Below are 217,110 nucleotides of genomic sequence, written 5' to 3'. Positions count from 1 at the left end.
AATAGCCCCCCTCCCATTCAGGTTAAACTACTGCTATTTGGTCTATTTTGAAGCAGTTAAGCCGATATACCGATTAATAAAGACTGTGTGTGAGAGAGAAAGGAACCAGGCATTTCTACATAAAGATTTCTGACTCGGGAGACTAAATGTAATGCTACTGGCTGAGATGGACAGTCTAAGACATGGTGGGTGATTCGCAGGGAGGATAATGAGTTCAATGGCACACAGGTTGTTTTGAGATGGGCCTAGCACAAATTGCCCTGTTCTTCTGGAGCCCAAGAGAGAGGATTGAGTCTGGAAATACTGGTTTGGGAGTCACATATGTACACATGAATATTGTAACCTGGGAAAAGATGTGCTCATCCTGGGAAGACATATAGATACAGAAAAAAGGACTTGTATTCACCAAGTGTCTTAGTGCATTCTGGCTGCTATAACAGAGTACCATAGACTGAGTGGCTTTTAAACAACTGAAATTTATTTCTCACAGTTCTGGGGGCTGGAAAGTCCAAGATCAAGGTGTCAGAAGATTTGATGTCTAGCGAGGGTCCAATTCCTTGTTTACAGAAGGCTATCTTCCTGTTTTGTCCTCACATGCCAGAAAGGGCGAGGGAGCTCTCCAAAGTCTCTTTTATAAGGGCACTAATCCCATTCATCAGGGCTCCACTGTCATGACCTAATCATCCTCCAACGGCCCCACCTCCTAACCTTGGGGGTTGGGACTTCATCATATGAATTTGGGGGGAGACAGAAATGCAGTCTATATCACCAAGTATATCAGGAAGAGGTGATAGCATTCATAATCATGATTGTTGCCACTGATGAAGCACTTTACTCTGTGCCAGACAGGCACTGTGCTAAATACTTCAAGCATGTCATATTTTAGTGCCCCAAATAACTCCGTAGGTGGGAAAAACAAGGCTCAGTAAATGGGAGAGCTGGGATCTGAACCCAGGTCTGATGGGCTTCTCAGTCTAAGTTTCAAGCCATTACTCCATAAACCTAAACATGGTTTTGTTGTAGAACGTGTGGATACGGGCATGTACACTTGTCAAAACTCATCAAACCATAGACTTAAAATGGGTACATTTTATCATGTGTAAATTATACCTTGATAAAGCTGATTTTGAAAAATACCCCAGAAATGTGATTTCAGAGCTCTCACTGTGTATACACCACAGGTCAATAACCACTTGTTGACAAAAGATAATATAAACTTAAATGATTAGGAAGTGACTAAGGTTAGATTTAAGGAAGGTTTTATGTAATTCCACCTCCACCCCAACCCTAGTCTGAAATAGACATGAGAAGTCTTACTGGCACACTCAAAAACAAACACACAAAAACGTGTGGATGGAGTAAAGCTGTTAGGTTTTACAGTAGGAATCTAAAGGCACCATGTTCTAAGTGTTAAGTTACTCTGGTTCAGAGCTTCTCAGCCACAAACCTCAGGGTTTCTGGCCTCCAACGTCGTTGACATTTCTGACAAAGATACTTCTTTGTCGTGGGGGCTGTCCTGTGCATTGTAGGATGTTTGGCAGTATCTCTGGCCTCTACAGCTCAACTAACCACCCTCAGTTGCACCAACTAATAATATTGCCAGATGTCCCCTGGGGGGCAAAATTGCCCCAGTTGAGAACTATGCTGTAACTACCAATCAGTACATACCTGGGTGGTGCCATCTCCTTTTGGGCTGCAGTATCACCAGGGTAAAAGACTCATGTCCACTGACCCCACCCAGGATGCCAAGCATCCCTAGGTTACTTTTGGCCATCTGGGCTCATACCACCCACCCTCTGAGACAGACAGCTGCTGCTTGCCTCCTTGGCAGGGCACCTCCACCGCTGCACCCCGGCCATTCTCTTCCTGTGCCTGGTCTGGTAGTTCTATGCTGTTCCCTGGCTTCACCTCCAGGAGCAATGGCTGTCCTCCCTGCTGTCCTCTTGTACCTGCTCCCGCCCCACATGCACTCTGGAAAGCTTGAGTGGTCTCCCGCTTCCAAAGTGTAAAGAGCAGTGATCTGTTGGTGGACATGGTCAATGTCCCTTCTCCTGCAGAGGCCCCTGCCTCTCCTGCTATAATGGGAAAGGAAATCCTCAATCCATTGCAGGAAGGGAGGGATGGGGCTGGTCTCCTTCAGAGCACTGACTGAAGGCAGTAGGTTGGGTGGGGGATCTTCTCCTATGTCTCTTTATGGGAAGGTCACGGGTAATCTGTACCCCAGGAGGAAATTCTAGAAGCTAATTTGTCCCTCTTCAGGTCTGTTTTGTTATCAGGGGCCCTTCATACCCCAAGCACATGGGTTTGCTTCTGTAAAAAGTTCCTATTAGAAACTGGCTTCATTCCCTTGTCGTGGGGCCTCCTAGGTGTGAAAGGAAAAGAGATAAACAAAGGGGCGGAGGGAAACATTCCCCCCTTGGCCTTTCACTCACCCAACCCTCACCTCAAAACTTGGGGGAAAAGTGTTCTCTAGTTTTTAGATTTTCATATCTCTAAGTAGACCAACCATGACAGTTTTATGACCCAAATTCAAGGATACATTTTATGTTACTAGATGAACAAAGTGACTTCAGATCTAAATGGGCAGTAAAATAAATAATGCATATATTTAAAATTTTCCCTCTAGTTCAAATTTTTTCAGGTTTCCCCTCATTACTCTGAAATTTCTGGAATGTGTGCATGTTGCTGTCCCACCCATCCCTGGGCTTTAAGGCAGGAATGTCAAACACAATCAGAATAAGGTCACCACTTGGTCAGTGGAAATTTTTTAAAAGGGTAGTGACACCACCTCTGGTTTTTCCAGCCTTTGGTTTCTGGCTCCCAGCCATTTTTGGTGGCAAAAGACTGCCCCAGAGTAGTGGCAGAGGTCAGTGTGGGGGGCCTGGATGAGTCCTAGCACATGATCTTCACCCCATGGGGGTGGGGGGGGTGGAGGTGGTAGAGGAGCAATGGAAGCCGGACCCTCAGAGTCGGCCACCACTCTACAGGCACATGCATGAGGGACACCTGGGTCTGAACAGGAAGTGCTAAGACGCTCCAACTCCCAGTACTTGTAAACTACAGATGGTGCCTTGAGGAAACAACCAAGAATGTGCAGGAATTGCCACTTTCTCCAGGACACCTGGCCTGGTCTAGTCCACAAGTTAGGGTCATGGGAACAGAAAAACAAGATAACATGACAAATTAGACAAGACAAAGAAACATAACAAGTGGATGTAATGCATGGCTCTGGATAGAGTCTCAGTCTGAATAAGCCTGCTATGTTGTGTCCTTTCCCTTAAATTCATATGTTGAAGCCCAACCTCCCAATGTGATGGTATTTGGAGGTGGGCTTTTGAGAGGTAATTAGGTTTAGATGAGGTCACATGGGTGAGGCCCTCATGATGGGATAAATGTCCTTATGAGAGGAGAAAGAGAGATCTGAGCTCACTCTCTCTCTCTCTCTGCCATGTAAGAATGCAACAAAAAGACGTCTGCCTGCAAGCAGACGAGCACCCGCACCAGGAACCACATCTGCCAGCACCTTGAACTTGGACTTCCCAACCTCTAGAGCTGTGAGAAATAAGTATCTGTCATTTAAGCCACCCAGGCTAAAGTATTTTGTCATGGCAGCCCAAGCTGACAAAGATACCAGGTCACTTTGGGGGACAACTAGGGAAATGTATATAGGGCCTGGGTGTTAAATGTTATAAGATGAAGACCTATTGACATAAGATGGAGATCATTGACTGAGAAAAGTAGCTTTCAAAACAGTATGTGCAAGGCCGGGCGCTGTGGCTCACGCCTGTAATCCTAGCTCTTGGGAGGCCGAGGCGGGTGGATTGCTCAAGGTCAGGAGTTCAAAACCAGCCTGAGCAAGAGCGAGACCCCGTCTCTACTATAAATTGAAAGAAATTAATTGGCCAACTGATATATATATAAAAAAAAATTAGCCGGGCATGGTGGCGCATGCCTGTAGTCCCAGCTACCCGGGAGGCTGAGGCAGAAGGATCACTCGAGCCCAGGAGTTTGAGGTTGCTGTGAGCTAGGCTGACGCCACGGCACTCACTCTAGCCTGGGCAACAAAGCGAGACTCTGTCTCAAAAAAAAAAAAAAAAAAAAAAAAAAAAACAGTATGTGCAGCATGATCTCATTTTGTTAAAAAACCATAGATATACATAGAAAAAGTTCTGCAATACACAGTATGCCATTCAATGGTAACCTATGAATGATGGAAATATGGTGTTTTTTTTCTTCAGTATTTGGTAACTTTCTACAGTTTCATATATATTACTTTTAAATATAAAAGGTTATATATAAAATATAAAAAGTTAAATATAAAAGGTTATTTTTAATTAGAGAGAGAGTGTATATGTTGGGAAGGGCTTTTTAGATCCCTTGCTCCCAACTCTCATTTTTTTCAAAATAGGAAAATTTTGACTCATCACACTGACTTTTAAAAAACAAAACTAAACACTTTTTATTATGGAAAACTTCAGACTTATGTGCAGGCAAAACAATACAACGAACACCCAGGTACCCATCATGCAACCTCAATTCTCAACTCATGGCCATTCTTATTTCATCTTTTCCCCATGTTCTTTCTCCTTCCCATTTTATTTGGAGGCAAATCTCAGACCTCATACAATTTCTTCCATGAATATTTCAGTATTATTTCTTTAAAGACTCAAAAATATATAACCATGATACATTACCATGCCTAAAAAATTAATAATTCCTTAACATCATCACATAGCCAGTCAGTGATCATGTTCTCAATTGACCCATAAATGTAGTGAGCTTTTTAAAAACAGAGTTTAATTGAATCAGGATCCAAATAAGGGCCACAGATTGCAAATGGTGATATGTCTTTTTTAGCCTCTTTTATTCTACAGGTTCCCTCTCCATCTCTTTCTTTTCCTTGACAATGTATTTGTTGAAGAATCCAGGTTGTTTGTCCTATGATGTTTCCCACAGTCCCTTTTGCTGGTTGCATTCCATGGTGGTGTCTAATGTGTCCCCTCTTCTCTGCAATTGCATCTAGAGGCTTGATTGTAGTCTCAGGTTTGATTTTTTGGGGGCAAAAACACCTCATCCATAGGTGGTGGAGTTTCCTTCCAACAAGAGGCAAATAATGCCTGATTATCTCTTTTGTTTTTTTGTTTTTTTTGAACAGAGTCTCACTCGGTTGCCTGGGCTAGAGTGACATGGCGTCAGCCTAGCTCACAGAAACCTCAAACTACTGGGTTCAAGCAATCCTCCTGCCTCAGCCTCCCGAGTAGCTGGAACTACAGGCATGCGCCACCATGCCCGGCTAATTTTTTCTATATGTTTTTAGTTGGCCAATTAATTTCTTTCTATTTTTAGTAGAGATGGGGTCTTGCTCTTGCTCAGGCTGGTCTCAACCTCCTGACCTTGAGCGATCCGCCTGCCTTGGCCTCCCAGAGCACTGGGATTATTACAGGCCTGGCCACCTGATTATCTCTTACTGTGTGATATATGATGTTAGCTGCTCTTGAAACTCAATACATAGATCCATTACTTCATTGTGATATTCTAATTCTAAAATTCTTTCTTCATTTATTAGGCAGAATATGTAGAAACAATAGAAACTTCCCTTCATCTATGCTTCCATAAAGGGAGCTAGATACTTGATTCTTTCCCTTTACTTACCAGTTTTCAAAGTAATGAGTTGATTCCTTAGCATCCTCCAAGAGTGAACAATTTTTTAAAAATCATATGAACTTGGGGATTTCAATATGTTTATCTTTCAACCCATTACAGTTATTACCCTTCTTGATATTCAAATTATCCCATCTTTTTGCCATTGGGAACTTCTTTAAATTTGTCCCTGAGTTTTTATTTTTTGACATTACCCTAGTAATATTTGCTAGAAACCAATCTTGAGAGGCATATGATCTCAAGGGGCAAAACAGGTGAGGACAACTGAAGCAGAATATTATTTCCGAAGTCTTTCTTTTCTCTCTCCTTTGGTTCAAATGCTTGACTTCCCCAGTGAAGGTCTCCCCACTCTTCCTGCCCCTGTGTCCTTCGTGACTTGAATACCCCTCCCACTGGAAAGTCCTCTGCTTTGCTGGATTTTTAAAAGGTAGAAAGTCAGCATTAGAAGTGTCCTAGTGACCCTAGGAGGGGACATGTAGTCCCAGGTGAGTTGTACCAGGTGTCAGGCAGGCAGGGCAGGCTGACTTCCCAGGTGGTGCTCTTCCCTCCATCTCTCACAGGAGATTTATAGTTCCAGCATAGCCTCAGTGTTTTAATTTTCTAACTCTTTGCAGGATTTGATCTTGACCTGCATGCAGCCCAGGCTCACAGCAGCCCCAAGTGCCTCGCTTTGACTTGGCCCTTGCTACCAGACCTCCCTTACGCCTTGTCTCTCAGTTCTAGTCTACCTCAGCCTATCTCAATCTCTATCCCTATCCCTCTCTCTTTTTTTTTTTTTTTTTGAGACAGAGTCTCACTTTGTTGCCCAGGCTAGAGTGAGTGCCGTGGCGTCAGCCTAGCTCACAGCAACCTCAATCTCCTGGGCTCAGCGATCCTCCTGCCTCAGCCTCCCGAGTAGCTGGGACTACAGGCATGCGCCACCATGCCCGGCTAATTTTTTGTATATATATTTTTAGTTGGTCAATTAATTTCTTTCTATTTTTGGTAGAGACGGGGTCTCGCTCAGGCTGGTTTCGAACTCCTGACCTTGAGCGATCCGCCCGCCTCGGCCTCCCAAAGTGCTAGGATTACAGGCGTGAGCCACCGCGCCCGGCCCCTATCCCTCTCTCTTAAACCTCAAAGGAAACATTGCACTATTTTATTTAATCATCTCAACAATCTTCTAATTGTCCCCATTTTATAAATAAGAGAACTTGCCTCTAAATGCCAGTCTGGGATTTGAACCCACACACGCAGGCTCCACATCCCCTTCATCTCACTGGCCACTATCACTTGTCCCCTTTTCATTCTTCTTGAACAATTAATTACTTTTCCTTGAAAAAATAATAAAACATATATATATATATCTTCTGATATTAGAATTAAGACATACAGATAAAAATTTAAGCAATATAAATTTATTTTTAAAAAAGTAAATCAAGTCCCTCTTTTCTCAGACCCAAAAATAATCACCATCAACTATTTGGTGTATTTCCTTCCAGACCTTTTTCTACATAAATATTTACAAATAAACAATTTTTCTAAAACTGGGATTTTTCTATATGTATTTTCCTGCACATTGCTTTACTCACTTATTAATTTTTCAACTGCTTCTTGTGCTTAGAACATTTATATCTTCTGCATTATATTTAACAGCTTCAGTTTTCCATTGTTACCATAAATTAGTTGGTCAATGCCATACTGATGAATTTCGGGGTTGTTTCCAATTTTTCATTATTTCAAACAATGCTGCTATTAGCACCCATGTACATTTAGCTTTGCACACTTGTGTAACTATTTCCATAGGATAATTCCTGGAAATGGAATATCTGAGTCAAAACTGTACACATTTAAAATAATATTCAACTGAACTCCAAAAAGGCTGTATGAATTTACATTTACACAATGAGTGCCTGTTTTCTGCACATACTTGCCAGATTGATGTTATGAACTTTTTTCACTTTTGTCTATTTGATGGGTGAAAAGTATTTTCTCACTGCTTTATTTTACATTACTTAGTTATTGTTGAGATTGAGCATGTGTATTCTTAATTTCTTTGGTGAATTTATGCTCTTTGTTCATATTTGTCTGGGTTGCTTTTTCTTTTTGACTCATGAACACTTCTTATATATTGTATTCATCTTTTTCGCATGTGTTAGACATATTTTCCCAGCTTAATGTTTATATTAATAGTTTGACTTGCCATATAGAGGTTTTTTTGTTTTTTGGGCTTTTGGGTTTTCTTTCTTTCTTTTTTTTTTTTTTGAGACAGAGTTTCCCTCTGTCACCACAGCTAGAGTGCAGTGGTGTCATCATAGCTCACTGCAACCTCAAACACCCAGGCTCAAGTGATCCTCCTGCCTCAGCTCCCAGATAGCTGGGACTACAGGGGTGCACCACCACTCCTGGCTAATTTTTCTATCTTTTGTAGAGATGGGATCTCGCTCTTGCTCAGGCTGGTCTCAAACTACTGACCTCAAGTGATCATCTTGCCTCAGTCTTGCAGAGTGCTAGGGTTAGAGGCGTGAGCCAACTGCTCCTGGCCTAGAAATTTTGTTACAGTAATATGCTCAAACTTAAAAGTCTTTTGGCTGGCCGGGCGCTGTGGCTCACGCCTGTAATCCTAGCTCTTGGGAGGCCGAAGCGGGCGGATTGCTCAAGGTCAGGAGTTCAAAACCAGCCTGAGCAAGAGCGAGACCCCGTCTCTACTATAAATAGAAAGAAATTAATTGGCCAACTGATATATATATAAAAAATTAGCCGGGCATGGTGGCGCATGCCTGTAGTCCCAGCTACCCGGGAGGCTGAGGCAGAAGGATCACTGGAGCCCAGGAGTTTGAGGTTGCTGTGAGCTAGGCTGACGCCACGGCACTCACTCTAGCCTGGGCAACAAAGCGAGACTCTGTCTCAAAAAAAAAAAAAAAAAATAGAAAGAAATTAATTGGCCAACTGATATATATATAAAAAAAAATTAGCCGGGCATGGTGGCGCATGCCTGTAGTCCCAGCTACCCGGGAGGCTGAGGCAGAAGGATCACTCGAGCCCAGGAGTTTGAGGTTGCTGTGAGCTAGGCTGACGCCACGGCACTCACTCTAGCCTGGGCAACAAAGCGAGACTCTGTCTCAAAAAAAAAAAAAAAAAAAAGTCTTTTGGCTTATTTATTTCTGGTTTTTGTGTCATTGTCAGGACTTGTCTATTCCAAAGGTATAAGAATGTTCCTCCACTTTTCCCTTTTAATGTTTTGGTTTTACATTTAAATCTTTTGGCATAATGAATGAAACAGAAATACAGTTTCCCATGTTCCCCTTCCTAACTGGTTAATTGTTCAAGAAATAATTACAGAATAATTAATCCTTTCCCAACCAATTTATAATATCACCGTTATCATATAAGTGCTAAATTCCCATGTGCATTTGGGGCTATTTCTGGACTCTTTGTTCTGATGGATTATGCCAGTTCTGTGCTAGGACCAGTGTGCTGTGACTGTATTTCATGTTTTAGTATTTAGTAGAGGAGGTCCCTCCATTACTCTTCTGTTTCAGAATGTTCTGGTTTTTCTCATTATCATTCTGCGTGAACTTTCAAATTATTTCATCAAGTTTCCTAAATAATCCTGAGATTTAGAGCCTGCATTGAATTTATGGATTTAGGGAACACTGACATCTTTTATATTATCAAGTCTTCATATCCAAGAATAAGTTAGTACTCTTTCCTTATTCACGTCTTTCCTTTATTAAGTGACTCAAAAGGCTGTAGTTTTTTTGATTGGTCCAATATAGGTCCTATACATTCCTTGATAAAGTTACTCCTAGATATTTTATGGTTTTTGTTTCTCTTATGAATGGGGCATTTTCTTCCACTAATTTGCTGACTAGTTATTTTAAAAAGCTGCTGCTTATTTATATTTAGTCTTTAAATCTTATCTCTAGCCACACCCTCTTTACAGAGCTCTCCTGTGTTGGCCTTGAGTACCATTTCCAAGTTCATGACTCCTAATGGCCACCTTCGTATCCTCTCTCCCAAACTATCATTTTACTTCTAACTTGGGGTTTCCTAAATTTCAAAAATTATGTCATAATTTTTCATATTCTGTATGCTGCCTGTACTATTATTTGCTTAATATTTTTTCTTTAAGCCAACTCATTAAAGATAAATTTAGCCTTATCTTGTGCAGTAACATCCATGAAATAACAAGTGGCCTGATATGTTGGTTATAATTTTTCTAATATGAATGAACATAAACACAAAACTATTGAAGTTTTCAAAAATGTTCTTCATACTACTTAAAAACTTCTCTTTTATCATCCACATTTCTTGAAACTCTGTTCCAGTGGATAACAAACCTTTTAACCTGAATATTCACCATTGCTCTAAATTCAACGTTCTTCCTTCAAAGCCACCCTCAACTCCACCTTTCTTGCTCTGTCATCTCCCCAAACACTGGATCTCTGAACTTGGGCTTCGTGTATGAACAATTCCACTCCTTCATCCGCATCTTGAGGATGTCTTCTTTCAGCTGCCTCTTGCAACTGTCCCTTGCCCTCCATCCTCTCAGATTCCCTCCTTATCCTCCTCCCTGGTGACAGATCTCCCAGCAGACTTCCTCTGGATTCCTGCCGGAGGACCTGCATGTTGCTTGGAGGCTAATCTTTCTGAATCAGCTTCCACATGGCTGGACTTACTGTATCATTTAAACATCGCCCCCCTTCCATGTCCTACTGTTCCACAGATAATCATACTGTGACGTTGGTGCTTTCCCTCCTTCCTACTGCTTATCCAAACCTTACCTGTCCCAGGAAGCCTTTTTGGATGATTCCAGCCCTCTCCCTTTTATTCCTGCAGCATTGTCTACTGTTAACTCAGGTGTTTCATCTCTCTGAGTAGACTATAACATGCTCAAGGGCAAGCTTCATGACTGAATATTCCTTCTGCATCAGTGCACTGCCAAGAACACATTAGGTGCTCCATAAATGCTTACTGATTCACTGCATGGTGGCATTCCCAAAGACTTACCTCAAACTCCACCTCTCCCCGCTACTGGCCACAGCTACACATCCCTACCCGCACAACCTTCAACTCCCACCAACCAAGGACAAGATGGAAAAAGAAAAAAAAAATGTCAGAGAGGCGGAGCACACTAAAATATAAGAAGCCAGCTCTAGGATCATTAGTCTTTTAATATATTATTCTGAAAAGAAAGGAATTAAAAAAAAGTTCCTGACATCTCTTCTGTTTTGTTTTTGTTTTTAATTTAAATAAATACCCTGCCCACCCCCCACCCGCTAAAATTTTCCTCCTTCCCCATGATCCCGCCCATCCCTGGCGCTAGACCCTCACCCCAGAACTAAGTAAGATGCCTGTTTCAGAGCAGGCCACGCTGACTACCAAATTCTGGCAAATTGTAAATACTGGAAATGGTCTCCGGCCCTCCGCTCACCTGGGCCCCTCCCTTCTCTCAGTCCACTCGTGCACACCCCTCCCTGGCTGTAGGGTGGCATGGGTGGTGGGGGGCCTTTAGGCATTGGCATTGGGGAGAGTGCAAACTTGGCCTTGATTCTCCACTCCCTGCTCAGGAGTAGGTCAGAAGGGCCCAGAATTGCCCTCCAGACTAAAATAAATTAACAGAATAAATACCCCTCCCCAACGACTCCCGGACTCTACAAAAGAGCTCCTCTACCTCACTCTCTAGGCCCTCTCTTTCATTCAACCCACCCCCCCCATCCTTCCTCCCGAGCCCTTCCTTCCACCCCATGCTGACCTTTGCCCTCTCAGGAGGAGAGGTCTACCACATTCAGTGGGGAGAACAGCCACAGGGTCTCACCCCGACTTTAAGCAAACCCTTCCTCCTCCCCAAAATTTCTCAGTGGTGCTGTTGGGACCCCAAGCCCGATGGGCCTGGCAGACTCCCCATCTCTGGGGGCTGGGGTGGAGGGCAGGGGTTCTCCCTGGCTCTCTCTCACCTGATCCTTCAGTGTCTCTCAAGGCAAATCTCCCGGGAGAGCCGGGCATGCCCCGCCCCGCTCCCCAGTCCAGGTGCCCTGACCTCCCTGCCCTCCTCAGATGGCAGTGTCCCAGAGGACCGTGTGCTGCCGGCGGCAGGGCGGGGTGCCGGACTTGCGGGGCTCGGGCCCCCGCCGCCAGCTGGGGAGGATGGGCATGCTCTCCTGCTTGCAGAGGCCTCGGTCAGGGCGGTGGCGCGCCTTGATCTCCTTGCACACGCAGCGCTTGCGCTCGATCACCTCCAGCAGCTTGCCGTCGCGCTCACGGGCCGGCTGGGGCGGCAGAGGCAGCGGCAGCGGCAGCGGGGGGTGGGTCTGTTACACCCAGGGAGGAGAAAGAAAAAAGGGGGGGGTCGAGGACCTCAGAGTGACCCAGCCCGATCCCCGCTCCTGAGAGCAACTCAAGTCCTCTCTCGCCCCCCATGGCCTCTGTCCTCTCAGTCTGGCTGAAATCAAACCCCTGCCTGTCTCTTTGTCCAGCCGGGCGCCCTGGTGCAGCGCTGAGCCTCTGTCACCCTGAGGAAGGGGTGCCTTTTAAAAATTGTCTTCTCAGATGCTTACAATGTTTTAATTGGTCCACCCGGAAGGAGTCCTTTCTCTAAATGGCACAAAGGCGCGCACTGTCGGCTGGCGGTGGCCTCAACTGATCTCCAAGCCAGGCCTTGCCTCGAAGCCCTTCTCAAGCAGCCCCTTCCTGGATCCTCCCTGCCCCCCCCAACCAACACCGGGTCCCCATTAGTCTGTGCCAACCTGGCTGGCTCAGGCCGACTGACCCCTTTCTTTCCACACCCAAGCCTTCTTCTCTAGCTGCTCCTTCGCAAATAAAAGAAAAACCAAGTCTCACCTGGCTGGGGGCGTCCCTGGGCTGGCTGCAGGGCCGAGGCGTGTGGAGCGAGGCCTGCCGGACTCCTGAGGTGGAGGCCGAGCGCCCCAGGCGGTAGCCTCCTGTGAAGTCTGAGGAGGAGGGAGGAGGAGTGAGTAGGGCAGGGGCCTCCAATGCCCCCTCCCCCAGTTCCCAGAGAAGAGCCCACGTCCAGGCTGCCCCTGCCTCATGGGAGGAGGAAGGGGGAATGGAGATGTGGTGCAAAGGCTTAGCGCCTTGGACATGGAGGAGGAACAAGTGAGCAGGTTAGGCGAGGCAGACCCTGGGAGATTCTCTCCAGCCAGCCCCATCTGTGTACGGGTGTGTGCAGGCAGGTGTCACCTCCATTGCGGTGGCAGGCCGGGAAGGTCTGGCAGGGTATGGGCAGCGCCGTGCGGCTCCCTCCTCGGTCTCCTCCGTGGTGGATCCTGGCCAGCAGGCCCTCTGCCCCCTGGCTCCTCACTGGGATCCCTGATGTCATAGGGCCCCTGTCCTCACGATCCACCTTGCCTGGACCCTCAGCACTGCCATTCCAGGGCCGGGTGCTATCCTCCACCTCTGCTTGGATGAAACAGAGAACTGAGTGGCTGCATGTGGGAGGGGTCCTTCTGTCCCCCCAGCCAAACGCACTGCAGCATGGTGGACCAGGAAACCTACCCCAAGTCACAGAAGGGTTGGGACTACCTCACACTTCCCCAGCACACACACATACAGGAGTGACCCCAGTCCTGCCACCTTCCTTTCCACACATTGGTATCATCCCCTGGGGCTGAGAATCATATACATTTGTTGCTTCCAAACCCTTTTGCCTAGTCAGAGGGGCTTCCTCTACACCAACTTTAGCTTCCAAGCTCCTCCAGCTCCAGACAGAGCCAGAATGATTGCCCTCCTGCCAGTGAGACCAGTAGGGGGAGAATCCCAAATCCTGAGCCTAGAAAGGGGGTGCTGGGGGGAAGGGCTGCATGTGAACTAAGCTCATCTCTGAGAGTAGGCCTGGCAGAGCATTGTGTTGCCAGGCAACCGTAGGGGCCTCCCTCTCCTCTCCCTCCCGTCTGGATGGGTTGCCATGGTAACAGCTGGGAGGCAGCTGTGTTTAGCTCCTAGTGTGCGCACACTCACAAACACACACCCCTGCAGCCCAGGGAAGGAGGGGCAGGGAGCAGACCAGGTCAGGGCCACATTCAACCCCCTCCCTATGCCAGACTTTCCTGCCCCTCCAGTACACACTTGGGGACCCCAACCCTTCAGCCTGCTGCCCACACTCATCCCTCTGGTCTCCCAGGAAACTTCCTATACCTGGACTTCCCAGGCCAAGGCTGTGACTTCCAAATAACCCCTCCAATACCTCCCCCAAAACATCACCAGCATCCTCAGCCACCCCCCCACTCCCCACTCCTCACTCACTGTCCAGGTCCTTTGCTTTCCTCCCGCCATACAGGACTTTCCTCTGCAGAGCCCAGCCTGCCCCAAATGTTGTGGCGCCCATCTCCTCTTCCTCCTCTGGTGTCCCTGCACTGGCGATGACGTGGGCACAGGAGATGCTGGCAAAGGAACCCCCATCGGTACCTTGCTCCTGTAGCTGGATCTTGACCATGGGGGATGGGGCCCCCACTCCACAGCCCTTATTCAGCACCCCCCCAGCCTTGAGGCTTTCATAGGCAGGGGGTCTCTTGAGCCCAGCTGCTGCTGCTGGGTAGGTCCAGAGGGGGGCAAGGGGGCCTGCAGTTGGGTCCTGAAGGCTGTGAGGGGAGGCCAGGCAGCCGCGGTGGTGGAGGACCCCAGCTGCTGTGCCCATGGCCCCGCTGTGAGGGCTGGACTTCCCTGGCACGGGGGGCCTCGAGCTGGTGCACAGCATTCCATGGAGGACTGAGATCTCCTTCTCTGTCTTTGGCTCCCCAGCACCCAGGGGTGGACCAGCTGGCAGGACAGAGTGTGTGGTCACCTTTACTGCCGAGTACACCATGGTGTAAGACACGGCCTTGTCCTTGGGGGGGCCGGGGAGCAAGGCGGCTGAGGCAGGGGGGGCTGCCGGCGCCCCCGCCGCCTTGGGGCAGATCATGCTGTGGGAGTTGGGGAGCTCCCGCTCCCCCCGGGGCTGGCCAGAGCCCTGGGGTGGCAACGGTGTGGAGTGGCTCCGGGCCCGGCCCGATGGTCCCAGCAGCAGCAGGTTGGCAGCAGGAGGCGGAGGCAGTGGGGGAGGCGTCTCCCGCTCCCGTGCAGGCACTTGGGGAGCTGGGGTGGAGCTCGATGGCTCCTTGGAGTGGCAGAGGACCGGTAGCCTTGAGACCCCATCGCCAGGGGTTCGAGAAGCAGATTTGGCTTGGGGGAAGGCCAGGAGTGGAGGACGGTGCTGCAGGAGATTGGGGAAGGGCGGGGGGATTTCACAAAGGGTGGTCTTGGTGGGCGTCCCGTCCCTCCTGCCTGGGAGGGCTGAAGCTGGACGACGGTGGGTGTGGGGCTGAAGGGCATGAGGTTGGTGAGGCGGGGAGGTTGCTGTCAAGGGGGGCGGCCCGTTGGCCCGGCCTTCCCCCGCCTCTTCAGGCAGCGGGTACTTCATCTCCTCATATATGGCCTCCCCCTCTTCGGAATCCGAGTCAGTACCAGCTGGAGGGGTTGGGCCCCCACCCCCAAGAGGGGGCCCAGTCAGGCCCCCTCCACTTCCTCCTCCCCTGAAGACGTCCCCCACCATCTCAATGTACACGGGCTCTTCCTCCTGGGCACCCACATCAGGGTCCCCAGTTACTCGGGACCCCCTACTGAGGCGCTGAAGGGGCAGGTTCCCTCCTCCTCGAGGAGAGGGGGCTGGGGGGCAGGACTCATCGAAGGAGACAGAGAGCTGAGTGTTGGGGCTTCGCCTGGGCTTCTGCGGAGGAACCTTCCGGCTGGACTCTCGGCCCTCTGGGGTTGGCTTCTGTAAGCCTGGGGAGCACGGGAAAGAGAAAATAAACTGGGTTTTTAATGTGGAGAGGAGAGGGGGAACCCCTTCTGACCTCTTGATCTGTCTGCAAGGATATATCGGCCTCTTCATTTTCCCACACCCCTCAACCTACAGCCCTAGTAGGTTCCTTTTCTACCAGTCAGCCCTCCCTCATGTCCCTCCAAGGCCACCACCACTTTCCCAGGAATGAACTTTTCAGGGAGTGTCCCCTGCCCTTGAATGGTTCCTCTCAGGCCCATCCAAAAAGACCTCCCCATTCCTTTGGAGAATGGAACCTTCCACTTCCTAGGTTCTTCCCTGAATGAACCTCCCTACAGGCCTCCCCTGGCCTGGAATAGATCCTCCCAACTCCCAGCTCCCCCTGGGGAGGGATGGGGGTGTCTCACCTGCTTTTTTGCTAGGGGGTATCTCTGCCCCCAACCCCACCATGCTGAGCTTGGTGCTGGGGTGTCTCCGGGGTTTGGCAGGGGGTCTTCGGGTGCTGCTGTCCTCTGTGAGACCCCCACTGCCCCCCCCAGGGCCACCTCCCACACTGTCCATGCTGCCCACTGAGTGGCAGGAGAGGGAGCGTGGGGCCATGGCGCTGCGGCAGGGGTGGGGGGTGTGCTCCTGGGAGGCGGGCATCGTCATGAAGCCCATCCTGAGGGAGCGGCGCAGCGAGGCGATGTCCCGCACTCGGACCCCGGGCCCCGGGCCAGCCCCGGGCCCTGCCGGGCCTGCGGCGGCCACCTCCTTACTGGAGCTGGGGAGAGAAGACCATGATGGAACAGAGGACGGGCCTCAGACCTGGGCCTCCCCCTCCTCCACCCCAAGAGGTGTTGGCAACTGTGTGGCTTCCCAGGGAGGAGGAAGGGAGCCTGGGGTGGGGATGGGGGTGCCTGAAGGCCCAAGGCACAAATGTAGGGACTTAGGCTGAATCTCAGGCTTTATAAAAAGGCAGTCAGGGGCAGGGATGGGAGATGGGGTGTCCCTGGGGCTGGAGGATCCCAGCCTGGGCAAGTCCAGCACAAGGCACCTGTGCGGATGGCCTCGTATAGGGAGAAAGATGCAAACCCAGGCAACACAGCCCTGCCTGACAAACGGACAGCTCATCTGCCACCAGGGCTCTGGGGTTTCTTCTCACTCTCACACTGGCCCACACCTGGCCTCTGGCCTGCCCTCCTGTCCAGCTACTGCAGCCCATACACCACGAACCAGGGCGCCTCCCCTCCCATGTGGGGCCAGAGCAGCCCCCTCCCCCGATCCTTTTTCCTCCCTTCCTCCTTTTCCCTTGGTGCTGCCCTCTCTCTGTCACCCTCCCCAGCTCACCCCCATTCCCTTTCACTGTCCCTGAGCCTCTGTGTGAGGGGAGGGGGGCGGCTGGCAGGGAAGAGGGAGAAGCTGCTGGGGGTGGGCTCTCATTAAGGCCCTGTCTACTAACCCTTCATTAGGGAGAGATAGCTGCAGTGATCGCTCTGATTAATCTAATTAACAACAAGAATTAAACTCCACAGTTGCGAGGAGGAAGCAGGGAGCAGGGAGGTGGCTCTGAGTCAGGCTCCAAGAGGCTGTGCAGTCAATGGGGGTGAAGGGGAGAAGGGGAAAAGATGGGAGAGGCCAGGCCCCAGGTCCCTGGGAGGGCCAGGAGAGAGGCAACCAGGGATGGGGCTGTGGGAGGGGGTCCCCAGCCCTGGCTTTTCTGCAGGGCCCAGCCTTCATGTCCTCCTACCACACACACAGCCTTGTCACTTGGCCACTCACCTCCCCCAACAGAGGAGACTGGGAGAGGGCCAAATGGATGTTCTCTGATGCCCCTGAGATGACCCCATCCCTAGATCCTGTGAGGGAGGCTAGGCCTGCCCCTTCCAAGGTCAGGTGACAGGAGAGCCAGCAGCCAGCCCCAAATTTGCAGAGAGAAGACCACAGGCCAGAGGTGAGTCAGAAAGGAGTGACTTACGCCTTGGGGATGGGGAAAAGCCAACAGGGTGCTCCTGATCTGGAAGCCCCCAGGAGGCCAGGAGCAGGATGGGACAGCAGGTGTGCCATCCCAGCCACCCTGTACCAAGCACAGACTCTGAGGTCAGAGATCTCACTGGGAACAAGGCTGCTAAGCCCCAGGAGGGGCTGTGGCCCAGCCAGGGGGCAGCAGAGGTGGGATGCAAAGGGGGGCAGTCTGGGAGCACAGCCTTACTTACCTGCGCTTGGCCTCCTCTTCCTTGTGCTGCCTCCACTCCAGCTTGGTTTTTCGGTAGAGGAGGTTCATGTCGTGGGGCAGGAGGTGGGGGCTGGGGGGCCCTGCTCAGCGCCACCAGGCCCGGGGGGCGGCCCTCCCTGGGTCCCGGATCCACTTGGTGGGGAATGGGTAGGAAGGTGAAAAAGAAAGATGTGGGATGGGTGGGGGCCAGCAATGAATGAAGGAGAGAAAAAGGAGCAGAGACGTGACTCGGATCCTCAGAGAGGAAAACACAGAGAGACACAGAAAACCCAACACAGCCCCAAGAACCCACAGACAGACAGACATAGACCTGCATGTGTACACAGAACCACAGACCCTGACAAAGGTGTTCAGAGCCACAAATACACACTCTAGAGAGATCAGGTTGACACAGATTCCTTCTTGTGTAAATACATCCTGATCCACCACACAGACAGGCCCCACAAACGGATAGCAACCCTCAGCCACACAAACACACATTCAGACACAAACCACGGAGCCACAGACCCCTATCTACAGACAGAGGACCAGACACATAGATTGGCATAGGTAAACAGAAACCTAGGAATAGGCAGGCACACACAGACATAAACACCCACAGACACACCCACAGACACACACAGACCTCCAGACACACACAAATCTGCTACACGGAACTGGACACACCTACAGACAAGGAGTTATGCCCGGGGCCTACTTGCGTACATTGCACCCCACTGGGGAAGGGGAGATGGTCAGACTCCCCACCCCTTTGGGCCCTGAGGCTTTAGGGGGGCGTCATGAGAGCAGGGTAGGGATGCTGAGGGAAGGGTGGGGGCTGTCTGAATGGGGCATCTGAAACACCACCCATCCATCCATCTCCACTCCCCGTGGCCCCTTTCCAGTGCCTCCCTGGGCCTGGGCCTCTGTCCACCAGGATTCCTGCTCCCTGGCCCCTCAGCAGTGGTCTCTGCCTCCCTCCCTCGCTGATGGCACAAATCACCTTCTTCCTCCTCCAGGATTTGGGAGGCCCCCGGCTTTCCTCTTCCAGTCCCCGCCCCTCAATCCCACCCGGGGGTCTCCAGTCTGGCCCCATAGCTACCTTCTGAGCTGCGGCCTCCATACCTGCTCTGGGTTCCCTTCCCCCAAACACACACTCTCCTTTTCGCCTTCGGCCTCACTTCTCCTCCCAGGCGCCCCTCCTCACTGCCGTCCTCCCCCTTCCCCTGTGTGCTCAAACCTGGCCTGCTTCATCCCCCCTCTCCATCCAAGGGCCCCAGGTTCCCGGGCACCCTCCCCTTCCCCTTGTCCTGCTACCCTGGGTTTCTCCGCCTCTCGCTCCGCCAATCCTCCCTGCCCCTTGTCCCCCGCCACCTCCCCGCACCAAGCCTCCCCAATTTCTACATCACCGTACCTGGCCTGCCGGGCGCCGGCCCCCCCATGCCGGGCTCCGCCCGGAGCAGGAGGAGGGAGGAGGAGAGACAGAGAGAGACGGGGGGAGCGGAGCTGGGCCCTGCCGCAGAGACAGCCCCGCCTCCGGGTCCGCCCCCAGACCCGCCCCCGGCCCCAAACCCACCCTTCCACACCCTCCAAGGACGGAGCGGGAGCGGCGGTACCGCGGTGCGCCGCCGGGCTGGGGCGGGGGGCACGGGTGCCGCGGAGCCCGCGGGAGGAGATCGGAGGAAGGTTGTAGGGCACCAGGGTCCCGGCGCCAGCCCGCTCCCGCCTTGGGGCGTCCGTTCCTTGCCGCCCCTCGCCCCCTGCCCCTCCGGGCGGTGCTGGGCTGGGTCTCCTAAGGCCCCAGCGGAGCAGCGCGCAGCGGCGCCCCCCAGCGGCAGCCTGGGGCCCCACCCGTACACCCCGTGCGTCTGGCACTCCCCGGGTCTGCACCCGGCGTCGGGCCGGGGCCGAGGCTGCGGCTGCGGGGCCCAGGGTGCAGTGAGGCGTTGAGGCCGGCAGGGGGGGCCGCTTTCCGGGCGTAGAGCTCCTAGAGTCGGTAGACGGACGATCGGCGTCTTTGCCCAGCAGGGGGCGTGCTCCTTGGCCGCACCTCCTCCCCGCCGCCCCCTTAGGTGCTGGGAAGGCACCCCTGTTGCCTCGGTCGCCTCCCACTGCAACCTCCCGAGCTCCCGGACCTTGTTCCAGCTTCTGGGCTCAAAGTCTTCCTTCCGTCCACCCCCGCGGTCCAAGTCATCTCCCTCGTAACTTTTGACTCCGCTGGCGCTACCCGCCAGGACCTGGGCTTACCATGCTCGGCCTCTGACGGGGACCACTGCACCATCGCCCTGCTGTGGTCGCTGGCCGCTGAGGGACGTGACCTCGTCCCCCTGCCCATCACTTTTCTCATCATCTCCCTGAGAAATTGCCCCCTCCGAAATCCCTTTGGCCCACAACTCTGTGGTATGGTGCATCAGCTTCAGAAAGACCTGAGTTCTACTCTTAACTGGCTTAAAAATGGGTCCCCAAAAGATGCACATCCTAATCTTTGGAACCTGTGAGTGTTACTTTATATGGCAAAGTCTTTGCAGATGTGCTGTGTGGGCTTAGACAACTCACAAAACCTCTCTGAAAGATGCTTCATCCCATCTTTGGGGTGGTAAAATACTACTAAAGTGCCTTGTAAGTTGTAATGGGGCCCGCACATTAAAGGCTATTACATAAGCAGAAATAAAGAGTTAAAAAAAAAAGAAAAAGAAGAAATAAAGGCTATTATAAATGCTCCCAGGAGAGATAAAATATTAAAACACATAAAAGCCATTCCACGTTTACACCTCAGTGTGAATTAATTTATATGTATCCATTCAACAAATATATCCTTGCAGAGACCAATAATGTTCCAGGGACTCTAGTCACAGATACTGAGTGCCTGAGGCAGAGAAGAAAGGGTCCAAAGATAAGTTTTGAATAGTTTGTAGCAAGTCAGTTAGAAAGAAGGAGGGTCTGGGGGCAGAGCAGCCAGAGCTGCCTTCTGAATATAGTCAGAGGAGAGAAGGTTCTGCAGGGGAAGGAGGACAGGGTCTGGAGAGGAAGGGGGCGTGTGGGAGAGGCTGCTTCCTGGACCTCCCGGCTTGGGAGGCAACCATTGTTGCTATGGCTAACAGGAGATACATTTTAACAAAGAAACAAAGAATAAATATATAGAGGGGGGTAAGGGTTATACTGTGGGTTTTTTTTTTTTTTTTTTTTTTTTGGTCAAACCCTAAAGAGTGGTTAGAAATTTCCATGAGATTAAGCTAATGGAGGAGGAATGTGGGAAAGAGCACTAGAATAGGAGTCAGACAGCCCGGTTACAGTCTGGTGTCATCAAATACTAGATCTGAGGCTATGGGTAAATGACTGAATATTTCTGAGTTTCAGTTTCCTTAGCTGGCGCTCAAACCTCACCTCATCTCTCTTTCCAGGGCTATTTTGCAATCCAATGAGATAATATGAGGAATTTTTAATATACTCGAGAGCAGTTCCATATGACCAAAACTAATTAGAATCCATATCCTTTTGAACCTGAGAGTGAGGGCAGATGTGGCTTTTAGATACTGTTTTTGCTAAACTAATCCCCCTCAATGTTGTTAGGGGTGCCAAAAGAGATAAAATGGCCATTGGGGGGTTATTCTTTCAAGCCAAACATGTAGTAGGCTCTTTATGGGTGTGTGTGGATTTCCTTCATAAAAAGGTGGGATGGGAGAGGTGGGAATGGTCAGAGGTAGGGAAGGGGTCTATGCTTGTGGCCAGCTGGGCTTGGTCCTCAGGTGCATCTGTGTGGGTAACTGTGTGGACATATGTGTGTCCAGCGGTTGGAGGACAAGTGCAGGTCAGCATCTGCTGGGATTTGATTTCAAATAGTCCAGCAAAATACTGCAGGTCCTGGATAACATTGTTTTGTTCAATGTCGTTTCCTTATAATGTTGATGAGAAAAAAAAATGATTCCTGGATGGGGCCACTGTTTGGAATTTGCATGTTCTCCTCATGTCTGCACAGCATGTTTGAAAATTTTTGTAAGTAGGAATGGGGGAATAGTACGTTCCCCATGCAGTTACTGTGAAAACCAAAGAAGACATGACAATAACAGCCACAGCCACACCATAACATTCACTAGGCATTTATGGGCAATCAGGTACCCAGTACATGGCCTGGTATGTTCCCTGCTGCCAATGGCAGCAAGTGCCTACAAGTAAGGGAATCCCAGGCCTCCTGCGAACTCCTCCCCTTTCTCCCCGCCCTCCTCAGCCCCTCCTTCCACGGAAGAGCCGCGCTGGGGCCCAGCAGGTGTGGGGTTAAGGGCGTCTGTTTGGGGCCCCAGGAGCAGCAGCAGCAGCAGCAACTGCAACAGCAGCGGCTGTGGCAGGCCTGGCCAGGGGCCAATTGGCGGGGAGCCCCAGGAGGGAGGGTGGGAGGGAGGAGGAAGGGGAGGAAGAGGGGAAGAAGGAGGAGGAGGAGGAGAGGAGCAGTCAGCAGGCCCGAGGAGGCAGGACTTCCTGGTGTGGGGGTTGTCAACAGCCCAGAAAGAGAAAGACGGACAGAGACCAAGAGGAGCCGAGGAGCGGAGCGACGGACCCAGCGGGGCCACGCGGAGGAGACTCGGGAGACCCACCCGCTCAGATCGCCGAGGCCGGCCGCCCCCTCCCACATCGCTTTCGACACCCTTAAGGCTCCAGAGGCCGCGCCTGGGCTCCACCGAGGAGGCGCGGGTTCCTTTTCTGGAGAGCAAACTTTCCACAGAGATGCCTCGCAGGGTGAGGTGCGGCCCCGGAGGAGGACTGGGCAGGCTCTGATCGCCGCCTGCATGCCCCGCGCCGCCCCGGGCCAGGAGGCCCCAGGAAAGCACAGCCCGACATCTTAGGCGCCGGGACCCCCGGCTCGTTCAGTGGCGGAGGCCCGGGAGGTAGGGCTCCAGGCTGGGCGGGGCGCTGGGGCGGTGGGGCACGGTCTGCCCCAGAGATGTGGGAGCCGGGGTGCGGGGGCCTTGAGGCCCAGGAGAGGCCTCGGGGTCGCCGGGCCAGGCCGGGGAGCTGCTTCCGCCCGGTTCACCCAGGCGCTGGAGCCCGTGCTCGGGACAGTGCAGCTCTGCAGTCTCCTGAGTTAGGATCCCAGACAAGAAATGCCCAACTTTGGGTCTCAGCTGCCTCTTCCTGTTCTGTATGCCTTAATAGACCCCATCCCCTCTGCTGTGGTCTCTGCCTCTCTGCCTGTCTCTTTGTCTCTGGGTCTCTGGCGGTTTCCCCTTCCTCCGCCGTTCTGCTCCACAGAGAGGAAACCCCAGAGGTGGCCTGCCCACTGCTTTCTCACTCATTCTCTCTCTCTCCCCCCACCTTTCCAGTTTGCAAACTCAGCTCTGGAGTTCGGCAGTGACAGCAGCTGGAAAAACCTGCCCCGGCCCCCACCTCCCGCCACCTCCCGTACCCTGTGCTCCCTTCACCAACCAGGCACCCTCCGTTCCTTCAAGGCTCTCCTGCTATGTCGGACCCTGACATCCCCGGGGGCCCTGTTGCCCCTGCCATGTGGCCCCCCTGTTCCAGGGGTGCCTGAGCCCCTAAGAGAGCCCCAGCCCCTGCAACTCAGCTCAGTCCTGAGCCCCAGGGACCATGAGTGGGGGCAAGAAGAAGAGTAGTTTCCAAATCACCAGCGTCACCACGGACTACGAGGGACCAGGGAGCCCAGGGGGTTCAGATCCCCCTGCCCTGTCAGCTCCCACAGGGCCCCCACCCCGCCTGCCCAATGGGGAGCCCAACCCTGATCCAGGGGGCAAGGGCACCCCCCGGAATGGCTCCCCACCGCCTGGGGCCCCTGCCTCTCGTTTCCGGGTAGTGAAGCTGCCCCACGGCCTGGGCGAGCCTTATCGCCGAGGTCGTTGGACGTGTGTGGATGTTTATGAGAGAGACCTGGAGCCCCCCAGCTTCGGCCGACTCCTGGAGGGAATACGAGGGGCCTCAGGTGGCACCGGGGGCCGATCTTTGGATTCCAGGTTGGAGCTGGCCAGCTTGGGCCTGGGTGCCCCTGTCCCACAGACAGGCCTGTCTCAGGGCCCCACCTCCTGGCTTCGCCCACCCCCCACCTCCCCTGGACCTCAGGCCCGCTCCTTCACTGGGGGGCTGGGCCAGCTGGCAGTACCTGGCAAAGCCAAAGTGGAGACACCCCCCCTGTCAACCTCCCCACCCCAGCAGCGCCCCCCAGAGCCTGGGACTGGGGATAGCGCAGGCACTTCTAGGGCTGCCACACCCCTGCCCTCCTTGAGGGTAGAAGTGGAGGCTGGGGGCTCAGCAGCTGGGACCCCTCCACTGTCTCGAAGGAAGGATGGAGACGTGCGGCTGAGGATGGAGTTGGTTGCTCCAGAGGAGATGGGGCAGGTAAGAGCTGGGTTCCAGGTTGGGGGAGACACCTGGAAGGTTGTGCCTTGGCCTAACCTCCATCCTGGCCTCCCTTCCTCCATTGTCACCTGTCTGTCAGATTAGATAGCCCTCTTTTCTCTCCCTGCCAGCTCACTTTGAAGTCTATTCCTCCTCTGTTTTCTCTCTCAGGCTCCTTCCCTGCTTTCTGTACAGTCTTTCTCTCTGACTTTTCATTTGTTGTCTTTGGCCCTAACCTCATCTCTATGTAGCCTGTAGCATATGTGGCCTCCTCCTCTGGCCTTCACCTTCTTTCTGTCTTGGTCTCACCCCCTCTGGCTCCAGGTGATGAGAGTGGAGGCCCCGGTTGGGGTTGGCTGTGAGTAGCTGGGTCCCAGGGGGAGAAGCTGCCAGGGTTTAGGGAAGCGAGGTTGAGTGGGCACTCCACTTAAGTCTCCATTGCAGCCCCATCCTGAATGGGAGGGGGGGTCTTCTTTCCTCCCACCAGACACCCATCCCAGCCCCATGTCTAGCTTGGTTGCAAGCCAAGTTTCTCTGAAGACTTGAGGAATTGGGTGGAGGAGCATATTACAGGGGTGGGGGTGGGGGCCTTGCTGGTGTGCCCCCTTCCCAAGTATCTGTCTCAGTTCCTGCATCTGGGCTTCTCCAGGACTGATAACTGGGGGTGGCCACTGTGGAGTGGGAGAGCAGGGGTGGGAAGCAGCCCAGAAGGAGTTAAATCCTTTGCTCTTTCAGTTTCCTGTCTCCAAAAGAGGAACAAATCTGGGTTGGGGGGCAGGATGCCTAGGTCTCTGGGGTGGGGGTGGGCAGCCAGGGATGTGGGGGTTGGACACTTCTGTCCTGAAGGAGAAAATAACACCTTGGACTGCTAGAGGAAAAGCAGGGAGTGTGAGGATGAGAACTCTTTCCCCTTCCTGGCCTTGGGCACAAACCACAGTGTAAAAATAACCTGAGACTGGATGTCTGGGTCCTGTCAGGACTGGTCAGGACCGCCTCCCCCCACCCCCTCCTGGCCTCAAGCTCTTGTCTCTTTTGACCCCCACCCCCTACTTTTCTTGAGCTCTCTTCTTTCAGTTCCTACTCCAAGGGAGAGATCTGTTTCCTTTGCTGGTCCCTGACCCGAGACTCTTCCAAAGCAAGCCCCCTTGGCTGCCATCCTCTCTGCTCTATTTGTCCTTAAGCCCTGCCTGAGCCCCCTATGGGACCCTGGCCCTCTCTTCAGTGCCCCCACCCCATTCCTTCCCCTTTGTCCTAATCACTTCCTGTGTGTATGCATCTGGGTTGATTCCCAAAGTTTGTCTCTCCTGTACAGTCCCCCATGCCTCTTCTCTAACAGAGGGGGGTGGTGGAGAAGGGCCAGGGGATACCACCTGGGCCCCCTTCCCTGCTCTGTCCCTCTAACCACCCTGGACTCTCTGTTCTTGGCTTTTCCGAGAAGCTGGGGCCTCCCAGGGCCTCACAGAGGCGTCTTGTCTTGTTCCTGTCACCCCCGCCCTTTTGCAGCCGCCCCCAGCGCCTGTTGGGCTGTGTGGGTCCACGCCCAGGCTCCGCCTCCCCCCATCTCCACAGCCACCCCCCCACCCCAAAGCAGGGCAGAGAGCAGGAGCAGAACTTCACCTGAGTCCTGAGAAGTTTAGGAAGAGAGGCTAAAATTGGGGGTGGGGGGTGGAGAGAGAGTTTCTGAGGATTCATTCATTCTACAAATAGCTACTGAACAAACTGACCTTCCAGGAGGGGAGACACAATAAATACTTTAATTTCAGATAATGTTAGGTGCTATAAAAAAAATGCAACAGTTCAGTGGACTAGTGAATGATGGAGAAATGCCTCTCTAAGGAAGTGGCATTTGAGTCACTTTAAGAAGGCAGATATTCTCTGAGTAGCCTCTGATTAGGGGTCCCAGCTCAGCTTGGAGGGAGCAGGGGTGCTGGAGAGCAGACCAGAGCCCTTCTGTGATACCCTATGCACTGCTTACCCCAGTCCTCAGGGTGACCCCTGTCCCTTGCTTCTGGTGCCTGCCTTCCCAGAGCAGGAGAGGGAAAGGGCTGTGAGGCATGACTCCTGGGTCCTTAGAAGACAGTGGGCAGGTGGCAGGTGGGGAGGGAGACTGCTCAGCAAGTTGTAAGGTGGGTGGTTATATTCTCTCTCCCTGTCTCTCTCTGTCTCTTTCTCGATGTGATGGTTCCTACCTCTCTGCCTCCAGGTGCCAGCAGTCGACTCTCGCCCCAGTTCCCCGGCTCTCTACTTCTTCCCCGATGCCAGTCTGGGTCATAAGTCTCCAGACCCCTTTGGGGCAGCAGCCCAGAGCCTCAGCCTGGCCCGCTCCATGTTGGCCATCAGTGGTCATCTGGACAGCGATGACGATAGGTAGGTGTGCTCTGTGTGATGGGGCATGAGGGTTAGGCTCCCCACCCAGCAGCTGGGATACTTGCATGAAACTCCCTGGTAAATGTCCTTCCCCCAAGTTGAACTTGGAGAGGACCTCTTAAACAGAGAAACCTGGCCTGGGCATAACCACTGGGCAAAGTTGATTTGGGCCCCACTCCCTCTCTGTGGAGAGAGCTGGGTGGGACTCCCTGGCTTGGGACTGTCAAGTCAGAGACATTTTTAAAGTTTGAAGGGAGTCATTGTTGTCAAATTCCAGAGCTCTTGCAGATTTAGCGATCATCTGGCCAACCCTAGGAACCCACTGGCAAATGTGCTGGAGAGGAGAATAGAGAATCAGTCTCCTCCCATTGCATTTCATATCTCTCTACCAGCGAGGGGAATGGGACTCCTTGCAGCCCTTACGGACTGTGATGTGACATCCTTATAGTCCATACAGACTAATTTAGGACCCTAGGACTTTTAGTACCAAGAAATCATTGCTCTGAGATTCTGTTCCCTGAGGGGAAGGGGCCTGCAGACAGAGCTAGGGAGCAGCAGGAACGGGACCAGCAGAGTTAGGAGCAGCATGGGGGCCAAGCTTGCCTCAGCAAAGCCATGCTATGGGTACAAACAGTCTGGGAGCAAGGACAGCACAGGCAAGCATGACTTTCTGGTGCTTGCCCTTTGGAGGAGATGCCCTGTTGGGTGGCAGCGTATGCAGGACTTCCTGTTTCGAGGGCCAGGTTTCAACATTCACAGAAATGTCATCTGAAAAGGGAGGCACGAAATCGTGAGTCAGATAGCCAGGCCGCTGACTTCTGGCTGTGGACTGATAGGAACCCCAAGAAGGGCTAGGGAGTCGCCACTTTTATTTTGGAGGGAAGAGTAGGACTTCCTGTGTGAGGCCCTCGAGGGGCGGGACTTCCTGTTTGAGAGGAAACGCGGGGCGGGACTTCGCGAGTGGGTGAGTGGGTGCTGGAGGGACCCACTCCGGTTGGCGGTCACTCCTTCCTGCCACCCCCGAATGTGGCGTTGCCCTCCAGAATCAGGGCCTAAAGCCCATCAAAGAAAGGGGCCTGAGGCACTGGGGACCCGCGGAAGGAGAAGGGGTACCAGGGAGGCGGTGGGATGAAGGGCAGAGGGGGCAGTGGGGCGGGAGGGCAGGGCACAGCGGCTTCTGCACTCTGGAATGCCTGAGGTGTGAGGTCGGCCTGGGCCAAGAGAGTCACCTGCCCCCCTCACTGCTATTCTCAGCGCTTCCCACCCTCTCCCCCTCCACTTGGGAGGTTCCCTGGCAAGAGGGCTCCCTGTCCTTCCCCCACCCCTGTTGATTTCGTAGCCCAGCCTCCTGCTTTCTCTGTCTTAGAGGGTTTTCTGCTCTATTCTTTTGGCTTGTCCCCTCCTCCCTTTCTCTGTTCCACCCCCTGGGTACACCCCAGTCTGACCGGTCCTGCTCCCATCCTCCTGCTTTACCCTGCTGTGCTCTAAGGCTCTGAGGCTCTGTCCCAGCTCAGGCCTTCATGTCCCACCCTGCTGGGTCTGTGAGTTTGGGTTGTGCCACCCCATATCCCCCAGGAATGGGGCATGTAGACCCCACCTCACCTGTCTGGTGTGCCCAGAGCTATCAAGAGAACAGAGTCCAAGTGTCCTGGGATCTCACTTTTGAGAGGGAAAATGGGATGAAATGTTAAGTGCCTAGATCCCAGAGAGGGGAGTTAGGAATGCCTGACCAATCCCTGAATCTAGGGTTGGGAGAACAGAGGGTGTCTGGTGAAGTCAGACTGCTTATGTGCTCCTGAGTTGGAAGATCTTTCATAGTCCCAACAGGGCCTGGCAGGTGGGAGGTAGGTAGTTAAGGTGTGAATGAGTGGCTGGGTGGGTGGGTGGGTGGGTGGATGGGTGGTCAGCCTGGAGGATTATAGGGAATGGATCCTGGGGTCTTGGGAAATAAAAGGTACATTTATTTATCCAGTGCCTCCTTTGGGTCTGGTGCTACCTCTTATCTCATGTAATCCTAAAAGCAATTCCTCACTTTCCAGATGAAGAATCTGAGACTCAGGAGGAGGGTTTTAGGAACTTGCCCAAGGTCACCCAGCTTGTAAGTGGCTGGACTGCAGTCTGTACCTGGGTCTGACCCTAAAGCCATGCTGTCTCCGCTCTCCTGTTATGTGTGTCCCAAGAGAAGAGGAGGGGGCAATGGTCTGTAGGATGCCCTTTCTCTCTAGGACAGAGTCAGGGACAGCTCTCTCAAGCAGGCAAGGAGCCAGCACCTCCTTCCCCCTCCCTGGCCTGGCCCTGCCCTGAAGGCACCACAGATCCAGATCCGGGAGGGAGTGTAGACAGGGCAGCCAGATGCCACTTTGTTGGCCTCAGGCCCAGCCCCTAGGGGCTCCTTGAAGGAGCGGGACTGGCCCCTGTACCCAGGATCTGAACCTCCTCACCTCTCCCAGGTATCCTGCTGTTTCATCTGATCCTTGTGTTGAAGCTATTTTATTTGACCTTCAAAGAGGAAGACCAGACTTTATAGGGCTGTCCCCAACCCAGGACCCAAGAGTCCTGAGGGCTAGAGTGCCTGGTTGTGCATGTCACACTGCACAACTCCAGGGGGTGCCACTCACATTTGAGATCACAGTCAATGCTTGAAGTCATAACAGTGACTGAAGTTGGTTATCAGTGTCTTGAAGGGGCATTTTGTTCTAATTAACACAAAGTTGCTTTTGGGCTTGTAGTGAGGGCTGATCCTGTCCCTGCCAAAGAATTCTAGCACAGTGCCTGTGGCCCCTCAGTCAGGGCTTCTCAAAGGGAGGGCTTGGGTTGCCAGAGACGTGGTCCCTTGAAGGTTATGTTGGAATGTCACAGTGGAAAGTGCTGTCAAAAACTCTCCAACACTAGACAAACAGGAGATAGTCATCTGTCAGCCAACAAATGTTTATTGTTGTATTATTCCTTTATTTCTGGCAAGAATGAACAATTTACTTGGCATCTTCACCCAAGTGTCTGCCAAGCAAGGCCAATGTTCCTATTCCTGTGCGTCTGCCCCCTTTGGTCTCTGTGTGTGTGTGCTGGGGAGGGGGCAGGGGTGAGGTGGATTTGTTTTGCAGTGGCCCAGTCTCTGCCGAGGTGTTGCACTGATTGAAATAGGTTGAAAACTGCTTTCACTCTCCCGGCTGGCTGGCCTGCTCTCTCACTCTTAAACTTACTCTCTCCTCCCACCCCCATCCCATCCTGCTTTCTCAGACCTGGTCACCCCCTTGGTTGCCCCACCTGTCAGCACCTTCTGCACCCAGAGCTTGGATGGGAAATGGAAAATTCCCAGCTCCCTTCCTGGCTGCCGGGCCTCAGGGCCTCATCCATGGGTCACCTTGAATTGGATGCACTGATCCCCCCCCCCCTGCAGGGAAGCAAGTTGGAGTTGACAGCCAGGAGGGAGGGCTTCCAAGGGGGAACAGGCTGTAGGATGCAGCATGTTGAGGTCCCTGTTCTGAGAGGGGCTCAGCTGGGGGCTGGGGGACAGGACTGGTGATCCTGCAGCACAGTGGGCAAGTGTGGAGGGCTGGCCCAGGGGCTGAGGCAGAGGCTGAATGGGGCAGGTTTTGGGCCACAGGTTGAGGCAGGGGCCTGGGGCCTCAGCGGTGGGAGGGAGCCCTGGAGGTTGGGACAGGGCACAAGGGCTGTAAGCAACTAGAGAGGGGCTTGAGGGAGAGCCAGGTCTAGGAGGACCCACACACAGCCTAGTGTTATGGGGACAGGGAGGACCCTGGCTGTCATTGAGCCAGGCCTAGGTCGCCCTCTGGTGGCCACTTTACAAATTGCAGCCAGACGTGCTCCCTGATGCCTGTCATCCCCCTTCCCAGCTGTGTTCATTCAAAGCCCCTGCTCCTATGCCCAGTGTCCCACCTCCAACCTCACCTTATCCACCTCCCCTCAAGTCCTCAACTCACTCCTTGACCCCAGACCTCCAAGACTTCAGACCCAGGTCCCAGACCACAGGCTGTGTTTGTTCTACAGAACTCTGGGCTCAGTTTCTGTTGCCATGGTAATTTTTCCCCTTTCTCCTTTTCCTTCACTGTTGGAGGTCAGGGACCCTCTGGCCCAGGTCCCAGAGCTCACCCATGATGTGGGCTTTGTGTTTGGGGAGGTGCTCAGTCCACTGTAGACCACAGCACATGGGACTCTCTCCCCATCCCACCCATCTCTTTCCTGAGGCCTTGAGGGACCATGCCCATCTGGAGGGGCAGGGTGAGGCCAGGATCTTCCCCACCTTCCACACCCCTCTCAGACCCAGGCTTCTTTCCCTGCGGCCCCTCCCCCGACCCAGCCGCCAGCTGACTTCCCTCCACTGGCCCCCTCCTCTCTACTCTGGGATTGGTGCCAGGGTGAGAAGGGGACACTGGCACTGACCGTGTCTGGGAATTCCCGCCCACCGAGGAGCCAGCAGGAGGGGGTCCCCGTGTCCCTGAGGAACCAATAGCAGCCAGGCCTTGCCCTGGGGGGGCGGTGTATATCTCTCAGGCCAGCACCCCCTAGGCGCTGTCTCCTCTCTGCCTGCTTGGCACCAGCCAGACCCTACTCTGCCCGGGGGGCTCTGAGCCCCCCAGGCACTCCCTTTGTCATAGCCCTCTCCCCCGGGGGGGCCCGGGGACCCTTTCCCCTCAGGGATGGCCCAGCCAGGGGTCTCTGTCAAGTCCCTGGTGTCATCTTATGAGACTCGAGTGGTGGGGATGGCTCCAGGGCCACCCCGAAAAAGGGGCTGTGTCTCTTCCCCTTGTTCCCCTCGGGGAGCATCCCCCATCCGAGGGACATCTGGACCCCCACCCCATCGGGGTGTGGGGGGCCCAGGACAGCGGCCCTCAGCCCGCCGGGGGATGGACAAAACCCTCCTCTCCCTGATTCTCTACTGTCACAGGTACGGGGGTGTGGGTGGGAAGCTGTGGTGAGTGGGGCTCGTGGAGGAGGCCAGAGCCTGCTCTAAGAAGGCAGCACCTGGGACGGCTCCTCCTCCTCACCTCTCACCTCCCTGTGTTTCTCCAGTGGCTCCGGAAGCCTGGTTGGCATTGACAACAAGATCGAACAAGCCATGGTAAGAGAAGCCATCTTGGTCACGGCAGGCCCTGGTCCCCTGAGCTCTGCCCCAGCCTTGCTCTCATTACCAGCGAACACTAACTCCCCGCTCTGTGACCTGCTCCCTGCTGGGCTCCCTTGGGATCCCTGCCCCCTGCTGTCTCTACCTCAGCCCTTGACTTTGCTTGGCTTTAATCTGGCTGGCCCCAGTCTCTGTTTGTGAGCCCGGATTCTGTCTCTGTCCCCAGTTCTTGTCCCTTGCCCTGTCCCTGCTTTGTCCGTCATCATTTGAGTGCAGGGAAAGCTCCCACACCCAGGTCCTTGGGGCACTGGGCAGGGAAGGTGGTTAGGGTGGCCTGGCACCTCTGATGCTCAGCCTGTCTGTCCCCTGGGCCCCCAGGACTTGGTGAAGTCCCACCTCATGTTTGCGGTCCGGGAAGAGGTGGAGGTGCTGAAGGAGCAGATCCGGGACCTGGCGGAGCGGAATGCTGCGCTGGAGCAGGAGAATGGATTGCTACGTGCCCTGGCCAGCCCGGAGCAGCTGGCCCAGCTGCCCTCCTCGGGGGTCCCACGGCTTGGGCCCCCCGCACCCAATGGGCCCTCCATCTGAGCCTCCCTTCCCTCACAATGTGCCTTCGGGGCTGCCAGGCCTTGTGCCAGCTGCCTGCCCCCTCTTCCTATGCAGCTTTAATGCCCCCTGGTCCACGGAGTGGGAGTTCAAGGCTCAGTACCAGCCTGTCCCACCACCATACCCCAATCTCCCCATCGTCCCAGGCCCTGATGGAGGAGGGTGGGCTTCAGGATGGGGTATTAGATGGAGCCCCCTCCATGAGGGATCCCAGCCCCGCTCCTCCGTCGCTAGACCCCCAGCAGTAGATGGCTTGGGGGAGTTGGAGGCTCCCTGGCAGACACCTTACCCCCACCTTGTTCCCTCAAAGTACCCCCTCTCCTCTGCCCAGGGGAGGGAGTATGGACAGTATCTGGAAGTTCTGGGATTCAGGTTGTTATTAAAGTAATAATAATAATTAAAAATTCTGAAGAAACTTGAATTTGGAGGCTGACAACTCGCTTATGTTTAGACTGGGGGCCCATGCTACAGTTTGAGCTGCCTGGAGATCTTGTCCAGATGGGAGGTTTAACGTGGCGGAGACAGTGGGGTTGAGAGAGGCAGGCAAAGGAACCAGCACTTCGGGTCCTGGGAAGGGGCAGGGAGAGGGGTGGGGTGGGGGGGCGTCTGCCCACGTGCTGGGGGGAGAGGGGAACAATGAGGCCTTTGGTGGTTGTGCAGGATCCACCCCCAGCTTCCCAGTGTGTCCCCTCTGCGGGCTGGATCCGGGTGGTTGCTTGGGGGCGGGGCAGGGGGCCCTGAATGGGCCCCTTGTCTCAGGGTTGGGCGTGGGCCAGGCTCCCCGGGCACACAGTGCCCTCGCCAGGCCTGGCTGGCTGCCGTGGCTTCCACCCCCAGCTGGCTGAGGATGGGCTCTGTGGGTGAGCCGGCCCCTCCTGGCAGCCTGGGCCCAGTCCCAGGTGGAAGAGTCAGCCAGGGAGAAGGACCCCACCTAGTGGGGAAGAAGGGAAAGTGGCTGAGGCAGCCTCTGGAGGACCTTGGGAGGAGTGGAAGGGGTCCGTTGGAGGCTGACCTGGGTTGGACTCCCTACCTTAAGCTCCCTAGATTTATGACCTTGGGCAAGCGCTTCAGTTTTTCTGAATCTCAGATTCCTCATTCGTAAAGTGACCCTGACAATAATACCTACCTTGAAGGGCCGTTGTGAAGATGACATGACAATGATACATGGGAAATGCCTGGCGCACACCAGGCACTCGATACATGTCAGTTTCCTTTCCATGGATCTGAGGGAAGAAGGGCCAGGGGCAGAAGGGATTGGCTCCCTGGGTCCTGGGAGGGCCTGGGGGGTGGGGTTGGGCCAGGCAGGCTCTCACAATGGGCTAGAACTCTCCCTCACTGTAGGTTCTCATCCACTTTGACTCCTCTCCCTGTCCCAGGGAGGGGAGGAAAGGCCTGGGATGAGTTGCTGGAGTGGGTTTTCCCCCTGGGTTTCTTAGTCCTTTCTTCACTGCTGTGTGTGAAGCCCCTCAGCTCCCAGGATACCCCTTGGGTGGCAGCCACTGCCTGCTGCCTGTCCTCCCCAATCCCCACCCTCCACCCCCACTGTACCAAATGCTGGTTCTGCCCCCTACTTTGGGTTCGTCCTATCAGGAGAGATGGCTGCTGTCATGAGATTCTTCCGATGGGTTAGGCGGGCTTGGCAAAAGATTACTTGCTGGGTGAGTTGCAGAGACTGCCTTGTCCCTGGGATGACAGTGCTGTTCATTGACCTGTAGGTTGCAGCAGCCCCTTTCCACCAAACAAGGCTAGGGATGGGGCAGCCAGGGAGGGGCTTGAGTGGAAGGAGGCCTTGATGCTCACTGCCCCATCCCTTTTGTGCTGCACTCTCTGTGGACTGTTCTGCCCCTCTCTTCTCTCTTCTCTGTCTTGGTTCTTAGGTTTTCTTCTGGAAACCAAAAGTTAGGCAACCCATCTTGGAATACTGTGGCTCCAAGAAACATACATTGAAGGTGGTGGAGAAGACTCCCAAGGCAGTTGAGACTTTCAAGTTTGTCGAGTCCTGCAGAGAGGATAAGCTCCCCAGGATGGATGCGTCCCCTGGGCTAGCTGAGCCCTGTGTGTTGGCCAAGGCAAGAGACGGGACCAAGATGGAGCTGGGTGGTGAGGGCCGATCCCTGCTGCGGCTGCCCCGGACGGCTGTTCAGTCCGTTTCCACGCTCATGGTCTCCGCCCTACAGACCGGCTGGCAAATGTGCAGCTGGAAGGTCAGCACTATCCCCCTGGTTCCCAAGACCCCTCCCCAATCCCCAGTGACTCATTCCTCTCTCCATTCACTTGTTCAGCACTCATCTCCCATGCTGCTGAGTTACAGGTGCTGAGCCAGGAACTGAGGATATAATTGTGAACAAGATTTCCAGACTTGGGGGCTACAGACAAGATGAAAGACATTGTTGGCTCATTATCCACACACATTGTTGGGTGTGACATGGGAGGTCGAGGAGGCTGTGGGAACCCAAAGGAGGGTATCTCATCTAGACCTTGGGAGTCAGACAAAGCCTTCCTAACAGAAGAGAGGGTGAAGCTGAGACCTGAAGGAGTTAGCTTGGCTCGAGGGGATTGTTAGGAGAGGGTGGAGGGAGTGTTCTATGAAGAGAGTAGCAGGTGTTTGCAGAGCTGGCCCAAGTCATGTGGGTCAGAGGGGAGATCCTGGAGCCAAGGGCCAGCTCATACAAGGCAGGGTGGATATTTAAGTTGTGGAATTTGGCTTTGACCTCAAGAGCAGTGGGAGTCCTTACAGACATGTGAGCAGAGGACTGGTATGAGCAGATTTTTATTTAGAAGTCTCATCTGCACTTATACATTGCTGGATTGTAAAATGGTGCAGCCATTCTGGCAAAGAATATGGTAGTTTCTTATAAAACTGATTATGCAATTATCATATGACCCACCAGTTATACTCTTGGGCATCTCAGATAAATGAACTTTTATATGTGAATGTTCATAGCAGCTTTATTTGTAATAGCCAAAATCAACCCAAAGGTCTTTCAGTGAGCCAATGGTTAAACTGTGATGGATCCATACCCGGGAGTACGACTCAGCCATAAAAAGGGACAAACTATTGATATATGCAACAACTTGGGTGAATCTCAAGGGAATTGTACCTAGTGAAAACCAATCTCAAAAGGTGATATACTCTATGCATCTATTTAAATTATATACCATTCTTGAAATAACAAAATTGTAGAAATGTAGAATATATTGATGGTTTAGGGTTGCCAGGGGCTGCGGGAGGAATGTGTGGTTATAGAAGGCCAGCGGGAGAGATCCTTGTGATGCTGGAAATGTTCTGCATCTGGACTCTGGTAGTTGGATACACAAACCTGTATATATGATAAAATTTTGTTAAATGCACACACCCACACACACCCCAATCAGGACAAGTAAAGCTAGGGAAATCTGAATAAGATTAGTAGATCGTATGAATATCAATGTCAATGTCCTGACTATGATATAATTTTGTAAAATTTTCCTATTGAGGGAAAATTGGATAAAGGATACACATGATCTCTATAATTTCTTACAACTGCATGTCAATCTACAATGAGCTCAAAATAAGAAGATTAATTTTATTTATTTATTTATTTTTATTTTTTTATTTGAGACAGAGTCTCACTTTGTTGCCAAGGCTAGAGTGAGTGCTGTGGCATAAGCCTAGCTCACAGCAACCTCAAACTCCTGGGCTCAAGCAATCCTACTGCCTTAGCCTCCCAAGTAGCTGGGACTACAGGCATGCGCCACCATGCCTGGCTAATTTTTTCTATATATATTAGTTGGCCAATTAATTTCTTTCTATTTATAGTAGAGATGGGGTCTTGCTCTTGCTCAGGCTGGTTTCGAACTCCTGACCTTGGGCAATCTGCCTGCCTTTGCCTCCCAGAGTGCTAGGATTATAGGCGTGAATCACCAAAAAGGTTAATTTTAAAAAAGGGACATACCTAGGTCACTACCAAATCAACTTATTTTGTTCTTGAATCAAGTATTACTGCATTAATCATAAGAAAAGGTTTATCTGGCTGCCCTGTGGAATGGGAATGAGAGTTTTCAGGGGACAAGGGGAGGGACAGGAAGATGTGCTGGAGGCTGATATAGTCCAGGCTAAGAAAGAATGCTCTTCTGGACCGGGGGAGAATGCTGGCCAATGACCAATGGGACAGAGGCGTCGTCAGGTAGAACAAGATGGCTCTGATGGATTTGAGTCATATTTGGGAGGTAGAATTGTTGGACCAGGTGGTAGATTGGATGGAGGTAATGGGGAGAGGGAGAGACAGAGTCAGTCAGGCTGGAGACATTCACTAGGATGAAGAATGAAGGAGGTCTTAGGGGTGGAGGTGATAAGTTTAGAGGATTGGGCAAGATGAGGTTTCTGGTTTTTTTTGAGACACAGTCTCACCCTGTTGCCTGGGCTAGACAGCCTAGTTCACAGCAACCTCAAACTCCTGGGCTCAAGTGATCCTCCTGCCTCAGCCTCCCAAGTAGCTGGGACTGTAGCTAGGACTACAGGTGTGTGCCACCATGCCTGGCTAATTTTTTCTATATATATTTAGTTTTCCAGCTAATTTCTTTCTATTTCTTTTTAGTAGAGATGGGGTCTTGCTCTTGCTCAGGCTGGTCTCGAACTCCTGAGCTCAAATGACCCGCCTGCCTCGGCCTCGCAGAGTGCTAGGATTACAGAGATGAGTTGTAATGTTGACAGGACACTTGCATGGAGGTGTCCTGGAAGCAGTGGGATATACAGGCCTGGAGGCCAGGAAAGAGCTTTGAGCTGGAGACAGAATCGGCTTGTCCTCTGTCTGCCTTCCTTTTTTTTTTTTTTTTTTGAGACACAGTCTCGCTTTGTTGCCCAGGCTAGAGTGAGTGCCGTGGCATCAGCTTAGCTCACAGCAACCTCAAACTCCTGGGCTCAAGCATTCCTGCTGCCTCAGCCTCCTGAGTAGCTGGGACTACAGGCATGTGCACCATGCCCGGCTAATTTTTCCATATATATATTAGTTACCCAATTAATTTCTTTCTATTTATAGTAGAGACTGGGTCTCGCTCTTGCTCAGGCTGGTTTCGAACTCCTGACCTCGAGCAATCCACCCGCCTCGGCCTCCCAAAGTGCTAGGATTACAGGCGTGAGCCACTGCGCCCAGCCTGTCTGCGTTCCTTTTAACACACTCTCCGTGAAACCATGAATGTAGATCAAAGGCAGGTCACACATGGTCCCAGGGGCTTGTATTCTAGTGGAAATAGATGAGTCCTCAGAACAAATAGCGTATGAAATGTGGTAGGACAAGGCAAACACAGAAGTTGAGATGACAAACATCCAGTGTAGCCTGAGAAGTCTTCCTGGAGGAAGTGGTGTCTGAACTGGCCTGGAGGAGGAGGTGGAATTAGACGAGCCCTTTGCTGTTTACCTGCAAGTCGTTCTACCAGTAGTTTCAACCTAGACCCAGCTATTTACACGTGCACGTGTTCTCTTTCTTTTATAGTCATCTGTGAGCTCTGCGTCCATTACCTCCCAAATGATGACCCAGTCCCCGTTGCAGACACCAGAGGCTGAGTTGCTGCGGGAAGTGTACCTGGTGCTGTGGGCCATTCGGAAACAGCTACGACAGCTGTCCCGCAGGCAGGAGAGGCGCAGACAGTGCCACATCCGGACCCACACTGCCCCCAAATCTCACCCAGTTCAATGCCTGAAACAGGATGCCCAAAGTCCCCTCTAGGGGGGAATCCCAGATCCTCCGAAAGCCCCCACCTTACTCTTAGGTAAGGTTGCTAGGGGGTCAGGGCAGCAGGCCAGAAGTTGTGAGTGAGGAGATGTTTTCATACTGTCACCTTTCATTGGGAGCCCAAGGCCAGGCCTGGGGTCCCACATACTCCCCTTTATTCTGTTTATTAAATTTGTAAAAATTTATCAAAATATTGGGAAATAAATATCAGATATTTCTGAGTAGCTGTAGAGTGTGTTTGTGGACATTTTGAGGCAATAAGGGGTATTGGGTGAGCCAGGGAAAGGCACCTGAGGTGGGGTCTGTTTGGGGGGAAAAGGAGCCCACTGGGTTCCCATTCTGGGCCTCATATCCTTCTAGGAGCAGTATTGCCTTTGGCAACTCTGCGTGACAGTAAGGACAGCAACAGCAGTACCTGGCACCAACACAGCTACTCTCCCTAGCAATCCTACAAAAAAAGGAACTTAGGATGGGTTCTGGGACTTGTCCAAGGCCCTACATCTGGATGCTGCCGGCTCCCAGAGCTAGCCCACTGCCCTGCCTCTCTTGGTTTTGGCAATGGGCTTGGCCACGGAGGGTCGAGCGTCTGCACATGCATGCTGGGGCTGCGAGAGAAACATCCATGTGCTGGGAGGGAACTTGGCCCTGCTGCCCGAGCCTTGCCGAGAGCCATTGAGAAACTACCACCTCCAGGGTGCCCAGCAGGGTCTGTGCAGGGTTTGTGCAAGGACGGGGCACCAGCCAGCGGGACATGGGCTCCAAGAGGCTGGGTGGCGGCTGCAGCTGATCAGGGCTGGAGGTCTGGGAACAATGGCCCTGGCGACTTGGAAGGAGGTTGGGGAGCAGAGGGTGCCCTGGAGCTGCAAGTACTGCCCTCTAGCCCGGCAATGAGAAGGTACACAGGTGGCTCTGCAAGGAAAAGCAGGGATATTTCAGCAAAATTTGGGGATTTGAGGTTTCACAGGGCTTGGGGGTGGCATGGGGAAGGAGGAAGAGATGGCAGCAGAGCCCAAGCCTAGGCGGCAGCTGAGGCCCTGGGATAGGAGGGGAGAGGGTGCAGACAGCTGTGCTGGGTCTTGCCCAAGGAGAGGTTACTTGTGAGTAGCAGCAGGTGGTGACCCCCCTACACACACACACCTCTGCAGCTGTGGCAGAGTTTGGCCCCGTTCCTGGGGATATAGGTCCCTTTTGCATCCTGGAGTCCCCCCTGCAGCTTTGCTACCCTGAGGCTGTGAGCTGTCTACCACACCTCAATACTTACAGCCACCATGATTAAGCACCCACTGTGACTACTTTCATAAGTCTTGTTCTAAATAATTCTCACAACAGCTTTCTGAAGAATTATCACTTCCATTTTTCAGAGGAGAAAACTGGGGGACAGAAAGGTCATGTTTAACGTCACACAGCTTTCATTCTTCCAGCTAAAGAGTCTAGTTCACACAGGACATGTTACAGAGCAGGTGTTCAGCACATGAGTGAAGTGGCTTTGCTGGGCATCAGTCCCGAGAGTAGCTGAAAGTCAAGCCCTGTTTTCAGGTTTTCAGGCAGGGCCTCAAAACAAAGTGCTGTACAGTGGCTCGTGTCTGGAGCTTTTGTTCCTTTTCTTTCTTTTTTTTTTTAAGAGACAGGGTCACGATCTATTGCACAGCCTGGAATGAATGCAGTGATGCCATCATAGCTCACTGCAGCCTCCAACTCCTGAGCTCAAGAGATCCTCCCGTCTCGGCTTCCCAAAGTGCTGGGATTACAGGCATGAGCCACCACTCCTGGCTCAGGTCTGGAGCTTTCAATCGCCAATAATTTATCATGAGCCCATTATGTGCCAGGAACCGATCTGCGGCCAAACAGCATTGGTGCAGGATCTGTGTCCCAGGAAGCTCTGAGGTTTAATGGGCTTCAAGGTGTTAGGACCTCACTGCCTAAGATCCAGGATCAGCGCCTGCAAGTCCTTAGAGATGGGCTCCTCCTCCCTAGGGACCTTGGGTTTCAGTGAGAGGACATAATGTGGGGTAGGGCTAAGCTGGGCCCCTGAAGGTCACTGGTTAAGTAGCCTTGCAAGTAGCTACAGACCCAGGACCAATCTGGGCTTGAGGCTGTGGGCTTATGGAAAGAAATATTGCTCCCATTTTTCTTTGGCTCTGTCAGTGTCGTAGGAGTGGGAGGGGGGAAAAGGAAGGTGAGTTCACCAGCAGCCAAGGGAGCTGTTGGCACATCCCACCGCTCTGTCCTTCCCCACACATGAGCCCTGTCTGGGCTTAGCTGAGCAGTGGCAGGAAGACTTGTGGGAGAGAAAGGGGCAGGGTGCAAGCGAATGGTATACAGACCTTGCTTCTCCGTGCACCTAGTCAGCCTCCTTCCTCACCCATCCTAAGTGATCTAGCCCAGAGCCCTGGAGAAGGACTGTGGTGGGACCTCCCAACTGGGAGGAAAGCATGTGGGGTCTCCTGGGGTAGAGATTGAGGGACAGGGGTGGGGGATTCTTACTCACTTAGCTCTGTCCTGGAAAAGAACAGTGGGGGACAGAGTGACCCCTGGGGCAGAAGAGAAGCTGCCTCTTGATGACAGTCTTGAGCAAAAATCCCACCTTCACTACCCTCTCCTCCCTCCCACTCCAGATACTGCCCCCTCCTCCAACGCTGCTTGACTTGAGGCCAGATTGGTAGGGCTATGGGTGGGCCCAGTTGGGATCAGGGGTCCTTCTTTTTCTTTTTTTGAGACAGGGTCTCACTGTGTCACCCAGGCTGGAGTGCAGTGGTGTAATCATAGCTCACTGCAGCCTTCTGGGTTCAAGCGATCCTCCCACCTCAGCTTCCCCAGTAGCTAGGACTATAAGTGTGCCACTACACCAGATACTTTTTTAATTTTTGGTAGAGATGGGAGTCTTGCTATGTTGCCAAGGCTGGTCTCGAACTCCCAGCCTCAAGCAATCCCCCTCCCCTGCCTTGGCATCCCAAACTGCTGGGATTATAGGTATGAACCACCACACCAAGCTAGGGGTCCTTTTTTATTTTCAAAGGCCATCTATCCTATTGGAGAGGGGGGCTTTAGGGCTGTGGGAACAAAATGAGAGTGCTGGTCCTAGCTTGCCTTGCACTCTTCTGGGTCCTGACCCCCCTTCCTCCTCATCATCAAATTCCCTGAAAATTTCAAATCGTTTCTTCTGCTTCTTCCCTGGGACCCCCTACAATCCATTGCCCACATGGCAAAATAGGTCACTTCTCTTCTTAAACCCCACAGTGGCTTTCTATTATCCGTGGGGGAAAAAAAGCCAAACTTTTCTTTTTGTCTAAAAATGCCTTTCTTTTAGATCATGGCACAGCAGGCTCCTTGCCCATCTGGATTCTGTGCAAATGTTGTTACCTCTTGACATGGACTTTTCCTGTCCACCCACCTAGAGGGCAAGAGAGAGCTACCCCAGAGATCACCCTCTCATCAAGCTTTATTTTTTCATAGTACTTAGCTGTATCTGAAATTGTCAAATTTATTTGTTTACCAATATACTTGGGAGTCAGCAGTGAAACCCAGTGGTAAAGAGCACAGGAAGTGGTTTAAATGGATGCTTCCTGAATGTGCAACCTTGGGTAAATTAGTTAACCTCTCTGAGCCTCAGTTTCCTCATCTGGAGAATGGGGATAGTAGTCATATTGTACTTGAATGATAGGGTTGTCATAAGGATCAGAGGAGACAAAATGTAAGGGCTCAGTAAGTGTTAGCTGCTTTTATTATGCTAATGATTATCATTTGTGGTTCATGGTCACTATCCCAAGGCTAAAGCATTGCTGAATGAACCAGAAAGAAAACCTTCACCTAGTGTACAGGAAGCACACTCCAACTAGCTGTCTTGTGGAGGGAACACCACTTCGGAAAAGATAAAGAATGCCAAGTGCAGGAAGTAGGAGAAAGAGAACTGACAGACCTTGGTCCTAATCTCACTCTTGCTACTGCTTTTCTGAGTGACTTTTGAGAGTCACTTTTCTCCACTGGGCCTCAGGCTCCTCAAATAAAATGATGCATTGTCATACCCCCTGCCAGCTTCCAGGAGCTCCGGTTTGTGTCCTGTGTTCCACGTGTTCCCTCCAATTCCCCTGTTCCTAACAGTCCAAAGCGAGTTGTTTCTTGATCTGCCATGAGAGAATTGACCCTGGTAAAACATTCTCTGTTCAAGCCTTTGAACACTTCCTCTTCCCCCACCCAGAGGCAAAGTCCCAGCTCTGGACACTGATCTTTCTACCCATGTCCCTTCCTCTCCTTCAGCCTCATGCAGTTTAATATTTGAGCCCTGGGGGAGGAGAGGCAGCCCTGATTAAACCCTACCTTGGGCTGGGGTCAGGCCCGGGACTCTGTTCGTTGGTGTTGCAGGGGGTGTGGCATTTAAGGCACAACACAGATGAGCACGGCAGGAAGGTCTTGGCCTCAGAGTCACTCTCAGGTACACAGGCAGGGTGTGAGTGGCCGGTTATACACGGATGCAAGTGTCTGTATGTACTTGTGGGTGTCTGTAGCTATACTTTAACTTGTTCCCATTTTCCTCTCAGGAGTGGTAGAACTGAGATTAATTAGAGGGAAAGATTACAGGATTGCAGGGCTGGCATTCTCTACTCCGTAGGCATCTGGGAAGTCACCTGCCAAATGAGGTGTTAGTCTGGAGGACTGTTGTGAGGACCCCAGGTAGCTGGGATAGCTTCCTCTGTCTATACTCTCCACTCCCCAAGATGTGCCCATGGTCCACCAGGCCTCGGAGGTGTAAGGGAATGAGGTGGGGGACATTTAGAGGGCTGGATCTTTTCCACAGGGCCTGCATGTCTGCGAGCAGGCATTTCTGGTGGCCTCATGCTGAGTGCTTTGTCGCCTGGGTCATCACTGCTGGAGCTGCCTGCCTGTTTTCTCCTTGCCCCAAGCTGGGGTACTGGGCAGACAGCCCGCGTGTTCTACCAGGGGAGGTGGGCTACAACAGAGGATCTCTTCTCCTCTTCTCAGTCCTCTTTGTTTCAAAAGCTGTGCCCACGTGCTCCACACCTGTCTGCCCACTCCACCTGGCACACTGTCTCCCTGTGAAAGCTGAGGCATGGCCTCCTGCCTGCTTCCCTTTCCCCCAGTGCTTCCTGGGGCCAGGGGATGCGAGTGCAGGACTGGAGGGCAGGTTTTGGAAGGTGGGGCTCTGTCTTTTGTGTTGAAGGAGGCGTCTGAGCACTGGCCCTGCTGGGGTGTGGCAGCAGCTGTTTGCCTGATGGGGGCCAGATGAGGCTGTAAGAAGGCTGGGCTCTTGGGGCAGAGGTACAGGGAAGCCTGTACCACCCTTCTCTGTTTCTCTCCTTTTAAGAGTCATTGTTTTCCCTTCACCATTGAAATGCTCTGCCTATTTTTTTTACTGTTGTGGTATTTTCTAGAGACCCACAGAGTTTAAGACTTTAATAGAGTCTAAGAGCCTGCACTCAGGGGCCAGGCTGCTGAGTTTTGGTTCTACCACTTACCAGCTATATATTCATGGCTTGGGCATATTATGTAACTTCTCCGTGCCTCAGTTGCCTCACGTGTAAAATGGAGATGATATAGGATTGTCGTGAAGATGTAGTGAATTAGTACACAGGAAACACTTAGAACAGTGCCTGCTACATGTGTGCTGTGTATGTGTTTGGTTTTGCTCTCATTTTATTTATTGATTTATTTATTTAGAGTCAGAGTCTCACTCTGTCACCTAGGCTACAACATAATTCCCTTGAGATTCATTTAAGTTGTTACACGAGTCAATAATCTGTTTCCTTTTATTGATAAGTAACATTCCATGGTATGGATGTACCAGTTTATTTAACTCTTCACTTGTGAAAGGACATTTGATTTTCTTCCAGTTTTTTGGCTCTTACAAATGAAGCTTCTATGAACATTTACATACAGAATTTTGTGTGAACATAAATTTTCATTTCATGCACAACAGTGTAATTGCCAGATCACATGATAGGTGCATGTTTTGTTTTGTATGAAACTGCCATACTCTTTTCTAGATGGTTGTACTGTTTTATATTGCCACTAGCAATAGTGGAGTTGTCCAGTTACTCTGCAACCTCACCAGCATTTGGTGTTACTGATTTTTCTTATTTTATCTCATTCTGGTTTTAATTTGCATTTCCCTCAGGCTAATGCTATTGAACATCTTTTCATGTATGTTCAAATAATTTCCATCTGTGTATCCTCTTTAGTGAAATATCTGTTCATGTATTTTGCCCATTTTCTAGTTGGATTGTTTGAGATTTTTTTTAAAAAAAACCTTTGAGTTTTGAGAGTTATAAAAATATATTCTGGGCTGGGCGCGGTGGCTCACACCTGTAATCCTAGCACTCTGGGAGGCCGAGGCGGGAGGATTGCTCGAGGTCAGGAGTTCGAAACCAGCCTGAGCAACAGCGAGACCCCGTCTCTACTATAAAAAAATTGAAAGAAATTAATTGGCCAAATAATATATATATAGAAAAAATTAGCCGGGCATAGTGGCGCATGCCTGTAGTCCCAGCTACTTGGGAGGCTGAGGCAGGAGGATCTCTTGAGCCCAGGAGTTGGAGGTTGCTGTGAGCGAGGCTGACGCCATGGCACTCACTCTAGTCTGGGAAACAAAGCGAGACTCTGTCTCAAAAAAAAAAAAAAAAATTCTGGATATATATAAGTACTTTGTTGGAAATGTAGCTGGCAAATACATTCTCTCAGTCTGGAGTTGTCTTTTCATCCTCTTAACAGAGTCTTTCACAGCACAAAATGTGTAATTTTGATCAGGTTTAATTTATCAATTTTTTTCTTTTAAAGATTGTGCCTTTAGTGCCAAGTCAAAAAACTCTTCCCCTAGCCCTATGTCCTGAGGATTTTCCTCCATGTTGTCTAAGTTTTGTAGTTTTATATTTTACACTTAAGTCTATGATCCATTTTGACTTAATTTTTGTATACGGTGTGAGGTTTAGGGCGGGTTCTTTGGGATGTCCAATTGATCCAGCCCGACTTGTTGAAAGCACTACCCTTCCTCCATTGGATTGCTTTTGCACCTTTGTCAAAAATAAGCTGGGTGTATCTGTGTGGGTCTATTTCTGGGTTCTCTAGTTTGTTCCATTGATCTACACATCTGTCCCTTTGCCAATACCACACTGATGTGACTACTGTAGTGAGCCTTGACATTGGGTAGAGTGGTTCCTCCCACTTTGTTTTTCTTTTCAAAGCAATTTTAGCTGTTATTTGATGTTATTGTTATTTTTATTATAATGCAGATATATTTTTTAATTTGTTATGAGGTTAGAGAGATCCTTTTAGTGTAACTTGGAGCATGTCATCTCCCCGTTGAAGATCTTTTCAGGGCATCCTGTAGCATTTAGGAAGAAATCCAAACTCCGCACCTTAGCTCTTTTTTTTGTTTGAGACAGAGTCTCACTTGTTGACCAGGCTAGAGTGAGTGCCATGGCATCAGCCTCGCTCACAGCAACCTCAAACTCCTGGGCTCAAGCAATCCTTCTGCCTCAGCCTCCCGAGTAGCTGGGACTACAGGCATGCGCCACCATGCCCGGCTAATTTTCTATATATAGTAGTTGGCCAATTAATTTCTTTCTATTTATAGTAGAGACAGGGTCTTGCTCTTGCTCAGGCTGGATTCAAACTCCTGACCTCAAGCAATCCGCCCACCTCAGCCTCCCAGAGTGCTAGGATTACAGGCGTGAGCCACCTCGCCTGGCTTCGCACCTTAGCTCTTGACTGTGGTTCCTGCCTCCCTGCCTGGCCTCATCCCTCATCTCTTCCACTGTCACTTCCAATGTGCTTGCCTAGTTTCACTTCATTTCTTCTTCCCTGGGCCTTTGCAAGTGCTGAGTCTTCTGCTTCTGTTTTGAAAGTTGCTGCCCCACATGCTTCCCCTGGCTTACTGTCGTCCCCCCTTCATATCTGCTCTCTACCTACCTCATGGAGTCCTCCCTTGGGTCCTCACCTCACACCCCCATCCCTTGGGCTTTGTTCACTGCTGTAGCAGTGAATGTTTGGGATGGAGAAGGGTGACTCAGTGGGTGTTTATTATGCGGTCCTGCCCTCCCCACCCAGTGAGTTCAGGTTTAATGCCTTGGGGGCTGTGCTCCCCTCCCCAGGAGGAGCTTCAAGACCCGAGAGATGTGCGAAGTTGACGGCTATGAGGAAAAAGCAGAGAAGAATAAGCACCATCCAGAGGAGCTGTCAGGCCCCACCTGGAGCCTGCACCATAGAGGTGGGGACTAGGGATTGGACCGAGGCCCAGGTCCAAGGTCAGCAGCAGTAGATCAGAGGTCCCTGGGCTTACCTCCCCACTCGTCTGTACTCCCATGTTGGTAATTTTGTTATTTTCTTCACCATACCATCCTTTACTTGAGGGCCCTATTGGGATTTGCTGCTCAAATCTCCACCAGCTGTGGCCTGACCTGTGTGTCCCTGTCCCCAAGGACAGGCTTCCACCCTGGCACCTGTCTGCAGGGAACCCAGGAAGCACTGCCTTCCCACTCTCCCTGCAGGGCACCTTGGACCTGCCTCCATCCAGCTCTGCCTACGGCGACTGAGTGTCTTCCTCGCCTCAGGGTCTCTGATTCTCTGTCCAGGAAACTTTCCAGAGCAAGTTGGAAAGAAGGCAGGGGACCTTCCATTGCCAATGTGCTCCCTGAGGGGCTGAGTGGGAGGAGAGGAACAAGGGGTCAGGACCACGTGAGGAATTGGCTTCTCTTATCTTTCTTTGTGAGCTCTCTGGGCAGAGAACCTGTCCCCAGCAAAGTCCCCCGAACCCAGGGTGGTGTTGGAGGGGGGGTTCAAAACCCAATCCTGTTCCTCATCAGGCTTCAGAGAATATGTTGTTGACTTCTAGAGACAAAGACAAGGCCTGGGGAGGTGATAACCAGCAGTCGCAGGAGGTGGAAGCAGCCCAGCCTTTGGGCTCAGAAAGACCAGGGTTCAGATTCTGCCCTTCCTGGCTGTGTGAGCTTGAGCAAGTGAGCTAACCTGTCTGAAACTCACTTTCCTTAGGGGAAAATAGCACAAGCATTTGTTTCATAGCATTGTGTGAATGTGGAGTGCCTTGAACAGGGCCTGGTACCCAGTGAGAGGGCACATAGGTGAGCAGGCTTCTCCTAAATGCATTGCTCAAGTGGTTCTCAGAGGCAGTTCAGACCAGCGGCACCAGCTCCCTCAAGACTGGTGGAAATGCAAACTCCCAGGCCCCCTGCCCCAGACCTACAGAATCAGAACCACTGCCACACTGCAGGGGAATGGGAATAGTCAGGATTCTGACGCCTCCGACACATCAAAATCTCCCAGGAGCTTGTACAAAATACAGATTCCTGGCCTCAAATCCAGAGATTGAGGTGGAGCCTGGGAATCTGTATTTTAACCCGAGATGAGTTTAGTTGGGATGGGGGGCTGCACCAAAGGCTGCACTGGGGGAAGGTCAAGGTAGGCACCTTGGGGCACTGAAGGCTCCAGGCTGGGGGGCTGAGGGCTCCCCTTGGGTCGGGGAGGGGTGTAAAGCTGGGGAGAGGGGGGACCTTTAACACCCCTGAGGGAGGAATGTGGACTTTACCCTAAGGTCACTGAGGAAGAGGGGGAGGGGGTACAAAAGGAAGGGAGCTTGTGCACAACCTAGACACCTGCCCACCCCTGTGACGTCAGCCCCCTACCCCCACCCCATCTGAAAGCAGCATCGTGTCTTCAGTCATCCACTTCTGTGGCCACAGACATACTGGTGTGGAAGGCCTCCTTCCCACCAACTCACTTCCTGCCATGCTCATGTCCCATGGCCACCACTCTATCCCTGCAGCCCAGGACCAACCCAGCCTCAACCCCTCGCTCAGCCCTCTGTTTCCAGGAAAACAAGCTTCTCCCCCCACCCCAGCCCTGGCCTTCCCTCAGCCTGGGATGCTGGTAGAAAAGGCACTGGGCATTTGGGGGCTTTCTCAGGTTGAAGGACTGACAGGGGGTGTTCTGATGTGGGGATACCTTGTCGGAAGGGAGCTGGGCCCTATTCTGGGGCTTCTGTCTTCTGAAACTCAGTGTCTAAGGCCTCAGCTGCTACAGCAAGCTTTCATTGCCGTGGCAACTGACATTTGCAGATCATGACTGGTGACCAGCTGTGTGGCCACCCCCTGGATCTTATGATGTTTGAGGCCACTGGATGGGCATGGCTGGACCTAGACCCTCCCAGCAACTGCTCTGCACAACAGGACCTCCCGTGCTGACACAGCACCCCACTCCCGGCACAAATGGACCCCGCGCAGCCAAGCCTCTAAAATCCCCTGCCAGGCTTCTCTCCCCAGGGCCTTGAACACTCCACCTGTCTCATGCGCCCACCCTGTCTCCTCCTGCCTCCGCTCCTGTTTCCCTTGGCAACTCTCTGGAGCCTGGAGAAGCCTTCTCTGGGGCAGATGGCCCTTGACAACCAAACTCTTCCCTCCAGGAGTCCCCAGAGATGAGGATACTGCCAAGGTGAAGGTGTAGGGGAGACCTGGGGGGCACAGCGTGCAGCCCAGACCTTCCCCCAGCTGTGTTAGTTTTCTATGGCTGCTGTAACAAATTGCCACAAACTAAATCCTAGGCCTCCCGAATTCTTATTTGGGGATTGGTAAGGATGTGGCAGGAAGCAAAGGTGAGTCCAGGGCATGGTGGGGCCCCCGTCGGTGGGGTTAGCAGAGGAAGGCAGGAGGGTCTGCAGGGCAGTGTGGGCAGCACTCACCTGGCAGGTGACACTGAGCAGAACCGCCCTGCTCAGACCCAAATTGGCCTGGGTCAGAGATGGGAAGGGGAGGGTGGTTTGGACTGCCAGAGAGGAGAATAGAGAGCTCCTGTTCAATCTCCTACGTCTTCAAGGGCTTCCTCCAGGAAGCTCAGCCAATCTCCAGGCTCACCTGCCCCGCCCCTCTCTGAGCTGGGCCCAGGTGTAGTCTGTACCGCTGCATGAGGTTTTGCTTCATCTATCATGTGGGCCCTGATCTCGCCTTGATGCTGAGCTCTGGGAGGGCCATGGCTGGCCCCTCTCGGAGCCACCCATTCCACTCACAGGCCCTGGCAAAGAGCACGTGTCAGGGAGCAGGTGATAGACATGTCTTCTGCCCCATGAGACTCTGAGCTTCCTGAGAGCTGAGGCCACATTTTCTGCCTTGTCTGCCTTTTCTACGGAGCAGGGCTGGGGCTGGAGGGGATCTGTGCAGGGCCAGGCAGCAGGGACTGGAGGTGGGAAGGACTTAGTCCCCTGTCTCAGAGACCCCCATCAGAGAGACTGGAAGCCTTTTGTCTCCTAGCATCCTTGACATCCCACTCATCTGCTGCAGAAACAAGGAAAATGGGAACTGGATAGGATGTCCCAGACGATGTCCAGGGGAGAAAGGTGGACAGAGAGGAAGGATGAAGGTAATAGCACCCTTGCTATGATGTCCATCAGCTCCTGAAAAACAAGGACTTGGCTTTCTGAGGGACTCATCTGAGCTCTGGCAACTACATTGAAGCAAGTCTTCTCCCCAGGGTTTGGATGAGGAAGGGAGGGCTCTTCAAGGAAAGGGAATGATCCCTTTCCCAGGAATGACCAGGTCACATGGTCAGTAGGCACTGGAGCTGGCATTGCAGCCCAGGTCAGCCCACTGCACTGGGAGGCAGGAGCAGGGCATGGGGGAGGCCAGGAAGCAAGTGCCTTGGTCCTCCCCAATTCCAAGCTCGGGTTACCTAGAGTCCATTCACATGTGAAAAACATCATCACCAGATCTGCTGTTGTCACTGCCCTCTCCCACCCTTGGGTGCCTCCAGCCCTGCTGCCCATAAGGCAGCCACCCCAGTAGCTGGGACCTGGAGCAGAAAAGAGGGCAGGTGGGGAGGGCCAGCCTGGGGGACTCCCCAATGAGCCAAAGTGCCTCCTTTCGTTATGTAAATTAGGTGGCTGGCAAGTTTCATCTTCTGCCCTGGCTGCCAGGCAGCTCAATGATAAAGTTTGAGCCAGATTCAATAACTAACCTTGCCCTAGGTTTCCAGCATGTTTCTCTCCTTCTATAATTTAAATGTGAATGTGACACCCACATCAGGATTGCTGGCAGGAATACTAAGATTGAACATCTTTCAGAACCTACCGTATGTGAGGCATTGTGCTAGCTGCTTGAAATATATCCCTCTGGGGTAGGCACTATCACTCCCATTTTTCAGATGAGGAGACTGAGGCGCAAAGAGGCCAAGCAGTTTGCTCAAAATCACACAGCAAGTAGATATAGGAAATAGGACTCATGCTCTGGCGCTCTTTCAGAGGTTTAGAAGATAATCCTCGTGAAAGCACTGAAATCACTGAGGGTTTCCTTCCTTCCATCTGGGAAGGATGACGTCCCATGTGGCTGGGGTGGCTGCCGCTATTGCAGACTTGCCTCAGAGCCCAGACCACAGACCAATGAGGTGCTGGCTCCCCAGTACCCCGCTTCATCACTTCCCACAACCTCATCTCTCCCCCAGGGGGCATTTCCTTTCTCCTTGAGCTCCTGGGGCTGCTGCTACCAAACAGGCTGGCCCCAGAGGGTCCCAGTGGTAGAAAGGCTTTGAGAGCCATGGTGTGGATGCTCCTGGGGGATCTGGGATGGAGGCATAGGGCTTCCTGAACCTTCTTGGAGAGGGAGTTGAGCAGAAGGAGTTAGGCTTAGGAGCTTACAGCCTGATCATATATCCTGTGTGCACTTCCTCATTGTGTGACCTTGGGCACAAGGGTCAATTAATCTCTCTGAGCCTCAGTTTCTTCATCTGTAACATAAGTAGATTATAAAAACTTCTTCACAGGATACTTGGTGAGTTCTAAATAAAAGAGCCTTGTCACTGGGTGCTGTCACCGTAATAAGCTTGTTCCCTGGGGACGATCTCATGAGGCTTTGCCCTGTTGCCGGTAGGTTTTCTTTCTGCGAAACCTCTCATCGTCCCTTCCCAGGGAGCAGCCTCCTGACAGTCATATCTGTGGCAGAGACGCAGGGTGGGCAGATAATGGAGACCCAGCCTCCCCAGGAGGGCAGCCAGCCATTAGATATTGGCGATTAGTTCCCTATCTTACACCGCCCCGAATCCCATCTATACTATGGCCCCAAATATAATAGCAAGGAGATGGATGCTGATGTCTGGGCATGGGTAGGAATCCAGTATCCCAAAGAGAGGCTTGGAGTCAGGCTTGGTACTTCTGTTACAGGTACAAGTTCTTATTGACACAAGTAGGACATGTGTAGTTTATTCATTGTTCCAACTATTACTGCTGCATAACAATCCACCCCAAACGTAGTGGTTCAAAACAACTGTTTTGTTATGTTCTCAGATTCTGTAGGTCAGAGAATCAGGAAGGACACAGTGGGGAAGGCTTATATCTGCTCCATGACATCTGGAACTTCAGCTGGGATGACTATGTGGCTGGCAGCTGCAGGCATCTGAAGGCTCATTCATGCCAAAGTCTGCTGGCACCTGAGAACTAGGACTGCCAACCCACATGCAGTGCAGCCTCTTCAGGTGGCTTGGCTTCCTTACAATATGGTGGCTTCTGGTTAGACTTCTTCTAGGGCATCTCAGAGTTCCAAGCTTAGGGCTCCACCCAATAACGTGAAAGTTGCATTTTACTATCCAGTTTAAAAGTCACTTCTGCCATATTCTAATATTTACAAGTTACGAGTCTGCTCAGATTCAAGAGGAGGGGACATATACAAATCCCCTTTCTTAATGTAAGCAGTGTCAAAGAATTTTGGGGCATTAAAAACAAAAATCACAGGTCAGGGGCAATGGCTCATGTCTATAACCCTAGGCCATGGCTTGAGGACTGCTTGAGGCCAGGAGTTTGAGACCAACTTGGGCAACATGCAAGACCCCCATCTCCACAAACAAACAAAAAACCAGGTTGGGTGTGGTGGCATGCACCTGTAGTCATAGCTACTTGGGAGACTGTGGTGGGAGAATCTCTTGAGGCCAGGAGTTCAAGGCTGCAGTGAGCTATGATTAGGCCACTGTACTCCAGCCTGGGTAACAGAGTCAGACTCTGTCTCTTAAAAAAAAAAAAAAAAAATCACAACATTTATTAATCAAATCCCAAATTGTCAGAATCAGGAATAGTGTTTAAAAATTGAAAACAGGGGCGACTTCTGGGGCCTCCCTCTCTTGGGACCCCAGAACCTCGTCCACAAAAAATAAAATAAAAAAAAAAAATAAATAAAAAAAAAATAAAAATTGAAAACAGGCCGCGCACGGTGGCTCAAGCCTGTAATCCTAGCACTCTGGGAGGCTGAGGCGGGCGGATCACTCAAGGTCGGGAGTTCGAGACCAGCCTGAGCAAGAGCGAGATCCCATCTCTACTAAAAATAGAAATAAATTAATCGGGCAACTAAAAATATATAGAAAAAATTAGCCGGGCATGGTGGCGCATGCCTGTAGTCCCGGCTACTTGGGAGGCTGAGGCAGGAGGATTGCTTGAGCCCAGGAGTTTGAGGTTGCTGTGAGCTAGGCTGATGCCACGGCACTCTAGCCCAGGCAACAGAGTGAGACTGTGTCTCAAAATAAAATAAAATAAACATTTAAAAGAGTATTTTTCTCTTATTTGACAAGCATTTATGTTCCCTTTCCATGCCAGGCCCTGTGCTGGGCTCTGGGGCACAGGGTGCCCCCTTTGCATAAGTGGCAGGAGACGTGTGGAGAGGCCAGTAGGACACACGGAGGGGGGCGCCCTGGGCTCTGGCCCTGGCTTTTCACCTACCAGCCGGCAACCCTGGGTCTCAGTTTTCTCATAAGCAATAAGGTCCCTTCTGCTTCGAGCAGAAGCAGGTTCTATTAATAGGACAGGGCTCAGTCTGTGCCTGGGGATGGCCTGGGGGAGCTGGGCACAGTGTGGGGTCAATGACACTCCTGAGGCACAGGGAGGGTTTGGAGGCTGGAGTAGGCTTTGGGCAAGGGAGGGTGGAGGTCTGTGGAGTTGCAGTAGTTTTGGGGGGAGAAGAATACTATTGTTCCCCCCCAAGCTTTCCATAGCTGCAGCATCAGGGGACACCAGCTGGCCCTGGTTCAAGTGTCCTCCTCTGCCATCTTGGAGTCTTCTCACCCTTTGGACCAAGGTTGGACCTCAGAGCTGGTTCTCTCTCAAGCCTCCTCTCCTTTATCCCCAACCCTAGTCCCTCCTCAAGTTTCTGCCAAGCTGCCCAAGTTGAGGTCACTACTGTGGACCAAGTCCCAGGCTCTTGGGCCCCTTTCATGATGGTGCAGCCCCCAGGTACCTTCCGCCCTCTTTGCTTAACCATTTTGGTACGGTGCTCACCGGCCGCGAAACCTTGCCCACAGCCCGCACTCATAGTCTGCACGATAGTTTGTGCTGTGCATTGACGACGAATCCGTTTTGCTCTTGTGTGATGAGGAAAGCTTTAAAGCACTGAAAGCTTGTTTTACTTTACAGGCAGCTTTACTTGTAATGTAAATCAGAATAGGTAATATACACATATATGTTTTTATTATGTTATTTTTAAATGTTCACAATTTTATTTTGATAAATGAAAAATTAGAAAAGTCAAGTTTTGTTACTAACGCTAAAGTAGACGCTCGGCTGTGCACGTTCATCTGTGGCTATCGACTATAGTCAACGCATGTACTGAAGTGGTTAAAGCACCTCTCTCCCTAGCCCAGCACATTTCTCTCTCTCTCTGGTTCCCACTCTTCCCAGCCACCGCAGTCTTCTTCTTCCTCTCCTTCCCTCTTCCTGCTTTCCCTCTCCTCCCACTTCCTCTTTGTCGTTTCCAGTGAGGTTGGCATCTGGCAGATGGCTCCTGGAACCACTGCAGAGAGAAGTCTGAGGGGCTCTGGGCCTCGTAGCAGACTCTGTTCCTTTTCTTCAGCAGCCGCCCCTGGGCTGTGGAAAAGTCTCACACTAGCATTTCCCTGTCTGATCTAGTGGCTTCCCTGGAATCACCCTCTGCCCTCAAGAACCCCCAGCATCTCCTGTGAGTCCAACTTCATCAAGTAACAGACTATCTGCTGCTCCCCCATCCCATTTTCCAAGGTCCTAGGCATTGGCTCCCTGCTAGGCAGAGATCTGTTGGGACCTGCGTCCCAAGGTGAGGCTGGTAGCTTCTGCATAAATGAGTGCTCTGGGGTTGGGAGCCTGGGTGTGTTTGTGTTTGGGGGGTTGGCCACTCCCATCCAACAGCACTCCCCGTGTGACAGGAACACAGTGTGGAAGTGTCTCTGGGTTGGCCCGTACCCATAGGCAGGAGCTAGTTTGGGAGTATGGCACAGGAGGTGAGGGGTTCTCCCAGGTGTACCTGTTGCTCTTCCCCTGCCCTGGCAGGTCCTCCCATCTGCCCTCTGCAGCAGTCCCAGCCACACCATGGACCCCTGTGCTGGAAGTATCCCACCCCTTCTCAGGGCATAGTCCCTTGAAGAACCTGGGACCCTGCCCTGTCTCTTGTCCCATCTAGCCCACCCATAGCATCTGGCCCAGCAGAAGCTCGGAGATGGCCCTTTCCAGCACTCAGGTCTGGGAACGGCTCTATCTACCTGGTGAGGTCTAGCATATCAAGATGGAACCTCAGTCATAAGTGGATCTCTTCTTGGGGATCTCTGTGCCTCCTTCCTCTTCCTTCATTGTTCCCTCTTGCCTCTCCCTATCCCACCTCCCCTGGATGGGAGATGATACAGAGGTGGGATCTCTCCAGCCTGGCAGGGTTAAGAGGAGTGTAGGGGTATTTGTCAAAGAGGGCTTGGGCAGGACACCCTCACTTGGGGCCAATGAAGCTTTTCTTTATCTCTTCTCTTTTACTTAGGTGGCACTGTGGGGCGGGAGCAGTATGACGACCATATTTACAGTTTTTTTCTTATTCTATTGTTCTCTAACCTTTCCTCACTGGCCTCCTTTTCCCCCTCTTCTAATGTCCCGAGCCAAGGCTTGGTTTGGTGGGCCATGTAATTGGAACCCATCTTTGTAGAAGACGGTGCAGCTGTAGGACATGGCACCATGAGTTAGGGATAGAGAAGTTCTTCATCATTTAGCAGTACCTTGCTGGAGGTAGGTTTTTTGGTTTTCTTTTTGTTTGTTTGTTTGCTTTTTGAGACAGAGTCTTACTCTGTTTCCCAGACTAGAGTGCCGTGGCATCAGCCTAGCTCACAGCAACCTCAAACTCCAGGGCTTAAGCAATCCTCCTGCCTCAGCCTCCCAAGTAGCTGGGACTACAGGCATGTGCCAGCATGCCCAGCTAATTTTTTCTATATATTTTTAGTTGGCCAATTAATTTCTTTCTATTTTTAGTAGAGACTGGATCTTGGTCTTGCTCAGGCTTGTTTCGAACTCCTGACCTTGCTTAATCCTCCCGCGTTGGCCTCCCAGAGTGAGCCACCCCACACACCCTGTTTTTTGTTTTTTAAGAGGAAAAGCAATTCCTGGTCTCCCAGCCAGGTCCAGCCACAAAAATCTAGAAGAGTGTGGGTAGGACTGGGACCCCTCATCTCCCTCACCTCCACCCACCAATTCTCACATTCACATTGTTTCTTAAAAGTCATAACAGTGAACTTTCCACTTCCTGGAGGCCCACAACATAAGCTGGGCAAACAGAGTGGCTTGTTTTTTCCTCTGTGTTGGGGCCTGAGATGAGATAGTGACTAAAGTTTAAGGCTGAGGGTTCCTGTAGGGCCCATATAATCATTAGCATAGCCAAGGCCTGGGGGGGGGGCTGTTTCTAGTTTTAGCTCCAACACTTCCTGTGTGCCAAAGCTGCCTCAGCCTCCTTTTTTAAAAAACAAAAAAAACCCCTTCTAGTCATAGAAATGTTCAAATATATACAAAAGTAGAGAAAATATGATAATACTTCACGTACTTATCACCCAGCTTTAATAATCATCATTTGGCTAATCTTGTTTGATCTATTAATATATCCCTCAAGCACCATTCCCAACCCCAACATTATTATTATTTTTTTGAGACAGAGTCTCACTCTATCACCCTGGCTACAGTGCAGTGGCATCATCACGGCTCACTGCAACCTCAAAGTCCTGGCCTCAGGTGATCCTCCCACTTTGGCCTCCCAAAGTGCTAGAATTATAGGCATGAGACACCGTGCCCAGCCCAACATTATTTTTAATTAAAAATTTTATCGAGAAAACTGTAGATTCATATGTAGTTGTAAGAAATAATACAGAGAGATCCCTTATATACTTTTCCCAGTTTTCTTAATGGTAACATTTTGCAAAACTATATTATCACAAGGATATTGACATTTATACAATCCACTAATCTTATTTACATTTCCCAGTTTTGTACTCATTTGTGTGTATTAAAAATTACATGGTTTATCACTGGTGTAAGCTCATGTATCCATCACCACAATAAAAAAAATGAACAGTTCAAATACCAAACGAGCCCCATTGTCGCCCTTTTATGACCATACTCACTGCTATCTCACTGCCTCTTCCACTTAATCTCTAACATCTGGCAAGCACTAACTCTGTCTTCTAAGTTTTTGCCATTTATAAAATGTTATATGAATGGAACCATACAACCTGTAACTTCTTGGAGTTGGCTTCTTTTTGTTTTTGAGACAGAATCTCACTTTGTTGCCCAGCTAGAATGCTGTGGCGTCAGCCTAGCTCACAGCAACCTCAAACTCCTGGGCTCAAGCAATCCTTCTGCCTCAGCCTCCCTAGTAGCTGGGACTACAGTCATGTGGCACCATGCCCCGCTAATTTTTTCTATATATCTTTAGTTGTACAGCTAATTTTATATTTTTAGTAGAGACGGGGTCTCGGTCTTGCTCAGGCTGGTCTTGAATTCCTGACCTTGAGCCATCCTTCCCCCTTGACCTTCCAGAGTGCTAGGATTATAGGCGTGAACCACTGCACCCGGCCAGGATTTGTTTCTGCTCAGCATAATTACCTGGCAATTCATACCAGTTGTTGCATGTATCAATAGTTTGTTCCTTTTTAATGCTGAGTAATATTTTATGGTATGAATGTACCACAGTTAACCCTTTACCTGTTGAAGGTCATTTGGGTTGTTTCCAGCTTTTGACTATTATGAATAAAGCTGCTATGAACATTTGTCTACAGGTTTTGAAATGACCACAATATGGAATTTATAGCCCACATTCTGGGGACCAGAAGTGCTCACTGTGTCATTGTTTCTAAGGGCTTTTCAGTGGACAGAATTCGGATAGAGATACTTTTAAATTTTAGGTAAAATATACTATAAATTCATATAGATACTTTCTATCCCAATTCAAGGCTATAGGGGTTTTGCATAATATCCTACATTTTACACCTGCATCTACTACATCTTTTATGCTAAAATTCCAGTTCTGACAACATCAATGAGGTTATCTGCTTTATCTTACACATTCTCTCCTATTTCCAACAAGACTACTAAGAACAAAATAAGATTTTTTGGTAGTTTTTTTTTTTCAAAAAGGCAGTTATTTTTGTCCTTAGGGTAGATCTCAGAGATGCACAAATTACTGTTTTAAAGTCACTTCAGAAGTTACCTTCTGTGTAGTTATGTCACTAACTAGATCCACATTTAGGTTCATTGGTTTTATTCATTTTTTCTTTCAACTTTAGAGATTGATTTTTAAAACTAATTTTTTCATGTAACCATGTAAAATATATACATTTCCCAAGTCAAATATACAAAATGCAGTATATTCAGAGCCACTTTTCCCTTCATTCTATTCTGTTTGAGATAGAGTCTCACTTTGTTGCCCAGGCTAGAGTGCCATGGCGTCAGCCTAGCTCACAGCAACCTCAAACTCCTGGGCTCAAGTAATCCTGCTGCCTCAGCCTCCCGAGTAGCTGGGACTACAGGCATGTGCCACCATGCCCGGCTAATTTTTTCTATATATATTAGTTGGCCAATTAATTTCTATTTATAGTAGAGACGGGGTCTCACTCTTGTTCAGGCTGGTTTCGAACTCCTGACCTCGAGCAATCCGCCCGCCTCGGCCTCCCAGAGAGCTAGGATTACAGGCGTGAGCCACCGCGCCGGCCTTTTAAAGTTTCTTAATAATCTACACTTCTACTTTCAAAAAATATTCATACTTGGCCCAGTGCAGTGCCTCAAGCCTGTAATCCCAGCCACTTGTGAGGTGGAGGCGAGAGGATCCCTTGAGGCCAGGAGTTCCAGACGAGCCTGGGCAATATAGGGAGAGCCCAAGACCCACTCTCTACAAAAAGTAAAAAAAGTAGTGGGCTTCTAGTCCCAGCTACTCCAGAGGCTGAGGCAGGAGAATGCTTGAGTTGGAGGCTGCAGTAAGCTATGATCATGTCACTGCACTCCAGCCTGGGGCGACAGAGTGAGACCTTGTCTCTTAAAAAAAAAAAAAAAAAAAAAAATTGTGCCTCCCTATTCCCTTTCACAATTGAACAGTAAAGATAATGGACATACTTTCTTGTTTCTGACTGTAGCAGGAAAGCCTTTACTGTTTCACCTTTAAGATTGTGGATGGAAAAAAATCCAAGCTCTGAAATATTGGAAGATGTTTATTCTGAGCCAAATTCGAGGACCATGACCTGGAGCCACTTTCAAGAAACCCTGAGCAAGTGAATGTGCTGTGGTTGGGTTACAGTTTGGTTTTATACATTTCAGGGAGACAGAGGTTACAAGTAAAGTCATAAATCAAATCAATGCGTGAGAGGCATACATTGGTTTGGCCCAAAAAGGTGGGACATTTCAAAGCCGGGATGGGGGTAGGGGTTGGGTGGGGAGCTTACAGGTTATAGGTGGTGGTAAAGATTACTTGGCTGACAATTGGCTGAGAGAGTTAGGCTTTATCTAATAAACCAGAAAGGAAATGCTTAATTTAAGGTAAAGGTGTGAGCACTCTGGGAGGTCCAGACAGGAGGATCTTTCAAGTTAAGGATCTGCTAGGATGCTTGAGTTAAGATAGGGGGCTTTCTATGTTTTAGGTGATGCTAATGCTATAACTGAATCAGGCTGGGAAGTAAACCACACTATATTTCCTTAACAAAACCTTTCCTTGTGAGATTTTACCATTTGTGAGCATGGTTTAGGAAGGAATTTTGAGCAAAAGAAAAGATCAGAGTTCAGTCCCCAAGATCTTCCTTTAAAAATCATTTTGTAAAATGAGGGCTATGCTATTCCTTCTATTTGATCTTCAATAGTATTTTCTGGACAGATAAAACAAAGGATGTGAAAACTCTCAAATTGAAGTCCATTCTGGGAGAGCCTCAAGATTCCTGAACCCAACTCACTACCTGTTGCATAAGAATAGACGGAGGCTCAACAGAACTGAGGGACTTGCCCCAAGTTAATTTAGGGAGCCGGTGGAAGCTCCAGTCTCCTGTTCCGCAGTCCAGGGGTCTTCGGCTACCTGGAGTAGGTTGGGGCCCAGGACAAATACACTGACATTAAAAAAAGAAAACAACAAAATACTGTACCCAGAATACACACATCTATTTTTATATGGATTAATATTTTCAGGAACTCCTGAAGGGAAAAAGAAGTCACAAAAGGCCGAAAGAGTGCCTGAGTCCTAGGAGGGAGCCCAGGGCTGGGTCAGCCAGCCCTACCCCCACTGAGAGACACTCCGGGCTGAGTTCCGAGGCCACTGAACATCCGGAAATGCTGTGGGGGCCCCGAGCGGGGAGGTCTAGATGCGGAGACATTGGACCGTTAAGTTAAAGCTGACCCATTTGGCGCCCCAAGAGGGAACACTGACACGCGTGAAACCTCAGCACAAGCCGGACGAAGATTCCTCCGAACAGGTACACCACATCGGAGATTTCAAAAGAAGTGGCCCTGATGAGGACCCATAGCGCTTCAACGGGCTTCAGTTCTAAAATACCTCGCCCTAGGGGCGGCGCCAAGGTTGTGCAGACGGAAGCCCGCCGGGAAGCTGGGGGCGGAGCAAAGGAAATGACGCTGTAGGAGCACCAATAGGGTGGGGCGGAGGGGTGTTGTCTCCGCCCTGGCAGCGGCGCCTGGGAGGGCGGGAGAGAGGCGGTGGCGAGTCGGTGCCCGGTGGCCCTAACTTAGCTCCCCTATGACCCTGCACCCCCTCAGCAACTCTAAAGATGATGAGCTGTGGGGGGTCAGAGCTGGAGTTGGTGCACGGGGAAGAGGCCGTGGCAGTCCTGGGGCCACCCCCAGAACCCCGAGTCCAGGCACCCCGCGCCCCAGTGCCTGAGCCCGGCCTGGACCTGAGCCTGAGCCCACTGCCCGAGAGCCCCGAGCCGCGAAACTGCAGCCCCGGGCGGCGGAAGGGGCGGGCGGAGAAGCGGGGAGGGACTCGGAAGGGGCGGCAGGTGAGCTGGGGGAAGGTCTTACACCCATCCTGTTGACCCCGCGCCCACCTCTTCACGGCCCTGCTCTCTGGTCCCAGGTCCGTTTCCGCCTGGCGCCGCCTTCCCCAGTACGGTCCGAGCCGCTGCCGCCGCCGCCGGCCGCTGCACCGAGCGACAAGCCGGCGGCGCCGCAGGAACTGGAGGTTCCCGGGCTGCAGAGCAGTCTGGCCTTGAGCCTCGAGCTGCAGGCCGCGCGGGCCGCAGCTGGGAGCCAGTTTGATGCCACGAAGGCCGTGGAGGAACAGCTGAGAAAGTCGTTCCAGATCCGCTGCGGTTTGGAGGAGAGCGTGTCCGAGGGTGAGGAGGCGAGGCGGTCGGCGGAGAGCGGGAGTAGGGGTGAAGGACCTCGCTCACCTCCGCCCCCCCTGCTGTCTCAGGGCTGAACGTACCGCGCTCCAAGCGGCTGTTCCGGGACCTGGTGAGCCTGCAGGTACCGGAGGAACAGGTTCTGAACGCTGCACTGAGGGAGAAATTGGCTCTCCTGCCGCCGCAGGCCCGAGCCCCGCCCTCAAAGGTGAAGGGACCTGGGCGTGGGGCTTCCTCCCTGTACCCTTCCCCTCCCCCGTCATGGATTCTTTTCACAGAGTGTAACGTGGCTTTGGGCCCCAACTCCAACAGGAGCCATCTGGTCCAGGGCCAGACATGACCATCCTGTGTGACCCAGAAACACTATTTTATGAATCTCCACACTTGACCCTGGATGGTCTGCCCCCTCTCCGGCTTCAACTCCGACCCCGGCCTTCAGAGGACACCTTCCTCATGCATCGGACACTGAGGCGATGGGAAGCTTAGACCTCAAAGCTCCCTGGATGGCTAGTTCATATTTTTGTGTTAAAATTATTTTTCAGAATAAAATGGTTTTGCTAACAAATGGGACTCTTCTTGGAGCTCTAAGGTGGGGCTAAAACCCCACCTGGGGGCCGGGCGCGGTGGCTCACACCTGTAATCCTAGGACTCTGGGAGGCCGAAGGTGGGTGGATTGTTTCAGCTCAGGAGTTCGAGACTAGCCTAAGCAAGAACAAGACCCCGTCTCTACTAAAAATAGAAATTACTTGGACAGCTAAAAATATATAGAAAAAATTAGCTGGGCATGGTGGCACATGCCTGTAGTCCCAGCTACTCGGGAGGCTGAGGCAGGAGGATTGCTTGAGCCCAGGAGTTTGAGGTTGCTGTGAGCTAGGCTGATGCCATGGCACTCTAGCCCAGGCAACAGAGTGAGACTGTCTCAAAAAAAAAACAAAAACACCCCCGGGGTTTCTCCACTAGCCTCAGGTTGGAAGCTGCCTGGAAGTAGAGTTTTTGAGCTTTTTAGGAACTTCGTAGAGTCAGAGCAAGTGGAAAACACTGTCCAAATAAGAGGTTAAATACCCCTCCTTCCCTCACCACCTTACCTGCCTTTCCCTGACTTCAGTCACAGCCACTACGTTTTTGATGACACTCGTCCCTTTTCACCACTTATTTGTGATCATTTAAAAGCGTGGCCTTCCCTGATTACCTGTATCAATTAACCTGCAAGGCTGCTACCAGCACTGGAGTTAATGAAAATTATCTTTCTTTTTACCTTGAAGGGCTTTGCCCATCTTGTTTATGCCTGACCCCAGAGGGTTGGTTCAGTATTTGTGGAACAAAAGTTCATTCAAAGTTCCAGAAACACCTGAGCCACTAAAGAGTTTTCATGTTAATTGCCTATACATCTGATTCCACAGCACACAAAAGGTGGTTGGTGGGTCAAAGAGCAGGTAGATAGATGGCTCTGGTCCAAAGTGCTTTTTCTACCTCCACTGCTAACTCTTTTCAAAATTAGCCTTCTGCCTAAAGCTTCCACGCACAAAGTTTGTCAGCAGGGTTTTTTGGGGAAAGAAGATGGGACTCTTCAAGTTCCACATCAAAAGTTGCATTACACCCCTTTTCCTGATTAGGGTTCTGTGTACTTGTGTGTAGATTTGACTAGCAGTCAACAATCTTCCTGAACACCGAAAAACCTGTCTTCCTTGAGACTCGAGTATGAGCAGAGAGGAAGCACAGGTTCTACGGGGAGGCACTATCCCTTCCCTACCAGCTAGAAAGTATCAGACAGACACAGGTGTTGGGGCCACTGCCCTAGACATCAAGTTTATTGTGCTGTTCTCACACATTCAAAAGCCCAGCCCCTTCTCCCACTGGGGGACAGCAGAGGGAAGGATTTTCACAGTACCTGCGTGCCTCCCTGCCAAGCTTCCCCCTCTAACCTTCAGTCCATCTATCCGTGGTCCATTGAAATGCAGCTAGGGACATGGGCCGAGGAGAAATGGGAATCTCTCCTTGGGAGAACAGGAGGAAAGGGCTAGAGAATTTGAACCTCCCACCTCCCATGCCCCAGGAGAACAGAGGTCAGCAAACAGTCCATGCCATCCAGCCCAGCAGGCTGGGGGCGGGGATGATAATGGTGGTAACTCCAGCACAGCTGGGCTTGCTGCTTAGGTGCCAGAAGTGTAGGGGAGGCAGGGGCAGCAACATAAGAAAAGCTTTCTCTGCAGATCCAAGAAAGGAAACTTTTTGGAGTCAGAAAGGAAAGACCTTAGGATACTTTCCTCTTCCCCCAGGTCCTTAGGAGCAGTGAGGGCAGCCTCTTCACACTTTCTGTTCAGGGGGCCACTTAGTGGCTGGGGGAACGGGCCTTGTGGAACAGGTACACAGGACGCTGGAAGCCTGAGAGGAGAGTGTGCAATCAGAAGGGCTGGCAGGACCTCACGACTCCCCACAGAGTCTCTGTGCCCTCTCAGCCAAGACTGCCTCCCCCAACAAAATAAGCCAGCCTTACCTTTAGAGGTGTTGTGGGGTGTGGCCACAAGTTCATAGCTAGAAAAGCCCACCTCTGGGGACATCAGGTAGGAACTGAATTGCTCTGGCTTCAGCTTGATTCGATAGTAGTTCTTGTAGATTGTTTCCTAGGGAGAAAGGCAAGGGACCACTTAAGCTTGCTGCCTCTCCTCCCTTGGCCAAGGGTGATGCCCACCCCAGGGGCCTTTTCAGCTTGTTCAGAAAGTCCTTTTTCTGCTTCCTTTAGGCATTTTTTGCCTACACCAAAGGAATAATTATTCCCCATTTCCATTGAAACCCAACTCACTGTAAGAGTCTTTCTCTTGCCATAGGATGACCAGGGTTGAGGCTCCAGGACCAGGATACCCCCAGGACGTAGGTGCCGGAAGATCCGGCGAAACATGCGTTTCAGGCCCTCATCTCCCCAGTTCAGATGCACCCACTTGGTGAGGCTGAGGCAGAGCACCACATCATACTCTGGCGTTTGCGCCTCCACCAGCTCATCTCGATCCAGCACATAGTTACCCTGAAGGCAAGAAGTGGGGAAGGTCAACAGAGGGATTACAAGAACCACAGCTTCCACATAACCTACTCTGCAGCCTCACTTTAGCTTGTGGTCACATTCTTCTCAGACTGACTCCCAAATGGTGCCCTCTGAGTCTCATTTTCTCTCTACTCTTTCCTGTCTCTCTCTCTGCTTCCTACTGATGGTAAAAACCAAACAAGCATAAAAAAAGGAGCCTGGGTAATTTTAAATGGAGCAAATCACCCATCCATGAAGTCATGCAAACTGGGGTCAAATTACAGTGGGAGATGTCAGAGTTCTCCCAAGACCCTATCCTGTGCTTATTTGCAGCCACAAACATTAAGCAGAGTGACAATGTTATGCAAGAGTAACTACCCAGGTTTCAAAGAGAGACCTGTGGTTCCCTCCCTGTAGTTGGGGCTGGCAAAATTTCAGGCTTATTTTTCCTTTTTCTGAGAGAAATGAAGAGCCACGTCCCTTAGGAAACCTTTTCTAGGTGATAAGCTCACCACCACCTACTGGAAAATCCATTCTTCAGGCTCAACTCAACACGCTGTCAAATATTCTGGCTGATAGCCTGATGAGTGTTCTGTGGGGAGCTATGTGCAGTCAGAGGACAGACATTTTGCCAGGCACAGTACCCTTCCCTCTCTGAAGAGGAGTGTCTGACTCTTCCCCCTCCCACTATCTAGGGTCAATGTGGATATGATCTAAAGTCAAGCCACCGGACTTCTGACCACTGACACTCTTCAATGAACTGTCTAGGGAAACAAAAGCTGCTGATGTAAACAAGGTCCCTATTAAAGGAAAGAAACTGTAAATATTAGTCTGCCACTACCCTAATCTCTCCCCACACCCCCAAGGCATTCCATGTATGACACCCATCCCTGAAGGTCTGGGATGGGAGCAGGGCAAAAGGAGTCGTCATCCTCTATCTTGGGGAAGAGATCCTTGCAGTCATGAGGAAGGACCCCAAGGGTTAAAGTCCCACACCTTTCCAGGTTATCAGAGGGGAAAGACATCCGTCAGAGGCTCTCACTCAGCAATCCAGACCCTTCTCTTGAGGATCTGGTTCTCCTAGCAAGGAATGAATGCACGAAAACCCCTCTGGGTCATATCTTTCCCCTGCCACATTCTCATTTAATCTCCTCTTCATAGCTGGCCCCTATTCCAAGAGTCTCTGGACCCTCTTACCGTGACGAAGACAACATTGTTGGGGAAGACTGATGTGTCTGCTCCATCCAAGGGCACTTGGGGTGCAGCGATGGGACCCCGGCTGGCTGTCAGCGAGGCTGGAAAGCAGCTCCTCTTTCGGACAGTGGTGGTCCCTTCCTCACCCTCTGCCCCTGGGTCCCCCTCAGAATTCTGAGGTGGGAGACGCAGCTCCTCAGACAGGTAGTGTCGGATGTTTTGGCGGGCCGAATGGATAAGTCGGGCATCAATATCCAGGCCCACCATGCGGGACGGGCCCCACTTGCAGGCAATGCTCAGGGTGAGGTGGCCCACATTGCAGCCCAGATCTAGGACGTCCCGGCCCCTAAACCACTCAGGCTTCAACACCCGAAGGCGCCCATCCTCACAGGAAGGATTGCGGTACCCATAGTACTTGCAATAATTCCCATACTGGAACTTGCGCTGTTGCTTTTTGAAGCCTGCTGCAGGTAGTGGGTGGTGGTGGCGGCCTCCCCCACTCCCTCGGCCCTTTTCCTTGGAACCCTGGCTTCCACCCCTAGCCCCTGCCTCCGACTTGCTGGAAGTCCTGCGACGTTTTCGATGTCGTGAGGAGGAAGACTGGGGTGCAGAGGTAACTGAGGCAGCTGAAGGGGCTGAGAGGGAGCCTGAGGGACCCTGCAGGGCAGATGGAAGAGGAGATACGACTTCATCCCTGCAGTTGATGGCTGTGTTGAGTTCATAGGGTTGGGGTGCATCGCGGTTCTGGCCCCTATGCCGCTGCTGCTGCTGTGTGATGCCCTCCCCGTGGAGTGAGGGAGTGAGGGGGGCTGTGGGTAGCACAGAGTGGCTATCATTCCCTCCAGTTGCCTGCTGCTGCTGGTGGTGCTGTCCCCGGTGTCTATGCCGCTTCCGACCAGTCTTGAGTGGTGAAGCAAGAACTACTTGGGCCTCATCAGTGCAAGTATTGAGACTGAGCGGGTCAGTAATATCTTTGGGGATGAGGATCTCCACTGGGTCTCGCCCTTTGGCCGGAAGGGGGGATGACTTAGGGGTCTCCGCATTGAGTGCTCGGCTCACTTCCTCATCCAGGAGACTATTTAGGTTTAGTGGGTCAAAGATATTGCCCCCCAAGAGGAAGTTGGAGGGCAATACAGAGTCACAGTCCGAATTAACCCGCCTGCGCCTCTTGAAGGCCGGATGTTTGAAGCCTCCACCACCTCCTCCCACATTACAGCTATTTCTCCTTTTGCCTCCACCCCCCCCAGGGGGCCGGTGGGGCTGATAGCCATTACGCGGTCGAGGAGGGGCAGGGGGGCCCAGTTCTGTCCCGCCCCCTCCCCGTCGCTCCTCCCCCACGTCCAGGGGAGCGGCTCGCCCGTGGGGATCCGACAAACGGGCCTCCCCGTGCGACTGCGTCTGGGGGCCGCCCCCTCGGTGTTGCTGCGCTGGGCCGCCCCGAGGGGTGGATGCGGCCCTGGGGCTCTCCGTGCCAGCCCCAGAAGCTGCGGCCCCCGCTGAGTGTGCGCGAGGGCCCGGCCCACGCTCTGTCCCGCCGCGGAGCTCCCCAGAGGCGGCCTCTTGGTACGGTGGCACCGAGGGGCCGCCCCCTCCGCCCGACTGGTCTTTGAGCGGCGGCGGCGGGGCCGGCACCAGAAACGGCTCCTTCTCCGCCGCCATCTCGATCATTTCCTCCCCTTATTCCGTCCCAGTCGAGGGTAACCAGGGGATCAGGGGGCTGAACCCCCTCTTCCTTGACCCCGCTCCCTTCCCCCCTTTCCCAAGTGCGCGCGCAGCTCTGCTCTTCTCCTCTAGTCTCGCGCCCAAGCGCCTCCCCCCGATGCGCGCCCCACTCGCCCGCGAGACCAAAACAAGATGCCCGCGAGACCCGAACAACTCGAGGAATCAACCGCGCGTGCGCCGGCCCTTTTCTCCTCTACCACTACCCCTTCGCCACGAGCGCGCACTGCGGGAGCGCGTTCCTCTCGCCCCCGAGCCACGCATGCGCACTCTGCCACCGCCCTGGTTGCGCGCGCATCAGAGTACGAACCAACTTAACGGCTCCGGGAGTTTAAATATAGCCCCCCCCTCGGTACCCCCCCAAAGCCCACCACCCCAAACTGACACCCTACTTTCCTTCGCAGCTATGTCCGGCCCTACTGATATCCTTTTTGTCTCTGCCGCGCGATCCCACCCACCGTAGGCGGGGAACGGGAGCTGGTGTGAAAAGGTCTCCTTGACACCCGACCCTTGTTCCTGAGGAATGAGTCTCGGCGGTCTCCGCCCGGCTCTAAACCCAACAACCTCCCTACCCCGCCTCCTTCCTCCCCCTGGTGGGCAGCGCCTGCGCACACCCTTTTGGGCTTGCGCGGGTAGATGCAGCACGTGCTGGAGAAGACGCCCCGCCCTCCACCCTGGGGGTGGGGACTGTTACGTCGCTTCCTAAAGTTTGGTATACGCAACGTGCGTCACCACGATTCGAGGGGTGTGGCTTCCAAAGGAAAGAGGTGGACCTCATGAATTATTCATGAATGGTTGGTCGCACACCTCCCCCTCCCTTTGCCCACCTACTTAGAAGGGCTTCTGTGGCAGCGGAGGGGAGAACCTCAAAGTAGAAGAGCGGAAGGAGCGAAGCGTATTGACCGTCTTCCTACCAACGGTTCTCAGTAAAATACGATAGGCCATTTTAACTCACCCCCCTCGAAAATATTCTCTGCTGAACTGGGATTAAAAGCACTACAACAGTCGATGTTGTCCAACTTCCTCTTCCCCCGAAACGGCTGAGTTGTTCTCTCGTTCCTCCGCCTTCCCCCAATCGCAATCACCTGGGGACACCACGCCTTCCTCTACGCCTCCACACCCACGACCCCGACACCAACGCCCCCGCCCACTCCTCGGGCGCCTGCGCACGAGCCCTGCAGCCTGCAGGCTCGCCTGCTGCCTACGCCGCCGCTGGCTCGCAGGCCTTCCCGGACGCACGCCGCGGCTTTGCGCCGCCTTATATATAAGCGAGTGTGGGCGGGGAAGAAGATTTGGTCTGCTTTGGGGCCCCCTGCTTAGGCCAATGGGGAAGAAGCGATTCCACGCCGCTTCCCCAGGGTGAAGGTTGGCCTGGTTTCCCTGCCAACGGAGTGTTTAACTGAGCAGAGGGCGGTAGAAGCGAGAGTGGAGTTCAGGATAGTCGCAAATAATATATTAAAATAAAAGCGTGAAGGAGAGTAGAAGGAGGAATAGGAATCAGGAAGCGAAAAGAGGAAGGAAAAGGCAGTATGGGACAGAGAGAAAAGTTAGTAAAAGAAAGATGTGCCTTAGGAATAATCAGGCGTTCCTGCCGCCGCCTAAAACACGTGAAATCCACGAGGATTGTGGTATTTGTAGTTTCACTGGGGCATTAGGCTGGAAGATGGCGGAAATACCGCAGCTGCGCAAACGCAGAAGTATCTTTCAGCTGCGCATGCGCCTTAGCTCCGGGAGCACGCGGCTGGGGGGAGGAGCTTGTGCACGTCCTCGCGCCTCCTCTTGGTGGCGGGAAAACTTGGTAGAGGTTGGAAGGGGTAGCGGAGTCCTAGCGGTAGCTCACTACACCCCTCGCTTGTAGATCCCCCTTGCTCCGGAAGGTAGCTGACTTTTCTCTGGTTGCAGATGCAGGTGCTAGGCGGGGCCAATCCTGGTACCTGTTACCTGAGGAGAGAAGCTCTCTCTTCAGGGCGACAGGCAGCTCCTACTCCTCCTCAGAATTCCCAACCTCCAACAAACAAACAAAAATAACTCAGTATCATGTCAGGCAATGACTGTATGAGCGAGAACAAGGATCTTGGTGCATCAGCAGGAGCGGGGGCTGAGGGGAAATTCTCTCAGGGTGGGATTGTTGACAGGGAAAAGAGGCTAGAAAACCACTGTTTTACCCTTTGGGGAAAGCGAGGACATTTGACTCTGTGATACCACCGATCTTAATTGTTGTCTCTAACAGAGAATTTGGTGAGGGAAGAGAAGAAAATGGAAACCTACCAAAAGGTCTTCCCTTTGGTTTTCAAGGTGGATTTAGGCATTTTCTAACTCCAAACCTTGACATCGTCTGAGGGGAAATGGTGCGGGATCTGGGATTCGCGGGCATGTGCTCCTTTAAGCGAAAATAACCCCGAAGAGCGAGGTTGAGGTCCGTACCAGTTGGGGACACGTGTGGGAACCTTTCAGGCAGTCTACAGCAAGAGTGTGAACGCTATCAACAGCCCATGAAGAAAGACCGTGTGTTTTGGTGATAAGTGGCTGTCTTTGTGCTTCCTTGCCCTTTAAACCGGGAAGCTTTAGTTCAGCATGAATTCATTTATAAACTTCTGTGCCAGAGTTAGCTCAGGCAGTTACTCCCGACAGCGAGGATCGTATTATAGTCAGTAAAGATAGCGGGAGTCTTTGTTCTTCTTGTTTGTTAAAAGTTTTAAATCAGGCTTGGTGAGGTGGCATGCACACACGAAAGAAAGGAAAGAAAAACGAAGAAAAGAAAGAAACTGCTACTAGTTAAATCAAGGCACAAAAATAAGCAGGAGTCCATATTGCTATTAGGCATTAATGCCAAAAGGAAATTAGATTTCAGCTTAAAGATTTTAAATATAGTCTTTAAATACAGTTTTTTGAGGCATAGGGAGTCTGTGTTAGAGGACAAGGCTAAAGGGTTTACTTTTGTTATCTTAGACCAAGGATTTCAGGAACAATATGAAGAGGAACAAGGGGGAAATTTGTGAACACATTCCAAATGGGGTGCGTGGGGGGAGGAAGACTACTGTTTTTTAAAAAAAAATTGGCGAGACTAAGTTATTTCACTAGATCAGTGATCAAATTTTTTGGTTTGAGGGCCCTTTTATCCTCTCAAAATTTATGGGGGACTCCAAAAAGCTTTTATGTGATTTGTATCTATTAGTATTAATATGTTAGAGACTAAAACTGAGGAAAAATTTAAATGTTTATTTAGAAATAATAACAAACCCCTTACATGTTAACCTAAATAGTGTTTTTATGAAAAAATACGTTTTCCTAAGCAAAAGAAAATTTAGTGTGAAGAATGGCTTTTTTTTTTTTTCAAATCTGTTTCATTTCTGGCTTAATAGAAAACAGCTGGATTCTCATCTGTTTCTTCATTCAATCTGTAGTGGTACCTTGTTTTTGTAGAAGTATATGAGAGAATCCAGCTTAACACAGATATATATCTTGTTTTTGTAGAAGTATATGAGAGAATCCAGCTTAACACAGATATATATCTTGTTTTTGTAGAAGTATATGAGAGAATCCAGCTTAACACAGATATATAGTTGGAAAAGGGAATGGGCTCTTAGTGGTTTTTGGACCATACTTTAAGAACTGATGAGCTAGGTGATTTTGTCTCAAAATTAATGTGATGATTTTTAGTATTCTAAGTGAAATAAAATTGTTTCTATTTTTTGGGAGCTCTATTGACCTTCCCTATGTTCCCTTTATTACTTCTTTCTTTGCTTTTTTTTTTTTTTTTTTTTTTTTGAGACAGAGTCTCGCTTTGTTGCCCAGGCTAGAGTGAGTGCCGTGGCATCAGCCTAGCTCACAGCAACCTCAAACTCCTGGGCTCAAGCAATCCTACTGCCTCAGTCTCCCAAGTAGCTGGGACTACAGGCATGAGCTACCATGCCCGGCTAATTTTTTTTCTATATATATTAGTTGGCCAATTAATTTCTTTCTATTTATAATAGAAACGGGGTCTCACTCTTGCTCAGGCTGGTTTTGAACTCCTGATCTCAAGCAATCCCCCCACCTTGGCCTCCCAGAGTGCTAGGATTACAGGCATGAGCCACCACGCCAGGCCTATTACTTCTTTCTAAGTTCTTTTTCCCTCCTTGTTTACTCTCTTTTCTTATGTTTAGTGAGTGGGATCTGGTTTATGGAACTATGCTGGTTCTTTTATTAATACTTTCTTAAAGTCTTTGGGTGTTTCCACCCTCTCCCCCCAAACCACCTCCACCCTGCTTTTCATCTAAGTTAAAAAAGAAGAAATTAAAACCTCAAATATTATTCCTAAGTCTAGAGCCCCTAGTCATTTAGTAGGTGTACAGACGAAAGTTGGTTGTATTTTATATAATTATTAACTGTGTATATTTTTCTTTTTTTCTCTCTTTGAACCAGCTTTCAATATTTGTTATTGTGAAACAGAGGAGCAGCAACGTGAGTTATCAGAAAGTCATTTTCCTGGCTTTCCCTTCTCTATTGCTTGATCAGGTTAGACCTTTTTAAAAAAAGTAACATTCTTCATCACACTCTCACTTTAGATTATACAGATTATATTACACATCACTGTTATAGATTTACTACATCTTATTAACTCAACAGTGATTCACATTTGTATCTAGTTGGTTGGGGCTCCAGAAGCATACTTTGGCCTAGGAAGATCTGTGTAGGTTCAGATAAAGATTTAAACCTAAATATTTGAAAAGTTTACATTTTTAACTTGGTCAAAATAGTCTTGTTTTATTTAAAGAATTTAAAATAAGAAATCATATTTTGAAGTGGTAATATTTGTATGTTTTATTTATTTATTTATTTATTTATTTATTTATTTATTTATTTATTTATTTTGAGACAGAGTCTCGCTTTCTTGCCCAGGCTAGAGTGAGTGCCGTGGCGTCATCCTAGCTCACAGCAACCTCAAACTCCTGGGCTCAAGCGATCCTCCTGCCTCAGCCTCCCGAGTAGCTGGGACTACAGGCACGAGCCACCATGCCCGGCTGATTTTTATATTATATATATTAGTTGGCCAATTAATTTCTTTCTATTTTTATGGTAGAGATGGGGTCTCGCTCAGGCTGGTTTTGAACTCCTGACCTTGAGCAATCCGCCCACCTCGGCCTCCCAGAGTGCTAGGATTACAGGCGTGAGCCACCGCGCCCGGCCTATTTATTTATTTTTTGAGACAGAGTCTCGCTTTGTTGCCCAGGCTAGAGTGAGTGCTGTGGCATCAGCCTAGCTCACAGCAATCTCAAACTCCTGGGCTCAAGCAATTTTACTGCCTCAGCCCCCCGAGTAGCTGGGACTACAGGCATGTGCCACCATGCCCAGCTAATTTTTTGTATATATATTTTTAGTTGGTCAATTAATTTCTTTCTATTTTTCTTTTTTTTTTTAGTAGAGACAGGGTCTCGCTTAGGCTGGTTTCGAACTCCTGACCTCACCTCGGCCTCCCGGAGTGCTAGGATTACAGGCGTAAGCCACCGCACCCGGCCAATTATTGTATGTTTTCAAATGCACAAGGGAATGCAATGAAAAACTTCCTTCCACCCTGAGCCACCCACTCCTACTCCCCAGAAGCATTTTGATCAGCTTCTTGTATATTCTTCTAGAGATAATTTATGGATATATGAGCATATTATATAGACAAACATTTTTAAAAACCAAATATTGTCATCTGAAACACACTGATTTTTATTCTGCTTTTCTCACTTAGTATAGCTCTTCTTGTAGCTTAGATTACCTTTACAGGGACTTCTCATGATGTTTTTTGGAAATCTGGAGCCTGGGAAAAGATATGTTTGTCATTTGTGGTCAGATTAATATTTCTTTTGCAGCCTAATTTTATTCAGTTTCTAGCTTCTATTTAGGATTATAATAAAGGAGACCAATTTGCTTTAGTGTTTCTCCCCCAAATCCCTACTTGCCTTTTTTTCTGGAGCAAATGTATTTGGGGGTTGGTGGTGATAAAGATGGAAACAATGAGAAAAAGTGTTTCTTAATATAAAGGAAAATGGTTGCTTCAGAATAGCACATCTGAACTATTCATATTTATAGAAGAAAAGGAACAGAAAAATTCTGAAGAGTAATTTAAAAACACTTTATGCTCACCCCTGTAATCCTAGCACTCTGGGAGGCCGAGGCAGGCGGATTGCTCGAGGTCAGGAGTTCGAAACCAGCCTGAGCAAGAGCGAGACCTCGTCTCTACCATAAATAGAAAGAAAGAATTGGCCAACTAATATATATAGAAAAAATTAGCCAGGCATGGTGAGGTATGCCTGTAGTCCCAGCTACTCGGGAGGCTGAGGCAGGAGGATCGCTTGAGCCCAGGAGTTTGAGGTTGCTGTGAGCTAGGTTGACGCCACGGCACTCACTCTAGCTTGGATAACAAAGTGAGACTCTGTCTCAAAAATAAATAAATAAATAAATAAATAAATAAAAACACTTTATATTCAGCGATGCTATGGCCACACGAAGTGAAGCCCCCAATACCTTTTGAGTTCATTTTGTGATTTAGAGAGAAGAACCCTACACCTTAAACAAGTTTGGCCATATAAGGGTCTTAAAATTTTCAAATTTTTTAAAGGGAAATGTATATGAATCAAAGGGTTGATTTTATGCTGCTTTTGGGTCTTCTTACAGTTGGGGATAGCAGAGTTGGAAGAATGAGTTTCAGTTTCAGAATCTTCCAAAACCAATAGCCAGAAACAAGATCACTGAATAGAATAGATCTGTTCTTAGTAGAATTTAGAGGCAAAAGTCCTGGGTTCATTTAAGCTCAAAAATGTATTAACATTGAGGTTTGGGGAAAACCACTTACCTTTCTTAGCTTATTTTTTTCATCTGTAAAAAGAGGAGATGAAGGTTTATGACCTCTAAAACCCTTCTCAGAGTTATAATGCTTATTATAATTGTTACATAAATGAAAATGGCATATATTCTCTAAACCTAAAGAAAACTGGGTAGAATGGCTATGAGAAGTTTAGGTTGATAAAAGGTAATTTTCTTCTAATAGCTGGTTAGAAATAATATCAATAGTGAGAAAGTATAAATTGAAAAAATGTATAAATTATTGGAATATCCCCAGATGAGTCTTGGTGCATTGGTAGGTCACAAATGGCTTATAGCTGTGTGGAGATATTAATTTCTTCAGCCTTTAGTATGGCCTTTTAGCTGCCTATGGCTGTAAGCAGCCTGGTTCCTTTTACCCTAGAATCCTTAGAAATATCATTCTCTATGTGTTTCAATATGTACTTTTAATGTCTGTTTTCTGTATATGTTAATATTAAAATGGTGGTGACGCACTAAATTAGACTATAAGAATGTAGCATAGCATAGTTATTAGCATAAACTTTGAAATCAGACTGGTTCTAATCCTGATTTTACTACATATCAATTACTTAATATCTTTACATGTCTTTAACCTTCAATTTCTTTAAGTGTAAAATGGTATCCATCTCATAGATTTGTTGGGAAAATGATACTTAAAGGGCAGAGAATATAGTCAGTGCTTAATAAGTGTTGCCCATTATCATTAATCAAAATATCAATAGTAATAACGAAGCATACTGATGTAGTGTAGAACATCTGTGAGTAGATTGCTGAAGATGAACTATGACTATCAAAGAAGATATTAATTTTTCATTATTAGTTTCTAAGGTAAAAGAATAAGGTAAAAGATGTTAAATTTTCTGGAGACTTCTGGTTCCAAATATTTCTGAGCTATGAATAGAGATTGGTAGAATATAGTATATTAGAAAATTTATTGGACTGAGGACCTAAGAGAAGAAAAAATAAACATTATAATGATGTTACAATAAGGGGTTTTCTATGCATAGGGGCCTCTGAATCATATCAGGGAATTAGAAGATTATTTGTGTTCTAAGTATTTAAGAGAACGTTGTGAAATGAGGTTATCCCTCTGAAGAAAACTCTCACTCTTTAACTTCCAGGACTGTCCATTCCCTAGTACTGCTGCTCTACTACTACCCATACTTCTACTACCATTTATATCTAATTATGAGTGCCTGTCTTACATTGAACATAGTTCTAGGCACTTAAAACATTAAGGATTGTTGCTGATCATTAAAACAGTAACTCTTATTATTCCCTGGCATGTAACTGGCACTGCTGAAGAGGTAGAAGTGTAGTCAAGGAGGCAGAAATGTAGTTCAGGAGCATAGGGCAAAGAGATTCTGAACCCAGGAAAACAGGGAGAGAAGAAAGTTTAAAATCATGTTTAATCAGAGCCATAGCAATTAATTTCTTTTTTCTAATAGTGACAAAGAAAGTTTGTAGTTTCTGTGCTTGAATGATGACAACACTGCAGAATAAGGAAGGTGAGTCAAGAGTGAGGGCAGTTAATTTTGTACATTTCTCCCATTTTCTCCTTCTGGACAACCTTCCCATCAAAGGGCAGTTCAGTTCACATATATTTTGTGTTCACTCTGTTCAAATTATTACTCTGCTAGATGCTTTGAATGAAATAAATATGACTTAGAAACAGTCCTGCTCAAGGACCGTATAGAGAAATGACTTTTAAATATCTGTTATAAAGTTGAATGTGATAAATGCCACCAGAGATGGGCAAAGCATTATGGAAGCTCAGAAGAAAGATATATTGCTTATACCTGGGAATATCAGGAGGAGGTAGCATAAGAGCTGGGCCTTGAATAATTAATAGATTTTGCTTTTTTAAAAACGTCAGTCCAATTTCTCGTAAAATTGTATTCAAAGTTAAAAGTGAGCAAATTAAAAAGTTTCACATTTGGATAACTCCGCTTCCTGCATGCTTATATTTATCACTTTTGAATTACTCAGTGGTTCTCAAATCTGGCAATGTATTAGAATCAACTAGCCTTGTAAAATTACAAATTTCTGGTCCTTACTTCAAATTACTCCATCAGAATCTGGTCTGGGGAGAGGAGTGGTCAGGGAGAGATCTAAAAATCTGAATTTGTTAAAAGCTCTCTCCATATAATTCTGATATGCCCAGTCAATGGTCAATGGTTGGCAATCTCTGTTAGATTATACGTTTCATAAATTTCCATTTGATGATCAAATTTCTTTCAGAATGTGGAAAGAGACCAAAGAAAATCTTTGCTCCACCTGTACAAAAATTGCATAGCCTGATACTTTGTAGCACTAACTCACCCAAGGAGGAGACCCTGGGGATTAGTTCACCAGAGACAGAGACCAGGCCACACCTGCCAAAGGCTAGGTTAGAGAAGAAGGAAGAGAAAGCAACCACAGAGAATGGTCCAAGCAGTGGCCAGAAGAAAAAAGGAAAGGCTCAAGACAACAAGCAAGTAGAGAAGAAAGCAAAGGTATCAGTCACATTGATGGGCTCTAGTAGGACAGTTCCTCCTACCCTGCCCTCACCTAGGCTAGACAGTCTTTTTGTATTGGGGAGATTCATGCTGTAGTTTCAGTTATTTTTATTCCTTTTTGAGGGCTTTTATTTTCTTCTCAAAGAGTTAAAAAATGTTTTGGTGAAAACATTTAGTGGGAAATATGGGATGAGATGGGATCGAGGTGGGAGTTGAAGTGGACAGAAACTTTATAAACGTTTTCCTTTTTTTTTTTTTTTTTGACTCCTTTATTCCCAGGAGATCTGGGATAGAGTTTATGGACTCCTTAGGTATGTTGACTTTATGCCTTTAGTTTTGTGGACTTACTGCTTCATCTAAAGGAGGATTCCCTGACTGGTCAGAGGGGAGAACTATGGAAAGATAAGCAGTTTTCCTCCCCTACCCTTGTCTCTGCAGGAAAAATCAAGTATTTCCAATGAGGAATTTGAGGAGATTGTCCAGATTGTGCTGCGGAAGTCCCTCCAGGAGTGCTTGGGTATGGCTTCTAGTGAGATAAAAAGGGTTTCAGTTAGGAAATATGACTGGTTTCTGAGAAGGAGAGTAAGTTTGACAACTTCCCTTTCATCTTCCTAAGAAGGATATGTTAGATGAGACTTCAAAATTTTTTAAAATACTTCATCTTCTTTTAATAGGACCATAGCTAAACCACCTTAGATAAAAGGTACAGAATTTTAGAAAAGTAGATTGATTACATTGACTTCAGAATTTAAATATAATCTCACCTACATTTTAAAAATGTGACTTAAATTCATTTCTATATGCTTACAATCTACTTAGAAAAGATAAATTGTTTTCCACAGATTTGAGGAACTTGGTCTCCCTCTACCCTTGTGTATTTCTGTTTCTAATACTGTTTATGCATATGCTCAGGGATTTAATTTTTAAAATAAAGAATTCTGTAGTATAGGACCTGAGGTCTTTTCAGGTGACCTACATATTCTATAGTATAGGTCATGAGGCTAAGGAGAATAGTCTGACATTTTAAACATTCTTAGGTGTGCTTCTATTCCTAGGGGAAGTTTGAGAAACAAATGATATAAAATGCAGTACATATAATTTTTTTGTACACAAAATAAAATTATCATCACATGGCTATCCTGGAATGAGGTAGATTAACTTGGAAAGGCTTGCAGAAAGATACAGATTTGTAGTTTTTCCTGGAAATTTAAAGATTTAAAGTTCTATGATATGACAAGAGACCAAAGATAGGCTCTTCTGGGCAATAAGGAGAAGACATTTTAATGAAAATATTAGGAAATAATGGAGTGGTTGTTTTCTTTTACTGCTTTTCTGCTTATAATATATTATTTTGGGAGGGATGGGATCTGGCTTTGATTTTGCAGAGACTTCCTGTGCCCAGCCCATAGTATGTACCCAGTCAGACAAGGAGCCAGCCATCACTGCTTCTGCTACTGATAATGATACTGCTGATAGGTAAGTTTATCCCAGTGAGGCAAGTTGAACACAGAGTGGGCTTAACATTGGTAAATGGTGATCTATTTGTCTAGTCATTTATCATATTTCTATATATTTCTCTCAGTTCAGGGAAAAAACCTGTTTGAGTTGGGAAAAATAGGCAAGTAGATGGATAAAATGATCTTGGAGACCCTAGGATTGTTCTGTCTTCCTTTTACTCTTGGGTTCTTTCAAAAGAACGGTACTGCAAATTTCTTCCTTTTAACCTTTTTACTTAAAAAAAATCTCATTTTCAGAGAGAAGGTAATGGTACCTCATACTCCAGAGATTCCAGCCTCTCAGGACAATGATGTTGTCTCTGCAATAAGCACATCTAAGTTAGGCCAGCCAGATCTTGCACCCTCTGGGAAGAAATTCAATAGACTCCCTTTAAGCAAAAGAAAGAAGGAAGCTCGTAAGTATAGTCAGATATACTTTGATGCCTGGCTCAAATACTTGCTCCAGGAAGTTAAGGAATGGGACGAAGGCAGGCTGAGATTTTTCAAGCCAAAGCTTAAAACTAAACTATTAGGTTACGATTTGTCTTCCTTCTTTTGCTGGCCTTTGCTATTTACAAAGATTCTCTTCTTCATCTCCCCACCCCACAGTGTTTTTTGTTTTTTTCTTCCCAGAAGATGAGAAAATGGAGAAAGTCCAAGGTGGACATGAGCATAGACAGAAAGACCAACGGAAGAAAATGGTTCAGGATCATTCTCACATCAGGAACCAGCAAAAAAGAAAGCAAAGTGGTTTTGGTAAGTTTGGCCTTGGTTTAGAAAACCTACTTGGGCTGAAAATTTGAGATGGAGGAAAGAGACAAAGGTTAGGATGTTATAGGAAACTCTGCAAACACTATAGTTTATCTCTCATAGCTGCTTATAGGATATGCTGTTGAGGAAGAGAATGATTTCATTCATTCAGTTATTTAGTCACATAATCCATAGTTGTTGAGTGCCTACTGTGTACCAGGCATCTTAGATGGTGTCCAGGAAGAAAACCAAGATATGGTTAGAAAAGTAGAGTCAAGGCTAGGCGCGGTGGCTCACACCCGTAATCCTAGCACTCTGGTAGGCTGAGGCGGGATGATTACTCAAGGTCAGGAGTTCAAAACCAGCCTGAGCAAGAGCGAGACCCCATCTCTACTAAAAAAATTGAAAGAAATTTATTGGCCAACTAAAAATATATAGAAAAAGATTAGCTGGGCATGATGGTGCATGCCTGTAGTCCCAGCTACTTGGGAGGCTGAGGCAGAAGGATTGCTTGAGCCCAGGTTGAGTTTGAGGTTGCTGTGAGCTAGGTTGAGGCCATGGCACTCTAGCCCAAGCAACAGAGCGAGACTCTGTTTCAAAAAAGAAAAGTAAAGTAGAGTCAAAATGTGGTAGATGTCATCAAAAATTAGGAGAGTGTGATATCACAGATACCAGGGGAGGAGAGAATTTCAAGAAAGGGAGTGCTCAGCCATGTCAAATGCTACCATACAGAAGTCAGAGGATAAAACAATTCTCAAGGATATCACAATTAGGAAGTCATTGGGGCTTGGTTATAGCTACTGTATGGGTTGGTAAGTTGGTTGAAAAGTAAACACTTTTTCAGTTGGTTAAGGTGTAAAAAGCAAGAAAGAGAAAATGGTAGATAAAGGGGAGTGGGTATAGTGTTGAGGGAGGGTTTTTAGTTTTATAACTTTCTGTTAAAAGAGAGAGACTTGACCATACTTATATGCTAAAGGAAAATTATTTTTAGAGAGGGAGAGATTGAGGTGGGAATGAGAAGTGATTCAGAGGATTTATTCTTCATCATAGCTGTGCCTGTAATCCCAGCTACTCTGAAGGCTGAGGAGGAAGTTCATTTGAGGCCAGGAGTTGACCAGGCCAAGACCAGCCTGGTCAACATAGTGAGACCCTATCTCTAGAACAAAACAAAACAGAATTAAAACAAATATATCATATGAAATAACCAAGGTGATGATAGGAAATTTTAGACAAGAAGTAAAATAAACCAAACAATATATTAGTATGTTCAAAAATTTAAAAATGGACAACAATCTGGGGGGAAACAGATTTGTGCCAAGAAACAAAAAAATAATACAAAAAAACTAGAACCCAAAGTATTAGGAACAGTGGAATAAAAAGTCAGGTGGTATCCTAATATGTGTATATGTTTGTAGTTTGGGTTGTAGGAGCGTAATATGATTTGCACATACTTGGAAAAAACACTAGAAAGACTATGCAGGTACCAAACAAGGTAGTCCAGGTCAAACCATTTCTCTTGTTGTAATGACATGGTAACATAAAGAGCTAGAAGAATAAATCTGCTTTGGACAATCAGGTGGTCTGGAGTACAGATCACCCCAAGGGAGTTTTTAGATAGAGTCAAAAAGAGAATTAAAAGATTTTTTCTTTTGGTTTTATGTGAATGTATAAACTCAGATGTGCCCGTAGAGAATTTGGGGGATAGTGCAGGCCTCACTGACCTGATCTTCAGTTACCTCAAATAAATTGGTGCCATTAGATTTGTGTTGCTGCATCTCCTATGCCTCTCAGTAAGTATTACTGCGAGGACTGGATTTTAGATTGGCAGATGGGGCTTCACTCCCTAGGTGGTGCTTGTGAGTTAAATTGTGATTACAGTGGATTTATCAGTTTCCTACTGTCAATGAATCATTCTTCCTGCTTCTCATAGTTGCCAAGGAGAGGGGAGTCCTCCTGGAGTAGGAGGAATATCCAATAAATACAATTTGTGTAGAAAGAGGAATATCCAATAAATACAATTTGTGTTAAGTACAGTGAAGGAAAAGAACAGGGTGTCATGAGAGGAAATAATGGAGACCTAAGTAAGATTGAACCAGTCATGGGATGCATTTCTAAGGAAACAGTATTTAAGCTGAAATCTGAAGGAAGAATAGAAGTTATCAAAGTGAAGAGTAGGTAGGGTAAAGTTTACCATATTTCAGGTACTATAGGAAAGCCAGTGTGATTGGAGTTCAAGAGAGCAAGGGGAGGCAAGATGCAAAAGTGGCTCTGGGTGAGTGGAAAGAGGTAGGCAGTGGCTAGAACAAACACCATACTACAGAGTTAGAATTTTATGCTAAGTGCAGTGGGAAGCCATTGGTGCATTTTAACCAGGGGAGTAACATCCTCAAATTAATGTTTTGAAAGGATCCTTTGGTGATTAATTGGATAATGGAGTATGGGGAGAAAACAAGAGTAGATCAGTTAAGAAGTTATTGCTGCTGGGCGCGGTGGCTCACACCTGTAATCCTAGCACTCTGGGAGGCCGAGGCGGGTGGATTGCTCGAGGTCAGGAGTTCGAAATCAGCCTGAGCAAGAGCGAGACCCCGTCTCTACTATAAATAGAAAGAAATTAATTGGCCAACTAATATATATAGAAAAAATTAGCTGGGCATTGGTGGCGCATGCCTGTAGTCTCAGCTACTCGGGAGGCTGAGGCAGTAGGATGGCTTGAGCCCAGGAGTTTGAGGTTTCTGTGAGCTAGGCTGCCGCCATGGCACTCACTCTAGCCTGGGCAACAAAGCGAGACTCTGTCTCAAAAAAGAAAAAAAAAAAAGAAGTTATTGCTAAGATTAGGTATTTTGGTGGCTTGGATTAGGATGATGAAGGTGGAGAAAGAGAAGGGATGTTTTATGGTATGTTTTGGAGGTATAATTGTCAGAACTTGGCAATGAATTGCATATTGAAAGGTGAGAGGGGAGAAAGTATGTCAAAGATGATTGGTTTCTAGCTTTAGCAGTTATATGAAAGGAAGTGGGAAAGAGTGGAAGAAGAACAAAGTTGTGGGATAAGATCAAGCATTCAGGTGTGGGTACCTTAGGTTTGAGATCCTGGTGAGACATCCAAATAGAAATGTCAAAGAGGAAGGTGGCTGTAGGAATCTGGAGCTCAGAAAAGAGGCAGCTGTGAGTATGCAACTGTGTACTGTCAGGTATGAAAAAGGATTTCAAAGCTATGGGAATGGGTGAGCTTGCCCCAGGACAAAGTATATCATGGAAAGAGAAGGCCCATGATTGGGCTTTGGAACCCCAGCATTTAGAGATTGGTTGGAGAATGAGGAGAACCCAGCAAAGGAGAAGGGAGCTTCCAGAAAGATGGGGGGAGGGTCAGGAGAATGTGGTAACACAGAACCCAGGAACCTGGTGTTTCAAGAATGTGTGGTCATCTGAAATGCTCTTAAAGTGTGTCTGTGAGTCTTCCTTATCATAGAACCACATTGTGAGCATCAAACATAGTTTTCTAGAACACATTATCTTCTCCTCTAAGTTGTTTGAAAAGAAACCTTAAAATCTGTATAATCCTGTCATTGGAAAATTCAATCCCAAGCCATAAATACCCAGTTCCATGTCATGGGGCAATTTTTTCCCACTCATTTTCTTATGAATGTTCATTATTTTCATAGCCAACTATTTGTTTTATTGATATGTGTTAACTTTGTTTTTTGAGACAGAGTCTCACTTTGTTGCCCAGGCTAGAGTGAGTGCCGTGGCGTCAGCCTATCTCACAGCAACCTCAGACTCCTGGGCTCAAGCAATCCTACTGCTTCAGCCTCCCTAGTAGCTGGGACTACAGGCATGCACCACCAATGCCCAGCTAATTTTTTCTATATATATTAGTTGGCCAATTAATTTCTTTCTATTTATAGTAGAGACAGGGTCTCACTCTTACTCAGGCTGGTTTCGAACTCCTAACCTCGAGCAATCCGCCTGCCTTAGCCTCCCAGAGTGCTAGGATTACAGGCGTGAGCCACCGCACCCGGCCATGATATGTGTTAACTTTTATGATTCCTGGCCTCTCTCCTTACTATTTTTTTCTAGTCTTACTAGGTCATCTCTATAAACACCATAAACATCCAAAGCTATCATTGGCAACTGTCGTTTCAGGCTAATATATCATTCTCAACCAGTAATTTATCCTTCAAGATAAAGTAATTGCGAAAGTGATCCATTTTGTGTGATATTTGGAAGGGACCCAAATGTAAGTTAACTTCTTTTCTGAGGGATGATTTCAGCAGGATGGGGTTGGGGGGCCATCCCTCATGTTTAGGCATTTAAGGTAAAATTTGACAGTGAAAGAGTGAACTTACTAGAGAAACATGTTGGTTGATAATGTTAATAGTGAATATATATAATATATTATAATATATATGCACCTGTGAAGTGATTTTTCTCTAATGTCTCAGTTGCACGCGTATAGACACGGAAAAGGCAGAGAGTGGGTAGAGAGTGTTTTGCCACAAGGGTGGGAGGAAGGACAGTGGGAAAAGGAGTTTAAGATGTATACAGGAGAATCCAAGGAAGTGTCAAGGAATCAAACCTGAGTAGTATAGAGTGAAGAATGGAAGTTGCTACCAGATTTAAAGGACAGTAGAGGTCAGTGGATTGCAGAGCTAGATGAAATGAAAGTGAAATGAAAGTTGTTGTAGGGGTCTTTTTTTTTTTTTTGAGGCAGGGTCTCACTCTGTTGCCTGGGCAAGAGTGTCGGGGCATCAGTCTAGGTCACAGCAACCTCAAACTTCTGGGCTCAAGTGATTCTCCTGCCTTAGATTCCTGAGTAGCTGGGACTACAGGTGTGCACCACCACACCCAGCTAATTTTTCTATTTTTAGTAGAGACGGAGTCTCGCTCTTGTTCAGGCTTGTCTTGAACTCCTAACCTCAAGCAATCCTCCCGTTTTGGCCTTCCAGAGTGCTAGGATTACAGGCATGAGCCACTGTGTCCAGCCTGTTGTAGGGGTCTTTAAGCAAGTAAGGTGGAAGGATGGGGCATTTCTGTCAAAGAGGAAGTTTGGATAAGTGGTTCAGAGGGTACACCTGTGAATGACTGGGGGTGGGCATGTAGGAGTGGGTTACTGAAGTGTCATGGAGGAAAAGATCAAGGACTGAGATAATAGGGTGCTTTGTGAGGTATTCCTGTGGATATGGAGGTTGTGAGTCTATCAGAAAGAAATGATAGACTTAGACCTGTGTCTTTTGGAAGAGAGTGAACTCAGGACTATTGGTCCCAAACTTGGTGATTTGATGACAGGAAAATTAGTTGAGATTTTGGTAAGAACTCTGGATGTTGTGCACAAAAATGATGCTGATAAGGTCTTCAAAAGAACTTTTCAGTAGGCTGGGCACAATGGCTCACGCCTGTAATCCTAACACTCTGGGAGGCGGAGGTGGGAGGATCATTCAAGGTCAGGAGTTTGAAACCAGCCTGAGCAAGAGCAAGACTCTGTCTCTACTAAAAAAAGTAGAAAGAAATTAATTGGCCAACTAAAAATATATAGAAAAAATTAGCTGGGTTTGGTGGTGCCTGCCTGTAGTCCCAGCTACTTGGGAGGCTGAGGCAGAAGGATTGCTTGAGCCCAGGAGTTTAAGGTTGCTGTGAGCTAGGCTGACGCCACGGCACTCTAGCCCGGGCAACAAAGTGAGACTCTGTCTCAAAAAAAAGAAAAAAAAGAACTTTTCAGTAGTGTCATGCCAGCAGAGAATGAGGCACACTATCTGGAAAGATGCCAGGCAACCTTTTTATTCATGAATTATCAACACAGGAAATACTCCTTTCTGACTTGGGGTGGGGAGAGATGATGAGACCAAGATGTGAGACTTGAGTTCTAATTTCAGCTCTGTCACCAAGTTAGACTTATCTTCTGCAAGTCAATTACCTTCCCTGAGCCCTGGTTTTCCCATTTATAAGTCAGAGATTGAGCTAGTTGATCTCTAAGGTCTCTATGGCTATGTGATTGTGGGAGTTGGGAGGGTTATATTGAGTTTAGTTGGATTTAAGAAGGAAGAGCATATTTTTGAGTCTCTTATTTCATTTTTTTCTTCTCACAGGGCAATGTCTGATCTGGGTCCAGTGTTCCTCCCCAAACTGTGAGAAATGGAGGAGGCTGCGTGGGAACATTGACCCCGCAGTTCTCCCAGATAATTGGTCCTGTGATCAGAATACAGGTAGAAAAGAGTGGAAATGTTTTTTTCCGGTTTTATTTTCCTCCCTTTCTTTCCCTGCACATATCCTTTAGATTAAATATGACATGAGTAATTAGCAAAAGGCCAGGCATAATGGCTTATGCCTATAATCAGCACTTTGTGAGGCTGAAGTGGGAGGATTGCTTGACGTCTGTCAGGAGTTCAAGACCAGTCTGAGCAAGAGCGAGACCCCATCCCTACGTAAAGAAGAACAATTAGCCAGGCTTGGTGCTGTGCGCCTGTAGTCCCAGCTACTTGGGAGGCTGAGGCAGGCAGGATCACTGGAGCCCAGGAGTTTGAGGTTGCAGTGAGCTATGATGATGCCATTGTACTCTAGCCTGGGCAACATAATGAGATCCTGTCTCAAAAGGAAAAAAAAGAGAGTAGTTAGCACTTAAAGGGTCCTTGTAGTGCTTAGGGGGAGAGGATCTTCCCCCTAAGGATCTTCCTGTCATATGGAGATGAATCTGGGTGTAAAGGGCTGGAGGAAGACACCTTGAAGAGTTATGTCATGGGATAGGCCTGGCATCTAAATGCATGTACTGAGTGAATTACATTTTCCTTAGCATTGGTCTGCCCTGTCAATCCTGATTAGAATATTATTATTAGGTTGGTGGATAGGGAGCGATATGGGATATATGGGGAAAAGCAGGTGAGAATTCAGTGAGCTTAGAATTCTAGAATGTTTGAAACTCCCTGGAAGAAATTATGACCATCTAGTCCAGTCCAATTATTTTACAGATGAGGAAACAGAGTCTCAGAGAAATTACCCTCATGATGTTCCATAGATGGAAACAGAGTCAGACACAGAGGAATGTAAACCGGAGTATGAAATCTTTTTCTATAGAGTATAAGGAGGCAGCATTCCTCCTTCTCCTGCTCTAGCTGCATTTCCTCCATGGGTCTTTATTCTTCTTCCTCCATGCCTGTCCTCCAGATGCCCTTTTGGTCCCACCTGCCACATATACCAGTTCCTTCTTGTTCTCTCCCTAGCTCTCATTTAGATTTTTCACCTATGGGTCTCTTCATATCCCTTCATTCCTTCTCTGTTTTGGCAGACTTGGAGTATAATAGCTGTGATATTCCTGAGGAGACCTGGACAGGACATGAGAGTGATATAGCCTATGCCTCCTACATCCCAGGATCCATCATCTGGGCCAAGCAATATGGTTATCCCTGGTAGGGCACCATGGCATAGAGCATCCTTCATGAACTTGGGAGTGGTAGATTCAAGCCTAGAGGGAAGGAAATGGAAAACATTTATAATGGAACTGGTACTTGCCTTAGGAAGACCATGGGGTGAGGGAGAAGATAAAGTACCAACACTGGAGGCTTTGAATGAGCATGTTTTCTGGAGGTTTCTGGGTAGAGGTAGTAACTCCCTGGAAATAAGGGTCTGCTACCCTGAATGGTAGAAAGAGGATGGTGGATCTAAGGCATTTAAATACTGAGATGTGAGAGACACAGGAAGTAAAAAGAACAAGAAAAGGTAGGATAGTTTCTTCTTTGGAGATGTCCCTAATCAGAAGATTTTGTTCATAGTGTTTTAGAAAGGCCCAGAAGGCTAAAATACCTTTACTAGGAATATTCTGAGCTTCTTTGTACATTTATAGAAGTCACTTCAGTCATTTGGTAGTGACCACTGGAGGGGACTGACTGGGGTGGGGGAATCTAGAACATACTGCCCTTTTTTGTAATTTATGAGGCTGTAGTCTTTTCTTCTAACCCCTTCTCTTCTGCCTCCTGTACTCATCTATTTTCTCAAGGTGGCCAGGCATGGTAGAATCTGATCCTGACCTGGGGGAATATTTTCTTTTTGCTTCCCATCTTGATTCCCTGCCGGTGAGTTTCCTGTTTCAGGGTAAGTAGGAGCTCAGGCCAAAGTAATGAACAAATCCATCCTAACAGATGTACAGAGTTAGAAACATAGACATAGCCAGCGACATGAGTGAAAGCAGACACTTAACTAGGAAGACAAACACAGAGATAAGTACCCAATCTAGAAACAAACTTATATCTAATTATTTATGCACTGTCAGGCACATAAATGCCCTGACATATAAATATGGTTTGGGTAGGATTCCTGAGGTCAAAATGGAAGGAAGGTTGAAATAAGTAGGGTAGGTGAGTCAAGCTTCAGGGAGCATATGAGGCCCAGCACCTCCTTGATGAATCCCTGTTCTCCCTGTGCCTGTTCTGGCTAGAGGAGAAAAGCAGGAGGACAGGAGGCTATAACAGGACCATCTTTTATTTCAGTCTAAGTACCATGTGACATTTTTTGGAGAAACAGTTTCTCGTGCTTGGATCCCAGTCAACATGTTAAAGAACTTCCAGGAGCTGTCCCTGGAGCTAGCTGGAGTGGTAAGCAAATTTGGGGGTCTGTTTTGATATTGGAACTGGAAAACAAAATCTTCCCTTTATTAAACTTGATTTTCTCCCAGGGGAAGATGTGTTGGGAAAAAGTTCTGTGTCTGACCAGGTGTGCCAAGGACAAGGTTATTCATGAGGAAGTCTTCTTTCTACCAGGACTGCAGCAGGGCAATTTTTTTTTTCAGTCTTCTTCCCTCCCTATAGATTGGGGGCCTTCCTGAAGACTGGATTTTCTACAGTTTAGCTAAAGCAGGTGTTGCAGTAATGAGGGAACAGATTAACTCAGGGTTTTTTAGTCTCAGCAATATTGACATTTTGGGCCAGATAATTTTGTGTTGTGGAGGGCTGTCCTGTGCATCATAGGATGTTTAGCAGCATCCCTGGGCTCTACTGGCATCTAATGAGTAGTAGCCTTTATTCCCATCCTGTGCCTCCTGCCCCTAGTTGTGACAACTACAAAAGTGTCTCCATATATTGCCAGATGTCTTCTAGGGGACAAATCTCCCTCTGTTGATAACCACTGGATTAGCTAGCTAAATCGTATTTCCTCCCCTTAGTCCCTTTGGGTTTGATCAGCTTTACAAATGAGCAGAGGCCCTGCAGCTCAGGCACCTTAGAAACTCAAGCAGTGAGTATTAAATTAAGCAGCACGATGGATGTAAAGAAACTTGTCAAAAGCTTAAAAGTGGAATCACCTGAACTCCTTTACTCTTCTCTTTTCAAAGTTCCATGGGATTCACTTTGGAGAGGTCACCAACATTTTGGTTGAAAATATTGCTAGGAATTGGTGAGAAGTTTATTAGGTAGAAAAAGGATATTATGTCTGGGGCCAAAAGATTACAGAGTATATCATATCAATACTAGGAACTTGAAATAAATGTTATAAATAAAGATAATGTCTGGTGGGTAACAGTATGTTGGTGTTACTTCTCTAATATTTATTATTGATTCTAATCCCTTTTAATCTAAATATTTTAACATTATATATTAATTGTTTTATTGTTTTTTAAACAAGCCTATATAGCACCCAGTATTGCCCAGATAGTCTCCCATCCAAGTACTAACCAAGCCTGACCCTGCTTAGCTTCTGATATCAGATAAGGTCAGGCACATTTAAGGTGGTATGGCTATAGATGACTCTGATCTTTAAGACAGTATTTATCATTGATTCTAATCTTCTTCCATTTCAGAAAAAATGCAGGAACAAAGACTGCAGCCAGAAACTGGGGGCGGCCCTAATTATGGCTCAAGAGGCAGAACAGATCAGCATTCAGGTAGGAGAGTGTTCAGACTGCATACTTGCTTCTCTTCAGGACTTGGACACAAAGCAAACCATATACTCCCACTATAGAAAACCAGTTGTCTTTCCCCATTACACAGCCTTTTTCTTAGACTTACTTTTTTTCTTCCCAGGCCAGATTTCTTTGACTCCTTAAATCATTTATTCCTTTTCCTACCCTTGGCAGTCCAGACAGATACAGTTTGTGGCAGGGGACATCCTCCCTGCCTATTTAATAACTTCAAGTCTCAAATACATGTGCCTTAACCTCTCTTTTGTGTACAGTCAGTTTTTACCCTCAAATTCTGCTGGTGGGGGTGAGGGAGGGATGGAGAATGACAAACAGTGAATTTCCCCTTTCCAATTATTTGTTGAATTATAAACAAACTAGAAAAAGAGATTATAATTAATCTCTATAAAAGTCTGGATAAGCCTAATGTAAAATTTTGAGTGAAAATGGTATGGAAGGCTGGGCGCAGTGGCTCACGCCTGTAATCCTAACACTTTGGGAGGCCGAGACAGGCAGATTGCTCAAGGTCAGGAGTTCGAAACCAGCCTGAGCAAGAGCGAGACCCCATCTCTACTATAAATAGAAAGAAATTAATTGGCCAACTAATATATATAGAAAAAATTAGCCAGGCATGGTGGTGCATGCCTGTAGTCCCAGCTACTCGGGAGGCTGAGGCAGTAGGATGGCTTAAGCCCAGGAGTTTGAGGTTGCTGTGAGCTAGGCTGACGCCACGACACTCACTCTAGCCTGGGCAACAAAGTGAGACTGTCTCAAAAAAAAAAAAAGAAAATGTTATGGAAAATGAATACAAATTCTTTATAACTAAACTCTAGAAGACAGAGGGTAGTGGATGATGCTTTTGTTTCTTGGTTCTCTCAGGAGCGGGTTAACTTGTTTGGTTTCCGGAGCCGATACAACGGGTCTGACAGTAGTGGGGAAGGAAAAGGTAGGATAAGTGGAGGGCGAGGACTAGAGAAGGAGGGGAGAGATTCTTTCATGAGACCAGTAGCCCAAACCTTTCTTTTTTTAATATTCTATGTCATCAGGCTAGTTCTGGATTCTATAATAGGAGGCCGTCAGCATGTCATTGACCCAGTGTCCAGGATGGGTGGACAGATGGGTGGAGAGAGGAATGAGGGGAAAAGGAGTGGAAGGGAGGGTGTATATTGAATAGTGATGGACTTTGAAAAGGGTGGAACCATGGTAATCTGGGATTACATTTTACGGAGAAAATACCACTTGGACACAGAAGGCAGAGTTAGAAGACAGATTATCTGGGATCAGCTCCATTAACTCATCAATTATTTTATTGGATGAATTACTTAGCCTTTCCTTCCTTTTCCTGTTCTAGACTTAATGCTTTCTGGAACTAATAGCCCAGATTCCTGCTTGGAGAAAGAAGAGGAGGAGGAAGAGTCAGAGGTAGAAGAAGAGGAGGAGGAAGAGAAAAAAGTAAGATTAGCCTTAAATACTGGTTTAGATAAGGATCTTTGGGCTTCCTTTTAGGAGATTCCTGTAGAAGTCTAGTTAACATGGATTTACATTTACTAAGGGACCATTCTGTCTCTGCCTCAGGGTAGCCCTGACTGGCTGGTCTTTTCTCTTAAGGGTCTCCAGGAAAGAAGGCTCTCTTCTTTCTTCTTTATTCTAATTTCTCACATCCTAGGAACTTCTTTCTTGATTATAATCTCAGTTCCTACTGTATTTCTTTGGTTCTTCCTGAAGCAATTTCAGGGTATATCAGGTTACTTCTTTCCACTCCTTTATCCCCTATACAAATACTTAGGATATTCATTCACTTATTTTCTTAGCATCTCCTTTCCAGGTATATGGAATACGTAGTTTTCACTTTCTGTTTTAATTTTCAATTTACCAATTTTTATCATATTGGTGGCCTGATTTCCTTCTTTTATGCCTAAAGCTTTGCATTGACGAACACCAAACAGAATGGGAAGGTGATCACACATTTTTATCTGTTACCATAGGTTTGAACAATATCAGGCTCCTGAACCTAATTTGACTCCCCAAAGCTCACCTATCATACTGTAGAATCCCTCTCTATTAAAAATGGATATGTGACTTAATTTATCTTTTTCTTATTTTTCTAACTTGTCCTCAGGACCCAACTTTGTCTGGTCCCAAGTCAATCAAAACACAGACAAAAAAACCCAAGCCAAGAGGTAAGCAAGCCAGCTGGACATGGTACACCTCTCACAGTTAAGGCAGAGAAGTGGTAGAGTATAAGGCATCTATGAGTAACCAGACCTTACTGATCATCTTAATTCCAGGATCTGAGAAAACCAGCAAGACTTACTGATAGTGTCTGTGGGAAGCTAGAGCCTCCTCACTTCTGTGTACTAAATTGTAAAATCTTAGGTTAAAGATGGAAGGTTTTAAGTTCTTAGCTAAGAAGGATAACTTCCTGGAGAAGGCAGACTCTGAGGAGAACTGTAAAGAGAAAGAAATCCAGGGGGTAAAAGAAAGATGATTAGAGAAGTGGAGTCGACTAAACAACTCACTAAATCAAGTAGAAGATGTGGGGCAGGGTATGGCAGAGACTAAGTGTGGAGAGGCCATCTTCCCTTGCTGAGCTGTCATTTAGAGAGAAATAAACATATATCTTTCATGGTTGGGGGTGGGGGTGATGCAGGCATGGCAAATGGACAAGGTGGGACCTTGAAACGGAAGACAGTGAAGAGATCTCTGGGCAGTGAATCCACAGCTCCTCCTGCATCCATCACAGGAAAGAAAGAAGGCCACGGGAATTCAGATTCTGACAAGCTAGGTAAGGCTCAAGGCCTGGGAAGAACTGTGGGGAACGAGGTCTATGTCTTCATCCTCCTCTTGCTGGATCATTTCTTAACAATTCTACAGCTTTACATAACTTTAAGAATGAATTAAAATTAGAACAAAAGAGTACCTCTAGGATTGTACCCACCACACGCTACACAAACATAATGGTTATTGATGGGATTTGATCCAGGGACAGGGGAATGATAGGGAGAAGGGAACTACCCTTAGTTGAGGATCGCTGTGGGCTGGCTAGATAGATACTTCCATGCTTGTTCCTTTTCCTTCTTTCAACAGCTCTAGGACTGGATATTTAACATTGTAAAGATAAGGAAACTGAGGCTCAAGGGTTTAAATGTGCTCAAGACCCATATGGAGCTCACAGCTGACCCATGGCTTGAAGCCAAGTCTTTCTTTTTTTTTTTTTTTTTTGAGACAGAGTCTCACTTTGTTGCCCAGGCTAGAGTGAGTGCCGTGGCGTCAGCCTGGCTCACAGCAACCTCAATCTCCGGGGCTCAGCGATCCTCCTGCCTCAGCCTCCCGAGTAGCTGGGACTACAGGCATGCGCCACCATGCTCGGCTAATTTTTTGTATATATATTTTTAGTTGGTCAATTAATTTATTTCTATTTTTGGTAGAGACAGGGTCTCGCTCAGGCTGGTTTCGAACTCCTGACCTTGAGCAATCCGCCCACCTCGGCCTCCCAAAGTGCTAGGATTACAGGTGTGAGCCACCACGCCCGGCCGAATCCAAGTCTTTCTGAGTCCAAAGCCCAGAATCTTTGTACTGTGAAAGGTCATCTTTTCCAGAGATTTATTGGAAATAGGAATTTAGGAGTTCAATTTGTGAAAGGTGAGGACAGACTGACCTAATAGGACTCTCGACTTTGTCATCTTTTCATTTAGGCCCTAAGAAAAAATTTAAAACTCCTGAAATCAAGGCCTCAGCAACCAGCTTATCTGAGGAAATAGAAAGCAGAATGGTGCCACAGGGCCTGAGCCCCCCAGCTCGTGTCAGGGCCTGTGCCTCAGCCAGGAAGGAAGGGCCTAGATTCCAGGAATCACTGACTCAGGAGGTTGGAAGTGTCCCCCACGAAGATGAAGCCTCCAGTGACCTGGACCTGGAGCTACTCATGGAAGATATTGGAAAAGAGCGAGAGCAGAGAGGAGAGCCACAGCACAGAGACGACGAAGAGGAGTTCACTGTGGCCTTCTTTGAGGAATAGTTGTGTGCTCTCACCCTCCTTCCTGTTCTCCTGTCCCTGGAGCACGGAGCGGAGAGCCTCGCAGTGGGTCCCTGAGAAGTTGCTAAGTGTTGGGGTTGTTAATTGACTCCCAGGTTCAAGTCAGAGTTGTGTAGTTTATGTTAATAAAGCAGGTCACCAGTTTGTTGGTTCAATTGGTCTCTAACCATGTGCTTCTTTTTGGTGTCTTTCCCCTCTCCTGGGTGTCACTGTGATGGCATGTCATTGTTTGTGTTGGGAGGTGCTCACAACATAGGAATCTGGGGAAAGCCATGAGATCTGAGTCCTGAGAGAGCATCCAGAAGGAGAGATCTGGGTTCAAATCCTGGCTTAGCTGCATACTAGTACCCATAGGTTGTTGGGAAAAGCATGTTAACTATATGGTTCTGGTTTTCATCCTCAGATGAAGTTATGGGGTTGATGGTAATGTTAAATCAGGTGATGCCTATAAAGCACTAAATGCAATACAGGCTAGTTATTATCCTAAGGGAAGAGTATGATTGGATTTAAGGGGCAGAAGTTGTGTTCTGGGCTGGCTACCAGCATTTTGGGATTTATTTTTTCCTGGCCTGAGGCAGTCACTGAACAAAGTTCTAGAGGAGGGATCTTAGGTGTGAGTTATCTAGTAGAGTTCATTTTTGGGTGGGAGAAACAGAAGTTGAAGGTGACATCAGTTTTCTCCTTAGATATATTCAGGGGTATTTTCATTTTGGGCTAAGACCTAAGATGGTGAAGAGGAAATTGGATACATGACTCTGTGACTCCCAGTGCCATAGGAGCTTTCAACATCTGCTGACACCTGAGTCATCTGCATCTGGCCTTGGTTACTGTTGGAAGCTGTGATCTTCCTATTGGAAGTGTAGCTTACTCTAAGGCCATGATTCAGTCATTCTTTTTCTTTCTTTCACTTTTTCTCTGAACTTTAATGAATAAAAATTTAAAAAAAAATTATTTGCAAGACAATCTTCCTAAAATTTTTATTTTATTATTTTTTCTTTGTTTTAATTAGAGATGGGGTGTCTCTATGTTGCCCAAGCTGGCCTTGAACTTCCAGCCTCAAGCACTCCTGCCTCAGCCTCCTGCATAGCTGAGACTATAAGCATGAGCTACCATGCCTGGCCTCATCATTTGGTTTTGAGAGGACCATCCCATTGGTTAGGCCTTTAAGACAGAGTACAGAGTCTCTTCCTGGGGGCCACTGTGGTCAGGCTGGCTGGGTGGTGCTCCTGGTGAGGTGGAGCTGGAGAGGGCAAGGGAGGCATAGACGATATCATCCTGAGCAGGAATGAAAGAGAAGGGGATTAGAAAGTGGAGGTGGAGCTGTCCCCGTCATAGCAAGAAGCTACAACCTGAGGGCCCTGCCCATATCACAGTCCTTCTCCTTCCACCCACATTCTCCAGGCTTCTCTTTATTCCTTCAGGCCCTAGTCTGACTGCTTACCTTGGGGTTCAGCTTGGGCGCTCCATATTGCCCTAGGAAAAAAAATCAAGGCATGCTGAGGTCAGGTGTTATGACAGCCAGGGCAGAGAGATGGGCAGGGCCTCCAGGAGTGAGGTTATCTGCCAGGTCAGGGCCAGGGTCATTTTGGGGGGATGGGGGAGGAATGGGAAGGAGGAAAATACTGGCACATGCTCAGGGAAGGGGTGTTTGGGGAAACAGGAAAGGAAGCGTGGGAGGTGGGAATGATGGTGGTAAGGACTTACGTTTACTCCCCATATTCTCATATTTCTCCGTGTTTTGGAAGGATTCCCTGTAGGGGAACAAGAGGATGGGAACTATATTAGCGCTGGGCAGTAGAGAGTGAAAGCATGTGTCAGGGGCTGGTTCTCTTTGAGGGGTGCTCAGCAACCTGCCCTGACAAGCTCAGGAGGAATGTGAGGGTTCCAGACTGCCAGAAGAAGTTGCCTAGAAGAGGAATGAGAGGCAATTTGTGGTGTGGCCCAGCAGAGGTCCCTGAGGGCTGACTGAAGGTGGATTATTCTGGGGAAGCTGCTTGTATTGGACAGGAACAGAGCAGAGAAATAGGAAGGATTAGCCCTGTTCTCTCTCTCCCCCACTGCCTTGGCTAAAACTGGGAGAAGAAACCCAATTGAGTGAGTTTCGGAGCCTCAGGGCAGGTGCTCAGGCCTGGTGCCTGGAAGGAGAAGGTGTCCTGGGAGGGCCAGGAGGAAGGACAGCTGGCAAAAGCTGGGCAGGGAGGGGGCACGGAGTGAGGCTTCCTTCCAGCAGGGGAGGCATGGCAGGTGCAAGCCAGGGTCTGAGGAAAGGAGGTTGGAGAGGAAGAGAGGGATAAGGGGAAGTGAGGGGGGCCCGGAGAGGAGAGAGGCAGAGGCTGGGACTTTGCTTCTGCACAAGGAAGGCCAGAGGGGAGGTGGAGGCAGAGGGAGCCTGTGGCCCCTGGTGCATTCACAACAGGGGACAAGGACAGAGTGAAGAGAGAAGTGGAGGAAGGGTGGAAAACTGGTGTGTGTGTGAAGGAGGTTCTCCGGGCTGAGAGGGAGCAGACGCAGGGCAGGAAAAGCTTCGGAACACGATGAAAGAAGGGAAGAGGACATGGGAGAAAGATTCCAGTGAGACTTCTGGGAAAGAGAAGCTCTGAAGGTTCATGCTGGAACCCGGAGTCCAGTGTTCTCGTTTTATGGGGCTGGAGTCTGAGGAGGTGGAGAGCCTGGCCGGTAAGAGACCCAAGGAGGACGCAGGGGGGTAAGTCCAGGATGTGAGAGTGGCTGTGGCAGGCTGGGCTTGAGCAGTTCTTAGAAGGACACTCCCTGTTTCCCAAACCAGCCCCTCACTGTCAACTCCTACCCTGTATGACCCCTTCAGGAGGACAAACACTCACCTGGCTGGGGTTGTGGCTTTAGTGTGCTGACCTGCAGAAAGACCAACAGCATGTCAGTGTGACAGCCACAGCGATGGCATTTCTCCATCCTACCTTCTCTGCTGCACCCTAAGCTGAGACATCCTTAGAGGGACCAGACTGGCTAAGCTCTGCCCAAACACACGCAGGGAAGGGCCTGGGACTCGGCAGGCACGCTGAGGCCCCCACAGCTGTCCTCCCTATTGTCCCCAACAGCAAATCCAGAGATGGCCCCTCATCCAGCCCCTCGGCCCCTTTGCTTCCTTCCCCCTGCCTTCAACTCCCTGCCCCTCCCCCAACCTGGCTCCCTCCACTGTGGAGCCCTCACCCACCCCTCCCCTCCTCTTGGCACATCACACACCCACGTCCTCTCAGCAACAGCCTCTTGTGCTTTCCTTCTGAGTGGTGGCTCTTCCTGCTCTGGGAGCTTGTCATCCTCATGGTTGGAATCATGTTTGCAGCCGTTCCCACTGCTGGGCCATTTCTCCTCCTCCACTGACACCTCTGCTGTGTGTCCCATGCCCTCTGCCCCTCCACGTCCACCTTGAATCCCCCCTGGTTGCCAGACAGCCTCTCCACCACCCAGCATCATCCTGGGTGGTCTCAGCATCCACAGGGACCTGTGAACACAGGACTGGCTTCTCCCCCTCCACTCCAGGGACCTCCACTTGTACTCCACTCACCCAACCCTGGGCTGCTTTTTTAAATGTTGGGAGTGGGAACTCGGAAATATTAAATGCTGGTATCATTTTCATGCTGCAACGTTATTCCTTCCAGCTCACACACTCTTTCCCTCTTTCTCCAGTCTTGAAACCTAAACAGGTTTTATTTGTTTATTTAATTGTGGTAAAACGGACCGGGCGTGGTGACTCACAGTTGTAATCCTAGCACTCCTGGAGGCCGTGGCGGGCGGATTGCTCGAGGTCAGGAGTTTGAAACCAGCCTGAGCAAGAGTGAGATCCCTGTCTCTACTATAAATAGAAAGAAATTAATTGGCCAACTTATATATATAGAAAAAATTAGCCGAGCATGGTGGCACATGCCTGTAGTCCCAGCTATTTGGGAGGCTGAGGCAGCAGGATTGCTTGAGCCCAGGAGTTTGAGGTTGCTGTGAGCTAGGCTGACACCATGGCACTCTAGCCATGAGACTAGAGTGAGACTCTATCTCAAAAAAAAAAAAAAATTTGTGGTAAAACAACACCTGGAATGTACCATTTTTTTCCATGTCTAGGTATGTGGTTCAGTAGTGTTAAGTATATTCACACTGTTTTTTTTTTTTGTTTTTTTTTTGAGACAGAGTCTCACTTCGTTGCCCAGGGTAGAGTGAGTGCCATGGCAGCAGCCTAGCTCACAGCAACCTCAGACTCTGGGCTCAAGCGATCCTACTGCCTCAGCCTCCCGAGTACCTGGGACTACAGGCATGTGCCACCATGCCCGGCTAATTTTTTCTGTATGTATTAGTTGGCCAATTAATTTTCTTTCTATTTATAGTAGAGACGGGGTCTCGCTCTTGTTCAGGCTGGTTTCGATCTCCTAACCTCGAGCAATCCACCCGCCTTGGCCTCCCAGAATGCTAGGATTACAGGCGTGAGCCACCGCGCCCGGCCTATTCACACTGTTTTGAATCAGCTCTCCAGAACTTTTTATCCTGTACAATTGAAACTCTATAGTCATCAAATATTAATACTAACTCCCCACTTCTCTTTCCTCTGGCAATCACCATTCTACATCTTGTTTCTACAAATTTGACCACTCTTGATAACTTCATGTAAGTGGGCTCATGTAACATTTGTCTATTTATGGTTTGCTTCTTTCACTTAGCATAATTTCCTCAAGTTTCATTCCTGTTGTAGCATGTGTCAGAATTTTTTTCTTTCTAATGGCTGGATATATTGCATCATATGCATAAATCATCCATTCATTTGTTGATGGACATTTGGGTGGCTTTCACTTCTTGGCTATTGTGAATAATGCTGCTATCAACATGGGTGTACCAATGTCTCTTCCAGACTCTGTTTTCAATTTTTTTGGATATATACCAGGAGTGGGATTGCTTGGTCGTATGGTAGCTCTATTTTTAAATTTTTGAGGAAAGGCCATATTTTTCAATAGTGGTCACACCATTTTACATTGCCACCAACACGTACAGGTATTTCAATTCTCCACATTCTTACCAACACTTGTCATTTATTGAATTATTTTTAAAAATAATATCCTCCTAATGGGTGTGAGGTGTTATCTCTTTGTGGTTTTGATTTCCATTTTCCTTACATTAGTGATGCAGAGCATCTTTTCATATGCTTGTTGGCCATTTGCATATTGTCTTTGTCCATTTGTGCTTCTATAACAGAATGCCCAAGACTGGGTGATTTGTAAGGTACAGACTTTTATTTCTAATGGTTCTAGAGGCTGGGAAATCCAAGATGGGTGCTAGAATATGGTGTCTGGTGAGGGTCTTTTTGCGGTGTCTTTCAGAGGAGAGGAATGCTGCTGTCTTCACATGGCAGGAGATCAGAAGAGAGTGAATCCACTCCCGGAATTCCTTTTTATACTGGCATTAGTCCATTCTTGTAGCAGAGCCCTAATGACCTAAACAACTCCCCAAAGGCCCTACTTCCCAACTGTTGCATTTGGGATTGTTTCCAAGAAATGAATTTGGGGGGACACATTCAGATCATAGCACGTATCATCTTTGGAGAAATGTCTGTTAAAATCTGTTGCCCATTTTTAAATTGGGTTGGTTTTTGATGTTTAGTTGTAGGAGTTTTTAAAAAATATAATCTCAATATTAACCCATTATCAGATATGATTTGCAAATATTTTTTCCTATTCCATACATTGCCTTTTCATTCATTGATTGTCTCCCTTGATGAAGAAAAGTGTTTTAAGTTTGATGTAGTCCTATTTGTCTATTTTTTCTTCTGTGGCCTGTGCTTTTGGTATCATATCCAAGAAATTATTGCCAAGTTGTAAAGCTTTTCCCTTATGTTTTCCTCTAAATGTTTTATGGCATGGGGTCTTACATTTAGGTCTTTATTCCATTTTGAGTTAAATTTTGTATATGGCATAAGGATCCTACTTCATTCATTGGCATATGGATACTGAATTTTTTCAAAACCATTTGTTGAAGAGATTATCCTTTCTCACTGAGTGTTTGTAGCACCCTTGTGAAAAATCACTTGACCATATATATGCAAGAGGTTAATTCTGGGCTCTCTCTCTTCTATTCCATTGGTCTATTTTTCTGTCTTTATGCCAGTACCACATGTTTTGATTACTGTAGCTTTGTAATGTGTTTTGAAATCAGGAAGTGTGAGTCCTTCAACTTTATTCTTCTCTCTCTAGATTGTTTTTGTGATTCAGGGTCCTTTGAGATTCCATCTAAATTTTAGGATGCATTTTTCTGTCTCTGCAAAACATGTTGTTGGGATTTTGATAGGAATTGTTTTGAATCTATAGATCCTTTTGGGTAGTAGGGCCATCTTAACAATATTAATTCTTCCAATTCATTAATACAGATGTCTTTCCATTTATTTGTGTCTTTAATTTCTGTCAGCAATGTTTTGTGGTTTTCAGTGTAGACGTCTTTACCTTCTTGGTTAGGTTTATTCCTAAGTATTTATTTATTTTTTGATGCTAGTATAAATATAATTATTTTCTTAACTTCTTTTCAGTTTGGTTATTGTTAATCTGTAGAAACTCAATTGATTTTTTATGTTAGTTTTGTATCCTGCAACCTTGCTCAGGCCATTAGTTCTAACAGGTTTTTTTTTTTTTTTTTGGTTGTTGTTGTTATTGAATATTTGGGGTTTTCTACATGTAAGATAATGTCACCTGCAAACAGATAATTATACTTTTCCCTGTCTCATTTAAATGCTTTTTATTATTATTATTTTCTGATTCCTCTGGCTAGGACTTCCAATAGTATGTTGAGTAGAAGTAGTGAGAGTGGACATTGTTGCTGTGTGTCAGATATTAGAGGAAAAGCTTTCAGTCTTTCATCATGGAGTGATGGTGCTTTCTAATAAATGGCCTGTATTATGTTGAGATAGTTTTCTTTCTATTCCCGGTTTATTGAGTGTTTTTATCATGAAAGGGTGCTGAATCTTGTCCAGTGCTTTTTCTGTATCAATTAAGATTATCATGTGGTTTGTTTTCCCTCAGCCTATTAATGTGGTACATCACATTGATTTATTTTTGTATATTAAACCATCCTTGCATTCCAGGAATAAATCCCACTTAGTCATGGTTATAACTCTTTGGATGTGTTGAATTTAGTTTGCTAGTATTTTGTTGAAGATTTTTGCATCAGTATTCACCAGGCTCATTGATCTATAGTTTTTCTTTTTATTGTAGTGACTTCGTCTGGCTTTGCTATCTGGGTAATGATAATTTGATCAAATAAACTTGGAAGTGTTCCAGCTGTCTTTTGTCATTACCCCACTACACCTGTTCTTTCACTTCATTGAGCTCTTGTCCCTTGATAGCCCACTTTTTTCCAGGTTACCCAAGCTCCCTGCTGACTCCTCTGCTTTCCATCCATGCTCTTTCACTAACTCCTTGACCTCCTGTGATCTCCTATCTCTCTGCCACACTGAGCTGACAATCCTGGATATGTCCTATGACAGGGAATGCTATTTGTTTACCCAGTATCCATGCAATTCTGTTACCTAGTCAGAGAAAATTGATTTTATTTGGAGTGGCAATGTGTTCTGCTACAGATGGCTGTGGGACATATGACTAAATTTTAGCCAATAAGATATAAGCACAGTTGTGGGTTAGGAGTTTCAGGAAAGCTTTTTAAAAGGGGGAACAAACAGTTGGAGGATAGTTGTTTTTTTTTTTTTTTTCCTCCTTTCTTCCTTCCTCCTGTTTCCTGCCAGGAACCCAGAAACAATGGCTGGAGTCCTAGCAGCCATCTTGGACCATGAGGCAACCTTCAGGACAGAGGCTGGTATCAAGGACAGTGCATCAGAAAGGTAGGAGCCTGAGCACCTAAAAACAGTGGCTTCTGCTGTCTGCCCCAGATCCTTGTACAAGAGGGAAAAAATACTACTCTGTCTTATTTAAGCAATGGTCACTTCTGGTCCCTAGTGGTAGCAGCTGAACACAATTTCTAAACAACACAAATCCTTAAAGGTTTTAAATCTGAATAGTTGAATACAGTTGGGGAAAAACACAATCATGTAGCCTGATGCTTTTGTGGATTCATGGCTTTTCATCTGAGTTGAATCCTTGGGCTTCACTTCCAACTTCCCATGTCAAACTTTCTCTTCAATTCCCAGGCCCTCTTCTTCATTCTCAGAGAACAACCACTGTGGTTTTGGCTTTGCTGAAATTTTTTAAAAAATTTTATGTAGTTGAATTTATAAATATTTTTATCCATGTCTGTTGTGTTTTGTCTTACTGAGGGAGATTGTCTACTGAGGAGATTTTATAACCACTCTGTGATTATAAAATAATCCTGCATGTTTTCTTCTAGTTCTAGGGTTATTTTTTTCTTATTTAAATCTGTGAAATTAATTTTGGTGTAAATCATGAGGTAGGGAAAAATAACATTTTTTTTAGATGGCTACCTAATAGTTCTAGCACCATTTATTGAATTACCCATCTTTCCCCATTGATTAGAAATGCTACATTTTAACCTACCAAATTTCTGCATATATTTCAGTTTGTTTTCATCCTGCTATATTTGGGTTTTTCTCTTTCTTCCATTGGTTTAACTGTGTATTAATAAGCCAGTATTACATTGTTTTAATGATCATTGCTGAATAATTACAGGTGCTAATGCTCCCATAGCGTGCACTCTGTGCTAGGATCTGTTCTAAATGCATTGCCTTAATCATCAGGACAACCCCACATAGGTATTATTACTATTCCCATTTCCATGAGAAAGTTGAGGCACCCAGCATTCATACCATTGTGCCAAAGTTTCCCTAGTGAGGGTGTGATTTTGATACCAGGGTGTGAATGTGCAGGCTCTTCACTTCTGTGCTTTAATATCTGATAGGATGAATCTCCTTTCATTGCAGATTATCTTTAAAGTAATTTCAAATCAATTTTGGGGAGTGTTGGTATATAACTAATTAATGGTTCTAGCCTTGTACTCATTTTTGAGCTGAAAATACATACAAATTTATGATAGACAACTCTATTCAGATGCCACACAAGTATCTCAAATATGACATATCCCAAAATAAACGAAACTGATCATCTTTCCCCTACAAACATGTTCTCTTCCTGTATTCACTGTTTTAGTTTGATAGTTTCATCATAGTCTCATTCATCGATGTTGAAACATAGACTTACTCCTGCTCCCTCATCCCTACATCAGTCTAACAATCAAGTCTTATTGTCCCTTTCCCTCCATCGGCACCAACACTGTGTTAGAATGATCCAGCCTGGTCCACCTCCAGCCCCTCCACCACACACTGCTGTATTTATTTATTTATTTGTTTATTTATTTAATTAATTTTTTTTTTTTTTGAGACAGAGTCTCACTTTGTTTCCCAGGCTAGAGTGAGTGCCCTGGCGTCAGCCTAGCTCACAGCAACCTCAAACTCCTGGGCTCAAGCGATCCTACTGCCTCAGCCTCCAGAGTAGCTGGGACTACAGGCATGCACCACCATGCCCGGCTAATTTTTTTCTATATATATTAGTTGGCCAATTAATTTCTTTCTATTTATAGTAGAGACGGGGTCTTGCTCTTGCTCAGGCTGGTTTCGAACTCCTGACCTTGAGCAATCCGCCCACCTCGGCTTCCCAGAGTGCTAGGATTACAGGCGTGAGCCACCGCGCCCAGCCACACTGATGTATTTATGACAGGGAGATTAGGCAGCCCCTTTGCTGCTTCATGTTGCCTCTGGGATCAGAGGCTCTTGGGAGTGATTTCCAAGGTTCCCTTCTCTCATCTCCTGCCACCTCCACCAGCACTGAGCTTCCTGCAGTTCTTGGAATGGTTTCCTCCACCCAGAAGAAAAGTGTGTGAACAGTACACCACCCTCACCACTTGCCTGGCTAATTCTTTTTATTACTGGAGACTTTTTGCCTATGTCACTTCCTCTAGGATGACCTCCCAGATCACCTCTCCTTGCTCCTAACCTTGTTAAATGCCACATAGCTCTTTCTCCATGAAGCTGTTAGCCCTTGAGGCAACTGACACCCCTCATGCCACCCCAAGATTGAGTTCTTTGAAAGCAGAGTCTGTTTTATCTACTTTCATATCTCTGATTTCAAGCTGGGCCCTGGCAAGTGGGCAGTTGGCCGATGCTTGCTGAGCTGAGCCAACTTCCGATCACTTCTGTTCTCTCTGGACTTTCCCAGAGCAGGCCCTCCCCTCCCTGGGAACAAGAAGGTGAGGACTGATGAGCGATGACTAAGTCAAGAGAAGAACTGGGAAGTGATCAGATGGTGTGGAGAGGGGTGGGTGGCTCTCAAACTTTTTCCTGCACAATCCCCACTTGAGGAGCCTGTCCAAGATGCACATTCCCAAGACCAGACCTCAGAGTGTGACTTGGTGGGTTTGAGGGGAGCCCAGGAGTGATCTGCATTTTTAAGAAGCACCTTTGGATTCCTTGGCAGGTGGGTTCTGAGAATCGCCCTGTTGGGAAGCTTGGGGAGAGGGTGGGTCCTGGGTCACTTACCTTTCCTTCTCTTCCACCTGAGGAAGACCATCAGTCCCAAAATCATAGCAATGAGCACAGCAATGGCCGCAGCTGCCCCAAATACAGTCTCCAAACTCAAGGGCTGAGACCTTGCGCTCTCTTTGTCCTTTGTGACCCGGACACCAGCTGTAGTGGTTGCAGTGGCTATGGTAGCCTTGGTGGGTCTCTGGGTGGTCTTGTCAGCTGGGAAGAGATAATAAATAAGCAGACTCTCCCCTGGAGGCGTGGGGGCATCTGGGTGAACCTGTGGCAGCTTGTTTTCTAGGTTCGGGGGAGTGTTGGGGTGGAGAGCCACTCTCAGAAGCTCACAGGGAGGGTAGTAACAAGGTGAAATGTTTACTATCCAGACCACCCAGTTTAAATCCTGATTATACACCACTTACCATAGGTGTGACCTCAGAACTGCATTTCCTCACTTATGAATAGGGATAACTAAATTATAGGATTAAAACAAAAGTTTTTATTGCTGTAAATATATGTACCATAAAATATATCATTTCAATAATTTCCATTAATAAGTGTACAATTTAGTGGCATTCAGGACATTCACATTGCTGCACGAGTATTACCACCATCTAACTCCAGAACGTTTTCATCTTCCTGAATGGAAACTCAGCACCCATTAAACAATTCCTCATTAACCTGTCCCCCAGCCCCTGCTAACCACCATTCTACTTTCCATTTAGATAAATTTGACTATTCTAGGCACTTCATGTAAATGGGATCATATGGCACATATCCTCCTATAGGACTGTTGGAATAAATGAGAAAACACCTGCAAAGCACCTAGTGTATGGAAATATGTTCTTAAGGTTAAATTAATATATTGATCTTTAGGTACCACAAACAAATTCTTTGTAGAAGTTTAATGCACCATTAAAAAATTTACCTAAAAAAAAATTACCTAGTATTCAGCCACAGGGAAAAAAAATCCAACTTCAAAAAATTCTTTAGGTTAATATGGACCAAAATCTTCATCTACTCTTATTAGAACTTACTAAAAGTATAAATACTATAACCCAACTGGGAATTAAATTTTTTTAGTTTCTTAGTCAAAGAAAAAAAGTGTAATAACATGCTATTTAGAAAATAAAAACTAGAGTAATTCATATTAAAAAAAAAACCTTTGGTGGGGGGAGGGGGGGAAATGGGCATTTATTGAAACCTTAAAATCTGTACCCCCATAATATGCCAAAATAAAAAAAAAAAAAAAAAAAAAGAGATAAAAAAAAAAAAAAAACCTTTGGAATATGACTTAAGCCACATTCTAAGCTAAATTCATAGTATGAAATGCTTTTATTATTTAAAATGGGAAGATTTTGGTTTGGTTTTTTTTGAGACAGAGTCTCACTCTATTGTCCTGGGTAGAGTACAGTGGCATCATCATAGCTCACTGCATCCTCAAACTCCTGGGCTCAAGTGATCCTCTTACTTCAACCTCCTGAGTGGCGGGGACTACAGCCACCACCATGAAGCCAGGCTACTTTTTCTATTTTTAGTAGAGACAGGGTCTCGCTCTTGCACTGGCTGGTCTCAACTCCTAAGCTCAAGCAATACTCCCACCTCAGTCTCTCAGAGTGCTAGGGTTACAGGTGTGAGCCACAGTTGCCCAGCCACAAGAAATTTTTTAAATGAATAAAATATTCAATTTCCATTCAGCTGCTCAGGCTATAAAAAAAAAAAAATAAAAAAAAAATATTCAATTTCCAGAGAAACAAGTACCTAAAATAGAGAGGATCCAGTCCTAAGGAAACTCAAAGGAAGAAAGTAATGAAAAACTACGTAGGAATAAATTTATTAGGGAACAGATAGCAACAGGAATAATAAATGCAAGAAATGGTTATTTAAGGGAGAAACAAACAAGAAAATAGATGAGAACTAGTAAGTCTAACAAAAAAAAATTATACTGAAATCATGAGTGAGTGAATGATCAATTATAGGTGATAAATTTAAAAATCTCTGTGAAATGGGTAGTTTTTTGAAACAAACATTTCAAAAATTGATTTAAGTAATAGTATACTTTAACTGATTGGTAGACAAAGTAGAAATTAAGAATGCTATTAAAGAATTACTTTGCATAAAGATTCCAAACTCAGAAGATTTTATGGATAAGTTCTTGTAAAAATTTAAGGGACATATAATTTCCAGGTAGAAGTTTGCAGAATATAGAGAAAATGGAAAACTATCCAGTTTTGATTTGTTTCATAAAATGATACTATAACCCTGAGGTCCCTTAAGAAGTTTTTAAAAATGCAGATTAATGTAAGAGGCCATTTTTTAAATTGATCTGAGTGGAAGAAAATATCCAGTATTGGCAAAGGTTTCTGCACTGAAGAGGAATTCCCAAACACAATGGTAGTGTAAATTGGCACAACCTTTGGCAATGCAATTTGGGAATATCTATCAAAATGTAAAAGGTCTATGCATGTTCTTTGTCCCAGTAATTTTGGTGCTAGGAATTTTTCCTATGGAAATGCTTGCCCAAATAATCAAAGGCATATATTTAAGATTGTTCTTTGCAGCATTATTTATAGTGTGGCAACAACCTGAATGTCTTTAAATAGAAGACTGATTTAATAAATTATGATACGTTGCTACAATGCCACACAGCCATTTTAAAAAAGCTTAGATGTATATATGCTGAAATGAAAAGATATTAGAGTTACATTAAGTAAAAATAGCAAGTTGTAGAGCAGAATGGGATGTAGTTTGATTCTACTTGTGTTATATATTTATATCTATAAGAAAGAACATTTCCACAGACAGTGGTAGTCGTTGGGGAAATAAAGTAATTGAAGGGGAGGATGTGATTTTTCATTTGACTCCCTTCTGTATTGTTGAACATTTTAAAATTATGTACTAGTATTACTAGTACTTTTATTTGTTTTTAAAATTTGACATTAATTTTTCTATCAAAATTGTATAGGCACATAATTTAGAGTCAACACCTTTCACACAGCCTATAAAATAGAGCAGCCCCTTGCGTGTGCCTTCTCACTTGCTTCCCACTCCCCAGAGGCAACTATTTTCAGTAACTTTAGCCATTTCTTTTGACCTCATATTTCCAAATAACATGCATAATACTGCTATTGCTTGGTTTGGTGTTTTAGGTGTTGTCTATTCACTTCTTAGTGTAGAAATGAAGAATTTAGATCTCATACTCCCATTTGCTTCATCTTACTAAACTTTTCAGCATTTGATACCCCCCCTTTTGTGAAACGAGTTCTTCACATGGCTTCTGAGACACCACTCTCTCTTGGTACTCTCAGCTTCTTCCCAGTCTTCTTTGCTGATTCCTCTTCATCTTCTCAGCCCTAACATCAGCGCTCACTCCTAGGACCTCCTCTCTATCTACACCCACTTCCCAGATGATCTCATCCAGTTCACGACATTAAATACCAGTGATGTCCTGATTGCTCCCCAATTTTTTTTTTTTTTTTCTTTTTTTAAGAAAAGCAGTAAAGTCCCATATTTTTTTTTTTTTTTTTTTTGAGACAGAGTCTCGCTTGTTGCCCAGGCTAGAGTGAGTGCCGTGGCGTCAGCCTAGCTCACAGCAACCTCAAACTCCTGGGCTCAAGCGATCCTGCTGCCTCAGCCTCCTAAGTAGCTGGGACTACAGGCATGCGCCACCATGCCCGGCTAATTTTTCTATATATATATATTAATTGGGCAATTAATTTCTTTCTATTTATAGTAGAGACGGGGTCTTGCTCTTGCTCAGGCTGGTTTTGAACTCCTGACCTTGAGCAATCCGCCCGCCTCGGCCTCCCAGAGTGCTAGGATTACAGGCGTGAGCCACCACGCCCGGCCCTGCTCCCAAATTTTTATATCAGTGAATTTTCCCCTTGCCCTCTAGACTCATATATCTTACTGCCTACTCATGCCTCCATTGGTATGTCTAGTAACATCTCAAGATGTCCAAAACAGCTTTCTTGGTTTCCTCCTGAGCTTGTTCCTCCTCCATTTCCCCGCTGTAGATGGCAACACTATTCTTCAAGATGCTTAGGCCAAAGGCCTTAGAGTTATCCTTGGTTCTTCTCTCTCTTTCTCATACCCCACATCCAGTCCATCTGCAAGTCCTGTCTACTCTGTCTCCAAAACATACCCACTATTGGCACCTCTCACCTCCTCCATTACCATCACCCTAAGCCAAGGCATATCACCTCTCACTGGTCTTCCTGCTTCTGAACTTGCTCACCTATAGTTTTTTTCCTTCATACAACAGCCATAGGAGTCTTTTAAAAGTGTCAATTGGGGCAGGTGCGGTGGTTCACGCCTGTAATCCTAGCACTCTGGGAGGCCAAGACAGGAGGATCACTTGAGGTCAGGAGTTCAAGACCAGCCTGAGCAAGAGTGAGACCCTGTCTCTACAAAAAATAGAGAAATTAGCCTGGCACAGTACACCTGTAATCCCAGCTCCTTGGGAGGCTGAGGCAGGAGGATCGCTTGAGCCCAGGAGTTCGAGGTTGCAGTGAGCTATGATGACACCCTGCACACTAGTCAGAGCAACAGAGTGAGACTCTGTCTCAAAAAAAAAAAAAAAGTATCAATCAGATCTCGGCACTCCTTGACAGGAAACCTTCACGAGCTCCCACTGCACTCAGAGCGAAGGTGAGAATTGTTTCCATGGCTTTCAAAGCCCTACTGCCTGCTCCGATTTCACCTGTCCTCTTTCTCTTCATTCTGCTTCAGCTACACTCATCCCACTTGACTGGAATGTTCTTCTCCCAACCTTTCCCTCACTTCCTGCAGATCTGTGCCTAGGCTGGATCTTTCTGTTGGCTTCTCCAGATCCGCTCCCCAGCTCTTCTCCACCCTGCTTTGTGCCTTTGGAGCTGGCCTTGTTGGACTCCATCCATGGGCTCTCTTGCCCTCTGGTTCCCCAGTGGGAGCCACTGCAGGAGGTTGAGGGTAAGAGACCGTAGGTCTGGGGCCCAGACTCCAGGCATTCATTCCCAGCCCCCTCCTGATGGGCATGTTGACTATATCTCTCCAGAGGCCACAGCTCCTCTCTGGTACCCTTTCCAGCCCTCTCTGGGTTCTGTCCCCTTGCTCCTCAGGCCTGTTGCTAGTCCCTGGGTGTCTTGCCATTCCTGATTGGTTTCCTAAACTGTGCCTCACTCAAAAATCTCCCAGTTTCCCTGTTTGAGTGGTTGTTTTCTGCCAGACTCTACCTAATACTGCAGAGGCCATCCCTCTTCAATCTGAAAAACGTAGCACCCTTAGCAGTCTCTGTGCTGTTTGTTCTGCCTCATTTTTCTTCTTTTCTGTTTTCACTATCACCTGACACAAATACAGAATTTATTCATTTATTTATTACTACACCCAAAGGTAAGTTCCATCATTGGGAGCATTTTTGTTTTTTTAATGGCTGCTTCCCCAGTGCCCAGATTAGCATCTGACATATAGGAGACACCCAGTCGATATTTGTTAAATGAATGAATGAAAGGCATTCAGCCATTGTTCTCCAGCTTTCCATGTTGCCATCGGGACAGCAACAGCCATCCTGATTCCTGAATCTCTGTAGCTCAAAGGCCTGTTGTTCTCCTCCTTGGAAATGTATTGGAGCTTCTTTTTATCCCCGGTGTTTCGAAATTTCACATCGCTGTGTCCTGATGTAGGTCTTTTTATTTTTGACCATCTTTGCTGGGCTCTTTTGTCCTGGAAAATTGCTAGTATTATTTCTCTGATATTCTCTTCCACATGACTTTCTTTCTTCTAGTTTCTGGAATTCCCATTATTCAGAGGTTGGATCCTCTAATTTTCTTATCTTTTCTTATCATTTCTGTCTTCCTTTCCTATGGATGCTATAACAAATTACCACAAACTGGGTGACTTAAAATAACAGAAGTTTATCCTTTCACAATTCTGGAGGCCAGAGTCCAAAAATCAAGGTGTCAGCAGGGTCGCATCCCCCCTGGAAGCTTTAGAAAGGAATCTGTTCCTTGCCTCTTCCAGCAGGTGGCCGCAAGCGTCCTTGACTTGTAACCGCATCACTCCAGTCTCTGTCTCTGTGGTCTCACTGCCGTCTCTTCTCTATGTGTCTCCCTCTGCCTCTCTCTTATAAGGACATTTGCCATTGCATTTAGGGACCACTGAGATAATTCCGGGTAATCTCTTCATCTCAAAACCCTTAATTTAATCACATCTGTTACCGTGTAAGGCAATATTCACTCTTTTACCTTCTAAGGTGATATTTGCAGATTCTGGGGATTAGGATGTGGTCATAACTTTTTAGGGGGCTTCTATTAAATCCCCTATACTCTCTAAACCTTTGATATTTTGTTCTACCTTCTGGGAGGTTTCCACAATCTTTATCTTCCAGTCCTTTCATGGAATTTTCCATTTTTGCTATTGTATCTTTAATTTCCAAGAGCTCTTTTTGTGTTTGGCAAGCTCCCTTGTAAAGCACCCTTTTTTGTCACATATATGAGATCTCTTAACTTTCTGAGTAGAAGAGAATGATCGTTATTTTAAAGTGTTCTTCTTCCTGAATTGATTGGTTTCTTCCAGGTTCCTTTTCTTTTTTTACTGTTTGCTTTGCTCTCTGTGTTTCATGGAAGAAACTTAAATGTTTCATTTAATAATATTTAAAAATGGGGACTCTAGCCTTGTGCTTCTCAGGCACAGCTGAGGGCAGGGTACCATCCTCAGTGCTGGGGTATTTGGTGTGAGGATCCAGTCTTCTTGCCAGTTATGCCTGGGGTGCTCTCCCCAGAGTCCCTTTCCATTTGCTCTCCATTCTGGAAAGCAAACCTCTAGTCTTCAGCTGGGGTGGGGGAATGTGGAATGGAGATTTCCCTGCTTCTTAAAAAAATTTCAACTGGTCCTTTTCAGATCCATCTTCGTTTCCACTTTCAGAGGAACTCGGGGTTGGCATTACTGAACCTTTAGGGGTTTTGCAGTATAAATTGTCACTCTTCTAACTTTCCCAACCACTTTTCCAACCACTGGGTTTAGCTCCTCTGGTCTCCTAAACCAGTTCCATTAGTCTATCTGTTTCCAGCTTCCCAAATTTTGTTTTTGTATATCTAGCTTACATCTTTTTTGATCTTAAGGATTTCTTTCTTAAAAAATTCCCTTTGCCATCATTTTAGTAGATTTTGGGAGGGAGAGGAGGTAAACATGTGCATACAACCCACCATCTTGGCCAGAATTTAGGCATTAATTTTACAGTAAGAATTATAAAAAATTTAAAGATAACCTTGCACATTAATAATAAAACACAGACTATAGAAAGGTAAACAATCTTATGAGACATTTACACAATTTTTAGAAGAACAGTACCACGGTTTACTGAGGGATATAAAATAGTACCTGTTTGTGGGTGGGAAGATTGTATATTCAACCAATTTCAGTTTCTGTCAATTGCTTTATAGGTTTCATGATTTAAAAGATCCAAATGAGTGTCTTTCTCAGAACTTGGCAAACATATTCTAACATTTATGTGAACGAATAGGCCGGCAACAATAATAAAGATTTTTTGAGGAAGGAGTAATGTAGTTGAGATGGAAATAGTCTTATCAGCCATTGAAACATGTGATAAAGATATAGTCACTAAAATAGGGTGTAACTGATATCAGAAAAGACAGATCAGTGAAACAGAATAGACTGACCAGAAACGGATGCTATTCTATTAATACAAAATAATTTAAAAACCAAGCTTCCTGTATCAATAGAGAAAAGAAAAAAAAATTCAATAAATGGGGTTGGGACAATTGATTAATTGCTTGGTATAAAGATCAATTTAGTTATTTACTTCATGTTATAAACCAAAATAAATTCTCACTACATGAAAGAGTTTTATTGTGAGAAGAAGTAAAATCAAACAAAAATTAGAAAAAAAAATTAAGAACTTAAAAGTAAATATTTTCAACTTCTAGTGAGAGATGGCATTTTTGTGCTTAGAAATAAAAGAGAGGAAAATGGCGGACGGGAAGGCGGGAGAGGAGAAGCCTGAAAAGTCGCAGCGAGCTGGAGCCGCCGGAGGACCTGAAGAAGAAGCAGAGAAACCTGTGAAAACTAAGACTGTTTCTTCCAGTAATGGAGGGGAAAGTTCCAGTCGCAGCGCTGAGAAGAGATCAGCTGAAGAAGAAGCTGCAGACCTCCCAGCAAAGCCTACAAAGATCTCCAAGTTTGGATTTGCCATAGGTAGTCAGGCAACAAAGAAAGCATCAGCCATATCCATCAAACTTGGATCAAGTAAGCCTAAAGAAACTGTTCCAACTCTTGCTCCAAAAACTCTTTCAGTAGCAGCGGCTTTTAATGAAGATGAAGATAGTGAACCAGAGGAAATGCCTCCAGAAGCAAAGATGAGGATGAAGAATGTTGGAAGGGATACACCAACATCAGCTGGACCAAACTCCTTCAATAAAGGAAAGCATGGGGTTTCTGATAACCAGAAGCTATGGGAACGAAATATAAAATCTCATCTTGGAAATGTCCATGGCCAAGACAATTAAATGATGTGTTTTGAAATCGGGGTGTGGGGTGGGTGTAAAGTTAAAAGGAACAGTTTCCTTTTTTAAAGAATGGTATAAGACTATCTTTGGAGCCGCTTTTTTTTTTTCTTTTTCTTTTTTTTTTTTAAGATTGAGTGGTACACTAATAAATGCGAGTTTGAAATTAGAGGTAATTTATGTTTTATATACAGATTTCAAGACATTTGCTAATTTTGTAGTTTCATGTGATTAGTTTCCAAAGGTTACAGATAATAAAGAAATCGGAAATGGTACCTTTTTAAGAATTGCATATTTTTTTAAACACAACTATTAGCACATTGAAAGGGAAGCAAAAAGTTATTGTCTATTTAAAACTGCAAGCAGTTGCCCTCTTAACTCCCTCATTACCTAAACTGGCTCCCAGGAACAGCCTTATAGAGCGAGGGAGTGTTGTATTGGGAGGGAAATGTTACTGAACTATTGACTGAAAGTAAATTTAGATAAAATTAAAATACAGCTTTTTTTCCTTATGGGCATTTGTTTTGTTTCAAGTCAACATAAACTAGGTATTGCATTGCTATCAGTGGATATAGACATTTAGCTCTTTTTTAAAAAATAAATACATTTTAAACTTTTATGTAAACTGTTGAGTATTTGAAATAGCTCACTTCACCTTAAATGGGTCTTGTCTTTCTTCACTAGCCTTCAAAGGAAAACCATTTGCTACCAAAGTAAATCAGTATTTTGAATGTGCTTCTCCTGGTTTTTGTTTATTAGCTAGTTCATGTAAGCATTTCCACCAGAACTTGAGGCAAATCATAAGGAAGCTGTTTCTTTTAAAATACAAACCACCACCAAAAATTTAAATGTACATATTGCTTAAGTATCTGGCTGTTTTTATTTTTTAAAGGTATAAACACCAAAAAAAAAAATTTAACATTGTACGAAGATGGAAAATGAGAAGATGCACTTTCTGTAACTTTGTCTAAGCATTTAAGTTACTAACTTGTGAAATCCAATTTGAATTGAACTTAACTACAGGCTTTCTTACAAGTACAATTATCTGGTTTATTTTAAGAATATACATATTGACCAATGATGGCCTTTCAAAAAGCACATTTTAGGTACTGAAAATGGAAGGAAAGAAAATGCATCTTCAAACATTTTATGGAATCTCTCACCACATTTACTTTGTTAGATTTGTGTGTTTGTAGGGTGTTTGTTTTTGTATTTTTGTATTGTATATGAACTTCTTTTTAATGTGACAGTTACACATCTTTAAAAGCATAGAGACAAAAGAAACATACAGTATAATGATTCCCTTGAAAAGTCCTGCAATGTTAAAATTTGGAGGCAGCTTCATTCTATTTTATTGGTGGTAACTACTCGCTGAGCTCTTTTAATAGGTAATAACTCCAGAGAAGCAGCCTGTGTATATTCCTAACACTTTGTTCACTTGCTTTTAAGTTTAGAATAAGCCCCAGGTAAAACAATGGAAATGTATATAGAACTCTTAGTTCTTACATTTTTGTCCATTTTACTGTTTGTTAAAATAATATCCCTCTCCTACATATTCTTTTCTTGACCCAAATGAAATATAACCTAAGGTCAAGATGGGAGAGAGAAATGACTGAGATGAATGTCTTTACTAAAATACCAATAAATTTGTCAAACTCAAAAAAAAAAAAGAAATAAAAGAGAAAAATCACAAAGGAGAATACAATTAAATTTGATTACAAAAATAAAATTATGTAAAAAAATTAATAAGCCAACTACAAACTTAGTTATATTCATTGCAAATATTCCTTTAGTTTGCGATAGCTTTGCATTGTGGTACTTCAGTTGGATTAAAAACACTTCTTGGCTGGGCGTGGTGGCTCACGCCTGTAATCCTAGCACTTTGGGAGGCCGAGGCAGGCGGATTGCTCAAGGTCAGGAGTTCGAAACCAGCCTGAGCGAGACCCTGTCTCTACCAAAAATAGAAATAAATTAATTGACCAACTAAAAAAATATATATATACAAAAAATTAGCCGGGCATGGTGGCGCATGCCTGTAGTCCCAGCTACTTGGGAGGCTGAGGCAGTAGGATCGCTGAGCCCCGGAGACTGAGGTTGTTGTGAGCCAGGCTGACGCCACGGCACTCACTCTAGCCTGGGCAACAAAGTGAGACTCTGTCTCAAAAAAAAAAAAAAAAAAAAAAAGATCTACTAAAATAAAATTAAAAAAAAAAAAAAACACTTCCTGCGCTCTGGGAGGCCAAGATGGGCGGATTGCTCGAGGTCAGGAGTTCGAAACCAGCCTGAGCAAGAGTGAGACCCTGTCTCTACTATAAATAGAAAGAAATTAATTGGCCAACTAATATATATAGAAAAAAATTAGCCGGGCATGGTGGCACATGCTTGTAGTCTCTGCTACTCGGGAGGCTGAGGCAGGAAGATTGCTTGAGCCCAGGAGTTTGGGGTTGCTGTGAGCTAGGCTGACGCCAAGGCACTCGCTCTAGCCTGGGCAGCAAAGCAAGACTGTGTCTCAAACAACAACAACAAACAACAACAAAAATAAACACTTCTTTTTAGTACTTTCCTGTACTTTGTTTTTTAAATAATGGGTATGAATATCCAGTTAATTGAATTAATTAAAATAATTTATTGATAAAAAAACTCCCATAAGTCTGACTGGAGCAGAGATATGAGAAAAGCAAAGAGGAACTAAGGAAAGAGGAAGAGGGCCTGAGACGAAACAAGTCTCTCAAGAAAGGCCACTGAAGAGGTTGTGGAGTTACTCTCCATTTGCTCTAAAGCCAGCACAGTGGTTAAGATGGGGTGGTGAGAGTGAGTGAGAATGTCTGTCCCAGCAGGGAGGAGTGATTTATCACTGATATTGTCTAGAATCACCAGTGCAAATAAATGATCAGAAAAAGCAAACCCATTTAGTTGATTATTAATTTTCTAAAACATTTTCTACAGACAGTGTACCCCCTTATTGCCTTGGCCTGTGAGAAAGCCCCCTGCCCCATTGCCCTGGAGACAAATAAGCCTAGGTTCAAATTCTAACACTCCTACTAAGTAATATAGGAAGATCTATTAACACAACACATCACATTACAAGGTTAAAATGTAAGTCAAGACAATGTGATCAGCTCAATAGGTGAGGCTGTGTAGCTAATGGTTAAGAGAGAGGCTCTGCAATTAAACTGTCCCATTCAAATCCCATCCACACCACTAGTGTAACTTTGGGCAGGTATTTAGGCTCTGCTAGCCTCAGTTTCCCTCTCTGTGAGATGAAGATAATAGCATTGCTACTGTTATTGTGGGGTCATGATGAAGGTTAACTAGGGCGATGCACACAAAGTTATTTACTGGGCCCGTTGTACACACTGAGTAAATGGGAACTGCTGTTACTGCTACTGCAGAGGTGTGTCCCGTAGAGACCGAAAGGACAGAGTAGCAAGATCAGAGTGGAGAACAGGGATGACATGGCTAGAACAACACCAGGCCTTGTGTGGTACAGTGGGGGCTGGAGGTGGGGGTGAGAGGCAAGGAGGGTAAAGTGGATGGAGACAGGAGAAGAGGGAGGTAGGAGAGGAAAGAGCTGAGACTGGAGCAGGGGAGGAGTTGAGAGACGTTTCTAGGGAGCTGAGGGGGAGAAGGAAGTGGGGAGATGGGAAACCAGGTGACAGGACATTTCCCAGGCACTAGAGGGCTCCTAGGGCCATCCACAGGGCATCAACTGTGTGTTCCAGGCTGAGATCATGATGGTGGGGAAACACAAGACATGGTGGCCACCCTGAGGTGCTAACTGGGGCTCCATGCACAGATATATGACAAGACCAGCTACATCCTGGAGAAGCCAAATCAGCTGGGAGGACATGGTTGAGGCCAGGGCAGACAGGGATGGGGACAGGAATGGAGGATACTGGGAGAGTCTGGCAGGTGCTGAGGCCAGGAGAGTGGGTGTGGGAGCTGGATCTGGAGGGGACAGTTGGGGCCATGGTCAGGGAAAGCAGTTCAGGTTTGGGGGACAATTAAGGGAAAGAGAAGAGGGTAAAATTGGCAGAGGCCTTGGGAGGGGTCAGAGTGGGGAAAAAGTTTGAGAGAAGGGGCAGAAAGAGTGGGCCTGATGTGATAGGGACGGGGACACCAGTGGTCACCAAAAGCCTCATTGGGCTGGGCAAGGTGGGTGCCGGGGCACTGGACTCACCGAGGGTGACAGTGAGGTTGGTCCCCTGGATGGACTGAAACATCTTCCTGTCTCTGTCCCATGTGGTCAGATAGACTCGGCAGAAGTACACAGACTGGTCGCCTTCCCGCAGGTTCCAGATCCTGAGGAAGCCGGACTTCTGATCCTTTGTCCAGTTCAGCAAGAGCCGGCTCTTGTAATCCTCATGGGTGAAAGGCGGGGTTGTGCTGTAGAAGAACTCCCCGTGGAAATGTCCCCGTCTCCAGGATATACTCATGTTGGGATCTTTGGCTAAGACCCAGGGATGATAGAAGGAGAAGGGGATTTGGATGGAGCCTCCGATGGGGGCAGAGAGGTGTTGAGGCTGGTCCATCCCAAAGCCAGAGCGGGTATTGTATCCTGCTGAGCCACCTAGAGGAGGGGGAGAGAGAGAGAGTGAGGGAGAGAGGTGTGTGTGTGGGGGAGACATTGAAACCACAGTACGAGAAAAAGAGAGTAAGCCAGACCTTCCTGCACCTTCCCCAGAGGTGTGTGGCAGAGGTAGGACTAACCCTCTGGCCTGGGTCTCCCACGCTTCAGGCAGGGGGGAAGAGAGAGGGTGAAGGGTTGGGGTGGACCCACACTGGTCCGACCAACCGCTGTTGTTGGGGCTGGAGGCCTGGCTGGCTTCTCCAACCCTCCCCTCCTCCAGATGCCCCCGCACAGCCCCTATGTGGTTTGGGTAGAGCCCCTGCCAGAGCAGTCCTGGGCACTTACCAGCCTGAAGAAACACTGGCGGTGGCTGCAGCAGCAGCAGCAGCAGCAGCAGCAGCAGCAGCAGCAGGGGTGGCAGCAGAGGCCAACCCATGGCCTTGCTCTCCTTCACGGATGAGAAGACAAGGGAGATGACAAGGAGCTCTCTCAAGGCAGGAGCGAAGGCCCAATGGAGGGGGTTCTTGGAGTCACAGGTACAGGACACCCAGAGAGTCGGGACCAGGCTCCTCAGGGCACTGAGGGAGGTGGGAACCGTCCCCAAACCTGCCCTCCTCCAGAGTGACCAGCACTTCCTTTATCAACCCGGCTTCTTCTTTTCCTATATTGCGAAAGGGCCGCCCTTGTGGTCAGTGCCAAGACAGCCCTGTCCCCAGCCCCCATCTTCCCGCCAAGGGGTCTGGTCCTGACCTTGACCAGCAGGGGCCTCCCCTCTGCCACCTGGACTCCTTGTTCTGCAATCACCTTCAGTGTCTCCTGTGGAGTCAGTTTCTTTCTGTTTCTGTCTCTCTCTGTCTCAGTCTCTCTCTCCTTCCCTCCTGCTCTTCCCCTCATCTCATTCAGTCTCTTTATCTCTCCCCTTCTCCCCTGGTTCTCTGGGTGTCTCCCAGACTCTGTCTCTGTCATTCCAGGGGAAGGGGCTGGCTAGGACCTGCACAGACTCTTTCAGGGAGAGCAAAGGCTGGTGAGAGTCTCTGCCCAGCCACGTGCCCAGATTCAGCCTTCGAGAGGACAAGGAAAGATGTGGAGCTGGTCACACGCCCTCAGCCCCCAGCCCCGGCAGCAGGGCCCCAAGCTGTGCCCCTGTGCCCCTCATGCCAGGCAGGGACTCCCCTGAAGTCCTCAGGCAGAACCAAGGCCTGCCTGGGCCCTCCCGTGGTGGGCTGCTCCCTTGGTGCAGGGACACACCCTTCCTGAAGTCTTGCCCCAGGCCACGTGACTCTGCAGTGGCGGGTCCACAGCTGGAACTCCAGTCCTGCTGCGTCCACGGAGCCTCCACTCTAGCCTGATGCTTCTACCTGGCTGCACGGCAGAGTCTCTGGGCCTACTTCTGAGTTCAGAAACCCTGGGGTCAGAGAAGCCCAGGAGGCTGTATTTTCATAAAGCTCCTCTGGTGAGTTCTTCCATAGATATGAGAACTCTGGCTTTTCCAGAACCTTCCTTGGATGAGGGTAAATGAAGGCTGAGAGCAGCAATGAGGCCCCCTCACAGAGTCCCTGAGACCATCTCTAATGGAGGGAAGTGCCAGCCTCTGCCTGGTGGTGGTGGGGAGAGATGGGGGGGAGCTCCAGAGACCCACAGGGCTCACTCCCTCGGAGGCGCTGCCCACTCCCTCCCCAGGATGAGGTGCGTCGGCTTGCTGCGTGGACTGTGGGGGCAGGAGGACATGATTTCACCAGAAGCACTGGCCTCAGCCTTCTTGAGGTGGAAGCGAGCAGAGAAAGACTTCCCTTCTTTTCTCAGCTGCTTCTCTAATTCTAAAAGTCCTTTCCACACTTCCCACAGCCAGCCAGGCAGCCCCGGCCCTCCCTCCATGTGTGCTGTTCCTGCCCCTCCTCACAGGCCTGAGAAACAGGCTCCATCTGTTCGAGGAAGCCGTTTATCTGAGCCAGGCTCTACACACCCTCATTCTCAGCATCACGACACTCTGTGGTGGACACATCATCTCCATTTTAGCCAGGGGGAAACTGAGGCACAGGGGCTTTGGGCTGAATGGTTTCAGCTGGAAAGCTGGGCAGAAGAGAGACGTTACCCACTGGCTGTCTCAGCAGGGCCTGGAGAGGGTGGTCTGCCCTGCCTGAGGCCTAACTCCTTGGGCTCCATTCCCACCTTGCCCCACAAGCCATGGGACCTGGCTGGAAGGTCACCTGCTTGCCAGGCCACCCAAGAAGGAGGCTGGACCCCATCAGGGGCACCAGGGGCCAGCTGGTGGGACACAGAGACCTTCTACAAAACAGGCTCTGGGTAACTTTCACAGGGCACCTGCCACGTGCAGTCTTCCTAACGCAGGGCACACATCTGATGTCACTTTCAGGGCCTGGACCCAGTTGAATCCCCATGAGGGTTCTCCCGTGTGACCCGACATCTGCTCAGGGATGGTGTGAGGTCTCCTGGGCTTGTCCACCCTCCCTTCCCCATGGGACAGACAGGGCCTGGGAATCAGCCTGGAGCTGTGGCTCTTTCACAGAGGGGACTTCTGGGGGTGGGGGCTGGGGTTTTATGATTCCAAGATGGGCAGAGCCTAAGTGCAGCCCTCCAGCCAGCAGGTGTCCTGGGAGAGGGGCGGGAAGCAGCATGGTCAGGAGCAGGGACAGGGAGTGAGGACCTTGGACCACACTTTGACAACCACACTGCCTTAGATGTCCCCACCGAACTCCTTTCCTCCTGGTAAAATCCATCCCCGCCCCAGCCCCTCCCCCTCCTTGGCAGCCTACCCTGTTTCTGCTTCCTGGTAAGATCAGGAACAAGGCACAGATTTCTGTTCTTACTCCCTTCCTACATTGTATGGGAGGTTCTAGGCAGGGCACTATGGCCAGAAAAAGAAATATAAGTGTTCTCTGTGTGTTTCCTTAGGTTCTGTATTGGTCTATTTGACATCCATTCATCACAGGGCCAATTGTTTTATCTGTAATTTCTTATTTTCTGCCTTCGTAATGCTCTGACATATGTAGCCTTATTGGGGAAAGACTCCCAGGGCTAATCAATTCTTAGAAATAGGCAAGGGCCGGCCCCAGGAACACATCGTTCATATGCAAGCGGACCAGCTCTATTGTCTACCTATTATATATCAAGGCAGTGTTTCCCTTGCCCTAAACCAACCCAGTGCCTTGTTCTATATAACTAGTGACAGCCCCTATGCCCCATAGCCTGTCACAATTATTCATACTAGCTCATCCTAACCTGCTCTGTCTTGTTTCTCCTGCTCTGTCTTGCCTTTCCTATAGAAAATATAATAAAAGCTGTGGCCTAAGCTTTCCTGTTGCTTTTTTCTGTCTCCTGCCCAACACTGGTACTTCCCCATGTGGCCCTGTGTGGCATGGCATGGCCCCTCCTCTCAGGAAACGTAAGTAGTAGCAATCTTCTTTCACTGATGTTAGTCTCTCTGTAACATCACTCAGTCACCTCTCTGAATTAAGATCTGGAGGGTAGAACATTTGAGACAAAAAGGCACTCAGATTGGAAAGGATGAAGTAAAAACTGTTTTTGTCTACAGATGACTCTATTGTTTATGTAGACGATCCCATGGAATGAACAAAAAGCTACTAGAACTATAAGTGAATTAGGCAAAGGCAAGGTTGCAGGACACAAGATCAATATACCAAAATAAATTCCATTTCTATATACCAGCAAGGAATTTGAAATAAAAAGAAAACGATTCTATTTATAATAGTATCAAAAATATGAAATACTTAGGAATAAATATGACAAAAGATGTGTGAGATCTATACACTGAAACCTTCAAAACATTGCTGAGAGAAATTAAAGAAGACTAATACATAGAGATTTAATACGGGAGGACTTGATACTAACATGTCACTTTTCTCCAAATTAACCTGTAGTTTTAATACAATCACAGTCAAAATGCCAGTAGGCTTTGTGTAGAAGTTGAAAAGCAAATTCTAAAATTCTTATAGAAATTCAAAGGACCTAGAATAGCCAAAAGACCTTTGAAAATGAAGAACAAAGTTGGAGGATTTACACTACCTAACTTCAAGACTGACTATAAAGCTACTGTAATCAAGATGTATTGGCATCAAGATGGATAAATAGATCAATGGAACAGAACAGAGAGTACAGAAATAGACCCACACATGCATGGTCAATTAATTTCTAACAAAGGTGCAAAGGCAATTCAGTGAAGAAAGGGTAGTCTTTTGAACAAATAGCACTGGAACAATTGGACTTCCACATGCAGAAAAAATGAACTTTTATCCCTGCTTTGCACTATATGTAAAAATTCACTCGAGTGGAATCATAAGCTTAAGAAAAGGCCTAAAATTATAAAATTCTAGAAAAAAAGCATAGGGGAAAGTTTTGTGATCTTGAGTTAGACAATGATTTCTTAGATTCAACACCAAAAGCCTAAAATATTGATAAATTAGAGTTCATCAAAATTAACAACGTCTGTTCTTCTATTAAGAAAGTCGAAAGAGAACCTACAGACTGGGAGGACATATTTGAAAATCCCATAACTGACAAGGGCCTTATATCCAGAATATATACTCTCAAAATTTAATAAGAAAACATCCCATTTTAAAAATTGGGCAAAAGATTTAAATAGAAGATATGCAGATAACAAATAAGCACCAGAAAAGATGTTTAACATCATTAATCATCAGGGAAATGCAAGAAAAAAGCACAAGGAGATACCATTACACACTAATTCATGGCTAAAATTATAAAGACTGATCATACTCACTGTTGGCAAACAGGTGGAACAACTGAAACTCTCATATACTACTGGTAGAATGTGAAGTGTTATAACTACTTTGATCATTCCTCAAAAAGTTAAACACACTTACCATATGACCTAGTCATACCACAGACAAGTGTCACAGTGTTGACCAACAGTGTCAGTATCGTTTGAGTATATACACCCATATATTGAAGCCCCTAAGACCCCAAAGGGACTGGCTTTGGGGAGCTTCTGGATAGCTGAACACATGGAGGTTCCTGGAGGGTGGTGCACCTAGAGAGAGTGTGTAAGCTCCGGCCCTTCCCCCAAATCCCGCCCCGGGCATTTCTTCCATCTGGTTGTTCATCCGTATCCTTTGTGAGATCCTTTATAATAAATGGACAAATGTTAAGTAAAGCATTTTCCTGAGTTCTGTGAACCACCCTAGCAAATTATTTGAATCCAAGAAGGAGGTCCTGGGAACCCTGATTTATATCCTCTTGTTCAGAAGCTCAGGTCTGCTTGTGGCTGGCAAGTGAAGTGGGGGCAATCTTGTGGGACTGAGCCATCAGCCTATTGGGATCACAAGAAACAGCAGACTTGTACCAGCCTTGGGCCACCACACTGTCTCTCATAGTGTTCCTACACCCTGCCCACTCCTTCCTTTGTAAGTCTTCCTTTCTCAAGCTTGCTTCCCATTGCCTTGACCCGTGAGCACCAGCTGTGTCTGTGGGGATCCTCCCTGCCTCATGGCTGGACAAAAGCACCGTGGAGTAGGCAAATTTGTGGCAGATATAAAGAGAGAAGTGCTCAGAGCTTCTTGTTCTATTTATTGCTAAAACCCCCTGCCGTAAGAGAAGAGAGCCACAGTGTAGACTGGAAAATGTAGATGGGACGAAAAGGGGTTTAAAATCAACAAAAGATTGTATCTTATATTTTTTCATTCTTAGACCTGAGGTGCAGAGGATAAAGTAAATTTAACTACTGCTGTAAGAAACAACCCCCAAATGCCAGTGGTTTAACACAATGGAAGTTCAGACCTTGTTCATATAACATTTCAGTGCGGGTGTCAAAGGCTCTCATGGGCATCTCTCCTCCAGTTGGTGATTGAGGGACCCAGGCTCCTTCCATCTTGCATCTTCACCCTCCTGTAAGTCCTCAGGGTCCTCTCCATGTACCTTGCAAATGAGGAAACTGTGTGTGGAGGCTTGCATAAGCAGGCTTTATACTACTTCCTCCCAAAGTAATACACATCACTCTTTTCCCACGCTGTGTTGGATAGAAACCAGAAGCCTGGCCTCCATCTGTCTGCAAGGGAGGCTAGAAGACTAGGAAATATACTTAAATAAAGGACTGGCCGGGCATGTTGGCTCATGCCTGTAATCCTAGCACTGTGGGAGGCTGAGGCGGGTGGATCGCTCGAGGTCAGGAGTTCGAAACCAGCCTGAGCAAGAGCGAGACCCTGTTTCTACTAAAAATAGAAAGAAATTAGCCAAGGCCGGGCGCGGTGGCTCACGCCTGTAATCCTAGCATTCTGGGAGGCCGAGGTGGGCGGATTACTCAAGGTCAGGAGTTCGAAACCAGCCTGAGCAAGAGTGAGACCCCATCTCTACTAAAAATAGAAAGAAATTAATTGGCCAACTAATATATATAGAAAAAATTAGCCGGGCATGGTGGCGCATGCCTGTGGTCCCAGCTACTCGGGAGGCTGAGGCAGGAGGATCGCTTGAGCTTGGGAGTTTGAGGTTGCTGTGAGCTAGGCTGATGCCACGGCACTCACTCTAGCCTGGGCAACAAAGTGAGACTCTGTCTCAAAAAAAAAGAAAAAGAAAAGAAAAAATAAATTAGCCAATCAACTAAAAATATATAGAAAAAAATTAGCTGGGCATGGTGGCACATGCCTGTACTCCCAGCTACTGGGAGCCTGAGGCAGGAGGATTGCTTGAGTCCAGGAGTTTGAGGTTGTTGTGAGCTAGGCTGAGGCCACGGCACTCTAGCATGGGCAACAGAGTGAGACTAAATCAATCAATCAATAAATAGAGGACCAGGATTATTAGGGTGAGGATTGTGAGGCAATTGCTTCAGACATAAGATTTCAAGGGTACCACAAACTCAGTAGAGTTTGCAAAAATTGTTGATGAATTTGCTTCCATTAAAGCCAGGAAGGTAAAATTATAATACATTTTCTTTTTGGTATAAGTAAAATATTTAAACTTAAAATATTACATTGTGAGTTTTAATATACCTACCTTTCCATTTTCAATATTCGTTCAGTGCTTTAATGTTCTTTTAAAAATTAACCATTATAGGCTGGGCATGGTGGTTCACACCTGTAATCCTAGCACTCTGGGAGGCTGAGGCAGGTGGATCATTTGAGCTCAGGAGTTCGAGACCAGCCTGAGCAAGAGCGAGACCCCATCTTTACTAAAAAAAATGAAATAAATTAGCTGGACAACTAACAATATATAGAAAAAATTAGCCAGGCATGGTGGCGCATGCCTGTAGTCCCAGCTTCTTGGGAGGCTGAGGCAGGAGGATCACTTGTGCTCAGGAGTTTGAAGTTGCTGTGAGCTAGGCTGAGGCCACGGCACTCTAGCATGGGCAACAGAGTGAGACTCTGTCTCAAAAAAAATTTTTTTTAAATTAACCATTATAAATATATAAAGGCATGTATACAGGAGCAAACACTAATTTCCTTTTTGCTTGTGCTTTTGGTCACTATGAACACTAGCAGACAGATTTGTGTAAGAACATGTTTTCATTTCTCTGGGGTAAATGCCTCGCAGGGATATTGTTGGGTACACGTGTACTCACCATTATAAAAAAAACTGCTAAAATATTTTTTAAAGTGGTTGTACCATTTTGAATCCCCATCTGTAAAGTATGAGAGTTCCAGTGTCTCTGCATCCTCACCACCTTGTCACCAGTATTGTCAGCCTTAAAAAGGTTAGCCATTCTACTTAAATCTAATACCTGTATGAAATCCAAGACCTGAAACAGTATGAAACTGCCAAACAGACAAACAAACATGGGTGAAATGCTTCAGGACATTGGTCTGGGCAAGGACTTCTTGAGTAATATCCCCACAGCACAGGCAGCCAAAGCAAAATTGGGGAAATGGGATCACATCAAGCTGAAAACTTCTGCACAGCAAAGGAAATAATCAACAAAGTGAAACGACAACCCCCAGAATGGGAGAAAATATTTTCAAACTACCTATCTGGCAAGAGATTAATAATCAGAATATATAAGGATTCCAACAATTCAATAGGAAAAAATCAAATAATCTGATTAAAAAATAGGCAAAAATCTGAATGGACATTTCTCAAAAGAAGACATAGAGATGGCTAACAGGTACATGAAAAAATGCTCAACATTGTTAGTTGTCAGAGAAATGGAAATCAAAACTATAATGAGTTATTTTACCCCTGTTAAAATGGCTTTTATCAAAAAGGCAATAACAGATGCTATCAAAAAGGCAATAACAGGCAAGAGTGTGGAACCCTCTTACACTGTTGGTGGAATGTAAATGAGTGCAACTACTATGGAAAACAGTATGGAGGTTCCTCAAAAAGCTGAAAATAGAACTACTATATGACCCAGCAGTCCCACTGCTGGGTATATACCCAAAAGGTGGGAATTCAGTAGAGCGAAAAAATATCTACCCTCCCATGTATATTGGAGCACTATTCACAATAGCCAAGATGTGGAATCAACCTAAGTGTCCATCTGTGGATGAATGGATAAAGAAATTGTGGTACATATACACTATGGAATATTACATGGCCACAAAAAGAATGAAATCCTGCCATTTGCAACATCATGGATGGAACTGGAGAACATTATGTTAAGTGAAATAAGCCAAGCCCAGAAAGGTAAATTGAAGATGGTTAATGGGTGCAAAAATATAGTTAGATAGTTAGAGAGAATGAACATTATTTGATAGCATAGCAGAGTGACTATAATCGACAATACTTTCAAATAACTAAGAGAGTGGAATTGGAATGTTCCTAACACAAAGAAATGTTAAATGCCTGAGATTATTGATACCCAATTACCCTGATTTGATTAATTCACATTGTATGCCTGGATCAAAACATCACATGCACCCTAAAAGATATGTAACTATCTGGCCAAGCGGGTGGCTCATACCTGTAATCCTAGCTTTTTGGGAGACCAAGGTGGGAGAATTGCTGAGGCCAAGCGTCCAAGACCAGCCTGAGCAAGAGTGAGACCCTGTCTCTACAAAAAATAGAAAAATTAGCTGGGCGTGGTGTTGTGTGCCTATAGTCCCAGCTACTCAGGAGGATCGCTTGAGCCTAGGAGATTTGAAATTGCAGTGAGCTATGATGATGCCACTGCACTCTAGCCCATGTGACAGAGCGAGATCTTGTCTCGAAAAAACAAAAAAATAATTTAGTCACTGTGATAGGGGTGTAGTTGTGCCTTATTGTAGTTTTAATGTACATTTGCCTAATGACTAATGATTTTGAACTTCATTTCATAGGGTTTCTTCTTTGATGAAGTATCTTTTCAAACCTTTAGTTCAATTTATGAAAAGTTGGATTTTTTCCTCATAATTGAGTTTTGAGAGTTCTTTAGATATACTGGCTACAAATCCTTTATCAGATATGTGTTTTGCAAATATTTCTCCAGTCTATAGTTGGTCTTTTCATTTTCTTAATAGTATCTTGTGAAGAACAGAAGTTGTTAAGTTATATGCTGTCTAGTCTCTCAACTTTTTCTTTAACAGATCATGGTTTTCATATCGAATCTAAGAAATCTTTACCTAACCCAAGAGCAGAAAGATATTCTCCAACTTTTTCTTCTAGGAGTCTTACAGTTTTAGGTTTAACATTAGGTCTATAATCTATTTTAAGTTTTGAAAATATATAAGGAGGTAAGAGTCAAGGTTCATTTTTAGTTTTTTGTAAATGGACAGTCAGTTCTTTCAGCACCATTTGTTGAAAAGATTATTTTTCCCTTGACCAATTACCCTTGCACCATTGTTAAAAACGAATAGACTATATATGTATGGGTCTATTTCTGGACTCTATTCTGTTCCAGTGGCCTATGTCTATTCGTTCCCCTACACCTCACTGCCTTGATTCCTATAGCTGTCTATAAGTCTTGGATCCAATAGTATAGATGCTGCAACTTTCTGCTTTTTTTCAAAAAAGGTTTTGGCTTTTCTATGTACATAGTTTTTGCTTGTAAATTTTTTTTTTTATTTATTTATTTTTTCTGTGGCGTTCTGTTATAGCATTTGCTTGTAAATTTTAAAATCAGCTGGTCAACTTATATAGGGGAGCCTACTGAAATTATGACTAAGAATATCTCTCCATTGATTGAGCACTGAGATTTCTCTCATCAGTATTTTGCATCCAGATCTTGCCCCTCACTTCAGATGTTCCTTGGGCCGTGGAGAGGCACCGCTGGCCTGACACCCTGTCTGTGCCTTGGGCATTTCACCTTGGGCTGTCTTTAGCGACCCCTTGAACATCACCCTCCCCTGGAACATGCTCCTTCTCAATCTCCATCTCAGGGAATGGCACCTCCCTCACCTAGTCCCTCAAGCTGGAAAGCTGGGGTCACCCTTCAGACTGTCCTTGTCCTCTCTCCACCCAGCCAGGAACAACTCTGCCTCCAAATCATATTTTGGATCTGCCCCTTCTTTCCCTCTACTTTCCAGCCCCTAGGCTCAGACACCCCCTTCCCCACCCCCACCTCAATTATGGCAGCAACTTCCTGCCTGTCCTCAGCCCCACTTATTAGCACACACACAGATTCCTCCAGCTGCAGCCAGAGTGATCTTTATAGCGGATGCATCTGATCATTCCACTGCTCTGCTTAAAACTCACAAAGGGGGACTCTGGCCCCTGTAAGAAAGTCCAAATCCCTCCTGTGGCCTGCTGCTCTCACCTTATTCCCTTTTCCTCTCTCCTTTGCTCACCTGATTTCAAGCATATCCACCCACTAGCTCTGGACACTGCTGGTCCCAGCCTCAGGGCCTTTGCACAGGGTCTTTCCCTGCCAGGAAGGGTCTCCCCACAGTCTTCATCTAGACAACCCCACTCATCTCCAAGTCTTGTTTTGAGTGTCATGAACCCAGTGAGGCTCTGTCATTCCTTCCCAGAACGCCCTGATCTTTTCCCTGTAACACATGGACCGCTGTCTGTCTGTTTATTGCCATCCCCATAGAATTGAACATAAGAGACCTGACATGTTACCTCTGTAATCCCAGGACCTAGCACCGTGCCCAGTACCTTGTAGGAGCTCGGTAAATACTTCTGACGGAATGAAATGAAGACAGAAAGGTTAGAAATGAGGAGGAGGTGGGGAAGGAGGCTGGCAGGGCAGAGGCTGGAGAGACCAATATAGAACCCTTTCCTTTACAAAACCTTAGGCAGAGCCCTTGTGGGCCAGGCCTCCAAAGACATTGGACAGGTTGTCATTTTTGGGTGGGAGAGACATAAGTTGAAGGTCACATCAGTTTTCTCCTTAGATACATACAGGTACACTTTTATTTCTGTGGGCAAAGGCCAGGAAGGTGAAGAGGGAATTGGAGAAGATGGCTCTGTGTCTCTCAGTTCCCTGCGTGCCTTCTACACCTGATGACCTCTGAGTTTTATGTGTCTGGCCTTGGTGTTGTTGGAAGCTGTGAGCCTTCCCTTTGGAAGCACACCTTACTGGGACGAGATCACCATTCAGTCTTGCTTCAGGTGAAGAGGGTTGTCCCACTGGTTAGGCCTTTAAGACAGAGAAGAAGGTCTCTTCCCAGGGGGTGCCACTGGGAGGATGACAGGAAGTTGGTACCAGTTTGGTCAGGCTGGAGAGGGTGTCTCTGTCCGTGTGTGCTGCTATAACATAACACCCAAGACAGAGTAATTTACAAAAACCAGAAATTTATTTCTGACAGTCCTGGGGTCTGGCAGTCTAAGATCCAGGTGACAGCAGGTCAATGTCTGCTGAGGGCACAGTCTCCCTGGCACATGGTGCCTTGTTGCCAAATCTTGTGCAGGGCCAGCACTGTGTCCTCACGTGGTGGAAGGGGAGAAAGGGCTGCTGTGTCTTCAGCTGGCAGAAGAGCAGAGGAGAAAAAACAACCTAAGCTAGTTCCCTCCAGACCTTTATAAGGCACTAATCCAATGAGGGTGAAGGCCCCACCTCGTAATACCACCACGATGGGGATTAAGTTTCAACATGAATATTGGACTTGACACATTCAAACCATAGCACAGGGCAAAGGAAGCACAGATGATGCTGTAATCTTCGGCAAGAACCCAAAGATAAGGGAGTTACAGAAGAGGTGGAGCTGCCCCATCTTAGCAGGAAGCTACAACCTGAGGGCCCTGCCCATACCACAGTCCTTCTCCTTCCACCCACCTTCTCCAGGCTTCTCTTATTCCTTCAGGCCCTAGTCTGACTGCTTACCTTGGGGTTCAGCTTGGGTGCTCCATATTACCCTAGGAAAAAAAAATCAAGGCATGCTGAGGTCAGGTGTTATGACAGCCAGGGCAGAGAGATGGGCAGGGCCTCCAGGAGTGAGGTTATCTGCCAGGTCAGGGCCAGGGTCATTTTGGGGGGATGGGGGAGGAATGGGAAGGAGGAAAATACTGGCACATGCTCAGGGAAGGGGTGTTTGGGGAAACAGGAAAGGAAGCGTGGGAGGTGGGAATGATGGTGGTAAGGACTTACGTTTACTCCCCATATTCTCATATTTCTCCTCCGTGTTTTGGAAGGATTCCCTGTAGGGGAACAAGAGGATGGGAACTATATTAGCGCTGGGCAGTAGAGAGTGAAAGCATGTGTCAGGGGCTGGTTCTCTTTGAGGGGTGCTCAGCAACCTGCCCTGACAAGCTCAGGAGGAATGTGAGGGTTCCAGACTGCCAGAAGAGGTTGCCTAGAAGAGGAATGAGAGGCAATTTGTGGTGTGGCCCAGCAGAGGTCCCTGAGGGCTGACTGAAGGTGGATTATTCTGGGGAAGCTGCTTGTATTGGACAGGAACAGAGCAGAGAAATAGGAAGGATTAGCCCCTGTTCTCTCCCCCACTGCCTTGGCTAAAACTGGGAGAAGAAACCCAATTGAGTGAGTTTCGGAGCCTCAGGGCAGGTGCTCAGGCCTGGTGCCTGGAAGGAGAAGGTGTCCTGGGAGGGCCAGGAGGAAGGACAGCTGGCAAAAGCTGGGCAGGGAGGGGGCAGGGAGTGAGGCTTCCTTCCAGCAGGGGAGGCATGGCAGGTGCAAGCCAGGGTCTGAGGAAAGGAGGTTGGAGAGGAAGAGAGGGATAAGGGGAAGTGAGGGGGGCCCGGAGAGGAGAGAGGCAGAGGCTGGGACTTTGCTTCTGCACAAGGAAGGCCAGAGGGGAGGTGGAGGCAGAGGGAGCCTGTGGCCCCTGGTGCATTCACAACAGGGGACAAGGACAGAGTGAAGAGAGAAGTGGAGGAAGGGTAGAAAACTGGTGTGTGTGTGAAGGAGGTTCTCCGGGCTGAGAGGGAGCAGACGCAGGGCAGGAAAAGCTTCGGAACACGATGAAAGAAGGGAAGAGGACATGGGAGAAAGATTCCAGTGAGACTTCTGGGAAAGAGAAGCTCTGAAGGTTCATGCTGGAACCCGGAGTCCAGTGTTCTCGTTTTATGGGGCTGGAGTCTGAGGAGGTGGAGAGCCTGGCCGGTAAGAGACCCAAGGAGGACGCAGGGGGGTAAGTCCAGGATGTGAGAGTGGCTGTGGCAGGCTGGGCTTGTGCAGTTCTTAGAAGGACACTCCCTGTTTCCCAAACCAGCCCCTCACTGTCAACTCCTACCCTGTATGACCCCTTCATACAGGGGTCATACAGGGTATGACAAACACTCACCTGGCTGGGGTTGTGGCTTTAGTGTGCTGACCTGCAGAAAGACCAACAGCATGTCAGTGTGACAGCCACAGCGATGGCATTTCTCCATCCTACCTTCTCTGCTGCACCCTAAGCTGAGACATCCTTAGAGGGACCAGACCGGCTAAGCTCTGCCCAAACACACGCAGGGAAGGGCCTGGGACTCGGCAGGCACGCTGAGGCCCCCACAGCTGTCCTCCCTATTGTCCCCAACAGCAAATCCAGAGATGGCCCCTCATCCAGCCCCTCGGCCCCTTTGCTTCCTTCCCCCTGCCTTCAACTCCCTGCCCCTCCCCCAACCTGGCTCCCTCCACTGTGGAGCCCTCACCCACCCCTCCCCTCCTCTTGGCACATCACACACCCACGTCCTCTCAGAAACAGCCTCTTGTGCTTTCCTTCTGAGTGGTGGCTCTTCCTGCTCTGGGAGCTTGTCATCCTCATGGTTGGAATCATGATTGCAGCCGTTCCCACTGCTGGGCCATTTCTCCTCCTCCACTGACACCTCTGCTGTGTGTCCCATGCCCTCTGCCCCTCCACGTCCACCTTGAATCCCCCCTGGTTGCCAGACAGCCTCTCCACCACCCAGCATCGTCCTGGGAGGTCTCAGCATCCACAGGGACCTGTGAACACAGGACTGGCTTCTCCCTCTCCACTCCAGGGACCTCCACTTGTACTCCACTCACCCAACCCTGGGCTGCTTTTTTAAATGTTGGGAGTGGGAACTCGGAAATATTAAATGCTGGTATCATTTTCATGCTGCAACGTTATTCCTTCCAGCTCACACACTCTTCCCCTCTTTCTCCAGTCTTGAAACAACACCTAGAATGTACCATTTTTTCCATGTCTAGGTATGTGGTTCAGTAGTGTTAAGTATATTCACATTGTTGTGAATCAGCTCTCCAGAACTTTTCATCCTGCACAACTGAAACTCTATACTCATTAAATATTAATACTCACTCCCTATTTCCCCTTCCCCTGGCAACCACCATTCTACTTCCTGTTTCTACAAATTGACCACTCTCAATAACCTCATGTAGGTGAGATCATGCAGCATTTGTCTATCTATGGCTTGCTTGTTTCACTTAGTATAATGTCCTCATGTTTCATTCCTGTTGTAGCATGTGTCAGAATTTCCTTCCTTTTAAAGGCTGAATAATATTGCATCATATGCATAAATCATCCATTCTTTTGTTGATGGACATTTGGGTGGCTTTCCCCTCTTGGCTATTGTGAATAATGCTGCTATCAACATGGGTGTACCAATGTCTCTCCCAGACATTTTTTCAATTATTTTCAACATATACGCAGAAGTGGGATTGCTGGATCATATGGTACATATATTTTTAATTTTTTGAGGAAAGAACATACTTTTCTATATTGGTCACACCGTTTTACATCCCTACCTACAGTGCACAAGCGTTCCAATTTCTCCACATTCTTACTAACACTTGTCATTTATTAATTTTTTTTTTTAAGGCAGGCATGGTGGCTCAAGCCTGTAATCCTAGCACTCTGGGAGGCCAAGGTGGGAGGATTGCTTGAGCTCAGGAGTTTGAGACCAGCCTGAGCAAGAGTGAGACACTGTCTCTACTGAAAATAGAAAGAAATTAGCTGGACAACTAAATATAGAAAAAATTAGCCAGGTATGGTGGCACACGCCTGTAATCCCAGCTACTTGGGAGGCTGAGACAGGAGGATCGCTTGAGCCCAGGAGTTTGAGGTTGCAGTGAGCTAGGCTGATGCCACTACACTCTAACCTAGGCAACAGCGTGAACTCTGTCTCAAAAGTAAATAAATAATTTTTTTTTTAATAGTAACTATCCTAGTGGGACTGAGGGGTCATCTCTTTATGGTTTTAATTTGCATTTCTCTCATTAGTGACGTGGGGCATCTTTTCATATTTGACCATTTGCATATTGTCTTAGTCTGTGTATGCTGCTATAACGCAATGCCTTAGACTCGGTAATTTGTAGAGAACAAATGTTTACTTCTCACAGTTCTGGAGGCTGCAAATCGAAGATAGGATATGTCAGAAGAGAGCATACCCACTCCCAAAATTCCTTTTTATAATGGCATTAGTCCATTCTTGTGGCAGAGCCCTAATGACCAAAAGGCCCCACTTCCCAACTGCTGCATTGGGGATTGTTTATAAGAAATGAATTTGGGGGGACACATTCAGATCATAGCACATATCATCTTTGGAGAAATGTCTGTTAAAATCTGTTGCCTATTTTTAAATTGGGTTTTTTTTTTTGTTATTTAGTTGTAAGAGTTTCTAAAAATATATTATCTATATTAACCCATTATCAGATATGATTCGCAAATATTTCCTCCTGTATGATACATTGCCTTTTCATTCATTGATTGTCTCCCTTGATGAACAAAAGTGTTTATGTTTGATGTATCTATTTTTTTATGACTATTTTTTCTTCTGTGGCCTGTGCTTATGGTGTCATATCCAAGAAATTATTGCCAAGTTGTGAAGCTTTTCCCCTATGTTTTTTTCTAAATGTTTTATGGCTTGGTGTCTTTCATTTAGGTCTTCACTCCATTTTAAGTTAAATTTTGTATATAGTGTAAGATGAGTATCCAATTTTATTCTTTGGCATATGGGTGTTCAATTCTCTCAACACCATTTGTTGAAAAGACTGTCCTCTTCCCCTTTATTTCTAGGTGGGCTCTCTACTCTATTCCATTGGTCTATTTGTCTGTCTTTGTGCCAGTACCATATTGTTTTGATTACTGTAGCTTTGTAATGTATTTTGAAATTAGGAAATGTGAGTTCTCCAACTTTGTTCTTCTTTCACTAGATTGTTTTTGTCATTTGCAGTCCTTTGAAATTCCATCTGAATTTTAGGATACATTTTTCTATTCCTGCAAAACATGTTAGAATTTTGATAGGAATTGTCTTGAATCTGTAGATCCTTTTGTGTAATATGGACATCTTAACAATATTAATATTAATTCTTCCAATCCATGAACACAGGGTGTCTTTCCGTTTATTTGTGTCTTTAATTTCTTTCAGTAATGTTTTGTGGTTTGCAGTGTAGATGTCTTTACCTTCTTGGTTAGGTTTATTCCTAAGTATTTATTTATTTATTGATGTTAGCAGAAACGTAATTATTTTCTTAACTTCTTTTTAGATTATTTTTAGTGTGTAGAAACTCAGTTCATTTTTGAATGTTGATATTATATCCTACAACTTTTCTAAGGTCATTAGTTCTAACAGCTTTGCGTGTGTGTGTGTGTGTGTGTGTGTGTATAATATCTAGGGTTTTCTACATATAAGATCATGTCACCTGCAAACAGATAATTTGACATCCCCCTGTCCAATTTATATGCCTTTTATTATTTTTTGTGTGTGTGTGCCTAATTCCTCTGGCTAGAACTTCCAACAGCATGTTTAGTTAAAGTAGTGAGAGTAAGTATCCTTGCTGTGTTTCAGATCTTAGAGGAAAAGTTTTCAGTCTTTCACCATTGAGTGATATTAGAAGTGGGCTTTCTAATAAATGGCCTTTATTATGTTGAGGTAGTTTTCCTTCTATTCCTGGCATATTGTTTTCATCATGAAAGAGTGCTGCGTCTTGTCCCATGCTTTTTCTATATCAATTGAGATTATCATATGGTTTTTATTTTCCTCTTCATTCTGTTAATGTGGTGCATTACATTGATTGCTTTTTGTATGTATCCTCGCATTCCAGGAATAAGCCTCACTTAGTCATGGTTATAACTCTTTGGATGTGCTGTTGAATTTAGTTTGCTAGTATTTTATTGAAGATTTTTGCATCAGTATTCACCAGGCTCATTGATCTGTAGTTTTTCTTTTCTTTAGTGACTTCATCTGGCTTTGCTATCAGGGTAATGATAATTTGATCAAATAAACTTGGAAGTGTTCCAGCTGTCTTTTGTCATTACCCCACTACACCTGTTCTTTCACTTCATTGAGCTCTTGTCCCTTAATAGCCCACTTTTTTCCAGGTTACCCAAGCTCCCTGCTGACTCCTCTGCTTTCCATCCATGCTCTTTCACTAACTCCTTGACCTCCTGTGATCTCCTGTCTCTCTGCCACACTGAGCTGACAATCCTGGATATGTCCTATGACAGGGAATGCTATTTGTTTACCCAGTATCCATGCAATTCTGTTACCTAGTCAGAGAAAATTGATTTTATTTGGAGTGGCAATGTGCTCTGCTACAGATGGCTGTGGGACATATGACTAAATTTTAGCCAATAAGATATAAGCACAGTTGTGGGTTAGGACTTTCAGGAAAGCTCTTTAAAAGTGGGAACAAACAGTTGGAGTATAGTTGTTTTTTTTTTGTTTTCTCCTTCCTTCCTTCCTCCTGTTTCCTGCCAGGAACCCATGGACAATGGCTGGAGTCCTAGCAGCCATCTTGGACCATGAGGACAGAGGCCAGTATCAAGGACAGTGCATCAGAAAGGTAGGAGCCTGAGCACCTAAGAATGGTGGCCTCTGCTGTCTGCCCCAGATCCTTGTACAAGAGGTAGAAACTCTACTCTGTGTCAGTTAAGTAACAATTACTTCTGGTCCCTAGTGGTAGCAGCTGAACACAATTTCTAATCAACACAAGTCCTTAACGGTTTTAACCTGCACCACAGACTTGTGTATCTATGACAGGGAGCTGAGGTCATCCCTTTGCTGCTTCATGTTGCCTCTGAGATCAGTTACCTCTTGGGGGTAACTTCTAAGGTTTTCTTCTCTCATCTCCTGCCTCCTCCACCAGCACGGAGCTTCCTACTTCTTGGAATGGTTTCCTCCACCCAGAAGAAAAGTGTGTGAACAGTGCACCACCCTCACCACTTGCCTGGCTAATTCTTTTTATTCTTGGAGAATTTTTGCCTGTGTCACTTCCTCTGGGGAGTCCTCCCTGTCTACCTCTCCTTGCTCCCAACCTTGTTAAGTGCTAGTATAGCTGACACTCCCCTGCCCACCCCAAGATTGAGTTCTTTGAAAGCAGAGTCTGTTTTATCTACTTTCATATCTCTGATTTCAAGCCGGGCCCTGGCAAGTGGGCAGTTGGCCGATGCTTGCTGAGCTGAGCCAACTTCCGATCCCTTCTGTTCTCTCTGGACTTTTCCCAGAGCAGGCCCTCCCCTCCCTGGGAACAAGAAGGTGAGGACTGATGAACGATGACTAAGTCAAGAGAAGAACTGGGAAGTGATCAGATGGTGTGGAGAGGGATGGGTGGCTCTCAAACTTTTTCCTGCACAATCCCTACTTGAGGAGCCTGTCCAAGATGCACATTCCCAAGACCAGACCTCAGAGTGTGACTTGGTGGGTTTGAGGGGAGCCCAGGAGTGATCTGCATTTTTAAGAAGCACCTTTGGATTCCTTGGCAGGTGGGTTCTGAGAAACCCCCTGTTGGGAAGCTTGGGGAGAGGGTGGGTCCTGGGTCACTTACCTTTCCTTCTCTTCCACCTGAGGAAGACCATCAGTCCCAAAATGACAGTTTTGAGCACAGCAGTGGCCACTACCACCCGTAAAACAGTCTCCAGATTAAGGACCTGTTTGCCGTCTGTGACCCTGATGCGGGGTGTGGCAGTTGCAGTGAACTCACTGGTGGGTCCCTGGGTGGTCTTGTCAGCTGGGGAGAGATGAGAAGTAAGCAGACTCTCCCCTGGAGGCCTGGGGGCATCTGGGTGAACCTGTGGCAGCTTGTTTCTAGGTCAGGGGGATATAAGGTGTGGGGGAGCCATTCTCAGAAGCTCGTACAGGGAGGGCTGTGGTGAGGTGAAATGATACAGGCTTAATCCAGAGGACCCAGCTTGAATTGGAGTCCACTAGTGGTCACCAAAGCCTCACTGGGCTGGACATGGCTGGTATCGGGACACTGGACTCACCAAGGGTGACAGTGAGGTTGGTCCCCTGAATGGACTGCAATGACTTCCTGTCTCTGTCCCATGTGGTCAGATAGACTCGGCAGAAGTACACAGACTGGTCGCCTTCCCGCAGGTTCCAGATCCTGAGGAAGCCGGACTTCTGATCCTTTGTCCAGTTCAGGAAGAGCCGGTTCTTGTAATCCTCATGGGTGAAAGGCGGGGTTGTGTGGTAGAAGAACTCCCCGTGGAAATGTCCCCGTCTCCAGGATATACTCATGTTGGGATCTTTGGCTAAGACCCAGGGATGATAGAAGGAGAAGGGGATTTGGATGGAGCCTCCGATGGGGGCAGAGAGGTGTTGAGGCTGGTCGATCCCAAAGTCAGAGCGGATATTGTATCCTGCTGAGCGACCTAGAGGAGGGAGAGAGAGAAAGCAAGAGAGAGGGAGAGAGAAAGGTGTGTGCATAAGGGGGAGATACTGAACCTACAGTAGGAGACAAAGAGGGTAACCCCAGACCTTCCTGCACCTTCCCCCAGAGGCAGTCGTGTGGCAGACGGCCTGGGTCTCCCACGCTTCAGGCAGGGAGGAAGAGAGAGGATGAAGGGTGTGTTGGGTGGAACCATCCCTGCGAGACCAACCGCTGTTGGGGTTGGAGGCCTGGCCGGCTTCTCCAACACTCCCCTCCTCCAGACACCCCCCGCACAGCCCCTCCTGTGGTTTGGGTAGAGCCCCTGCCAGGCTGGTCCTGGGAACTCACCAGCTTGAAGAAATGTTGGCAGCGGCAACAGCAGCAGCAGCAGCAGCAGGGATGGCAGCAGAGGCCAACCCATGGCCCTGCTCTCCTCCAGGGGATGAGAAGACAAGGAGTGTGCTCAAGGCTGGAGCGGGGGCCCTATAGGGGACTCTATGAAGGGGGCCAAATGGAGGGGGTTTCTGGGAGTCACAGGTACAGGACACCCAGAGAGCCGGGACTAGGCTCCTCAGGGCACTGAGGGAGGTGGGAACCGTCCCCAAACCTGCCCTCCTCCAGAGTGACCAGCACTTCCGTTATTAATCTGGCTTATTCTTTTCCTGTATTGCGAAAGGGCCTCCCTTGTGGTCAGTAGCAGCCCTGTCCCCAGCCCCCATCTTCCTGCCAAGAGGCCTGAACCTGACCTTGACTGTAGGGGCCTCCCCATCTCCCTCCTCGAAGTCCTGTCCTGCCAGCGCCCTCAGTGTCTCCTGTGGAGTCAGTTTCTCTGTTTCTGTCTCTCTGTCTCAGTCTCTCTCTCCTTGCCTCCTGCCCTTCCCCCCATCTCATTCAGGCTCTTTATCTCTCCCCTTCTTCCCTGGTTCTCTGAGTGTCTTCCAGACTCTCTCTCTGTCATTCCAGGGCAAGGGGCTGCCCAGGACCTGCACAGACTCTTTCAGGGAGTGGAAAGGCTGGCGAGAGTCTCTGCCCAGCCACGTGCCCAGATTTGGCTCTTCGAGAGGACAAGGAAGGAAGTGGAGCTGGTCACACGTCCTAGCCCCCAGCTCCGGCAGCAGGGCCCCCAGCTGTGCCCCTGTGCCCCTCATGCCAGGCAGGGGCTCCACTGCAGCCCCCAAGCAGAACCAAGGCCTGCCTGGCCCCTTCCCATGGTGGGCTGCTCCCTTGATGCAGGGACACACCCTTCCTGAAGTCTTGCCCCAGGCCACAGCTGGAACTCCAGTTCTGCTGCGTCCACGGAGCCTCCACTCTAGCCTGATGCTTCTACCTGGCTGCACGGCAGAGTCTCTGGGCCTACTTTTCATAAAGCTCCTCTGGTGAGTTCTTCCATAGATATGAGAACTCTGGCTTTTCCAGAACCTTCCTTGGATGAGGGTAAATGAAGGCTGAGAGCAGCAATGAGGCCCCCTCACAGAGTCCCTGAGACCATCTCTAATGGAGGGAACTGCCAGCCTCTGCCTGGTGGTGGTGGGGAGAGATGGGGCGGGAGCTCCAGAGACCCACAGGGCTCACTCCCTCGGAGGCGCTGCCCACTCCCTCCCCAGGATGAGGTGCGTCCGCTTGCTGTGTGGACTGTGGGGGCAGGAGGACATGATTTCACCAGAAGCACTGGCCTCAGCCTTCTTGAGGTGGAAGCGAGCAGAGAAAGACTTCCCTTCTTTTCTCAGCTGCTTCTCTAATTCTAAAAGTCCTTTCCACACTTCCCACAGCCAGCCAGGCAGCCCCGGCCCTCCCTCCATGTGTGCTGTTCCTGCCCCTCCTCACAGGCCTGAGAAACAGGCTCCGTCTGTTCGAGGAAGCCGTTTATCTGAGCCAGGCTCTACACACCCTCATTCTCAGCATCACGACACTCTGTGGTGGACACATCATCTCCATTTTAGCCAGGGGGAAACTGAGGCACAGCGGCTTTGGGCCTAATGGTTTCAGCTGGAAAGCTGGGCAGAAGAAAGTACAAGTTACCCACTGGCTGTCTCAGCAGGGCCTGGAGAGGGTGGCCTGCCCTGCCTGAGGCCTGACCCTTGGGCTCCATTCCCACCTTGTCCCCTCAAGCCATGGGACCTGGCTGGAAGGTCACCTGCTTGCCAGGCCACCCAAGGAGGAGGCTGGACCCCATCAGGGGCACCAGGGGCCAGCTGGTGGGACACAGAGACCTTCTACAAAACAGGCTCTGGGTAACTTTCACAGGGCACCTGCCACGTGCAGTCTTCCTAACGCAGGGCACACATCTGATGTCACTTTCAGGGCCTGGACCCAGTTGAATCCCCATGAGGGTTCTCCCGTGTGACCCGACATCTGCTCAGGGATGGTGTGAGGTCTCCTGGGCTTGTTCACCCTCCCTTCCCCATGGGACAGACAGGGCCTGGGAATCAGCCTGGAGCTGTGGCTCTTTCACAGAGGGGACTTCTGGGGGTGGGGGCTGGGGTTTTAGGATTCCAAGATGGGCAGAGCCTAAGTGCAGCCCTCCAGCCAGCAGGTGTCCTGGGGGAGGGGCGGGAAGCAGCATGGTCAGGAGCAGGGAAAGGGAGTGAGGACCTTGGACCACACTTTGACAACCACACTGCCTTAGATGTCCCCACCGTCCCCCAAACTCCTTTCCTCCTGGTGAAATCCATCCCTGCCCCAGCCCCTCCCCCTCCTTGGCAGCCTACCCTGTTTCTGCTTCCTGGTAAGATCAGGAACAAGGCACAGATTTCTGTTCTTACTCCCTTCCTACATTGTATGGGAGGTTCTAGGCAGGGCACTATGGCCAGAAAAAGAAATATAAGTGTTCTCTGTGTGTTTCCTTAGGTTCTGTATTGGTCTATTTGACATCCATTCATCACAGGGCCAATTGTTTCATCTGTAATTTCTTATTTTCTGCCTTCTTAATGCTCTGACCTCTGTTATTGTCTTAATGACTCCCATCCCAGAGTAGACTTCAAAATATTTAAATCAAATTATCATATCTGTTAGTCAATTTCTACATGAACCATGCTGTAATTATGATTAAGAATATTTTTTATTTTGTAGATCAATTTCAGTAGATTGACCTGTCAACAATGAACCTTCCAATGGGTTTAAGCTGCGTCTCTTTCCACTGATTGAGCACTGAGTTTTCTCTCATCAGTATTTTGCATCCAGATCTTGCCCCTCACTTCAGATGTTCCTTGGGCCGTGGAGAGGCACCGCTGGCCTGACACCCTGTCTGTGCCTTGGGCATCTCACCTTGGTCTGTCTTTAGCAACCCCTTGAACATCACCCTCCCCTGGAACATGCTCCTTCTCAATCTCCATCTCAGGGAATGGCACCTCCCTCACCTAGTCCCTCAAGCTGGAAAGCTGGGGTCACCCTTCAGACTGTCCTTGTCCTCTCTCCACCCAGCCAGGAACAACTCTGCCTCCAAATCATATTTTGGATCCGCCCCTTCTTTCCCTCTACTTTCCAGCCCCTAGGCTCAGACACTCCCTTCCCCACCCCCACCTCAATTATGGCAGCAACTTCCTGACTGTCCTCAGCCCCAGCAGCTACTAGCACACACACAGCCTCCAGCTGCAGCCAGAGTGATCTTTATAGCGGATGTGTCTGATCATTCCACTGCTCTGCCCCTGTAAGAAAGGGGGACTCTGGCCCCTGTAAGAAAGTCCAAATCCCTCCTGTGGCCTACTGCTCTCACCTTATTCCCTTTTCCTCTCTCCTTTGCTCACCTGATTTCAAGCATATCCACCCACTGGCTTTGGACCCTGCTGGTCCCAGCCTCAGGGCCTTTGCACAGGGTCTTTCCCTGCCAGGAAGGGTCTCCCCACAGTCTTCATCTAGACAACCCCACTCATCTCCAAGTCTTGTTTTGAGTGTCATGAACCCAGTGAGGCTCTGTCATTCCTTCCCAGAATGCCCTGATCTTTTCCCTGTAACACATGGACCGCTGTCTGTTTATTGCCATCCCCATAGAATTGAACATAAGAGACCTGACTTGTTACCTCTGTAATCCCAGGACCTAGTACCGTGCCCAGTACCTTGTAGGAGCTCGGTAAATACTTCTGAAGGAACGAAATGAAGACAGAAAGGTTAGAAATGAGGAGGAGGTGGGGAAGGGAGTTGGCAGGAGGCTGGCAGGGCAGAGGCTGGAGAGACCAATATAGAACCCTTCCCTCCACAAATCCTTAGGCAGAGCCTTGTGGGCCAGGCCTCCAAGGACATTGGGCAGGTTGGTACCCCACATCTCTTCGCACTGGGCTATCCTGGATGCAGATGTCTTGAGGGGTAGACCTCCCAGTCTTGTCTCTGCTGTTTGGAAATCACATGGCCGTGGCACCAGCTGTGGACACCATTGTCCTGGACATGAGTTTCTGCATGTGGGCACTATGGGGTGAGGTGGTGAGGAAGGCCAGACAGGGTCATGGTAGGGCTGAGGGTGCCGGGCACCTACAGTCCCCTCCACCTTTGCTATGGAAGTTAATGTGACTCGTGTTACACTGAGTGGCAGGGGACAGTGCCTTCAACCCTGCCCCTAGACCCTCCCAGGTAGAGGGTTGTTCTTTAACAAGAACCAGGCCTTGGACTTTTCTCCAGACTGCCAAGCTTTCTGAGTGAGTTGACCCATTTTACAGACACTGACATGAAGCTGTTTGAGGATCCGTCTATGGAAATTCCAGGTGTCACTGGCCTCTCATCCTCAGAGATTGGCTGGAACCTAGGTTGGAGCACCTCTTGTCCCCCTACCCCATGTCTGGGCCAACAGACCTGTCGCCCTGTGCGTTTGTGTGTCTGTGTGTTGGGGACAGAGGCACAGTCTGTTTCTCCTCCGGGAGTTGTTCCCCTACCCCATGTCTGGGCCAACAGACCTGTCCCCCTACCCCATGTCTGGGCCAACAGACCTGTCGCCCAGTGCGTTTGTGTGTCTGTGTGTTGGGGACAGAGGCACAGTCTGTTTCTCCTCCGGGAGTTGTTCCCCCATGGGGCCTGGGGGAACAACTGGCCTGGGGGAGACCCAGAGAACAGGAGGGTCACAGGAGGCTCTCCAGTCTCACTCTGGCCGGGTTCAGATGCCACCTAGGCCTGGCCAGGGCTCCCCACTTCTGCTGGCCCCGTCACACACCCCTCAGTCACTTTTTTCCCCCATAATTCCTGGCCTCTGCCATCCATTGTTGAGGTATCCCGGCCACCTTCCTGCGAGTGGGCTGGGTTGAGGCCCTGAGGATGCTCTGTTTGTTGGCCATCTTGGAGGTCACACACTGGGTGGGAGGTGATGGCCCCTTTTCCCCCTACACCCTCCCCCTTTGCATGACTCTTCCTGGCAGGGGAAGGTGGCTGCTCAGGGCTGCCTGGGGGCCAGTGGCAGCTGAGGGGTAGGGGTGGGACCAGGGTGCAGAGGGAGGGGCTCCAACAGCCTGGTGACAATCTCCGCAGCCACAGCCGCGTCAAGGAGAGAGCAAGGGCTGGACGAGAGGATGGCTCCGGGGCCGCTGGGGCAGACGGTCCTGGTGGGGGCTGGTTCTCGGGATATCGGGGTGGATTGGGTGGGGAAGGGGCAGGCAGTGGGTAGCGGGGCGTGCGAGCGGGGCCGAGGGTGGTCAGGCTCAGGTCCTGGGATCCGGAACGGCTACTCGGCCAGACGCGGTGGGAAGGGGAGGGCAGGGATGCGGAGTCAAGGGTCGTGGACCCGGGTAGGTCACAACTGTCCGCGTCCCCGCCGCAGCCTGGCGTCCTCCTCTCAGGCGCCGCCGACCCTCGCCCTCCGGGCACCGTCTGGGTCTCCGCTGCGCTGTCAGCCGCGCCACCTGGTGGAGACGCTCGGCCGCCGGCGCCCGCCCCACTGGTCAGGGGCCCGCCAGCCACGCTCGTCCAGGCTGGCGGCGCTGCCTGACGCCCCCTTCCCTAGGAGCCCCTCTCCTCCGGGCTCTGCGCCCCGGGCTGGGCGGAGCTGCTGTTAGGCGAACGTCGTGAGAACAGCCACTGCGTGGGTTGCTGTACGTCCTAAATGAGATACTCCTTGAGGAGCTGCTTGGTCTTTGGGATCCCCCTGTTTTATAACCCCCCACCCCCGGCCCCAGGCCTCCTTGCCCTTTTTATGAGCCCAATGAGCTGACACACTCGGCATCACACAGCCAGGGAGTGACCCCGGGATTCAAACCCACGTCTGTTCAAAGCAGAAACCTCAGCTTGGGTCATGGCTGGGGCCTGGTGCTGGACGCCAGGGGCTGCTGGAGGTGAGGCAGGCGCAGGTGCTGGGCTGACTCTGTTCTTCCTGGCCAAGTCACCTCTCTGAAAAAGGGGCCTGCAGTCGCTGATCCCTGTGTCTGTGGTCTGGCCATGTGACATGGCGCAGCAAACAAGGTCTGCTCTCAGGGGTCCCCTCCGTCCTGCTGCTGGGTCTGGCACTTACGGCTGGCCAGGGAGGCACAGGCCAGCTGAGGGGAGACTTCCTGGGCTCGAGGTGTTTACCTCTGAGTTCTGTAGGGACCAGGTTGGGCTGTGACCTTCTGAGCTTGTAGAAGCCAAGCTCAGGCCAGAAGAGCTCTATCCCACTCCATGGTGGACAGGTGGCCCTGGCTGAGGGGCTTGGGGAGCCTCAGAGCTCCCCCTTTGTCCCCTTCCTAGGAAGCAGAGCTTTCTAGGGATCTTTCCCAGGCTTCCTGAGACCCTGCAAGGCCCATTGACTCACACCCCAGTCCCAGGTCTGCACAGGGTCCCAAGGGTCCCTCCCTTCCTGACAGCTCTCTCCCTGGGCCCTGCCTCCCTGACCCTCCTTGCTGACCTCCACAGCACCCCTTCCTCTCTTGAGCTCCCAGCCCTGGAGGAACCATGGAGCTGACTAGGCCAGTGCTGAGTGCTGCTCAGAGGAGGAGGAAGACTCCCGGCTGAGGAAGGCAGGCCCCACCACCGATAAGCATCCTCTCCCCATGCAGTGCAGAGCTGGCAGCTGGTTGGGGCTGGGTCCTGGGGTGGCATGCTGGTCTGCCAGAGGATTCTGCAGCTGGACACAGCCTCAGGCAAAGGGGTGGGTCCTGGCTTGGCACCTGGCACTGCCTGGGATTTCCCCCATGCAGGTTCAAGGAGGGGGTTGAGTGGCAGATGCACCTCCCTCCCCACTAGTATTCACCTGGCTGCAGGTGCAGCCTCAGCCTGGCTCCAGGACCACACTGCCTCTGGCCACCTGGAGCTGTGTGTTCCTGGGGAGCCTCATGGCACCCACACTGTCTTGTGTGGCAGAGGTGTGATGGGCCCATGAGCAGGAGGGCTGGCTGCAGACAGGACAATCTGTGGGTAGGTAAGCATGTGTTTGCTTGCTGTGTCTGTGAGGGCCTCTGCCTGCCACTGAGAGGAGCTAGAGGTGACTGTGAGCAGATTTGAAGTGGGTCCCCCAGGCTCCACCCCCCGGCCTCTAAATGCCAACTCTGTGGAAGGAGGGCGTCAGGCCCACAGCCCAGGCTCTCACAGGCAGCTCGGCACAGGGACGCCAGCTCAGACCACAGGGACTTCTCTTGGGCTGAAACCCCAGAAGCCCTTGCTGTTATCCTAGGATATGCTGGGGTTTGAGTGGGGACGATTCCACCTGGGGACACAGGACCCCAATCCTACCTTCCTAGCCCATAGCAAGGTCCGCAGGGACAGGAAGGCCCCACCCCTAACTCCAGGAGGGCAGGAAGAGATCTCTGAGATTGGGGCATTCTGCTCTCTCCTTGGGCCAACCCCAGCCCCGCACGGAGGCCTCGTCCCCCTTTGGTTCTAACCTTCCTCTTATCTCTTAACTCACAAAGAAGAAAAGGCCCAGCCAAGGCCCAAGTCAGAGGAACCATGTTGTTGACTTAGTTACTGACACCACCGGGGAGGGCTGGGGAAGGGTCACAACAGGAAATGACCTATAGTGGGGCTCTGTCTCCTCACACACTCACACCTGTACCCACACATACTCACACACGCACACATGCTGACCACATCCGCAGCAAGGGGGCCCCAGCCTGGGGTGAGCAGAGACACTTACTGGAGGCCTAGGATTAAAGCAAGATGTGTGAAGAGGGCAGAGCCCGGGGTGCAGGCGCCCAAGAGAAGAGGGCCCTCAGGGGGAGGGGGGAAGGTGAAGAAGGCCAAGTGGACTTGGGGTTCTCTCTCATCGAACTCCTAAGTGCCCCTGCATGGCCCTGGACCCCAGAGGATCGGGGAAAGGGGTACAGTTGGGGCCTATGTGGGGAGACCTCTCTCCTGCCTGGGCATAGAGTCCATTCTCGACAGAGATGAAGCTGCTGCGTGCAGGGGAGGCCCAGGGGGCAGGGGCCTGGGGCTGGCATGCAGTGTGGGTGGGGAGCGGCACCCACCAGGACAGTCGCTGGCGGGGGTGGGCCATATCCAGAGCAGCTGGGCAGAGGCTGGTGTTGATGGAGGTGTAGGGGACTCGGTGAGCGGCCAGGGAGGCCTGGCTGGCTGCCTGCAGAGGGGAAGGAGGGGAGGCAGGGAAGGAAGGACAAGTGAGCCTCATAGCTCACAGCCCAGCTCCAGCCCCAAAAACATGTGTCACCCCTTCCTCCTTACCTGTGCTGGGGGCTGTGCCTGGGGACTGGTGAGGGGCGGCTGGAGCTTAGTGACAGGCCTAGGAGAGAGTGAGGAGGATCAGAGGCAAAGCATGTGGACAGCCCAGTGGCAAGGGGACACAGTTGGGGGCCCAGTCTCACCAGTGCCTCTGCCGGCGCAGGAGGTGTAAGAGGTAGATGCAGCCAAAGAGGAGGATCCCAGAGACCCCCAAGATCCCGGCCAGGTCTGCCCGCAGAATGGGGACTGAAGTTGGGCCTGGGCAGAGAGAAAGGTGTCGATGGCAGCAGGTACCCGAGTCCCTCCTTTCCCTCCCTGTGCCCCTCTCTTCAGGCTCACCTTGGTCTGAGCTGGGCAGGAGGGCCCCACAGGCCTCCTGGGCGCCCTCGGGGAAGGAAGCGAACTTGCAGCAGAAGGTAGTGTTGGCACTGGGGCTTCTCGCCTCCAACCCTTCCAGGCTGAGGGAGACGCTGCTTCTGGTTTCCCAGCGGGCCTGGCGGGCAGGGGCCCACTGCTGGGTGCCAAGTTCTGGGTGCAACACAGCCAGCCTGGTCCTACCGGCACGATCGGGCCCACCCCAGCTCACAGTCACCAAGGAGATGGAGCCAGACCCCAGGAACCCACAGCGGACAGTTAAGGATGGGAGCTCGGTGGCGTCCATCTGAACTTGCACCCACACCTCAGGGGTCCCTGTGGAATAAAGACAGGAGGGTCCACAGCTGTGTCTCCACACTCCCCCCTCAGTGGCTTCTGCCCCTCACTGGCCTCCCACTTACCGGCAGTGAGGCAGAGGGCCAGCAGCACCCAGGGCAGGACCAGGGGCCGGTACCCAACCATCACTCCCTCAGGGGGCTGCAGGAAGGGCACCTGCTCTCTTGTTCTCATTGCAGGAAGTTTTCATGTTGTCAGCAGGCCAGGAAGCAGCCACTTCCTTTTCTTCTTTCAGGTCTGCCCCCTGCCTCCCAGACAGTGAACACAGGGTGATTGATTTCATTCTTAAAGTGACAGGGCCTGTGCAGTCCCCAAGGGCTGTGCTTCTATGAGCAGGGCAGGTGGCTCCAGGGCACACAGGTAGGTATGAGCCAGTTGGTGGGCCAGGCCTGGGGGAAGGCCGGGCAGAGACACTGCAGGGGGACCTGGCTTCCCCCTGGGAACAAGGCTCTGAGCTCCTTGCCTAGCTGAGGGTAGGGAATGTGGAAGAATTTGGGAAGAGACGAAGCTGGAAGCCAGCAGGGAGGCTACCTGAGAGCCAGCGTGACTCACCAATGATCTGAAGTGGCCTTTCAACACGACATGACGTGAGTCCCATGCTGATGCCCACAGCCCTGGCCTGGCTCTTCAGTCCCAGCCTGGTCCGTCCGGCCGCCTGCTCACAGCTCTGGGATGCCTGACGGTGCCAACTCAGCCTGCTCGTGCCAAGCTCTGCCCCTCTGTGCCACCCTCAGCACAGTTGACGGCAACTGGCCTCCAGCTGTTCCTGCCCAAAGCATTGCCACCTATAACTCTTCTTTTTCGCCTCCACTCCATCAGGAAATCCTGTCAGCTGTCCCTTCTGACCAACTGACCCCTTCTTACCACTCCCACTGCCACCCCCTGATTCAGGCCATCATTGTCTCCTGCCTGCAAGGGCCAACAACAATGTAGAATTAGCTGAACGGGTCTCCCTGCTTCTGCCGCAGTCAGTCATCAGTGCGGCAGCCAGCCTCTTGAAAGCCACGTCAGGCGGGCCACTGCCCTCCTTTGCTCACAGCCCTGTCACCCAGAGCCAGTGCCTCCAAGGACCCCCACGCCCTGCCCTTGCCCTCCTCTTCCCCTCATCAGCATGCCTATTTGTTGAGTGAAAGCAGGATTTGGAGGTGACAAGGACAGGCTGACCCTTGTCTGTGTGGTGCGGACAGGGAGGCAATGAGAGACCCCCTGCGGCCTCTACTACAGGTTGTTTTCTCTTCCCAGTAAGTGTTGTCTGGAATCGCTCTCCTGTTTACTTCACTTACAGACCTGAACCGACCAGAATGCTGCTGTGTGCACAGTGATGGGTGGCCCTTTCCAGGGATTACAGCGCTTTGCGTGCTGTGCGCCTGAATCTGGGGTCTGTGTGAGAGCCGAGGCCCCTCTTGAAGACAGTCTTGTGCAGGGTATGGTGAGGACTGAAGAGATGGCCCTGTCCCAGGTCATCTCTCTGAGACCTGGCCTGCCCCTGTGTCAAAGAGCCCTGTGGTGTTTGCCATAAACCAACTCAGTCTCTTGGGCAAGCTCTGTCCCCTCACCACACCCCACAGACCGTATGTTGGCCTTCACAGGTGCCTACATTAGCAGGGCCACTAGGCCAGTCACGCCATGCCCCCAAGGTCCCAGCCCACTTAGCATTCTCCTGACCCTTTGGCCTTCGCCCAGGCCCAATGTACCAACCTCCACATCTGGCTCAGACCTGATTTTTACCAGTTTCTCCACAACTGTCACCACAACAGGGTGGGGCCTGTGTAGAGCTGACCCACTGCAGGGTGGCCTGGCCCTGTGTGGCTACAGAGCGCCTGGGGCAGTGGGGCCAATGGTTTCAACCTCCCTCGTCTGGAAGACTCTTGTCTCCCACTGAAGGAAATGAAGATATTTAACCTCAAAATATCCTTTATATATTTTGAGATGGCTATTCAGAGGGTCTGCAGACAGAAGCAGTCCCCGCAAAGCTGTCTTTAGGTAGGGGAGATTTGCACCTACAGAGAAGATAGTGAAGTAACAACAGATGCAAACAGGCTTTCTCTGAACCCCCCCTTGTCCAAATCTAGGAAAGATCACCTGAGAGTCTGACATCTCTGAGGGTCTGAAAGAATCATTTCCCACAGGCTCTGACAGCCACTAGCCATGAGGTGTCATCTACGTAACAAGACCTCCTTCACTTGCCAGGTTTCTCTTCTCCTTCTCCCAGAACTTTTTCCATGCTCCAAGCCTGCATTCTTTCTGTAATTTCAAGATGGTACAAAAGAGTCAACCATCTCACCATTTCTTTGATTTTTTATATTTTGTATGACTCCTGTGCATGTGTTCCCACAAAATTTGTAAGCCTTTTGCTATTAATCTGTGTATTATCTGTTTGTTTTATAGATTCAAATTATGGAACCTTCGGGAGAAAAGCTTAAACTTCCCTACACCACCTACTGCAATCTTACCTACTTTGTAAGACCCAGCTCAAATTCCACCACCTCCAGGAAGCTGTCCCAGAGTGCACACTTTCTTGTTGGGCAACCACCACATAGATGCAGGTCGTGGCCCACTCAGGCTCTTAGTGGCACTGGTGGTGGTAGCCTGTGGGCCAGTTTTCACAGGTTGACTCTAAGCCCTCAAGGAAGAGTCTCTTTTATTCAAGCCCCTGCAAAGTACCTAAGGGGAGCCGAGAACTTATTGAAGGATTTAAAGGCCATGGTACAGTTACTCACCCACATTGTCAACTTTTTTTCCAATACTGCAGCCACATTGTCCCCTCCTAAGTTCTCACTGTGTAAGATTCAAATAATATAGAACACATTGAAATGTCCTTCAGCCTGCTCCCTCCGATTGCCCTGTTTTAATTTCCATGAGGTTAAAGCTGTCATCTTTATCATTTCTGGATTTTGTGTATTGCTTAGGAAGGCTAAGATTAGAAAAATATTTTTATGGTTTTGTTTTTATGATTAACTCTATGAAGAGTTTATTCTTAGTCCATAAGGAATTCTATTTTGGAGGTGGTATAAAATAGCTATTTAACATTTCAGGTGGGGAGCCAGATGCCCCAAACCATTTACTAACTAGGCTCTTTCCCTACTGTTTCAAAATGCCACCTTGATCATAAAATAAATTCTTGCAAACAGGTCTACTTCTGCATTCTCTTACCTGAGCTAGCCATTATATACTTATTCCTGTGTCAATACCACATGGTCCTGATTGGAATAGTTTGGTTTGATAAACAAGAGGGCCCTTACCCTTTCTCAAAACTTCTTGGCTATTCCTGAATAGTCTCCAGAAGTTGGAACCCCAGAGACACAAAAGGTCTTAAGTTTTGCAATCTAAACCCTGTGTCACCAGGCCTGCATTGCTGGCCTCTTCCCGCTTTCAGCCAGGTACAGGCAAGATGACACAGGTTTGGTAATGGCCACCTCCCGCTGGGACATTTCTTGGTGAAATCCCTGTAGCCATAGCCCAAGTTCTGCTGTAGTGAAACAACCCTGTGGTCTGCAGAATTAATTAAGCTCATGTGGGTTGGAAGTGGTGCCACAATGTCATAGCTCTACAAGCTTAGACACATCAGCAGTACCCTACAAGGGATGACACAGTCCGTCTCACATCATTCCCGAGGATTAAGACAGTCAGCGCAGGGGCAGACTCTGCTCAGGCCTGGCTCTTGCCCTCAGTGGAGGCTGGTGACCATCCTCTTATATGAAATATTCCTCAAATTTAGCCCATTCTTGTCAGGACATCAGGAGTAGTTTTCTTGGTGGCTGGTGTGGAAGACATGGCAACATACACCTCTATGATCTGTATTACAACTTCCTGGGCAGATCAACTAGACACCAACTTCCCCACTCCAGGTGTGGCTGTCAGCGTGGGCACTGCTCTCATTGCAAGAGTCTGACCTCCTTATCTCAGCCTCAGTTTTGGGCAGTGCTCAGCTCCGCCTCAAGCAGCCACTGTTCCTCTGGCAAGCCTCCTACAGACAGAAACCTGATTCTGACAGCCTCAATTCCTGGGGCTAAAACACAGGGTCCTGAAGGGCCTAGTCTCACCACAGAGAAAGGAAAATGACTATAAAAATCCAGGATAACATTTTTGACAGAGGACCAGAGACCTCCTCCATCTGCCAAATGCTCTGGCACTTGACGACCATTAGGGAAAAGAAGGAAAGCTTGAAGAATCAGAGTTAAATTCCCCACTACCTGGGCAGGAGGAGAGATTGAAACTGTAGAGGAAAAATAAAGCTTCTGCTGATCTGAGTTGTAGAGTAAGACCTGACTGCTGTTTGCTTTATTTTGGCATGTTTTAAATATTGTGGAAAAGGCCACTTTTGTTCTTCTATGCTTACATTTACCTTTTATCAAAGTAATACAAATAACAAGTGATAATATCTCAATGTATACCATGTGGGAAATCCATTCTGAGTGATTCATATATATCCACCCCAATTGTTAAGTTAATACCCTGCCCAGCATGGAAAGGCTGGCATACAGGGAAGCCAGGACTGGAACCACAGTATGAGCCACTATGTGGCACTGCCTTCCCCCATAGCTAAAAAATTAAAATTGAACTCCAAGAAGGTTGTGTCAACGAACAGCTGTCCTCTGTTCCAGCAGTGAAGCTGGGGCCTGAACCCGTGTCTCTCACTAGGTTAGGCTGCCTCGCTAGGCTGACGTGACCTCAGACAGACAGGCTGCATCAGTGATATAAGATGCTTTAATTTTTGGCTTCTATCTACACCACTCAATCCCTTCACTGCTTCTAATCTACTGAACCAAATTAAATATACTCTCCTTCAATTTTCTCCAGGACTCTGGGCTCCTTTGCACACTGGAGGTCTTCTCTAAGTTCCCTGGGTTTACCTTTGGTGAGTTTTCTACTCTTCCTTCTCTGCTCCCTCCTGCACACAGGCATGTGGCGCCCGTCTCTCCATGCCCTCCTCGTTCCACACACGCAGGGGTTTTCAGGGACTGCGGTGAAGTGACTAGTTTTGTGACTGCTTTCTAGGATTGCAACATCCTATCTTGTCCTCTGGGAAGGATGTAAAGAGCTCAAGGAAGACTTCACAATGCCACACGTGAACAGAAACCTTCCCTCCTGCTACTATGTCCCCTCACATCTGAGCACAAATCCTGCCTTCATCCTGTAACCCCTGGGTCAGTGTGGCCTGGAGTTCAAGCAATGGGGTGACTGACCTATTAGCTGAAGACTTTCTCAGCAGTCTGAAAAAGTCTCTTCACTTTTTAATTCAGGAGATAACACCAACAACTCATCTCTGGCAGAGCTCATGACCACAACACAAGTTAAAACAGATACAGCCATACTGAAAATTTAAAATGATTTAAAAACAATTATTCAATATTAAGCTAACAGGCAATGCACAGCAGTGCGAGTGCCCTGAAAAGTATTGCTTGCCGGCACTGAGCAGGCTGTGCAGAGGCCTCAGCATCTCAGGCCTGAGCGGGGATCCAGCCTGGCCTGGACCTGACCAGTGGGTGGCGCTGCTGAGAAGCCCACAGCCCTGCACTGTCCCAGCTGTCAGGGGGCTCACTGGCACAAATCCTTCAGAGCTGAGTTTGTCTAGGTGGAGTGTGTGCACAAAAAAGATCCACTGATGTTGTGCAGGATAAATGAAGGACTTTCCTACCTTTTTAATATATATAAAAATACAATATAATTTCTCCGCCTTTTAGCTAAGACCAAATGTAGATTAAAATTAAGTTATTACTATTAAGTGACACTGGTGGCCTTGCTGGGATCCAAATGTCATAGTTCACCTCTAATAGATCAACATCCTGAAGGAAGAAAGCAAGATTATTACCACAAACTGCAGTTTCTGTGCTTCAAGATGTGTGGTTTTGTGGTCCCAAACAATGTGTATCCTTGTAAAAATGCTGGGATTTTCACTGGGAAATCATTTTCCGACCTGTTTACAAGTCTTCCAAGTGAAGAATTTCAGTGGGTTTTGAACTCATCTATTGAAACAGTAGTAAATGCAGAGGCAGCTATACCATTTGGATTTACATGTTTTTGAGAGGTAATCTCTTCAGTCATGAAGTTCATTGAAAGTATTAATGTTAAAATAAACTGAACCTTCAACTAGAAAAAGTTCAAAAAATGTTAAATCATGACTTAAAAAATGTTTCTCACCTTGCTCTCACTAAAACCTTTTTTTTTTTTGAGACAGTATCATTCTGTTGCCCGGGCTAGAGTGCTGATTTTTTCTATTTTTAGTAGAGATGGGGTCTCACTCTTGCTCAGGCTGATCTCGAATTCCTGACCTCAAGTGATCCTCCCACCTCAGCTTCCCAGAGTGCTAGAATTATAGGGGAAAGCCACCTCACCTGGACACTAAAACCCTTTTTTAACCACTTTGGTATGAGCGTTGACTGTAGCTGACAGCCACAGATGAATGCGCACAGCCGAGTGGCCACTATAATTGATAGCCGCAGATGAACAGGCACATCGACTTTAGCCAACAGCCGTGATATGACTTTTCTAATTTTTCATTTATCAAAATAAAATTGTGAACACTTAAAAATAACGTAATGAAAAATATATGTTACCTATTCTGATTTACAAGTAAAGCCGCCTATAAAGTAAAACAAGCTTTCAGTGCTTTAAAGCTTTCCTCATCACACAAGAGCAAAAACGGATTCGTCGTCAATACACAGCACAAACTATTATGCGGACTATGAGTGCCAGCTGTGGGCAAGATTTCGCAGCCGTGAGCGCTGTACTGAAGTGGTTAAAGCAAAAAGTATTTTGTACTGTTAACCAATAAAGCATTTAAAAATACTTATTTCATCATTAACTCATCCATTATTTTAAATGTGTATTATATAAAATTAGTAAATGTTTACGTATTTTATAATTTTTTTAACTGTTAAAGATGCCAAAACTTTTGGAGTCTTATGAGTCTAAGGTTCTGTTCCAGTTTCTATGGCTACATAACAAACCACTCCAGACCAAGTGGTGTATAAAACTACCATCTAATTATGCTCATGGATTCCATGGGTCAGGAATTTGGAAAGGGCACAGAGAGATGGCTTGTCTCCACTCCCTGATGTCTGGGCCTCAGCTGGGAAAACTTAAAAGCTAGGGGTTGGAATAATCGGATTGCCATCTGGACTGTGTCTCCTGGCTGATACTGGAGGTTGGCTGGGACCTCAGTGAGGGCTGCTGGCTGGAACACCTCCACATGGTCTTTTCGCGGCTGCCCGGGTCTTCCCAGGGCTTCCAGTTTCCTTAAAATCTGGGCCCACAAACTGGCAGTTTCTACTTCCTGTTTCTTGAGATGTTTATTCTTGGAACCCAGTCACCATGCCCTGGAAAGCAAGATACTGTCTCATCACTTCCACCATATGCTAAGTCAAGCAATCACTGATCCCATATTCAAGGGGAGAGGACCTAGACCCAGACTATTTTTAAAGAGACAGTATGTCGCTCTGTTGCCCAGGTGGGACTGCAGCCGTAAGATCACAGCTCATTGTAACCTCAAACTCCTGGCCTCAAGCAATCCTTGCCTCCAAGTTTCTCTTTTGTTCTTGTGAAGTACCTTCAGCTTGGATGGTATTTAAATAACTCAGAAATCTTTCCCCTCCTGGATTCTTAGTGACCTCCATACCTTCACCTCAGTTTTCCCATTCTGTTCCCAGGTCCCATAAAGCAGACTCCTCTTTCTGGAGCTGTTCTCACCTGAATACAAGCTAGAGATCTCTGAGTGAGTTAGCTGCCACTCCCCTCCCCCAGGAGACTCACAACTCAAACTCTTCTAGCTTTTATCTAGGAGGGGCAGGGACAGAGAAGGCAAGAGGGAGGGGAGGCAAGGGGAGGGGGAAAGAGGGAGAGGCAGTTTTGGCTGAGTGGCCTGATCACAGGAAGTCATGCATGGTTCTTAGCTGGGTGACTGTGTTCAGCCTGGGCAACCACTGTGAGAACCTGTAATGAAAGCAGGTGCCCAGGACAGGGAGCAGGGACGAATTGGAATCAAATCTAAAAGGAGAGGCTGAAGGGTCCACAGAAGAAAACAGTGAAACTAGAAAGTGACAAGAGCTATCTTCACACATTTGATTGCTTGTCAGAGGGAGAAGAGAGAACTGAGGCTCTGGGCTGCTCCGCACAGCAGAACAAGAACAAACAAGCAAGCATTCTGGGGAGGTAGGCTCCCGAGGCTGTTCTATGGCAGTATAGGCGAGAGCTGATGGAGCAATGAGAGAACGCAGATCAGAGACATGTTTCAGAGAATATCTTGATAGGACTTGGTGAAGAACTAGCTGAGGAAGGCAAGGATGAAGACAAGTGTCCAGCACCATCTTTTGGGGCTGGGCATTTAGAGTCACTTCTAAGTTTCCTCCTCACTCTCAGATATTGTGACTCTATCAAATTCTAAATTATGATGATGTCTCTGGGATGAGGGGATAAAATTACCCCTGGAAAGGACTGTTAGGTGAAGGCTGCCAGGAGATATTGCCTGGCCTGAGTGTGTGAGATGGGCAGTTTCATAAGATCCTGCTCCACCCTCCAGCCTGTCAATACCATCTTCCTTCGCTTCTGCAGAAACTGTCCCCACCAGATAAACTACTCAAAGGCAGCCAATCTGACTCCGCTGCCCTACCCCACCTCTCAGTTACTAAGCATTGCATCCTGGAGAGCATGCAGACAAAGCACCTGTGAGCATGGTGACACCTGCACACTGGGCCACGGGGCTAGACCGACAAGGAGCCTGATTCCATCAGTTAAACGATCTCAAGCCACACCTTAGGAACAGGCTGATTCAAACATGTTTATTGAGTTAATCACTAGGGCACAAAAGAGGCTGGGAAAGATGTTCCAAAAATACAGAACTATGGGCTCTTTCCATTAAACATAAGGAGGCAATGCCCCTCCTCCAATGTTGAGGTGACACTATCCCCAAACCTAGCAGGAAACAGCAGAGGAACAGAGCCATGGCACATTGGGAGTGTCTCATGGCTTCTCTACCCCAACATCACTAAGAGAAAGGTTAGGTTAGAAAGGCAACGCCCACATCCCCTTCCTCTCAGAGGCCAGGGCTGGGCCTAGAAGGAATGCTTCATTTTTGCTTCTTTTCTCTTTGCCTTTTCCAAATGGTCATGTGCTTGAGGCGGGGAGTGGAGATTGGGAGGGGCCCAGGGTCATGTCAGAAATCCTGTAATGAGAAAGATGAAAGGAATAGAGACAGCAACAGGCCAAAGGACAGTTAACTGTATGGTCCTCTAGATGATGATTCTAACTTCCCCTCCTCCCCAGGCTACTCCCAAAGCTTCGAGACAGCTGAGAAGGCTGCCCATGGGCTGTAGCCTTTCCATCAATTTGACAGGTACATGGCTTGCCTGCTGGCATTTCCCAGGGACACACAACTCCTGCTCTGGGGACACTCACCTCAAGGTTCAGCTCTGTAGAATCTAAGAGGTCCAGCCTGTGCTCACTGGGTGAAGAGTGGCTACTTGCCTGCTAGCAAGATTAGGGTCAAAGGTCAAAAAGGCCTCTCCCCACTCCCATCATGTGCAAACAAAAAACACAGTTTGTTTTCCAATCTCATAAGAAAAAACACAATGCCCCTCCTTGGGCCCCTACAGCACAGGCTGGGAGGGAAATTAGCAAAGGGTGGGCACAGGATCAGGGAATCCCAGATGCCAGAGTTAGCAGAGAAGTGCCTCCTCTCTTGGCCGGGCGACTGAGCCCCTTAAATGTGTTCAGTTTTGGAACCAGAGAATGGGATTTTTCCTGAGGTGCCAGGAAAGACTATTGTAATAGAACCCTTGTTCTCCAGTCTCTGGTTTGAAGGTGTCATTGTTTGGACTGTTTGGTTTTAACTTCTGAGCACAAGACTTCCACTCCCCTGCTCTATTTTATTCCATTCTCTCCCTCCCGAAAGATCAGAGAAGGGAGCAGAATAATAGCAGGAGATACACAGGCTGCCCTGGACTGAACGTCTGAGCCCTCTCACCCCCATCCTCAATTCATATGTTGAACTACCCTCAATGTGGTAGTTTTAGGAGGTGGGGCCTCTGGGAGGTGATGAGGTCATGGGGGTGGAACCCTCAGAAATGGGATCAATGCCCTTGCAAGAAGAGGCCAGAGAGCTAGCTTGTGGATACAACTAGAAGTCAGCAGTCTGCAACCTGGACAATGGTCCTCAACAGAATCTAACCATGCTTACCCTGATCTTGGACTTCCAGCCTCCAGAACTGTGAGAACTGAATTTCTGTTGTTTATAAACCACCAGTCTATGGCATTCTGTTATAGCAGCCTGAACTAAGACATAGCACTTTTCCATTTAGAAGGTGCTTTTACTTTGTATTTTATATAAAAGCTCCATTTCATTATTTTAAAAAATTTTAAACTAGTTTCTCTTTACAACATCAGCCTCTAGCTCTAGAGGGAGAAGGGAAGGGTGGGTCCCCTTACCTTGTCTGTATCTTGCCATTCTTCACTTGACTCATCCTGAATTTCTAACTCTTCTTCCTCATCCTCTTCCATAAGGCTGAGTCTGATATAGGGACAAGGGCAGGGGTTTTCAAAGTTCTTTAAGGACCCCTGAGTTTCTCAGAGGCACCCAGGGGAGCAGGGTGGGCAGTAAGTAGAATATACTAGGGCTCTACTTTATGCTGATAGGAAGTGTTCTGTGGCTAAAACAAGTTCAAAAAGCACTGGCAGAGAAGTATTGGATAAGGTGAGATTCCTCCCAGTGGGTGACAGATCTGAAGTGAAGCTAGAAGATGATGAGAAAAGCTCACCGGGTCAGCCGGTTGCCCAGACCAGGACCTGAAGGGTTGTGAGGAATCCGGAAATACTGTGGACCCAAGAACCTTGACCTCTGGGTGTCTGCAAGGGGTTGGCTGCTGAGAATGAAGCAGGATCAGTGACAAGGGACAAAAAAGAGGGGTAAAAGAGGAGGGACAGTGGCCAGTATTAAAGGAAAGGAAAGCTCAGAGTATTGGCAGAGAGACATTTTAAAGCTAAAAAAAGGGAGAAGGATTAGAGAAAAACCTGAGAATGAGGGAGTGCAGGAGGGAAAGACAGGACCAAAAACAGCAAGAAGGAGATGGCCAGACACCAAACTGGCAAACCACACATGCAGGCTCTCTTCTGGGCCCTCACCCTTGGGCAAACTCCGATTCTGAGCCATCTTCTTCTTCCATACCCCCCAGGGGCTGCCTGCTCTTCACAGCTGTGGAGGTGAGGGTGGGCGTGCGCAGGATGCTGCTCAGCTGCAGGCTTTCTTCCTGGGAGGAGATCATGTCCTCTCTGTTACGTTTGGAGGGACCTGCAAAGCAACAGGTGCACGTATTAACTACAGACCAGGGACCTGCCACAGGTGTTTTTACTTTTCAAGACCTGCCCAGGATTTGGTAAGGAAAGTAAAGCAGGAAGAGAATGTAAAACTTACAAAGTCTCATTCTTAAAAAAAAAAAAAAATAAGAAAAGAAAGCCTCCTTCTGTTACACCTCAGAAATGTGCATAGCCCTAGGTAGTAAAAAGTAAGGCTTGCTGGGCACAGTGGCTCACGCCTGGAATCCCAGCACTTTAGGAGGCAGAGGCAGTAGGATTGCTTAAGGTCAGTAGTTCGAGACCAGCTTGGGCAACATTAACAAGACCTCATCTCTATAAAAATTAAAAACCAGCTAGGTGTGGTGCATGCCAGTAGTCCCAGCTACATAGGAGGCTGAGGTAGGAGGATCGATTAAGCCCAGAAATTGAAGGCTGCAGTGAGCTATGATGATGCCACTGCACTCCACCCTGGGCAACAAAGCAAGACCCTGTCTCAAAAAAAAGGCTTACAGAATTGTATATAGGTCTTGTCCAAGAAAAACTTACTATACTGCTTAGAAAACAAGATGGAAAGAGATATAAATACACATTTTACAGATAAACAATAACACAAGAACACAAATGTGAGTGAGATTGGCTTCCCTAAGATTGAGAGTTCTGAGGTAATCAGTGAATACATCTGGCATCCTATCCATTCAACATTTCTGTGGTCAGAAAAAGCTTAAAAATGGCAATAGACCTTTGGGATCAGAGACTAAAATGGATGAGGGCTAGAGAAGAACAGAAAAATGGGAGCCAGGATTTTCTAAAAGCCAGGAAAAAAATAAGATGATTGCAATGTCAGTGTAATTCTGATATGAAGGATGAACGGAGGACTTCTCTCTTGCAGATACAAGAGAATGTAGAGGAAGAGAAAGAATCTGAAGATTCTCACTACCTGTGAAAACCCAGGTAATACTATTTTAAACATGAAATTGATGTTAATACTTGTCAACTGTAAATATTCATACCCCTGTACTCTCCCTCTCCACGACCATGTTTGTATACTGAAACTAATAACCCCAAAGGGAGCTGCTACTCATTTAAGCACATGGCTACAGAGAACAGGAAAGAACCACACCCATGAGCTTGTATCCCCAGGGAGGAAACCTTGGGCCCCTAGGTGGGTCCTCCTAATCCCCCCAACCTGTGTTAATAGCGTGATGCCCAGGGCTGGGCTCTTGGGCCTCTTTGTTAGCTTCCTTAGTCATTCAGGTTCATGCCCTTAACCTGCACTCTGCCAACTCCCAGACTGACTTCCAGCATTTAACTCTTCCTGAACTCCAGCTTCCTAGCCCCCATGATCTGTTCAATATCTCCACCTGTAATACCATGACCAGCTCCAAAGTACTGACCTTCCCCTACAGCCTGCTTCACTCACAGGCTTCCTCATCTCAGATAGTATCAATTCCATCCAGCCTTCCAACTGTCAGGCCACATCCTTGAAGTCATCCTCAACTCCTCTATGTGTCTTATATCTCACATCCAGTTTGCCAGGAAATCCTATCAGATACACCTCAAAAATGCACCTAGAATCTAGCCACTTCACACCTCCCCCACTGCCCTGGTCTAAGCACTCTCGTCTCTTGGCTGGACACCTATAATAACCTCCCTCACTGATCTCCTTATTTCTACCCTTCCCCCTTCTCCTGTCAGTCTCAACACAGCAGCCAGAAGGATTCTTTAAAAATACAGATCCTGTCACTCCTCTGCTCAAAATCTTCCTATGGTTTCCCCACTGCACTCAGAGTAAAACCCAAAGCCTTTGCTCTGCCTTACATGCTCTGGGCTCCTGCAACATCTTTGCTATCAGATCCTATATGCTTTGCATTCTGGCCACTGTGGTTGTCTCTGCTGTTCCTTGACCATGCCAGGAACATCCCCCTCACAGCCTTTGGACTGGCTGCTCCCTTTGGTATGCTATTCTGATATACATTAGGCACTCTTCCTCACATGTTAAAAAAATTGGAAGGCTACTAGGCTGAGATGGCTCAAGCACCTTGGGCTCTTATATAAGCAAACCAAAACCCAGATCATAGTGAATGTGCATATCCAGGGAAAAGGAAACCTAAGCTTAACCAATCAGAAACCACCAACTAACCTCCTAGAGATTTTACCAACTAGAAAACCTCCAAGTAGGATTAACCTCTAAGTAGAGACTTTCCACTTTAACCAATCAAATATTTTGTCTTGCTTCCTCAAACACCTTATAAAAGTTTTCCCCTTGTCCCTCCTAGCTGTGGAGTCCTAAAGTACTTGCAGTCCAGTGGTGACTGGTGATCACTGAATGCTCAAATAAACATGTTAAACTTTTTTTTTATTTCGGCATATTATGGGGGTACAGATTTTAAGGTTTCAATAAATGCCCTTTCTCCCCTTCCCCCACAAGTCTGAGTTTCCAGCATGACCATCCCCCAGATGGTGCACATCTCACTCATTATGTATGTATATACCCACCCTCCTGCCCCCTCCCACCTGCCCAATACCCTATTACTGTAGTACCTATGTGTCCACTTAGGTGCTGCTCAGTTAATACCAGTTTGCTGGTGAATATATGTGGTGCTTGTTTTTCCATTCTTGGGATACTTCACTTAGTAGTATGGGTTTCAGCTCTAACCAGGAAAATATAAGATGTGCTATAACATGTTAAACTTTTAATGTGCCTAAGTTTACCTTTTAATGCTTCCTTTAGGTTTTTTGCCCAACCTTCACATTCTCTAGGCTTTCCCTGATCACTCTTTGTAAGACTGCAATCCCTACCCCGCTGGTATTACCTCACACTCCTCCCTGCTCTTTTGTCATAGCATTTATGGCTATCTGACACTCTCTAAAGAAAGGCAGTTTATGTCCTTTTTGTTCACTGCAAGATTCCCAGCATATGGTGCTCAGTATCTGTTGAATTAACAACAGAACCAATCTCTTCAGTTTTATCTCACCTTTACAAACCCTCTGCTTTAGGCAAACAAATCTATATACATCTAAGCCTATACATCATATCACATACCTTTCTATGTTCTGCTTATGCTGTTCTGCTAGCCCATAATGCTTATTTAAATCTGACCCATTTTTTAAACTCCAGCTTAAATTCTATCTTCTTGGTAAAGCCTTCATAGATCAACTAAACTTAAAGTGATACATTCCTTCTCTGAATTCTATAGCATTCATTTGTACAAGCCCTCAGGCAGTTATCTTTTATTGGTGACTGTTCATAATTCAGATTTTCCTTAAATGCATTTTTCCTCTTTCCTATTAGATGGTAAGCTGCTCAAGAATCTTTCATGGCCTCTAAAAAAACCAACACAGAATCTTGCACATAGTAGGTCCTTAACAAATATTAGTTAATTAAAAGAGTGTTTCCTCGTGGCATAAGATAAAATTTTAGATAGTATACAAAAGACATTAAAAAGAAAACACACCCTACCTCACACCATATGCAAAAATTAACTCAAACTGGATCACAGACTTAAATTTAAGAGCTAAAACTATAAAACTCTTAGGAAAAAACAGAGTAAATCTTTGTGACCTTGGATTAGGCAATGGTTTCTTAAGATATGACACCAAAAGTACAAGCAACAAAAGAAAAAAAATAAAGATTTAATAAAAATTAAGAGCTTTTGTGTTTGGAAGGACACTATCAACAACATAAAAAGACAACCCACAAAAAGGAAGAAAACTTTTGTGTGTCATAAGGAATCCTGTATCTAAAATATATAAAGAACTCTTATAACTCAATAATAAAAAACCAAATATCCCAATTTAAAAATAGCAAAGGATCTGAATAGACATTTCTTCAAAGATAAACAAACTGTCAATCAGCACATGAAAAGATGCTCAGTATCATTAGTCATTAGGGAAATATCAATTTAAACCACCACGAGATACACAGTTGCTAAGAGATGGATAAAATTAAGAAGACAACAACAAGTATTGGTGAGGAAGTAAAGAAACTGGAGCTCCCATACATTGCTGGTGGAATTATAAAGTGGTATAGGCACTTTAGAAAACAGTTTGGTGGTTCCTCAAAAAGTTAAACATAGAGTTACCATATAACCCAGCAATTCTACTCCTAGGCATATTTCAAAAAAAACTGAAAAGCTATGTCCACCCAAAAACTTGTACACAAATGTTTAGCAGCATTATACGTAATAGTCAAAAAATGGAAATAACTCAAATATCAATCAACTGATTAATGGATAAATAAAATATGACATAACCATACAATGGCACAGTACTCCACTACACAAAGGTATGAGGTACTAATATATGCTTAAGCATGGATGAACCTTGAAAACATGGCGATAAATGAAAGGCAGCAGACATAAAAGGTCATATATTGCATGATTACATTTATGTAAAATATATGGAATAAGCAAATCTAGAGACAGAAATTAGATTAGTGCTACCACCTGAGGCTGGGAGGATGGGTAGAGACTGTTAATTGGTTTGTGGTTTCTTTCGAAGTGATGAAAATGTTCTAAGATCAGATAGTGGTGATGGCTGCACAACTTGGTGAATATACCCAAAACCACTTGCGTTCACTTTAAACGTGATTTTTATAGTATGTGAATTATGTTTCAATAAAGCTGTTACATAAAATCCTCTTTTAAAATGTATACTAGAGGCTGGGTGCAGTAGCTCACACCTATAATCCTAGCACTCTGGGAGGCAGAAGCAGGATTGTTTGAGCTCAGGGGAGTTCAAGACCAGCCTGAGCAAGAGCACGACCCTGTTTCTACTAAAAGAATTAGCTGAGTGTGGTGGTGTATGCCTGTAGTCCCACCTACTTGGGAGGCTGAGGCGGGAAGATCACTTGAGCCCGGGAGTTTGAGGTTGCAGTGAGCTGCAATGACACCACTGCACTTTACCCAGGGTGACAGAGCGAGACTGTTTTTACTTAAAAAAGAAAAAAAAAAGTACATACTACCAAATCAAACTGTGATTGCTAGGATGTTATCACTTAATATGAGACTATGTTAAAAAAAAAAGCAAATTAAAGAAAAGAAAAAACTTTAGGTAAATTATAAGACTAGTGATGGTCTAAAGGTAAAACATCATGAAGGTTGTGTAAAAATCTCTAAAATTTGGAAAATAATTGCTTCTCGCCCTTTTGGCTAAGATCAAGTGTAGTATCTGTTCTTATCAGTTCAATATCTGAAAAGAAAAAAATTTGGAAAACAATGGAATACAAGATGTCAAGGAGGCGTACTCTAAATATACAGATTTCTTAGTTTCAATCTGTTTTTGTTTTGTTTTGTTTTGTTTTTTTTGAGACAGAGTCTCACTCTGTTGTCCAGGCTAGAGTGCCATGGTGTCAGCCTAGCTCACAGCAACCTCAAACTCCTGGGCTCAAGCGATTCTCCTGCCTCAGCATCCCAAGTAGCTGGGACTACAGGCACGTGCCACCATGCCTGGCTTTTTTCTATATATTTTTTTAGTTGTCTGGCTAATTTCTTTGTATTTCTAATAAGAGATGGGGTCTCGCTCTTGCTCAGGCTGGTCTCGAACTCCTGAGCTCAAACAATCCACCCACCTTGGCTTCCCAGAGTGCTAGGATTACAGGTATGAGCCACTGCACCCAGCCTCAATCTTTGGTTTTATCATTAGTTTCTTTTTTTTATTTCCTTCCCAGTTCTGTCCCTATCATTAATTTCTGTTTGCTTTTTCACAGAGGTTTGCTATTTTTAGTCAGCTAGATAAACCTTGAAGAAAGTGAATACCCTTAGTGATAATAGATGCTCAATGAAATGTTTTACAAAATAGAAGCCTGAAGGAGGCCAAAGACCATCTGCTGCTTATCTAAGTGGTGGCAATAAAAGCAGCAGCTCTGAGTGCCCTGTTACCACTCACACAGCACCCTACCTTCAAGGCGCCTCTTCTTGGAGCGGGGGTATCCCTGAGGGCTGCCCTCTGCTGTGTTCTCCACAGGGCTAAGAGAGTTGCAGTAGGTGGTGACTGGACCCCAGGGACGGCCAGGTACCTGGGAGACATGCTGCAGGCACTTTTCCAGGTAAGATAGTCTAAAAAAGGGGTGGAATGAAGAGGCTAAAATGGCCACTGGACCCTCACCAGCCCCTTCTTCCTTAACCCACATCTGTATCCACCCACCAACTTACAGCAGCTGCTTGTCCTGATGGAAGAGTCGGGGGGAAAACTCTGCAAGGAGCTCCAGGAACGCAAGATTTGTGGGCTGACAGGACGAGCCAGCTGGAGGAAGCTCAGACAAGGAGAACTTGATGCCTTCCCTTCATTAGGTAGAATTATTTCAGGAAGATAGTCCCTTCCCACTGAAACACCCTGTCCAAGTGTACCCTCTCCCTGACCCTAGCTTGTCTCTGGGAGCATGGCCAGTAACAACCTGATTGCTCCATCTTGACATGCTTTCCCTCCCTCCAAGACCTCACTCCCAGCCTTCCCTATACACACAATCTCCAAACAATACTTCCTTACTTGTGTAGCATGACCACAAGGTCACGGTTCTGCAGCTGCTGGGGTCCAAAGCTCAAGGCAAACCTCCGGGCCAGGTCCCTAATCTCAATGAAGGCTGGAAGTTCACTCAGGCCCTGGGGCCCCTGTTCCTGCAGCAGTTCTGTGTACAGCTGTGTCCAGGAGGCATGGCACATTTGGGAAAGGGAGGAATGGGTGGAAATAGAGAAGCACTGCATTCCATTCTCTGGCGAGATATTCCAAAAGACTTTGGGTCCCATCTACTACTTTTACTCTTTTTTTTTTTTTTTTTTTTTTTTGAGACAAAGTTTCACTCTGACACCTGGCTAGAGTGCAGTGGTGTCACCATAGCTCACTGCAACCTCAAACTCCTGGGCTAAAGCGATATCTTGCCTCAGCCTCCCAAGTAGCTAGGACTACAGGTATGCACCATGACATCCAGCTAATTTTTTTATTTTGTAGTAGAAACGAGGTCTCATTCTTGCTCAGGCTGGTCTTGAACTCCTGAGCTCAAGCAATCCTCATGCCTCAGCCTCCCAGAGTGCTAGGTTTATAGGTGTCAGCCACTGTGTCCCACCTTATTCTGTCTTTCCTCCTAGGATACTGCCCCCAATCCCTGGCCCCTACAGCAGAGAGAGCCTTCACCCCTGCTCTGTAATAATAGCTTAAAACATCTGTAGTAACTGAAGGAAACTGAGACAGAACAGACTAAAAAATAATTAGGAATTCCCTATTACATCTTTATTGGTGCTCCCACATCCTGAAAACTGATTTCTGTGGGGTTGCAGTTGAAACTGCCCGGTCAATTAAAATAATACTTTCTAAAGGTTGGCTAGGTATGAAGGAGCCTGACATTGAAAGTTGAAGTCAAAATAAGAAAATTCCTGCTCTTAAAGTAGCTGAGGGGGACAGAGAGTTGGAGACTACAAGAAGGAAATAGCATGGGTTTGAGGCCCTCTAGGCAGAAGGAAGCACCTGCTTCAGGCTCAACAGCAGGATTCGGGAACAGTGACTACGGTCAATCTGTCGTGCTCTAGTTAATGTTTCCTTGATGATATCACCATAGTCGTTGTAGAACTGAGGAAGAAGAAATAGAGAAGATACTGTTTGACCACTGGAAAAGATTTTGTTTTGTTTCTTCCTTTACATCCCGAATCACATCTCCTTCCCAAAGTGCCTTAGGTAGGAAACATGAATCTAAGCATAAAATAACTCAGACTAGACCTTGTCTCTAACCAATTGGTATAAAACCCCACAAATATCTGAGTTTAGGTAAATAAGTAATGGAAGACACTCTGCCTTGAGCCCTATTCTTGGAGGAGAGCAGTGAGTCTGCCAGTGCACATATCCCCCCGCACTGAAGCCTTCAATATTTGTCTCTCCCCTACTAGAACAGAAGCTCCACAAAATGGGAACTTTTGTCTGTTCATTGCTGTGTCCTTAGCTTCCAGAATGGTGCTTGGAAGATAGGCAGATGCTCAGTAAACAGAGACCAACATGATGGTGGGTGAAGAAACTGAGGTTCGTGTCTAGGCATCTTGTAAAGACTAATCCTCTTCCATTCCTTTTTCCTTCTTATATCATTCCATTCCACAGACTGGGTTTGGAGAAAAAAAAAGATTTCTGGACAGGAAGAATAAGCTATTTCTCTTCCAATGAATGTCTTAACAGCTTTTTCTTCATAATTATTTACTACTCTCTTTTCTTGTCCCTTTATTCTAAATTCCTACTGCTTTTCCCTCCTACTTCTCCTGTAAGCCTTGATACCATCAGATGCCCTGACCTGCCTTTCTGTAGTGCTACAGTGCCTAAAGCAGGCACTGTAAGGTTGTGCTCAAATTGGTCCCCTCTCCTTTACAGTGTAAGGCTTCACTGTACCTTGTTGTAGTGTTTGAAAACATCTGAAGCTGCATCCATCTCCAGCACCCCATAAAGCAACAGCTTACAGAATCCGGCCAAGAGGCGGCGCCGTTGGTGCAGTTGCTCTATCTGTAAATGATCCTCCTGGGAATGACCTGGCTCACATCAAATGCAGAATGCAAGTACAGACTAAGGTCCCTGCCCTATATTCCTGAGCCAGGCCCAAGCCCCACACCCTTCCTGAGCCCCAGGTATAGAGTCCCTGTACCACTGCCCAGGTCTCCAGGCTGGATGAAGACATGGTCCATGAGGAAGCTGGCCAGCTCAGACTGGAGAGTAGCTTCAGGAAAAAAGACAAGAGGCCTAAGGAAATCACGGCCCCCTACAATCATCTGAGGGCTGAAGATGAGAAGCAGATCACTTAATAAGACAAAAGCCTGTTGAGGGAAAATAAAGGATGCTTAAAAGGATAGAATATTACCTACGGTAGAAATGACACAGCCAATTTCTCCTTGGTATTGAGGGGGCACTTGCTCCCACTTGAGTAAACCTCACCTGCTCCTGGATCTTAGGATCCACATCTGAGAGGCAGCTCTGGCAGAGCTCACAGAAGGCCACCATTCTGCCCTTCAAACTCAGCAGCTGCTTCTGTGGGGACAGCAGCTTGAAGGGGAGGAATGAAAACACAGGCTCCTCTACTCCCATGACCCCTTCCCAGACCCATACTCACCTGGGAAGCATCTGATCCAGAAACGTGGGTCAGTGTCCAGAGGATGGAAAAATAGACAATAGTCAAGGCTGGCAGGGTCACCTGTAATAACAAAATGTTAGAAAAATGAGGTTTGGGTCAGGAGAGTGAGAGGCAGGAAAGAGAGAGAGAAAAATGGGGGGGGGGCAGATATACACACACACAGAAGTGAAGAAGACAGAAAATGAGATCTGGGGAGAGACCCAATTCCTTTTCTGTTGGAAAAGAACTGATATCTGGACCAATCTTCAGAGGCTTCTATACTGGGTGGAAATGCTACCTCTCCCTGATTTACTCTAAGTTTTGTAGAATACCTCAATGTAACCTTTGACTCCCAGGAAACCTAACATGATGGCAGTTTTGAGGCACTAGAAGTACAGTCTACCATTCAAGAAAGGAATGGAAGGAGTGACCCCCACCTGATCTTCCTCGTGTATCCACGCCACACTCTGGGACCAGATCCACCTAGGAGACGTGGCTAACTTTGTGTCTAAAGGACACAGGCCTTTAGAAACTCCTCCCCTGCCTCTATATCTCCAGCCCATCTACCTGCCTGGTGAGGAACCTCTCCTGTGTCCATAGCCTTCCGGAGGAGTCGGTAGCATGGCTCGTAGAGCTCCCAGCGAGTCAGGTCATGAGCGCTTTGCAGGGAGAGAGGGAAATGTTACACTGGAACAGAACAAAGGGAACCAACTCCACAGACATCAGCAAACACAGGCAAGGGAAGAGGAGGAAAGCTGCTCACTTGTAGAAGGCAGAGAGGCGCTTCAGGGTGGCTGCCAGACTATACACCTCATCCTCATCTAGGAAGGATGACTGAGGAATAAAGAAGGTCCACAACAGATTTTCTCAAGAACTTCCTGATCCACATTCCCTGCCTTGTGGCCTTCTCCCTCTTTTGGGTTGTCCTGTTGTTCACCCAGCTCCTACCTGCAGCAGCTCTTCGAGTTCCTGCTGGAAGCGGTCGGTCAGCAGATCTACCAGTTGGCTGCGAGCAAAGTCCACCCGGCTGAAGAAAGTGAACTCAGGATTACAGAGCAGGTAGAGGGCATGAGCTCCTGCCTCAAGCACAGCTGGCTCTGCGTGCTTCACCACCACCTCCTGGAGTTGCTGCAAGAACAGCTCCAGGTGCTTAAAGGAAAAAAAGGTAGAAGATGACAGTGTTGGGGGCAGGGGTTAGAACAACTCTTCTGGAGGGGAGTAAAGCTGGGGCAAATAAGGAATAGCGTTCAAAGCATTGAATTTCAAGGATAATGATGCCTAAAGAAAGAAAAGGCTTATTGATTTTTCTGCAACCCAGGTTTCTGAAAAGAACCAGATACTGGTAGTAGAACCTTTGGCCTTAGCAGGCGAGCCACAAGGTATAGGAAATGTATCTTCCTGCCTCCTCACCTTCTCCAAGCGCCCAGTGCAGTAGATGTTGAGGTCAAAGTAGCTGAGAAGCTGGAGCAAGGGCGCAACCTTCTCTGCATCTGCTGAGAACTGTGACAGTTATGGGAGGAAGGACTCATTATTAGCTAACATGTTGCTAATTCCTACTCCCATCCCTCATCAGAGGCCATTGTCCTTTCAGTGCTCATGCCTTCATGGTCAACGGTGGGACAGTACTACCTTGGCCAGGAGCTGGGGTAGCAGAGGGATGAGGTGCTCAGTCAACTTCACTTTGTCATCAGCTTGGGTCTTGCGTTCTTTAAGGGTTAAGCCCTAGAATTAGAGTCACTGTGAAAGTAGGGCAAAAGTACAGAGACATACTGGCCCAGAGGATGTGTATGTGCACCCCTCCTCTGCACAACCTTATCTGCCCAGGAAGGAAAAAAGAATTTGGCAGCTCCCTTCAGATTTCTCTTTTCTGGAAATGGAATTCTTTGAGGGGCAAAAGGAGCACCCTGACCCAGGGCTGGAGGATAAAGATGCACAAGACCTGTCTGGATTAACACTGCTTACCTACCCAGCCCACCCCTCTTGCCGTACCTTCCTCCCAGTGACCCGCCCTACAGGCGGGTGACCCTCTGAAGCTTGCCGGGCACTGGACACAAGGATTTCTATCAGCGTGCTCTCCTGCACGTCGCCCAGGTCTGGGTTGGCAGGAGGATCAAAAACACAGAGTCACAGATTAGCCACCTTCCTTCTCCAAATCCCCCTGACCCAAGCTACCTCTGCTGCCTTTTACAGGTCAAGAAAGAAATCTCTCCTGGTTTCACACTAGGAGGTGAGAAGTCCCTGTCCCCCAGCTACCATGTGGCACGCACTCTGGTCCTTCTCCAGTAGCAGGCTTGTCAGACTCTCCCAGTCCTTCAGCTGAGACCCTGCACAGTCCCACAGGCTGTCTACTAAGTAAGCCGCATGGTTATGGAGCTGCAGAAGAGAGTGCATGGTAAGTTGCCGATGCTACATGAAAATACTCTAGGAAGTGGTTACTGATTAAACATGGCTCTCCCTCCTATAGTGCCTGCCCCCATCTTCTATACTTGTAGGTCTTACGCATGACAGCCAAACATCATCTTTCCATATGTCACCTCACTCTCCACAAAGAAGGACAGCAGAAGGTGGAAGAAAGTCCTCTGGGCACGTGGGCTTCGGCGTCGCTCCCTTTCACCCACTGTTCTTGTCTCACACTCAGGGTAGAAGAGCCTGATACAATGGACATGAAGAAAGGGCGCACTGCCAATCTTACTAGGCATTAAAAAAAAAAAAAAAAAAAAAAAAGAAAGGGCGCAGAATGGGAGGAAATAAGGATTGCAATGATCATCATGGAGGGAAGAAACAGCCAATGAGATGACAAAGGAAAGCCCCAAGGAGTTGAAAATAGAAAGGAGACCCCAGAGACTTTCACAGGAATGGGGAGTCCTGCTGCAGAGCAGCAGATGAGGGAGAGAAAATGACAGAGGATGGTGTTAAAGTGCACAAAAAGAGCCACACTCACTTCCAGTACAGAAATTCTCCCGCAGCAGAGGCTAGGGCTCGATTAGAGGCATACACAACAGGATAGATGCTTTCACAGTCTGGGTCCGTCAGCACCCCTTCCATGTTCCTGCCCACAGAAAAGCAGAAAGAGCATGTAAATATGGATGTTGCCTTCTAGATAACCAAGTCTAGAAATAAAAATCAGCAAAAATATCAAGAATAGGCTGGGAAGATCACTTGAGGCCAGGAGTGCAAGACCAGCCTTAAACATTAAATCATTAAATCATCTCTACAACATTAAATCATCTCTACCAAAATAAAAAATTAGCTGGGTGTGATGCATGTCAGTAGTCCTAGATACAAGGAGGCTGAGGCAGAATTATTGCTTGAGCCCAGGAGTTCAAGCTGCAGTTGGCTATAATGATGACACTGCACTTCAGCCTGGGCAACAGGGCAAGACCTCATCTCCTAAAACAACAACAACAAAAAAGAGGCTGTAACTCACAAAGAACTTGAAAATGAAGAGTGGAAGACAGACCATGGAGAGTTAGAGAGGACAGGAACATTTCCCCCTCAAGAATGACCTTTGTCTTTCAACTTGCTTGTCAGGAAGAGTCAACCTATGATACATGCAGGGACAGGACTCTGGAAGGGCCTGCCTGATGCTGGAAAAGCAAAAGTCTGAGATGGTTGCCGCACCACTTCCCAGGACTCACTTAAGGATAAGTATTAGCAACCTGACAGCCTCCACTGCCACATCGTACTCTCTGTCCATGACCATGGAAACCATCCGGTCCTGCAGAAGGAGAACATTGCTCATTGTACCCATTCCAAAACATCACATTCTCTTAGAATTTGACAGATTCCTAAAAAGAGGGTGTAGAACAGATGCTAGGATAGCTAAAGGTATATGAAAGCAATGGAAATAGAAAGATACAAGGTGGGGAAACAGGAACTACAACAAAGAACCAAGCAAAGGAGCCCCATCCTAGTTTTACCTTGAAGCGGCTGGTGAAGAGCTCCAGGCGTGCAGTCAGGTCCCGATTGCCGTACAGCCCTTTCAGAGCCTTCAAGCACTTCAGACGGACTTCCCGGTGCTATTGAGGAGGGAAAACCGGGAGAAAGGAAGTGAGATTGACTCCTTCTCCACTCCCCTCTTAGATTACTCATTCTGGTCCTGGGTGTCCTCTATACTAATGACTCTGAGATGTCAGAGGCAATCAATAGCTATCTTTCTTCTTAAAAAACAAAAGAATCACAGTAGAATTTACCACTCAGGATGAACAGGCTACCACCTAGCACTTGTTATTATCAATTCATCAGTAACTTTCTTTCATGGTAAAGTCTTTCTCCTCCAACCTCAGGTTTTGAGGCATTTCAGCTCTTGAATATGTCTTCCTCTCGAGTTTTGAGGTTCAGTGCTTTGAAGAGTTGATCCCTGCTCATTAGGTAAAATACCTAAGTGGCAGGACCAGGAAAATGTGAAGGACCTAGAGCAGGGAGAGAATGAGGGGAACAAGAGACTGACTGACTCACTCAATTCCCACCTTATCATGCAGGGTCCAGCCAATATATTTTAAATAGCTGTCAGTGAGGAAAGAGGTACTGTAGTTTTGCATCCAACACCCAATTTCCTCGATGCAGATAGCACGGATCTCAGGAAGGACATCCCTGCACACAGAGAGACAAAGAGACTCATCACCCTCTCTCCAAACTCATTTTCCATCCTACCAGATAGCTATAGCTCCCTCTCACTGAAGCATTTATTTTATTGATGAAATACCATGTTCCATGCCTTTTATTTCCTCCTCCCAGTATTACATAAAAGTAAACATTTTCTTTCTTTATGAGATGATGTGTCTATGTTGCCCAGGCTGACCTTGAACTCCTGGGCTCAAGGGATCCTTCCACCTCAACCTCTTGAGTAACTGGGACTATAAGTGTGCCACCACACCCAGTTGGTAAACATTTTTTATCTGTAACCACCCTTTAAAATAGTTGAACCAAGCTTGTACAACCTTATTCTCCACAACCTTTTTAAAAATTGATTTTTAAAGTTCATTTAACTGTTGGACAAACTGTGTATTTTCATTTTATTTTATTTTATTTTATTTTATTATTATTTTTTTTTTTTGGAGACAGAGTCTCGCTTTCTTGCCTAGGCGAGAGTGAGTGCCGTGGCGTCAGCCTAGCTCACAGCAACCTCAGACTCCTGGGCTCAAGCGATCCTCCTGCCTCAGCCTCCCGAGTAGCTGGGACTACAGGCACGAGCCACCATGCCCGGCTGATTTTTTTTATATTATATATATTAGTTGGCCAATTAATTTCTTTCTATTTTTATGGTAGAGACGGGGTCTCGCTCAGGCTGGTTTTGAACTCCTGACCTTGAGCAATCCGCCCGCCTCGGCCTCCCAGAGTGCTAGGATTACAGGCGTGAGCCACCGCGCCCGGCCATTTTATTTTTTTAATAATAGTTGTCTCAAGAATGCGTGTGTGTTTTAATTCCATTTTAAGAAAAGGTTAAATGAGGCCAGACAGGAGGACTGCTTGAAGCCAGGAGTTGGAGGCTGCAGTGAGTTGTGATTGCACTACTGTACTTCACCTTGGGCCACAGAGCATGACCTTGTCTCTAAAAACAACAACAAAAACAAGAGAAGGTTAAATCAGCTGAAAAGTTCTAGAAAGGCAAAAGTTGAGATCTAGGTAAGAGTGAGAAACAACTAGAGATACTCTTAAACTAATTCTATCAGTTCTTTAAACAGTATAAACACCCCTGGCCCTGTATCCTGAGCCAGGAAAAGGTTTGCTAAGCTGCATACACTCTACAGGCAAGCTCTACCTTTAGGTTCTATGCTCTTATCCTCTCAAGTCTCCAACTCCAGAAACACTGTAGGGGGAGGGAGATTGTGGGGGCAAATCTTGGGCAAAGCTAGAGGGAGAGACTATTTAGCAATGCCTTATACTCTTATTTTCTCCCAGAAAAGTTTACCAGATCCTTTGTAAGTAAGGATAAACTAAACCTACTAATCTGAAACATTTGTTGATAGAGTTTTTGCTCCAGCTGCATTAGCTCTGGGACTAACCAAATAATTGGGGTGGGAGGGGCACTTATCACTTCCACCGACTCTAAAACCAAACACCAGCTGCTTCAGAGAATCCCATTAACTCACCTGTACCGATGTACAAAGACACCCCTGAAGAGGGCATTCATCATTCCCTCAATTTCCTCTTGATGCTCTTGGAGCTGGAGGACAGGGAAGAACAGGTCAATCTCTTTTGTATCCCAATAGCCTAAGATATACAGAAAAGTACAGCTTCTACCTACTTCCTACTTATTATAGGACATACCCCTGGTATCCTATGTTCTCTTTTAAACCTTCTATTCTGGAAGAAGCTGTAGAGTCAACTAATGCCTCAGAAGTTTCTTTGTATTCTGAAAAAATAATATCCCCTCTTTGTGTGGTTATTCTGACTCTTCAGAAGCCCTAGCTGGTAGTTACAGAGACACACCTTATTTTATCACACTCCATTATATTGTGCTTCACAGATACTCCATTTTTTATAAATTGAAGGTCTGTGGCAACCTTGTGTTGAACATTTCTATTACCACCAGTTTTCTAATAGCATGTGCTCACTCTGTGTCTCTGTCACATTTCAGTAATTCTCGCAATATTTCCAACTTTTTCATTCTTATGATATCTGTTATGATGATCTGTGATTTTTAATGTTACTATTGTAATTTTTTTGGAGAACCAGAAATTGCACCAGTTCAAGATGGCAAACTTAATTGATAAATGTTGTACATACTCTGCTCCACCAATAAGCCATTATTCCCCTCTTCCTCTCATTGGGCCTCCCTATTCCATGAGACACAACAATATTGAAATTAGGTCAATTAATAACCCTACAATGGCCTCTAAGTGTTCATCAGTGAAAAGGAAGAGTCACATGTCTCTCACTTTAAATCAAAAAATAGAAATAATACTCGTATAGTGAGGAAAGCATGTCAAAAGCCAGAATAGGGCCAGGTGCAGTGGCTCACATCTATAATCCTAGCACTCTGGGAGGCCAAGGCGGGAGGATTGCTCGAGCTCAGGAGTTTGAGACCAGCCTGAGCAAGAGCGAGACCCCATCTCTACCAAAAATAGAAAAAATTAGCCCAGCATCATGGCACATACCTGTTGTCCCAGCTACTTGGGAGTCTGAGGCAGGAGGATGGGTTGAACCCAGGAGTTTGAGATTGCAGTGAGCTAAGATGACACCACTGCACTCTAGCCAGGGCAACATAGTGAGACTGTCCAAATAAAGAAAGCCAGAATAGGCTGAAAGCTAGGACTTCTGCACCAAATGAAAGCAAAAGAAAATTTCTTGATAGAAATTAAAAGTGCCACTGCAGTGAACACATAAATGATACGAAAGCAAAACTGTCTTATTGCTGATGGGGGGAAAGTTTTAGTGGTCTGGATAGAAGTTAAACCAGCTACAACATTCCCTTAAGCTAAAGCCTAATCAAGAGGAAGGTCCTAACTCTCTTCAATTCTATGAAGGCTGAGAGAGGTGAGGAAGCTGCAGAAGCAAAGTTTGAAGCTAGCAGAAGTTGGTTCATGAGGCTTAAGGAAAAAAGCTGTCTCTATAACATAAAAGTGAAGCAGTAAGTGCTGATGTAGAAGCTGCAGCAAGTTACCCAGAAGATCTTCCCCATCCATGAAGGTGATAACACTAAATAACAGATTTTCAATGTAGATGAAACAGACTTCTATTGGAAGAAGATTCCATCTAGGACTTTCATAGCTAGAGAGGAAAAGTCAATACCTGGCCTCAAAACTTCAAAGGACAGGCTGACTCTCTTATTAGGGGCTAATGCAGCTGATGACTAAGTTGAAGCCAATACTCATTTACCATTCCAAAAGTCCTAGGGCCCTTAAGAATTATGCTAAATCTCTGCCTGGGCTCTATAAAAGGAATAATAAACCCTAGATGACAGCACATATGTGCATTCCATAGACAGTATGATCTACTGAATATTTTTTGTTTGTTTTTGTTATTTTTTTGAGACAGCGTCTAGCTCTGTCTTCTGTGCTAGAGTGTAGTGGCATTGTCATAGCTCACTGCCACCTCAAATTCCTGGGTTCAACTGATCCTCCTGCCTCAGCCTCCCGAGGAGCTGGGACTACAGGCATGCGCCACCCTGCCTGGCTAATTTTTCTATTTTTTTGTAGAGACAGGGTCTTGCTCCTGCTTAGGGTGGTCTCAAGCTCCTGGCTCAAGTGATCCTCCTGCCTCAGCCTCCCAGAGTGCTAGGATTATAGGCATGAGGCACCTCACCTGACCTACTAAATATTTTTAGCCCACTGTTGACACCTACTGCTTAGGAAAAAAAGATTCCTTTCAAAAGAGTATTGCTGGCCGGGCGCGGTGGCTCACGCCTGTAATCCTAGCTCTCTGGGAGGCCGAGGCGGGCGGATTGCTCAAGGTCAGGAGTTCGAAACCAGCCTGAGCAAGAGCGAGACCTCGTCTCTACTATAAATAGAAAGAAATTAATTGGCCAACTAATATATATAGAAAAAATTAGCCGGGCATGGTGGCGCATGCCTGTAGTCCCAGCTACTCGGGAGGCTGAGGCAGGAGGATCGCTTGAGCCCAGGAGTTTGAGGTTGCTATGAGCTAGGCTGATGCCACGGCACTCACTCTAGCCTGGGCAACAAGTGAGACTCTGTCTCAAAAAAAAAAAAAAAAAAAAAGAGTATTGCTCAATAACAATGCACATGGTCACTCAAGAGCTCTGATGAAGATGTACAAGGAGATGAATGTTATTTTCATGCCTGCTAACATAACATTCATTCTGCAACCCATAGACCAAGGAGTAATTTCAACTTTCAAGTCTCATTATTTAAGAAACACATTTCATAAGACTTTAGTTGCCATAGATAGTGGTTCCTTTGATGGATCCGAGCAAAGTCAATTAAAAACCTTCTGGAAAGTATTCACCATTCCAGATGCCATTACGGACACTTGTGATTCATGGAAGGAGGTCAAAATATCTACATTAACAGGAATTTGGAAGAGTTGACTCCAATCCTCATGGATGACTTTGAGGGTTTGAAGAATTCAATGGAAGAAGCCTCTGCAGATGTGATGTAAACAGTAAGAGAACCAGAATTAGAAATGAAGCTTGAAGACGTGATTAAATTGCTGCAACCTCAGGCTGGAACTCCAATGAATAAAGAGTTGCTTCTTATGGATAAGCAAAGAAAAGTGGTTTTTTTTTGTTTTTTTTTTAGACACAGTCTCGCTTTGTTTCCCAGGGTAGAGTGAGTGCCATAGCGTCAGCCTAGCCCACAGCAACCTCAGACTCCTGGGCTCAAGAGATCCTTCTGCCTCAGCCTCCTGAGTAGCTGGGACTACAGGCATGCACCACCATGCCCGGCTAATTTTTTCTATATGTATTATTTGGCCAATTAATTTCTTTCTATTTTATAGTAGAGACAGGGTCTCGCTGTTGCTCAGGCTGGTTTCGAACTCCTGACCTCGAGCAATCCGCCCACCTCGGCCTCCCAGAGTGCTAGGATTACAGGCGTGAGCCACCGTGCCTGGCCAGAAAAGTGGTTTTTTGAAATGGAATCTACTTCTGTTAAAGATGCTATGAACGTTGTTGAAATGACAATAAAAGATTTAAAACATTACATAAACTTAGTTGCTACAGCAGCAGCAAGGTTTGAGAGGATTGACTTCAGTTCTAAAAGAAGTTCCACTGTGGGTAAGATGCTATCAAAACAGCACTGCATGCTACAGAAGTATTGTCTGTGAAAGGAAGAGTCAACAGATGCAGAAAACTTCACTGTTGTCGTATTTAAAGAAATTACCTTGCGTCGAGTATCTCCAGAAGAAAGAAAGAATAAAAAAAAATAAAAATAAAAAAAAATAAAGAAATTACCACAGCCACCCCAACCTTCAGCTACTGTCACCCTAGTCAGTCAGCAGCCATGCACATTAAGGCAAGATCTTCCACTAGCAAAAAGATTGGAACTCACTGAAGGCTCAGATGATCCTTAGCATTCTTTAGAAATAAAGCATTTTAAATTAAGATATATATATTGTTTTCTTAAGAAATAATGCCACTGCACACTTAATAGACTACACAGGGGTCCTCAAACTTTTTAAATAGGGGGCCAGTTCACTGTCCCTCAGACTGTTGGAGGGCCGGACTATAGTTTAAAAAAAACTATGAACAAATTCCTATGCACACTGCACATATGTTATTTTGAAGTAAAAAAACAAATGGGCAAAAACACCCACATGTGGCCCATGGGCCATAGTTTGAGGACGCCTGGACTAAGGAAACACTACCCTAAAAGGATGGATGGAAATAAGAGTAACTCTCAGGGAAGCAGAGTGAAAGAAAGATTCAAGGGCCTATATACATTTTATAAGTGGAAAGAAGAAAACAGTGCAGAGAGAGAAATTAAAGGTAAAATGAGGGAATAACTGATGAAGCAAGAGACCAGAAAAGAAAAAAAAAAAAGATTCACACTAGTGTACACAATTTAAAATCCAGGACAGACCCATTAGTATACATAAGCTTTTAAGATCAACCTGACAATGAAAATAGTAAAAGAGAACGAGGGAAGTAGAATGGAGGAGATCTTTTGTGAGGGCTGGGGAAAGAGCCAAATGATACAGTTAGACTTGGTGAGTCCTGCCAACCTCATGGAGTAGGGGGTGTCTCAGTAATGAGAGTGGGGAGAAAACATCAGTGTGTTAGTCTCATGATAGACCCAGCTGTTTGAAGCTTTATGTCTTTCAGTGGTCTCCTGTAAGTTTGAAAGGAAACAACACAAATACCTACTATGATCCAGGCTCAGTAATTTACTCATTATCTTATTTAATCTTCACAAAAAGGTGAAATTATCCCTTTTCAAAGAAAAGGAAACTGAAGCTTAGAGAGGTTACATAAGGCCATGGAGCCAGTAGGTAAACAGAACAAAATTCAAACCCAGGAGTCACTGGGAAGCCTATGTTCTTTCCATTCATTGAAAACTTGGCCTTCCTTGTCAGTGCCTAGCCTTCAGTACTCCTGCGCCATACAAGACTAACTTATACACTACATACTCAACAAGAAAGTCAAAACTTAATTCCTTTCATGACAGGCAGGTACAGTGCTTAAAACACTTCTCCTGATGAGTATTTACAAAGGGAAACTGATCAAAAGTGGAATTACAGAGAACTCTAATTTAGACATGATTTATTGAGCCCACAACCCAGAAACAAGATGAATGTGCAATGAGCTCTGACAGGATGAGTCCATGAAACTATTACCACACTCTGATATTCATGATCTGAAGGTTGCCTGGGGCCTTTGCCTTACTGAGTAGCGCCAGGGTCAGATCAGGAAGTCTGTAGTAGCAGTGGTCAGAAGCTGGGAAAGAGAAAGAGAAGAAGCAGGAAACACTCCTCACCTCTTTTCTTTTCTCCAACAGGCTCTCCAGCCGCTCAGGTGCTCTCTGCCCTGGCCCCTTGTTTCGTTCAGCCTCGTACTGACGTTGATTGTTGTCTTTGTGCAGACTCAGTTGGAGGGCAACTCTTACCAGGGAGGTCATCAGTTTCATGGCTGAGTGTGAGGAAAACCAAGACAAAGAAATCATTACTTAAGTCAGAGGAGGGAGGACAGGTTTAAAACAGAAGGAAAAAAGGGCAGTAAAAATGAGAAACTGGAGTATGGTGACCTGAGATCCTAAGATTGCCTGTCCTGGAGTGGACTTTCTCCCTCTGAACTCTTTTGGCCTTTCTTTAACCCTTAGCATAGTCCCAGTGGTGAGCTATGAGAATAATGTTAAGGCTGCAAATTCTTAATATGATTCACCCCTTTTCCAAATTCCACTAGTGAGAAGCTGGATTAAGGTTTGGGATAAAAGGTACATGGCCTTGGCCAGGCGTGGTGGCTCACGCCTGTAATCCTAGTACTCTGGGAGGCTAAGGCAGGCTGATTGCTCGAGGTCAGGAGTTCAAAACTAGCCTGAGCAAGAGCAAGATCCCGTCTCTACTATAAATAGAAAGAAATTAATTGGCCAACTAACATATATATAGAAAAAATTAGCCAGGTATGGTGGCGTATGCCTGTAGTCCCAGCTACTCAGGAGGGTGAGGCATCAGGATTGCTTGAGCCCAGGAGTTTGAGGTTGCTGTGAGCTAGGCTGATGCCACAGTACTCACTCTAGCATGGGCAACAAAGTGAGACTCTGTCTCAAAAAAAAAAAAAAGGTACATGGCCTTAAAGTAAAGAGCTAAGATGAGGGTAGGAAAGAAGATGTAGAACTGGAGAACAGAGGGAAGTCCTACCAATCCCCAGGAGAATGTCCATAGAGTAAAAACAAGTGCTCACCAGCAAGGGTGCTAGTGTGGCGGAAGGCACGAACTTGGGAGTCTGAGAGGCCGGTGAGAAGGGATATGAGGTTGTCCATAGGGAAGCCATCATAGAGGAGGCTGTACTGGCATTGATAGACCAACGTCTTCACAAACTCACAGAAGCTGCCCTGGAACTTCTTCCACGATGGACCTGGAGCGGTCAGGGGGTAATCCCCTGAGACCTACAGAAGTGTTTAAGAAAAGGATGGCAAGCTATTACCAGGTCCATTAACCCATAGGGGCTTGGATATCAACAGTATAGTAAAAATGTATCCCCGTTATACGTCATTTCCTGTTATTATCCCCAATTCTACAGGCATATTCAAGTAATATCTAAGGGTCCCTTTTACCCCTAAGAGATAGAACTCCTCCTCCTAAAAGCAACCCTATTTCCAAGAACCAGAAAGAAGGGGGTGATAGTCCTTGTGTTTTAAAATAAGAGGGGCAAGAGGATCCTGGTCATCTTCCTCCACCTCATTAAACTGTTCTGTTAGGTGTTGGATGATCTCTGAGTTGGACATCTTCGTGAACATCTCGGGGGTCACAGTGCCTGAAGAATGGAGAAGATAAGGTCTTTATAAGGAAAGTGAAGGACACTGTGATTATTTACAGACACATGTGAAGAAGAGAAAGAGAACATATTTAAAAGAGCTTAGGTGGAGAATCAGAAGACCTGAATCCCAGTCATGTCATAAGTCTGCCACTAACCTGCTATAAGACAACTTCTCTAGATAACCCAAAGGAATCAAGCAGTAGAAAATTGTGGTTTAAAAATATAACCCAAACAAAAAACAAATAAAAGTAGGACAGATGCTGGATTCTTATATAATACAACCTGACTGAGACTATCTGCCTTAATAAATTAAGCCATGGCATCTGGAGATCTAGGGGTACCACAGTTTCAGAGAAATATGGGCAAAGTGGCTAAAAAAATAAAAGATTATTTCATCTGGAAAGACTAAAAGGTGCCTGAAAGTCCATTTTCAAATCTGTAAATGTCATTATTATTGCATATGCACGATTAGTTATTTTTCCCCAAAGGGCCTTAAAGCCAACCAACATAGTTCCTCCTGGATCACTTCCTTTATCTACCAATGAAAAATGTTAAATAGGTTAAAGTTTTCTGATGCTTTACCTTTTCCCTTTACTTAGGAAATGTCTAATCCTCATCTAAATGGAGTAAGAATTTCACAACATTGGAGCCAAAGACTGGGGATTAGAAAGGGAAAGGAGTTTCCTCACCTTTACATCCACAAGATCGGATGAAAAAGTTAATTAGCTCCAGGAATCCTGCATCCTGGTCTTGCTTGTAGTTATCCAGCCACTCATCTACCAAAGACTAGGGAAAAAATGTGGATGATTTCTATTTCTGGCAATAAGACAGAATATAAATCCTGTATGATCTTCCCAACAGATGTATCTGAACTTCTGATTAAAATATTAAAAGCAGAGCCAGATACTGTGGCTTACACTTGTAATCCCAGCTACTCAGGAAGTTGAGGTGAGAGGATTGCTTGACCTAGGAGTTCGAGACTAGCCTGGGCAACATAGCAAAACCTTGTCTCTACAAAATTTTTTTAAAAAATTAGCCAGGTATGGTGCCATGTGCCTGTAGTCCCAGCTACTTGGGAGGCTGAGGTGGGAACATCACTTGAGCCCAGAAGTTTAAGGCTACAGTGAACTATGACTGTGCCACTGCACTCCAGCCAGGGCAACAGAGAAAGACTCTATCTCTAAAATAAATAAATTGATAAACTATTCAAAATATCTTTTAAAATGTATTGCTGAAAGGTAGAATTCCATATAGGCCAAAAATGAGGTGAAGGTACCAATCCTGGGAGGTAAGCAAGCTGACTTTTGCCCTGAGGGTTTCATTAAACCCTAGGGACCCTGACTTTGTGTCAGGATGGCTGCATGGAGTGCAGAGTATAAGAGATAGAGCCTAAAGTTTTTCCAAGAGTAGTTCAAGAAGAGGTGCCTACAATAAAGCTGGGTCCTGCAAAGAGTCACATCCTCAAGGAAACAAGAATGAAAAATAAACCTAAAGAGCAGACAACAATAGCAAGAAAACTAGCTTGTTATGATCTCAGTGTGGGTGAATAGAAAAAAAGAATTCTCCCTTGGGAATTCATAACCATATCTAGCCCCCATGTCTGGATTTGCAGTCAAGAGTCACGCTACATATATGATCAGAATAATCTCAATCAGAAAATTTAATTAAAAGTGAATCTGGAGTATCCTCAGGCAACTGCCAGAAGTAAATGCAGATTCCTCTCTTAAAAACCCACTTTTGTGGGGAAGGGTGCAAAAAAAACCCCACGGTTAGCCTAGGCCCCAAAGAATTCCAACACATAAGAATACCAGGCAGAATAAGCGGCTCACAGTAAAACCCACTAAAATATATAAAGAAACAAGGCACTGACAGCATAATTATATTCATAAAGACTAGACAATAACGCTATCACAGACTATAAAATAACCATGTTTAATATAATTAAAGAAATAAAAGAGACATCTGAAAGTAGAAGCACTCAAATTTGAAACACTCAAATTTGAAAATGGGCCAAATAAAATTTACAGAAGTGAAGAATATAATAAACAAAATTTTTAAATTCAATGGAAGGATTAAAAGCACACTGGACACAGAACAAAAGATGAGAGTGAACTGAAGTTGAGTCAAGGAAATTATCCAAAATGTAACCCAGAGAGATTAGCACGTGAAAATAATGAAAGAGATATTAAGACACATGAAGGCTGGGCATGGTAGCTCACACCTGTAATCCCAGCACTTTGGGAGGTCGAAACAGGAGGACTGCTTGAGGACAGGAGTTTAAGATGAGCCTGGCAACACAGCGAGACCCTGTATATACAAAATATTAAAAAATTAGCTGGGTGCAGTGGCATGCACCTGTAGTCCCAGCTACTTGGAAGGTTAAGGAGAGAGGATCGCCTGAGCCAAGATGTTCAAGGTTGCAATGAGCTATGATAATACCACTGCACTCGAACCTGGGTGATAGAGTGAGACTCTGTCTCTTTAAAAAAAAAAAGAAAGAAAAGAAAGAAAGAATAAAGTGAGCAGCTCTAATGATGTCCAACTGAATTCCAGAAGATAACAAAATGAGAAAGAGGCAGTATTTGAAAAGAATTTTCCATACATACTTGTTGAAAGACACCAAACTAGAGTCAGGAAGCTAATGGATCTCAAATATGACAAATAAAAAGGGAATTCACAACTATTTGCATCCTTATAACATCAGAACAAAAGTAAAAAAAAGTCGTGAAAACAGTCAAAGCAAAAGAAGAGATTACTTACAAAGAGTGGGCATTTAACACTTACAAACTAAAACATTTACAAACATTTACAAACAAGATCTGCACACATACATTAGCCTCTAGCCATGTGTAACTATTAAAATTAAGTCAGGGCCGGTGTGGTGGCTCATGCCTGTAATCCTAGCACTCTGGGAGGTTGAAGCGGGAGGATCGTTCAAGGTCAGGAGTTTGAAACCAGCCTGAGCAAGAGTGAGACCCTGTCTCTACTAAAAATAGAAAGAAATTAATTGGCCAACTAAAAACATATATATATATATATAATTAGCCATAAAATTTTATATATATATATAAAATTAGCATGGTGGCACATGCCCATAGTCCCAGCTACTCAGAAGGCTGAGGTAGGGGATCCCTTGAGCCCAGGAGTTTGAGGTTGCTGTGAGCTAGGCTGACCCCATGGCACTCTAGCCCAAGCAACAAAGTGAGACTCTGTCTCAAAAAAAAAAAAAATATTAAGTCAGGCCAGGCATGTGGTTCATGCCTGTAGTCCTAGCACTTTGAGAGGCTGAGGCAGGAGGATCACTTAAGGTAAGGAGTTGGAGACCAGCTTGAGCAACATATTGAGAGCCCGTCTCTATAAAAAAATTAAATCAAGTAAAAATTTAAAATCCAGTTCCTCAGTCCACCAACCACATTTCAAGCGCTCAACAGTCACATATGGCTAGTGGATACTGCAGTAGACACTGATATAAAACATTTTCATCATTAGAAAATGTTACATTGGACAGCACTAAATTAGACTGATAGATCATTTTCAGCAGCAATAAGGGAAGGTGGAAGGTAACAGAATAATCTCTTAAATGTGCTGGGGGTAAAAATGTCATCTTAGAATTCCATATCCAGAAAACTATCTTTCAAGGACAAGAGTAAAAGACATTTTTATACATGCAAAAACTTGAAGAGTTTATTAATAAACCATCTAAAGGATGGTTTATGACAGAAAGAACGATTCTGCATACAAGATTTGAGATTCAAGAAAGGATGAATAAAAAAATGATAAATATCTAGATGAGTATAAACAAACATTGTATAAAACAATAAGGTCTAATTTGTTGGGGAAGTGAAAGGGGAAGGGACTAGACAGAACTAAATTAGAGTTAAAATGTCCATGGGTCCTTGCAGAAGACAGAAATCCAGAAACAAGTAAGCGGGGGCCGGGAGCGGTGGCTCACGCCTGTAATCCTAGCACTCTGGGAGGCTGAGGCGGGCAGATCGCTCAAGGTCAGGAGTTTGAAACCAAGAACAAGCAAGCAAAGGGAAAAAAGAAATGGCAAAATAAAGTGAAGCACATAATGTTAGAAATAAATCTATCAGTATTTTATTTATAAACAAATAAAATCTCTAAAGAACAGATTGGGGGCCGGGCACAGTGGCTCACGCCTGTAATCCTAGCTCTCTGGGAGGCCGAGGCGGGCGGATTGCTCAAGGTCAGGAGTTCAAAACCAGCCTGAGCAAGAGCGAGACCCCGTCTCTACTATAAATAGAAAAAAATTAATTGGCCAACTAATATATATATAAAAAATGAGCCGGGCATGGTGGCGCATGCCTGTAGTCCCAGCTACCCGGGAGGCTGAGGCAGAAGGATCGCTTGAGCCCAGGAGTTTGAGGTTGCTGTGAGCTAGGCTAACGCCATGGCACTCACTCTAGCCTGGACAACAAAGCAAGACTCTGTCTCAAAAAAAAAAAAAATTAAAAATTAAAAAAAAAAAAAAAAAAAGAACAGATTGGTAGAATGGACTAAAGAACATAATCCAGATATAAGCTATATGCCATAGATCCCAAACATACACAAAAAGATTAGAAGTAAAGAAATAGAGACCAGGCAAATATTAACCAAAAGTAAAGCTCATATATCATATACTATGAGCTCATAAAGCTCACAGTAAAAGCTCATATATTAAAGCAGATATATTACTATTTTAAAAAACAGTATTTTTGAAGAAGGGTCAGTAACAATGAGCAGTTTGATTTACCAGGAAGCTATAACCATTCTAAACCCAATGCAACTAACAAAGCTTTAAAATATTTAAGGTAAATATGGGCTTGAATACAAATAGAGTAAGTGAAAATGCCATCTTCACACTTCTCTCTGTAACTGATATATCAAACATACAAAAACAGAAATATCATATTAGTACCACATTTAACACTTTTGATCTCACCCAAGAGAACACTGTACTCCACAACTGTCAAACACACATCCTCTTCAAGCACCTGTGCAACAGTTTTGGAAACTGACTAAACACTAGGTCATAAAGCTAAGTCTCCCTAAATTTCAAAGACCATATTCTCTGACTACAATGCATTAAATTAGAAATCAAATAACAAGGCCAGTGCAATGGCTCATGCCTGTAATCTTAGCACTTTGGGGGGCAACACAGCCAAGACCTCATCTCTACAAAAAATAGAAAAATTACTGAGGCATGGTGGCATGTGCCTGCTACTTGGGAGGCTGAGGCAGGAGGATTGCACGAGCTCAGGAGTTTGAGGTTTTAGTGAGCTATGCTCATGCCACTGTCATTATCCCCAAGAGAGGAGGTGAGGGAAGGGGAAGGGAGGAGATAAAAAGGAAAAAGGAAAGGCAAGAGAGGAGAAAAAGGAGAAAAAGGAGACAGGAAAGAGGAAAGAAAAGAAATCAAATAACAAAATTAGAACTAGCAAAATTTCTTATGTTTTAAAATTTCCAAAAGCTATAAAAATCTATATTACATATCAATGTGGATAAACCTCAAACAATGCTAACTGAAATAATTAAGTCACAGAAGACTAAAGAATAGATTCATTTATATAAATTAAAGAGCACATTCACTGATGATTAACATCATAATAAAAGACAAGAGAATAATTATTAAAAATTCACTCTAGTGGTTATCTCTGGGTGTTAAGGGGACTGTGAGGTATGGTGGAAGAAGATACACCAAGGGCTTACCTCATGTCTTGAGATAGGGCTAGAGATCTAGGTGATCATTTTTATTTTGTAAGCTACACATAAGCTTTAAACACTTTTGGGTAACAGAATTGCAATTATAGAAAACAAAATTTGGGGAGGGAAAAAAGAATTAGGTATATTGTCAAGGTGGAGCTAATAAATCGCAACGGTAAAAAACGGTCCCACCCATATCCAAGTTTCCTTCCTTGGTCATCCAATGCCTCTTCTAGCCTCCTTCATCAATCAATAAAGGCAGAATCACTTCTGTTATGTAATATCTTTAGGAAAACAACATTCTTATCCAAGGTGTCCCTTGTATCACTCCAAGGATTCATGGTCTTATCTTTCTTGATACAGGTTATGCTCACTAAAATGTCCACATCAAATTAAGTGTGTAGACACGTGTCCTTATCTTTCTGCCTTACAAAGGGTGAGATGATATCAAGAGAAACAAGCCGGGCGCGGTGGCTCACGCCTGTAATCCTAGCTCTCTGGGAGGCTGAGGCGGGCGGATTGCTCGAGGTCAGGAGTTCGAAACCAGCCTGAGCAAGAGCGAGACCCCGTCTCTACTATAAAAATAGAAAGAAATTAATTGGCCAACTAATATATATAGAAAAAATTAGCCGGGCATGGTGGCACATGCCTGTAGTCCCAGCTACTCGGGAGGCTGAGGCAGAAGGATTGCTTGAGCCCAGGAGTTTGAGGTTGCTGTGAGCTAGGCTGACACCACGGCACTCACTCTAGCCTGGGCAACAAAGCGAGACTCTGTCTCAAAAAAAAAAAAAAAAAAAAAAGAGAAACAGAGGTGAGACATACTGCTTTACCTGCATGTCACTTTTGGCAGTTTTCACAGCATCAAAGAGATAGTTGGCTGGTGGCTCTGACTCTTTCCAGCCATGACCATGTACCATTCGAGACCCCTTCTTAGGATGTTTTGCCATCTAGTAAATATGAAAACACCAGAAATATGAAAAAGAAAAAGTGAAAGTGACATTAACACTTGATCTTATCATTATTACATAGGTAGGCTTAAGCTGCCAATTCCACAGCAGAGATTGAGTACTGACTCAGACCTGAAATAACTGATTTTGTTATAACAAAATGTTATAAATGTTGTGAACTTTATTACTCCTTTTTTCCTTTTAAAAATCCCTGAGTCTCACTCCTATATCTTTATATCCTAATGCCCTCTTCTCTTATTCTTTTCTCTTCAAAATCTGTCTTCTTCCTACGCCTGTCCCTTAATGCTCTGTAAGTCCTGTCTTTCCATTAACCATATCACCTGAGCCCCTTCCAGGTTTTTCTTTTGCCGCTTCCCAGACAAGATACAAAAACAAAACAAAACTAACTCACAGGGGTTGTTTTGAGTGGTCGTTTTGCTGTTCTCTTCTTCACATTTCGTCTCAAGCTGTCTTCAAAGTCACTGCCTTCATCAGTGGACACAGAGTCACTATTCCTATGAGGAGGTTCTCCTTAAATACAACCATCCCATTCCCTCTATGTAAAGAGTTAATGAATTATAATTTCTCTTTGTCTCTAACTACCACATTCTCCATGAGAAAAACATACTCAGATTTTTAAGAAAAGATGAGCTTACTGTTACTAGAAAGGACAAAGTCTTAAAGGAAAATTCTCTCAGGAAAGCAATGGAGATGAAGAACTGAGGTGGCTGAAGGACAACCCTTCCTAATATTCTCTCTGAATACGAGAATCAAATGATATTCAGTTAAGCAAGCAAAGAGGTCACTGCTCTACATGGAAAAAAATAAACATGGCTTAGGAAGTCATGTGTCACTCATACATAAACAGGAGATTAATATGTACCTGGAAGTAAATTTCACCCCTCGAAACATAACCACACATGCCTTGTTAAAGTTTATAACATTGATACAATCTGGTCCCCAGCAGTAGCACTAACTAAAACAAAAATGATTCAGAGAAGGCCAATTAAAATAACCAGGGGATAAAGCAGATCTTTTATGAGATTAGTTTTTGTCCTAGAAAGATAAAAAAAAAACAACCAAGATATATTATCATAACCTCCACAGAATAAACTTATATACATTAATAGATAAGGATAGACACACCTGTTTACACCAACTAAAAAGTATATACAATTTGTCAGGCAACAAAATAAGGGACTCTTTACTTCCCCATCACCTACCTCCCAGCCCCCGCCTAAAGTTGTATATGCTGAACATAAAAATGTGTTCAAGAAAGGTTTAGACAAGATGACCGATGGATTCACAACACGATATACTATCCTTTATGTCTACAACGTGTGGGGCTTGGGGGGGGACAGCAGGTTGTGGGGGAGGGAGGGGGGGGTCACAGTTCTGAACCAATATAGCATTTCTGATGTTTTCATACAGTTCCACGCATATTACCATAAATGCAGGAAAATGACAGAGGAGAAAGCTGCCGAGGACACAGGAGGTGGCTACACATTGCAACAACTTCTCATCAACTCTACTCACCCCTCTGAAGTATGGTCTGAGTCCCTGTCATCACAGGGCAGATTGGCGGGGGAACTAGAAGATGCAGACAAAGCCCTCTGGACACCTCCCGCAGCTCTTCGCAGTGGGGAGGACACACTGCTTGGGGAAGAGGAGCTATGGAGCCGGGAGGAGGAGCGCAGAGTAGGCATGGCGATCCAGCTGGGAAAGAGACAAGAAAAGGCTCCTATCCACCACTGGTCCACCCCCCCCCAGTCCTGACCACTTTCTTTCCAAGGGAACTACACTGGAACGCGGGGTGTGGAGGGGGACGGGGTCGGGGGAACCACCAAAAAATAAAGAGTTGACCTATGGCATCAAGGGATTAAAAACACCACAGCCCCAGAAACCGGGCAGCGGGTTTCCTGTTGCTCTGTAAGAACCGAGTAAGGCACACACCAGGGCAGCTTCACACCCCTCTTTAGAGGCTTCCGAGGCATAAATTGGTAAATTGCCCACCCGCCACAAGGATATTTGGCTCATGTATTAAAAAAAGATAAAAAGGACCCCAGACTGTCATTTCTAGAAGGCTAGGATCTTATGCCACATAGAATGGAATAGGAAGCTCTGAACGATTTGGGGGTGGATGCTGGAACAGGGGTGGAAACGCTGAAGGAGTGACGGCAGGTGTGAGCTTCCTCTATTTTTCTAGAAGGTGCTATCTACAGCTGAGTGGGTAAGCTTCTTTGTGCTGAGGAGCTTCCAACCGCTTAGGAGAGTGAACTACCAGTCTCTCGGGGCCTGGGGCTGGGAGGCCACTGAGGCAGGGACCGGGAGGATCCTCGTGCCAGGGCTGGGAGGGCTGGGGGAGGACATCTTCTTGGGTCAAAAAGGAGCTCACTGTCAGAGCGCGGGAGAGCGACTTCTGACCGAACAGAGTTCTAGAAAGGTCACCGCCTCAGGTCCCTCAGGTGTCTGCAGTCATCCCACTTTCAGCACTGGCGCCCGCCGCTTCCCTTCCGGTGGCAGAAAAGCCCTGAAAAAACGCGGGAAGGCACGAGGCACGCTGTGCGCAGGCTCAAACCTAACGGCTCGCCTCAGGGCTGGAAATTGTCGCGAGGTTTAGGAGTGTCGGAGCTCGTGCTCACCACGTTCCAGTCACACAGCCCCAGAGCCTCGTGCGGCCGGGAGCTACGGAGCGTGCAGTCCTGTCACAGGGGCGCAGGCGCGCGGGCCGCCCCCTTCAGCCGTGCTCCACCCCGGCCCCGCCCTCTCCACCCCCAATTTCCCTCTGCATTGAGCGGGCTTCGGACTAGACTAGCAGAAATCCCCTCTATCCGGCTTCTCAACAGCCATAGGCTGGATACCACCCAGGCCCTGCCTTCTGAGTTGGATAGCCACGCCCCCCAATAAAGCCCACGCCCCGATTCCACCAGCTATCTTGGTGCGGCTGTGTCCCGCCCCCCTGCCGAGTTTCCCCGCTACATTGGCTTAATTTCTCCGTTGGCCCCGCCCCCAAGTCCGGCTCCTTATCATCATTGGCGGAGCCCCTCCTCGGGCCCCGCCCCCTGTCCGGCTCCGGGCTCCCATTGTCTCCGCAGATGCTGCCTGGTCCAGCTATCCGGCTCGGTGTTCAGTTTTCGGGGATCGCGCTCTTTCTCTGGCCCGCGGAGCGGTCCCGCGGCCGAAAACCGGTTTCCTGAGATTGGGCGGCTCTTCTTTCCTCCTTAGGACTCACTTTGCCGTCCCAGGGTGACTGCAGCTATGTCCGCGCTGCGATCTCTCCTGCTTCTGCTGCTGCCTCTATGTCCCGGTCCTGGTCCCGGACCCGGGAGCGAGGCAAAGGTCACCCGGAGTTGTGCAGAGACCCGGCAGGTGCTGGGGGCCCGGGGATATAGCTTAAACCTAATCCCTCCCGCCCTGATCTCAGGTGAGGAGAAATAGGAAGATTAGAGAATTGGGGGTGGCGGGCGGGGGCGGGCCCTCCCCATCTCACAATAACTCTCTTCCCTTTCAGAGTGACCGTTATAATCATATTTTCATCCTACAGTAATGTCTCTCCTCTTCCTGTAACTTCCTTACCAGGATCACAATAACCCTCCTGTGCACAGAATAGCTCTCTTACTCCCCGCCCCCCACCCCCAGGAATCCCTCCCTTGTAATTAGCACTCCCCTATGTGTTTCTTTCTTCACAGCCATGTTCTCCTCTCTATTTCTATGAGCTCCTTCTATGATAATACTTTTCTTGTTCACCAAGTAACCTCACCCCTCTAATCCCATTCATCTGATAGAAGCTGTCCTGCAAGTCCCTTGAGGCCTGGGTGTATGATGTTGGGGAGAGTCATCTGAGGACATTCTGACCACTAATTTTGCCTTCAGGGCAGTTGTCAAATAGGTGATCCCATGGCAAATGGGAGTGGAGTTGGGATGGGTGAGGGGATAGGGTCAGGTGGGGATGAGGAGGCAGACAATAGAAAAGAGACCAGACAGGTAGAAGAGAAGGAGTAGACCCCCAGAGATAGGGAGGAGATGGAAGGAATTTCATATCACTTTCCACCATTCCTCCACATTTCCCTGTCCAGGTGAGCACCTCCGGGTCTGTCCCCAGGAGTATACCTGCTGTTCCAGTGAGACAGAGCAGAGGCTGATCAGGGAGACTGAGGCCACCTTCCGAGGCCTGGTAGAGGACAGTGGATCCTTCATGGTTCATACACTGGCTGTCCGGCACAGAAAATTTGATGGTGAGGACCTGGGCTCCCCAAACCTGGCTTCACACCTGTGCTCATGACCCCTGCAAGCTTCCTGTCCCCACTCCATCACTAAGGCACTATCCCCCTTCCTACCCCTGGCTTAGCCCTCCATCCCTGCCCCAAACTCTTTCCAGGGCCCTGCCCTCCTTCATTCCCAGTTTCTGACTCAGTTGTCTTTTCTCTCCCGTCCCCATCCCCTATTGCCTCTGCCCTTTTACTTACCCTTCTTGGCCTCACCCCACCCTACACCTGTTTCCTGCATTTGCTGCAGAGTTTTTTCTAGAGATGCTTTCGGTAGCCCAGCACTCCCTGACCCAGCTCTTCTCCCACTCCTACGGCCGCCTGTATGCCCAGCACGCCCTCATATTCAATGGCCTGTTCTCTCGGCTGCGGGACTTCTATGGGGAGTCTGGTGAGGGGTTGGATGACGCCTTGGCGGATTTCTGGGCACAGCTCCTGGAGAGAGTGTTCCCCCTGCTGCACCCACAGTACAGCTTCCCCCCTGATTACCTGCTCTGCCTCTCACGCCTCGCATCCTCTACTGATGGCTCTCTGCAGCCCTTCGGGGACTCACCCCGTCGCCTCCGCCTGCAGGTGAGGGTTCCCAAGGCCTTAGCCTTCAGTCACCTCTGACCTGGTGACCTCTAAACTATGCACTACTCACCTCCAAGCTAGTATGCCCCAGTCACCCCTGACCTGGTGACACCCTACACCCCACATTGCAGCCATCACTGAACTGGCGACCCCTATCTCCAGCCTTCGTCACCCCTGCCTGACCCAGAACTTCTTTAAGTAGACACCCCCACTCCCATTCTGTGCCCTATTTCACAGAAACATTCACCTGCCCTTGGCCCCCAGCCACCTTTCTGCCAACTCCTCGTTAATCCTAACATCTTGACTTCCTCTGGTTCAACTAAACAGGAATTAGGCATTCCATATTTAAGAGGCATTTTCATTTATAGTATGGCATTTTACTGTCATCATAACTCTGCAAGGTAGATAGTAGTATCCTTATTTTACAGATGAGAAAACTGAGCATTCCAGAGGTTAAGGTCTCACAGCCAGTATAAATGGTAGAGCTGTGCTGCATGCCCAGGTCGTCTTGCTTCAAGTTCAGTGTTAGTTTTGATACAGAATCTATCTCCAATCCCTGTATAACACAATCCCTCCATCTCCTCCCAAACCTAGTTCCCCTTAATCCTTCTGGACTATAATTCCTGTGGGCCTCTTGAACCTGCCTCTCTGTACCACCAGACACTCTCCCCACCCCAAGAAAATCCCACTATCCTAACTCCCACTGCTTGTCCCTTTGGTGCAATATCTTGGCCCCAGTCTTGACTGACCCATGACAACCTTGTGGTTTTTCTCCCCTTCTTTCCTTTCCCCCAGGTAACCCGGACCCTTGTGGCTGCCCGGGCCTTTGTCCAGGGCCTGGAGACTGGAAGAGAAGTGGTCAGCGAGGCACTTAAGGTTAGAGGGGGCCTGAGTGTGGGTAGGACCCAGGGAGGGAGAGGCAGAAGTGGGAGAGACCTCATCAGGCAGAGTTAGGCACCAGCTTGCAAGAGAGGTCTGGGGGCTGTCCATGTCAGCCTCTAGGCCCTGTCATCTTAGGAAGGGGGGGGCTGGAGTGAAGTCTCCCCTGGGTCATGATCCATGGTTTCCTACCACCCCTGACCCCTCTCCTGCCCTCTGATGACTCATAGCCCTCACCAGTTCCCGAGGGCCTGCTCATCTCCATAGCAATCCAGGATTGGAGTACTGGGCCCCCCTGGATCCCTCAGGGTCCCTCAGTGACCCCCCCCTTCCCTGCTACTGAAGGCCAGATGCCTGGCTAGGCCTTTCTCATGGCCCATCCTCTCCTGACCTCCCAGCCCCACCTCTTGCCTCCTCAGTGTCTCCTCCCTCCCTAGCTATCATGGGCCCACTCTCGTCCTTGCATCTTGTCTCAGAGCTCCTACTGCCTCTACTCCTCCCAAGAAGCAGAGGTGCCTAGGAACCTCTGTCCTCAGATCTGTAGCCATCTTGTGGTCTCACCTGCTGCCATGTGGGGTCACTAACTTTAGGCACTCACATCCAGCTCCCCATACAGAGCCTGGGGAAGGTGGGGTTGGGTATTTGACTTCTCTATGTGCCTAGCACCAAGCTTGGCTGAGAGCAGCCACAGGGTTTGTGGATGACACAGCCCTGCTGTCTACCCCTAGGTGCCGGTGTTTGGAAGCTGCAGCCAGGCTCTGATGCGTCTGATCGGCTGCCCCCTTTGTCGGGGTGTTCCCTCACTTCTGCCCTGCCAGGGCTTTTGCCTCAACGTGGTTCGTGGCTGTCTCAGCAACAGGGGACTGGAGCCTGACTGGGGCAGCTACCTGGGTGAGGGGATTCAAGAAAGCCCAGGATAGAGGAGGGTCCCGAGTATGGCTGGGGGTTGTGTGTAAGGGCCAGGTGGGGTGAGCTGGGCTAAGGGCTCTAAGGTCATATCCATGGGAGGGGGCTCTTCTGGTATGAGTTCCCCTAAACACTTTGCTGCTTCTCTCTAAGGCCTGAGTGAGGATGTGTGGGAACATCCCAGTTCAGGATCACCCTTATTCCACCCTTTCTATTCCCCCCTTCCTTCTAGATGCTCTCCTGCTCCTGGCTGAGAAGCTCCAGGGTCCCTTTTCCTTTGAGCTGGCGGCTGAGTCTATTGGGGTGAAGATCTCAGAGGGTTTGATGTATCTGCAGGAAAACAGCGTGAAGGTGTCAGCCCAGGTACAGGGGAGAGAAGGGAGGAGGTGAAGCCTGGGATACGGGGACAGAGTGGAGGTGTCAGCCCAGGTTCAGGGGAGAGAAGAGCAGAGGTGAGGTCTGGGGTGGGGAGATAGTGTAGGTGGCAGGGAGATATGGTAGGGTATCTGGGGAGGCCATGGGGTCGGACTGGGGACACAGGATGGGTTTCACTGCTGGGTGACCATGTGTGAGGTCTTGTCCCTGTGCTGCAAGGTGTTTCAGGAATGTGGCCCTCCCCACCCGGTGCCAGCCCGTAACCGCCGAGCCCCTGCGCCCCGGGAAGAGGCGGGCCGGCTGTGGACGTTGGTGGCTGAGGAGGAGCGGCCCACGACGGCTGCGGGCACCAACATGCACCGACTGGTGAGTGGCAAGCGCTGGCTGGGTAGGGGCAGGAGCGCAGCTGCAGTGGGGTCCAGGGGCGCTCCAGCTGGCCCTGCTCTCTCGCTCGCCCAGGTATGGGAGCTCCGCGAGCGGCTGGCCAGGATGCGGGGCTTCTGGGCCCGGCTGTCCCTGACGGTGTGCGGAGACTCGCGTATGGCAGCGGACGTCTCGCAGGAGGCGGCGCCCTGCTGGACCGGAGCCGGGCGGGGCCGGTGAGGCGTGGCGGCGGGGCGGCGGTGGGGAGGGCGGGCCGTGCTGGCAGGCTGGCGGAGCTTCGGGGCTGCTCTGCTCGTAGGTACTTGCCGCCCGTGGTCGGGGGCTCCCCGGCCGAGCAGCTCAGCAACCCCGAGGTGCAGGTGGATGTCTCGGGCCCCGACGTGCCGACACGGCGGCGGCGGCTGCAGCTCCGGGCAGCCACGGCCAGGATGAAGGCGGCCGCGCTCGGACACGACCTGGACGGGCTGGATGCGGGTGAGCCCCGCCCGCTGCCTTTCGAGTCCCTTCCTTGGCTCGAGTCCCTTCCCTGGCTCGTAGTTCCCGCCCCTGCCGCTCTACTCCTAGCCTTCGTTCATTCACTCATTCATTTAGCCAGCGTTTATTGAGCTCTGACTTCAAAGGTAGAAGGTAAAAGACCAATGAGTGGTTCTCTATACTTGAGTTTACGGTCCAGTTTACTGGACCGTTTCGGGGAGACCCGAAAACATTCTTACAGAACAGTGGGAAGCTTCTTATAATGGGCAAAAAGCAGTGGGAGAATGGGGGAGGGACAATGGGGGATGGCACTAGGCTGGCTCCCCAAGGTGGAGTTTGCCAGAGAAGCAAGGCACAGACTCATTTTTTTCTCTCTCCTTGTGTCTATCTGTTTCTCTGTCACCCTCCCCCACCCCTCTTCCTGGCTGCTCTCTGCTTCTTTGTACTTTTGTTTCTCTGCCTTTTCCTGTTTATCCTCTCTCCCCATCTGCCTGTGTCTGTCTTTTTCTCTCTCCTTGCTTCCTATCACTCACTGTCTTTCTCCCTCCTCCCAACCCAATGGATCTACCTGTTTCTCTCTCCCCTGCCTTTCTTTCTCTGTTTTTATCTTGATTTCTCTTCCCCATCCCTGTCTGTCTCTGTCCCTTCTTGCAGATGAAGATGCCAGTGGCTCTGGAGGGGGACAGCAGTATGCAGATGACTGGATGGCTGGGGCAGCAGCTGTTGTCCCCCCAGTCCGGCCTCCTCGGCCTCCATACCCTCCTCGAAGGGACGGTTCAGGGGGCAGAGGAGGTGGCAGTGCCCGATACAATCAGGGCCGGAGCAGGAGTAGGGGTGTGTGTGTTGGTTTTCAAACCCAACCCATCCTTGTTCTCTCCCTCTCAGCCCTATCCCTGCTTGGACCTCGATAACAGGGGAGGGGTGCCCTAGCAACAGAAGGGTTCATGGCCCTTTCCCCTCCTCCCCCCTCAGCTGGCTCTGGAGAGGAGTAGGAAGGGGCTACAGAAAGGGTGAAGGGACTTCGTAGGTGAATGGCTGGGGCCCCAAATCCAGGAGATTCCCATTGTGGGGTTGGGGGTGGGTGGGGTTCACAATATTTATTTTTTCATTTGGTAACTGGGGAGGGGGGCCTTGAAGGTATTTATTTAGGAAGGAGTGTGGTCTCCTTAGAGAGTGTGGCCTCTAGCCCTCTAAGGCTGGGGCTGGTGATCAACCCACAAGGGAGAAGGAGGAGTTTTAGAGTTGCAGGTGGGGGGTGGGGCTTGAAGGAAGTTGGAAGTGGGGAGGGGTGGAACTCTAATGGGGTGGGGGCACCTGGTCTCAAATGGACAAAGCTGGGTGCTGACAGGGTGCAGGGAAGGGGACTGGAAGTGTGTGAGTAGGATGTGAGGTTCGGTGGACCTGGGTTTTGTTGAGTTTTTTGAGTATCCATTTCTTAAATGAAAATAAAAAATACCTCATCTCATGATCTATGTCATCCACATCCTTCACAAACTCCAAGTTTCATGTTTCAGTGTTTAAATCAGTGTTTATTCTACAAATAAATGGTAATTTATTGGACCTTGTGTGTCACTTTCTGTGCCTTCAGCATCAGTCCTGGAGTCCCAGCTCCTGGCAGAGACCCTGGGGCCTATCTGACTGACTCAGCTTCTGTCTCTCTTGGAACCTGTCCCCTGGGCACAGGCTGGGGAGAGACCCCTCCCCCCCAGTCTCCAAGTTGCCCACCCTCAGGGGAGAATTGTGGGGACCAGTTAGGGACTCTGTGAGGAAGTGCCTTGTCACCTGCCAAATGCTCTTTGAACACAAGGCATTAGTAACATTACCACACCATTGCCCCTTCCTTCAGGGTAGGGGACCTTGTTCTCTGCGTGTCAGCCTCTGGCTACCTTGTCATGTCCTTGACAATGCCTGCTTTCAACTCTTGTCTATCACTTTCTCTTTCCTCTTTTCTGACGCCTGAATGAATCTTTTGTTCTGTAAGCCGAGAGAAAAAGGTAGAATTGATTCCTGAGTTTGAAAGGAGGGTGGAAGTGGTGTCTTCCAAGAGCAGGCTGGGTGCCCAGAGGGAGCGGGCAAGATGCAGGGAGGGGGAGACCCGAAGACGCGATAGAAGCTGGAGCAGCTGGTCGGTCGGGCTGGCGGGACAAAAGGAGAGGGGAGGAGCCTGGGCGCGGAGAAAGTTTGTGGAGAAAGTTGAGCTGAGCGAGGAGCCGGGCGGTGGCTGGAGCAGGCGGGAGGGCCCTGCCGATTTCCCTGCTGCTCCCCTTGTGGCCTGGTGAGTGGGCAAGGGAAGCTGAGGCTGGGGCCAGGGGAGCGACCCCGGAATTTATGGGAGGAGACTCGAGGGTCTTATAGAATCCGGAGGTGGGGACAACAAGACAGGCAGCAGACTGGAGTCACCAAAGCTGGAGGGGACAGAGGGCTGGGATGCAAGTAATGGGAAGAGGAAGATAGGTGAAAGAAAACGAAGAACTGCATGGGGGAGTCGCAGTGGATCCTGGGGCTGTGCTGGGGGAGGGAATTGGGGAGTGCTGCCAGAGGGGGCGGGTCTGGGTAGTAAGTGTGGGTTCTCTGCCTGGGGTCACCTCTGTCAGGGAAGGGGGCTGCCTGGGCTTGTTGGAGGGGCGGTGGTCCGTGATTGGGAGTTCTAATCTGAAGGGGCGGGTCTGGGTAGTAAGTGTGGGTTCTCTGCCTGGGGTCACCTCTGTCGGGGAAGGGGGCTGCCTGGGCTTGTTGGAGGGGCGGTGGTCCGTGATTGGGAGTTCTAATCTGAAGGGGCGGGGCCAGACTCCCAGAGGATTAGGAAGCTCCGTGTTTGTGTTTTTCTCCGTATCTTTGTGTCATAGAGTTTCTCTCTCTCTCTCTCTGTCCAGCCCCACCCTCTCAGTCTCCTCTGGGTGCACTGATGGGCATTGATTGGGTAGGAAAGTGGGATGGCGGTGTGTCCAGGATGGGGGTTTCTCTCACTCACTGGGGTCTGCCGCGTGCTGAGAAGGGAAAGAGATGCCTGAGTTTATGCAATTGCATCTACTCACGTCAAAGCCACTCCTGTAAGTCTAACCTCCATTTCTCCTGCCAAGGTTCACCAACCTGTGTCCTGTCTGATTCTCATTCCCTCCTTACTGAAGCTCCTCATGCCCATTTGTGACAGTCAGAGGGGCTCAGAAGCCCAGGGGGCTGGCCTCCATCTGACCTGTCATAACAAGCTGATGGGGCAGGTCTCTCTGGCTGACTGTTTCATGATCTGGCTCTCTGTCTTTCTCTCTTTCGCTTCCAACTCCCTGAGGCTAAGGGAGAACCATAGGGGGGCGGGTGGAGTTGGAGACAGGAAAGAGGCTGGCAGCTGAGTAATTGTGGGGCCACCTAGAAGAGTCTGGGTGTCAACAGCACCTTGACCGCCTCCCTTCCCTGAGTTAGGTCTCAGCTGCAGCAGGAGAGGAGGCTCTACCTCTCTCCTTAGACTCCCCTCCTTCCCCCTCATTTCCCTTCTAGACGCTGACAGAGGCAAAAATCTGCTAACTCAGGGGGCAGGCTCAACCAAGGCTGCAAGCAGGCCTGGGGAATGACCCCTCGATCTCCAACCGGCGCCTTCCACGGCTGCAGGGCTGTCTCAAGCTGCCTCTGCCTCTGTTCCCTGCCCTGGCTCTGTCCCTCTCTAGCCTCACCCTTCCACGTGCCACATGGGCCCTCTGTCTCCTACCAGGACAATGCGGCTCTGGGGGCCTCGGAGCCTGGGGGTGGCTCTGGGAGTCTTCATGACCATCGGATTTGCCCTCCAGCTCTGGGGGGGGCCCTTCCAGAGGAGGTGAGTTCCCATCTTGTCCCATCTCCCTACAGATGCCCCTCACTTGCACCTTCCCATCCCACCTGGGGCTGTGACTCTCAGGACTCCATGCCCCCCTGGTCTTCTCTCCCCAAGAAGCCAGTCCACTTGCTGCTTGGGGGACAAGACACTCCCTCTCCGTTTCTTACCAGGCTCCGACAGCCCTGGGCCCCATCCCCTCGACCAGCAGCTCAGTCCTGCCCACCCCGGCAGCGGCTTGTGTTCCTGAAGACGCATAAATCCGGGAGCAGCTCTGTGCTGAGCCTGCTGCATCGCTACGGGGACCGGCATGGGCTGCGCTTCGCCCTGCCTGCCCGCTACCAGTTCGGCTACCCGAGGCTTTTCCAGGCCTCTCGGGTCAAAGGCCACCGCCCCCAGGGTGGAGGCACCCAGTTCCCCTTCCACATCCTCTGTCACCACATGAGGTTCAACCTGAAAGAGGTGAGGGGCGTTGTGGGGGGTGGGTGGGGCTGGAAAAATATGGGCCCAGGCCTGGGGGCTCCCAGACATCACCTCACCCAAAAGTTGCACATGGGGGCCACAGGGTGGGATTTCTTGTTGCCCTCTCCTCAGGTGTCCCTTTCCGAGTAGTTTCTGGGAGCCAGAGTCCTTATTTTTCCCACCTGGTGCTACCCCAGTCTCTTTCCTTGACCAATTTATTTCTTTGATGCCAACTCTGAGCCCCCAACTCTCCTTCCTGGTGCCCCTTGCCCTCCTCTTCCACTGCCACTACCAGGGCCCCTGCTGCTCCACTGCCTCCTGATTTTTCTTCCTCTCATTACCCCCACTATGTCTGCCAAATATTTCTTTTTGTTAATTTTTTGTAGAGACGGGGTCTCGCTATGTTGCCCAGGCTGGTCTCGAATTCCTGTGCTCAAGCAATTCTCCCACCTTGACCTCCCAAAGTACTGAGATTACAGGCGTGAGCCACTGAACCTGGCTGGCTGCCACATTTTGAGGATCAGCTATACATCAAGCCCTAGGCTGAGCACAGCAGAATAATTGGGTGGAAAATGAGTCCTGACCCCCAGGAGCCTCAGTTCTAATGGGGAGACCAGCTCATGCTCGTACAGACATACACAGGAACCCAAGAGCTCTTGGCAGAAGAAAAATCAATGTGCAAATGAAAACGTACAGGGAAGGAACTAAACTTTACTGAGTACTTACCGAGGGCTGGGTACTAATTTTACCATCACCTTTCCAGGAAGGCATTATAAGTGTCTCCAATATACATATGAGGAGTTCGAGTCTCAGGGAGGCTGACTGGCCTCCTTCAACACACAGAAAGTGGCAGAGCTAGGATCTGAACTCAGGTCCACATACTCCAAAGTCAAGGCTTCTTCTGAGGCATGTGTATGCATGTTTGTATCCAGAATGGTGTCCATCAAAAGAGATGGAGCTTTCTGGAGAGACAGGTTGTAAAGGAAAAAGTAGACATGGTTTTGTGGTAAGAACATCACGTATTCTTGGAGCAAAATATCAGCACAGGCATGGTTGTGTGTGTGTAAGAGGGGGAGTGTGTGCATCCATGGAAGAACTTCAGCAAAGGCTGCAAAGACACCCTTGTTGAAGCTGGAGGAGTGTGGGCATGATCTAATGGGCTCCAAGGGGCCACTGTTGGGAGTGAGGCAATGGCAGTAGGTTTCCCCAGAGGCTAGAATGATGATCTTCATTGTTACCACCATTCATTGAATACCTACCATGTTCCAGGCACTTCTATATTCTTCCAGGTAAGTGCTAACCCAGATTTATAGATGGAGAACAAAGTCTCTGAAAAGTTCAATAACATGTCCAAAGTCACACAATTAGTAAATGGCAGAATTGGGATTTTATTCCCGGTCAATTGGAGGCCAAAGTCTATTGTCATCACTGTTTCCCTCTGCCTTCAGTCTTTGCCTTTTAGGTGTGCCATAGTTCTGAAGGAGACTGGAGAACAACATGACAAGGAAAGGTCACGTTCAATGATCAAAGTCATTTTGAGGCAGAAACCCTCCAGAAAGTCTAGGAGCTAGGTTCTTTTTTTTTTTTTTTTTTGAGACAGAGTCTCACTTTGTTGCTCAGGCTAGAGTGAGTGCCATGGATCAGCCTAGCTCACAGCAACCTCAATCTCCTGGGCTCAAGTGATCCTACTGCCTCAACCTCCCAAGTAGCTGGGAGACTACAGGCATGCGCCACCATGCTCGGCTAATAGTTTGTATATATATTTTTAGTTGGTCAATTAATTTCTTTCTATTTTTAGTAGAGACAGGGTCTCACTCAGGCTGGTTTCAAACTCCTGATCTTGAGTGATCCTCCCGCCTCAGCCTCCTAGAGTGCAAAGATTACAGGCGTGAGCCACCACGCCAGGCCCAGGAGCTAGGTTCTGATGTGGATCTGCCTGCCAGGAATTGTTAGGGTGTTAGCATTATTCCTTCCTTCCTTCTTGGGAATAAGTGGAGTCATATGTCCCAGCCCCCAGGTCAGCACCCTAGCAAGTGGCCATGGCTCCCCAGAGCCCCAGTCCAGGATCTTTTGCTCTCCAAGATGCCCAGGAGCCTCTGAAGTGCCTTGCCTTTTGGCCTCCTGGGCCTGGCCTGCACACCTGCTGTCTACACTTAAGACAGTCTTATTTTTGCCCCTTCTCTTCACTGTTTGCTGCCACTGACACCTACCTCCTCCTGCCTCAAGGTGGCCCAGGGCCAGTTCCTTTCTTGATCTGTAACCAGGGGCCCCAGAGTGGGTACTCAGTAGGTTTTCTTTGGAGAAGTGAGTACAAAGCCTGGTTCTTAGAGATTTTATTGACCAAGACAGACAGAAAGGCCCAAGGAAATGAATGTCCTCCAGGAGCTTCCCATACTCCAGGTTTCCTTATATGCTTTATCTCATGGATCCCTCATAATCACCTGGGAAGGTATGATTATCCCCATTTTACAGATAAGCAAATTGAGTCTCAAAGATGTTAAGTAACTTGCTGCACAGCAAGTGACAGAACCGGGGGGTTCCTAGCAGAGCTATGAGAAGGAGGTTTGAGGACTCCAGGGATCACCAGGCACTTGGCTTGTGCTTACTTTCTCCTGGGCCCAGTTCTTTCTCCCTATGTCTGTCTTCTCTCCTCTGCAGGTACTTCAGGTCATGCCTTCTGACAGCTTCTTCTTTTCCATTGTCCGAGACCCTGCTGCTCTGGCCCGTTCTGCCTTCTCCTACTATAAATCCACCTCATCAGCCTTTCGCAAGTCACCATCCTTGGCTGCCTTCCTGGCCAATCCTCGAGCCTTCTACCGGCCTGGGGCCCGTGGGGACCACTACGCCCGCAACTTATTATGGTTTGACTTTGGCCTCCCCTTTCCTCCAGAGATGAGGGCCAAGAAAGGGAATCCTCTTCCCCCCAGAAACCCCAACCCCCCACAGATGCATATCTTGCGTGCTGGAGCTGGCCCTCGAGCCCAAGCTCTAGATCCCAATGCTCTATTCCATCCTGTTTCTACTGTTGTTCATAGTCACATCCAGATAACCAGCCCTGCCTCTGTAAATCTGGGGTCTTTGTCCTTCATCCAGTGGGGCCTGGCCTGGCTGGACTCTGTCTTTGACCTGGTCTTGGTGGCTGAGTACTTTGATGAGTCATTAGTTCTGCTGGCAGATGCCTTGTGCTGGGATCTGGATGACGTGGTGGGCTTCATTCACAACGCCCAAGCTGGAGGCGAGCAGGGCCTCAGTGCTGTTGACAACGGTGGACTGACAGCTGAGGATCGGCAGCTGAATGCACGGGCTCGGGCCTGGAACAACCTGGACTGGGCTCTCTATGTTCACTTCAACCATAGTCTGTGGGCTCGGATAGAGCAATATGGCCAGAAACGGCTGGAGAGAGCTGTGGCCGAGCTCCGGGCTCGCCGAAAGGCCCTGGCCAAACATTGTCTGGTAGGGGGTGAGGCTTTAGATCCCAAATACATCACTGACCGTCGTTTCCGCCCCTTCCAGTTTGGGTCAGCTAAGGTTTTGGGCTATGTACTTCAAGGTGGACTGAGCCCCCAAGACCAGGAAGAGTGTGAGCGCCTGGCTACCCCTGAGCTACAATACAAGGACAAGCTGGATGCCAAGCAGTTCCCCCCTACAGCCCCACTGCCCCTCAAGGCTTCACAGCTGCTCTCTCCACAGGCATCAGACTCTAGATTTAGGCCAAAGAGCAGCTAAGTTGCAAGGGCACATGTGATGAGTGCGCATCAGCTAGATGTCATTCTGCCTCCCTCAGAAGGGACAGGACTCAGCCCTGATGCAGGCCCCAAGTCTTCTGGCCTTGGACTTGGAATCTCAGTCATTGGGCTCCCAGCAGTGCCTCTCTCCTCCACCCATGTTACCCCTTCCCCTTTCCAGCTCCAAGGCAGGTCCTCGTAGCACTCTCCAAAGCTCCCTGGAGGGGCAAAAGATGTAGTGAGCCCCAGAGAGTTTAGGGCATGGCGAGTTGGAATGATACGTCCATTTCCCTATGAAATATTTGTTATTGGGCTATGTTCATTTCACTACAAAATGTTTGTTGAATGAATAAATAATTTGGAACTTCTACTAGGCTTATGTAGGCCAGAAAAGGGAGAGATGGAGAATATTCCTGGGACAGATGGGCTTGGAAGGGGTCCTTTCAATATTTCTTCCCAAAATCCATCCATGGTCTCAGCTCCATTCCTTCAGCAGCCAACTCGCGCCAGACCCCGCCCCCTCCTCCAGGGTCCCGGTGCCCACAGATTCCGGGGCCTTGGAGGCCACGCCCCTCCCCTTCCGCTTCCGGTTTCTGGCCAGTCATTCTGTCCCGTACCCCGGTTCCGGCCCTTGCCGGGTCTCGGTTCCGGGTTCGTTGTCCCGGTTCCTGGACCGGGCTGGTCTCTTAGGCCGCCCCGGCCGCGCGCAGCATCCCCCAGGCGTCGGGACTCGCCGGACCCACCCTAGCGGGTCCCCTCGTCCTCCGCGGGCCCCGCCGGGGCTGGTGTCCGGTCCCGGTCGCACTGTCCTCGCCGCCCCATGGAGTCCCAGTGCGATTACTCGATGTACTTCCCGGCCGTGCCGCTGCCGCCGCGCGCGGAGCTGGCGGGGGACCCGGGCCGGTACCGGGCGCTGCCCCGGCGCAACCATCTGTACTTGGGGGAGACTGTCCGCTTTCTGCTGGTGCTGCGCTGCCGGGGCGGCGCAGGGTCCGGCGCTGGGGGCAGCCCGGGTTTGGGCTCCCGAGGGGCCTGGGCAGAACTGGCAACTGCCCTGGCCGCCCTGGCCTCGGTCAGCGCTGGAGGTGGGATGACAGGGGGCGGGAGCACCGGCGACCAGGATTCCGAACCACCAGGGGGAGGGGATCCTGGAGGTGGGGGTTTGTTTCGAGGCTGCAGCCCTCTTCTCACCCACGGCCCGGGCCCTGCTACCTCAGGGGGAGCGACCACGGTGAGGAGCTTGTGACACGGCACAGAGCGGAGGGGCGGTTTTCTGGGTGCCAGAGACAGGATGGAGGTGGACCCTGGGGGCCTAAGGCAGGGGGCAGATGACTGTTGTGGAGAGGGGAGGGCACGAGGGACCACGTACTGCAGATCTTAAAGGGATCAGCTGCGGGGTGCCTCTGACTCTGCTGACCTCTTCACCCCTTTCATAACCCCAGCTGCCTGTGGAGGAACCAATTGTGTCCACAGATGAGGTCATCTTCCCACTCACTGTTTCACTGGACAGACTGCCCCCAGGGACACCTAAGGCCAAGGTAAGATGATCCACGAGAGGTAGAGCTGTTCTAATTCGGATGCCCTTTCAAGGCTCAGCCACCTGTCTCTCCTCTTGACTCTCTCGTCCTGTGTCCCTCAAACCCAGATTGTAGTGACTGTGTGGAAGCGGGAGGTTGAGGCACCAGAGGTCAGAGATCAAGGCTACCTGAGATTGCTGCAGACTCGATCTCCTGGGGAGACCTTCCGGGGCGAGCAGAGTGCTTTCAAGGCCCAAGGTGGGGAGGATAATGAATGCAGAGGAAAAAGGCTAGAAACTGGGATTTGGGGGACAGAGTGGAGGGATCATACTAGAAAATACCTTATTGGGGAGAAGAGGAAAATTAGAGCTGTGGGTTGGAGGTGAGGACTGCGCCCAGATCATTTCTTGCCTCTCCCGTCCTGCAGTGAGCACCCTGCTGACTCTGCTGCCCCCTCCGGTTCTGAAATGCCGGCAGTTCACTGTGGCTGGAAAACACTTGACCGTGCTCAAGGGTGAGGAGATTTGCCTGCTCAAGTCTTGGGTAGCAGCAAGGGAACTGATTGGGTAGTAGTTACTCTGGGCAGGCTGGAGAGGACAGGTCCATTTTTGGAGGGTAAAGGTGGGGCCTGAGAGGTCCAGCTATTTGGAACTGAGCTGATTATCTCCAACAGTGCTGAATAGCTCCTCCCAGGAGGAAATCTCCATCTGGGATATCCGAATCCTCCCCAACTTCAATGCCAGTTATCTACCTGTCATGCCCGATGGCTCTGTGCTGCTGGTGGACAATGTCTGGTGAGGTCCTGGGGAGGGGCAGGGCTGTGAGGTGGTAGGGACAGCGGGGGGGGGGGGAGGGGGGGGCCAAGGGCTGAGCTCTAGCATGGGGAGATCATGACCTGTCCTCTTTTCTGAGCTAGTCACCAGTCTGGGGAGGTCTCCATGGGCTCCTTCTGCCGGCTCCCTGGTACCTCTGGCTGCTTCCCCTGCCCACTTAGTGCCCTGGAGGAACACAACTTCCTGTTTCAACTGAGAGGGGGTGAACAGCCCCCTCCAGGGGCCAAGGAGGTGAGCATAAGAAACTGGTGTGTTCAAGGAAAAGGGATAAGGAAAAGCTGTGGGGAGGAAAGACTGGAGGGTGACTAAAGATGGGAGAGGATCACTACTACATGTGACGTCTTCCTTTGTCCCTCCGGCAGGGCTTGGAAGTTCCCCTGATTGCTGTGGTTCAGTGGTCCACCCCAAAGCTGCCCTTCACCCAGAGCATCTACACCCACTACCGGTGAGTGTATGGGACCCCCTGCAGGTACTGCCTGTTCACCTCTGTTGCCTGACATACACATCTGGCTTCCTTCTCTCACTGCTCCCAGACTGCCCAGCATCCGCCTGGACCGTCCGTGCTTTGTGATGACTGCTGCTTGTGAGTCCCCTGTTCGGACCTACGAGCGTTTCACTGTCACCTACACACTGCTGAACAATCTCCAAGACTTCCTTGCTGTGAGGCTCGTGTGGACCCCGGAGCACGCACAAGCTGGTAGGTCAGCTGCCAGGCTGGGACTTAGTTCCAAGGGAGGGAGGACAGTGGAAACAGCTCAAACCTGGTATCACCCCCACCACAGTGGGTGACTATGGCAGGCGGTTCAACTCTGTAGCTGGGTGGTCTTCATAGTCTGGGTGGTCTTCACAGATGGAGAGTTTAGAGAGGCAGTGAGACAGTGATTTAAAGGGTGTATACACTGGAGCTGCAGTTTCTGGTATGCCTTCTACCTCTTTCATTTACTGTGTGACCTTGGGTAAGTTGCTTAACCTCCCTGGGCCTCAGAGGCCTCACTTCTAAAATAGAGCAATTAATAGCTCATCGGCTTGTCATGCAGATTGATGAGTTGATACATGTGAAGCGGTTAGAACAGGCCTCAGCACGCAGTAAGCATTAGCTGTCGTCATCTGTGCCACACGGCAAAAGATAACATTTGCTCAGTTTGCTCCACAGAATGGCTCTGAGGACCAAATGAAGCTGTGCTCATGAAGGCCCTTTGGGAACTGAGGAACGCTGTAGTGTTTCCTGGTCCCTGTTTGTGCCCCCAGGCAAGCAGCTGTGTGAGGAGGAACGCCGGGCCATGCAGGCAGCCCTGGACTCCATCGTCTGCCACACGCCCCTCAACAACCTGGGCTTTTCCCGGAAGGGCAGTGCGCTCACCTTCAGTGTGGCCTTCCAGGCTCTGAGGACGGGGCTCTTTGAGGTGGGCTGCAGAGGGTCTGGGCTGAGCGCTGGGTGATGCAGAATGTTGGGGGAGAAGGCAGGACCCTTAGCTTCTGTGGATGAGATATAATGGGGCGGGGGAGGGGCACAGAAAAGCTGGGTGGTGGGAAGCGGGGATTTAGGGGCAACATTGGTCAGTCAGATGGGGAAGGGGGTCTGAAAGGTCTGGGGCCTGGAAGGCAAGTGGGAATGCTGAGCTGTGCCTCCCACCCCAGCTGAGCCAGCACATGAAACTGAAGTTGCAGTTCACAGCCAGCGTTTCCCACCCTCCACCCGAGGCCCGGCCTCTCTCTCGCAAGAGCAGCCCCAGCAGCCCTGCCGTCCGGGACTTGGTGGAGAGGCACCAGGCTAGCCTGGGCCGCTCTCAGTCCTTCTCCCACCAGCAGCCTTCCCGAAGCCACCTCATGAGGTACAGAACTGGGGAGTGGGGGTGGGGGGTGGCACTGGACTGGGTAGAGGCTGGACCAGGGAGGGTGCTGGCTCTGACGGAGCCCACGTCCTCCGCCTTCTCCCAGGTCAGGCAGTGTGATGGAGCGCAGGGCCATCACACCCCCTGTGGCCTCCCCTGTTGGCCGCCCCCTCTACCTGCCCCCGGACAAGGCTGTGCTATCTCTGGACAAGATTGCCAAGCGAGAGTGCAAGGTCCTGGTGGTGGAGCCTGTCAAATAGTGCCGTGCCAGCTCTGCTCCCTCTTACACTCCAGAAACCGAAAACCCCTGGAGGGGGTCTTTGCTCCCAGGCTGTGCCTCCCCTGGGATGCCTCCCCCAGGGGTGAAGAGGCCCACCAGAGCTGCCTGTCTGTGTCTGCTGACGAGGGACAAGGGAAGAAGCTGTGAAATGGGCGGGTATGGCTGTAGCACTAAGCCAACAGTATTTCCTCGATTTCCATGGGGGGGGGCTGGCCCCACCCCTAGGCCAGGGTAAAGGCTCCAAGAGCTCCCTTGCCCACCGCACTTCACCCTGGCTCTAAGTTTACAAAGTATTTTCTTCATTCCTCTTTAGTCCTTTCCTGCCTCTGACATTCCCTCCCACCCACCCGCAGGGCTGAGGTTAGGGTGGTGATGGCAAAAGGCCTCGACAATGACCCTCCTGTCTCATGGATCAGGGAGACAGCTAGGGGCCTCCTGCTGCCCCTGATGTTTACGTTTGCAGCCTAAAGCACTTTAAGTTGTATTTTTTTGTCTGTTCCTATAACTTATTCTCCAACTACTGCTTCCAACTGAAATGAGACTATTAAATGCCTGTTCAGGAGGGCGAAGAATGATGGCTGTTTATGTGTTAATGGAAGGAGCAGAGACCACCGGGGCTCAGGGTGTTTCCCTTCCCCACGCTCGCAGATGGCTCCCCTGCTCCCTTCCCCTACATTTTTTTCTGATTCCCAGTTTTATAATGTTCAGAGGTCATCCTACTTCACCCACCCTGTGGTGAGGTACATGACTCTCTTGCCAGAGATGAAGACAGACATGGAGCATAACCCACCCACACACACACACACACATCCCTGGGCTGGGGAACATCAGACTAAGGTTTATTAGGGAAGTCCCCTTGCCCTCATTCTCTTTAACACAGTACAAAGTCCCCAAGCCTTTGCCCTTCCATGTAGGGGTGGGTGAGCAGAAGGCCTTAGTTCTTACAGCAAGCCAAGAAAGAGGTGGAGGATGGCCGTGCCTTCCTCATCACAGAGGCCCACGGACCCAATCCACTTCTCAGACTCTCGCCCTCTGGCCGGTTCAGACGTCAATGGGCTCCCGGCCTCGGTTCTGCCTCTTCACCACAAACACCCTCTGTCCTGACACGGTCACCAGCAGCGTATGTTCTCCAAAGACCACTGGAGGAGAGACCCACCGTCCCCGCCCCAGGGTTAGCAAGTGCATCGGCCTCCACGAGGTCACACACAAATTGGCTGGGATCAAAAGCCAAAGAAATTCTATAGTTCAAGGCTCAGAGATTTGAAGATGAGTGGCCTCTGTTTTGTTTTTCCTTTTTTATCAGAGGGGGAGGGGACAAGGTCTTGCTATGCTGCCCAGGCCTGAGGGCAGTGGCAAGATCACAATTCACTGCAACCTCAAACCCCTGGGCTCAAGTATCTTGCCTCAGCCTCCCAAGTAGTTGGGACTGCAGGCATACACTACCATGCCTCGTTTATTTTTCTATTTTTTGTAGAGATGGGGTCTCGCTGTATTGCCCAGGCTGGTCCTGAACTCCTGGCCTCAAGCAATCCTCCTGCCTCACTCTCCCAAAGTGTTGGGTTTACAGGTGTGAGCCACATGCCCAGCCCAGTGGCCTCTGTTAAATCCCCTCTATTTTCTTGCTTTCTCTGACTCAATTCCTACATGGGGAGAATCCCAAAGAGAGGAGGCCACACCGGGGACCCCACGACGAGATGGTAGAAGACAAGTGTTTTTTCCCCAAGAAGAGAAGCCTCTGGAAGCACCCCCCACCACCACCAACACCAGGGGCTGGGGCTCACCAGACAGGCGCTTGAAGGGAACATTCATGCCCTGGTGCAGTCGGAAACCACAGGCTGTGCTGACCAGCTCAGAGATGGCGCTGGCTGCCTGCTCATCATTCTCGAGATCCCCGGATGACTGCACATAGATGGAGGGGGGAGCGTGGTAGGAATTATGGCACAGAATCGGGAAGGAATTCCAGACACAGTCCCTTTGGTTCTCCCTCTCCACTTTCTAATGACCCCAGGTTATCCAATTTTGGAAAAACCAGCCTAAAACCTCCCAACGATGTTGTCAGTGACATCCTGTTTTTCTTAATATTGGGCTTCCCCTGATGAGCTGCATCTCTTTTTTTCCCCTCTCAAGAGATGGGGTCTCACTGTGTCACCCAGGAGTGCAACAGACTGATCATGGCTCACTGCAGCCTTGAACTCACCGGCTCAAGGGAGCCTCCTGCCTTAGCTGTCCAAGTAGCTAGAACTACAGGTATGCACTAGCATGCCTGGCTAATTTTGTTTAGAAATGATGTTTCACTATGTTGCCCAGGGTAGTCTTGAACTCCTAGTCTCAAGCACTCCTCCTGCCTCAGCCTCCCAAGTTGCTGGGATTACAGGTGTGAGCCACTGTACCCAGCACAGCCATCTCTTTACTGACTGTTCTTTCCTAACTTCTTGAACCTGGATGTCTTACTTTGTCCCCACCTATAAGATAAAATCATATTTTCCAAAATCAATGCCTGCCCACCACTGACTCGTTAAAGACCCCATCTTTTTCTTAGTCTTCCCACTTGCTGCCCTGTCCACAGAATCTGAAACATAAAACATCCCCTTTGTCCTTGAACTCCTCCTTCTACCTACCCGTTGGGTAAGTGATGAGACAATAGTCTGGGCTCCTTTTTTCTAGTGTCTGTCTCAACTTCCTCTTCCCACCTCCTCGACAGGGGCCTCCCAGTAGGTTAAGTTTAGTTTCCTTTGCTTTGTTGGACATTCTACAGTTTCCTCATCTGTAAACTGAGGACAACAGTACCTACCTCACAGGCTTGTTGTGAGGGTTATGTCAGATAATATTGGAAAGATGCTTAGAACAGCTTTTAGCAATATTAACTGCTATTATTCTACATCAAACTTAGTGTCTAAAGTCAGGCCATCAGAATTCTCCTTATCCACCTCCCTCCCAATCTATTTCCTTTCTTGATTTCCTGTTAAGATACCATCATTCTTCTTCTACTGCCCTCAGGATTAAGTCCAAATGTGTTAACTTCAAAGCCCTCCACACTGGATATTTTGCTTATCAAATCGTCGTCTTCCCCCAAATCTTTCCAAATCTCTTCACCATAACCCCACCACCAATCAGGCAAGTTGATGTCACATACCTCCCAGACCTGAATACTCTCCTTTAAGCTCAGCTACATTCCTACCACCAAGAAAGTTTCCTTGCCATAACATGAAGGGTTGACTCTTTTATACTCTGGACTCCTTCAGTAATCTTTACCGTTTGCACTCTTTTCAACCTTTAACCTAAGCCTTGTCTCTAGCTAGATCGAAAAGCTAGAGAGTTAACACCATATGGTACTATGGAACAAAATACAAAAAGCCTCTTTAAGACGTACCAAATAAAGACATACTTGAGAGAACTTAGGTAATATCAGTTCCAACAAACCTAAATCTAGCTGCGTGACTTTGGTAAAGTGAGTAAACTTCTTTTAACAGGAGACTAAGATTCCAGGCATTGCTTAATTACTGAAAGCTTACTGTATGGCAGGTAGGATATCACCTAGAGGCCCAGAATAGAAGGGACAATATAAGAAGGGGTTACCGGGCCATGTGGACTAAAGTGGACCCCAGGCCCTTTCCCAGAACGCACCGCCAGCACTGCACCTTCACTCAGCACCAGGTAGCCGAGCTGGTCTGGGATTCGCTCCAGCCCCTGGGTCAGTGCAGAAGTCTAGTGGGTAAAGATGCAAGCAGTGAGAAGCATGCTGGAAAGATGGCCCTTGATGAACCGCCTCTCTCTTGATGTTGGCCCCCAGGCTTTCTCTCTCCCAAGCGAGGGCCCTTCCAGACCCCCTTCCCTCTACGAGGGACTTCCTAAGCCTCCATCCGCCCTCACTGTCGGGCCCCGGGCTCCCCTGGCCTTCCACACCCCGCCTTTGCTACCCTGGGAGCCCTTCGCAGCTCCACTGGCCCCTGCCCGCAGCCCCTCTCTCCAATTCCCCTCGTGCCTCGCACACTATGCCTCAGTCCTTAATACCCTCCCACAGCTCCCTCCTCAGCCCTCTACGTCGCCACCCCTCCCATTCCCATTCCTTCTCAGTCCCGGGGCGGACTGGAGGCGAGGGTGGAGTGCAGGCCCAGGAAGGGGCACCCAGAGACACTGGGGAACAGAGACGCGGAACCCCCGGCGCGTACTCCCGCGCATGCGTCCTCACTCACCATCGCAGGCTTAGGTGCTTGGGGAGCTAGCTACGAGATAGGTAGCTTCCGGCTCCAGGCCCTGGTCACGTGCTTCCACCAGGGGGGTCTCCTCCCTTTGCTTGCGCCACTGGCGTTTAGCCCCGCCCCTAGCATGAGGATTGGAGTGTGGCTACTCCTGAGACTTAATCAGCCAGTGCGAGGCGCTACTTCCCGGAGACGCTCGCTGATTGGTCTAATGCCCTCCTAACCGCCGATCTCCCCGCCCCTCAGCTCCGGAGCGCGGGGAGGAGCAGGGAATGGCGGCTGCGATTGCTGGGTTGTGCTCTTGCGGTACGCGCGGTTCGACCTAAATCTGGGCTGCTCTCCCCCTGTGTGACCAGAAGCGAGTCCATTGTGGGTTTCAGGTTTCACCCTAAAACAAGGGAATGAAAGGAAATAACGTGCAAGGCGTGTGAAAAGCTATTTAAATGCCACTCTTATTGTTGAAGACACGGATTTGTTCCCAAAGTGGGTTTTCCTACGGATTCAGTGGGGAACGATGTATGTAATGGTGAATTGAGTCACTGGCTAGCCAGCGCGGCTGCAGTACTCAATATTCTGTGCCAGGAAAAATTGGAAACGGCACCTTGGACTCACTGTTATATATGTGAGCATTACAAAAATATATGTAAACATAGGAAAATTTTATTTCAGTTTGAATTAGTATCACAAGTGTAGAATTTAATAGTTTCTAGATTTGTAATATTACTGTGGCTGAGGCAGTGTTGGTGAGGTAAAATGAAGGGGAGGCCAAGGCGGGAGAATCGCTTGAGGCCAGAAGTTCAACCAGTCTGGGCAAAAAATAATGAGAATAACAATTAGCTAGGTGTGGTGGCCAGGAGCCCATAGTCCCAGCTAATCCAGAGGCTGAAATGGGTGGATCCTTTGAGCCCAGTCTTGGAGACAGAGTGAGACCCTACCCCTTCCGCGCCCCAATCATAGCATTTTTTAAAAATAAATGATTCTAGAAATAATAAGTACTTGTTGGTAAAGATGTGGAGAAATTGGACTTTAATTACAATGCTGGTTAGGAATACAAAATGCTGTAATCAGTTGCTCAACAAGCTCAATGCAGAGTTAGCACAAGACCAAGCAACTCAACTTACCTATACACACCCAAGAGAACTGAAAACATGTCCACACAAAAACTTGTATGTGAATGTTCATAGCGTAGCCAGAAAGTGGAACTAACCCAAATATCTATCATCTGATATGAATGAATAAATAAAATTTCATATAACCATACAATGGACTATTATTTAGCTATAAAAACATGCTACAACATGGACGAACCTTGAAAACATTATGCTAAGTGAAAGAAGCCAGACGCACGAGGCCACATATTGTATAGTTCTATTGATAGGAAATGTCTGGAATCCATAGAGACAGAAAAAAAGGTTAGTGGATGCTAGGTTCTTGGAGGTGGGGGAGGAAGAAATGGGGAAGGGATTGCTGATGAGTATGGAATTTTTTTCTGGGGGGTAATGAAAATGTTTTGGAATTAGTGGTGATGGTTGCACAACCTTATAAATGTACAAAAAGCCCACCGAGTTGTTTTTAATTGTACAATTTGAAATAATGAATTTTGTTACATGAATTATATTTCAATTGAAAAAAAGTACTGTTGTTTGAGGAGAAACAACTAATTAGAGAAGGTGGATGCCTTTTTAAAAATGAGATATATTTAGAATATAAAATTTAAATTGGAGGAGGATGTAGAGAGAGAAAACTCTGTGCAGATGTTTAATCTGCAGCCTTCCCTGGCCTTAGATATTGATGACACTTTGTAGTACCATTTGCATTACACTTACTGTTTACAATGTTTTCATGCATGCATTCATGTAACCTGCTCATTAACACCCTGCGATAGTGTCCCTGTTAACCACCCTGTAATAGTATCCCCATTATACAGATGAGAAAGTGCAGAGAGGTTGAGTCTTGCTTCCTGGCACACGGCTGGCAAGTGGCAGAACCAGATCCTAGTCTGTTTTCTTTTTAAAATAATATTCCTTTATTCTTTTTTTTTTTTTTTTTTTTTGAGACAGAGTCTCGCTTTGTTGCCCAGGCTAGAGTGAGTGACGTGGCGTCAGCCTAGCTCACAGCAACCTCAATCTCCTGGGCTCAAGCAATCCTCTTGCCTCAGCCTCCTGAGTAGCTGGGACTACAGGCATGCGCCACCATGCCCGGCTAATTTTTTCTATATATATTAGTTGGCCAATTAATTTCTTTCTATTTATAGTAGAGACGGAGTCTCGCTCTTGCTCAGGCTGGTTTTGAACTCCTGACCTCGAGCAATCCGCCCGCCTCGGCCTCCCAGAGTGCTAGGATTACAGGCGTGAGCCACCGCACCCGGCCTTTTTTTTTTTTTTTTTTTAAGAGATGGGGTCTTGCTCTGTTATCCAGGCTGGAGTGCAGTGCCCAGATCATAGCATACTACTGCAACCTCCAACTCCTGGACTCAAGTGATCCTCCCACCTCAGTTCCTGGAATAGCTGGGACTGCAAGAATGCACCACCACACCCTCCAGTCTGTTTTCTGACACTGAGGCTGATGCTTTTTCCACTGCTCTATGGGCCAACTATATTTAAATTTTTTTAAGCTAAACTTAATTTTACCTTGAAACTTCTGCTCAATTTTGTCGACACACAGGAACCCTTAGCAAGACAATGTTCATCAGCCATAGTTAGACTTGTTTCCTTTTCACAAACAGCTTAATTCCACTCCTTATTGAGCACCTTCTGTATACCAGATACTCTTCTTGGAGGCACAGCAGTGAATAAAAACCAGATTTTTTTCAAATGGTTTTTAAGGAGCTGTGAGGGAGGGGGCAGTGAGCCAGACAGGACAAGAGAATAATAAGATAAGAAAATAAATGTGTTCAGTAGTGAGAAGTGCTTTGAGGAAAAATACAGCAGCGGTCCATTTACATCAAATTAAAAAACATGCAAAACAAAATGAGGTATTGCCTATACACATACATTTACTTACAGCAAAATGCTAAAGAAGATCCAGGGAATGATAAATGCAAAATTTAGAATAATGATTATTTCTGGAATAGAGAGGAAATGGTATCAGGGAGAGGTACCAAGGGCTTCAAAATATTGATAATACTCTCTCTTTTTTTCTTTAATCCTAGAACAGATTAATTATTCTCTTTCTTAAGTTTTAAGTCTTTCTCTGTCTCTGTGTATCTGTGTGTGACATACAGTGCACTGTTTTTAATACATGAAAGATTTCATGTACCTGAAGTCCCAGCTACTTGAGAGGCTGAGGTGGGAGGATCACTTGGGCCCAAGAGTTCAAGGTTACAGTGAGCTATGATCAGACCACCCCATCTCTAAAAAAGATATTTAATAATTTTTTAAAAAGTAGGTCCTATAACCCAGCAATTTCACTCCAAGATATATACCCAACAGAAATGTGTACATATGTTCATCTGAAGACATGTACTAGAATGTTCACAGAAGCTTTGTTCCTAATAATGCAAAATTGGAAACTACCCAAATGCCCACTAATGGTTGAATGGATAAATAAATTGTGTCGTATTTACACAATGGGGCACTGTAGAGCAAAGAGAATTAATGAATCAAAACTACACAATGACATGAATGAATCTCACAAGCTTGATATTGAGGGAGATAAATCAATCGCAAAAAAAGTAACTTTGTGTGATTCCGTCTATGTAAAGTACAAAACAAAAAAAAGGCAAAACTAATCTATGCTGCTAGAAATCAGGATGGTGGGCATCCATGGGGGAAGGGTTAAGGCTAGACAAGAGGGGTGCTTCTGCGGCCTGGTAATGATGTTTCTTGGTCTGGAAGCTGGTGTTGTGCATGTGTTCAGTTTGTGAAAATTTAGTGAGCCATACACTTATGGCATGTGAACTTTTTCTGTATTCATATTATATTTGAATAAAAAATTTAAAAAAACAAAGTCAAGTAAAAGGATATAGACAATCAGGGTGGTAGGTGTGCTACAAATAGAAAGAAATTAATTGGCCAACTAATATACATAGAAAAAGTTAGCCGGGCATGATGGCGCATGCCTGTAGTCCCAGCTACTCGGGAGGCTGAGGCAGCAGGATTGCTTGAGCCCAGGAGTTTGAGGTTGCTGTGAGCTATGCTGATGCCACAGCACTCACTCTAGCCTGAGCAACAAAGCGAGACTCTGTCTCAAAAAAAAAAAAAAAAAAAAAATTTTTTTAAATTTAAAAAACAATAATAATAATAAAAGAAAAGAAAATAAGGACTTGGTCCACCTTTGAAAGTCCAGTGTCTACCTAGTACATAGCATGTTGCTAATAATGAATGAATAATTTTTTCTGGGTGCATGCAGTAGTATAGTCTCTGTAGGATTTCTTTGGCTGTAAACAGCACCAGTGGTATCTGTGATTTTCTTGGTGGCTTAGGGTATGGTTGTCAGTGGAGGTTCTAATGAAGTTTTGGTGGGGACTGGGATGCCAGTCTTTGGGCTTTAATGGTGGCAGTGGTGGGCTGAGCATGTCAGTCCTTGGGCCCCTGGGTGGCATATGCTGGCACCTGTGTTAGTGGTTCTAGGCAGGCTGATTCTTGGGCCTCCAAGTGACTTGCTTGTGTGCAGCAGCAGTATGCTGAGTGGGTGGGCAGGTTTTCGATGCCCTAGCCAGCTGACATGGCATAGGCAATGGCGGTAGGAGTGGTGGGACAAGCCTTTGGGACTCAAGAAGTCCACACCCATATTGGTGGTAACTGCCACAGGCTGGGTGGGCCTGTCCCCAGGCCTGAATGCGGCGCATGTCAATGGCTAGCTATAGTGGTAGTAGCAGGTTGAGTGGGCCCAACCTCAGTCCCTGGCAGGAGTGCTCAGGTGCCAACAGTGGTGGACTGGGCTGAGTGATCCCCAGTCCCCTGGACTGCGTCCCTGGGCACTGGGGAGGAGGATGGAACCAGGCAGGACTGACCTGCCCTTTTAGGCCCCCAGGTGGTGAGTGCAGTTGCAGGTGTAGGCAGGGGCAAGTGACCCTCAGGCCACCTGTGGAGCTCAGGTGGGTGAGCAGTGAGTGGCTCTACTCCTAACCCAAGCAGGCGCTCCTTACTTGACCCAGTACTTTTCACACTTCTCAGCAACCTTGACCAACTAAGAAGCAGGGGTTTTCCTTTTTCTTTTTAGCATCAGTACCTACAATAAAGTGTTCATTCTTTATTGATGGAGAGATTGAATGAGTGCATTTCTTATTGCTTTCAAAGTAGAGAGAAATCTACACATCCTTAAAATATCTCGGCCACAAGCTATGCCAACTATTCATACAAGATGACACAGATAAGTCCAATCTCCAGGGATTTAATAAAGTACCTCTGGAAAGAGTCTCAATTGCCAGGGGGAAGAAAACATGTCCTTCTCCCTCTTTTGCTTTGCATCAGATCTTCCTTCCTGATGTATCTATCAAGTCTTTCTTCTTGCTTATGTTGATTTTTCACAGGACACATGTAGGTGGAGAGACATCTGGGTATCCCTTTCCCCCTGGCCCTGCTGAGACCTGGGAGACTCAAATGGCCAGAAGTGTACATGTATTACCTAATGTCTGTGCTACAAGGAAATGTTGAATGAGAGGGTCAAGACCCTTGACACTGAGGTGCAGTTAGAGAAAGAGTTAGACATAGGAGGCCAGGCGCGGTGGCTCACACCTGTAATCCTAGCACTCTGGGAAGCTGAGGCAGGAGGATCGCTTGAGCTCAGGAGTTCAAGAACAGACTGAGCAAGAGTAAGACCTCGTCTCTACTAAAAATGGAAAAATTAGCTGGGTGTTGTGGCATGTGCCTGTAGTCCCAGCTACTTGGGAGGCTGAGGCAGAAGGATTGCTTGAGCCAAGGAATTTGAGGCTGAAGTGAGCTATGATGCCACTGCACTCTCCCCAGTGTGACAGAGTGAGACACTGTCTAAAGAAAAATAAAAATAAGTTAGAGACAGGGGAGATAAATTTGAGGGACCCCGAAGGGCTATAAAACTGGATTAACTTCCTTCTCTGGGAGGAACTGCTAATCATCTGTCCTGTGGTTTTGAGCCATATGGTTATGTTTCCCAGGAGGCAAGGACAATTGTGCTTATCTGAGACTTGGATTTTCATTGAAGTCCAAAGAGAGCGGGAACCACAGCCCACTCCTTTCCCAACTCTCCCTTTGTGCATTTATGCAGCTTTTCCCTTTGGGGTTTGTCAGTCTTCTCTGGCATCTCTCTCTTTTTTTGCCCATTGTGCAGGGAATCCCAGGGACCTCATGTGTCCAATTCCATTGGCTGCTCCCTGGCGGAGTGCTCGTCTCCTTTTGTGTGTAAACAAACTCCGCGTTCTAAGCCTAGGATGGAGACGGTGGAGGCAGAGTTGGGGAAAGAAGAAAGAGGAGGGGAAAGGGGGATTGACACTAGGTTTTGGAACCCAGAGAAGGAAAGACTTGTAAGGGGTGGGGAGAGCTAGAGACTGGTGTGTCGCAGCCATGCCTAGACTGCCCTCTGGTGGCAATGGGAGTGTGTGCAGGTGGTGGGGCAAAAGCCAACCAGGACCCTGAGACAGAGACGCTATTTTCTGTGGGATTTAGCAAACTTCATAGACATACGGATTTAAACATGAGATGGTATCTCTAGATGTGTGTGGTGTGGCTCAGACACCAGGCTCGGAGGCAGAGGCAGCGCGAGGCAGGCAGGATTCCTGGCTGAGACCCACCAGGCAGAGGAGGACCAGGTTTGGTGAATAGAAATCTTCTCATAAAAAAAAATGAAGGAACACGAACCACTGACAGGTCTCTCTTTCTCTACCCATAGGTCTTGTATTTCAGGGTTTCCTTGCCTGACAGCGCCATCCCTCAGTCCCCTGGACCTCGCCCTGTGCACAAGTCCTACGACTCTCTCCCCCTGGAACTCACCAGCCTGAGCCAGCTTCTGTACTGGCCTCTGGCCCCAGGCAATGAGGGGAGCCTTTTGGCCTCCACCAGCCCCCAGACCTCTGCCCATTACTTGAGGGGTCCTGCCAAGGCCAGCTATGTCCTGGGAGGCTACCTGGGGGCTATCCTTGTGGCGAGGGACCATGGGGGCAGGCCCAAGCCCATGGTGGTGATCTGTTCTGAGCACAGCTGCTGGGTCCCCAGGACAGGGGTCCCTGGGGATGTTCTGGATCTGGAGAATGGCATATACCTGTTGTCCTTCTCCCTGCTCTGGGCTGGGAGGGCCCAGGTGCGAGTGAGGCTGATCCACTCCAGTGAGGCAATTGGGGTTTTGCAGAGAATCCAAAGAGACCATTGGGCCACAGTTAATTCTGTGGGCTATTTCCAGGGACACACAGGATATGAAGAAAATGTGACTTGCAACGTGAATCCCTTGTTGACTAGGGATGAAGAACATACATGTCACTACAAGGAAGATTCGGGTGAGCTCTCATTCTGTGCTCAGCCCTGTGTCCTGTCCTGTGACTCACTGGTAGGACATTCAGCTGGAAATTACTGGAATGTGGCCACATCACACAAAGAGGCCCTGATGGCATGGTAAAAAACCAGGCATCACCTAGAGTGCCTGCTCCAACCCCTGAATCCCGGTCTCTAAACTCCTACACTTTTCATTAATCTCTATTCACGTCTATCCAACACATGTTTCCTGGGCATCTACTGTATGCCAGGTCTCACACTAAGTGCTGACTAAGTATAGATAATAGTAAGCATCCCTGCCCGCTACAAGTTTTCAGTAAGGAGACACATCACTCTTTTAAAAATGCAGTATGGGCTGGGCGAGGTGGCTCACGCCTGTAATCTTAGTACTCTGGGAGGCCGAGGTGGGCGAATTGCTCCAGGTCAGAAGTTTGAAACCAGCCTGAGCAAGAGCAAGACCCCATTTCTACTATTAATAGAAAGAAAATTAATTGGCCAACTAATATATATAGAAAAAATTAGCCGGGCGTGGTGGCACATGCCTGTAGTCCCAGCTACTCAGGAGGCTGAGGCAGGAGGATCGCTTGAGCCCAGGAGATTGAGGTTGCTGTGAGCTAGGCTGACGCCACAGCACTCACTCTAGCTTGGGCAACAAAGTGAGACTCTGTCTCAAAAAAAAAAAATTGCAGTGTGATGACAACTTAAGGCCCCCCACCTGGGCTACCATGGTCAGGGTAGGTGATGATTTAGCTGAAGTGTGGGGAGCCACAAATCTGTAGAAAAACAGAAGAGTTCACGTCCCCTCTGCCTTTCTGATGGCCCCGCAAGGAGAGGTGTTGATTTAGAAATCAACAGCATATAGATGGTCAGGGAGCATGGGGGGTGGGTGCGACCCCACTAAGTGAG

General features: G+C 47.9%; 14 protein-coding genes and 1 pseudogene across 25 annotated transcripts; 9 read left to right on the top strand and 6 right to left on the bottom strand.

The window, feature by feature from the left end:
- Positions 1 to 10,395: 10,395 nt before the first annotated feature.
- On the bottom strand, positions 10,396 to 19,145 carry NYAP1 (neuronal tyrosine phosphorylated phosphoinositide-3-kinase adaptor 1). The gene is made up of 7 exons (XM_012759391.3): positions 19,027 to 19,145; positions 17,614 to 17,765; positions 15,826 to 16,181; positions 13,906 to 15,420; positions 12,844 to 13,059; positions 12,484 to 12,593; positions 10,396 to 11,954 (listed from the first exon to the last, which is right to left on the bottom strand). Exons 2-7 carry the CDS (start codon positions 17,679 to 17,681, stop codon positions 11,697 to 11,699), a joined length of 2,523 nt encoding a protein of 840 aa, XP_012614845.2. The 5' UTR covers positions 17,682 to 17,765; positions 19,027 to 19,145; the 3' UTR covers positions 10,396 to 11,696.
- A 2,951-nt stretch (positions 19,146 to 22,096) lies between these two features.
- TSC22D4 (TSC22 domain family member 4) lies at positions 22,097 to 32,431 on the top strand. The gene is made up of 5 exons (XM_012759395.2): positions 22,097 to 22,492; positions 22,928 to 23,954; positions 26,158 to 26,321; positions 31,353 to 31,401; positions 31,783 to 32,431. The coding sequence occupies exons 2-5, from the start codon at positions 23,193 to 23,195 to the stop codon at positions 31,990 to 31,992; spliced, it is 1,185 nt and encodes a 394-aa protein (XP_012614849.1). The 5' UTR covers positions 22,097 to 22,492; positions 22,928 to 23,192; the 3' UTR covers positions 31,993 to 32,431.
- A 363-nt stretch (positions 32,432 to 32,794) lies between these two features.
- SPACDR (sperm acrosome developmental regulator) lies at positions 32,795 to 37,944 on the top strand. Its single transcript, XM_012759396.3, has 3 exons — positions 32,795 to 33,668; positions 33,888 to 34,214; positions 37,482 to 37,944. The coding sequence occupies exons 1-3, from the start codon at positions 33,606 to 33,608 to the stop codon at positions 37,713 to 37,715; spliced, it is 624 nt and encodes a 207-aa protein (XP_012614850.1). The 5' UTR covers positions 32,795 to 33,605; the 3' UTR covers positions 37,716 to 37,944.
- Positions 37,945 to 59,297: 21,353 nt separating this feature from the next.
- PPP1R35 (protein phosphatase 1 regulatory subunit 35) lies at positions 59,298 to 60,879 on the top strand. Of its 2 annotated transcripts, none has more exons than XM_012759373.2 (4): positions 59,298 to 59,429; positions 60,047 to 60,305; positions 60,386 to 60,522; positions 60,627 to 60,879. In XM_012759373.2, exons 1-4 carry the CDS (start codon positions 59,319 to 59,321, stop codon positions 60,798 to 60,800), a joined length of 681 nt encoding a protein of 226 aa, XP_012614827.2. In that variant the 5' UTR covers positions 59,298 to 59,318; the 3' UTR covers positions 60,801 to 60,879. The 2 variants fall into 2 exon arrangements, with proteins under 2 accessions (XP_012614827.2, XP_012614826.2); XM_012759372.2 differs by lacking the exon at positions 59,298 to 59,429 and adding an exon at positions 59,611 to 59,969.
- Positions 60,880 to 62,094: 1,215 nt separating this feature from the next.
- On the bottom strand, positions 62,095 to 67,834 carry MEPCE (methylphosphate capping enzyme). 3 transcript variants are annotated; one of them, XM_012759377.3, is made up of 5 exons: positions 67,199 to 67,834; positions 64,528 to 65,181; positions 63,115 to 63,333; positions 62,809 to 62,935; positions 62,095 to 62,696 (listed from the first exon to the last, which is right to left on the bottom strand). In XM_012759377.3, exons 2-5 carry the CDS (start codon positions 64,789 to 64,791, stop codon positions 62,644 to 62,646), a joined length of 663 nt encoding a protein of 220 aa, XP_012614831.1. In that variant the 5' UTR covers positions 64,792 to 65,181; positions 67,199 to 67,834; the 3' UTR covers positions 62,095 to 62,643. The 3 variants fall into 3 exon arrangements, with proteins under 3 accessions (XP_012614831.1, XP_012614829.1, XP_012614828.2); XM_012759375.3 differs by lacking the exon at positions 67,199 to 67,834 and adding an exon at positions 66,702 to 66,958; XM_012759374.3 differs by lacking the exon at positions 67,199 to 67,834 and having other exon boundaries at positions 64,528 to 66,601.
- A 6,655-nt stretch (positions 67,835 to 74,489) lies between these two features.
- On the top strand, positions 74,490 to 91,728 carry ZCWPW1 (zinc finger CW-type and PWWP domain containing 1). 4 transcript variants are annotated; one of them, XM_075995335.1, is made up of 16 exons: positions 74,490 to 74,585; positions 75,319 to 75,572; positions 76,014 to 76,092; positions 76,934 to 77,051; positions 77,330 to 77,487; positions 77,708 to 77,827; positions 83,904 to 84,020; positions 85,097 to 85,217; positions 85,805 to 85,880; positions 86,295 to 86,399; positions 87,599 to 87,682; positions 88,577 to 88,643; positions 89,049 to 89,149; positions 89,817 to 89,880; positions 90,333 to 90,482; positions 91,393 to 91,728. In XM_075995335.1, exons 1-16 carry the CDS (start codon positions 74,558 to 74,560, stop codon positions 91,710 to 91,712), a joined length of 1,962 nt encoding a protein of 653 aa, XP_075851450.1. In that variant the 5' UTR covers positions 74,490 to 74,557; the 3' UTR covers positions 91,713 to 91,728. The 4 variants fall into 4 exon arrangements, with proteins under 4 accessions (XP_075851450.1, XP_075851451.1, XP_075851449.1 ...); XM_075995336.1 differs by having other exon boundaries at positions 77,705 to 77,827; positions 89,817 to 89,877; positions 90,348 to 90,482; XM_075995334.1 differs by having other exon boundaries at positions 77,705 to 77,827.
- A 967-nt stretch (positions 91,729 to 92,695) lies between these two features.
- PILRA (paired immunoglobin like type 2 receptor alpha) lies at positions 92,696 to 135,764 on the bottom strand. Of its 2 annotated transcripts, none has more exons than XM_075995338.1 (7): positions 135,485 to 135,764; positions 134,748 to 135,137; positions 134,309 to 134,491; positions 128,868 to 128,898; positions 127,715 to 127,764; positions 93,172 to 93,203; positions 92,696 to 93,005 (listed from the first exon to the last, which is right to left on the bottom strand). In XM_075995338.1, exons 1-7 carry the CDS (start codon positions 135,555 to 135,557, stop codon positions 92,886 to 92,888), a joined length of 879 nt encoding a protein of 292 aa, XP_075851453.1. In that variant the 5' UTR covers positions 135,558 to 135,764; the 3' UTR covers positions 92,696 to 92,885. The 2 variants fall into 2 exon arrangements, with proteins under 2 accessions (XP_075851453.1, XP_012614875.2); XM_012759421.3 differs by lacking the exons at positions 127,715 to 127,764; positions 128,868 to 128,898; positions 134,309 to 134,491; positions 134,748 to 135,137; positions 135,485 to 135,764 and adding exons at positions 93,435 to 93,481; positions 94,571 to 94,601; positions 102,232 to 102,435; positions 114,892 to 115,281; positions 115,627 to 115,938.
- On the top strand, positions 108,585 to 110,714 carry LOC142862437 (PEST proteolytic signal-containing nuclear protein-like). 2 transcript variants are annotated; one of them, XM_075995332.1, is made up of 2 exons: positions 108,585 to 108,638; positions 110,280 to 110,714. In XM_075995332.1, exons 1-2 carry the CDS (start codon positions 108,585 to 108,587, stop codon positions 110,712 to 110,714), a joined length of 489 nt encoding a protein of 162 aa, XP_075851447.1. The 2 variants fall into 2 exon arrangements, with proteins under 2 accessions (XP_075851447.1, XP_075851446.1); XM_075995331.1 differs by lacking the exon at positions 108,585 to 108,638 and having other exon boundaries at positions 110,142 to 110,714.
- Positions 135,765 to 138,169: 2,405 nt separating the features above from the next.
- PVRIG (PVR related immunoglobulin domain containing) lies at positions 138,170 to 144,636 on the bottom strand. 2 transcript variants are annotated; one of them, XM_075995330.1, is made up of 6 exons: positions 144,475 to 144,636; positions 144,038 to 144,388; positions 143,842 to 143,956; positions 143,702 to 143,759; positions 143,488 to 143,597; positions 138,170 to 139,534 (listed from the first exon to the last, which is right to left on the bottom strand). In XM_075995330.1, the coding sequence occupies exons 1-6, from the start codon at positions 144,581 to 144,583 to the stop codon at positions 139,471 to 139,473; spliced, it is 807 nt and encodes a 268-aa protein (XP_075851445.1). In that variant the 5' UTR covers positions 144,584 to 144,636; the 3' UTR covers positions 138,170 to 139,470. The 2 variants fall into 2 exon arrangements, with proteins under 2 accessions (XP_075851445.1, XP_012614871.1); XM_012759417.3 differs by lacking the exon at positions 138,170 to 139,534 and having other exon boundaries at positions 142,954 to 143,597; positions 144,475 to 144,635.
- An 8,529-nt stretch (positions 144,637 to 153,165) lies between these two features.
- On the bottom strand, positions 153,166 to 184,295 carry STAG3 (STAG3 cohesin complex component). Its single transcript, XM_020281407.2, has 31 exons — positions 184,179 to 184,295; positions 178,335 to 178,431; positions 177,566 to 177,642; positions 177,070 to 177,274; positions 176,147 to 176,298; positions 170,861 to 170,934; positions 169,238 to 169,361; positions 168,689 to 168,787; positions 168,407 to 168,486; positions 167,710 to 167,817; positions 167,303 to 167,417; positions 167,036 to 167,141; positions 166,758 to 166,861; positions 166,398 to 166,490; positions 166,179 to 166,268; positions 165,717 to 165,917; positions 165,532 to 165,602; positions 165,340 to 165,427; positions 164,769 to 164,849; positions 164,594 to 164,686; positions 164,307 to 164,475; positions 164,057 to 164,193; positions 163,154 to 163,255; positions 162,182 to 162,330; positions 161,848 to 161,976; positions 161,594 to 161,751; positions 155,525 to 155,690; positions 155,161 to 155,265; positions 154,832 to 154,913; positions 153,803 to 153,874; positions 153,166 to 153,569 (listed from the first exon to the last, which is right to left on the bottom strand). Exons 1-31 carry the CDS (start codon positions 184,293 to 184,295, stop codon positions 153,561 to 153,563), a joined length of 3,453 nt encoding a protein of 1,150 aa, XP_020136996.2. The 3' UTR covers positions 153,166 to 153,560.
- On the top strand, positions 160,826 to 160,988 carry LOC142862526 (uncharacterized; annotated as a pseudogene).
- Positions 184,296 to 187,371: 3,076 nt separating the features above from the next.
- Positions 187,372 to 194,421, top strand: GPC2 (glypican 2). Its single transcript, XM_012759347.2, has 10 exons — positions 187,372 to 187,719; positions 188,372 to 188,530; positions 188,811 to 189,133; positions 189,929 to 190,009; positions 190,741 to 190,903; positions 191,151 to 191,281; positions 191,513 to 191,659; positions 191,753 to 191,892; positions 191,976 to 192,151; positions 192,806 to 194,421. Exons 1-10 carry the CDS (start codon positions 187,554 to 187,556, stop codon positions 193,060 to 193,062), a joined length of 1,743 nt encoding a protein of 580 aa, XP_012614801.1. The 5' UTR covers positions 187,372 to 187,553; the 3' UTR covers positions 193,063 to 194,421.
- A 1,318-nt stretch (positions 194,422 to 195,739) lies between these two features.
- On the top strand, positions 195,740 to 200,508 carry GAL3ST4 (galactose-3-O-sulfotransferase 4). The gene is made up of 3 exons (XM_020281401.2): positions 195,740 to 195,956; positions 196,127 to 196,415; positions 199,074 to 200,508. The coding sequence occupies exons 1-3, from the start codon at positions 195,832 to 195,834 to the stop codon at positions 200,139 to 200,141; spliced, it is 1,482 nt and encodes a 493-aa protein (XP_020136990.2). The 5' UTR covers positions 195,740 to 195,831; the 3' UTR covers positions 200,142 to 200,508.
- A 210-nt stretch (positions 200,509 to 200,718) lies between these two features.
- Positions 200,719 to 205,177, top strand: TRAPPC14 (trafficking protein particle complex subunit 14). The gene is made up of 11 exons (XM_012759346.3): positions 200,719 to 201,371; positions 201,583 to 201,678; positions 201,786 to 201,915; positions 202,085 to 202,171; positions 202,331 to 202,451; positions 202,574 to 202,721; positions 202,853 to 202,935; positions 203,024 to 203,187; positions 203,739 to 203,893; positions 204,129 to 204,322; positions 204,429 to 205,177. The coding sequence occupies exons 1-11, from the start codon at positions 200,961 to 200,963 to the stop codon at positions 204,580 to 204,582; spliced, it is 1,743 nt and encodes a 580-aa protein (XP_012614800.1). The 5' UTR covers positions 200,719 to 200,960; the 3' UTR covers positions 204,583 to 205,177.
- A 242-nt stretch (positions 205,178 to 205,419) lies between these two features.
- On the bottom strand, positions 205,420 to 208,920 carry LAMTOR4 (late endosomal/lysosomal adaptor, MAPK and MTOR activator 4). Of its 3 annotated transcripts, none has more exons than XM_075995328.1 (4): positions 208,796 to 208,920; positions 208,179 to 208,307; positions 206,384 to 206,501; positions 205,420 to 205,741 (listed from the first exon to the last, which is right to left on the bottom strand). In XM_075995328.1, the coding sequence occupies exons 1-4, from the start codon at positions 208,796 to 208,798 to the stop codon at positions 205,644 to 205,646; spliced, it is 348 nt and encodes a 115-aa protein (XP_075851443.1). In that variant the 5' UTR covers positions 208,799 to 208,920; the 3' UTR covers positions 205,420 to 205,643. The 3 variants fall into 3 exon arrangements, with proteins under 3 accessions (XP_075851443.1, XP_012614805.1, XP_020136992.1); XM_012759351.3 differs by having other exon boundaries at positions 208,227 to 208,307; XM_020281403.2 differs by lacking the exon at positions 208,179 to 208,307 and having other exon boundaries at positions 208,796 to 208,892.
- Positions 208,921 to 217,110: the final 8,190 nt, after the last annotated feature.

This window comes from Microcebus murinus, chromosome 19 (genome assembly GCF_040939455.1).
Source record: "Microcebus murinus isolate Inina chromosome 19, M.murinus_Inina_mat1.0, whole genome shotgun sequence".
Taxonomy (NCBI): domain Eukaryota; kingdom Metazoa; phylum Chordata; class Mammalia; order Primates; family Cheirogaleidae; genus Microcebus; species Microcebus murinus.
The sequence above is the reverse complement of the archived record's forward strand: the minus strand, read 5'-3'. Positions and strand labels throughout refer to the sequence as shown.

Bases quoted from the DNA above. Each gene is read 5' to 3' on its own strand.
- NYAP1 (XM_012759391.3), bottom strand. From the start codon at position 17,681: ATGAACCTCCTCTACCGAAAAACCAAGCTGGAGTGGAGGCAGCACAAG. The intron at 15,421-15,825 runs GTGAGACACCCC...CGTGCTCCCCAG, and splicing joins ACCCCCTAGCAAAAAAGCAG to GCTTACAGAAGCCAACCCCA. The intron at 11,955-12,483 runs GTGAGACTTGGT...TGGGTGTAACAG, and splicing joins CCAGGGACGCCCCCAGCCAG to ACCCACCCCCCGCTGCCGCT.
- TSC22D4 (XM_012759395.2), top strand. From the start codon at position 23,193: ATGAGTGGGGGCAAGAAGAAGAGTAGTTTCCAAATCACCAGCGTCACC. The intron at 26,322-31,352 runs GTAGGTGTGCTC...GTGTTTCTCCAG, and splicing joins CTGGACAGCGATGACGATAG to TGGCTCCGGAAGCCTGGTTG. The intron at 31,402-31,782 runs GTAAGAGAAGCC...CTGGGCCCCCAG, and splicing joins ACAAGATCGAACAAGCCATG to GACTTGGTGAAGTCCCACCT.
- SPACDR (XM_012759396.3), top strand. From the start codon at position 33,606: ATGGCTGCTGTCATGAGATTCTTCCGATGGGTTAGGCGGGCTTGGCAA. The intron at 33,669-33,887 runs GTGAGTTGCAGA...CTTGGTTCTTAG, and splicing joins GGCAAAAGATTACTTGCTGG to GTTTTCTTCTGGAAACCAAA. The intron at 34,215-37,481 runs GTCAGCACTATC...TTTCTTTTATAG, and splicing joins GGCAAATGTGCAGCTGGAAG to TCATCTGTGAGCTCTGCGTC.
- PPP1R35 (XM_012759372.2), top strand. From the start codon at position 59,739: ATGATGAGCTGTGGGGGGTCAGAGCTGGAGTTGGTGCACGGGGAAGAG. The intron at 60,306-60,385 runs GTGAGGAGGCGA...CTGCTGTCTCAG, and splicing joins GGAGGAGAGCGTGTCCGAGG to GGCTGAACGTACCGCGCTCC. The intron at 60,523-60,626 runs GTGAAGGGACCT...CAACTCCAACAG, and splicing joins CCCGAGCCCCGCCCTCAAAG to GAGCCATCTGGTCCAGGGCC.
- MEPCE (XM_012759374.3), bottom strand. From the start codon at position 66,192: ATGATCGAGATGGCGGCGGAGAAGGAGCCGTTTCTGGTGCCGGCCCCG. The intron at 63,334-64,527 runs GTAAGAGGGTCC...TCTTGCCTTCAG, and splicing joins ACAATGTTGTCTTCGTCACG to GGTAACTATGTGCTGGATCG. The intron at 62,936-63,114 runs GTGAGTTGGGTT...CTTTCTCCCTAG, and splicing joins GCAAGAGAAAGACTCTTACA to GAAACAATCTACAAGAACTA.
- ZCWPW1 (XM_075995334.1), top strand. From the start codon at position 74,558: ATGATGACAACACTGCAGAATAAGGAAG. The intron at 85,881-86,294 runs GTGAGTTTCCTG...CTTTTATTTCAG, and splicing joins CCCATCTTGATTCCCTGCCG to TCTAAGTACCATGTGACATT. The intron at 89,150-89,816 runs GTAAGATTAGCC...ACTTGTCCTCAG, and splicing joins AGGAGGAGGAAGAGAAAAAA to GACCCAACTTTGTCTGGTCC.
- LOC142862437 (XM_075995331.1), top strand. From the start codon at position 110,142: ATGGCATTTTTGTGCTTAGAAATAAAAGAGAGGAAAATGGCGGACGGG.
- PILRA (XM_012759421.3), bottom strand. From the start codon at position 115,717: ATGGGTTGGCCTCTGCTGCCACCCCTGCTGCTGCTGCTGCTGCTGCTG. The intron at 93,204-93,434 runs GTAAGTCCTTAC...TTTTTTTCCTAG, and splicing joins TGAGAATATGGGGAGTAAAC to GGCAATATGGAGCGCCCAAG. The intron at 93,006-93,171 runs GTAAGCAGTCAG...ATTCCTGCTCAG, and splicing joins CGCCCAAGCTGAACCCCAAG to GATGATATCGTCTATGCCTC.
- PVRIG (XM_012759417.3), bottom strand. From the start codon at position 144,583: ATGAGAACAAGAGAGCAGGTGCCCTTCCTGCAGCCCCCTGAGGGAGTG. The intron at 143,957-144,037 runs GTGAGCCTGAAG...CTCTCTGCCCAG, and splicing joins CCTGCCCAGCTCAGACCAAG to GCCCAACTTCAGTCCCCATT. The intron at 143,760-143,841 runs GTGAGACTGGGC...ACTCTCTCCTAG, and splicing joins CTGCGCCGGCAGAGGCACTG to GCCTGTCACTAAGCTCCAGC.
- STAG3 (XM_020281407.2), bottom strand. From the start codon at position 184,295: ATGGCAAAACATCCTAAGAAGGGGTCTCGAATGGTACATGGTCATGGC. The intron at 166,491-166,757 runs GTACGGCAAGAG...CTCTAATTCTAG, and splicing joins GGCGGGTCACTGGGAGGAAG to GGCTTAACCCTTAAAGAACG. The intron at 164,850-165,339 runs GCAGGTAGATGG...TTGTTATTACAG, and splicing joins CAGGAGAGGTTCCTCACCAG to GTGACCCTGCCAGCCTTGAC.
- GPC2 (XM_012759347.2), top strand. From the start codon at position 187,554: ATGTCCGCGCTGCGATCTCTCCTGCTTCTGCTGCTGCCTCTATGTCCC. The intron at 191,660-191,752 runs GTGAGTGGCAAG...TCGCTCGCCCAG, and splicing joins GCACCAACATGCACCGACTG to GTATGGGAGCTCCGCGAGCG. The intron at 191,893-191,975 runs GTGAGGCGTGGC...CTCTGCTCGTAG, and splicing joins ACCGGAGCCGGGCGGGGCCG to GTACTTGCCGCCCGTGGTCG.
- GAL3ST4 (XM_020281401.2), top strand. From the start codon at position 195,832: ATGGGCCCTCTGTCTCCTACCAGGACAATGCGGCTCTGGGGGCCTCGG. The intron at 195,957-196,126 runs GTGAGTTCCCAT...GTTTCTTACCAG, and splicing joins GGGGGGCCCTTCCAGAGGAG to GCTCCGACAGCCCTGGGCCC. The intron at 196,416-199,073 runs GTGAGGGGCGTT...TCTCCTCTGCAG, and splicing joins TGAGGTTCAACCTGAAAGAG to GTACTTCAGGTCATGCCTTC.
- TRAPPC14 (XM_012759346.3), top strand. From the start codon at position 200,961: ATGGAGTCCCAGTGCGATTACTCGATGTACTTCCCGGCCGTGCCGCTG. The intron at 202,936-203,023 runs GTGAGTGTATGG...CACTGCTCCCAG, and splicing joins AGCATCTACACCCACTACCG to ACTGCCCAGCATCCGCCTGG. The intron at 204,323-204,428 runs GTACAGAACTGG...GCCTTCTCCCAG, and splicing joins TCCCGAAGCCACCTCATGAG to GTCAGGCAGTGTGATGGAGC.
- LAMTOR4 (XM_075995328.1), bottom strand. The intron at 206,502-208,178 runs GTAACCCCTTCT...ATCTATGTGCAG, and splicing joins ACTTTAGTCCACATGGCCCG to TCATCCGGGGATCTCGAGAA. The intron at 205,742-206,383 runs GTGAGCCCCAGC...TCTCTCCTCCAG, and splicing joins TCCCTTCAAGCGCCTGTCTG to TGGTCTTTGGAGAACATACG.